The 288,358-nt window shown below is 48.8% G+C and overlaps 2 protein-coding genes across 3 annotated transcripts; both read right to left on the bottom strand.

Moving 5' to 3' along the window:
- Positions 1–54,178: 54,178 nt before the first annotated feature.
- Positions 54,179–66,779, bottom strand: LOC138527086 (putative nuclease HARBI1). Its single transcript, XM_069638115.1, has 2 exons — positions 55,919–66,779; positions 54,179–55,056 (listed from the first exon to the last, which is right to left on the bottom strand). Exons 1-2 carry the CDS (start codon positions 56,700–56,702, stop codon positions 54,668–54,670), a joined length of 1,173 nt encoding a protein of 390 aa, XP_069494216.1. The 5' UTR covers positions 56,703–66,779; the 3' UTR covers positions 54,179–54,667.
- Positions 66,780–76,304: 9,525 nt separating this feature from the next.
- Positions 76,305–281,301, bottom strand: LBHD2 (LBH domain containing 2). Of its 2 annotated transcripts, none has more exons than XM_069638114.1 (4): positions 280,934–281,301; positions 157,012–157,099; positions 120,000–120,192; positions 76,305–79,013 (listed from the first exon to the last, which is right to left on the bottom strand). In XM_069638114.1, exons 2-4 carry the CDS (start codon positions 157,096–157,098, stop codon positions 78,934–78,936), a joined length of 360 nt encoding a protein of 119 aa, XP_069494215.1. In that variant the 5' UTR covers position 157,099; positions 280,934–281,301; the 3' UTR covers positions 76,305–78,933. The 2 variants fall into 2 exon arrangements, with proteins under 2 accessions (XP_069494215.1, XP_069494214.1); XM_069638113.1 differs by lacking the exon at positions 280,934–281,301 and adding an exon at positions 275,668–276,132.
- Between the last annotated feature and the right edge of the window lie 7,057 nt (positions 281,302–288,358).

Below are 288,358 nucleotides of genomic sequence, written 5' to 3'. Positions count from 1 at the left end.
GAAGGAGACTCTAGAAACACAGACCATTCATTCCGAGGACTCTGTCAGACCAGAGGAGACAAAAGACTTTCAGTCTTCGAATCCAAATGACAAAATTCTATTCATGACGGCACGCATGTGTCTAGTGACCGGTATCTGTTGAAGCAGCTGCTGTTTAAGCTGGTATTAGTATAGGTTCCAGCGGGGTTAAGATCAGCGAGTAGAGGCGATTGATTGATTTCACTATGGCCACATATAAATATTCCAGCTGTCTGACCAACTGAGAGAAATGATTGTAAAACAATACATAGGAAGTCACGTTTCCTGTTCCATCTACTTGGCTGTCAACCGGCCCATCCACAACCCCTTGAAACGTGTTGCATTTTCTCGGTCCCACGTAGCCTGTCTTCCTGCGGAGTCAGTGTTCCACTGCTTTCTTAGGCACACTGCTACCACTGCTGGTCCCTGGCGACATTCTCCAGGGAGTAGAGGTGATAAAAACTCAGGTGGCCATCTTGGATTCGATTGCCTCTTTTCCCTAAAGTGGTTGTGGCCAAGGTCAGTCTTTACTGCTCTGCAGGGTGGATTGGTTGGGTGTCTGCTGCTGCTGGAGTCTGCATACAACACATGCGTGTTTTCTAAGCGTTCTTAGTTCACTGTGGTCGGGCCCTTCACCACACAGCACTTTGCTGATAGGGAAGGATAAGACTGACACCCCTGAATTACTAATCGTCTACTCCCGCACTCCACACTGAACTGAAGCCACCCAGACACAGACTCTAACACAAGGGTGTTTGCATGGGTAGTATAGCTCAGTGGCAACACGCTCGTCTTGGAAGCAACAGGTTCGAACCCCGGGTCCGTGCTTAGAATCCTCTTCGGAATTAAGCACATTATAAAAAAACTATTATAATAAATTTGTCTTTGTATTTATTTTTGTTTATATAGCGCTTTACACCAATTGCAAATTAGCTTCCACGAGGCGTTGCTGCATAGTCCTGATGATGCCTTGACTGTGTAGGGTCACACCGCAGTCGATATTTTGCGCGTCCTTTTGTATTACAGGCCCAGATTTTTTTTCCCAGCATATTTTGAGATGCATTGTTTTAAGCACAACAACCAGTCCCCGAAACAGCTGAGCCGGTTGCAGGAGCTCCACGGTACACACTCAGGCTACACATTTACCGGAACGTTCTCACGCTCATGGTTGATGCACAGAGCGTGATATGCCAGGCGTGAAAATCGGTCCCATTGGCCTTTGGGATGAGGCAGCAATCGGGAGGAGTTGATTGGAATGAATTTGTGTTTTGGCCTTTAAAGAGCTATCTTTTATTTATTTAATTTATTTATTTTGACATTTATACGGCGCACCGAACCCTGAGGCATCTGGGCGCTTTAAGCTTAAGAAGGTAAAAAGTGATATTTGTGCAATCATTAAAACAATTGCGAAATAGGAAATGTAAATCGAACAATGCACTACATTATACAAGAATTATATATTTTTAATAGTGACCAAACGGTTAGCTACTGAAGTTCTTTTTTTTCTATATTAACTTATTGGCACAGTTGTCACACTTGTCCCTACTTCTAACTCAGGGATCTGCAACCAATGTTTGTGCAGAGTTTTTAGACTACAACTCCCATGATCCCTCAATATTGGCTGGGCTAGCCAGGGCCTGTAGGATTGTAGTCCAAAACCTCTAAAGCTAATGGTGGCCGACCCCTGTCCTAGCCTTAACCCGGAGCATTTGTGTTGGTGCACTCTCGCCATTGACCATTTGTGCCACCACTGTACGATAGAATGTTTGACCTTCTATGTCTGAGCTATTTGAATTCACAGCCAAGGTCCACCCTAGTGAAGAAATAGCCCAATTGCTGTCGACCGCATTTCATTAAGCCCTGATCGTTTGCCCCCCAGCATTGACTCCAGGCAATGAGGTAACATGTTTGTAGACTTTCAGTTCTGTTTGGTGCTCACAAGTGTATGTTCCTAGAAACCGCTTAGCATACATGATGGCTTGCCTTGCTTAGGATATGGGAGTCCCGAGAGGTGTTTCGGGGGGCGGGGGGGAGTCTGTTATGGGGATATAGCCCCGGTTATTTTGGTTGTACCCCTGGATAGAAGCTCAGGGGCTACAGCCAAAAGGCTAGCTAGCTCCGAGTCCCGACATTAGCGTAGCCCCAGATCTTTTCCAGACCTAGCAACACCCCTGGGAGCTGCAAGAATTGGGGGTCTCCAGACGTCATACCCTAAAAAGTGTGCGAACCGTAGGCATTTGAGAGACGACTTTTGTGTTTGTGAGATATGAGGAGAGCAGATGCATCTGCTGAGAGTTTCTTTACTATTAATGGGGGGCGGCAGCCTGCACCCACAATGCCCACAGGCACCCCAACTCCTCGCGCCTCTTGCAGGATGCCAATTAAACTACCCATTTAGGCAGGTATGGGAGCAACCACTTGTCCTCTGAACCAGCCACTCCCTCACAACCGAGTTGGCTCTGAGTGTTCCAACATGAAGGTGCAATCGCTCCAGCCTGAGGTTCACTCAGGGGGCTACACCACTGGTCCCCAAAGAAGGTAGGGCGAGACTGGAGTAGCCTGGCAGCCATTACAAGCCAGGACTTGTGGAGCGCTTGCTTCCTGTATTAGTTAGAGAATAGATGTGTGATCTATGGCTCTCTAGATCTTTTGGACTACAACTTCCATGCTCCCAGACCATTGACTGTGCTGACTGGGCCTGGTGGCAGTTGCAGTCCAAAACATTGGAGAGTCACAATTGGCAGACCCTTGGGCAAGAGCAGCCAGTGCTGTTTTCGAGTTTTGGAAACCGCCAGCCTGGAATCCATCTGGAGGGCCTGCCGCCGTGCATGTGGGCATCTCGGCGACAAGTGCCGGTGTTGGTGTTTTCACTTCTTACTGCTTGGCGGTCAGACTTCTCGAGCACCTTGGCTGGCTTCACCAGGTGTAGCAGGTTCCAAGTGCAGATGACCTGACTAAAATGTTGGCATTTCTGAATGAGCGGAGGGCAAAATGAAAGCTTAAAGCAAGGCCCAATGCCTTTACTTTTGCCTCTGGCTAATTTCTGTGCCTTTCCAAGGCGTAGGAAAGGCAGAAATCAGAGCTTGGATCTCTGCTTGGCTTTCCTCCTCCACCGTGGAAGAGTACCAGGTTGTATGCTTGCATGAGATTTTCCTGCAGGTGTTAGACGAATGGATTCCTATGGAATCCTCTATGCATTTGCACCTGCTAATGAGCAGGAGGATTCCATATGAATCCATTACTTCATGCCATACGCAGAGCCTAATTTGCAGAACAGAGCATGAAAGTGAAGAGTGAAGGGGATTTCGCCTGGGTTTACTCTTGACAATCGCACTCTGCTTTGTAAACTTTGAACCTTGCACGCAGGGGACCCACTGCACGGAAGTGTTGACGTTGTCGGCCTCCTGCATTTAATGTAAAATGCCCCCCTTGGCTCCCATATCCGCCTCTGCTGTTTGTCTGGTGATATGTTGGTAGCGGTCCGGAGATTTGCCGCTAGGGACATGAGAGGGCAGGCTCTTTAGCATCTATCATGGCCGGACCACTAGTTGGTGGCTATTTCGGGCCTTGGGGCAGCGCTGATAGACTCATTTACAATTGTTTCGCTTTTGAAGGACCACAATGAGACGTAATGTATAACATGGGTGAACCCCAACTATTTAGTTGGCACATTGGAAAAGCAATCTTATGTAAAGAGATGGGGACATTTGTGGCAAAAGAGCTGAAACCCTGGTGCATGTAAGTGACTGCACCCTGGTGCAATGAAAGTGACTGAAGCCTGGTGCAATGTAAGTGACTGCTTCCTGGTACTGCATCTTGGTGCAATGTAAGTGACTGAAGCCTGGTGCAAGGTAAGTGACTGCACCCTGGTAGAAGGTAAGTGACTGCATCCTGGTGCAATGTAAGTGACTGCATCCTTTTGCAATGGCCAAGTGACTGCACCCTGGTGCAATGAAAGTGACTGAAGCCTGGTGCAAGGTAAGTGACGGCACCCTGGTGCAATGTAAGCGACTGCATCCTGGTGCAAGGTAAGTGACTGCACCCTGGTAGAAGGTAAGTGACTGCATCCTGGTGCAATGTAAGTGACTGCATCCTTGTGCAATGGCCAAGTGACTGCACCCTGGTGCAAGGTAAGTGACGGCACCCTGGTGCAATGTAAGCGACTGCATCCTGGTGCAATGTAAGTGACTGCATCCTTGTGCAATGGCCAAGTGACTGCACCCTGGTGCAATGAAAGTGACTGAAGCCTGGTGCAAGGTAAGTGACTGCATCCTTGTGCAATGGCCAAGTGACTGCACCCTGGTGCAAGGTAAGTGACGGCACCCTGGTGCAATGTAAGCGACTGCATCCTGGTGCTGCATCTTGGTGCAAGGTAAGTGAGTGCACGTTCTCAGTGGCGTTCGACTGCCCCACGTGTGCCCCAGGCTCTCATCTGATGCCCACATCTAGGCACCTTGCCAGTGCAGAATGACCTCAGTCGCCACAAGTCCGGCTGCCATTTATGCTTCCCCAAAAACCACGTCAGTATCTGGCCTGCGAAACTTCAGTGCTGGGGGCAAATTCCTTCCTGCCCCTGAGCTATCCTTCCTTCCATCTGCGATTCTATTCACGACCAGATGGTGTCTTGTTATACTCTTTCCAACCTGGTGTCCTTCCTACAGTGCTTCGGCTGTCGCTCCAACTCACCCGGCTCAGCCACTGAGGTGCCCAACCCCAGTAGACAGCCGGGTGGCAATTGCAGTGTGTTGGGCGGTGGGTCCACTGTGATCGTGGTCTGTAACATGAAGCTCTCCAGATGTTCTCCACTACAACTCCCATGATCCCTCGCCATGGACTATGCTGACGAAGACTGATGGGAGCTGTAGTCCAAAGCATCTGATCAAATAGAGTTTGGATGATATGTGCTTGCTCAGCAGGAATAGACCCATGCAGGTGCCTGAGTTGCAGGGGGGGAGGGGCTCAGCATTTTGTTGATAATCAAAGATCGAGCACAGGAAGGGAATGGGATCCATTAAAGGCAGATACAAGGGTGAGATTCAAACCACTATATCTAAACAGAGATGTTAGCCATCACTGCGACGCGTGTAATCCACTACCCGACCTGTGTCATGTGCAAATCCAGGCCATGTATGGCCAACCTCAGGGTTACTATTGATATAACATGCACAAACCAAGGTCGTCCATGGCCGCCCATGGGGAAGCTGCAGAATACTGTGGTCCGTATCATGGACACAGCATGGTCATCCATGGGCGATTACAGAGAAACCACAGATGATGTCGTTAATTTCATGAACAAGCCATGATGCATGTCATGTACTGTTCAAACCAGGGATCATCCATGGCCGCCCTGGGGAATCCAACAGATATCTATGTAATTACAATGTAGAAACCATCTTCATCCAAGGTTGAGCACAGAGAATCTGTAGATTAACACAGCAAACATGTTATGCTTACACACAATAGTCACCCATGCCCGTCCATGTAGAAACCATGGATAACTCTGGCAAGTATCATGTACAAACATTATCAATCAAGTCAACCATGTAGAACCATAGATAATCATGAAATATGCCGTGTAGGAACAATGTTCATTCATGGTCCACCACGGGGAGGCCACAGATCACCATGGCAACTATCATGTGTACTATGCCGACCATGTAGAACCATAGATAATCATGAAATATGCCGTTTAGGAACAATGTTCATTCATGGTCCACCACGGGGAGGCCACAGATCACCATGGCAACTATCATGTGTACTATGCCGACCATGTAGAACCATAGATAATCATGAAATATGCCGTGTAGGAACAATGTTCATTCATGGTCCACCACGGGGAGGCCACAGATCACCATGGCAACTATCATGGTGTACTATGCCGACCATGTCGAACCATAGATGGTCATGAAATATGCCATGTAGGAACCATGTACATTCATGGTGGACCAGCGGAAGCCACAAATAACTGGGTCAAAGAACAGTGAAGAAACCAAAGATACCCAGTGTAAATATGTTGCAGAATCAATTTCCACGAAGTGCCGACATTTATAAACCACAGAAAACATCATACATTTCACATACAAAACATAGTCAGCCATGGACGGCCATCAAGGTCGCCCAGAGATCCGTAGAAAATATTCTGTCTCAATCATGGCCAGCCATGCTTAACCAGGGAAAATCCAGGACTTACCATGGAAAACCAAGACTAACCAAGGAAAAACCAGGACTAACCAAGGAAAAACCAGGACTAACCATGGTTTGTGAATAATCTTAAAAACAGGCCAGTGTCTTCTTGGAATAAAGAGACAGACCATACTATAACATTCCTGGGCAGTCCACTGCCATGTTTGTGTTCCAAGCTACCTCTGTGCGATGTTCATGTGTGATTTAGGAGATTAAAGAATGCAGCGGCACGTCAGGTCTTGCAAAGCTAGTGCTTTTTTAGTCTTGTCCCATTTTGGAAAAGCGCGACACATGTTTCGCATTCATCTTTGCCCTTTCCGTGGCCAACAATAATATACATACGGGATTATCGAATTCATGGAATCAATACACTTAGGTATGCTTGTTTACTGCAGCATCTTGATGAGGCTGGGTTGGTGTGTACTGTTGCCTTCACTTCATGGTATTTTCTCTCTTCCTGTGGCACTGTTTCTTATTCCTTTTCTCCTCATCAGATTAATATAGTTCAGGTTCATCAGTTTTATATTATTTAGGATTTCGTCAATTTCACTGGGACGAGTTTCTCTCAGTTTTATTAGCCCAGTGTTCACATATGTATTCCCGGTGTACTCTGGTTTCTCCTTCTCATATTATTATAGTTCGAGTTCATCAATTTTATATTCAGCATTTCGACAATCTTATTGAGACGACTTTCCTTCAATTTTTATACTCAGGGATTTGTCAATTTCACTGGGACGAGTTTCTTTCCACCCGTAACAAGTCCTCTGTGGCCTCCCGGTCCTACTATTCTCCCTGTTACCTCTATACTTACAGGGGATCACCTCTGGGGCCTTTAGTTGCTCAGGATTGTTCTCCACCTTTCACTTCTCTGTTGGCTTTCTCTCACAGGTATTCTTTTTTTATTCATTTTGCTCAACGTCTCAGTATTCCTTCTGCTGCCGGGACAGTTTGCTCCACTCCCAAACAAGGTGGTGTCGGAGTTTATCGGGCAGCCTTCCAACCATGAGTCGCTGTGGTCACACCACTTCCGGTACCCAGGTTCTCCTTCTCCCAGCTTCTCTCCACCTGCACACGTTGGTTTTCCCGTATCTGTCTCTGCCACCGAGAGTGGATCTGAACTTCAAGGGCTCTGCGGTTCTGCTCGGCTCCGCCTCCGTCAGTTGTCACGCTTACAGGGGGCCTCCTCTTCAACCTCCTCGTTACAGTTAATTGGAGGCTTTTTCTTAAAGCGACAGAGCCATTCTATTGATGTAAAGGGCACACTTTATTCTTGTATTCAGCCAATGTTCTGAATGTGGTTGTGCTTTGCATATCAGATCGTCCCATGTATACCATCATGCAGAATGGCTTAGGGAGTTGCTCAGCTGAGTCCTTGTCCCCTAAGGGTGAGTCTCTCTCAGTGAGGTTCCACTTGCCCAGACCCTTAGGGAGGGTCATGCCGAGCAGCTCACCTCCCTAGCCTCAAAGGTGGAGAACGGATAAATTCCCTTGATTCCTCCCAGGTCTTCATCGGGGCTTGGATGATTTTGTTTGTGCGTTTGCTGGCCTTGTAAATTGCTCTTCCTGGGAGTTTAGCCAGCTAAATACGATGAGCCTATATTTAGTTCCTTCCATCTTACAACCGCCATCCTTGATCTTGGCCAATGTGCCACCAAAGGATGAGGTTCATAGACGAAAGTACTCTAGCTCTGCTGTGTTCATCATGTAAAATCAAGGCCACTTGGCCAAGCCAGAAACATTGGGGATGTTACTGGGGCTATGACATGTTTGATGTCATGTGTGGTTACCATGCCAGATTCCCTTGAAGGCAAGGGTGGCAGTTATGGGGTGGATTTCTTCCATGTTCTGAGATCCTCAGTTGACAGTAGTTTGGTGGGAGACAAGGGACTTGCTTTTTTTTCAGATAAAGAGCTTCATGGGTTTGGTTCGGCCTTCACTGACTGACTGTGATAACATCTCACCATATGAAAGACTTTTAATGAGACCTTTGTTCTCGGTCAACTTCTCTTACTCATGTGAGATCATCTGCTTCTCCAACTAGGATCCAATTGAGTTATGTCCCATCTACTTCTCAGGAGCCTCAATTTCTATGAGCACTGGCGATCTTTTGTCGATAACACTCGCGATTTGTGACACACCTCCCGAAAGGTTGAAGCACCTGTGCTTGCTCCTTCCATTGGAGAGCTATCCTCAGTTGTCTTTAAAGGTTTCCTGTTAAAAAAAAGTTGCTGGGTAACATCTGTACCAGCATGTCGATGGAGACCTTGAGTTCCTGTTTAGCGTTGAACACTCGGAAGAGCACTGATGAAGCGCGGAGTGGACCTCGGCGGGGGAAAACACTCTTCTTGGCCAATCAGTGATCATCTCGAGGTCATAGACCATATCAGGGCTTACGATGATTGGAGGACAGTTTAAGAAATGTCATGGATTGGTCGATGCAGTCAATGTAGGTACGCTCCCGGCCGACAGCCGCGCGTTTTAGAATGTGCATTTACACCATGCAGACCTATCTGTCACCACCCATCCCAATACCACCACATCAAAGGATCATGATGTGTTTACCCCAAGTCCAGTTTATGAATAATATTACAACTGTACATAGGGCACACGCTTCCATTTTCAGGAATAGTTTGGAAAGACGCTCTGGACATGAGAGTTTGATATGTATCGGCCTTCATTCTAAAGCTTTGAGAATACAAATCAAAGCCTGGCCTGGTTTGTTCCGTAACAGATGAATCTTTCGCAGCCGAAGCTGTTCCGCCGTGAGTTTGGCACCCACTGCGGAAGGGATTTTTTTTCTGTACAGTCTGTCTTCTTTGGCAACTCCCACATGACCAGCAGATACAGTAATTGGATTTGGATTGGAAGAGGCCGGAAGAGTAACAGGATATTGGGGTTTGACATGTATCCGGGCTCTTGTGCTGCGAGGCGAGCGCGCCCACTGTGCCGCTTGCGTTCTGGCAAGTTACGCCTTCCAGCCTTTTTCTGTTGACTTTGAATGAAAAATCCATACAGCTTGCATTTGAAACCCTGCTCTTTCTGCTTTCTTTCATTGGGCAAACAATGCACCCGATTTCAAATAAAGCAAGCTGTACCTCTTGGAATGCTCTATTAATCTTGTGTTTGATACTGTGCCAGTCCCCGAATAACAGTGCCAACTGATTCACCTGCACAGGAGTACCTCAAAATCCAGTGTGTGCCAGAGAGGGGCAACTCATGTACAGTCCTAGAGGCGTTGCTAGTGAGGGGGCAAAGGGGGTTATAGCCCCAAGTCTTTTGGTTGTAGCCCCGGATAGAAGCTCAGGGGCTACAACCAAAAGGCTAGCTAGCCCCGGGTCCTGACAGTCCCGACATTGGCTTAGCCCTGGATCTTCTCCAGGCCTAACAAGACCCCTGGCTGGCAGCCTCAAAGATGGTGGGAGGGTGGAGCCGCCTCAAATGGAAGAGGGAGAGGAAGGAATCCCTCTGGATTGGCAGAGATACAAGTGCAGACAACAAGCGATAGGCGTTAAGAGCACGGAATGGGGGAGCACATTTACATGTTCCCCGATTAAATGTAAGATTAGAGCAAAGGCGTAAGCATTGGTGCCCGGCCACCGGACTACCCATACCCTGGCCAGTTGGCCCTTCCGAGTCATCATCCAGGTTAACTTATTCATTGGACGGTTGCCAATCAAGGGTGTTAAACTCAGGTAGAAATGATAGCATGTTTTACAAGGAACCCTAGGTCTTACAGGGGGCTGCCCGCGTGGCACGCTCTTTGAAGTTCATTGGAAACACTTGCAAATGCCTTGCAGACACCTACATGTGGCAAGAAGGGTTCTCCCATGCCCTGCAGCTTCATTTAGCAGTTCTGCTCCACTTTACCCGGTGGCATTAACTTGAGGTTAAGGCAATGTTCAGGCTGACCTGGGTTCAGAGCACTGGGCATAACATGAAGTCCTTGTGCAGTGCTACATGCCTGCTCTCTAGCCTTGTAAATTAGCCACACGTATGCGCAGAGCGGCTCCTACCAGCCATGCGATTTTCATCAACCACTGGCCAGCCTCCATGCAGTACTGTGTTACATGCGCATCTCACCTGGCTCCTTCGTTGGCCTAATTCAACGACCTTACATACAGCTGCTTTTTTAGCGTTCTCTGAACTGCCAACCACGTTCAGTGACTACCTCTCGCTCCTTCCATTTCTATTGACGACAACTCTTCCAGTCACCAGCCTTCATTTCTTTCTTAATGTCGGATACAGTACCGCTTAGTGAAGATTTCCACTGGGTTGGCCGAAACTTCCTAAGGAACTATGAGTCTGTCTTCTATGTTCATCATGCACTTCGCCTTTTGCCTCAGTCTAGGTAGAAAAGGCAAGCCATGCAGTCTTTCTTCCGTATTGTGCATCTTCTGTGGAAAATGACCAATTCCCTTTTCTCCCTTCTTCTTTTCTCAGTATTATCTGCCAGAACACTGTGGGTGCAGAGATGGTTGTGTATGGCTCAAAAGGCAAAAAAGATGGCTATGCCCACACAACAGTGATTATACTGTAAGTGTGTGGAAGGAGGAGACTGACACACAGGTGGCATGCTTTTGGGAAAAGACTTTTATTTATGCCAAAAGAAAGGAGGAAACCGAGCTACCCCTAAATCTAAGGGGAGTTCCCCAGCCTCAACAACACACTCAGGAAATGTCAGAACGTCCGAAAATAAAGTGTCCACTGTCTAGCGTCAAACTCCTACTTCTATCTCTTACACTTACAACCAAACTAAACTAGATTTGTCTCTTCTGGGTTCAGAGGAATGAGTCCCTTCTTCTGGGTGGGTATGGTTCAAAAAGTAGGGGGAATGTCTCCCTTCCCCAGGCCTTTCTCAGGCTTCTCTCGACAGCTCAATGTAGTTGGTTGAGTATCTCCTTCCCCAGGCCTTTCTCAGGCTTCTCTCGACAGCTCAATGTAGTTGGGTGAGTATCTCCTTCCCCAGGCTTACTTTGACAGTTCAGCAGAGCGCCCTAGTGTACTCTCCTGCCAGGGAATGCCTCCCTTCCCTAGACTTTTCTCAGGCTTCTCTTAAAACAGTTCAGCCAGCCACCCTGGTGTACTCTCCTGCCAGAGATTGTCTTGGGTCTCAGACCCCTTTTCAATAATTTTTCAGATACAGGTTCAAGACCCCATCTATATTGTGTTTTCTCAAGTCACAGAGATCCCCGGGCATCCCCCGTACCTTATCGCTGGGCTCCCGGTCATCTGCCTCCTTCTCTGGTCTTTTTACGTCTTCTGAAGACTCTCCTCTGCTCTTGTCCTTGTTCACGTTCTGTTACGTGGCTCTACTTTACTTAGGTCGAGCCGCGCGACACTCTCCTGTGCCGGGGCAGACTGACTTTTCGGGTTCCAACACTTTTGCCATCGGCAGAGCAGGTAAGGATGCCTGGACTTCCCTCGCCACGTCCAGGTCCACTGCTACAGGCTCTGCTCGGACTGACGCAGGAAAGAACCTTCGCTAGCAGTGCATCCACAAAGCACAGACAGCAATGTTAGTCCCTCTTCCATCTTTAAGCTGCTTGAAGTTTGACCAAACAAATGCTTCACCCAGTTTTCTGAGTGTCGCATGGTGGCTCTGAGCCTCTTTATCGTCACAGTAGTTTGACCTGGAGATCCAACATAGTCAGCCCTGCTCTTCCTCGTCCCAGTACTGCAGGTATAGAAGGGTTTGCTCAAGTACATGGGGAGGCTGTCCGGATTGGAGGACGGTAAGAAGGGAGGTGTGAAGAGGTGGATGAGTGATGGGAATACCGCGTTGGCCCATGATGTCCTCCGTGTATCTCACAGGGGGAATCCCTACCCATCAGATCCCCCCACTAAGTACCACCCTTAGGCGGACTATCGGGTAGCAGCCTCACCTCCCTGGCTCATGGAAAGGGTCTCTCCCTTGAGTGAGAAGGCAGGACACCACAGGATTCGTCACAATATTCATGTTAATGGATAGAAAAAGAAAACATGAACATAAAATACTATTAAGTTAACTCGTTTTTTATTTAGTTATTGCCATTTTTAAAGCACCAACTGCAAGCACAGTCACAGCACAGTAGGACTGTGATGGGAAAGCGGGGTGTGAAGCTTCACCGTCTTGGAACATTCCGCAAAGTCAAATGCAAGGCATGGGGAGCTGGGGAAATGCAAATAAGCCAAGAGCGGTACTACATAAGGGCAAATAGTACAGCAGCAAGACGTGGCTGCAAATGCAAGGAAGCCATCTTGGAAGGTCTACAGGTGTTCAACCATTCAAGAAAAGAGAGAGAGAGAGAGAGAGAGAGAGAGAGAGAGAGAAAAAAAAAAAAAAAAAAAATTGAGTTAGGTAGGAAAGGGAAATACTAAGAACGGGATCCCGAGCCCTGCGTGAGCCAACTGCCAGACAGATGATCATTTCCTCCTCTCCTGTCCAGAGGGACACTGAGAGGTACGCTCCGGAAAAAGAGGTTTTTGTCTACTTACAGAGACGCTGTTGAAGAAGGCGCTGTGGTGCCCGGAGGGGGTTTGGGCAACACTAATAAGTGAAGGATCCCTCTCATTGCTCTGGTGGCCAGTTTTAGGCCCTTGCTGGTATAGTGTGGATTGATTCGGTTTCTGCTGACATATTAGCCCTGAGGAGAATAGTGATTTGACACGCCCCGTAGTTTGTACACTTCACCCGCTCTGGGGTAGAACTTGATATTTCCCTCTGGGATGGTTTTTACGGGGGGCCCTTTCTGAACACTGTGCTGAGGAGGGTTTATGGTCCGGTAGCTTGACTGGGGAGCTTAACGTAATGTGGTGTGAGTGTGGTACCTCCCAGTGGTAGTCTGCAGCTACCTGTGTGAAGAGGGGGGTTGGTCCGATCAAGTTGAATATTTATATAACCAATTTGAAAGTGCACTTCCTCACGTGACCTACCTGATATATTTGAATATTTATTTACCACAGGTGAATGTGCACTTTCCCATGTGACCTCCATGATATATTTAAGTATTTATTGTAACCAATGTGAGTGTGCACTTTTCGCAGGTGGTTTCAGTGTTTAATATGTGTATATTGAGTTCACCAAGGTGAAGGCGCACGTTCACAGGGGATCTCTCTGAGGTATAGGAAGGCTGATTGAACAAAGGTGTATGCACAAATTCCCAGGTGCCAACACTTAAATATATGAATAGTTATTCAACAAATGGGAATGAATTGGGTCCCAAGGGCCCCACGGGACCCACTGAGAAAAACCCTAAGGCAGAAAATGGGCCTCATTACTTGTTTGGAGCAAGCCTACCTCCAACTTTGCAACAGGGTCCGGCACCCGCGAATGGGCAATTAGCAGGGTATTCTGGACACGCCGGACCCGGTAATTGCCCTTTCGCTGGTGCCAGTAGATCCTCATTCTTATTTCAGCCCCATAGGGCTGAATGGGAATGGGGATGCCTCTAGCACCGGCACGGTTCATTACCGTGCCGGTGCTACAGGCAAGCTGCGCTCGCGGGTGCCTTTCATTCCGGAATGAAAGGCACCCGCGGCACAACTCAGAGTTTGCTGGTCCGGATACAACGGTACTGGTAAGCTTACCGGTACTGTTGGATCCGGACCGGCAAACTCGTAATGATGCCCAATGTGTAATTAGTGATACCAAAAGTGATGAAATGTAAAACTGTTGAACATTGTTACTTTCCTGTATTATTCGAGAGAGCCTCAGTTAGGGTGCTCAGTAATGTAATATGGCTGAGTGTAACAAGGATTGGTTTGACTGAATCAAATATATATATAAAGGAAAGTGTTTCCCGCTTGTTAAAAGAAGCCAGATTGCGTCTTTTTATTTAATGAGGGGCCCTGGTGTATCTGTCTCCCATAAAGGTGGGTCTCCCCTTGGTCCTTAGTCGGTCCATCCACCTTTCCCCCTGGGAACTCCTGGGATGCACACGTGTGCAGTGAGGTGTCAGACTCCTTTGCTCAGGTCTCCTACAGGTTGCAGTGCACTCACACATAAATAGAATTCAAATAAGCACGTGATAGGCACCTTACACTATAAGGGTGGAGTGATGTGGTCCCAGGGCCTCAGGCCCAGGATCAGCCTGGCCACCTTATTCTGGATAATTTGCAATTGAATAATCGAGCCTCAATTCGAGAAAGCTTCAAGGCGCTGGTCACCAGCATTTGAGGAGATAGTGCTTTCGCCCGGTGATGTCTTAGACATGCGGGGTGAAGGAGCTGTGATGGCTGGATTTTGGGGGGCTGGTCTCATGGTGGAATGAACACCAATAGCGTTAGGTCAGGTGAAAGGAAGAGCAGGGAGGGCGTGGGAGAGTCAAAATAGACAATCTCTGTGGTTGACGTGGTGCCGCTAAGAGGCTGTTGTCGATCATCCAGTCATTAATGCTGGATAATCATGCCGATATGGATTCAGAGTTGAGATCCTCACTGTCCAGTGTGATGGCAACCTGCATGGCATCGGCGCATGTGTGAAAAGAATTTGGCAGAGAATGAAGCTATGAGGTCTGCCAACGGTTTGAGGAAGGCATTAAAAAGACAGGGTGAGAGGCCCTAGCCAAGGGGACTCCACAGTCTACGAGAGCTCCCGTAGAGAATATTCTCTTCTTGGACTCTGCATTGTCTCACCCATTGTCCCTCGTTGGCACAGGCCGAACATACCATGGAAACTGAAGAGGGACTGGGCTTGGAGCCCTGGCTTACATTTCCATGGTGGCCATCTTTAGTATGACTTACACGCTTGCCGCAGGTCATTTTCTTTTTTCACACTTTTCACACCTCTGGGGTTAGCCCCCAAGGGTTCCAATAGCACTGTTTAAGAGATTTTAGGGAATTCTCCTAAATATTCGACAAAATAGTTTGGTCCTCGCTGATGTTCTAGTCAGGGAAACGAGCCTCTCGCTCCTCCAGGCAAGTGGAGAAAGTTTGCGACAATCATCAGTTAGGCGGATCCCCTTTGACCCGGACAAGGTGGACAACATCATAGGAAGTGATTGCACCTAACCTTCGACCCAATAATGGGCAATTGTCAAATTATTTTGTGAACAACCTTTATTAAAAAATCTGAATTTTTGTCTTTTCCCAAACGAAGTTAGTCGATCACAGAGTATTCATTTATTTCTGTGCGCCGTCATTAATTCCATCAACGTGAATCCCAACCCTGAATGGCGTGCTTATTAAGACCATGTTGCATTCATAAGAAGCCTGCATAAGTGCAGACGTCTATACATCAAGCACCCAACACCCAACCAGCATTGTGTATTATACCGTACAACACAGCCCTTTCATCACAACACTTTAGGACACATATGCCGCCTCCTACTGGCAGAACTATGGACCACCTAACAGGACTCCCAGGCACCCAGGCCAGCATCCTCCCCTGCCTGTGTTTTTAGCATCTATTTCCTGCTTTTTCCGTCCTCCAGCAGGGTGAGGGGTGTATACCCCTGGCGGACGGGCACACTGCACTGCATTCCTGTTTGGACCTGTTCGTACCAGGAGGATCCAAGGCCCGACCCTCTGCTCAGACAGCAGGTGAGCATGCACCAACATGTGTTTACTCCCTCTGTCCCCACAGGCCATTCCCACCCCTTTGGTCGCCCGAGATGTTACCTTGTGCTCCTCTTCTCGCACACAGGTGTTGCCTGTTTTGCTTGATTCTGCTACCCTGCTCCTCCTCACCCTCCAGCCTACTTCTGCAGGAGTCTTTCCTGATACATTCTGGTTTCACCATCACTGTCTTGTGGCCAATGCTGGATTTGACTTTTATGGACTTCATTCATTCACGGTGCGTCACCCTTTCTCTACTCTCATGCTGGACTTCCTTTGCATCTTGTACTCATGGTGGCCCTGAATCATGCTGTTCCCATCTTCATCTTGTATCCTGGCTTGCAACATTATGTGTTGCTACTGACTTCTGCAATTGCATTTGCTCTCCTCTCTTGCTTCTCCACTCTTTTTGACTACTTACTCTCGGTTCTCTCCACCCCTCCCCTCTCCCTTTTCCTATCTCCTCCCCTCCTCCCCTTACTTTCTTCTATGCACTTACCCTATCAGAATTGTCCCTGGACCTAGTATGATAGCAACCTCGTCTGTCTCCTCCCCCTCCTGTTACTTGTGTTCCCCCCACTCCAGCACTATCTGAAATGTCATCAGGCCTAGTACGGCAAGCATAGGTGCTCTGACGCTACTACAGTGGCGATTCGGCGCAGTGTAACAGGTAGCGCAAGGCCTGGACCAGGCCTTTCCTTGCCTGTGACTCCCAGTCCTTGCAGGCACACGGCTCGGCCATCGCCGCGTGGCATTGCTATCCTCACAGCCAGCCCGCCCTTTGATGTGTCCCCATTATGCCTGCCGCTTTCCTTCCTTTCAAGCGCCCTGCTCGGCCTGCTGAATTTAAATGATGCGCCGAGCAGCACTGCATGTTGGGGGAGAATCAGGGGGCGCAGCAGAGGAGGAACGCAACATCTCAGAACAGGAAATATGCACCTTAGGGATGCGTAGTTCTCCAACCCTACAGATGTCCTTTTAACCCCTTAAGTGCCGGGCTATTATGCAAGTCTATGCAAAAAGGACGAGCATGTTTTCATGACCTCTGGGCCCCTATATTTAATCCATACCAGCCTGCCCACCTGCATGTAGAGGACAGCCCGATTTTAACGTATAGTGATATACCTCTGTTAAACACACGATAGTTTTATGATATGATATGATAGGTTATTTATAATGCACTTAATACCCAGAGGTTTCTAAGCACGTACCGGGGATCGAACCTGTTGTTATTAATACAATAGGAAAATAAGTTCATAAATGAGTGCATATTGTTGACCTATGATGCCGTCTTTAGGTTCTGTTGACGTCATGAAACAGGAGGTTAAAGGTCACGTGGTTGATTATTGCCACACTAACCCCGAAGTGTCTTTAGAGTTGCATAAAATCCAGTTACCCACATGGGTGGACTGGGAACCAAAAGAGGCCCTGGAAATAATGTTCAAAGTGGCCCCATATGACACATTTTCAGCAAGCCAAAGCCTTTTCCTATGGGAACATTTGGAAATACCGCATAATAGAGGCCCAGGGTGCAGAGGCCTACCGGGAAATCTCCAGAGTGCCCTATAGGCCAGTCCACCCCTGCCCAGGGTATTGAATGCCCTATAGGCCAGTCCACCCCTGCCCAGTGTGCAGAGGCCTACCGGGAAATCTCCACAGTGCCCTATAGGCCAGTCCACCCCTGTCCAGTGTGCAGAGGCCTAACGAGGAAATCTCCACAGTGCCCTATAGGCCAGTCCACCCCTGTCCAGTGTGCAGAGGCCTACCAGGAAATCTCCAGAGTGCCCTATAGGCCAGTCCACCCCTGCCCAGTGTGCAGAGGCCTACCGGGAAATCTCCAGAGTGCCCTATAGGCCAGTCCACCCCTGCCCAGTGTGAAGAGGCCTAACGGGAAATCTCCAGAGTGCCCCTGCCCAGTGTGCAGAGGCCTAACGGGAAATCTCCAGTGCCCTATAGGCCAGTCCACCCCTGCCCACGGTATTGAATGCCCTATAGGCCAGTCCACCCCTGCCCAGTGTGCAGAGGCCTACCAGGAAATCTCCAGAGTGCCCTATCGGCCAGTCCACCCCTGCCCAGTGTGCAGAGGCCTACCGGGAAATCTCCAGAGTGCCCTATAGGCCAGTCCACCCCTGCCCAGTGTGCAGAGGCCTAACGGGAAATCTCCAGAGTGCCCTATAGGCCAGTCCACCCCTGGGTACCCATTATTCATCATTTATACTAAATAAGGTGGTTTTGTAGGTATTTCATTGTTTTAAAATCCCTAATTCAGCGATGGCCTGATCCCTTTAAACTGCGGGCCTTCAAACCATTGGTGCACGTGAAACCACCCCAATAACATACATGCACATTTAAAATAGGGATGTCAGCAGACTTCACATTAAGATATAGCGCCCTGAAGCTTCCAGCAAGGGGCGTGAGGAGCCTAAGAAATCCCCAGAAATAAAGATACATATCCTTTATTTGCATTTCCTACAACCACGTTTATAAAATGGGGAGATGAACCACGGGGCGGGGGGAGGGGGGCTGCCAGATTGAACAGAGGCAAATCCTGGGCTGGAGTAAGGGGTATTGACCTGGCAGCTACCTGTGACCGCCCTACCCTGCTGCGCGTTGTGCTGTTGTAGATAGCCTCCCACTTCCGGTTGCAGAGAGGAAGGAGACAGTTCAATGTGAACCAGACATGTTTTCCTTTGGGGTCCATTGTAGGCCACGCACTTGGTCACAGGCTCATCCCAAACCGCACCCCACGCGCATCTTCTCTGTGCCGCCGTGGCGCCATCACCAGCTGGCGGCATGCGGAAGCGGGAGCTTCAACGTATTTGGGAGTAGTGCGACCTCACCAGATGTGGGAGAAACTATGGGGCACACTCCTGCTGCAGATTAAGAGGGAGACATCTGCTGGGGGTTGGGGGGGGGGTTGTTTGCATCTGCTGCCCACTGTATCTGCCCCAGAGTTAATGGGGATTCAAAACACTTGGCAACTCTTTTGTAGAGTTCATTGTATTCAATTTTAATGTATTGCTTAAAGCGCTGACTTAGCTCGAGCGCAGTGGAGCATTGAATGGATGTGAGTACAGCAAAACAAAAGAGGTGATGGCTGTAAGGTTTAGAATAGATCTTAACCTCTGGTATTGCACGGGGCAACCCTCCAGACCATCGTTTTTCAGCCTGCCAAGCCATTACAGAAAGGAGAAAGACCATATGCCAATTAGGCTTGGTCCCACCCCAAAAGCGACAGTCCGGCCCAAACTGCTAGGTCACATCCCTTCTGCACGAGACCACAAGCATCCCCAGACATGTTTCAGCTTTGTTGGGCCTCATCAGTGAAGAGTAGGTTGGGTCTCTAGGCCCAGCAGGTATGGGACCCACGTCTGGGCAAACCCGTCCCACTCGGGGTGACAAAGCAAATAAAAAGAGATGATGGCTTGAAGGTTTAGAATGAATCTTAACCTCTGGCATTGCTCTGGGCAACCCTCCAGACCACCGTTCTTTGCCTGTCAAGCCATTACAAAAGGAGAAAGACCATATGCAAATCAGACTTGGTCCCACCCCAAAGCGGCAGTCCAGCCCAAACTGCCAGGTCACATCCCTTCTGCACGAGACCACAAGCATCCCCAAACATGTTTCAGCCTTGTTGGGCCTCATCGGTGAGGAGTAGCTTGGGTCTCTAGGCCCAGCAGGCATGGGACCCACGTCTGGACATAAGCATCCCACTCGGGGTGACTACAGCAAAACAAAAGGTGTGAGTGTGGGTAGCCAGCGTTTGGCTGTCATCATTTAACAGTAGCGCAGTATTGCGACCATGCGTGGCTGCAACTGGGTTCTTCGTCTGAAAAGGACATGGGCTGAAATCATTTTGTGGAGGAATTGCGTCACAGTTAAGGACAGTTTGTGACTCACCCTAACATAGTGTGGAACACACAACTAGGTGCATAGGGCGATGCCGGGGCTCCGGTCGCGACAGCATAGGTCTCGTCTCCTGTTTGGCTATGCAGGTGTGGGCAACCAGTGGCCCTTTAGATGGTGTGGCCTACAACTCTCATGATCCTTAACCAGTGACTTTCCTGTATAGGGATGACTGGAGTTGTAGGCATAAACATGTGGAAGGCTGCAGGTTGCCCACCGCTGTGTAAAGGGTTCAAACACCCCACCGGTTTTTCTTCCCCTTCCAACGGCGGCCCTCAAGGAATTCACAGCCCCTGGCAGGCTTTGGTTCCAGATGAGGTGGTGGGGTCCTCATGAGGGTCCGGTCAATACCATTTCACAACTTTGAAGGTGCAGCAGGCGGGGGCGGGATCTAAAAGAAGCAACAGAAGTGGCCCCCAACCCAGAGGTGTTGCTGTGGGGGGGGGCTGAGGGGGCTATAGCCCCGTGTCTTTTGGTTGTAGCCCCGGATAGAAGCTCAGGGGTTGCAACCAAAAAGGTGAGCTAGCCTAGTTCCGGCAGTCCCAAAATTAGCGTACCCTCGGATCTTTTCCAGACCTAGCAACACCGCTGCCCCAACCCTCAAGTCCTCCCTGGCTACGCCACTTGTATGCTCCCACCCGCAATCGCAAGAATGGCACTGGGACTCCGCTTGCCAGTGGGAGTGCCCTCCTCGGTAAGCCCCATGGATGCATGCGGGCACTGCAAAGGCGAGGGGGCGGGGATACAGCGAAGGGGGGCATTGCGTAGAGGTTATGCACTTGTGGTCTGCAGACACGTCACCCGCTAAACCAGTGCTGCAATAAGCGGGGGATTCCAGCCTCCCACCACCACCAACTCCTCTAAACACGGCCCCACCCCTTGCCCCCTTTGAATGCTCACTCAGGATTTTATTCAAAAATGGAATTACCAAAATGTCAACGCAAAGAGTAAGATGAAGCTGTGCGCTCGGTCACATAATACGGTAAATAAGGCGGCGATATTTCTGCCGAGCAAACGCCCACGCGTTCAGTTTCCTGCAACCTTCCGCCTACACCGACTTCAGAACATTCTCGAACGGCTGTAGGTGAGACAAAAGTTACCCCCCCCCCCCCCCCGCCCCCAACATCCCCTCTAAGTGGCACTTTCACATAATTGAAGGCACAAGGAGTGAGTGACTGTGTGGGAAGGGGCTTTCGAACAAAGCCCAGCCACAGGCACCGCTAGGCCTTGGACTCTCGCGCGCACGCGCGGCCTCCATCGCTGCTTCTGAAATGGCGCGCAGCAGCCGCCGCATTGATGCCGGAAGCGGGCCGCCATTTCGCCTACCCCGGTCTGTTGTAATCCCCCTAGGCTCCTCTTCACACGGGAAGGAAACACAATCTAAATCATTCCTATGAAGGTGTGCCTCCCAGCTAAGTTTCCCAGTTCCATGCGTGACACCCCGAGCCTGCATGCTTTTACTTTCGTGTTCCCATTGCGAGGGTGGGCCTGCAAGTCCCTTCAGACTTTAGAAAAAAAAAATGTTTTCCATAATGGTGGCACGGCACCATATATGCCTGTGTGCTGGTGCCACCATTAAGGAAGAAAAAGTGAGGCTGCTGGACACCAAGGCATTTTCTTGTCAAACCTGACGCTCCCGCTCATTCGCAGGAGCTTCAGGCTTTAGAACAAAATCATTTTTTGCATAATGGTGGCACCGGCACCAGAGATGCTTGTGTGCTGTGCCACCATTACGGAAGAAAAAGTGAGGCAGCTGGAAACGGATGCCTTTTCTTGTAAAGCCTGAAGCTCCCGCTCATTCGCGGGAGCTTCAGGCTTTAGGATAAAAGGCATCCGTTTCCAGCAGCTTGACTACTTAAGCTTTAATGGTGGCGCTGTCCCTCACCAGGCATTTCTTTAGCTGAGAGATGCCATCGTGTCCCTTGGCTAGAGGGATGCTTGGCGAGGGGCAGCGCCTCACCGTTTCAGCCCTGATGGTGATCCCCCGCTAGGCATCCCTTTGGTTAATGGATGCAGAGCTCAGCACTCTTTTCCCCCCAGGGGGACAGGGTGCGGATCTCTGTAAAGGGCTGCCTGTGGGTGCTGTTGGGGAGGTTGTCTATAACCCATTAAGCCATAGGCTCATTACGGGGCGTGGCCTAATGGAGCCCCTTGATGAGCCCCGGGTTGTTTCCTTTTGCTACTGAAGGCACTGGGATTAGGCCACTGAGGACTGGAGTTTGACACCGCACAGCTTTGTTTGTTGGCCACAGCATTCGGCTCTCCGTTCAGTCTCAAAATGAAATACATCGTCCTTGTGATCCCTGTTTTGCCTATTTTGTTTCTGGGGGTCTCTCATTCTCCCAAACCTTTCTACCTTTGGGGTCTCACTCTTTCATTTATCTTTCTTAACTTTTGATGCCGGCGGAGGATCCGCGGGAGGGGACTGCAACCCGGTCAACGGTCCTTCGCGAAGGCACGGCATCCCGAGCGTACCTCAGGGGCTCCAATATCACATAGGTACACACATTCCCACATTTATTTTATTTTATTTGTATAGCGCACCATATAACCCGGAGGCGTGAGGGCGCAAACAGGACGTACACCACAAACTAGTCTCCTGAAGCATGAACTTGATAGTAAAGAAACATTTGTTAATTATGGCGGTGATCAGTAATGGCGGCCGCGTGTACAAAGATGTCGGCTGCCGTAACCATTGATCTGTACAGAGACTGCCATTTTCACATGAAAATGGCCAGACAAGCACTGTAGGGCAGTGGTCTTCAAACTGTGGGGCTGGCCCCCCTTGGGGGGCCTGGAAGATGGCCGGGGCAGGGCAGCGGGCGCAAGGCTCTTCAAAAAAGGAGTGCGGTGACTGATTTTAATAGACTATATAAGCAATTTTTGCATCTGGGGGTCAAGCAACACTATCTTTACTCAAGGGGGTCTCAGCATCAAAAAGTTTGACCACAACTGCCTAGGAAGACATGCCTCACTGCCTGCATCAAAACTGTGGTGCCGGGGAGATGAGCGTGGATTACGTGCACGGGGTGGAGAAACACGCAGAGCAGATTTTTCTATCCGAGGTGCTCAGAAGCCTTAACACACACACGGGTGCTCATCGTGAATCTCAGCGGTCTTTGCTCAGTGGGGAATGCAGATCCCGCTATGCAAATTTGATACTTTTTTTCTTAGCGGTCGTACATGCACCATGGAAATCCGGGGGTGCACTGGTGAAACACAAATGCTATACACTGGAGTAAATACATTGTATGCAAGACATGCCTTTAGTGCAATCAAAGATAATAATTTGTTTGAAATAATAATGTGTTTTTTATGCCTGGCTAGTAGTTGGCAACTTAAACGTTTCCCCTTATAATGAATCAGGAGTTAGACACGGGCACAAGGGCATTATGTTGATTGCTAAAGACTTTTATTAACATAAAAAGGGGTTGGAAAAAGACCCATCTCGCCCTATCACTATGAGGGGGTTCCTTAACAAAACTAAGGATGTCAATTGTCAGAATGTCCAAAAGCAAAAGAGTTCTCTGTCCTTAATCCGAAATCCTAACCTGACCCATACATCTTAAACCTCTGATAACGTGAAAAGAGGTATAGTCTTTCAAGTGAGAAATCGTGGTTTTCTCCACAGTTTCAGCAAAAAGATCCAAGTTGAAAAGGTGCAAAAAGAAACAAGAAATTAAAGTTCCAGATGCCAACACTCAAGGGACACTCTATTGCTCCTTGCCTTCACAGTCCAAACATAATTTCTGTCCAGGGGTATTGCTCCCTTCCCCTGGAAGTTCCAATTTCCAAGAGGTTGCTTCCTCTTAATGTTCACAATTCTCTTATGATTGAGTGCAGATCTCAGACCTGCAGTTGCACTGCCTGGTATACTCTCCTGCCAAGGCTTTCACTTCATACTCTTTGGGTGCTTGTCCTAGACTTGCAGTCACACTGCCTGGTTTACCCACCTTCCCAGGACCTCTTTGATTATTGTGATCCTAGAAATGCATTGGAGGGACAGAGCCTCCATGTCCTTGTCCTCTACTCCCTTACTATGTGTGTTCTGTGTTGCTTTCTGCACAGGAGTCCAGTTGGGATGCCTGACAGTACAGCTCTTCCTCTTTTTGGTTGTGGTGAACAGAGACCCTTGGGATACCTGTATGGCACCCATGGGTGGGGGTACCGCCCTGCACCACTAGTGTATGTTTTGGGAATCTGTGTGTTGCCCACAGCACAGGGTGTGGGCTGGTGGCAGTTCCATGCTGAATTTGGCAGGTGCTCTGAGTATCCTCCATTTTGGGATACTCAGGCCCTACCATGGGAATCAGTGGATACCTGATAGAAGGAATGATTGCCTCTGTCGCCTCTTGGTTTCTATTGCGTGTTGCCTTGTTTTCCCAAAGTCCTGGGAAGCCCTGACTCTGTCCCTTTCCCTGACTAGCTGTTGGGTGGAAGAACCATACCTGGTATTGTGGGGGAAGTCGAGGCCAGAGTGGCTGGAGCCTTCCCAGTGACTGTATTTTGTGAATTGACCCTTGGGGTGGGACCTGTGTGAATAGAGTGTGTGTCCAATATGCATTCTGGTTTCTGTGTGTGTGTGTGACACAATGAATGAGACAGCCCTGCCTGAAACTGACATGAATGCAGCGTGGTGTGCTGAAAGTCTGGCTGCTTGGCCCTATCCACATTCCTTGATATGGGTGTCTGGGTGGAAGTGAATAGCCTGAATGCCTGTGAGCCTGATTGGCTGCCGGCCTGCATGAATGGCCTTCTGTGTGCTTGGCTGACTGAGCCTGGCTCAGCCAAAGTGAATAAGGTACAGAAGTGTATATCTGGGGACCTCTCACTTCCCAATTTGTTCAGAAGCAAAAGTTGAAACTGGAAGCTGCTTATCCATGAAGTCCCAGCTGGAGGAAGAAGAATTGCTGCTGCTTTCCTTCGGCGCAATCTAAAAGCTGTCGAATCTGTCAAGGCCTGATCCGAGAGAGGACCTGGCCAAGAGACCTCTACCCGAGCTACGAGGGAACATCATGCAAAAGCTGATCTTCATTGAGGTACCCTGTAAGCGAGTCCCGAAAGGCTGTCGACTGGAGACAGGGTCCACCAAGAATCTTGAAGTGAAACAACAGGACATCAAGGTCATCGAAGTCCATTGCCGCCGACTGGGATTCAGAGGATTTCCGTGACCGCTGTAAGCCAGTCGAGTCATGTTGCCCAGAAGTGGGGACAGCTTGACGCCATGCTGCTTGACAACCAGAGCCGCAACGCTGTACCTTTGCCTACAAACATTTTAACAAAGGGCTTCCTTGCCATCACCGCTGACCGCTTTGCCCTGTCGGAGAAAGATGGGGTCGTCGGCTACTGAGGAAAGTCCACCGGTGGGTTTCCCACCACCAGAATCCGACAAAGACGTCCCGAGGACACTGACGAAGTGAATGTCTGAAGTCCAGCCCGTGGTCGAGTCCCGATCGCGGAAGCTAACCCGAGGTACGTGCTGCGGCTGCAGCATCAACAGGCCAAAGATCCGCCGAAGCATCTCCCGACACCCGCTGCTGGGCCTCCATCCATCACTGAGTAATTTTTGCGGCACCAAACTCTTTACACTAAGGTGGACCGTATGCCTCATCTTCACAGGAATTCCACGATCGATCGCTGAAGAGCACCACGAAGATCGAAGCTGCAGTTTCGAAGCAAGTGTACACTTTTCTTCGAGGAATCTCAATGCCCTGTGGCTCCTGCTTTAAAGGGAGGTCACTCTTGAGGGCACCGTCGACGAACCATCGAAGAAACTCTTCTATCTCAGGTACATTGGGGTGGTTGAACATTTTAACCAGGAAACAAGACTATTTAAACATGAATGGACTGGGCTTGTTAATACTCTTTATTACAGGTTGCCCAGGTTGAGGGGGTCAGGGGGGTGGATCCTCACTCAGAATCATGCCTTGGTAGCTGGGGAAAGCATTCTGCCACTGTTTAACCTAACTTGCCTTCCTTCCTATGATCTATACTGTTATTCATTGCTGCATGATTTGTATGCCATTATAATTGAAAGCAGTTGATGCATTTTAAAGGAATCTGAAGCTAATTGTGGTACCTGTGAGAAACCTGAAGGTGTCTCCCTAGGTAGTCCCCGGGGATCTGTCATCCAGGTCATCATCTTTTGAGATAAATTGAAAAAATACTTGTGTATTATGTACCTATGATCTGATTTGTAACACAGACTTAGAGAAAACAGTGAATCTAACTGAAATACTTACCCCTACTACTCTAAAAGCTTTGGGCTTTCTTGAGCCATAGATAGTGTGCAGGGGACGGGAGTTCCCAAACAGGGAACTTTATTTGTTCATTTGTATTGACAACCCAAATGCCAGGGGTGTTTCTTTTCTCCTCTGCACCTTGAATCACCTCTATACACATCCTAATCTAATGGATAACTAACTTTATGAAAGAGCTCCACACATTTGGAGTGCATGGTGTCCAAATTCGATTGGTTATCTGTCATCCAGGCGGCCAGGACACGGCCATCGCTATTGGATCCAGTTCCTGGGGGTGGACCAGTGTGGTAGGATCACCTGGATGGGAGGTTCTTTTGAAGTAGGAGTGGGGCATCGACAGGCGAGGCACAGTATCCCCCTTCATTCCACACCTTTTCCCCATCCTACCACTTAGGATATTCCAAAACACTGCCTCCTCCCCCTTTTACAGAACACGGAAGACAACGGACTAACACCAGAGCCGTTTACCTGACATGTCCCAATACAAGGGTCAGGCAAAGTCAGGTGATTGATCAGAATCACACAGACCTGACAACCCTTTCCCTTCCCCACATGGATAAAAGGTGGAGCACGAGAGCACAGGATGAGCAAGGCAGATCGCACGAATTGAGAGCTAACCCAGCACAGCAGTTCAAGAGGAGGAGAAAGATGGCACAGACTGAGAGGGTGACAAGCAGAGAAGTGGCCTTGCCCTTTCCGACCAAGGCCTGTGAAACCTCTGCAGAGGGAATGATAAGTCTGCAAACAAAAGTCAGCGTGTGTTGCAGCAGATTTCTTACGGTACATGAGACCCTCCCCCGCTGATAACCAAGCCAGGGAGAGGCGTGGGTCTCTGTGTTACCAACCTTGAATCGAAGGAGAAGAAAGCCAAGCAGTTCATCACAGCCGGTGAGTCGAGGGACGATCTGATGAGAAACCGAACTGTGTTGAACGATAAATAAATTGAATTTTGAAAAACTAAAGAGGGGGAAAACCAGCAACAGAGGAGGCCGGCACAACGTGAGTGCTCAGGCAGGAAACTCTGGGCGATTACACAATGGTAGAAAGACTACTGCATCCAGAAGCCCTTGGGAGAAGAGGTCAAAGTGGTCATACAGGGGTCTTATAACATCCTCTGTACCGTTGAAAGTCTTTGACCGACAGATGATTGCGAAGCTGAGGGAGATGAGTCCTGCTTGGTGAGATGAGCGTACGAACAGTGTGTTGTAAAGGTTGGCTAGAGTGAACCTGGCAGAGGGAAGCCGACAAAAGGGGCCAAAGCCCGAAGAACTGTTTAAAAAGACATTGAAATTCATGAAAGTAAGAAAATCCACAGTGAACCAAAAGGAGGGAGGCTAACGTCTGAAAGGGGTCCGAGCCTGAAGGAAGGAGATGCGGGGTGGAAAGTTATCACCCAAAGATTCATTGGAAAAGGAACTGTTTAGTCAAATTGTTGAATACAATACTGTGAGGGTCTGTGCCCGGAAGAGGGGGACCCAAGGGTGAAGCTGTCACCCAAAGTATACGTGAAGCAGAACTTTGTGTTTGTTTGTTGGATACATCAGGCCTCGAAGGCAAGAGACTTGGCCATCGAAGAACCCGATCGCTGATACAGTACTGTCGGCTCGTGCTGAGAAAGCTTGAACATGTGCTGTGCTCGGGAGATCCACTGTTTTCCATTCTCAAAATGTGGGGAAGGGAGACCCCTGGCAATCACATCCTGACTAACGATTTGAGAACACTTCTTTCTTTATTGAAAACACTATCCCACACTCTTTCTGTGATTAGTTGTAAGGATTTGGCAATAGGTTTTTCTTAGGCTCTTTTATTTTGACACAACACCACTAGGACTACCTTAATATTTATTTGATGGTTGACGCTTGATCCCATTTTAGATTTAAGTTTAGGTTAAGCGTTTTTCCACCCTGCATTTATAGTACAATAAACACTCTTGAACTGTGATCATGTGTGTCTGTCTTTACTGTTGCCACCATGAGTTCCTTCCATACCCCATAGGCATTGCATATATGTGCCATATTAGAATTACCAGAGTACAAAGTGTGTTATTAATTGTGTATATATCTCTGAACCTTATTGTTATATAAATAACTGTGTTAGCACATAAAACAGTGTGTGAAGATTCCTTTGGGGGTCTTGGGGACTCACTGTTCTTAAGAACCAGCCCACATCACCTCCTGAGAGCTTAAGCCTTGGTTGCTCATCCATAGCTACCATAGAGAACCTTGCCTGGGAGTGCTCTGTGCCTCTGCTCTACCGTATAGGGGCAGAAGTACAGACATCCCCCTCCAGTCTTTAGAATTATTCCATCTCGTCTGCGTTATTTTCTCATGCCTACTATTTTCTGACTCAGTGTCCCTTTCAGTATGGCTTTGGTCTTAAACCCTTTCTTGTTCACGTTGCACTTTCTCCAGTAATGTCCCGGCGGCCCAACTTCCCTATTCGGGTCTCCCCAGCATTCATATACTGTTTCTTTCGCTACGCAGAAATAACTGTGTAAGTGCACCAGTGTCTCAGTCCCTCTGCGCGGACTCACCAGTTCTCAGCGGCAGCTCCGGTATCCTTCGCGTCCTCCGGCTCGGTCTGCGGCCGTGTCTGGTAAGCATCTTGCTCGCCCTTCAGTCTCCACCATGCCTCTGGTTTTCTCTGGCTGTTTCTTTCTGCTCTCAGTGCCAGACCACAGGCTTCTTGCGACAACTCCAGCCTTTTCCCGACTGCAATGCAGGCTGCATCTCCTGGCTATACGGACCCGCGTCAGGAGCAGTGAGTCTCCTTTCATCTTGATGCTTCCTATTTTTAATCAGCCTGCCACCTTCTATTTTCCGCAAACAACCAGAGCGCATCTCTGGTTCCGTGCTCCATATTGCTCCCTCCCACTGCAGTATGCCATACGGGTTGGGGAACCTATAGAGTATGTGTCATAGCCTGAGTGAAAAGGTGACTCCCAGGCCCCTTCTAGCAAGTCTCCTTCCATCCCTTAGTGATTACCTCCCCCATATGATCCACCCTGAGGCAGCCACCACCAGGGTTGGGATCCGGTAACGGCTGCCCTTCCCTGGCCATAAGGGTAGAGGGTTTCCACTGGGAGGGAGTGCTGACATCGCTAGTTTCACCACACCCTTCCCTGAGTCATACATGTAGTGAGAGGCATCCATTACGCAATGAAATGTATACACTGTACACTAAGATGTATGCATTATATACTTACATGTCTGTATATTTGTGTGTATAGTGAAAATAGGATAGTCCATTTGACCAAGTCGCACATTCCATAACACCACCTAGTAGTAATTGCTGGAAGTTCACCTCCAGTTCTCAGCCACGTCTGCAAGGAATTGTGGGTATGTAAATTAGTCCAAATACAAGCCTTTTAGCCAGGAAATGATCTTTGTCTTCGAGGACAGTGCTACTTAATACATTGCTTAATCGCCGCAAGACAGACATTTTCCTGGAGAAAAAGGCTTGCATTTGGGCTAATTTGCATACCCACAATGCCTTGCTGATGTGGCCGAGAACTGGAGGTGAACTTCCAGCAATGGCAACTACGTGGCGTTGTGCAACTTAGCTCAAATGGATTATCCCATTTTCACATTTCAGGTGAAATGTTTTTTTCAAGCATTTTTAAACCCACCATAACTTTATTGGGGTGTGTGTGTGTGTGTGGCACCTATTCCCATTGGTATGGTCTCAAAGCGCTGTAGGTGAACGCCCTTGGGGGACCAAAGTCTGTGGAATCAGACATTTGTCAGAGGAGTATAGGATGTGCGTGTGAATTTTAGCCAAGACAGTGAACAGTGTACCCCAAAAAACAGGCGCTCTGGTACATACATTGATAATTATTGAAATTGCAATTTATTAAGCCCGAATCCGATGCATGAAACCATTGTAAGCGTGAGTTCATGAGCAAAGTGGTGCTAGACAGAGTGATTGGGTGTTATAAAGTAGAACTGCCAACTGCATGGCCAACAGGGTAGCCCTCTGGGCTCTGTCAAGGCAAATAACACACTTTGGATTATAACATGTTCTCTAAGCTCAATAATGAACATATATTATTGGCCATATTCCAGTCACATGTCAAAGTTTAACCAAAAAGTTCCCAAGTTGTAACAAATATAACTACTGAAAAGGTGTGAGGTCTGGGGATTCAGGGGATGGAAAATAAAGAAGAGGAAATAAAAAAAAGGAAGAAATCAGTAAATGTAGTGTCACAATTCTTGTAAACTGGTCAGTGTCAGCTGACATGAATGCATCACCAGATGGGTGTAATAAGTAAACTCACCAACTAAATATGTTGGATTCTGTCTTACTAAGACATCCCCTTATCCAGTAGATATAAAAGAGGTACTGGAGAATAAGGCCAATGGTGACGCACATTGATGTCTACCGACACCGACCAACAGACATTGCCGGCACAATCATGTGCTTCCACATCTGAAAGGAAGACCTCCAGCTGATGATACGTATGAAGAACACATCTGGTGGAGCGCAGTTTGCAGGTGCGCCGTGCTTCTTTTCTTCTCAAGGTTTTCTCTCTGTCTCCTCCCCTCACGGCATTTGTCACATCATCAATCGCCAAAAATCTTCATCCTTCTTGTTAGCCATCTGCTGATGTTCACCCCAATGTTGTGCCAGGGGTTCCTCGGGGCCCTGGGGTTGAGATGCTCCCAGGATGCGGGTTCCTAGCTCCCGAACGGCGCTGCCCACATAGTCTTTTTTGCAGATGCAAATAATGATATTCGCGACAAATTTGCTATGACAATTCGAGAATTGATTGGTGTAAATATAAGGCAAAGCGGGTGTCACCAATGTGTTAATGTTGTCCCATGCATTAAGTACACATAGAACACGAACCGCAATTTTAGCCAATACAAAGATAGGTAGGGTTGGCCAAGTCCCTGCTAGCGACCCATATCCAGATGGCATGTATGTGGGTGCTGTGAGGTCGTCAGCAGAGTATGTGAGTCAGGTTCATAGTCAAAAAATCGAAAAACAAAAAGTCGAAAGTCAAAATATCGAGAAAAAAAAATGTAACAAAAAAAATGTCAAATTTCTTTTTTATAACGTTTTTTATTCGAAATGGGGGATTCCCCTCAACCCCCCCTTTTTTTTAACCTTCTTTTTGCATACGAGAGCCAAAAAATAAATATAAATTTAAAAAGAAATTATTAGACTTTTTATTTTTTCGACGTTTTTTTCTCAATTTTTTTGTCTTTCGACATTTTTTTCTCGATATTTTGACTGCACACCTGTGAGTCAAGGAGACTGATCATGTGCCCAGCTAGACAGATTTATGTTGTGGGACTTAGCTGCATTGTACTGGCAAAGGTGTTGTGCAATGTGTCTTCGAGTAGCGTGTGATTGCAGATGAGTGCGAGTGGTTGGCCGTTCCTACTACTATCTTTCATTGACATGGAGTCAGCTACGTACCAGAGACGTACCAGAGTTTCTTGTTTTGTTTATTCATCTCCTGCGCTCTGCTGGAGTACTTTCTCTGCATTGCTCTGTACTTTATTTGGGGGTCACTTAGCTGCCCAGCCTATTTGGATGGCGCATTAAATATCACGAGAGGTGGAGAAGGGTCGTAAGGGTGCTAAATGGAAGAGCCAGGTCTTGATGGCCTTCCGGAAGATAAGGTGATCCTCTAAGCGGCGGATACTGAGGGGATTGCGTTCAATATAGTGGGAACCTCGATGGAAAAAGAGGATACCCCCCTATTCTGGTCGATTTGAAGGGGGAATAGTGCGGTGCCTGATCTCACGTTTCTGTTGGGTATGTACGGGGTGACCTTATGTTGTAGGTATTCTGGGCCTCTTTTGTGCAGTGCATGGCGGGTGATGCACATAGCTTTGAAGGTGGAAGACACGGAATGTAGGTGTGTTGTGCTCTCAGGGTCTGAGGGCTAGGAGGAGCGAAGCTGTGGTGTTCTGGACCCTTTGGAGTTTTTGGAGGTGAGAAGAAGGGGTGCCCAGGAATAGGAAGTTGCCATACTCTAGGCGATAGAGGACGATAGTCGTGATTGCGGTGACTCTTTGAGGCTAGAAGAGGAAGGGTGAGATGCATGGGAGAATGCAAAGGTGTAGATAGCATGACTACCCTATGCAACGGGACTTGTGGCAGTGATATTAATTGTGGTATTAAGTTTACCACCATTTACCCTTATTGGGGCAATTAGCTAGTAAAAACTTCCAATAAATGTATTTTAGCATTAAAGGCCGCAAATTGTATGTTAAGCTCCAGTTATGTCTGAAATATAGGTTGACCAGGTCGATTAAGCCATATCCGTTGGATGGATGCCTTGTGTTAGCGAAGAATTGCATGGCTCACCCAAGAGTAGAGTCCCTGAGTAAGGTTACTTATGAGTTGAATTTATAGTTTAATACCTTCCTGAAAGTCCAATGCACAAAAACTTGTTGGTCAACAGAAGGTAGCAGGTCTACCAGAAAACAAGTCGCAGGGAGTTGCTGAGCACGTGCAAGACGTCAAATAAACGCGATTGACCCTGCTCGAACCAACAGAGCGTTGCTTTCACAGAGTCGCAAATTAGTAGTAGCAGTTGAGGTTCTGCAAGAGAGTAGCTCATTGGCCTCTTTCAAAGGAACACAATCTAAATATTTTCTGGCTTTTTTTAATGCCCCCCACATGCCCGTCCCACATCTCATTCAGCACAAGTAAATAAGCCAGTCAATCAGCAATCGGTCAGTTTATTCCGAACTTAAGTAGAAGACAGTTTTGCTGGATTGAATTTCTATATTTTTCTGCACACATGAACAAAATGCTTCTTTACCTGTTTAGAGAGAAGTTGGCAATACATAGTGGAATGGTTATAGTATGTACTCAGAGTGCAGCGAACAGTAAGGTTTTTGGAGATAATATAGTAGAAAAGACAATGGGCCTCATTACGAGTTTGGAGCTAAAAATCAGGCATTAACGGCATGCCGGTATGAACGTGTCCGGTAGCCTTGATGCCGCAAACTGCGGCTGATTATGAGTCCTCGTGCACGTGCATACCGGCATGCCGGTAACGGATGTACCAGTATGCCGGTAAGGACCCACAAACCCCCTGATAACGGCCTCATGAAACACGCTGATACCTCCTCCTCCATCGTCATCCCCTAAATAACGGTACCGCTAATAACATTAGCGTTATTACCGGGTCCATAATTACCAGAACCGGAAGTAACGTCATTGCGCAGGGACGGGAAATGCTCCTGCGCCCATCTTCAAAAACACAATCCATTGAAATCCCCTGTAGATGGGACCTGTACAGCATAAATTCCAAACACACCTTGAAGAAGATGTCAAAGGCAACCAAGAAAGCAGCAGCTCGCCTGGGTAAACCAAGATTCAGCGACGGGGAGCTAAACATGTTAGCCGATACCCTAGTGGAGCAGGCCGATGCCGTATTCTGTGCTGACCTGAGGTGTCCAGTACAGCTAAGGAAGAAACAGAAATGGGAGGAGGTAACGCAAAAGGTCAGTGCGGTTGGCACCACTGCAAGCACCGTCAGGGACTGCAAAAAGCGGTGGGACGACCTGCGCCTGCGAGTTCGGAACATTCTGTCAGCCAATCGCAGCCAGGGGCTGGCAACAGGTGGCGGGGCACACTCCCCCATAAAGTTGACAAGGTGGAAAGAGACGTGCAGCTCCACTATTGATTTGATATGGAGGGCATCGAAGGAGTAGGCGGAGCTGAGTACCATCATCGGCTGATGAAGGTGAGTGACCCTTTGCACAAAACACAAGTCCCCACAAACACCTGACATCCACATGACAATGTTGTCCTACACATGTGAATCTGATGAGAGCTACTAGATGGCTTATCATACACACATCCCTGTCTAGATGCTGGCCTCACCACTGTCACATCAAATTGCATGCTGCATGCCGCTCCTATGCCTAATACACACCCGGTACAAAGAATAGCAGCACATGTCACACAGCACGCAAGCCACAGCACACCTGTAGGCCACACAGAAGACACCATGCCCAACAGGTCAACGGCTGAAGGATGCCAATACCACCACCCCCAATCTTGCACACACCATGTCCGCCACAACAACGAGCACAAGCCACATGGCACAAAATGCACAAACACCAATGCAAGCATGATGCAAGTACTCCCATCCCTGATGGCCTGCCTCTCTCTGTCCCCCACAGGCACGGATGCAGACAGCGATGGGCATGATGCTGGTGCACAGCCCAGGACACCAGCCAAAATGCCCAGTGGTCGGGACGATGGCACCAGGCCATCCACATCCAAGGGCACAAGGCTGATCCAAGTGCCACACAAGGCACACACCAGTGACCAACCAGCTGCACAGCCCCCAACACATGACAAGCAAACACCTGCCCCTGCACCCCAGCAAACACACATCTCACAGGACGAGGCCACAAGTCTGGAGATCGAGCTTGGCGCCTCACAGTCCGCAGCCTATAGCTCTGTTGGGGAGTCAGCTGCATGTGCACCACATAGTGGGGATGAAGACGAGGGCCATGAAGAGGCCACCCATGAAGGGAGCTTCATGTCTGGGGATGTTGTACGTATGCCCAGCCCGCAGGACACCCCATAGGGCACCCCTCAGCACGAGCCTGAAGGCGAGGACAGAAATGCTGAGTGTCTACATCAGAGGAAAGCCCCGCATTGGCCACACCAACACCAGCCAATGAGCCATCCACCTCCACCACAATAAGTGACCTCGAGGGACGTCTGTCAAGGATGAAGGGCCGGCAACAGGAGATGCACGACCTCGTCAAGCAATAGGTTGCCGATGGCAAGGCAACACGCCGTGCAATGAGGGACAACACTGTGGCCATCATAAGAGCCATCAACAGGAATTCCAGGCGGGTGCATGAGGGCTTTACCACTGTGGCCCAGATCCTATCGAAAATGGCAAACACCATGGAGCAGTGGCATCCAGCGGCATCCGTGCCACAGCCATCTACTTCGTTGTCTGCCACGCCTGCCAGCTCCACACAGACCAGCCCTGTACGCAGGGCCCTGCGCAGCATGCAGCGCAGTGAAATGCAACCCACACCTCCAAAGAGGGTCCGGCAGTAGCAGGGGAACCATGCACGCGTTAACTGGCAGTGCATCTGGACACATGTTGTGCACTGGATGTGGGTGGTTTTTGGGGAGAGGGGGAGGGGGTGTGTGAGAGGTAGAGGGTACATACATGTTGTGAATTAAATCTGCACAATATACCTGTAGTGTTAGAAAAACCCATGACTGGACATTGCTTCTTCAGCGTGTGTCAATTTATTGAATGACAGTATACAGTGCACATTCATCCCCAAACCCAGTGCCCATATTCACTCTGTCACAGTGCCAAGGGTCCCACATCCATGTCACCCTCTGCATAACAGTGCTTTAGAAAGAATGGTTTATCAATGATTGGCGCACAGCACGTCCCTCATGTGCATCGCGGCCTGGCCGATGTGCAACATCTTTTCCTTCCTCATCTTCTTCTTCACCTGGTGGTGGCTGCTCCATGTCAGGTGGCAGGGGGACGTTCCGCCGGATGCACATATTGTGCAGCATGGCACATACCATGATGATCTTGCCCACCTTCTCAGGACCGTAAATGAGTGCGCCACCCGATCTGCTGAGGCAGCGAAACCATGCCTTCAGCAGGCCAAAGGTCTGCTCTATGACCACGCGAGTGCGTGTATGGGCACGATTGTAGTCCTCTCCGTGCCTGTTCTGTGGATTCCTGACAGGGGTGAGGAGCCACGGCTTCGGGTGATAGCCAGCATCACCTGCATGGGAGCACAATAAGGTTTGTGTAAGGGTATTCCTTCTGTTCCATTTGTGCTCAGCCTGTACATCGTTCATGCCCACATGCATTATATCGTGAATGGCAGCTATTGACTTCACATCTGCGCAGCTATCTGCCCTGTACACAACTTGGCACTCCATGGTGCTGGTCTTGGGTGACGTACATGACATTGGAATCACCAGCCACCCAGATGGAGTGACAAGGTCCATGATATAGTCACATGTGAAGGTTGTGTGGCAGGGAAAGAGACTAAATGCATGTTGGGCAATGTTTGATGCATTTGGCTAATGCACTACGTGACACAGCTTGTATAGTGTATCATGCTTATGGATAATTGTTGACGCCAGGCACATGTCCCTCAGCGTCTTCACACCAGTCACAATGGAACAATATGAATGTTGGCAGGGTCCCCCAGTGTAGAGATGTGTTCCTTGGATGTTGCAGGGTATCGACTTGCATGCTGGTACTCGTGCTGTGGATGATTCCTGCACCAATCGCACCCATGTAGGTGTTGTTCAATACTTAATGGCTCCAATTTGAGGCATCCTTGTCACATGTGTTTTCCCATTTGTATTCAACTGCACATGTTGCCATGGTGTTATGCAGTGTAACTGTCGGGGAGGGGCAGTGACAGGGGATTTCCCTCAGGGGGATTCCATACTGCGCATTCATGGAAGCATGACCTTTGAGGTGCTTTGATGCGGTCATGTGTGTTCAGCTCTGTGACTGCATGATGGTGCATTGTGGTGCTGTGGGTACAGGCAGGTGATGTCCAGTGGACAGATTCAGGGGTGTGTGCTGATTGTGAGTCTGACTTTTCCACATTGGTGTGTGGGCTGAATATGCCGGCCTCCATTTTCTGTGGCATGCATCTTATTTGTGTGATTATGGGCACGTTGTTTGCCAGCATGGACTGTGTCCAGACACCCCATTGGGGACATCCCCATGGCCCAGTTGACAGACAGGTTGCATATGCATGTCTCCCCCCACAATACACTCCCATGGCCCAGAGAGCAGACTCACCCAGCAGCCAGTCACGTTGTGCAGCATCTCCTTCCATATAGCGGGGTAGCAAGGAGCTCCGCAGCACCATGGCATCATGCGTGGATCCTGGGTATCTGGCACAGCAATGTGTTATCATCTTGCTGGCGTCACACACCATCTGCACATTGATGGAGTGGTATAGCTTCCGATTGCGGTACACCACCTCCATGGCATGCGGGACTACCAACTCCACGTGGGTGCAGTCGAGGGCACCAATAAGATTGGGCATGCCTGCCAGTGCATGAAATGCTATTTTGGTGTCATTCACCTCCTGCACTGTCTGTGGTAGGGATATTTGGGCCCTTGCGTGCTTTAGGAGTGCATCCAGCACTTGGTTTAGCACACCGGGGAAACGTGGTTGCGAGATGCCATGCAGCTGCCCCACTGTGTGCTGGTAGGTGCCTGTGGCCAGGAAGTGGAGCACAGACACCACCTTCAGCAGAGGGGGGAGGGCAGTGCGGATGTTGATCAGGCTGACCAAGTCTTCATGTATTAGATCCACTATGGTGGTGATGGTGTCCCTGTCCAGGCGGTACAGAGTGTGGATCTGTGCTGGGGTTAAGTTGAATGCACTGGCCCTTAGGCGAGGGATTGGTGGCTGCCTGCGGGGAACCACTGCCTGCACTGGTGGGATTTGCTGGGGCGGTCTCAGCCTCATTTTCCTTCTGCGTCTCCACTGTAGTACCTGCTGTACTGCCTGCTCAAGGAGTAGCAGTGCAGGCATGTCCTCCAGCACCAGCATCTCAATTGCAAGTGGAATCATTTTGGTCTAGGAAGGGGTGTGGTGTGTGGGTGTGCTCCTTTTGTGCAGGGCCAGGCGCCATTGCCTCCACCTGTGTTGATTGTGTGCACCTGTGGCAGTTGGGAACACAGCAGTTAGCTATTTACGGATGATCTGCGATGCCGGTTTTGCCGGCATCATGGTGGCCCTTTTTACCGGCATATGGATGCCGGTATGTGCATGTCCGTGCGACTCGTAATGTCCTCTTCCTTGCGGCATGCCGGTATTACTGGCACGGCGCATTGCGTGCATGCCGGTACGTTGGTGCACGGCCACAGCGGGTCCCTGGCGATGCCGGTAGTACCGGCATCTAGGGTCCTATTACAACAGACCGGTAATAGATGCCGGTATTGCCTTACCGGTACCGTTATGACCAGAGCGCCAACCTTGTGATGAGGCCCAATATAATGAAAAATGCCAAAACAAGCTCTACGTGACATCACGAAAAAATGTCCCACTTGGAAACAACAACACTCAAATATTAAATCAATTGTCATCTCTCCCAACAATTAATGAAAAGAATGTGTTTGAAGGGCCACCCCAACAATAATGCTAAATAGTTATACATCATCTGAGATAATCTTAAAAATAGTCAAATTAATTAAACAAAATGGAGAAGTGTTGTTTCATAATTTAAATTAATATTTGAGTGTTGTTTACAAGTGGGACACTTTTTTGTAATTTCAAGAAACCATATTTAGGCAAGAGAGAGACTGGCGTATACACACATTGTTTAAAGAATATGTGTGTGTGTATATAAGATGTTGAGATAAAAACTTTGCATATTGACATATACACACTGTTCACTGATATGTGTGAGTACATACAGCATATTGAGATAGGCAGATTAGATGTTATAATATTTATACTGTACACTGCAATATGTATATGCATACATTATATACTGAGAGGCGTAGAATTTATATTAAAATGAATACATTTGATATTGAAATGGATCAAGTGTGAGTCGAAATACGCACATTTTATAACACGCTGTGTATATTCTTTAAACTGAGTGGTGTGCATGCTACAATCTAATAAAGCATGTACACAGCTTGATGAAATGCATATATTGAGATATTAATGATATACACAGATGTGTATATAGTGAAATTTGAGATGCGTACTTTATATATTGCAATGTATACACTGAGCACTGAAATGCATAGACTGCATACTGAGTGCTCGATTAATGGAAAAGTGCGCATTCATCCCACAAAGTCTGTGCACCAAGAACGTTCCTGTGTGCACCTGAGCACACAAGTTATTCTGCGTGTTCATGGAATTGGTTGCGCAAAGTAACCGTATTCTCAAGTCGGAGGCGGAACACCCCCGATGCGCCACCACGCAAAGTCAAAACAGCGAGAAACAGCCACGATTGCGTCCTCCTTTGCATGCATATGTTCATCCTGTAAACAGTGCTTGCCGTCCCCCGCAAGCAGGCCTGCAACTCGGGGACCCTGTGCAGTGTCCCCCGCGCCTGTCAACCGCACCCCGAGAACATGCATACGATTTTTTGTAACTCAGGTAAAACTCAGAAAATCTGCGTGTGAACCCCCATAAACTGGCCCATCACCCCCACTACTCAGCGTACGCGCAACCCTGTGTCTGATCGGAACCCTGTCTGCATGCACGCACCCCTAAATCCGACATGCAACCTCAACTCTTCACTGCGATTCCTATGCGCAAGTGTCCTAACTCCTGCCTTCAGGTGGCGGAGAGAGATCGAGGGATTTGCGTGGGCATTTTGCAGGCGAGAGGTTGCATGGTCATATCCATGAATACGCTTTGTCGTGTGCATTTGTGCGCGTGCTATGGACTCCCGGCGGCCAGTCCCTCGTAACACCCACTTTTCCCCTTGTTCTTCCACATTATACGAGTTCCGCCCTCTGCGCAAGCCTCGCCCAAGCTCCGCGTGGTGTCTCATGCAAGGCACACGGCCGCAGAGACGTACGGAGCCTGCACGAAATCCACGCAAGTCCCAGAAAAGTCCTGCACAGTCCATTCAATGAATCGACGAACGAGGATTTTCGCGCAGATTGGCACCCGAATCCCTGATTTTCAACGCAAATGATTCCATGAATCGGGCCCTGATATGCAAGTCAACAAGTGAGCGCACGCTGGCCCTGCATAGCGCACATTTTCATGTACTTGCGGTGGTAGGCGGGCACGTGAACTCGCACCTCCTCTGCCCACACCCTGGGGCCAGCGTGCCAGGGCAGCGCGCCTGCCCCCAAACCTTAATTAAGTCCATTCCATTTGAATGGAGGTGCTCCCGTGAAGGTTGTTGACGGCGCTATTCTGGAAAAAAACACATCCAACCAAATGGAGCTTTAATTGGCGGGTAAATGAGTGTGCGCGTGGAGGAGGCGCCCGGTGCCAAGCGGAGGGAGTGCTGTGAGCAGGCTGTGTGTTTGCGCGCCAGCACGCCGGGCCCTGACTGGTACACCACACTGGGTCCTTTTAGGCTTTTAATAGCTATTTTGAACGGCATTCAAAAGACACTGCGAGTGACGCAAAGCAGTAGTGGCCGGTCCTGGGGGAAAATAAGAAGCGGAGCCCGGATGTGCAGGCCCGGAGCGTGGAAAAACTCTGCGGTCAGATCTCGGCTGCATCCGGTAAAACCACTTTATGGCTTCCATAGGAGTTCTGAGGGTTGGGGAAGAGCGAGGGGGGTGTCATTAAGACCCCATGGCCACTACACACCCTTGGGTAGGTCCTGCTGTGGCTTGGCTCATTCTACTGAATAAAACGGAAGCGTGATGTGTGGAAGGGTTTGAGTGAATCACTGCTGGAATTGGGCCGGATTCTCCCGGATCCCGGATCTGGCAAACAATTTCTCTCCGGATATTGGTTCTGGAAAGATCCCAAAGCCCAGGCACAAGTTGGCGATTCATGGGTATGGACAAGCTCTGCCCATTTTTTTTTTTAGGGGGCGGAAGCCGTCCCCACCTGCTGTTTTTGAGAGCCAGAGCAGAGAAAAACAAAGTCGTTTGCTCGCTTGAACTGCATTGAGGGCTTAGCATGTGTTTGGCTGCTGCATGCCTGAGAAAGACAGGATTCAAAGACGAGTCGTCAGGTGGACGGGCCAGATAGTTACCCACATGTAAATAGCATGTCCTCTGCATGGACTATTGCAATGCAGTTTTGGGGTTTAGAATATGGGACCCGTTAAACCTTTTTCAGCAACGATGCAGAAACATTATTTCTTTGTCCCATGCACTTTCTTCGGTTAGTAAGGACCAATGGAATGAAATCCACTTCCGGTAACGTCACTTCCCATTGCCTATGTGAACAAGTACCCCACTGTTTTGGAACTTTTGCTGTGTTAAAGCCCTTGGTTTGGGGAGTGAGAGGGGTAGGCAGGCATAGACAGATAGCGGAGAGCCATTATCAGTGCCCTTCCCCACACCCTGTCGCTGCTTGGATCCCACAGTAAAAGCAAGCATTGGCAATGCCAAACGTTTGGGCATTTTTGTAGGCACAGGAAAGGCACTTGCCAGGCACTCCCCGTAGCGGTAATAACTGTCCACTGATGGTAGAAGGTGCAAAATGGTGCGGACACCTGGGCATCTAATAGCAGTGCCTGGCAAATGCCCAATACTGGTTTTTAACAGCACTTCAGTGAAGGACACGTATAGTGCTTATGAATCGAGTGGCTGAAGCCAGACCTGGTTAAGACTTTTGTATTACACCAGTAGTGCATTTACTCCAATTAAGTTATTAACTCACAGAAGACTGCTTTAAAAAAGCACTAGGAGGCACTTCAAGTGCACAGTTTGATGGAAAGGCTTGATTACCGCAAGCTCAAAGTGTGCCCATGGGGAGGTGTTTTGGGCAGAGAGGGGCAGTAAGTGTGCGTTAATGGCCATAGAGATTAGCAAGGTCATGGCAGTCAATGGGTGGGCAAATAAGAAAACAACACTTGTTATGTTTATTTATACCACGCACCGCTACCACCCATGGGCAGTCTCCAGGAGCTCCATGCAAGCTTGTGTCTCTCCTCATATGCCATTTCCCCCTAACTGTACTCTAGTGCAATAGTTTGGGCTCATAGATGGTGCAAGAGCCACCTAATAGCACCCCCTGAAAATTTCCATTATCGGTACTGTGAATCAGGACCACTGGCATTGCTCTGGGCAGCCCGCCGCACCATCGTTCTCGGGAGGATAGCTCAGGGGCAACCTGCTCGCCTTGGAAGCAAGACGACACGGAGCAGGGTCCACGCGTAGAAACCTCTGGGTATTAAGCGCGTTATAAATAACCTATCAGATCATATCGTTGTTCAGCCTGCCATGCCATTACAGGCAGAGAAGAAAATATATGCAAACCAGCTTTGATCAAACCCCAAAAGAGGCAATCCATCCGAAACTGGTAGCTAACACAATTTCTGCACGGGACCCTACGCTATAAATGTTCTCTAAGCGCTAACTCATTGCAATTAACATGTACCTTTCCTGCTTTTTACATCACAAGGGAGGGAGAAAACACACGCACTCCACACGCGAAGACACTCATTACAGATACATTGATCACGGTAAAAACGAGTTCTGCCTAAAACACCTCCTATTTATAAAATGCCACCATATGGCATAGGGGTTCATCAAAAGGATACATATGGATGATTTACCCCTTGCAGTACTTTCTATGTACCCCATGCTGTACATACCCCATGCATGCCCAGCCTATACTTGGGTGGCATTTAAAAAAAAGGAGGTAATTAAAATGCCACTTGTTCTTCCCATTACTACGATACATGTAATGAGGCCCCTTGGCGTGACTCGTGTTCTTCTAGTAACTGAGATGGACGGTGTCGCGACCGCGCGGTCTCTGTTTTCAGCATTAATGTGGTGGTTCTGATTTATAACTGATTGATCTGGTCCCTTCAGGTGACTTCATCAATACCTTCACCTGCTCCAGTGAGGTCAGGGCGCACTTGTTTGAGAATCCTTCATTATATCAGCCCCTTAAGGTGATCGCGACTTGGCTCAGGTTTCGAAATCAATAAAATAATGATTTGAATCTGTCCGAAAGAAATCCTGTAGGCCTAAAATACCTGATTTCAAAGCAACCTGCGAGGGGAGATCCAGAGGCGGGGTCATACACAGGGATTCAAGGTAAACAGAATGAGGAGACAAAAGGAACACCTGGTGGAGATGGACAAGAGAACCTCAACCAGGAACACCTGGTGCAGATGGACAAGAGAAACTCAACCAGGAACACCTGGTGCAGATGGACAAGAGAACCTCAACCAGGAACACCTGGTAGATATGGACACGAGAAACTCAATCAGGAACACCTGTTGGGGATGGACAAGAGAAACTCAACCAGGAACGCCTGGAGGAGATGGACACGAGAAACTCAATCAGGAACACCTGGAGGAGATGGATATGAGAAACTCAATCAGCAACGCCTGGAGGAGATGGACAAGAGCAACTCAACCAGGAACACCTAGTGGAGATAGACAAGAGAAACTCAATCAGGAACACCTGGTGGAGATGGATAAGAGAAACTCAATCAGGAACACCTGGATGAGATGGACACGAGAAACTCAACCAGGAACGCCTGGTGGAGATGGACAAGAGAAACTCAACCAGGAACACCTGGAGGAGATGGACAAGAGAAACTCAACCAGGAACACCTGGAGGAGATGGACAAGAGAAACTCAACCAGGAACGCCTGGAGGAGATGGACAAGAGAAACTCAACCAGGAACACCTGGAGGAGATGGACAAGAGAAACTCAATCAGGAACACCTAGTGGAGATAGACAAGAGAAACTCAATCAGGAACACCTGGTGGAGATGGACAAGAGAAACTCAACCAGGAACACCTAGAGGAGATGGACAGGAGAAACTCAATCAGGAACACCTGGAGGAAATGGACACGAGAAACTGAATCAGGAACACCTGGAGGAGATGGACACGAGAAACTCTACCAGGAACGCCTGGAGGGGATGGACAAGAGAAACTCAACCAGGAACACCTTGTGGAGATGGACAAGAGAAACTGAATCAGGAACGGCTGGTGGAGATGGACAAGAGAAACTCAACCAGGAACGCCTGGTGGAGAAGGACAAGAGAAACTCAACAAGGAACGCCTGGAGGAGATGGACAAGAGAAACTGAATCAGAAAAACCTGGTGGAGATGGACAAAAGAAACTGAATCAGGAACACCTGGTGGAGATGGACAAGAGAAACTCAATCGAGGAGCAATGTTTTCTGGGAAACTGGGGATTTGTGGCTAACAGGTTTTCAAATCACCACTTCCCATGCATGGCATGGCCATCTCCTCTGGAACCATACGTCTGTTATCCCCTATAGAGACATTGATGGTCCTAATGCACACTGTGTGCACCACCTGGTTGCCCAAAGGGAAGCCACCTATTAGTGTTGTTGTCAAAACCTTGGACATGGCCTTGATGACAACTTGTGGGAGACTCACAGCCTGCTCTGTGCTCAGTGTACTAGGACACTGTCACAAGTACTGGGACCTCCGAGCACCATTAAAGGAAGCAGAGCGTGGCCTGGCATATCAACTATGAGGAAATCTCCTCTGTCATATTTTTCTTTCGTCTGACTACTTGTGTGAGGATGGTAGCAATATACTGAGAACACTGGTGGGAGAGAAATGTTTGGCTGTTGGTGATGAGGGCATGACTCGTTTGCAAGAGTTGAAGCCAAGGGGGCCGAAGAGGAATAATATCAAGTGCGTTGAAGCACTCCTCCTTCCCATCAATCACCAACACAACCACACCGTGTTCTTTTCCTGGACCCATGTTCTCGGGCAACAATCTCAAGATTGCCCCGATCCGCTCCCTGCTAGTGCCTTTGTCAAATTCCAAACTGCTGAGTTTCCTGACACCGAGTCAATACACAACTACAACATAGATTTGAGAGCAAACAGACCGCCCCGCCAGATCGCAGAGGTGGAACAGCATGATGTTTACGGAGCTGTGAGCAGCCTGTACGATCACATTGGCCTTTTCTAGTTGTTTGTCCTTGAAGGTATTTTTAAGAAACTCATGACTTGTGCATACAGTGGAACGATTAATATTCACCTTCATCAATCACTTTACAGCCCTTCAATTTTTTTCTTTGGTCTGCCCTCTATAGGATAGTGCGTTCTAGCAACTTTTTAAATATTTAGTGTCCAATTTTTGACTTAAGGTAAATACGCCTCATCATTTTTCTTGATGACGTACAGCACACGGTCTAGTACATTTTGAGGTAACAATATGTACTTTGCTGCTAACATGCACGGAAATTAATTCTGTGGGGTTACTAATAACATCAAGTCTCCGCACCCAGTTTTGTACGGTTAAAGGTATTCCAATGGTAGAATGGACATGCCCGCGGCTCCAGCGGTGCATACTGGTCTCATTCTACACTCCCTCCCGTTCCCTTCATTCTAGTTCTCAATTTCGTCTTGTAGTTCCAGCGCCCCCCCTGCCCAATCACGCGTACGCACACTTGCTCATCTTGCCCCCCCTGCATTGGAATGTTCCTCTAGGCGCTATCACTACCGATTCTTTATTTCGCAAATCGCTGAAATGTCATCTGAGCTCAGGTTGGCAATGTCATGCTTCACTTGTTTACTATTGTAATGTTTTTTATATTGTTGCTATTTTATTTTTGTTGCATTTTTAAAGCGCTCACACAGCCCGTGGGTATGAAGGCGCTGTAACAGGAATTGTTTGTTTGTTTTTAGTTGCGTAATTGTTTTCTTATGTCTTAGTTGCGTATTTATAACGCGCTTAAACACCCAGAGGTTTCTAAGCGCGGACCCGGGGATCGAACCTGTGTTGCTTTGTGTCGTCTTGCTTCCAAGGTGAGCACGTTGCCGCTGAGCTATCCTCCCAGGACAAATATACCAAATAAATACAAATACATAGGGCACTAACTAGTTAGGGGCCCCTATATTAGCTCATGGCCTTTACATGCCTGCAGGTATTGTGAACATTGGGGCAACCTCAAAAAGTCCTTCTAGCGCCCCCTAAATGTTGTGCTTGGCCACTGGATTATTTGATTTCAGAATGATGAACCCTATTTTCTTTTTACCAGCTGGCTCCACACCTGGACAGTTCTTGCTGGCCGGTCCTGGCTCGTCCCAGTAAGTGCCCGGCCCTTTAGGGTTCAGGCTCCTCCTGAGTCAGCCATTATCCACGGTATTGGGTTCTTGAACATATAAAACAATTGTTTAGTTCATATGGGGATATAATCAGAAAAATGCCCAAACCTCAATTTGACTTATTTTATTTTTTTTAAAACACTGAAAAAAAGAAAATTCATTACTCTAAGATCATTTTGAAGCTGTTTTTCAGTTCCTGTTTATTGTCACTTTTTTTATTCCATGAATTCAATCTTTGATGCACATATCATTTGGTATAGGTTATTTAGACCAAATGGCCCATGATTTTTGAAAAAATGATTTTTATAATTAAACCCGAGGACCCATGCTTTTAGTTTTGTCTCTAAAATGGTGCTGAAGCGCCATCTATAAACTGAAACTATGGCATTGGAGGGTTGCTCGGAGGAAGATGGGATGTGAGGAAGGGCACACAGATTCTCAGCGTTGTTTGGTTATTTACCCACCCATTGACTGCCCTTGGCCAGGCTTGTCTCTAAGGCCATTCCCACACATTTCCTGCCCCTCCCGCCCAAACCACATCCGGCTGGGATCTCTTTGAGCTCGCTCTAGCAAGAAGCAACATCAAACTGTGTGCTGTAAGTGCCTGCCAGTGTTATTTCAAGGAAGTCTTCTGACAATGAATAGCTTAATTGCAGCAATAAACTTGCTACTAGTGTAATAACAACGTCTTAACCAAGTGTGTCTTCAGCCACTCCATTTGTAAGCAGTATACATATGATTGCACTGAAGTCCTGTTAAAAACAAGCATTGGCAAAGCCGTTTTTCACTTGTGTATGGGTATTAGACAGGCCTTTGCTCGGCACTGCTATCATTTGCCCACTTACCAAAATCATTTTCCAGAGACTGCCACCTTATGAGCATGTAATACCATTATGCCAGTGCCTGCCAAAGCTGAAGTAGGGCGCAAATAGCGCGATGGCAAAGCACCTACGTTCCCTGTAGAATTCTTCGGCACTTATCAGATATACCCTATCCGACTAACCTAGCACATGCCACTTGCTGGCTGCACTACCACTGTCTATCGCCTTATTTATTTATTTTTACTTTGATTTATTCCTCTGTTTCGCGTTTTCCACTTCTCCCCCCTTGCATGCACTTTCCCCCTCTCCCATGCACATGCGCGTTCTTAATGTCAATGGGCCTAGTAAGATCGCTGTTTTGTTCTCCCTTGTACCCCTCACTTTGCTTGGTCGCGCTCTGAAACACTTGTGTACGAGCGCAATATAAATAAAATATCATTTCATTTCCATTCTGCCTGCAGGATGGGCTGGGTGAAATTAATGAGTCAATGGCCACTCATCTTTCCTAGCACTTGAACTAATAAGCCTCCCCCACCACCACTGCTGCCGATCAGCGCCTCAACATACTTTTGGCAGAGCCAGTCTCCCTCTATGTTGCTACGATGTTTCCCCTAGCTCTCAGTGTGTCCCTTTGGCCATCACTTCCTGGCCGTAACATTGGACAGGAAGTAGTGTGCAGTGCTTCAGGGTCCTAATGCCTGCCCGTAGCATGAGAAATCCCAGTGTCACAACTCATAGATGGAACCATGCTTCCCAATCTCTAGATGCTCATTGGAGACATGGGTCAAGACCCCTTTCATGATCCTCCCGGGGATCCCCACTAACCCACACCTGTGGTACATCGCTCACTCTACAGTGACCGAATTTCATGAAACAAGGGGTACGCACCGCCATATCTTCAGCATCGACTCACCTTAGCTCGCTGCACAGGGACCCTGTTGAGAGTGATTCTGGACCTCCCAAAGATGGCTACTGGTCCTTTTGTTTATTCCTTTCCTAACCGGTGTGCTCTGATTTCCTAGGAATACCACCTAAAAAATCCACCTAATTAGGCTTTAGAATGCCACCAACCACTCTGTTTTTTGGGTAAACTGACCAATCCTGAGCATGTGCTTCTCACCCCACACCTCCTCACCCCCACCCCAACCTCCCCTGAGACCCTGAAATAGAAGACATGTCCAAAAGTGAAGCGTGAGGTTGATTTGCTTAAGGGACTGTGCCTCCCCCAATCCTGTAGAGTATGAAACAGCCAAAACATGCCCCATACTTAGCAAACTGCAGGGAAAATACCTGAAGCCAATATGGCCAGGCCAGCACTGGCTCCAAATATTGTAGATTTCCAGCTGCAATCAAGTAGGCAATGCTAACAAACAATGCCTTTACATTTCCAACTTCCTGCAGTGGTTAGACCTCCAGAGGCAACGCAGTAATGGCTTTGGATACAAACCTTGTTAAAAAAAAAACAAGCAACTAGCATATTTAAAATAAGAGAAATTACAGACGTTGGTAAGCATGCATCCCCCAGCTTCTCCCCTTTCTTACTTTAGTAAGGGTTGTATAGTTTATAATATGTGTTCCTTTGTTGTTTTTATAGGAATAGAGAAAGCTAAATACCATTGTTTTAAAAACTCCAACACAACCCCACCAGGATATTAAATTTGTAATACATTTAGAGGGGCAAGGGCATTAGATGTGTTTAGTAAAAGCACAAGAACCCTAAAACATGCTGCATCAAATTGGTTCGGTGAGGTGCCAGAGCCTGCTTCATACATGGTTGGTGAAAGACTGTATTTTATACCTTTTGCTCTGATCCTGTTACCCATCCAGCCCGAAGCCGCCTTCTGAGCCTGCATCGCAGATAATCCCGGATCACATTTATTGACGACGTGAGGAAGACAATCATGAGACTGCCTGGTGGCAGTAAACCAACTGCTAGATTAGAACAGCAGGTCCAAAGCTGTCAATGAAGGGAGGCAGCACGGAGATCCCAACCTGGCGTCTTAGTCCGTCCGCAAATTCTCTTTGAGCACTTTAATCCTTCACGATGAATAAGAAGCTTTTATTTAACTTCATGCAGCTCAAATTAGACCCAACATTTTAATGCTTACGGAAACTTTGCAACTTACATGAACCCAGAGAAAACATTATTTTTATCCCAGTCACACCTCTCGCTGTCATTTTTATTTAAGGATTGCGCGTGTTTAGCGGCGCGATTTGTGTGAAACCAGTAGGGAGTGAGCAACAGAGTATTTTAGTTATTACCAGAAGGTTGATCTGCACTGCAAATCATCCTTTAGCATTTCCAACGACTCTTATTCTTCATACGGTAGCGACAAATGGAAAATAAGAGGTCCATATATACACCCTAAAGGGTAAAACAGGAACCATAATTTACATCTTGAGGGTAGCCAGAGTTTAAGTGCCTTCTGCTAAAGGTGGGATTTTAGACTAGCCCTCTCCTCACCCCACACCCAACCAAAGACCGCACTTCGCATGGAATAGAGAGAATTCAACTTCTCTGTGATTATTTGTTTGTTTCTCAAATTCTCACTTATTTGGAACTCTGTCGACACGGGTGTGTGTGTGTGGGGGGGGTCTGTGAGGGGTGTATTTGGTCAACACAATCAAACCTAGTTGAAGACTTTTAAATCATTGCTTATAATACATGGGTGCTTTCAGTAAGTAAACTCTGGTGTTACTCTATCTTATATAGCCCTTATACTGTGCCAAATTTGATTTATTTTTCATTTTTCTTTTATAACGCGCTTAATACCAACAAGTGGTTTCTAAGCGGGGGATCGGAATTCAAACCTGTGTTGAGCTGCGTCGCCTTGCTTCTAAGACAAACGTGTTGCCCCTGAGCTATCCTTCCTCCCCAATCACTACCGTAATGTACTCAGCCAAGGCTTGCCTGGAAGGTGGCATATTGTACTCTCGTTTAGAGTATCCAGACCATAGTCTGAGTAGGAAAAGGCACAGGGGTGTAGGGAAGAGGTCTGCAACCTTTGGCTCACCATTTGTTTCAGACTTCAACTCCCAGCAGCCCTGGCCATTATAGTCAAGGGTAAGGTATCATGGAGTTGTAGTCCAAAAACATCTGGCAAGCAACATGTCTATTAGGAGTAGGGGGATAGATGGCAAAGGTAACATGTGCTGGGATACCAACAGAGGTAGGGAAGTATTTCAAAAACCCATGACATCCTGTCCACCCTCTCCACCCACACCTCTCCTCTCCCCTCTCCATCTGTGCTTGCTTACCCGCCTTTAGCCACCCCCCCAACATCCATCTCGTCCTTTCCTCCTTTCTCCCCTGACGAGGTCGCTAGACAAGACCGATCTATGAAAGCTTCTTCAAAACAGGTTCATCCCTGTTCCTCTAAAACCATCAAGGACCACAGGGACACCCTCGCTCCGGCCCTTGCTGATTTTTGCAACCACTCCTTTGCCTCTGGATCCTTCCCCTCCCCTCTGAAGCACTCCCTTGTGCATCCTCTTCTCAAGAAACCCACAGCTGATCCTTCTTGTCCAGCTAACTATCGCTCAAATTCCATTACTCCCTTTCTGCGCAAACTCCTGGAAAAGTTGGCCAACTCTCAGCTTAACCTTCTTTCCAATTCTGTTGGCTGTCTCCATGACCACCAGTCTGGCTTCAGAGCTTCCAGTAGCATGAAAACCACTCTCCTAAACATCCGTGAAGATCTGCTCTCCAACTTTGACTCTAACATTCCCTCTGTCCTCATCCTCCTGGATCTCTCTTCTGCCTTTGACATGGTCAAACATAACATCCTGCTCAACCGTCTCCATGAAAACCTGGGTATCACTGATCAGGCTCTGGTATTGCTGACCTCTTTCCTCTCAGATCGACCCTCCCAGGTCCAACTAGGGTCCTTCCTTTCATCTATCTTCCTCTCTACCTGTGGTGTTCCCCAGAGGTCTAACCTCTCGCCCTGGCTTTTCAACCAATACCTGGCAACTCTTGCCCACTGCATTGCCACTTTCTGCTCAAATTTCCAGTGCTACGCTGACAACACTCAACTCATTGTCATCTCCCTCTCTCATCTCTGATTGCCTAACTGCCATTCAAGATTGGTGTGCCACCAATGATCTTTGTCTGAATGCCAGCAAGACGGAGATCCTCCTCATCGGGACACCTTTGCCATCCTTTCCTCATACTCTGTGGCTGGCCTCCCTTGGCCCTCCTCCTACCCCCACCTGCGAGGCTAAGAACCTTGGGGTTATCTTTGACTCCACCCTTTCCTTCTCCCCCCACATCTCTGAGGTCTCTAAAAAGTCAAACTTCCTACTGCACCTCCTCAGAGGTACTCTGCCTTTCCTCCCCTTCCCCCAGAAGCACATGGTATCCCAAGCTTTGGTTCTCTTTAGCTTGGACTATTGTAACAGCCTCTTTCTAAATCTACCTGCCTCTACTCTCTACCCTCTGCAACTAATCCAGAACAGGACTGCGAGACTTGTCCTTGGCCTCAAGCCCTGGGATCGTATCTCTTCAGCTCTGAAATCCCTCCATTGCCTCCCAGTGGATGTAAGGATTAAATTCAAAACCCTCTGCATTGTTCACAAGGCTTTCTGGGGCCTGGGTCCAAAATACCTTCAGTTATCCCTCCACAAATACCTGCCCTCTCGACCTCTTCACTCCTCTACCTCTAACTCCCTCAGGGTCAGTTGTTTTTCAAATAAATGAGCTGGGGGTAGATCTCTGTCTTCGGCTGGGGCCTCCCTCTGGAACAGCCTCCCTGCCACTCTGAAACTTGAGGAGAACCATCTCCAGTTCCGAAAGCACCTCAAGACCTTCCTCTTCTTTTCTGCCTTCGCTCCCTCTCCCCTGCTGATCTGTTCTCTCTTGGCACCGTGCACCTGGCTACCCTCTGTCCTCTGGGCCCAGGTACCTGCTCACCCCGCCACCCTCCCGCACTGCCTCCGGGCCACCCCTTGCACTGGGGTCTGTATCTGTACCCATACAGCCCCCCCCCTTTTTCTTCCTGCACTTATCAGACCTACCCTCTCTGCTGCCTTAAACCTAGCACTTGCAAATTGCTGTCTGCACTACCACTGTTTGTTGCCTTTATTATTTATTTAGTGTTATTTATCTGTTTCTCCTCTGCACGGCACTTCCCCCCCCTCTCCCATGCACTTGCACGTTCCTAATGTCACTGGGCCTAGTAAGATCGCTGTTTTGTTCTCCCCTGTTCCCCTCCCTTGCCTTGTCGCGCTCTGAAACAATGGTGCAAGTCAATAGTGCAAAGGTTCTTCTGATACATGGAGCCTGATCTACTAGTGTATTAACGGGAGCACTATCTGAAATGTCGTCCGGCCTAGTACCATAGTCGCTTGTTTTGTTCCTCTCCCTCCTCTCTCCTCCGCTCTCCCTCAGCTCGAGTAATTCTCTGGCCTCCGGCTCTACCAGAAATGTTGTCAGGCCTAGTACGGTAGTCTCTTGTTTTGTTCTCTCCCTCCTTTCTCCTTGCCTCTTGTTAATCTCTGGCTCTAATGTCGTCAGGCCTAGTACGGTAGTCGCCTGTCTGTTTCCCATTTCCTTCCTATCTTAGCACTTGCAGTATCTGAAATGTCGTCAGGACGGGTACGATAGTCAATTTCACATTCTTGTTGTTCATTGCCTTTTAAAATGTTATTGAATTTTCGCTTGTTCCCTCGTTTGCTGTGAAGTGCTTTGAAACACATTGGGCCTCATCAGAAGGTTGGCGCTAAAAGTCTTGCCGAACCGGTATGGCGGTAATAACATGTCCGGCTTGGCACCAACCCGCACATAGCGGACGATCAAGAGTGCGCGGGTGCGCGCATCCCTGCATGCCGGTTCCGGTCGTACCGGCATGCCGGTAACAACCCCCAAACCCCCACACAGCGACATCGAGCAATACGCACAGAACGGCTCCGCCCTCGGCAACCCCTAAATACCATTACCGTTATTAACATAGTGCAAATAACGAGTGCGTCAATACCGGACCCGGAAGTAACGTCATCGCGCCAGAACGGGAAATGCCATGGCGGCCATCTTTAAAAACACAATCCATTGCCATCCTCCACCTACAGGACCCTCTACACCCCAACTCCCAGGCCACCACTGACAACATGTCGAAGACCACCCGGAGAGGCACGGCCCGCCTGCGCAAACCACGTTTTACAGACGATGAGCTGAACATGTTGGCCGACACCCTTGTGGCAAATGCAGAAGTGGTGTTCTGCAACGACCTCAGGTGTCCAGCCCAGCTCAGGAAAAAGGCCATCTGGGAAGAAGTTGCCCAGAAAGTAAGTGCAGTCGGCACCACCGCACGCACAGTGCGTGATTGCAAAAAACGTTGGGACGACCTCAGGCTGAGAGTCCGGCACATATTGTCAGCTAATCGGAGCCAGGGGCTGGCAACAGGAGGAGGACCACACTCCCCACTGAAATTGGCCAGATGGGAGGAGACCTGCAGCTCCATCATAGACGTGGAGTCCATCGAAGGAGTCGGTGAAGCAGAGTTTGGCGTGCCAACATCGGCAGATGAAGGTGAGTGTCCCTACTGAAACAGTAAAAATCATCATAATCACCCTCCCCCAATTGTGGCTGCTACACCAGCCAACAAATGGGCCATCATGCACACCTACACATATCCATGTACGCATTCTGGGTCTACCACCATCCCATCCCAATGCATGTTGCGGTCATACACAAATACACCCACAAGACACATATCATGGGCATGTGCCACCCAGGACGACTCTCCCAAAACACATCAATGTGCAACTGCACCCAACAATGTGTACATGTGGACACGACTACGCTATCAGAATCCACTCTTCAACATTGCATGTACACAGTCCCCTAGAAATGCACAAATGCACAAATGCAACTGATCAGATGGCGCGACATGTCCAATGACTAATGCATGCACAATGCAAGCGGAACAATCACTGATATCCTGCCACTCTCTGTCCCCCACAGGTACGGATGCTGACAGTGATGAAGCGCAAGGGAGTGCACAATGCACAACACCAGCCAAAATGCCTACGAGGCAATCTGATGGCACAGGTCCATCAACCTCAAGTGGACCAAGGATGGGCCATGCGGGAAGCGGGCCAAGAACCGGTGCAAAAAAAGCACCACAGACAAGTACACAGGAAGAGCTGACACCTGCACCTGCATCCGTGGTCACACCATCCACACTGGCTGAGGACACAGCAGGGATGGAGGATGGCACACATTCTGCTGCTGCCAGCACAATTGGGGAGATGGCTGCATCGGCTGATCATAGTGTTGAAGAGGTAGCTGGGCCGGACAATGAGGGCGATGCAGGACTTGTCCACTCAGAGCCTGTAGTGCACACACCAAGCCCGCAGGCCACCCCACAGGACACACCTCAGCGGGACACATCCAACCAGGGCAGCCATGGACAGTGGTCTCCGGCCATGCACAGCCCCATGATCCATGCTGTGCCACCACATCACCCACCAACCACAACCCACACTGCCATACGGGACCTTGAGGGATGTCTCTCCAGGATGGAGGCCCGGCAGGAGGTGATGCAAGGCTATGTGCAGCAGTACCTTGCTGAAGGGGAGACAACACGCCATATTATCCAGGACAGAACCGCGTCCGTTATACAGGCCATTAACTCAAATGCACAGCAAGTGCGTGATGGCTTTAATGCCTTGGCTCAGATCCTCACCAGGATTGCTGACCGCATGGACCAACGGCAAACCCAGCCCCTTGGATCACAACCATCTGGGTCATCCGCATCATCCACGCCATCGTGCTCGAGGCAGACCAGCCCTGTGCGCATTTCCCTGCGGAGTTCGCGCCGCACAGAGATCCAACCCCCAACTCCCAAGGGGGCTCAACAGTAGCAGGGCCACCCTGCATAATCCCTTTGGGCATACATGCAGACACATGTCGTGCCATAGTTGACTTTGGGTGTTAGAGGGTGGGTGGAGGGGTGGTGGTGGGTGTAGTGCGTAGTACTGGGGTGTTTGGGGGAATGGGAGTAGGTTGGGGGTGGGTGGAGGGGTGGTGGGGGCGTGGATTGTTGTATCATGTTGTACTTAAGTCCTCACGAATACACCAGTTGTGTAACAAACATCACATGAGTGGACATTGCTGATTTATTGCATGTCAATTTATTGCTTCATGGTGATTCGAGCACATGTGCCCACACACCCAGTGCCCACAGTTCACAAAACATGGCACCCTCTGCATCAAAGTACATCAGAATGATTGGTCTATGACCATTTGGCGCACTGCGCGACCCTCACAAGTTTCACGTCCTGGCCTATGTCCTACTTCTACTCCTTCCTCTCCTTCTACTTCACCAGGTGGTGGCAGCTCCACGTCAGGCAGCAGGGGTATGTTCCGCCGGATGCACATGTTATGTAGCATTACACATGCCGTGATGATCTTGCCCACCTTCTCAGGCCCGTATATGAGTGCCCCTCCCGACCTGCTGATGCAGCGAAACAGTGCCTTCAAAAGGCCAAACGTCTGCTCAATGACCACAGGTGTACGTGTATGTGCACGATTGAAGTCCTCCTCGTGCCCGTTCTGCGGGTTCCTGACAGGGGTGAGTAGCCACAGCTTCAGGGGATATCCAGCATCACCTACATGGGAGCAGAAGGAGGTATGTGTGAGGATGAGGCTCAGTTGACAGGTGTGCTCAGCCTGTACATCATTCAAGGTCATATGCACTATCTCGTCATTGGCAGCCACACCCACATGACTGTCAGCCCTGTACAGTGCATGCCAATCCATAGAGGGAGCCTTGTGTGACATACACGACCTAGGTTCCTAGGATTTTAAAGCACCAGGGAATGTATGTCTTGGCTAGGGGCATTTTGCATGCATATGTGAGGGCTGTGTGTCTGCGGATGACTTAAGAAACTACCATTCCCCCCAATCCATCTGCCCCCATGGCCCAGAGGGCATTCCCCTAGCATATGCATGTACCTCCCCCCCAATCCATGTGCCCCCATGGCCCAGAGGGCATTCCCCTAGCATATGCATGTACCTCCCCCCCAATCCATCTGCCCCCATGGCCCAGAGGGCATTCCCCTAGCATATGCATGTACCTCCCCCCCAATCCATCTGCCCCCATGGCCCAGAGGGCATTCCCCTAGCATATGCATGTACCTCCCCCCAATCCATCTGCCCCCATGGCCTAGAGGGCATTCCCCTAGCATATGCATGTACCTCCCCCCAATCCATCTGCCCCCATGGCCCAGAGGGCATTCCCCTAGCATATGCATGTACCTCCCCCCCAATCCATCCGCCCCCATGGCCCAGAGGGCATTACCCTAGCATATGCATGTACCTCCCCCCCAATCCATCTGCCCCCATGGCCCAGAGGGCATTCCCCTAGCATATGCATGTACCTCCCCCCCAATCCATCTGCCCCCATGGCCCAGAGGGCATTCCCCTAGCATATGCATGTACCTCCCCCCCAATCCATCTGCCCCGACTCACCCAACAGCCAGCCACTTCGTACAACGTCTCCTTCCATGTAGCGGGGTAGTGAGGAGTTACGCAGCACCATGGCATCATGCGTGGATCCTGGGTATCTGGCACAGCAGTGTGTTATTATCTGGCTGGCATCACACACCATCTGCACATTGATGGAATGGTATAGCTTCCGATTGCGGTAGACCGCCTCCACGGCATGTGGGACTACCAACTCTACATGGGTACAGTCGAGGGCACCAATTACATTGGGCATGCCTGCCAGTGCATGGAATGCTATTTTGGTGGCATTTGCCTCCTGTGGTGTCCTTGGTAAGGATATGTAGGCATTTGCGTGCTTCAGTAGTGCATCTAGCAGTTGGTTTAACACAACCGAGAAGCATGATTGGGACATGCCATGCATTTGGTCCACTGTATGTTGATAAGTGCCTGTGGCCAGGAAGTGGAGCACAGATGCCACCTTCAGCAGAGGGGGGATGGCTGTGCGGATGTTGAACAGGCTGACCAAGTCATCCTGTATTAATTCCACTATGTTGGTGATGGTGTCTCTGTCCAGACGGTACAGGGTGTGGATCTGTGCTGGGGTTAAGTCAAATGGATTGGACCTTATACGTTGGATTGTTGGCTGTCTGCGGGGAGCGACTGCCTGCACTGGTGGTATTTGCTGGGCATGTCTCACCCTCCTTCTCCTCCGGCGTCTCCTCTGTGTTTCCTGTTGTACTGCCTGCTCAAGGAGTAGCAGTGCAGGCATGTCCTCCAGGCCCAGTATGGCAAGTACAAGTGGTAGCATTTTGCCTTGGAGGGGGGTGTGGTGTGTGGGTGTGCGCCTTTTGTGCTGACCCTGACTCCATTGCCTCCACCTGTGCTGATTGAGTGCACCTGTGGCACTTGGTTACACAGCAGTTTGCTGTTTACGGGTGGTCTGCGATGCCGGTATTGCCGGCATCATGGTGGCCCTTCTTACAGGCATCTCGATGCCGGTATGTACTTGTACGTGTGACTCGTGGTCTCCCCTTCTTTGCGGCATGCCGGTATTAAGGCCTCCCCATATGCGCGCGTGCCCGCGTGCCGGTACGGTGGTGCACGGCCACAGCGGGTCCTTGGCGATGCCGGTAGCAACGGCATCTAGGGTCATGATACACCGGCCCGGTAATGGATGCCGGTATTGCCTTACCGGTGCCGTTCTTACCGGAGCGCCAACCTTGTGATGAGGCCCATTGAGTATTGGCGCTATATAAATAAACTATCATATCATATTAAATCAGGGCAGTCCCTTGAGATCTCAGATTTGCCCTAGACCCGAGTTCCAAAGATCTGCTCCGGAGCATCTGTGGGTGCCCTTCAGCAAATGTTTGTGAATCGCATTTGCGCATCAGCCGCTTAAGGGTGCTTGGTTCCTGCCACACCAAGAGGGTGCCGGCTTACACGTCATTTGCTTTGCAATTCTAGAAGCACAAGGGCCCTCGATTCTGCCTCACGGCGACGTAGTGTATATGAAAATGCTGGTGTGCACATGTGTGCTTGACTCGCAAATCAAGGCGCCATGCACCCTTTAGTCAGTAATAAGGCAAACACTACTGGGACAGCAGCCGGACACTGGTGTGATAGCTGCCGCCAAGGTTAAGGGCAGGAGGGAAGCGAGGGTCCCTTAACGCAAGTGGAGGAGCCATCACGGTTAAGGTCGGCACTCCGTCCGGGCAACTGCCCCCATCAGGCTCGGTCTGGCCTACAGGCCAGTGCCCGAACTGCGGGCCCAACATGTTAGCGAGGGCCAGTTTTTTGGGTCAAAGTGGTCTCGTTTTGAATACAGCCCGGGTTTGCAGCATTGTGGGTGGTTGTGCACCCCTTCCTATGATGCGAATGTTACCCACCGATGCCAGGATCATGCCACCCTATATGACATTGTGGGCGATTTCAGAAATGCACTGAAGAAGTGCGGGCAAAGAAACACGTGGCTGGAACCGGGCCCTCCTGATGACTCCCACATTTCAACCATGCAGAGGGTCTTTTTCCTGGCAAAGGGCAACATGTCAGTGCACGCCCGGTGTGTGCTCAAAGATGTGTATACTCACGCGCCCAGAAGCATGAGCGGCGGCGCGTCAGGCAAGGGTGTGTGGCATGGGTTATTCACAAGTGTGCCCAACATCAGTCACGTGTCTTGGTTTGAAACAGCTGCACGGTTTTTATTTATTTATTTATCTGTTACACGCCAAAAACCCGGCATGCATCAGGACAACAGTCTCTCTGGTTAGAGTTCCTTGTTACACCCTAACCTGCATCGGCTTGAGCCCAGAATCCACTTTCTGCTATCACTCAGCTCACACAACACATCACTACCCTGCTCACCAGTCCTCTTTCTACCTTATGTTACCCGGTAAGATAGCTCAGCGGGTTGAGCGCTCACTACTGCAATCCGAGCGTGATCTGCAGGTCGCCCGTTTGAACCCCAGCAAGGCCACCTCAGCCTTTCATCCTCCCGAGGTCGATAAATGGGTACCAATTTCGTTTGGGGGATATTGTATGTAAAAACGTGCTCTTTATAGTGCTTTGGATTAAGGCGCTATATAAATAACACATCATTATCATTACACTCATCGGCTACCCTCCCCCGCACTGCAGTGTAACTGCTGCTAGTGCCCAGCACCCCGGGTCACACCAACACCATTCAAGCACTACACTGCTCCCACCATCCAAACCCCAGCAATGCTTGCCGTCAGAGCAGGCCTCATTGGTAGGCAAATTAGCAGGATTTTGACACCTGTGGCTACACAGACCTCAGCTGCCCACGCCATAGAGTACTTCCTGGGAAACCTGCCGGCAATATCATTCTTACAATCTGCCTGCATCTACCCTCCATGTTTCACACGTCACATCTCCCCTTCCCTCTTTCTTGCTCTTGCGTTTCTCTTACAGAACCTAGTGCCAAGAGGCTGGCAAAATTTCAGAAGTTACACTATGCAAGACCACACCGAATGCACTGTACTGTGATGTTCCATGTACACAGGGGTGGACTGGGAACCAAAAGAGACTATGGAAATACTGTTCAAACTGGCCGCAAATTACACAATTTCAACAAGATAGGCCAGCCCACCCCTGCCCAGGATGCAAAGGCCTACTGGGAAATCTCCAGAGTTCTCTACAGGCCAGTCCACCCCTGCCCAAAGTGCAGAGGCCTAACAGGACATCTCCAGAGTTCCCTATAGGCCAGTCCACCCCTGCCCGGGGTTCAGAGGCCCACTGGGAAATCTCCATAGTTCTCCATTGGCCAGTCCACCCCTGCCCAAAGTGCAGAGGCCTAACAGGACATCTCCAGAGTTCCCTATAGGCCAGTCCACCCCTGCCCGGGGGTCAGAGGCCCACTGGGAAATCTCCATTGTTCTCCATAGGCCAGTCCACCACTGCCCAGGGTGCAAAGGCCTACCGGGAAATCTCCAGAGTTCGCTATAGGCCAGTCCGCCCTTGCCTAAAGTGCAGAGGCCTAACAGGCCATCTCCAGAGTTCCCTTTCGGCCAGTCAGCCCCTGCCCAGTGTGCAGAGGCCTAACTGGAAATCCACAGTTCCCTATAGGCCAGTCCACCCCTGCCAGGGTGCAGAGGCCCACTGGGAAATCTCCAGAGTTCCCTTTAGGCCAGGCCAGTTTTACCCCTGCCCAGGGTGCAGAGGCCCACTGGGAAATATCCAGAGTTCCCTTTAGGCCAGTCCACCCCTGCCCAGGGTGCAGAGGCCTACTTGGAAATCAACAGAGTTCCCTTTAGGCCAGCCCACTCCTGCCCAGTGTGCAGAGGCCTAACTGGAAATCCCCAGAGTTCCCTATAGGCCAGTCCACCCCTGCCAGGGTGCAGAGGCCCACTGGGAAATCTCCAGAGTTCCCTTTAGGCCAGGCCAGTTTTACCCCTGCCCAGGGTGCAGAGGCCTACTGGGAAATATCCAGAGTTCCCTTTAGGCCAGTCCACCCCTGCCCAGGGTGCAGAGGCCCACTGGGAAATATCCAGAGTTCCCTTTAGGCCAGTCCACCCCTGCCCAGGGTGCAGAGGCCTACTGGGAAATCGACAGAGTTCCCTTTAGGCCAGTCCACCCCTGCCCAGTGTGCAGAGGCCTAACAGGAAATCTCCAGATTTCCCTTTAGGCCAGTCCACGCGTGCATGCCCATCAAAAGGGCGATTCCATCTAATTCTGTGGGGTTATCTTTCACCACCGACGCACATAATTACCTCTTTGTACCTTTTATATGCCCAAATAATATGAAATGTTCATTTTGCACTATGTATTCCTATTGTTTTACATTGCAGGCGGAAAGCAGCAGGCCACTGGACTGGGTCTTCAAATCTTGTATCATAGATTTATTGGCCCTTCTGCGCCTTCCCTGTCAGGTTTGGTGAGAGGGCATTAATGGTTTGTAGGAAAGCGTTCTCCCCAGCCACCACACCGCGGGGGCGCCGCGTGGCTGGAGCTCCAGAGAGCACTCGCCTCCAAAGCCGCAGACGTGAGGGTCTGAAATCGTTTGTAGCGAATGAGCACAGCCTCAAAAGACGCCGCGCGCAGATGTTCTGCGCGCCCCAGAAAGAGCGCGACTGGTTTTCCTTTGCCTACACCTGGGGTGTTTAATGCATATTGGCTCTGATTCACAAAGATTTGCACTGGAGCAAATTAGGAGATGCCCGTCAGCATGTCATACGGCCACCTGCGCCGATTGGCACAGCCCGCAACTGGGGCCAATCCGGAGATCCGCACGCATCGTTGCTGAGGGTGGGCTTGACATTTGCAAGGGGTTGTTTTGCACAAAACCCTTCCTGCTCTCTTGCTGTTTTTAGTCTGGTTACAGGTCCCAATGTCGTGCTGGGTTTACCCATGGTGCCCAGGGATGTCATTTAGGGGTTGCCAGGGGTCGCCCCTGCGACTCCTGGGGTCTCCCTTGATACCTCTGTGGTCTCCCTTACTACACCTAAAACATTTTTTGAATTGAGGCTCCTGTGCTGTGGCTAGCAGCATGTGGCTCTTTGTTTCTGGAGTGGCTGGTTTTCTGATTGCTATAGCCAGTAAGATAGCTCAGTGGGTTGAGCGCTCACTGCTGCGATGTGTGAGTGATCTGCAGGTTGCAGGTTCGACTCCCGGCAAGGTCAACTCAGCCTTTCATCCTGCTGAGATTGATAAATGAGTACCAACACAGGTTGGGTGATATTGAATGTATATTTGTTCTCGATGAAGCGCTTAAGCGTGAGTGCTATACAATAACACATCATTATCGTTTGGCCTTGGACGTCTTCTTGCATTCACAGTGATGTGGTCAACTATATACACTGATATTAACGATACATATGGTGATCCATTCTTGTATGAAATGTGCATAACTTTACAGTGAAATAATAACCATATTTTCCATAGTGTACTTAGAAACAATGCTATGTGATGCCTCTTCCTGTTTTGTCAAGGGTTGAAAGGTCATGTTCCATCGCTTCCCGTGATGTCACTTCAGGGGTGTGTGCCAAATGACATCACTTCCGGTGATGTCATCAGGGGGGGTCAAGGGTCTCGTGATGTCACTTCCGTTACCCCTGGCATTTTGGTGAATGACTGCAGCAGAAAGAGAAGAAAAGTGGAATTAAGGAGATGGCTCTCAGAAGAGCCAGAACCCAAAGGCAACCCTCATTGGACAGTGTCCGTACTAGCGCCCATCTTTCATGTCTGTAGGATGTGGCTGTTGGGGTGCGCTGCGCAGTGGGGTGTTCACTCTCCCTTCTCCGGTGGCCTGTCAGAGCCCATGGCAGCCCCTATTCTCCCAAGTGAGCTGGCCTGGGGCTCCTGGCAATGCATGGTGGGGGTCAGGAGAAGTGACTCATTGCCCCTTTCCACTAGAGCCGGCAATGTGCCCTAAGGCTCGCGAGCTTTGTACTGCCCAGCAATCTCCACCACTCCCCAAATCAAAAGGATTTCACTCAGGGTCATGCTCGGAAAGATCTTGCCCCCCCCCCCCACTTCCTTCAGGTGAATCTCAAACCTGAACTCACAAGACCCTTAGTCCTACTCAACTTAGACTCTTACACAAAGGATCTTCCTGAGAGGCAGCAGAGCCACGAGCCAATCCTTGTAGCCAATCCTGACTCGGCCCCCAGCTCCTGATCACAAGTGCCCCAGGCTCAAAGCCTCCCTCTCTCCATTTCTCTTGGTTCCTTCTTTCTTCACCTCCTGAAAGTCCATGGGCTCCTCTTCTTCAGTTCTTTGCACCACCTCTCCCTTTACCCGCTTGTTATTTCACCGCTCCTCTTCATTTCCCCTTAGCAGATCCTCCATGGCCATCTTGTATATTCACCACTCCTCTTCATTCCCCCTTACCAGATCCTAATTCACCTCCTTGTTACTTCACCACTCCCCTTCATTTCCCTCTACAACCTGTTCCTTCACCTGCTTGTCATTTCACCACTCCTCTTCACTTCCCTCTAGCACCTCCTCCTTCATCTCCTTCTCATTTCACCACTCCTCTCCACTTCCCTCTACCACCTCCTCCTTCATCTCCTTCTCATTTCACCACTCCTCTTCACTTCCCTCTACCACCTCCTCCTTCATCGCCTTGTCATTTCACCACTCCTCTTCACTTCCCTCTACCACCTCCTCCTTCCTCTCCTTGTCATTTCACCACTCCTCTTCGCTTCCGTCTACCACCTCCTCCTTCATCTCCTTGTCATTTCACCGCTCCTCTTCACTTCCCTCTACCACCTCCTCCTTCCTCTCCTTGTCATTTCACCGCTCCTCCTCACTTCCCTCTACCACCTCCTCCTTCATCGCCTTGTCATTTCACCGCTCCTCCTCACTTCTCTCTACCACCTCCTCCTTCCTCTCCTTGTCATTTCACCACTCCTCTTCACATCCCTCTACCACCTCCTCCTTCCTCTCCTTGTCATTTCACCACTCCTCTTCACATCCCTCTACCACCTCCTCCTTCATCTCCTTGTCATTTCACCACTCCTCTTCACTTCCCTCTACCACCTCCTCCTTCCATTTCACCACTCCTCTTCACTTCCCTCTACCACCTCCTCCTTCCTCTCCTTGTCATTTCACCATTCCTCTTCACATCCCTCTACCACCTCCTCCTTCATCTCCTTGTCAGTTCACCGCTCCTCCTCACTTCCGTCTACCACCTCCTCCTTCATTTTACCATTCCTCTTCACATGCCTCTACCACCACCTCCTTCATCTCCTTGTCATTTCACCACTCCTCTTCACTTCCCTCTGCCACCTCCTCCTTCATCGCCTTGTCATTTCGCCGCTCCTCCTCACTTCCCTCTACCACCTCCTCCTTCCTCTCCTTGTCATTTCACCACTCCTCTTCACTTCCCTCTACCACCTCCTCTTTCATCGCCTTGTCATTTCACTGCTCCTCTTCACTTCCCTCTACCACCTCCTCCTTCCTCTCCTTGTCATTTCACCACTCCTCTGCACTTCCCTCTACCACCTCCTCCTTCCTCTCCTTGTCATTTCACATTCCTCTTCACATCCCTCTACCACCTCCTCCTTCATCTCCTTGCCATTTCACCACTCCTCTTCACTTCCCTCTACCACCTCCTCCTTCTTCTCCTTGTCATTTCACCACTCCTCTGCACTTCCCTCTACCACCTCCTCCTTCCTCTCCTTGTCATTTCACCATTCCTCTTCACATCCCTCTACCACCTCCTCCTTCATCTCCTTGTCATTTCACCACTCCTCCTCACTTCCGTCTACCACCTCCTCCTTCCTCTTCTTGCCATTTCACCACTCCTCTTCACTTCCCTCTACCACCTCCTCCTTCTTCTCCTTGTCATTTCACCACTCCTCTGCACTTCCCTCTACCACCTCCTCCTTCTTCTCCTTGTCATTTCACCACTCCTCTGCACTTCCCTCTACCACCTCCTCCTTCCTCTCCTTGTCATTTCACCATTCCTCTTCACATCCCTCTACCACCTCCTCCTTCATCTCCTTGTCATTTCACATTTCACCACTTCTCTGCACTTCCCTCTACCACCTCCTCCTTCCTCTCCTTGTCATTTCACCGCTCCTCCTCACTTCCCTCTACCACCTCCTCCTTCCTCTCCTTGTCATTTCACATTCCTCTTCACATCCCTCCACCACCTCCTCCTTCATCTCCTTGCCATTTCACCACTCCTCTTCACTTCCCTCTACCACCTCCTCCTTCTTCTCCTTGTCATTTCACCACTCCTCTGCACTTCCCTCTACCACCTCCTCCTTCCTCTCCTTGTCATTTCACCATTCCTCTTCACATCCCTCTACCACCTCCTCCTTCATCTCCTTGTCATTTCACCACTCCTCCTCACTTCCGTCTACCACCTCCTCCTTCCTCTCCTTGCCATTTCACCACTCCTCTTCACTTCCCTCTACCACCTCCTCCTTCCTCTCCTTGTCATTTCACCACTCCTCTTCACTTCCCTCTACCACCTCCTCCTTCATCGCCTTGTCATTTCACCGCTCCTCTTCACTTCCCTCTACCACCTCCTCCTTCATCGCCTTGTCATTTCACCGCTCCTCCGCACTTCCCTCTACCACCTCCTCCTTCCTCTCCTTGTCATTTCACCACTCCTCTTCACTTCCCTCTACCACCTCCTCCTTCATCGCCTTGTCATTTCACCGCTCCTCCTCACTTCCCTCTACCACCTCCTCCTTCCTCTCCTTGTCATTTCACCATTCCTCTTCACATCCCTCTACCACCTCCTCCTTCATCTCCCTGTCATTTCACCACTCCTCCTCACTTCCGTCTACCACCTCCTCCTTCCTCTCCTTGTCATTTCGCCACTCCTCTTCACTTCCCTCTACCACCTCCTCCTTCATCGCCTTGTCATTTCACCGCTCCTCCTCACTTCCCTCTACCACCTCCTCCTTCCTCTCCTTGTCATTTCACCACTCCTCTTCACTTCCCTCTACCACCTCCTCCTTCGTCGCCTTATCATTTCACCGCCTCCCCCTTCTTCTTCCTCACGTTTCTCCTCTTCTGCATCCCTTTCATCACTCTTCTGCCTGCTCATTATCTCGTTCCCCATCTCCTTCGTTGTTTTCCTAATCCACCTCTGTGTTCTCTCGCTCTAGCCGCCTGCTATCCTTCCTGCCCTGTCACCCCTTTGGACCAGTCTCATGCACCAGTCAGTGTAGTCCAGTATCTCTTCCACTCTCTTCACCCCTCTGAGCACCGTCCTCCTTCTAAGCCTCTGGGTCTTTCTTCTCCAGCCTGCTGGCTGTCCTAATTCCCCGCCTCCTGGATTGGTCTCTCCTAAATGGGCCTCCCCTGCATCCTCCCGACTCCATCAGACCTCAGCCCTCGTCTCGTTCATCTCTCCAGCCAATCCCAAAGCATCTCTTCCTCGTATTGCCACCACCACCAGGCCTTTGGCACAGGCATTGATTTCCACAGGGCTTTAACCGAACTTTCCAGCCTCTCTCTGGGGCAAGGGTACCGGCCCAAAATAGCGGCAAGAAAATGCTGAATGCGCATTTACTACGCATTCGGCCCTCTTTGTCGCTGTAATGGGAGTGGGGGTTGCGGGAGTGTCCCCCGCTCCTCTTGGTCGCTGTAATGGGAGTCAGGGGTTGCAGGGGTGTTCCCCGCTTCCATTAGATGGTAGCAGGGGACAATAAAGAAAAACATAAAACAGAAATTGAAAAAAGACCCTGCAGCAGCATTTCAGAAGTTCAGACCCACGTTATTGGGAGAGAACTGACGCGGCATCGATAGAGGAGAACCAGCGGCACACACAGAAGCGTGCAGCTGAAAAAGTAAGTGGGTAGGGGGATGCAGGGCACAAGTGGGCTATGTGATCACTACGACGTGTCGCAATGGAAGTCAGCATTTTGTTGGTGGACCTTATGGGCGGCGCAGTGATCATATTGATCCAACGCAGGTGTGTATCTTCAGGCAGCTGATGTAGAGACTGACTGGCAGGCTCCACCTGTGAGAATGACTTCCAGATCCGACGTGGGGCTCGGGGGCAAGCTTTCCCCTCCCTCTGGCCTTCAGGGTGAATTCCAGTAGCCGGTCTGGCCTGACTCTATCGGAGTGGAGGCCTTGTGAAATCACTGAATGACTGCCTCGCAAGCTTCCTGCCCTAGATCAGCTCCTCAATTTCTCTCTCTATGGTTAATGTGGGATACCTACACCCGCACAAGGCAAGACAATGGTTCCTGTTACGCGCTACAGCCGCTCCTCGATTCCCTTAAAGGGGCAGGAATGTCCATGCAGGCAATTTGTGGAGTGGTAAGAGTTGGCAGGGAATCGTTCCCACGCCATGCCTGGGACCAGCGTCACCAGGCTTGCAGTGGCACAAGGCACCCCTAGTGACCCCACAGCCCACACGCAAGATCAGTCAGGGGTCTACATCACGCTTTCCATCAGAAGAGATGAGTGTGGAGGATGGATAAGATGCTCTCTAATCAAGTATTAAAATAACATGATGGCAGAGTAGACCGTACATATCCCAAAAATATAGCAGGCACTAAATTAAGTTCTGAAAAATAACAGCATCGGGATGAAGGAATCTATAGAATAATTAACAACATACTAAAACGGACGAGGAGCCACTCCCGAAGAAGTCGTCCCGCTATAATCCCGATCCCGTGCTTAGAAACCAATCTCAGGTATTAAGCGCATTATAAAAGAACAAATATAATTATAAGATGTCAGGATCGGCAGCACGACCATTACCACATCCAGCAGAACTCTGGGGACTTCGGGCCTGTTTCTACAGCAATACTATCACTTATAAAATACTAATCTAATACTGATATAATACTAATCTAATACTAATCTAATACTGATATAATACTAATCTAACACTGATGTAATACTAATCTAACACTGATAGAATCCTAATGTAATACCAATCTAACACTAATCTAATACTGATCTAATACTAATCTAATACTGATATAATATTAATCTAATACTAATCTAATACTGATATAATACTAAACTAATACTAATTTAATACTAATCTAAACACTGTTATAATACTAATCTAACACTGATTTTGTACTAATATAATACTAAACCAGTACTAATCTAATTCTAATCTAATACTAATCTAACAATAATCGACTACTGATATAATACTGATTTTATACTGATATAATACTGAACTAATACTAATCTAACACTACTCTGCTAGACAAGGAAAATGTCATGCTAGCAGGTATTCCAGAAAAGCAGCTCTCACGTCTACAAACTGTACAAAAGGTGACGGTCGGACTAATTCATCTGTGGGTGCGATGTCTCGCCGTCCATAACCAGTACAAGAGGGACCCTGCAATAACTCAGACAGAAAAGAGCCAAGTTAACATTACTTTATTAATGCACAAGCATTCGCGAATGGGCAGCAAGTTCAAACGTCTCGCAAAGCAAGTCGTCAAAGTGCCGCGCTTTGCCCTGCACATCGTGGTCCTTTTATACCCATCTGTTTTACATTGTCATACATTGCTGCACATAGATTATGTCCACCACAAGGCGGTTCCTCCCAGTCATGACTTTGCATCAATGGTCAACAGTTCAACATCTGCTATTGTGGTTTCCTGTTATCTGTTATTCGCTCTCTCTCGTGCCCTTCTGTGTCCTTATCTCTGTGCACGAGGCTGTGCTTACTCATTCCTTCCCCACCCGTAATCTGCAGATAGTTTTAGCAGGCTCAACATGCTTCGACATACAGTGACCAAACACAATTCTTCTGTTAAAACAAGTTCTTGCCAGGTCAGCAGGTCTTAAATGTCGCTGTATAAAGAGAAGGCCTCTTATTTTAACAAAGGGTACATTCTTTTAACACATATGGTGATTAGTACAAACTCCAAGTGTGAGCACAACATTACATATGTATGCGTACCTTCAATCCACCCTTTGCTCACACTTGAGCATCAATCTAAACAGTCCTAGCATAAGCAGATGGCAGGAAAGCAACATCATCACATACTGTATGTACCATAATCTTCTCCAGGCCTCCCATGTCAAAAAATTCCTGTTGTACATGGCTTTTATCCATTGGATTTAGGCGCGTTATGCTGGAAGAACACATGGAAACACAGCACGACACACATACCGGGAAACATTGGATGCAGAGACAAATTCCTACAACTATTGCCGCTAGAACCAGTATAGGCGTAAGAAGTTGCCATCCAATTTCTTTCAGGAGCTTCATCCACCAGCTATCTCCTTGTGATGGTGATAGGGGGAGGAGGTTCTCTTACTATCTGTACCATAGCAGGTGCAAGCCCGATTCCCTCAGTTTTGATTTTATAGCGTATCTTTTCCTTTAGAAGGGTTTTGTTCTCTCCTCTAACATAACAAGCGGTATTCGGTATCATGTATTGCTGTGCTGACACTATTCTCATGTAAATTAATGTACACCCGGCATCCTCAGTAACTGGCGATGCGTACACTGGGATGCCTTCACTGCTATGTCGGGGCATGTGGGTGCAGATCCAGCAATCAGTTTTATTCACTACCCCATATGTTGTGTTTATTATCTTCACATATTCATTTTTAGCATAGTCTTCCGGGTCGTGTTGGTCATAGGCATCTCGATTCCTGCTCTTGACCCAATCTGTTCTCCCTGTTTCATTTGACTCGGGCAACAGGTTCTTTAATTCATATCTAGATGGATGTTCCAGATACCAGAATATTATGGCAAATGCTATTAGTACTACTATCGTGCATACAGAAAACAAAATTTTGCCTCTTGTGGTACAAACTGGTATTTTCCTCTTACCTTCTGTGTTTGAGGAGCATACACTTATCCGTTCAGGGACTAAACCAGCATACACGGGTGTAGACATAGTTCAGTATATGGCTCAGTATACAGCGTATATCAGTTGCAACCTAGCGATATAGCAATATCCCCTATTTAAAGCACCAGTGTCCTTATTACTCTAATAGTGGTAGGTCTCACTGAAAACCTTCATCCGATCTGTCCCACGTCTCGTAGTGCCTGTCCCAGGAGGGGAACGCCGAAGGCCCTTCAGGCTACAAGCCCGTCGTCTTCAGTAAGGCACAATTCTGCTAAAACCAACAAGAGAGTCCAAATGTTCATCTCCCTAATGATCAAAGTTCAAAACAGTGTCCTTACACGTTGCTTGGCACATACACGTCACGGGATCGGAGGCGATGGGCACACCTGTCACTGGCATCTGGCAGTACACTTGCAACCTGCGGTTTGTCGGTTCCCTTTTCTGGAGGAATCAATAGTGGCAGCGTCTTCTTGACGTGATTCACGTGGTACCAGTGCGGTTTGCCATCAACTTTTACCGCAGTTTGTGTTGCGAGGAGAACCTGAAACGGGCCCCTCCATCTGGGTTGCAGTCCGCTGGTGCGATCGAAGGCTTTTATAACAACCCAGTCACCGGGCTGCACGTCGTGACCTTCTCCTATCAGAGGAGATGGAGCTACTGCGTTCACCTGTGCATTAATAGAAATCAGTCTATTAGTTAACCCAATACAGTACTGTTGTAATGCAGGCCATGCTTGCTCAGACAATCTCTTAGGTGATATGGGGGTCCCAATACTTGGTGGGCGCCCCATAACAATTTCGAAAGGAGATAAACCATGTGTACGCTTAGGCATAGTACGCATACTCAATAATGCAATAGACAATGCATCCGGCCATTTCAGTCAAGGGCATCCAGTGTTTCAATATGCATTGTGCTGTGGAGGTGGCACTATTGTCCCGCAGGGGATATGCTTCCACCCATCCTGAGAACCCACATTTCATCACCAAACAGTAGGAATGTTTATTTACAGGCTCCAGCTGTATAAAGTCCATATACACCACCTCAAAAGGGCAGGTGGGTAACTTACTGTGGCCCGCCGGGGCCGGTACACCTTTCCCCACATTATATAAAACACATATTTCACATTGTTTTGCCCATTGGCGACAATACATTCCCAATCTTTTGTTGTACCACACAGTACTTAAAACTTCTTCCATAGTTCTTGCGTTAACGTGGGTTGGACCATGAGCCACGCTCACTATCACAGGTAAGTATGCGTCAGGTAGTACCCAGGTGTTCGTTTTGGTATGTGCCCATAGCCCATCTACCGTCTCCTCATATTGATCATCCTTGTGCCAAGATAGTCTTTCTTCAATGGTTGCATCTGCTTGGATTTCCTTTACGCGCTCCTTCGTCCCTTCCATAGTCACATCCCTCCCCACTATGAGCTGTCGGGCTTCCCACCGAGTGTCCCTTGTGGCAGCTAGTTTAGCCATCTGGTCAGCCAAAGAATTTCCCTGCGTGACATAATCCAGTGTTTTTTTATGCGCTGAGCACTTCACTACGGCCACCATTTTGGGCAGCGTAAGGGCTTGCAATAATTCAGCAATCAATCGGGCATGTTTAATAGTATCACCTTGGGAGGTTAAAAACCCACGCTCTCCCCAGAGTTTACCAAAACTGGAAACCACCCCATGAGCGTAGGCTGAATCAGTATAAATTGTCACTTTCATACCGCTGCTTAACACTAATGCTCTCGTTAGCGCAATTAATTCTGCTGCCTGGGCCGATTTTTCACACACTTTCCCACTCTCAATCAACCGTTCCCCTGTAGTTACTGCATACCCTGCTGTTGTCTCCCCATTTGGCAGTTTGAAACAGGAACCATCACAGAATAATATACCCTCATTATCAACCAGCGGGGTGTCTTGCAGGTCTGCTCTACCCTTAGTGTGTTCTTCCATTTGAATCACACAATCATGCCTAATGTCATCAGGTGAGGTGGGCAAAGGAAGCAGTGTCGCTGGATTCAAAGTGTTACACCGTTCAATTTTTACATTACTGGCAAACAGGATCATCTCATACTGTGTGAGTCTAGCTGTAGTCAAATGCTGTGTATGCACTCTATTCAGAAGAACATCTACCGTATGTGGAACTTTTACTGTTACTTCACTCCCTAGGATGAAACCTGCACTTTGTTTTAGGGCTGTCGCTGCTGCAACTACTGCTCTCATGCATGGGGGTAGGCCTCGAGCTACTGAGTCCAGAGTGCTAGAAAAATATGCACATGGTCTCTGTTTACCCCCTTGTTCCTGTGTCAAGACTGACACAGCGCAACCTTCCTGTTCATCAACAAAAAGGCAAAATCTCTTAGTATAATCAGGTGTGCCTGTTTCCAGCTCCCGTGTCTACCAGACATCTCAAGTTTCGGTGGGGGCCGATCCTAATAGAGGCATAAGGCCCCCTTTGGTCTATAGGAACCTGCACCACTCCCGCTATCTCATTCCGGCATCCTCAGGACATATCGCTTGTGTTATCCTGAAAATCAACGTTATAGTATACCCCTTCTCCACATTCTTCACCCTGGCATACACCTTGTACTTGTGTCGTTTGTTGTGGCTGATACAGTAGATTGGGGGGAGGCGGGGCCGGCCAGGGAACATCCCCTCTTGCTTGTCCGTCAAAGGCATTGGGTTGAGGGGGTTTAAACATTCTATTGTCTTGGTTGCCGTACCCACCAGTCCTATTTCCTGGGGCAAATGTTGTCTGTGAAGGGGGCCGTACGCCCCTTCCTCTCCCACCACTCTGGGGACACTGGGATTTCCAGTGTCCGGGTCTCTTGCAGAAGGCACATACATCTTGGGGTAGCCCATCACTCCTCCCATATAGCGCACCTCCTTGCACTGTACCTCTTCCTGTCCCTTGGCCCCCTATCATGTTGCTGCTATAGCCCTGTGACGGGCCGTTATAATTGTAGTTATACCTGCCTTGGGCCCTTGATGCAACTGTTGCATCAACACTTTGGTTTTTAAATCCTTCTCTTGTCGTGCCTTTTGTTGTCCCTTCACTCTTTCCCCTCTTTCGTAATACCTAGCCATTTCGAGGAGATCCCGGGGGTTCCTAGTCATCCATGTACTTTCTGCCCTCCTAATGTTCTCCTGAATTGGCCCGTGGAGCCCCTCTACAAAGTTTGTGGCAAAGTACCGTTGGCCCGTTTCAGACCCTATCTCTAGCCCACTGTGCGCTTTGAATGCTGCTTCATAACGCAGAAAGTACTGTGCTACCTCCTCACTTGCACCCTGTATCACAGCGGACAGTTTCTCCACATTCACATCAAATGGGGGTAACACCTTTTCTAGAGCCCTCAGGACTGCCATGCCATGCCCCCTTAGGGGTTCAGGATATTCCTCATGCAGTTTTCTATTTTTGCTCGCATCCATTACATCTTTCCATTTTATTGTTTCATTGTCTTTGGCACGAAAGGGGGTCCATATTTCTTCTGGGACAATGGCTAACAATATGTTATCTACATCCTCTACGGTAAATAACCCTGGTCTGAATAACTTTCCTACTTCTTTGTAGAATCCTGCCGGGTCTATACGGGGGTCGGGGATGGACTTGGTGATATGCATTAATTCAATTCGGGATAAAGGGACATACACATAGGTGCGCATCATGTTACCAGTGGCTGCCTCTATGGTGGGTTGGCACTCTCTCATTGGCATTAATAGTAACTTTTCCATGTCTGTTTGTTCACTTACAAGGGCCTGCGCTGGTGGCGAAACAGAGGATTGATGACTAAGAGCTTTCTCTTTTATTTTTTTATAATCTTTTAATAGTTTCTCCACCTTAGCCATCCTCCATTCTTCCGCCCCTGAATCATCCACTCTTATATTAGGTAGCAGTTTCTTATCCAATTCCGTCCTAATCCTATTCCACTGGGACACATATCTAGGCTCCTTTTCCTCTTCTATATCATCCACCCTAATAAGAAGATATTTAATTACGTTTACTTGTATAGGCCAGCCAAGGCCCTCCATCAGACTCACCAGGGTGGACATGGACTGCGAGTGTATGGATGCTATCATACGATTAGCTACGTTTTGGCCCGCCTGGTCTGCATCTTTGAGTTTAGCTTCTCTTTCCTTCACCTCTCTTTCCCATGCCCTCTTTTCCTTCTCCCATTCAACACCGCCCCTTATGACTTCCGCTATTATGTCGGACATACATCCCCATAACTGAACACTGGACGCAGTCACTGGTAGTAACGCGACAGCGTCCTGATATGCTGAGGGCAGATCCGCAGTACTCTGTCCTCTCAATTTACAGTTACCCTCATAAAAGGTATATAGTTTAGTGGCCACTGTCCTAAATTCCAAAGGTGTCAAACACCCCAATTGGTCCCGTAGGCTGTCATTGAGGGGTGTGCCATACAGCCCGGTCATAAGGATTTGCAAGTCTCCATCTCTATCCTTTTCTACAGTAGTCGTTCTCCTATGGTCTATCAACCTATCTGGGTCCCCATACTTCATTGGGAATTCCACCCTTTCACCCTCACTGTCTGCCGGTGGAGCTGTAGCTCCTGGAAACAATAATTCAGTCGTTGTTTGTTCTGCTTCTAGCCCTATCACATCTTCATATCGAGGCACCGGCACGGCAGGATACATACCCCCACTGTTCTTAATCATCATATGTCTATCCAACTGATCTAGCCTCTCACCCTTCTCTTTTATCTCTAGATCATGTAATTTTTGATTTACCGTTCTCTTCTGCTCCTTTGCTTTTTGTTTATTCTGAGCATTGCGCCTGCGCATTGCTTCTACCCTCCATAGTCGTATAGCCTCAAACTGTGCGGGTCTAACCCGTCTTTTTACTAATTCTATTTCTACTTTGGATATGCGGTCCACATCAAAGGACCCGGTGTCTGGCCATTTATGCTCAATCAAATCTTTTGTGTATTCGGACCATTCTTTTAAGAACAATGTTGAATTCAATCCATGTTTAATCAACATATCAAATGCAGGGGTTCCTTCAAGAGGGGCATAGTGTCTCTTGCCTATACCACTCTTGCTGGAAGCCGCTTGACCCATTTTGTTGGTATACCGCAATTGCCTAAAACACTCACCTTTCCCAAATATGCACCTATTGGTTAACAATAATAATACATCCTCCTGGCGTATCTAACATATCATATCATCATTTCAACATTACTTCTTCATAGACGGACTTACCACCGTCCTCTTCACAAACCCTGAATCATTATTTCCTTATTCCATCATGCATCCGTCCATACCACTTATCTTAAGGGTCCCGCCAGAGTGTTCCGGACCCGAAGGGCGACAGCCTGCTGTTCCACCGCCAACGGAGCCGGAAAAACAAGGATGACGCGTTGGTTGCAATCAAAGGTGCGGATTCAGTTGTTGGGGCCCCGTGATCAATTCCTTCTCCGGTTCCGCCGCGGCGTTCCTCACCCAGTGACGGACTGTCGCTCCTTCGCATCCCACTTCTGACACCAAAATTGTGGGTGCGATGTCTCGCCGTCCATAACCAGTACAAGAGGGACCCTGCAATAACTCAGACAGAAAAGAGCCAAGTTAACATTACTTTATTAATGCACAAGCATTCGCGAATGGGCAGCAAGTTCAAACGTCTCGCAAAGCAAGTCGTCAAAGTGCCGCGCTTTGCCCTGCACATCGTGGTCCTTTTATACCCATCTGTTTTACATTGTCATACATTGCTGCACATAGATTATGTCCACCACAAGGCGGTTCCTCCCAGTCATGACTTTGCATCAATGGTCAACAGTTCAACATCTGCTATTGTGGTTTCCTGTTATCTGTTATTCGCTCTCTCTCGTGCCCTTCTGTGTCCTTATCTCTGTGCACGAGGCTGTGCTTACTCATTCCTTCCCCACCCGTAATCTGCAGATAGTTTTAGCAGGCTCAACATGCTTCGACATACAGTGACCAAACACAATTCTTCTGTTAAAACAAGTTCTTGCCAGGTCAGCAGGTCTTAAATGTCGCTGTATAAAGAGAAGGCCTCTTATTTTAACAAAGGGTACATTCTTTTAACACATATGGTGATTAGTACAAACTCCAAGTGTGAGCACAACATTACATATGTATGCGTACCTTCACATCGAGAACCCAAATACGCTCGTATCTCACAGTTCCGGGTCGGGCAGAGAATCCTGCTTAAGGTTCTTTGCCTGGTCTTTAAATGTATCAATGGTTTAACGCCAGCGTACTTAGCTGCAAAGATACATTTCTATCATCGACGCGACCAACCTTTGCTTGTTGTACCTGTGCCCATTATATTCATAGAGGAGGTAGGCTGTTCTCAGTTGTGGGTCCACACCTCTGGAATTCATTGCCTAAACATCTGAGAACCGCTGGCTCCTTACCACTCTTCTGGAAGACTCTGAAAACTTATCTCTTTCAATAATTTTGGTCTTTCTTTTTCATATGGTTGCAGCACTTCACCTGTGTATAAGCACTTTATGAATAAACCATTACAATTATTGTCCATTAAATGTAACATCTGCGCCCAGGCACAGTTTAATCTGCTTGGCTGTTCTGCCCCCGAATTGTGCGCATTACAACAAAAATAAAATACTGTTAGGGGCAATTACCACTACCACCAGCAGTATCCCTGAAAATGCACACAGTTCCAAGCCTACCGCTGTACATGTGGTAATTACCACTACCGCCAGCAGTATCAAATTGAGGGTCAAAATGGATAATGGAAGTGGTTACTGTACTCTTTAAGGTCCAAATGGTAAAACCTGCTCCTTTTTTTTCGCATTACATGGAAAGGGGGGGGGAGTGGGCTTCAGAGATGCCCACTTTTTTGTCCCTTTGAATTAATTTATTTATTTACAGATTTATAAGGCACGGCAGCCCGCAGGCATCAGTGCGTCAACATAAAGACAAAAGGACAACAAAAATTAAACGGGTCAAACAAGTATTTAAGTATGAAGACAAGTCCGTAGACGAATGCCCACAGAGAAAAAGTTGTGCCCGTGTACTGAAGAGAAGTGCTTGCACTTCCCATCTATATACTGACGCAAAGTGATTGCACTTCCCATCTATACACTGATGCAAAGTGCTTGCACTTCCCATCTATATACTGAGGCGAAGTGCTTGCACTTCCCATCTATATACTGAGGCGAAGTGCTTGCACTTCTCATCTATATACTGACGCAAAGTGATTGCACTTCCCATCTATACACTGATGCGAAGTGCTTGCACTTCCCATCTATATACTGAGGCGAAGTGCTTGCACTTCCCATCTATATACTGATGCGAAGTGCTTGCACTTCCCATCTATACACTGAGGCAAAGTACTTGCACTTCCCATCTATATACTGAGGCAAAGTGCTTGCACTACCCATCTATAAAGTTGTAAAGCTTAACCAAATCTTTTAGCAACAGTCTGTAAATGTTACCTCTACTTCTGGGGGGAGGTAAACATTGGCTGATTTTGATCTCATAACAGGATGGCCGCTAGCATCCCCTGCATTGACCTCAGGGGTAATGCCCCTAACTTGTAATAGGAGGGAGGTAAGGCTGGCACCCTTTGGCAAATACCACCAGTTGTACCATTGGCTGTAAATCGTCAAACACAAATTATGCGCCGACAAGAAAAGACACAAGACACCCAAGAAAATGGAAGAAAGCATGATCTTATTCCAGAAGGTTCTTTTCTTCACCCACAGACAATATGAAATACAGAATTGTTATACTTGAAGCTAAACTAGAAAAATATTGCTATGAATTCCTGCTCGTAGGCTCTATAAAGCTGTTTTTTTTTCAGAAAAAAAATACAAAACAACAATTTTCAGACAAACAGTACTGTTGCTATATATACACACATAAGTTGAAAGGTCCAAATACGAAGACTTGCGACACGGTGAATTAGGGCGTGTATGGCCCAGATATTACCCACATTCTATCGGCACGTCACCCGCGCTCGATTAAAAGGTATGTATCATTTGTACAATGTTCGTTATGTTTTGTCTTCATAGACACGGCGGCCTCACATTTTTCCCAACACAGCCTGCTTTTGTGCATTTTAATATTAATCTCAGAGAAAAAATCTAATTGAAAGGGAAATTAAAAAAACAAATGTACAAGAAACTCAATCATCAAAGTATTTAGAAAACTACAGTCTGATTTTAGAAGTGTCAACTGGGCCATAAGGGGGCGCACTTGTGCTGGGGCTGATAGCTTTTCTTTTTTGGGCCTGGAAGTCCCAGCATGAAAAGTCCCGTTGACTAGAAAGCCAGGACTAGATAAAAACGTTCCCGAGGACAGGCGGCCAGTCGACGATTCTGTCGAATGCTCGACCAATCAGCGGGGAAGATTTGCACACATGTTAGATGCACCTCAGTGCATAACAATAATAACATTCAAATTCACCAGAAAGAATCCCATTTTATTGTTGTTCTTGTTTCTGGAAGAGAGGCTTCCTCATTTTCCACTAGGGCGTATCCAAACACCGGTCGGCGGCAGGGATCAGCCATATTGGATTCAGGCGAACCAGAAAAAAGCAACTCCTCTATTACCATCCTATCCTGATCTTGTAGAATTTTATTTGTATTCTTTAATAGGCATGGTAGGCTGTTATCTTTTATCTTGCCCACAAACCTAGCCGAGAGCTTCAGCCCCAAAGCCAATCAACTACCAACAAAGTCCCGCGTGATCCAACACCATATCTCCAGGGACACATTTTTGATACTAATGTGATATGATAGTTTATTTATAACGCGCTTAATACCCCTAGCGGTTTCTAAGCACGGGCCCGGGGATCTTACTTCCAAGGCGAGCACGTTGCCGCTGAGCTGCTCGCCATATAACCCAAGGAGGAAGGGAAACCATGCATGGAGCAGCTCTACCCTGTGAGATCTTCCTCGTCAATGTACTTTAAAAAGTAGGTTAGAGTTAGAACAGCAGATAAAGGAAGTCCAAACATGTCCTCAATAAGTCAACAGGACATCACTCGATTGAGGTTGTGCCACTATCCGCTATTAGTCCAACAATGGTATCACGCAAGTATTTGGACTGCTGTGGAAATTGAACCAGCTTATCGCAAACAGAAGAGTAGGTTAGAGGGCCAGCCTACTAAGAAAAGCACAAACAACCAAAAATTGGGGCATACCGGTACGGAGGTGAAAGCTACAAAGGCGTCAATGGTAATCACCAAGCGAAGTCCGCCGTGGTTTCTGAATGGCGCACCAAGGGCTTTTCAAACCCCAACGGCAGCTGGGGCAAAGCAAGATGCGTGCAGATGGGCCTCCATTTGTGCGAGCACAAAGCTCAAAAGCACTTTCTGCATCGGCTCAATATGTAGATGTGTAGACAATGGAGCCATGTGAGCCCACAGCAAAATGCCTCCACTTTCAGGTCAGCGTGATGCCTCTTCATGGTGCACTGCCACTCATTTGAAGTACGTAAACCTCACAAAACCGACTAGATACCTGAACATATGAAAATGGCTTGGTGCACAACGGTCAACGCAATAAATGTGGTTGGCCCCAGTCAATCTAGCCACAGCGAGCAGACATGGGCTTACTGAGGGCCATAATCAGTTGCCACTCTCCTCCTCCGCCTGCGAATCGCCGAAACATGTGATGCAAAAACAAACACCTACATGTACATTCTCGCATTCGCAAATAAGCACCTCTAAAATTGAGGTCAAGAGAGGCTCTTTTCTTTTTAATCATTAATGTGAATTTGATATCCTTTTGCAATGAATTTGCTATATACGTAGGACAACTTTAGTGGCAAATGATTAGTATATCGTACAAAGTAAAAAATTGAGATGTGCTTGTTCAACAATAAAGGCTCTACCCAACTTCAACTATCCATACATCACAGTGCGAGAATATAAGCTTGTAATTTCAGAACCTAAAATGCCTGCCGCGGGCATTAACGTAAACCCAGTGGAAGCATACATCCTTTGGGCAGCTCCCAAAACTACCCAATGAGCTAGAGCTAGCAAAAATCTCACCACTAAAAACCGAGTATTAAACCGCTGAGGTTTCACGGGAACTTGTAAATGGATATTTCATTTGGGCCTCAACAGCAATACCAATGAAGCTATGTACAGCAGGGATTTCCATCGGGAACGCCACAAATGAAACAAAGAGCTGATCCTTAGTTCCCCCATCTTCCTAAGTGATCGCTAACTAAACCTCGTTTAAACACAGATCGCTTCTCTACGTTGTGTCAGAACGCCGGCCTTTCCAACGTTTGCGAGGAGTTCACAATTCTGCAGCGCAATGAGGAACCGCTAGTCTTCATTTCCAGCCGTTCTGCTCTTCATATCGTCTGTAATATCTTCTGTTTCTTGAGCCGAAGGTGGCCAGGCTTCTGAAAAAAATAAAAGAATAATGTTTTCTCAATGTAGGACAAATAGTAATTTCTTTTAATGCACTATTAATATCAATGAACAATATTTATAAAAGGAAACACGAACTTGTTCATAAAATAAACATGATCATCGTCCCATCAACCACATATATCACAAATACTTTGAAGTTTCTGATATAGGCTAAAGTCTAATGGATGGCCATAGGAAAATTCTATGAAAGCAACAAATCAGAATTCTTTGGAACACCCCAATTCAAAACCTCTCGATCACCGAACAAGGTAATAGCATTTTTGGTTGTGAACGTTTAATACACAGTGAGTTGGCACATACATTCCTTTGAACTTATTTTGTGAGCAGTTTTTTATAAACATAGTATTAAATATGTGCTATTTCAACACACTTATTACAGGAACACTATGGAACCAGACGATAGCCCTACTCGGGATCTACTCGCCAACGACACTGCTCACCACCCTGCTACAGGACATTACACCTCTGATCTCGGGAGATAACTCAGACCTACTGATAATTGGGGGTGACTTCAACGAAGTCATGGAGGTGGGGATGGACCGCTCACACTTAAGAGGAAGAAACCCCACTGTCCGAACCAAACTACCAGCGTTCACCACAGCGATGGGACTGCGGGATGTGTGGCGTGACCTACACCCAGACACGAGGGAATACTCCTACCACTCAGGGGTACACGCCTCTTTATCGCGATTAGATTACTTCTTTCTGCCTGGGCCAGAGATTCACTGGGCCACAAAGGCAACTCTACTGCCGCGCTGCATATCAGATCACTCCCCCCTGCTAATCGAGCTCAACATGGCTAGACCACGTCCGCCCCCCTCCTGGCGCTTAAATAACTACTATCTAGGCCTCCCAGATTTTCTGGAGCAAATACAACAAACAACAAAAACTTACTTTGAGTTAAACACAGGATCGGTGGATGATCCGGGGATCCTGTGGGAGTCATTCAAACCGGTGCTGAGGGGTGAGATTTTGTCATGGTCTGCTGCACACCGAAAGAAACACCAACAGAAATGAGTAGAAGCTGAAGAGCAAGTGCCCCAGGCTGAACTAAACCACCTGGCACTAGACCAACCGGAAACAAATCGAGTACTAACACTTGCCCAAAAACGCTTGCAGAACGTTGCGCTAGACAATGCTAGGCAGGCACATATGACGATGAGAGCCAGAATATACGAGACCGGTGATAAAGCCGGCAAAATGCTGGCATGGTTAGAAAAACGCGAAATAGGGAGCGGCCAGGTCAGAGCGATAAGATCAGAAGGAGCTGAACCCTTACTGACCGACTGCGACATAACCGAGGATTTCGCAGCTTACTATACAGAGCTCTACAGGTCACCCACATCGCCTATCATTAGATCGGTACTAAACGACATAACCCTCCCCACTCTAAACGCTGAACAGCAGGCTCTACTTGAGAAAGATATCAAAGAGGAGGAACCGATAGTGGCCATGTCGGAACTCCAAACGGGAAAGACACCAGGGCCAAACTGCTTCCCGATTGAGACGTGGCGTAAACTTGGTACGAATGAAATTGCCTCCCACTTACTGCAAATGTTCCTATAGTCCAAGGAGAGAGGACGCCTACCGGCAGACCTCCGGAAAGCCACGTTAATAGTGATTCCCAAAGCAGACAAACCGCCAGACCTCTGTAGTTCATGTCGACCAATTTCACTTATCAATAGTGAGACCAAAATACTAGCAAAAGTACTGGCCAACCGCTTACAAAAGGTCATCACAACATTAATTCACCCCGACCAGTGCGGATTTATGCCGAAACGGTCGACCCGCATGAAGATTCATAGGGTGCATACTGTAATAGAGAATGCGCCCACCACCCGAGGCCCCCTGGCTGTACTGGCGATTGACTTTGAAAAGGCTTTCGACTCGGTGTACTGGGAGGCAATTTGGGAAATAATGCGTCGGATGGGGTTTGGTCCCCAGTTTCCGAGCTGGGTGCAACTCTTATATGAATCTCCCGAGGCACAAATGAGAGTGAATGGGTGGCCATCGCAAACCTTTAAGCTTGGAAAGGGAACCAGACAGGGGTGCCCACTATCCGCCATGATATTTGCCCTGGCTGTGGAACCGTTAGCAGAGGCATTGAGAATGTCACCGGCCTGGTGTGGTATTCAGTGGGAAGACGGGCGAGAGGATAGTCCCCTGTACGCGGATGACTTGCTTCTTTACTTAAAAGACCCACACCACGCATGCTCCACGATTGTAGACATACTAGACAGCTATGGTACTTTCAGCGGGCTAAGAGTAAACTGTCCCAAATCAATACTGTTCCCAATAGGCACCACAACTTTTATACCGCCAGCCTACTGTTCCTTTCGATAGAAACTAAGCAGTTTAAATACCTTGGCATACAAATTACTAACGACTTAAGCAAATATGTGACCAATAATCTCCACCCGATAACAACCAGATTCACAGAAGATGCCGGGCACTGGGTCTCTCTACCATTGACCCTACTAGGAAGGGCAGCATTATTCAAAATGATGGCTCTTCCACGCTTCGTATACATACTACAAAACGCCCCACTACACATCCCAGCGAAAGAATTCAAAAAGATAGACGACGCACTAAGGAAACTCCTCTGGAACAACGGACATCAACGTATTGTGCTGGGCACTCTGCAGCGCTCCATTTGGGAGGGAGGGATAGGGCTCCCCCGCCTACAGTCCTACTATTGGGCTAGCCAAATGGCAGTGGTCAATGACTTACTGCACAGGGACATCACATTGCCACACAATAGACTGGGGAGCGCCAGAGGACGCGCTAGACCTCAAACTGAACTCCTTTACAAAGCGATTCGTAACTCAACCCCACAGTCTATGCTATCACACATTGCCCGAGTATGGAAAGACACACACAAGTTCCTGGGATGGGAAGGAAAAATCACCCCACTACAACCACTGTGGAACAACAGGAATCTACCTGAGGTAAACAAGCTTCCGAGATGGCGTACATGGTTACAATATGATATCAGCACAGTGGGCGATATCGTAGAGGAGGCAGACTGGTATCCATTGAAACCCAAGAAGCCAGATTTCACCTCCCGGGCACTGAACGGTTCCAATATGCGCAGATGCAGCATGCCCTACAAGCCCACCTCCCGGCACTTGAAGACATGGCCGAAAGCACTCCCCTCGAAAGAAACATAGTTGAGGCAAACATTGAGACTAAAGTCAGGTCCACCATGTATAATGTAATCACTTCCTTTGCCACCACCGAACTAACCACCCTGAAGGGCAAATGGGAAAGAGACATAGGACTTATACAACCGGAGGACTGGGTGGGGGCCCTCATGTACCCCCGGGAGGTGGCCATTTCGGCCAGACTTAGACTTATCCAGCTTAAAATACTGCACAGGATTTACTACCCAAGGGTGGCATTATATTGCTGGGGGAAAACAACTGACCCACACTGTCTTCGGTGCAAGAGGGAGGAGGGAGTCTTCTTCCACATACTGTGGGACTGCAACCATATACAACAGTACTGGCGAAAATGTTGCGATGAACTCTCACCGGTACTGGGGAGAACGATACACAGAGACCCGAAGCTACTCCTGCTCGGGATGGAGGAGGAGGGAGAAGCATCCAAATACGAGAAGTTGTTCCTATCGACGACCTCGGCAATAATTAAAAGGAACATTGCACAATTATGGGGTTCGGAAACAACACCGCAGTGCAAACAATTGGTGACGGACGTCAACATATGCATTGCAATGGAACGGAGAGTATATACAGCCAGGGGGTTTCTGAGGAAAGCAGACAAAATATGGAACAAGTGGGAGGAAGCCCAATGACTGTACCAACCTGAACAAAGGATGATAAGGCACAATGTACAAAAGTAATCCAATCTGGCATATAGCGTGAGATACAACGGACACTGCAAGACCCTTTTCTTTCCTTTCTTTTTCTTTTTTCTTTTCTTTCTTGTTTTCCTTTCACCTGACCAAGGACTGTTCCACTGGTCATATAGGTTGAATGTTTACATGAAGAATGTATGTTTTGTGATGTCAAGATGGAAAAAACAATAAAATGTGTTATAAAAAAAATATGTGCTATTTCAAGGCTTCCAGCAATATTAATTTTGATGAAAGGAACAGAGATCTATTTATATCATGACAGTATGCAGGGCACCTTCGGCAGAACAGGAATTTGATCAATATCAATATTCGTTATTTCGCAACCAATCTCCCAAACCCATTCCTCTCTAATAATGATCACATCGCTTAATCCCTTACTCATAATTTCTGTATAGTCATAATTTACAATGATTTAAAATGCTGTTATGATATTTGAATAAATCCTAGCATTGGATAGGGAACAGTGTTCTTAAAATTACTTAATCCCTAGTCTGTTACAACATCCCCAAGTATCCTAAAATATCCAGAGTCCCACAAGGTGCTTTATCTCACATATATATGTAATTAAGTAGATTTATTGTATGCTGAGGGCTGCATGAGTTAAAGGCCGAAAGACCCCCTTCACTGATGGACATACGGTCTTGGGTGCTCTCCACTCATGCCCGATGGCAATGTTTTGTGAAGCTAGGGCTGGGCGTGCCTTCAAATGAGAGACTTGGATCATGGTGAAAATCCTTAACGGAATGGTTTGAATCCATCTGAATTGTGTGAACTCTGACAGCTGACTTATGAGGGCTATCAAGGCAAGCTTTAACATTCTCGATTTGCTTCACCTGTGGTTTGAATTGGTTGGAATCAGAGGAACTACAGGAACCTATTGCCAGGGCCAGGAGAATAGCTCGGGGGCAACCCGTTTGTCTTGGATCAAGACAATGCAGAGTAACATTGGTTTGAATCCCCGTCCCGTGCTTAGAGACTGGTCGCCGGGTTTAAGCGTGCCACTAAAGATGAATTAATTATTGTTCTGATTCATGTTTAATTGATGGTGAGTAGAGGGATAATTTCAAAATACACAAAAGTAAAAGGAAATAAGAACATGATTAAATAAACATTAATTAAATGAGAAGAACCAAAACTGTGAGTATTGTGATGCATCCGATGGTGTCATCAATCCTTTCCTGGCAGTGACTTCTGCCCATGTGGCGAGGGGACAGCAGCCGCTACGTAATCCTGACCCTGGTGGCAGCTATATGAGGGTGGAGATCACATGGGGGGAAACAGCCTCTGGGAGAGTATCATGGCACCATCGGATGAGACATGGTATCCCCCTTCTTCTTTTGAGTATACCCCACCCATGCCCAATGCCTTAATGGCATATGGTCAAACCTCCCCTCATCCACCTCGGAAGGGTACTGAAAACCTTTTCACAAGATCTGTATGAAAGCTGTCAGAATTTGACTTGCCTTTTAAGACTCATGAAAACACCTTCTCAGACTCTAACTACAAGTCATCCAGAACTGACTTGCCCTTAAAGATCACTGAGAACACTTACTCAGACTTTACATGCAAGTTGTCAAGAATGGACTTCCATTCCCATAGCTACAAGAATACTGTCACGAGAAATTATAATTATAATTGTTCTTTTAAAACGCGCTGAATACCAGTGAGTGGTAAGCGTGGGATCGGGATTCAAACCTGTGTTGCGCTGCATTGTCTTGCTTCCAAGACAAACGCATTGCCTCTGTGCTATCCTTCCTCCCCATGAAGGAAGATGAGCTGAGTAATGTAGATCAAAGAAGGCCAAGAGGAAAGGAGATTACGGAGGCCACCAGGGGGCGCGCAGGCAATGGCTGCCTGATCGTACTGCTCCCGCTACAACCGGGCAGACCAAGGGGATTGAGCCCCCCCGAATCCCCCCAGGCGGACCCAGCACCACGGCGTTGTGTGGTGACACCCCTGGGCACCTAGTGAGCAAAAAAGCGACGCTCGAGGTCCCCGGGAAGCACGAGAACGGGACCTGCGACGTCTGCCCAGGACGAACCTGTGCAGGGCCTCAGCAGCTGCGGCGCGGGAGAGTGGAGAGGAGCCCCGCGGAAGCCGTGCAAACACGGTGTGGTATCCCCCCGCCTCACCCGATTATCCCCCGATCCTGCTGCACAGTCAGCCCCGAGAGCGGGGGCCACGGCGGGACGAGGGGGCTCCCCCGGGTTGTGGAACGGACCCTTGCCCCTCCCCCCAGCCTCCGTGGAACGGCAGGCCTAGCCCGGCGGGCGGAGAAGATACGCAGAGGAGTCGGAACCCAACGCTCCCCGGAGCTGGCCCCGAGACACATTGAGGATCGCCAGGCAGGAGGCTCCCAACAAGGCAGCAGGACCCGCATCGCAGCAAGGGGGGCCCAAGCCAGGCAGGAGCCAGACTTTGTCCGTCACGGAGACAGAGGGTTCCGGGTGGGGAAAACAAGTCGGGCCTGCGCCCCTCCCCCCCCCCACGAGGAAAGCACCTACAGTCCTGTGTGGACCCCGGGTGTGAGGCCCCTGCCGGGTGTTGGTGGGGCGTGTGCCCACCCGGGGATGGCCTTGGCCCCCCCCCTGGGGATCAGAGAGCGGAGGATTGGGGGGCAGGGACCACGGACCCAGTTGCCCACATAGATACAACTGAACAGACCAGCGACAACCTAAGCAGGCTGCGGCGACTCTGGTCCGGGTGAGAGGCCCCCACTTGGAGACGGTGGGGCATGTGCCCGCCCAATAAAGACCCCCCTGCAACGGCATACTACAGCTAAGTGGGGGTGTGCCCTGTCCCGGCCCCCCCCCTCACTTTCACGGCCCCCCTCTGAGGGCCCCAGGAAGGAAACCACTGGCTGGTCCAGAAGGGGGCGGCCAGATGAACTGGCGGAAAACGTTACAGGAATTTCGCTTTCAGGAAATGGCGAGCAGCAAGAGAAGCCCAAGCCCCACTAAAGGAATGGCCCAGTCGGAGGTCCCGGTACCTTCCACGACGGCCATGGAAAGAGGTTTTGCCTCAATATTACAGGAAATCAGGGACATGCGGTCTGACATTGCCCAGAAATTTGAAAAATTTGATCAAAGGGTGGACAAGGTCGAGGATAGACTGTTGCAGGTGGAGCCCAATCAAACATCATCAGCGTCCCTAGAGATGGATGTAGGGCTGAGGCTAGCGGCCCTGGAGAAAAGGGATGAGGAGAGGTCCAGGCAGATGGACGACTTTGAAAACAGGGAAAGGAGGAACAACCTCAGAATTTTTGGGGTACCCGAAGTGGAAGAGGAAACGGAGAGAGACATTATCTGAATGGTGGGAGACATCATCACCCTCCTATTTGCTGAAGAAATGACTAGGGAACTCACATTTGATAGGGTGCATAGGGCCGGGGGTAGGGCAGGGGGCCTCCGATCTATTCTGGTCCGGTTTCACTACTATTCGGAAAAAACAAAGGTGTTGGAGGAGGCCAGGAAGGCTCGGGAGATCACTTACAATAATGACCAGATCGCAATCTACAAGATCTCTCCGCCTACACTCTGGCAAAACGCAGGATGTGTCGCCCCCTAACGCTTCTCCTTAAGGAAAGGGGGGTCTGCTACCGTTGGGGCTATCCCTTCTCCCTGACTTTCGAGTATATGGGCCAGCGGTCAACTCTGATCACGGAAGACGACATACGAGGAACCATCCAGGACTACGTAGTGGACTCGAATCCCCGGAGAGGACCCGTCGGGGCCGGAGACGGATACTCCAGTGGGCCCAGACTCATCGAAAGATAGGAGAAGGAAAATGGGCGCGAGGAAATATAGGAAAATGAATACTCCGTCGCCAGTTAAGGAGGGAGAGCGGAACGACTCCGAGGACTCAGGACTGGAGAAACCTGCTGAATCTTGCAATGTGAAGCGAACAGACAGTGGATTTGCCATTATCAGCGTCTCTACGAACAGCAAGTATGGGGGAGTCATGAGGGGGATGACGCTGCAGGGAGGCAGGGGGGGCTCATAAGGACGAGCACTACATGGAGCGCCTGGTCGAAGCGGGGAGGCTGGTGGTTCGGCCAAAAGCCAGCGATGGCAGAACTACTTGGCTGGACGCCGGGGTGGGGGGGGGACACGAGACTGTTGGGGTTGTTCAGTTAGGGGTTGGGACTGGGGGGCAGATGGAGAAATGTTTTAGGCCCACCAGGGGGTAGGGGGGGAAAGGGGAGCACAATATGACACTAAGGGAGCGCGCGAGGAGGGGTGAGGTGACGAGGTGGTCTGCGTAAAAAGAATACTTAGATAATGGCTGAAAGTCTGCCGTCCCTGGTAGTGGGCTCCCTAAACGTCCGGGGTCTGAACACTCCTACAAAGAGGTCCCTGGTTTGCAGGGGATTTAGAAGGGCTAACCTTGACCTTCTTTTCGTGCAAGAGACTCACTGGGCCCGGGGGAAGGAGCCCAAAATGTGGGGTCGAGGAATTGGGGAGGTTTTCTGTGCATCCCATAAGGGCAAGAAAAGAGGAGTGGCCATGTTAATATCAAGGAATGTGGGTTTCGAGAAAGAGGCCATATTGAAAGATCCAGAAGGCCGTTACCTGTTGGTTCGGGGGTCCCTGCAGGGTGCTCCACTAACCTTAGCTGTAGTATATGGGCCGAATGAAGGTCAAACTCAATTCTGGGAAGAGGTGAGGGATAAACTTAAGCTCTTTGTCCAGGGCCCGATGGTGGTAGGGGGGGATTTCAATATGATTCTGGACCCGTCCAGAGATAGGAAACGTGTGGGCCCCCAGATTTTCAGGGTGGCAGACGAGACCATGGCAAGAAATTTCCAGAGAGTCAACTCAGAACTAGGCCTGGTGGACACGATCCCCCCACGGGTCGGGCGCCCCCTTCTTCACGTACTACTCAGCCATCCATACTTCTTTTTCCAGATTAGACTACATCCTAGCGGATGAGACCCTATATCCATTTGTCACTGGCCATAGGGTGGACCCTGTCCCCTGGTCGGACCACGATCTGGTTCGAGTCACCGTAGCAAGGGGATGGTCCAACGACCGCAGGAGTAGATGGAAATGCAACGACTCCTTGCTGAAGGACGAGGTCCACGTGCAGGAGGTGCTAGACGCCATAACGGATTTCTTCGAGCTCAATGACAATGGGGAGGTTGGCCCGCACACCCTATGGGATGCTTTCAAGGCAACCCTAAGGGGAGTTCTCATTAAGAAGGAAGCCCAGAATAAAAGAGTGAGGGATGCCCAAGAAAGGTCCCTGAGGGAAAAAATATCCCGCCTCCAGCCGGGGGGCTTCCCAACGGTGCCCTTAGACCGCGAACAAGTAATCGCCCTGGATGACTACAGGCTCCAGTTGAAGGACCTCCTCCTACACAAATCAGAAAGCAGTCTCGAGCCGGTTAAGCAGAAATACTATGAAAAGGGGGACAGGGCAGATAGGATCCTAGCCTGGAAACTGAGGGAGGTGCAGAGAAGTAGAATGGTGAAAGCCGTGAAGAACGATGTCGGGTCAATAGGGCATGAAGCGTCCCATATAGGAGAGGCCTTCCGCCGATACTATGAACAATTATACTCATCAGAATATACTGGGGGCGTGACCGAGATAGAAAGGTCTTTGAATTCCATACAAGTCCCGGCCCTGACTAGGGAGATGGCTGACAGGTTGGAGGGTCCAGTGCAGGAAGACGAGGTTGAACAAGTGATTAGTGGGATGAGGGCGGGCACTTCCCCGGGTGAGGATGGCTTCTCAGTATACTTCTACAAAAGGTTTCACTCGACCCTGGCCCCGCATTTAGTAAAGGTTTTCAACGCAGTCCTGGAGGGAGGAACTCTTCCGGACTCTATGATGGAAGCCATAATCGTAGAATTACCCAAGGAAGGCAAGGACCCCACGGAGTGCTCCTCCTACCGCCCAATATCCCTATTAAACATCGATGTTAAGATCCTAGCCAAGGTAATCGGGAGGCGGATGGAGGAGATACTGCCGAAACTGGTCCATGGAGACCATGTAGGATTCATAAGAGGCAGGCAGGGCTCGGATAACATCCGCAAAACCATAGATCTGTTCCACTATGCCCAGGGGTCGGATTTCGATGCGAGTGTCCTCTCTCTGGACTCGGAAAAGGCATTCGACAGGGTCGAGTGTAGATACATGCAACTCCTCCTCCAGAAAATGGGCTTTGGGGTACACATCAGGGAATGGATGGAGCACTGTACAGAGCCCCGTGGGCAAGAGTCCAAGTGAATGGCAGGCTGTCAGAATCATTCTCCCTCTCCCGGGGAACGAGACAGGGATGCCCGCTTTCTCCCCTAATATACGTCCTAACAATGGAGCCCCTGGCCATAGCAGTTAGAGCACACCCGGACTTCAGGGGGATTAGGAGAGGAGAAGTAGAATTCAAACTGTCCCTGTTTGCAGACAATATTCTGGCCTATCTGGTGGACCCAGGCTCCTCGCTCCCCCCTCTCCTGTCTCTGATGTCTGCTTTTGGGCGCTTCTCTGGATTGAAGATCAATACTTCCAAATCAGTTCTACTCCCCATGAGGGTACGTGACCCGGGTTTGGACCCCTTGGGCAGACTCAATGGGATAACAGTGGGGAAGGCCTCTATCCGATACCTGGGCGTCCTCCTTACCAGGGACCTATCCAACCTTGCCCCCGCCAATTGTGATCCTGCTTTGGCGGGAATCTCCGCTGACCTCAGGAGATGGGGCTCGATGGTTCTGTCCTGGTACGGCCGCATGACGGCGGTAAAAATGAACATACTACCGCGCTTACTTTATCTCTTCACTGCTCTCCCTACTATTGTCCCAGACCACACCTTTAGGACATTGCAGAATGCGGTGAGAGAGTTTGTATGGCAGGGCAAGACCCCGAGGACCGCAAAGGCGGTCCTGACCTTACCAATTGTATTTTCGTGCAGCCCAATTGCGCGTCCTCCTGGAGCACATGAAAGAGGGGATGGGAACTTACTGGTCCTACTTGGAAGACATGGATGCTCACCCCCTGAAAGTTCGAGACCTCCTGTGGGCCCCACATAGGTCGATCCTGAGTAGACTTAAATCCCACCCTAAACTGGCGGTCCTCTGGGCAATCTGGAAAGAGGGCCCCCAGACTGCACATTTGACATCATGGCCGTCCCCGATGTCCTCACTCTGGGGCCACCCCCTCAAACTGGGGAGCAGGGGGTTCCAAAAGGCTCAGACTTGGTCCGACTTGGGAATGGAATGGGCGGGCCAACTATTCAAGGAAGGGGAATTCCTATCATATGAGGAGTTAAGGGACGCTCTTGGGCAGGGGTCTCTTTCCATATTTGAATATCTCCGCCTGAAAGGTATCCTCTGTGATCAGTCATGGGGTCAGAACATAAAAAGGCAGCTGACCCCTTTTGAGAAATTTCTTGATTCAGCGACCTCAAGGAAGGGGGCGGTATCTGGGATATACAAGATTCGTAACACCATTAATTTGGCAGAGAGGAGGGGGTTCCGTACATTCTGGAACAATCTGGCAGGGGAGGTGATCTCAGAGGACGCCTGGTCGCGGATATTTAAAATTGCATTCCACGGAAACTTGTTCACGGCAGATATCGAACATAACTTTAAAATTTTACAGGGTTGGCACAGAGACCCGGCGAGGTTGTCAAAAATGTTTTCAGGAGTGTCCCCCGAATGCCAAAGGGGCTGCGGTCAGGTCAGATCGAGGGGCCATATGTGGTGGCATTGCCCGAAGGTACAGGCGTACTGGGAGAGGATAAGGGGTTGGTTCGCGGAAGTCTCAGAGGAACTGCTCCCCCAGAACCCGCTGACGGTGCTGCTGGGTCTCCCCCCAGAAGACACGGACACATATAGATACCCTAGAATGTGGGAAACAATGCTAAGGGCGGGGAGGGTGGCCTTGGCCCAGAAATGGAAGAGTCCGGAGACCCCCTCAAAGGAGGACTGGCTAAAGAAGGTGAAGCAGATGTTCTTGATGGACAAATTGACGGCAATGGTAAACAATGACTCTGGCTCATTCCAAGCGAACTGGTATGGGGTGCAGGAGTCCTGGGGATGGGATGTTCATTGAAGCCCGGTGGGGGCGGGGGAGTGAGGGGAACAGCCAGGAGCTCGGGGGAGGGCGGATGCCCACCGCCCGGGGAACGGTGATCGAACAACAGTCATGGAATACTTCAGCGTCCACAGTCACTTCCAAGCTCTGGTTACAAATGTGCACTCAAAGTGTCTCCCAGTTATTTTGCACAAGTTGAAATGTGCTTTTGTTTTTTCCCCTCTTTGTTTCTTTTTTCTTTTTATTTTCATTTTGGGGGGAGGGGGAGGGAAGGAGGGGCTGGGGTTGCAGGGCGTACCGAATGTTTATATTTTTGATCATGCTTTGAGCCTGTTTGTTATATTAAGAAAATGTTAATTAAACCAAAGTTTTAAAAAAAAGAAGGCCAAGAGCACAAGGGATACCCTAGTTGTTGCAAGCGCATACCTGTGGCTGGGATATTTAAACAGGCAAAGCAGCTGACAAAGGCGCGCTGCCGGCGGGAAACTGCTGCTCCTCTTGCTACACCAGGAGGAGGCTGGAGAGGTTTCCGTGAAACAAAGCGGTTCACAGGCAAAGAAAAGGGAAGCTGAACATGAGTGAAAACATGCTGCGGGAACGCCAGAAGCCCGACTGAGGGCTTCTGGCCATTCGCAGGTGTTGGAAGGCGGCCTCCACCTTAACGAAGCCTGAAACGACACAGAAGAGCCCAGCCGGAACTGCGGGAGGCAGAGAAGCTCAGAAACAAGAGGTGGCGAGAAGAAAGGAAATGTCGAACAACCACAACCAGTTTGCCGCAAGAGAAACAGAATACACCAGCAAGTGCTGATGAGTCCACCCAAGGGAAGTGGGGACGCCGGGGCGTATTGGCAGCCATGCCAAAACCGAATAATTGTAAATGAAGCACATGAAAGAGAAAGAGCAAGTGAGCATTTCTTTAAAAGGGAGAATGGAACAAAAGTTAAGGACTTTCAAGTTTGTGACTGTATGCAATACACATATAGGAGAAGCCCTGGCAGGGTATTATACCAGGCAGATACAATACCAAATAAGGCAAAGATAAGAGACTATCACGTTTGGAAGTGTGCACAGAGTCCACATGAGAAAAGGCCTGGCAGGAGAGTATACCAGGCAAACTAAAGGTGCAAAGAAAATACATATATAAGAAAGGCCCTGGCAGGTGAGTATACCAGGCAGTTGCAAGTGTGTGTATAAAGCCCTTGCAGGAGAGTATACAGGCAGGTAGTTGCAAGTGTGTGCATATAAGAAAGCCCTGGCAGGAGAGTATACTAGGCAGTCACAGCTGTTTTCATATAAGAAAGCCCTGGTAGGGAAGCACACCAGGCAAGGACAAGCTGAAGAGTGTATATGAAATACATCACCTAAAGAGGTCCTGAGAATGATATATCACGACTTGTCAAAAGGGCTGAGTGAAAACCTGGCAGGAGAGTAGACTGGTATCCTAACAATATAAAGATTAGGAGCCAAGTTATTTTGTGAACCGGGTGTGTTGTTGATCAAGACAAACTCAAGGAACTGATATACTTGAATATGAAACAGATTGAAGAGAAATCCATGGGCAGGGATCCACCCTCTGGGACAAGGAACTGTATCCTTCTGGAACTTTTGTGTTGGATTTATGCATTTTCCTTTTTGAACATTTATACACTAATAAAGGCCAAAGATTTGATAAAAGACTCCAACCAAAACCATGACTCCCCTGTGTCTGCGTCTCATTCTTGGCTCCTCACAGTCTCTTCAAGTCAATGGGAACTCTTTCTCCATTCCGGCCAAATGAATCGAGGTTCAAAAGTTTCTAAAAATGTTAAGCTACCACTCCAATTGGTTTGAATTATTCGAGTTGATTCAAACCTCCATAATACAGCCTGGTTTTATTATGATAGTAGCCGCTTGGTCAACCACTTTTCTAAAACGCTTTGTTTACAGTAGGTACTCCAAAAGTTCATCGACACAACCAGAACAGTTACAAGGCTGTTACAAGCAGTGGTCTCTGATTTGCTGATAAACCACAAAAATTGACATGTCCTGGTTAACAACTAAAGAAAAAGAAAAAGAGGAAGCAAATACAACCCAGTGTAGATGTGTGGCAGAATGGGCATTTTCTGGAACATGTACCCTATAAACACCACCAATTCTCCCAGTGTTTTTAAGGCACACAGTGCACAAGGACCCAACTTAAGGTCCAATTTGAACTTTTTGTACTCCAGTTACAATTCTAGCCCAATCGAGAAATGGTAGGCTGGATATCAGTGATGTACTTTTTTCATTAGCCAACCCTCTGCCAAAAGAACAAAAGTTCATTGCATATGAATTACAAGAAGAGAGGGGGCAGGAGGGATTTTCCAGTAAAACATTCCAGACCATTTTATTGAAACTTGTACAGACCAGTTTGCAAGCCAGTTTTGTTAGAGAAGCATGCAGGCCAGGGTGGCCCTTTTATGTGAGGGCATGGGACCCCTTCAGAGATGAAGAGTTCATCATCTCCGGAGGGGTCCCAAACACTGGAGTAAGAACTCCAAACCCTACTCTCTCTCCCCAATACAATGATTTGTTCAAATATGTGTTCAAATTGATCATGAGCTAGGTACTTTGGCAACAGTGTAAGGCTTTGAATGTAATATATGCACATTTGAAAGCGACAGAGGTCTCGAGAGGTGGCTTGTGGGGGGGGCGATGAGAAGTGGAGTAACTAGACGGGCCGTGAAGCTAAGGAAGCGATGCACTTGTCAGTGGTAAATCCTAATGATTTCACTAAAGGTATCTGTGATGCATGGCATGCAATTGTTGCAGGAATGCATTAAAAACTAGTCAGATAGGTGACTCTGTACCAAAACCACATGTGGCAAAAAATGTATTCATTCATTGAAGATGATGGGTGCTATTACAGAAAAAATGCAACCGGCAGCAACGTACTGCTCCACCGGACATATAACATTGGTAAAACACATATTTTAATTACATTTGAGTTCAGCACAAATTAAAGGAGACTATTAATGTAGGCATTATTATGTTTGACCATCTGCCAATCGTAATAGGAACATTTTTGTCTAATTGCAGCAGCAAGCATTATAAAGTAATTTTAAGTATCTCTCTTCACTGCGCACTTATGCTTGCGAGTTAGAAGGCAAAGAAGGTTTATTTCATTATAGCAGAGATCGGATTAAATGAAGAAATGCATTTATGAGAAAGATAGGATGAAGAGACCATTATGGCACTTTGTATCATACCATGAGTACGCAATACATGCGTACTCATGGTATTTTTTTTTATGATGATCCATTACAATAACAAAAACAAATTGTAATTTCTATTAAAAAATAAACGTTTTCCATATTTTCCCCCTTTTCAATGCAACCATATAAAACCCTTTCTTCAAAGATTTGCCTTGGGACATGTCTACACCTCAGAACTCTCTTTTTTTTAATATTAAATGAGGGTTATGGTGTTAATTCACAATCAAATTATGTAACGCTGTGTAACATGTGATTATTTGAATTACTCTTTTGTAAAGGTTTGAACTAACCAAATACAATAATAAAAATTAGAAAAATAAAAAAGAAATTATATAACGTTTGAAATAGTTTTACAAATCACTTTTTTAACTATGTTAACTATGTTGAAATATGTTTTGCATGCAAAAAAAATAATTCCACAATCTGGGAAGAAATATGTAAGAATTATTTTAATAAAAATGCCTTGATAAGAGCTAAAAATGGAGGCCCTAAAAATAACTGTAAAATAGCATGTCAGAACCTTAACATTAAATTCTGTGCACATATTCTTTGCACGTTTTAATGCAGACTTACGGAATTTGAACAAGTTGGTTCATAGTAAAAAAACAAAAACCATAGTTTATTACACCGTGTTTTTACATTAATATTATTAGTGCAATTAGTATCATCATCATAATTATTATTCTTTTTATTACCTGTTTGAAATAATCATTAAGATCCATTTTCTAATATTACGTTTGTCATTCTGCATTACTCTCTAATTGTTTCTTAACACTCCCTTAATCGGTTTGTCACTAAGTAGACCAATACTGACTAAACAAGCAAAATAATGTTCTTGTTTACTTGGTTTGCATTCAACGCATGGTGCCGAGCCCCTGCCATGGTATAGCTCACAAGCTATTCACAGGTAAGAACATACATGGACATTTAGGCTGAAAACAATCTGACAAGGCCATAACAACCTCATTGATTGGCACAGTTTCATTTCTGCATGATTTTGTGAATAGCCTACCTTTCTTGCACTTTACACAAATGTACCAATGCAGTAGTAACCATTCATTGGACTTGCATTCCCTCAAACTAAGCTTTATGAATTCACATACGAAACAGGCAAAGGTTATTAATTTTCATGCCAACTGCATTAATTTACAAAAACGTTTTTCAACCCAACCGTTTCTCAATTATATTGACACAGCACACAATGCATCATGGAAATTTGTATTCAATTTAATTACTTTCATAACTAAATTATTAAAACCTATTTTAGCAACATAGACCCACATTACGTGTAAAGTGTACACCACTAACTGTTCAGCTAAACAATGGTGACATTTAATTAGTAAAAGTAGCTCCAGTGAGATACTGAAAATCACATTAAGAGTTGCAAATAATAATCTCCTCGTTAACTAATACCTCACTCTCAAGGGATCAAATTCATGTTCCAATATCCTGTTCAACAAATGAGCAAATTGAAGCAAGCAGCTGCCTTTTAAGACTGGCCTGGTCACTCTGCCTTGTTGCCCCCTACTTCAGAAACGTCTTCAAACACTACTGAACTGCAATTAACTAGAACTAAAGGCCATCCAAGGAGACACTTTAATTAGGATAAATGAAACCCTGATGAATACAGATAAACATTCCAGACTAATTGAGATTTGGAAAAGTATTCCATTTAGGCTGCAGATAATAGGGTTGGTGAAAGCCAAACCATCTGCGAACAAGAGTGGTCCAAGGCAGACCCATTAAGGTTCCATACAAATGCTATGAAAGATACAAGACAAGGCGGCTAAACACTGGGACACGTAGCTGGTGATTACATCAACTGCCTTCATTCACACTCCCATTGGCCAAAGCCACAGGCTGGTTTATCCAAGAGTAATAACACACAACACTATTGGCCTGCTACAAGCCTACTGGTCCTTGGTCTATCCAGGAACCACGTGCCAGAGGAGCCCAACAGTGAGACCTGGTGGCGGCACAGCAGTGCCATTTCAAGACGGTGAGGAGAGCTCTGCCGCGTAAGCAGGATTTTGCGTAACGGCATGCCGACCACAATTTTACAGTAATTGTTTGTCTGCGAGTTAAGTGATTTTGAGCATGGCAGTTAGCACCAGCGGCAGAGAGAAGAGAGGACCAGGGGGTGGGGGTCTGCCCATCCTAGGACTTCTTCCACTGCTGCCACCAAAGTAGTGATTCAGTCTTGACCAATGCCGCAAGAGCAGCCCTATAGGTCCTCTGGCACCAAAACCATGGCCTGTGCTTCGAACAGTTTTTACCCACTAGGCACAGAGGATCATGTGATTGGGTTCTTGTAACCTTGTGCCAAAGGATTGTACTCCTTCCGGAATTCATCATAAGAATGTTCCAACCACGGGCAGAGGTTGTGAAGGAAGACCGTGCTCTCGCCAGCTTTATTGGCCGAACCAGTGTTTCTTGCTGTGTTTGGATACCAAGCCGTGACTTTGTTTTACTTGCAGTCAGTCCATGACCAAAGCCTTCCAACACACAGGTCTTAGTATGTTTGTCTTAAAAATGCAGATTAAGAACTGCTGTAACACAGATGAAATTTCTAGAAAGCGGTAAATAAGACGTGCTCCAGTCTGAGGCAGAGCTGTACCTTCTTCCTGTTAGCAAACTAAAAATGGGATTTCAAATTTCTCTTGACACTGATTGGATGATTGTGATAGCGCATGGTTGTCAAAAGCCATCTGCACGCCAAGTGGTGTAGGTGAGGCAGCAGTAATGCTGGCCTGATGTGTGTTGTGTGCGTCCTGCAAGAGAAGGTGACGGGCCGTCCGACAACAAAGGCAATTTTCTCCCTAACAGTCCCTACTATATATAGATGACAGCAATTGCTAATTAGACTAGCTAGCAATTTCAAAGAATGCAATTGAACATATGTTATTTTTACTTGGTTTCCATGGAGATTGAACGCTGCTTATAATCAAAACACCCGCCGGCTAATTCGGATAGCAATGTTTTCACCGGTGCTATTAGACGTAGCTACATGGATGATGGACATTGCTGGGATTTTGCTGATAAACTTTGATGACTTGTGTCATCTGGTGGACATGAGAAGACTGGTTCTGGTAGATCTTGTCACTCAATGTGTGGCTCCCCAGATGTTTTGCACTTTGGCTCCTAAGATCCCTATTCAGCATAGGGGAAGTATCATGGGAGCAGTAGTCCAAAACATCTGAAGTGCCAGATAATGAGTAATCATGAGCTAGATAGTTGCTAGGATGAGTTGGTCTTGGAATGCAATACTATCTTGGAGGAACAAAATGGCAGCCTCAACTAGGAAATGAATGATGGAAGCTCTCTGAGATGAGATAAATACAATCAGGTTTTTGTCTTAATTGATGATTAGGAATAGACATAGACTTGTAAAAAAACAAATTCAAAACTTAGTGGAAGGCACTGTCGTGAGCCGTGAAGCTAGCATGAGGAAGCCCAAGTAATACGCACTGTGTCAGATTACCAAAGTTGGTGGAGTGTAAAAGAAAGCCCCGCCCCTTCTGTCCCTGTTAGGGCTGGTAGGAAACCAATCAGACTGGGCTAAGGAAATGGAAGAAAAGTGCTTGAGACTAATGCAAGCAAATATTTTTACCAATGGAGTAGTACAGGATAAACAACAATAAAAGTGTCCTGCCCAACTTTGAAAAGGTCTAACTGCATGATCATGTTGTGCAATGTATACATCTACACTTGGATAACTGGTTTCCAGAGTTGTTGTAGGGTTATTGGTGACCAACTAACTACAGCCACGCGTATGAAGAATTATTGCATCCATTATCTATAGTATGTCTAACTTGTAAGTGGCGGGACTTCCTCCATTTCCTTAGCATTGTTTAGCCCTTAGTCTTCCCACTCAGGGGCATCCCTCTAGTTTCCTACCGTGCAAATTTGGCGGCATCCCAGAGGATGGGGAATGCATGAGTAGAAGTGAGAGTGACTGCAGTCCACTTCTCCTCAGCGAATGCAGGTGGTGGAAGCGGCACCGAGCGCGTGCCTTTAGGAGTGGTCCTGCGAGAGAGCATGCCTAGCTAGATTCCGGGGTGCAGTCCTGCTTAGAGTCCTGGGGAACAAAGGAGGGGACAACCCCACTAAAAAAGGTTGGGTGTTATAGAATGAAATGATTTGAGGAAGGGAAAAAAGGTCAAGGGGTCAATTAAAAGCAGCGTTTCGGCTTCCGGCGGCCATCTTGGATGAATTTCAGTTCTTGCAGAGCAGTTTGATGCAAAGGTGTTTGTGTGTTAAGCTGTGCGCAAGCTAATAGCCCTCCGGCCCTGGGACACAAAACCTTCTTGCTACTGAAAAAAACGCATTTGTGTTTGTTTGAATATTGTTTTTTTGTATATTGTTTTCTAATTACATCTGTACAATATTAACATATTCCTTTGTATGTTCTTAAACAACAAAAGACAACTTTTTCGCAGTGGGAAGTGAACATACATACATGTTGAATTGCACAAACAAGAGACATACAATCTTTGGAAGGAATCTATGATTAACTGTAAAAAAACACAAATGGAAAATATTGAGAAAGCAATATTTAAACAAACACACAAGTGGTGTTCTCGGTAAGAAGAGGGAGTGGTGTATTGTAAGCGGCCTTTATAAAAGCAGAATAGTCACACCTGGAGTTTGCATGAACCCAACCTTGCTTGAACTCGACCTGCGCTGCAGGCGGGGGTGCAAAATGAACTTTCCCATGACGTCATCCCATCACCCCCGGCTCAATTTCGCAGAACTTGCTCTGTTAGGAACATTGTTGCCATTTGCAGAAATGCTACAATTCCGGTTTGGCAGGTGAAGTGAGGGAGAAGGCGCGCCAGGGTCATGGAGTCTTATGAAGCACGTGGCCTCTGTACAGCGCCTAGAGGGCGGCCCCCTGCACCCTGCAGAATGAATGTGAGATTTTCACCGTAGCTGGTCTTGCTGTTCTAAGGATGTGTTTTTACCGAAAAGAAATGGAGTGTGTATTGCTTCAAACGAGAATGGATTTTAAAAAATCGTAATATTTTACAAGCCAGAATGCTTTCCTTTTCTTTGTCTCACAGAAGACCCTGTAATGTTAATTACTATATTAATCCATGCTATCTCATTGGACGTTGGAGGTTGCGTTGAATGCAGTAGACCATGAGTGTTTTTTAGGCACTGCCCCGTTGTGCTGAGGCACCACATTGTACCAGTCCTCTCTCTATGCCTGCTTTTTCCAAACATGCACTATAGATAAAGAGAGTGGACTTGTATATTAATACTCTTTCTATAGAGAGTTAAATATGGGGCGCTATCCAGTACAAGGCTATATTCAAAGTTAACATCTGATAGAGGAAAAAACACCTCTCAACTCACACGGTTTTGCCGAGTATCACCGGCCATCAAATCACTTCCTTCACCCGCCAAGACCTGCAATTATAAATATATAATACACATCAATGGGCTCTCACCGGCCAAAACACAAAATTACCTACGTACACCCAGAGATAAGGAACACGAGGAAAGCTCGAGTTGTCTATGATGTGTCGCAGAACACGTCAAAGTTGATTGGTACGCATCGGTAATTTTATGCCGTGTATGGTCCCCTTTTTTACCCCGTTCTGTGTCCAGGAAGGTATGCGGAAACTACAACCATCATAAAAAATACCTGCCCACCCCCCACGACCCCCTAGTGTAATTCTCTCCCGCCACCCCTTAGCGAAATTCTCTCCCACAAACCCCTAGCGTAATTCTCTCCAGCCATCTCCTAGTGTAATTCTCTCCCGCCACCCCCTGGCATAAGTCTCTCCCGCCACCCCCTAGCAAATTCTCTCGCGCCATCACCTAGTGTAATTCTCTCCCACCACCCTCTAGCGTAATTCTCTCCCGCCATCCCTTGTAGCGTCCTAAGAAAAGGATAAACACACTTGGCCCCGTGACACCATCCCACGTCACCTTTGTATACTGCCCACTTGTTGCCCAGCACCCAACAGGAAAAGATGTACATACGTGCCACCCTGCCTCGCCTCACCTCACTCCAGTGGCCTCTCCCGCCCCAGGCCATTCGGCTCAATATCATAATCCGGCCTGTTGAAGGCCACACCGTAAAAAGGCGGCTTTTTTTAGGCCGAATCAGTGCGACCTTCAAGGGACGGGATTATGGCAGTTTCGGAAATTCCACTGGGTGCCACCCCCACCTTTTTAAAAGACAGGCAGCTTGCGGGAGCTGGTATTCAGTCAAAAGATATGATACCTGCCACAGATGCGATGGTGAAGTATGACCCTATGGCACAGCTGGCCCAGATAGAGATGGACCAGTGGGTGTTGCCTGTGAGTGGCATGGTAGACGTTCCGACCATTTAGCCAATATCACATTGCATGTGTAGGCCCTGTCTTAATAGGGGGAAAGGGAAACTACAGTGCCCAACATGCAGGCTGTGTTTGGTTATAACTGCAGGACAGGGCCTGGGTGATTTTGCCCACACTGTTGCAGAGGAGCTTGTGCCCAGGCTTGGCACGCATATACCTTCACTGGACTGTGTGACAGGGGTCCTCTTCCCCTTCGGATACCAGTATATGCAATTCCAGACTCACAATAGAATATCTCCTTGCAACCATTTAAATAAATAATTTAATCCGGCCATAGAATTCCCTGTTGGCTGCCACGAGACACACAGATTTAGCACAACTTAGTCAAAGGTTCTGATGAGAGCTAAGGTCAGAACCTGGGAATTTGTCCATTTTTGTACCAACGGGCTTACTCATTCCCTTCACCCCTTTCGATACCCCCTGAAGGAAAAAGGTGCAGAATGAGACATTCTTTCTTTGTTGCCATAAAAAGGCTGCAGATTTATTTCCACAACATACTTTATAACTACAGAACTCAAAACACTGCAAACCAACTTTGTGAAAATAGTTCTGACGGTGCGGCGACCGGCCGAATGCTCTGTGTCCAAACTTTGCTTCCCCCTTTCCCAATCAATTGCACTGTAGGCCAAAGCTCCCCCAACCATTCTTGTCTGAGCCCCGCCTGCCCTGGCAGTTGTTGCTGGGCTGAGGCAGTGCCGTTTTGTCAGGGAAAGCTGAGCCCTTGTTGATACCTCCAGCGCCCCTGCCGCTTAGGCCCCCAAGGGGCGCTGGTCGCGAGAAGAGCCAAAACCCTTCCCCCTTTTCCACAGCTCCTTAGTAGTCTGTATCTTGCCACTGGTCGACTTAATCACGCTTGTCCTCCTTCCCCCTCACTTTGGTCCTCTCCACATTTTATTAGGCCAAAACTCCCCCACCACCATTCTCGTTGCTATGCCTGCCCTTGCAGGAGTAACCAGGCTGGGGGAGCGCCGTTCCTGACAGGGGAAGCTGAGGTTTATTCTTTGGTTAGAATTTTTAAATCCAAATTTGTCTTCCTTCCCCCTAGCATCAGTCCTCTCCAATTGCGCTGCTGGGCTTCAGAGGGAGGCTCCCCACTTCCATCTTTACTTGTCATGTAGGCCCAAGCTCCCCCACCCTAACCTCGGCGGACTGCCAGCCCTTGCAGGAGTTTTACCGGGCTGGAGGAGTGCCGTTCATGACCTGGAGGAGCTGAGCCAAGCGTCTTTTAAATAGACCTCCTTCCTCCTTCTCTTCCTTGTGTAGGCCGAAGCTCTCCAGCCATAGTCCAAGCGGACTGCCTACCCATGCAGACGGTCCCCGGCTGGAGGAGTGTCGTTCAGACCTGGGAATCTGAGTTTGTCGCCGTTTTATTTAGGCCTCCCTCGCCAGTCTTTCCCCACTTAAGTAGTGTTTTACTAACACCTATACCCCTACCTACCCGATGCACCATCACCACTGCTACTGTTATTGACCCCAGAGGGATGAAAGGCTGAGTTGGCCTTGACGACCTGTTAGTCTGAAAACCCAGCTCACAGCTCCCAATGCTACTGAAGTACCCCAACGCGTTAATACCTTATTTTAAAGAACAATGCCCCAATCCTCTCTGTCATGAATCTTGGCCCCAATTAACTCTGAGCCCTCCCCTTTTCCAACTAACTTTGTAGCATTGTTAATGCCTGACACTTGACAGCCAGTCATTAGAACTCTCGATCTTCCCTGGGTCACGTGCCACGTTAGGTGGGACCTGGTACAATATCGATGCTGCTTTGTTAACCTCATAAAGCGAATGCTACCTAACCCACCAAGCCTGGTATACCACCGTTAATTTCACTCTTGTTATGTTGCTCAAAACCTAACCCTCAATCAAGCGCTAAAAATATCCCGCCTTTTATTTCGTACCCGTGGCGTTATGTTGTTACGCTCAGCCAGCCACCGAACACGCGATCAGTAAGCTATGCCTAGCCGGTAATCAGTATCCGTAAATTATGCATAGCCAATGTAGAGAAAACGCGCAATTATTTATTCGCTAATATTGCATTCTGGCATTTGTCATGACCCCTGCCTGCTGCGAGGGGGTGTCTTGAGAGGTACCCTTTCCCAGAGTTCCCTGTGCCTCTGCACCCCTGCAGATCCACCCCGATAGTATACTATGCTGCACGCTTGAGACCATCCCTGAGCGGTGAAGCCACTATGCAGAATATCCTCATTCTCGTGCTGAACGTCTGTCTAGCGTCCCTCGTTCCGGGGTCTGCAGCCCTGGGACCTTCACGGGCATCACACTGCCACAACATGGAGGTGCGGGATAATACCACCGCGCCTGTTTAAGCTGAAGCGTACCTAACCCCAGCACAAAATGACAAACTTGCTTGTGCAGCAGGCACAATACCCTGTGACTTACTTGCAAGAAGCCCTTTAACATCAAAAATTCCGACTGCTGCGTATGTATGTTGGTTGCAAGTACCAAACCATTAACGCTGGAAACATCCCCCGGGTGTTTTAAATGCGCTATAAACCGTCGATCAAACACCTTTTTTGGGTGACCTTACAGTTCATCTTCCAGAGTTGCACGTTTTACTAATGGTATAATGTTAGTGCACCGTGGTTGGAGGAGGCATGGTGCGAATTGTGTGGTAAATAAGGACCCATAGGGCTCAATGGGAATGGGGAAGCCGGATGCGCCGGCACCTTTATGAACGGTGCTGGTGTATCCGACATGCTCTGCTCACGAGTGTAAACGCATATATTTGTTAAAGCGCCACCTGCGGTGAAGACACTTACGCAAGAATGCGTGCCTGAAGGAGAGCGGTAACTGGTGTGCGCGAAGTACTGCGTAACAACAGCCCCCTTGCCCTCTTCTTTAAGCATAAACGTAAGATTACCTATGCGGAAATTGTATTCAATGGAAAAGTAATGCTCCCGCTTAATCGCACGCACTACGCCAAGCATGGCAGCTCCTATAACTTGAACGCTCCCTTTTTCACCAGTTGCCACGCCACATTAACTTGGGTCATGTGTGGTACCTCCCGGCTGTACCCGTACTACCTGTACTGAAACCCTTAACTGGAATCAATAATCCATCCCACCGCGCCTTCTCAGCCACGGCAAGGGATTCCTGAATCTACGACGACCCCCAGGCACCGTCCTCTAATCAATACTGGCTCCACAAATCCCACATCGGATCGCAAAAGTATGATCTGGTATGATAATTTATTTGTATCGCGCTCGTACACAAGTGTTTCACAAGTACGGTGTAAACCTGTGCTTAACTTCCCCGCTGTGCCTGTAAAACCTTCACAAATGTAACAAACTCGCGAAAGCACGCCAAAGCCACACCCCAGCCAACAAGGCGCAAAGCAGCGCTACTGCGGGGACGGGTCCGGTGTGCTCCCCAAACATTACCCCTGCAGACCTCACAACCAAGGGACCATGCCCAACTCCACCCTTACCATAGCATTTAAGCGCCTTATCCCACAGCACAACCGTGCGATCACCTCTTCAAACTCGCCTCAAAATGGGTCATTGCAATCCGCGTTTTCCGCATCAACAATGAAGGATGCAGCTGTGCAAACCAGCATTTCAACATTCTTAAACAATCGTAGGCAAATGCTGTGCAGGCGGGCTGACCTCACTGCCCCGTTGCCGGCCTGCTAACGTGTACTGGCAGGCATTCTGCACAAATGCAAAGCATGCAGGAATGCTTGCACGCCTATTTAATTTCAAGCCATCACGCGAGTGCAACACCCTTCCTTAAACTACCCACTCGCACAAGTTCATGCCCTACAAAACTGAACATAATCACTGTCGAGCTCCGGCAAGGCCCACCGCAATAACTGCTGCGCAGATAATGAAGGAGGCGGACACGAGAATATGAAACACGTCTTCCTTTATTAAATACATAGGCGAACTGCCTATCACCTGGTCCCCCCTCACTAGCCCACCGTCACTTCCTTGCCCTTGAGGCCGCAATGGCAGACCTCCCACTAAATGATGTGGAGGGGCTGGATTACTGGTCAGGGTGCTACGGCACTTCCTGACATCTCCCCCCTTTTTAGCCCATGACCCAGGAGGTGTCCCTTACCCCATCTCTTCAATGAGTCTTTGTGGCTTGATGCGACTCCTCTGTGGTCTTCCTTCCCTGTACGGGGTAGCAAGGATTGACCGTGATGGCTCTTCAACTTGTTCCGTCTCGGATGCCTCACTGTCTCCCAGGTACGGTTCATCTCGCCCGCTTCTTTCCCTTTCGTCCTCCGTTCTTCGCCAAGCCTGTTCTAGAGGAGTCGCCACTCTCCTAAAGTGGGACAGGTTTCGCGTTGTTGAGGCGCGACTTTCTCCCTCTGCCGTGATCATGCTGCCTTTCTTCTGGGTCACCGTGAGTAGCTCGGGCGCAAAGGTGGCGTCCTCCTTTCTCCCCTTTTGTTGTTTCACGATCACCATGTCCCCCGGCGCTATGGTTGACTCTTGGGCCCGTCTTTTCCCATCAGCTGTGTCCTTCATTTTCCTCTTTTCTTCTGTGTCCTTTAGTCTGGCCTGTTGTTCTAGTGGCGTTGGAGGCTCTGGGCGTGGGTCCTCTGGTAGCCTTGTCTTAACTGGCCTTCGGAACATTAGGTCAGCGGGACACGCCCCCGTGGTGTTGTGAGGCTTGTGCCTATACTCTCTCAGGAATTGGTAGAAAGCTTGTTCAAATGGTTTGTTCAGTATGTTGGCTATTTGCAGTGTCCGCTTAATGCTGGCCATGAACCTTTCAACGATACCGTTTGCTTGCGGCCATCGGGGAGGGATCTTTCTGTGTCGAAAACCCATGTATTTGGCGATATTTTGGAAGTCTGTGCTGACAAATGGCAGGCCATTGTCTGATTTGATTATCCTCGGGACATCATATGCTGACAGCATCCGGTCCAGCGCAGGGATGATGCTGTGCTTCCGGGACCCGCAAATGTTCGTTGATCAATACTAGCACATATGTGCCGTTTCTGAGTGGCCCAATCATGTCGACTGCTAGCTCATCCCAGACCTGTTCTGGGAGTGGGGATGACTGTACAGGGTTTGGGCGCGGTGGAGGAGCTACCTGTGCGCAAATCGTGCAACCCCTTACCAGCCGTTCTACCAGTGCGTCCAATTTGGGGAACCATACCTTTTGCCTGAGAAGCCGCTTGCTTGCTGCGACCCCCCGGTGTGCTTCATGGGCCACCTGGACTGTCTTTTCACGGAGGGACTCAGGTATGACGACTTTACACCGTTTTAGAATGATATGATCCTCTACGATGGAAAGTTCATCCCTGACTTGGTCCAGCCACTTGACGTCGTCCTTAACCGGCTCCGGTTTGTGTCTGGCTTGTTGTCTCATGTGGGCCCTTTTGTCGAGCTGCATGCAGTGTTTGACTATTCTCAAGGCTTGGTCCTGCTCGGATTGGGCAACCAGCTCGGGCCATTGAATTGGGAGTGGTTGTAGATGGTGTATCACATAGTTAATGTAAGCATCCGCATTGAATGGTTGGGTGGCCGCTGGCCCCGTAGGGTGTCAGGACAGGTAATCTGCGGGGTTGTCTTCCTTGCCAGGTCGGTGTATGATGTTGAATTTGTAATCTTGTAAACGCAATCACCATCTTGCGATTCTTGGAAGCATGCTTGCCTTGGTGTCCCCGTAGATCGTGAGAAGGGCTTGGTGGTCAGTTATGACGGTGAACTGTTTTCTGTACACAAATAGATGGAAGTATTTGCACGCCCATACCACTGCCAAGCTCTCCTTCTCCGCTTGGGAGTATGCCTGTTCAGTGGCAGTGAGGCTTCTGCTGGCGTATGCCACTATGAACACCTCCGTCGGTTTGGATGGGTCCTTTTGTGTAAGGATGGCTCCCAGCCCAACGGGGCTGGCGTCGCCGATGAGTTCCGTATGACGTTGGGCGTCGAAGTATGCCATGTCTTCTGCTCTGGAGATGGTGTTGCGAATGGCTTCAAATGCGTGTTGGCAGTCTTTGGACCACTCGAAGGGTTGGTCCTTGTGGGTGAGTAGCCGTAAGGGGTTGCTTGTTGTGGCGTAGTCCTTTAGGTACCTGGCGCAGTAACTGGCAAGTCCGAGGAAGGAGCGTAGCTCTGTTGTGTTCGTGGGGGATGCGGCCGTGTTGAGGGCGGCCACTTTGTCCGGATCTGGGCACATTCCTTTCTCAGAGAAAATATGCCCAAAAAATCACAGTAATCCTTCGTTAAATTCACATTTTTCTTTATTGAGTGTGAGACCTGCTGACTCTAATGTGGCACAGACTCGATGTAAGGCCACGGCGTGTTCTTCCTTGGTCTTCCCGAACACCAACACATTGTCTGAATAATTTAAACCGTTCGGCACGTGGCCTTTGACTCGGTGGATTTCTTCTTGAAAGATCTCTGCAGCCGACGAGATGCCAAAACTGAGCCACTTATATTGGAAAAGTCCCATGTGAGTCACGAAGGTTGTTATGTAGCGGGATTCAGGGCTTATTTCAATTTGATGATACCCCTTTGTCAGGTCCAGTTTGGAGAACGTGGTAGCTCCATGGAGTAGGTGGATCATATCCGTGATCCTTGGTGCCTGGTGTCTCTCTCTTTCAATGGCCACATTCGCCCTTCGCATATCTACACATAAGCGAATCAGACCGTCCGGGGACTTTTTGGGGACAGGGACTATGGATGATACCCATGGGGTTGGTCCAGTAACGGGCAAGGTGACTTGTGCCTTAATGAGTTTTTCCAGCTAGTCTTCCACCTGCTTTTGAATGTTTACCGGTATTCCCCTGTAGTGCTGTGCTACTGGTGGTATGTTCGGGTTGATGTGAAGGTGGACGTTCCTGTTTCTGAGCTTTCCAAGTCCTTTGAACAGCTTTGGGAACGTCTGTTTGATGGCTTCAGGTTTTGCAAAGTATTTATGTGCCATTAGCTGGTATAAGATGTGCACCAGCCCCATGTCGACTGCCGTCTTGAAACTCAAGATGCACCCGCTGTTGGCCTCCATCTTGAGTATATGTAGTGGTATCTTCGCGGCATGAGACTTGTGCGCACACCATGCCGTGATGGTGCCTTTGCATGGCAGGGGCGTGGTTGCTCCGTGTGGGCATATGTCCACCGTGGCCTTTCAAATTTTTGGCGGGTTGGTTAGGGTGTTGTATGCCTGCTCACTGATGATATTGATGGTAGCTCCGGTGTCTATGAGAAATTCTAGGGGTGTATTGTTGTCATGTAACGTGAGAATGGGACTGTGCTGGGTGGCCGTTTTGTTGTCGTTCAATGCCCAGACATAACCTTTTTTCCTTTGATCGTCCTCAGAGGATGGAGTGTCGCTGGACTCAGGGGACCTAATTTCTATGTATCTCACGAATCTTCTCCTTTGGCTGCGTCTTGATGTTTCTGCTGACATCCTCTCCTCCCTGGCAGGGGCACTCTGGCGTTCCCTGCCTTCTCTGCATTGTGCCCTGTAGTCTTCATCGTGTCTCATGTCTGTCGGGCTGTGGTGGGTATTCCTTCTGCGGTCTGGCAGTCTTTGTCTGCTTGGCGTGGGGGCGGGTGCATTTTTGCACACCACCCTAAAGTGGTCCATCCTACCACAGGCGGCGCATTGCTGGCCTACTGCTGGGCATTCTCCTGCATGCGAGTATTCGTATCCACACCTGTAGCACGTGGCTTCCGATCGCTTATTGCCTGAGTTCATGAGTGAGGCCAGTTTGTTGACTTGGTCCTGCGGCTGTTGCTGTAGTGCTATCTTGCCAAGGCTGTCCAACTGGGACTCTACGACAGCTTCCATCCTGGCTAGGGCCAGTATTTCTTCAAGAGTCCTTTGCTTTTGCAGCAGTTGCTTCCGGAATGGTTGGGATATGCAATCTGCGATAACTTGCAAGCGTAATGCCTCTTCGTTGGAGTATCGGTGAAATTTGCAGTATTTAAGTTTGATACGTAGACGCATTACGAAATTGTCGAGGGACTCACCCTTTCCTTGCCTGGTAGTGTGAAAAACATGTCGCTCATAGTCAAAGTTAGTATGTGGGGTGAAATATTCTGTTAGCTTACCATGTAGCTCTCCGTATGTGGCGTTATCTAGGTTTAGTAACTCGCCCGCTATGTCTGACTGCTGGCCCTACCGCTACGGACAGAGTGTTCTTTAGCCTGTCATCGTCCATGAGACCTATGGCGCCAACATGGAACTTGAAATCTCTGAGCCATATGGCCCAGCGGGGTCCTAGGTTGGTAGTGTCACTCAGGTCGAACGGCGGGGGCATGTTCAATGTTTTGGTTGTCCCTCCTGCTGCCACAGCCTGATTTGCGTTGGCATTTGCATTTGTGTCTCCATCTGAGCGTGATGAGGACACTGTGGTGGGTGTGGAGGACTAGGATGCCACCGGACTCGACATGGTGGTGCTGCAGATGGTGTGGCGTGGGAATCGTTGATGTGATGTTGCTGTGCTGCACCCTTATGGGGTTGACTGGCCTTGGGTGGGCTTGGTTGCTACTGGTTGTCACTATGTTCTTTCTTTCTTTCCTTTTTGTCATGTATGCAGTCTGTGTTGGGCTTGCTCTGGACATTTTTCCCCCTTTCAGCACTGGGGGCTGGTGTTATCTCTCACCAGGTCTTTTATAGGGTACTGGATGTACCTGCTCCTTAAGCCGTTGTGCGCTCTTCTGCGCAGTCTACTGGCGCTGCCTGCCTGAGAACAGCCCGTTCCCTATGCTGCTGGGCACACCCTCCACGTGAGCCGCTACGGGCCACTTCTCTGTGTTCCTGGTTCCCTGTACGTGGGCCACTGCGTGGTGTAGGAGAGGGCTCCTCTCACGTGTGTGCCTTGCTCTGCCTCCTGTTACGGGGTGTTGTCATCCAGTCTGCAAGTAGCGGGCCTCAATACATCAGGGGCGCTGCCAGTCCGTATCTCCTCATGCTTGTGTTGCGGGCCTTGGACCGTTGGGGCCGCTGCTATGAGGAGGTGCGCCGACGTGCTCTCGCTGTCCGACGACAACCCTCCTAGCATGCCGGGCTCAGGGTCTGCGACCTCGTTGCCATTGTCTAGCTCTGCCAAGGCCCACCGCAATAACTGCTCCGCAGATAATGAAGGAGGCGGACATGAGAATATGAAACACGTCTTCCTTTATTAAAACATAGGCCGAACTGCCTATCCCCTGGTTCCCCCTCCCTAGCCCAACGTCACGTCCTTGCCCTTGAGGCCGCAACGGCGGACCTCCCACTAAATGATGTGGAGGGGCTGGATTACTGGTCAGGGTGCTACGGCACTTCCTGACAACCACTCCTTCAATTAGAACACTCTCTTTTCCACCAACTGCCAAACCCCTTAAACTCCGTTCAACCTCGGAAAATGAAATATTGTATCCTTTACCACTTGCACTGGACTGTGCCCACAAAGCATGGTGCCACCCTGAACAGCTAGACAGTCGAGGCGAAAGCCACCATTACAGCAAAACTACCTTACACATGAAAATGAGATGACCTGCTGATGGGGGGCCCCAACCCAGGAAATCCTTCAACCAATGGACCTCAATCGCCCAGTACCTACACCATAGACAGCGGCCAAGGCGACACAATCCCCCAGCACTACCCAAACCATTATTGAACACACAGGATGAAATATGGATGCCCCGCATGGGAGATTGCTGGGGACACGGCCCCGCCTATGAACCCAATAGATCCACTCACAGCCTTGTGCGACGATAACAAGCCACCGGCCCCTAGAAAACATTGAAACACCTGCCGGCCACCTCGCCTCTAGATCATGCCCAACGTGAATAGCCAGCCCCGCCAGGCGGCCTCCGATCCTCGCTTTACCAAACAACAGCGAAAGAAATCTTGTATGCCTTCTCTCCAGGTGCAGCGCCCGTACCTCTACTTTTGTTCCTTTCTCCCCTCGCCTTCTTGCTCTGCTTCTGCGGTGGCCAATCAGGCACACGCACTGCTTGTTGTTCCGCAGCTGCTAACGGCAACGGTCCAGAGCCTCCTGCTCGTCACCCATGCTCGTCACCCCTGCTGCACGGGGTGTTTAGTTTTTTTGGAGGAAGGTCGCAAAAATCTTGCCTATAATGTCCAGTAGGGCAATCGGGCGATAGTTTGAGGGATCGTCCCGATTGCCCTTTTTGTGGATATGAACCACAATAGCCAAAGACCAGGAAACAGGTATTTTCATTGCACTTGCAATTTTCTCAAAGAGCAGCGCTATAAATTGCGACCATGGTTCTTTATTTGTTTTTAGAATGGAATTTGTCAATCCATCTGGACCTGCAGCTCTGGAGTTGTTTAACTTTTGAATGTCTTCCGAGGACTCCATAACATTCCAAGGTACATGGTCCAGCAATTTTGCAGTTTGACCTGCGTCTGGGGGTTTGTCAAATACAGCAGTAACATGTTCCTCCCATGCTCTGAAAGTAAGGTTGTTCATTAGCATACTACTTTGATTTAATGAGCCTTTGTTTAGAATCCACCAGATCTGTTTAGACTTATGTTTTAGAATTAAGCGTAGAATCTCTTCACCTCGTTCCTGGTCTTGAATTGTGGAAAACGACTTTAACCAATTGCTATATTTCTGCCTCCTTTTCTTTATAGCCAATGCTGTATTCTCATTCGGGGCTTTTTTTAAACGTCGGATGTCTTGATGAAGGGTTCTTTTTGCTTCTTTCACCAAAATGCTGAATACGTGTTTGTTTGCACAACCAATGATTTTATTTCCACATGATTCGTACGGTGCATAGTCTATCTCCGAACTTGGGAGGCTGTCAGTCTAAAACGGAAGCTCTTTTAGCACATTAATTTGTTGATCATTTATCCTTAGTCTATTTGCTCCTTGATTGATTTGAAGGACCTGGGGGCTTGTTAGTGACATGGTCTCACTATACAGCCTCCATGTTAGTTTTAAGACTTTATGATTGCTTTTAGAAGTTTTCTAGATCGATAGATCATCAAATTTGCAAAGAAGATTTTTTGAAGACCAAAAATAGTCTATCGTCGAAGAGGAGTTGTTGCGGTGCCATGTTGGTCTAGCAGGAATGTCTCCTCTGGCATTTCCATTTAACATGGTACAGTCTCTTATTTTTAATTCAGCTAACCACTTTCGCCCTCTACCTGATGTCTGAGAGTTTTTTGAGGGAGAGCAGCTCGTAGCAAGGTCTTTGTTTTCGAAGAGGAAAACATTTTCAAGTCCAAGTATTTGTTCATCCATTTGTCGATGATTGAGGTGACAGATGACAAGTATTTCATAGTTGAGATCATTGCCGGGTTCCAATAGGTATTTATTAATAACAAGTAGTCACTTTCCTTGTTGCTCTGGTGAAACAATTGCAAAACTGTCACTTGTACGAATAAATTCGGATTTTCAGTTGCAATTATTTTCCACTTGTTACTGATTTTTATCATAGTTATTAGACCAGAATATGGTCTCCCTTTGAGATTTTTACCGGCACGATTAAGTAAAGTTACGTAGCCATCGCTGGACGGGGTTTCCCGCAGCCACGTTTCTTGTAGACATATCCCAAAATGATTGGCAAGTGTAAATGGTAATTCATTGAATAGATGGGAGAAACCTCTAGTGTTCCAAGAAAAGAGCGAACAGCTAACTTCTCCAGAGGTACTCGCCAGCTACTGAGTGTTTAGTTGTCTAGTTGGATTAGTCTCAGAGCCGAATCTTTTATCATGTGTGTTCTGTGTTATTTTCTGCACAGGAGTCCAGGTGGGACTCCTGGCAGTGCAGCTCTTCCTCTTTTTGGTTTGGTGAACAGACTCTTGGGATAGCCTTATGGCACCCATGGGTGGGGGGACAGCCCTGTACCCCTAGTGTATTTTTTTGGGCAGCTCCATGCTGAATTTGACAGGTGCTCTGAGTATCCTCCATTTTTGGATACCCAGTCCCTGCCATTGGAACAGTTGATTCCTGATAAGAAAAAAAACAAGATGCCCCCCTTGGTCTCTTGCTTTCTATTGCCTCTTACCTTGTTTTCCCAAAATCATGGGAAGCCCTGATTCTGTCCCTTCCCCCTGACTGGCTGTTGGGTGGAAGTTCCATGTATGGTATTGTGGGGAAGTCCAGGCCAGACTGGCTGGAGCCTTCCCAGTGACTGTATGTTGTGGGTACACCCTTGGGGCGGGACCTGGGTGAATTGAGAGTGATTCAGAATGGGGCAGTAAGAGTGGTAAAGGGTTTAGGTAAAAGGGACCATGTCTCTGAGGCTCGTAGGAGCCTGCATTGGCTACCGATTGCAGCAAGAGCCCTGTTTAGGCTCCTTCGTATTACTCACAAATGCATTATGGGTCAAATGCCTTTGTATTTGAAGGAGGTAATTGTGCTAAAAGACGTGAGGACTTTAAGATCTGATCATACCAATATTCTTAGAGTCCCTCGGAGTAAATCTAATAAAGCAAGAATGGGCTCGTTTCAAGTAGCGGCTCCCATCACATGGAATGCCTTGTCGCCCACCCTTCGATCAATGGCATCAACAGAACATTTCAAGAAACTGTTGAAGACATTGCTCTTTGTTTAAAATGTGGGTTCTTATGTGACCTCTTCTTATCTATTGTCTGTTTTTGTTTCTGTTTGTGAGTTTGCGCCCATCAGCCTACGGGTACCAGGTGCGCGTTACAAATGGTTTAACATAACATAACATAACAGTGTGACCAATATGCATTTCATGTTATGGGTGTCTGGTTTCTGGTATGTGACACAAAGACTGAGACAGCCCTGCCCGAAACTGGTTTGAATGCATTGGGGAGTGCTGAATGGCTGGGTGCTTGTCCCAATCCACATTCTTTGTTGTGAGTGTCTGGATGGAGAAGAATGGCCTGCATGCACCGTGCCCCTGATTGGCTGCCTACCTGCCTGAATGCCCTTCTGAATGATTGGTTGTCTGAGTGGGACTCATCAGATTGAACGAGAGTCCAAACAGTATATCTGGGGACCTATCACTGATGGAAATTGTTCAGTAGCTGAAGTCAAAACTTGATGCTTATTCTCGAAGCCGAGCCAGATGAAGAAGGTTACTGCTGTTTCCCTTCGACGCAATCTGAAAGCTGCAGTGTCTTCAAGGAACTGGTCCAAGAGACGACCTGGCTAGGAGACCTCTTCGGAGCTACGAGGGGCCATTGTGCACCAGCTAAGCTTCACCAAGGCTCCCTGGAAATCAGCCTTCGGAAAACTGTCGACCGGAGACGGGGACCACTGAAGAAACTGAAGAGAAGCGCCCGGACATTCCATCCACCATCATCGACCAGGGTTCGGAGGATTGCCATAACTGCTGGAGGCCCGTCGAAGCTGTGTTGCCCAGAAGCAGGGACAGCTTGACGCTGTGTCGCCGACGACCGGAGCCGCAACGGTCCATTGCCTAAGAACACTTTGAATCAAGGGCTCCCATGCTCATCACCATCGACCACTTTGTCCCGCCGGAGAAAGTCAAGGTTGCCAGTGAATCGAGGAGAATCCGCTGGTGGGTTTCCCGCCACCCGAAGACCACAAAGACGCCAACGACCCTACGCCCTTGCTGGGCCTACATTCTTCATTGACTCTCTGTGGCAACAAACTATCGTCGACGAGATGCTCTGCACGCCTCATCTTCGCAGGACGTCCACGACTGATCGTCGACGAGCACCACCAGGACCGAAGCTGCTGCCTCAATGCCATTGTTCACCTTTTCTTTGAGGGATCTCAATGATCCGTGGCTCCTGCCTTAAAGGTAGTTCACTCAAGAAGGATCCGTCAACGACCTGACGTCGAACTCTGCTAAACCAGGTACATTGGGGTAGTAGAACATTTATAGACGGGAATAAGACTCTGCTAAACAATATATGGACTGTTTAATATCTTATTTACAGGTTGCCCAGCAGGTGGGAGCCTCACATAGAACTATGCATAGGTAAATGGGGCCAGTATTCTGCCGATTGTCTAACCAACTTGTTTTCCTCCTCAAGTCTATTGTTGTTTCCCTTTATGATTGATTTGCATGCCATTTTGAACATGTCTAAAGTGGGGCATTTAATGCATTTTAATGGAATCAAAGAAGTAATTGTGGTACCACATAGAGACTGTATATATTTATAATTTTAGAATTGCCTGAGCACAAAGTGTGTTATTTTATATGTGCACAATCAAAGCATTATTTATATAAAGAACTGTGTTTTCACTAACATAGTGTGTGGACATTCCTTTGTGGGTGCTTGGGGACTACACTGCACTTAAGAACCAGCCTGCATCACCTCCTGAGAAGCTAGGCCTTGATTGCTCGTCCACAGCTTCCGAATAGAGAACGTTGGTCGGGGTGCTCTGTGCTTCTACTCTGCCATATAGGAAGCAGGAGTACAGATACCCCCCTCCAGTCTTTACATACCCCTTTTGAGGACATCACGTTTGATTGGCAGTCCCTCCATGGCATAACCATGATAGGCTGATCTTCTATCTTTAATGAATTTCACTATTTCGGATGGAAACAATCTGCCTCCTCATAGTTCTATATTTTGGACTACAAATACCGTCACTCCTAGCCAGTACAGTCAAAGGTGGGGATCAAGGGAATCGTAGTCCAAAACATCTGGAGAAGTGCAGATGGCAGGCCCCTTTTGTACCCTTTTGTTAACTGTCTATGGTCTTCTTAGTTTTGGCTCATCGGTGGCGTTACCTAGTGAACCTAAAATATCACTGTGTGGGGAAGGCACAACAAGATTTTGTGTGGCTTGAGGGCTGATTGCCTTTGGCCCCTGCATAGCGCTTTAGATTCTTAATTCATTTTAGCTCCTAGAGGGCCATAATTAGTTGCGGCACAGTGGTGGCTCTTTAGCTACATAATGAAATAAGATTTCTATGCCGTGCTTTGGTGCTCCGCAATGGTTTTTATCTCAGAGTGGGCACTTTAGAACTACAATTAATGTTGCATCGTGGCTGGGTGTGTGGCACCACAATTTGGCTCATGGATAGTGATTAAGCTTCACAAATGGTTTTGGTTGATAGGTGGTGCTTTTTTTTTTTTTTTTTTGTTTATTAACCTGTTAGGGTTTTTTACAAAACTGTGTTGTGGCAAACTTTGTTTGTGCTACTTTTCAAAGTTGGAAGTTGACCCAGGACTCACGACACCACTCTCGAATTTCCTTGAAGGTCTCTTACTGAGGTTGCAGGCGATGAGCCAATGTCGCTAGCTTTTACCAGAGCTACTTCGAGAAATTTAGCTGCCGCTCTGGACCATCTAGTGGAGTCGCCTGCAATTAGACGGAACCATATTGTCTCTTCGTCGAGTGTAAAAGGGCGCGTGATGAGTGGTGTCAAATAAGCCCTTCTTTCCTGCGCCAGTCCAACACATGAAGTGAGTAAATGACGAACAGATTCTATTTGGTCGACTAGGCCGCAGACCCGGCAATAAGAAGAATTAGCCAGCGCTCTTTTGGCCAAAATTTCTCTCGTGTAAAGCAAATTCAGGCGGGCCCGCAGGAGAATTTTTCTCAACTTTTTTTCGGGAAATTTCTCACAATATTTCAACGGGACCTTTGGGCGATTGTAAGTGGGTGGCAAGTCTTTTAGGAATTTGTACGTTAGGATTTTTTCATTAGTACGTATCCAGTCTTGTTCTAGAAGTTTTTGCTTTACACGCCCAGGATTTGAGATGAGGAGGTCGTCCGTACAATGGACTTCTTCTAGTTTTTTTTCAATTTTTTTTGCCCAGTTAGTGAGTTGTGTGCACTTCCCGTTTTTCAGTTCATTTTCTAATATCTGAAAAATCGGCAAAGAGTCAGAGGTCCGTATTTTCCTATAAAGTAGAGTCGCACCACATAGGAAGGCTGCATAATTTTGTGTCATACGTGGCCATTAATGCCATCTACTCAGGTTCCATAGTTTTCCCACAAAGAAGGTGTCTTAGCACCACTTTTAGTTTCGTCTGTGCGGTGGTCTTTTAGCATCTGGGTGCCCAATAGCATTTTAATATCTGTGGAATGTGGCATGCAACAGACAGTGCACACTTCAAATCCCACGGGAGGCGGGTGATGCGGCGCGCCGCAAGATACTACACTCCTACGCCTTTCAGCTCACCTTTCTGGTCACGCTGCCTGCGGCATGGGAGGGTTACATGGTCGTAGGAGTTCCCTTTAACAAGCCAAAACTGTTCGTTTTGCCACTGCTTGAATAACTATGCATTAGGCGATGTATTATGGCCGGCTCTTTTATCCTCCACAGACGAAGTACCTGTGTTGGCCGTATCAGGCCGCCTGACAAAGTAAAACCAGCTGATACCTGCGTTTGATTTTGTTTGCAAATTTGTACATTATTTTACTACTGGTCCCCAACTATTGTGCAAAAATCCCAGAGAATTTTGGTTTGATTAGGACAATTATCACAAGCTAGTGCACGGCAAAGATGTCCTCTCTATATTTTTATGGACAATAAATTTAATTTCTTTGGGAATTAAATCCCTCCCTGGTCTTCCTTTGCCTTTTGGTAAGTATGTCTCTGCCTCTTTGTGAAATATTGTGTATAATTTGCCTTCAGCCTCGCCCACCATTTTCTCTGCAGCTCCGGTTGAAGCCTCGTCGCTGGCGTTGTAGCCCACAAATCATACACTTGTCCCGGTTCAGTCTTTCTACTACCTTGTCTAATCCCCAGCCAATGAATTTCTGGTTTGGGTTCATAAAGGGATGAAAAAAATGTCAGCTCTAGAAAACATCAGAGACCTAAATTACCCCCAGAAGATAGCGGGCATATGCCGAGACCTAAAAAGATGGGACAATCTAAATCTATCACTCATCGGGCGCATTAACGCCCTGAAGATGAACTCGTTCCCCAAGCTCACGTATGTCGCCATGATGATCCCTACCAGCCCTACATCAGCATCCATGAAAGGCCTTGATAAAGAAATCTCTAAATTCATATGGAAGGGGAAGAAAGCCAGAATGTGCTTATCAGTTCTGCGAGCCTCTAAGGCAAACGGAGGCCTGGCGGCACCCTCGCTCACGGCTGATCAGCAAGCGGCACAGCTGTGTTCAATCAAACGCTGGCTAAATGCAGCCGGCAATTCCAGCTGGAGAGCAATGGAAATAGCCCTGATGCAACCTCTCAACCCTATTGAGATCATGGCCACTCCCCCAGACATGCTCCCGAGTAATATTAAGAAACATCCCATACTAAGGCCAACATTAGCCCAATGGCACAAGCTCAGATCAGCGCAAGGGATCCAAACGCAGCACGCCCTGCCCTGGGCAAGCATCAGGGCAATATAGCACTTTGCCACGAAACAGAAAATACACTGATATCAGGATCACCTCTGGGCCCACACAAGAATCACGGACATATGCGAAGGGGGGACACTGCAGGCGTTTCAAGACATGCACACAATACTTGGCCTGAACGAAGGCGACTGGTTAACATACCATTCAATCTGAACCACTATACAACGACACGGGGCCAAACTCCACAAACCCATAGTTCCAGCACCCTGCGAGACCAAGATGGGGCAACACATCGGAACCTTCCGACACCTATGCACATTCTACCTAATGACAGCCTCGCAGAATCTGGATCGTATCCACACGGATCTGGTCAGAGGATCTAGGTACCCATATCGAAGATGCAGATCTCAGGGAATGCTTCGCAGACATACCGCTAGTCTCGATAAACCAGATGAACAGGGAGGTCCAATACAAAATATACAGAGGCTGTATCGCAGCCCCACCACACTACACCGGATGGGTTAACTCACACAGACGAATGTTGGTGGGAATGTGGAGCCACAGGCACCTTCGGACACATATTTTGACACTGCCCTAGGATCACCCCATACTGGAGGGAAGTTCTAAACAGCTTAATGACATTGCAGGGGCCACAGTTGCAATTACACCTGAAGTGTTGCTCCTTGGAGCAGAGGCCAATGATCTACATGAAGAGGGTCTCACACGAAAAATTATAAACATAACTCTGTTCACAGCATGCAAGCTCCTTATCACTCATTGGAAAGCAAAAACTCCCCCGCCTCCGACAGCACGAAACGCACTTTTAGCCAAAACCTGCAGAATGGAAACAGCGGCCCTCATGCGACACCAGTCTCACAACCCCACGAGAGCTCTGAAATTCAGAGAATTAAAAGGACCATACACCTAGACGAGGAAGGACGAAGGAGGGTAACACCAGCAACAGGGGAAGGCATGGGCCAATGAAGGAAACACACGCTAGCAGTATGAACACTAACACTTAGCGGCCCCACACCACAACAAGGACAATTCGCCTAACAGCACCACATGGAAGCAACTCGGTTTGGGGGGGAGGGGAGTTAGTTGTTGGGGAAAATAGTTAACGAGGCTGTAGAGATGGAGCATGATGAGATCAACCCAGAGGGAGGGTGGATGGAGGGGGCCTCAGAAAGGACAATGTGCAAAAAATTGAAGGACTCCTCCGAACCCGAACTAGAAATGTGTATTATGTTCTCTTCTCATAACCATGCATGCACCAGTATTTTGATTTCAATCGACTGTTATTCTGTCTAACAAATGCTGATAAAAAGATGTTTTTAAAAAAAATGTCAGCTCATATAACACCCCTCTCCCACCCCAGTACCTTAATCACATTGTTTCAAAGTTCAACAGAGACACAAATGTCTTCACAGTGTGGATTTTGGAGCAGAGCATGTTCATGCGATGTCTGTTTTCCTTCTGGTGCAATTGACCATCAAAAAAAGGGGTGTTTATAATGTGTTGACATGGCGACGGGCTTGCTCCTTATAGGGTCCAAGAGTAAATGGAAAGATGGGAAGTATGGGGCCTTAGTAATGATTAAAAAAACAAACAGATTAAGCTAAAGCGGTAGCCCAGAAGCCCTCGGCCCGCTCTATAGCCAGAAGGATGTCAAGACGGGATTTGCGCCGGGAAATCTCAAATCGAGAACTGGATGGAGATGCAATGTACTGAGAACCCATTCCATGGTGTGTCGGAATCAGAAAAAGCTTGATTGGGTGTAATGTATATATTGTCTTGCAGGTGGATTGGGAGTACCGCTCGAGCCACCTTGGATGGCCAGAGAATTGGCTAGCTTGTGTCCCCGCTGCAACTAAAAACATCCTGTCTATCCTTTATCAGAATAGCAATCTGCTATTCCTGGGGAAAAGGGCAAAGTCTTATTTTTTTGCTAATTCCTTTCTTAAGACGAATTGGCTGTGGTGTTTTGGGAATTCTTAACTTTCAAGGGGGCTCTTCCCGAATTTGCATCTTCACCTCCCATACCCTCCACCCCTCTCATGTTCAACTTTCTTTTTCTCTCATTTTCCTTTTATACTTTTTTCCAATTATCTTTCCCTGACACTTAAGAGGTCATCAGAAAACCAGTCACCAAACATTTTTTGTAACTTTTCTCTGTAATGGGTTCATCAAATTTGCCACTGGAAGGCAAGTATCCACCCTTCATTCAACCCAATCAAAAGCCTTTTTGCATCTTGGCCCATCAAGATTTGTTCATTAATACAGATAATCCATTATTTGTGAGACGGCATACTTTCAAGATCCATCTGCTGGTGCTGCACGGCTTTGGAGCTGTGCGAGAATCCTTTGTCATCCGTGGGAGAGTAGTCATCGGGCGGCCAGCGCAGCTCTCCGCTTTCCACGTCCTCCGACTCAGTGGGATCCACCACAATTGAGGGAAGTCGCTTGGACAACTTGGGGTACTTCTCCCGAGCATCTGGAAAACCCTAAAAAGAAAAGGCGTCCTGTCACTACAAACTCGGTCATAGCAACTTGTTACATTTGTGTTATTATCCATACAAATATAAGGAATATTTATAGGGCACACCGTTATCTCAAGGGCTTTAGACATTCAGATTATAAGTGTTATAAAAGCAGGATAAACACAATATTCATAAAACAATATTTTATTAATTGTATTCTTATTTTGGGAAATCGCAATTGTAGTATTATGTTACTATCATGAATAAGTGATATTATAACTGGTCTGTTATTTCACTGCTCTACTCAAGTTGTGACTTCTCAACTGTCCGATTCTAATATTATCGTCTTGTCGTAAGGTCCATGAACGCTGGCTGACCGGAAGTGAGATCCGGGGAGACGCGTCAACCCTCTCAGGCAAACCCTCCACTCCAAAGTGTTAGCTATGTTAACTCACTGCAAACCGCACATTTTAAAGGCAAAAGACAGTCCTTTCAACACTATAACAACTTTGTAACTTAAAAGTGCCTATTGATGGCCCCAAAAGGACAATACCCATTATCATGTTTGTACTATATAAAATTTAATGTACCATCATGAAGTACATTTTAAAAATGGTATAAGCGGTATTAAAGTTCTCAAACTTTATAAAGCTCTTGACCTGCACCCTCACACACTTAAACACGCAGAACACCCCCCGCGATTTACAATATCTTTGGTTTATATAATTAGGGTGCATTATTCTGTATACTACCCCACAAATTATACTCAATCATTTGCAATACTTTCAGCTTTGCAAATCAGAGACAAGATTCTGTTCTTTTGCTCTCAAATCCATTGATATTATCTAATTAGGAGTACGTCAACCTTTTTTCCAGACCCAAGTTCCCCGGCGGCGGCGGCGGCATGACATTGATGGAAGCTAATCTCTGCCAAGATGAGAACAACGGCGTTCCTGGGAGGGACACCAAATGTTAAATCCCCAGTGTAGGAACGACATTTTCTCTAACCCCCTTTCCCGGCCAAACAGGAAATGTCAAATAGCCCGCCTGTGTCAATACAATTCAAATTCATAATCGGGCCTACATGGAAGGAACAGAATCATAATGCCAAAAAAAAAGTCTTGCGCACCTTTGTAACCGAGTGAACGGCACAGGCTCACTCCACACAGCCTGCCCTCACCTCACATATAATACAAACGCTATTGCACAACACCTCTGCCATAAGAATAAAGCTACTTTTAACAAGAAAAGTTAAAACTGTAGCTTTCTCTCTATCTCCTTAAACCCCCACCCCTTTAGTTCATAGCATTCCTCCGCTGCACCCATACACACTCCATATAGACACAGGTGTCTAGCGGGGCCTTGGCCACTCTCGCATAACTTTCATGGCCGAAATGCACACAAGTATAATAGCACCTCTCAAACTCTCCCAAATGTTTGGACTGTGTTCCCTCCGAGAGCATTCAACCAAAAGCACATTGAAACCATCGTTATGGCGAAAAGGCACTATAACAAAAAACTAAATGAATGAATGCGTGGGGGTTTAATGGCAGCAGGATCAAATGAACTGAAAGGCCAAGTTCGGCCCAAACTGTGCAGCACGATACATGCTAAAATGTGACGGGCAAACAAAAAGCCCAGCAGCTCCTTTTCAAATTGCAAAACACGAAACCCTGTGTCCTTTTGTACAGCAGAGAGGCCATGGACATGTGGGCCTTCTGCGGATTGAAGACCACAATATTATGCTGTTTTACATTGACAGTAAAGAGTACAAAATGGGCCGTGCAAAGTGAAGGACAAAGAACTAAAATCAGAAGCCTACCTTTTCACTATGGTACAAAAAGAATGAAAGGCATTTTTCACAGCAAAGAATGGCATTGAAAAATAAAGATATTTGCGGCTTGCAAGGAAAGGAACAGTGTGCCAGTGAAGCTCCCCGGCCTAAACCTTTTAAAGGTATATTAATTATAACGTGAAGTGGAACATTGGCACTTTTGAAGCTAAGAACAATATCCACGTGGGAAAACAAACCTCCATGGCCTGAGTCCAGTGAATGCGCATATGAGGCTATACATATGAATGTTGATGGCATGATGCGAGATATTAAAAAGGCCTCACATGAAGAGTAAATGTGACAGATTGGAAAGCAAGTGTTTCTATTGTTCAGAGCACAGAAGGCTTGTGTGAGTGTAAAGGCTTTTCCCCTTAAAGTTAAAAACAGTGGCCTTCCCCCATCATATGCAGGCTCCCCATCTGAAAGACCCTCGCTTTGAAGTGTCAGGGCCAGAGAGGAAGCTGTATTCATGCGTGACAGAGGAATGTATTATTGTGGCTGGGTCTACAGAAAGTCCGCCATTAATGAGTTGAACTCTGCAGAAACCCAACATTCAAGAACCTATGACTATACAAGAATGTTAAGTGATTTATACCAAGAAAGCAGATGCGTATGACTCAGGGTGAGTGTAGAAAGTGAAACATTTACATTGAAGATCAGATTCTGTTGATTTTCTCAGGAACCGTAAATCTTAAAAGGATAACCTGCATATCGTTAAACAGCTAAATAATAGGCCTTTCTATTTATTCAACTCTTATAAAGATTTGACCTTGAGAACAAAAGTTATAACCTTAAATGTGGTAGTAACTCCCCAGAAAATGTCTAAAAGCCGAGATTCGGGGAGATGATAGTTCAATAAATTAGATATCTGATTAGAAAATTGTATGTTGAGAACTTTTATAATTTCCGAGTTATCCACAAAAATCTGTCGTTCGCACATGCAACTTCATATAAACACCAGATACATCTTATTAAGTCCGCAGGGGGAGTAGATATGTATTAGGTTTATTTAGAAATTAGAGAAATTTGGCATGTAGAGACTTGTTGAGTGCAAAAATTAAAATGTGTAAAAAGTAAATGCAAGTGGGTGGACTGATCCCCTCCCAAATTTGGCCTAGGTAAACTGAATGGCCAATCAGAACAGAGGGCCCAGCCCTGCAGAACGGGGTGCAGAATAGTTGACAAATTAAAAGAAATAGCCAATAAGCTGGCATATGATCCTTTTGACATTTTTGTGGGTGTGATTATGGGTTTATGAGGTGCCTGGGAAATGAAGGGAGTGCCGCCTGAAATCATCTGGGTGGAAAGACTGATGGAGATTTAAGAGTGCACTAAAGACTGCCTGACACTACCTGGGTTGGAACTGCTCATGAGATTGCCGAATGAAACTAGGGAAACAGAGGCAGATGCTGGGATCTCTGCAAGGAGAGCTCAATAGAGGCATGGATGCTGGTGGCTATACCTGACTGAAGGGCCTAACCAGATCCCTGTGTTCCTCAAGAGAGGGTCCCGAATGCTGATGTCTTTCCTGAGCACCAAACCCAGAAATCCAATGTGAGTCATTGTCCAACAGGACCAAGTCCGTTGGGGCTCTCTTTGAGTTAATATCCTCCCCTTAATTGGTGGGTGGGGGGCAAACTGAGTAGACCCTTAGCATAATGTAATTAACTCCCGTATAGTCACTGAACGCGAGCGGAGTTTGGATGAGTTTGAAACCTCTGCCCTTTCTCCTAGAGCTAATTCAAGTTGTAGACCTATAAATAATTGAGTAATTCCTACCTCTAGTTCCCATCCCCCAAAACTGCCTCAAGGGAAGGGCTGTCCTTGTCTAAAAACGATTCACCATTCCTCAGACCTGGCCTTAAAGCAGAGGGGTGATACATGTACACTGGATGCCAGGATTGTTGGAGCTGGGGTAGAGAAGTGTCTTGCTAAATGAAATGAAGCGAAGTCCCTAATTGAAATATACACTCTCTCCTTAGGGTGGGAAAGTGACCCTAATAGAAGAGATCATTTGTATTGCTTCCGGGTGAAGGAAAAGGTTCCATGTGTGATGAATGTGCAGTTTTTCCATGTTTGTTTAGCTTTCACATTGCTAGTTTCACATGTGCGCAGGGAGATTATAAGTGAAGTGCGCTGCGTGGGCGAAAGCGGTTTGCACAAATAAACAATGGCGCTGTGATTTACATCCTACTTCACAAAAGGATTGCCAGCTTCATGATTGTATAATGTTCCAAGGTATGATCGGTTATTTATAATGCACTTAATACCAAAGAGGTTTATAAGCGCGTACCTCGGGATTCAAACCTGTGTTGCTCTGCTTCGCCTTGCTTCCAAGACGAGCGCGTTGCCACTGAGATATACTACCCATGCCTTGTATGGTTTCATTTTGACATTCAGGGGGTTTTGTGGGACAGGTGGGTTGAACCGTTTGTTTGGCCAGTGTTCCGTGTACATGACACCCCAAAAGTGAAATTCCAAAAAGTGAGTTATTATATTGAAGTTTTGTTTTGTGCCGCAGAGAAGGTGGCTCGTGTAATCAATTGGTGAAAATATTCATTGCACATCTTATTCAATAGATATATATTCGGTCTGGACCCCGGCCTGGTTTTTGACATATTGGTGGCACAGGGGGATGGATCTACCTGGCTTTATATGAGTCATAGAAAGGGCAAGACTGAATAAGACAAAGGATAAATTTATATGGATTGTCACCAAGTTGTATTTTTTAATTATTTTCTTTTATGCTAAAATAAAGCGGTTAATCCAGTCGTGGACTCCTTTCTCTCTGTGCCTAGAAAGAGATGGCACTCGAGCAACACCTCCCTGGTGACGTCCAATAAGGCATAAAGGCATGTCTGGCGTTGCCGTTGATACACTTGTTCAGAGGATAATTGCCTAGAGAACGAGTGTTATCGGGTTGTACCCTGCAGTAAAGGAGGGTGCGGCGGGCGGAAGGGTGTTTTTTTCCCCGCAGTGCCAATCCAGGCTTTGGCAAAACTGTCCTGCAGGAAAACATCATAGACCCCCTTCAATACTTCAGTACAAGCATGAAACATAACATGGGCCACAGACCTGAAGAATGCAGACAACAAAGAAAGCATGAACAGTATCCTGGTGACCAAAGATCCCAGCCGGACACCTTCCTGCCACTCGTGCATGAATACTCACCAGAGGCACGCTCACAGCGCCACGATCAGAACCATTTTGTCCTATATGGCTCACCAACTACTGGCACATAGGACACATCTCTGCCAAAAGCGTTTAGTCCGGGAATGCTCTCCTGCCGATAGATTCTGCTCGCTCACACAAGGTTTTACGTGCCTTCTACTGCCAGAACGGCATGCCTTAGTCTGACGCAGCAAGAACAGAGCACCACAAGTGGGGCACATCTCTGGCCTTCATGCACAACGTCTAACATAATCCATGGGGAACCTTCTTTCGCACTGTCAGGCTCCATCCTGAAACAAACCAAAAGCTCTAGAAGGCCATGCCTTGGGTATCCAAATACCAATCAGTATCATAATCGCTGCCTATAATATTACATTATAATGAACTCATCACTCAATTTCAGGTGCAAGTCTTGCTGAAGGTCAGCTCCATTGGTATGTAACAGGAAAGACTGGCTTTTGGCTTAGAAATATCAGCTGAGGAAGTGGACATAGTCTTCTTTTTCCTTTTTTGGTTACCATCTTCAGAATTTGTTTAACCCAAAGTTATCCATTCAGTAGAGTTTCTGAGAAACCTCTTTTTTGGGACCGGCTGGCACAGAGCGTGTGTGGCAAAACGGCCAGATAAACAGGAGGCATGTCGAAACGTGGTGGCGCGACCAGCAAGGGTAGGGTCACCAGAGACGCGGGAGGCTTAGGAGGGCATGCAGGTGTTTCAATAAGCTGGAGCGCAGCTGTCAAAGCTTCCAGCTTCCAGGCACTGTTGCAGTAAGGAAGTGGGAAGGGCTGATTCTGACAATGCTACACTCTGACGGTGTGACAGAGTTGTCATTCTTTGCTCGAGCGCTTCCCAGGAGTCAGCAGGGTTGTAGGGTTCATCTCCAACAATAAGCCCCTGGTCTCCAGTGTTCTTGCCTGTGATGGTCTTATCGGCAGGTCCTCCCATCTTCTCCATGGGTCGGAATGCAAGTTTGGAATACTGATAGCAAGGTAGGATGGGTGAAGGCCCTTAGTCTAATCATAACACTGAGTCAAGGGCGCTAATCTCCGAACCTATGAGCATACTAGTTGAGGCCTAAACAACTTGCTTCTCAATCGTCAGTGACCGTTCAGAGCCGTAGGAAAGAGACCACCGGACAGGCTCAAGTTGCAGACACCCATGCAAAGCAGATGGGAGAACCCAGAGAAACCCTTGTCAAAGGGGGTGTTAAGCCCACTCTCCTGCTACTTTAAAGGTTCCAACAGAGACCAGTCGCTAGATGTATGCTTCTGTTTTCAAGCCACTTGCAATGCTGTGGTGTTAGGTGCATGCCTCTAAAATACGTTACAGCTGCTGGCAACGTTACGTTATTGAATGTGTGCTATGAGGAATCTGAGGGTGTCCTTACTTCTTTCCTCAATATATCCTCCTGCCAGGGGGCCAGGGAAAGGCCGTCGCTATCGGATCCTCACCCTGGGGGTGGCTATGAGAGGGAGGATCGCCTGGGTGGAGGAGACTTGGGGAGTGGGGATGAGGCATCCTTGCGTGAGACACGGTATTCCCCATTTCCCCTTTCTAACCTTGGATCCACAAAGGAACCTGACTGTCCCATCTTGATTGTTCGCCTGATTGTGTTTTTGTCACACCGAGATGCCTGTGGGCTATTCAGCATGCTATAAGTGAATACATATAAATAAACAAACGAGTCTAATATCCCCCGGGCCTTTGTGGGTAATTACCAGTCCCTTCCCTATTCGTACAGAAAATCAGTTTGCAGTCAACGCCAGTCAAGTACTGGGACGAGGAAGAGACCACCTAGAACCATACATCCTTTCTTTATTGATTCTTACACACATAAACACCACTCTGGTACTGGGACAAGGAGGAGGGATGCCAAGCACCACAATCATTGTTTAATTAAAGAACATTGCCTGCACCTGAAACCAAGGGTGTGGTATAAATGGCCCGCTCAGTTGAGGCCAAAGAGACCGACACGGAAACCGGCAAGGAGACTGACAGTGGAACGCCTGCTGGAGAAGCTGGAGGTGAGGCCAGAGAGACACGTGCCCGAGGTGCCTAGGAGCTGCAGAGTCGTTGCAGTGGAAGCCGAGTGTGGCTGGAGCATTCGAGAGTTCTCTGGTAGCAGAGCTGGTCTGGATACCTCCCGAAGTCAGAGAGACTCCCTCTCCATATGGCTGAGGTGGTGGAGACCCCGGAGAAGAGGCATGCTGCGCCAGGAGCAGCGCGAGGCTGTTTGGAGAATGTGAATGGCCGTCGAGTCGAAATCAGACAAGTTACTGAATGCTTTTAAGAATAACGATGAAACGCAACTGTTAAAGAAACCGAGTGAAAGGTTTGATGAATACCGAACTGTGAAAGGAAAGCTAACCTGGCTCCGAAAGAATTTCCAGGGTGAACTGTGAATATCGAACTGTGAAGGAGATGAGAGGAAGGCTAACCTGGAGCCGGGCAAAATCCCAGGGTGAATTAAATGAAAGTGTGCGTTTAACCAAGCTGTTACAAGGCCAGGAGAGGGCCAGAGAAAACTGTTGAATTCTACTAAGTGATTAATGTGGCTGAAATGCCCCTTTTTGAATATTGATCTGATTGAAAGCCGTTTTGTACAATTCCCTGATAAAAAGGAACTGTGTATCGGCAGGCGCCCTGAGAATACAAAGAACTGTGTATCGGCAAGCGCCCTGAGAATACAAAGAACAGTGTATCGGCAAGTGCCCTGAGAATACAAAGAACTGTGTATCAGCAAGCTCCCCGAGAATACAAAGAACTGTGTATCGGCAAGCGCCCTGAGAATACAAAGAACTGTGTATCAGCAAGTGCCCTGAGAATACAAGGAACTGTGTATCGGCAAGCGCCCTGAGAATACAAAGAACTGTGTATCAGCAAGCTCCCCGAGAATACAAAGAACTGTGTATCGGCAAGCGCCCTGAGAATACAAAGAACTGTGTATCAGCAAGCGCCCCGAGAATACAAGGAACTGTGTATCGGCAAGCGCCCTGAGAATACAAAGAACTGTGTATCGGCAAGCGCCCTGAGAATACAAAGAACAGTGTATCGGCAAGCGCCCTGAGAATACAAAGAACTGTGTATCAGCAAGCGCCCTGAGAATACAAAGAACAGTGTATCGGCAAGCGCCCTGAGAATACAAGGAACTGTGTATCGGCAAGCGCCCTGAGAATACAAAGAACTGTGTATCGGCAAGCGCCCTGAGAATACAAAGAACAGTGTATCGGCAAGCGCCCTGAGAATACAAAGAACTGTGTATCAGCAAGCGCCCCGAGAATACAAGGAACTGTGTATCGGCAAGCGCCCTGAGAATACAAAGAACTGTGTATCAGCAAGCGCCCTGAGAATACAAAGAACTGTGTGATTTGAAGCCGAAATAGTGGCAATGCGTCTATGAAGAAGAAGCCAATAAGGTGTGTCGGTTGAACCTGTAATGGGTCGACCGTGCGGTCCGACTACTGGGCCTAGACCGAGTGCACCCACCTAAGGAAAAGCCACTTAAGTCCTCAGCAAGCTTCTGATTGAGTGAAGCAGAATTTATGTGTTTTGAAATCAAGGAACTGAACGTTATAAATTGATGCAAGGCAACCAAGCCCGAGGAGCTGGAAGTATCTCAAATAATTGTGTTGTTTTGAATAATGAGACTTCAAAGCCCGGGGAAGGGAACCCCTCTTTTTGGTAAAGTGAACGACCTTGAACCTTGGTGAAAGGAAAACCCCTTTTCAAACCAGGAGCTGGAAGAAGCGCTGACCTTTTATTTAAACACTTCTTATATTGAGGGGAACAATACCAAAATGTTGCCCTGAAAAGATATACCCTTTCATTACCGCGCCTTTGCGCAGTAATAAAATGCTGACCCCCCCACTACACCGACTAATGGGAGTGGGGGATTAAAAAAAAGGGGCTGGGTCTTGGGTGTCAGCGCTCTACCCTATGTGTTTATCAGAGAAGTCTTTTAAAGTGATTGATTCAGATATGGATCAGTTTGCAATTAAATGTGGTAAGCAACAAAATGTCATCTTTCAGAGGTATTGTTCCATTTGCACAGTTTGTACAGCCGGCACGTGTTTCGACCCCCTCTGGGCCGTCCTCAAGGCTGTTGATGTAGACGCATAGGAGCATTCAGCAAACCAAACCCAGTAACATATGTGTGATGTCACATGATAAACAGAAGCCACAGTGCATGGCAAAAGCGCACACGACTTACATCCAGAAGTAAATAGTGCATAAAAGGAAAACACAAAGCATACATGTTACATATCCAGTGGCAATTGCCACATAGACAGGTATTGCAGAAGCGGGTTAGAACAATACAGAAACATAGGTCATATTATTAAAGGTTCTGTAATTCATTTCAAAGGCAAGTCAGTGATTTGCCCAGAGTCACAGAAAATGGAATAGGTGTGATAAGAGGGCAACATCAGCTAGGATAAGAGAGGCGGGGGATACGTACCTTGCTTGCAAAGCACACGCAACATTCTCACAAAAGTAGAATAAAAAATAGTGAGTTAAAAGTCAAGTACGTTATAATGGCTAATTGTATGTCTTTCGATTGACCAGAGGCTGATAGAACGATGAGTGCTAATATAATATAATAAAAAGAGTGTATTGCTAGTTTACTTTCTATTGAATCACATTTTTCGACTAGTTTCACTAGAACATTTTCAAGTGCTTGAAATAACTCTTCTGAGTTCATGCTAATAAAACTTGTCTCATCTAAGATCTCTATTTTGCTAACATTAATTTTCTTTTCCTGAGGGTTTTCCAGTTGTCTCTCTAATGATTTATTGTTAATAGCCAAACGTGTTTGACCAATAACAATTAGCCCGGAGCTTGGGTCAATTTCAAACCGTTCACCAGGATTTAGAAATTCAATGTTTTCGCTATCAGTATCTTCAATTGTGAACTCAGCTTGAGTTTCAGTATTAATATTCTCAAATATACTTAGCTTAGCTGGGGAAGTACTATTCATCTCTAAATTAGAAGAAGTGGGATTTATCACTTGTGCCAGTAGTTTGCTGCTAATACATGGAAAGGCCATGGTTAGTTCGCCCATGATTTCTAATGTGCGGCAATTAGATTATGGAAATGCTTTGCTGTTAGGAGCTCCAAAGGAAGAGATCGAGAAATGCCAGGTTATGGAAAATAGTGCAGTGCGCATTATTGAAAAGATAAAAAACAGAGAGCATATAACAGAAGGAAGAAAGTCACTTCACCGGCTGAGAATAGAGGAAAGAATTGCCTTTAAGTCAATGACAATTGTGCATAGATGTCTAAATGGCTCAGCTCCTACGTATCTGAAGAACCAATTCTCCAGATGCATTCCTTCTAGACACCTTAGATCAAAAGATCAAGGTTGGTTAAATGTATGCCGTTTCAATCTAGCAACTGGTATGGGGAGATCTTTCCCTCTGCATGCAGCGCAAGGCTGGAACAAGTTACCACCAACTCTACAGTTGGAAGAAAACTGCCAGCCTTTCAGGAGTCACCTAAAAACATACCTGGTTAAATGAACCACAGGGTTGGATTCAGCAAACAACCAGAATAGTATACTAGAGATCAGGCAATGCCACTCATGGGTTGTCTTTGTTTCATGTTTTACACGCCCTGATGCCTGAAGGCTTACGGCACGCTATAAGCACATAAATAAATAAATAAATAAATAAATAAATAAATAAAGTGTTAGGTGTATGCATCTAAAAGATGTCAAGCATCTGGCAAAGCTACGTTATTGGATGTGTACCTGTAAAACACGTTCAAGCCACTGGCAAAGCTAAGGTGTAAGATGTATACTTGTAAAACCCATGCCAGCTGCTGGCAAGGCTGAGGTGTTAGATGCGTGCCTCTAAAACACATTCCAGCTGCCGGCAAGGCTGAGGTGTTAGATGTGTGCCTCTAAAACACATTCCAGCTGCTGGCAAGGCTGAGGTGTTAGATGCGTGCCTCTAAAACACATTCCAGCTGCTGGCAAGGCTGAGGTGTAAGATGTATACTTGTAAAACCCATGCCAGCTGCTGGCAAGGCTGAGGTGTTAGATCCGTGCCTCTAAAACACATTCCAGCTGCCGGCAAGGCTGAGGTGTTAGATGCGTGCCTCTAAAACACATTCCAGCTGCTGGCAAGGCTGAGGTGTAAGATGTATACTTGTAAAACCCATGCCAGCTGCTGGCAAGGCTGAGGTGTTAGATGCGTGCCTCTAAAACACATTCCAGCTGCCGGCAAGGCTGAGGTGTTAGATGCGTGCCTCTAAAACACATTCCAGCTGCTGGCAAGGCTGAGGTGTAAGATGTATACTTGTAAAACACATTCCAGCTGCCGGCAAGGCTGAGGTGTTAGATGCGTGCCTCTAAAACACATTCCAGCTGCTGGCAAGGCTGAGGTGTTAGATGCGTGCCTCTTAAACACATTCCAGCTGCTGGCAAGGCTGAGGTGTTAGATGCGTGCCTCTAAAACACATTCCAGCTGCTGGCAAGGCTGGGGTGTTAGATGCGTGCCTCTTAAACCCATTTCAGCTGCTGGCAAGGCTGAGGTGTTAGATGCGTGCCTCTAAAACACATTCCAGCTGCCGGCAAGGCTGAGGTGTTAGATGCGTGCCTCTAAAACACATTCCAGCTGCCGGCAAGGCTGAGGTGTTAGATGCGTGCCTCTAAAACACATTCCAGCTGCTGGCAAGGCTGAGGTGTAAGATGTATACTTGTAAAACCCATGCCAGCTGCTGGCAAGGCTGAGGTGTTAGATGCGTGCCTCTAAAACACATTCCAGGTGCCGGCAAGGCTGAGGTGTTAGATGCGTGCCTCTAAAACACATTCCAGCTGCTGGCAAGGCTGAGGTGTAAGATGTATACTTGTAAAACACATTCCAGCTGCCGGCAAGGCTGAGGTGTTAGATGCGTGCCTCTAAAACACATTCCAGCTGCTGGCAAGGCTGAGGTGTTAGATGCGTGCCTCTTAAACACATTCCAGCTGCTGGCAAGGCTGAGGTGTTAGATGCGTGCCTCTAAAACACATTCCAGCTGCTGGCAAGGCTGGGGTGTTAGATGCATGCCTCTTAAACCCATTTCAGCTGCTGGCAAGGCTGAGGTGTTAGATGCGTGCCTCTAAAACACATTCCAGCTGCCGGCAAGGCTGAGGTGTTAGATGCGTGCCTCTAAAACACATTCCAGCTGCTGGCAAGGCTGAGGTGTAAGATGTATACTTGTAAAACACATTCCAGCTGCTGGCAAGGCTGGGGTGTTAGATGCGTGCCTCTTAAACCCATTTCAGCTGCTGGCAAGGCTGAGGTGTTAGATGCGTGCCTCTAAAACACATTCCATCTGCTGGCAAGCCTGAGGTGTTAGATGCGTGCCTCTTAAACACATTCCAGCTGCTGGCAAGGCTGAGGTGTTAGATGCGTGCCTCTAAAACACATTCCAGCTGCCGGCAAGGCTGAGGTGTTAGATGCGTGCCTCTAAAACACATTCCATCTGCCGGCAAGGCTGAGGTGTTAGATGCGTGCCTCTTAAACACATTCCAGCTGCCGGCAAGGCTGAGGTGTTAGATGCGTGCCTCTAAAACACATTCCAGCTGCCGGCAAGGCTGAGGTGTTAGATGCGTGCCTCTAAAACACATTCCAGCTGCTGGAGGCTGAGGTGTTAGATGCGTGACTCTTAAACACATTCCAGCTGCTGGCCAGGCTGAGGTGTTAGATGCATGCCTCTTAAACACATTCCAGCTGCTGGCAAGGCTGAGGTGTAAGATGTATACTTGTAAAACACATTCCAGCTGCCGGCAAGGCTGAGGTGTTAGATGCGTGCCTCTAAAACACATTCCATCTGCTGGCAAGGCTGAGGTGTTAGATGCATGCCTCTTAAACACATTCCAGCTGCTGGCAAGGCTGAGGTGTTAGATGCGTGCCTCTTAAACACATTCCAGCTGCTGGCAAGGCTGAGGTGTTAGATGCGTGCCTCTAAAACACATTCCAGCTGCCGGCAAGGCTGAGGTGTTAGATGCGTGCCTCTAAAACACATTCCAGCTGCCGGCAAGGCTGAGGTGTTAGATGCGTGCCTCTAAAACACATTCCATCTGCCTTTCAAGGCTGAGGTGTTAGATGCGTGCCTCTTAAACACATTCGCAAGGCTGAGGTGTTCGATGCATGCCTCTAAAACACATTCCAGCTGCTGGCAAGACTGGGGTGTTAGATGCGTGCCTCTTAAACACTTTCCATCTGCTGGTAAGGCTGAGGTGTTAGATGCATGCCTCTAAAACACATTCCAGCTGCTGGCAAGGCTGAGGTGTTAGTTGTGTGCCTTGAAAACACATTCCATCTGCTGGCAAGACTGAGGTGTTAGATGCATGCCTCTAAAACACATTCCAGCTGCTGGCAAGGCTGAGGTGTTAGATGCGTGCCTCTAAAACACATTCCAGCTGCTGGCAAGGCTGGGGTGTTAGATGCATGCCTCTTAAACCCATTTCAGCTGCTGGCAAGGCTGAGGTGTTAGATGCGTGCCTCTAAAACACATTCCAGCTGCTGGCAAGGCTGAGGTGTTAGATGTGTGCCTCTCAAACACATTCCAGCTGCTGGCAAGGCTGAGGTGTTATATGCGTGCCGCTAAAACACATTCCAGCTCCTGGCAAGGCTGAGGTGTTAGATGTGTGCCTTAAAAACACATTCCACCTGCTGGCAAGGCTGAGGTGTTAGATACATGCCTCTAAAACACATTCCAGCTGCTGGCAAGGCTGAGGTATTAGGCAAATGCCTTTAAAACGCATTCCAGCTGCTGGCAAGGCTGAAGTGTTAGATGTGTGCCTCTTAAACACATTCCAGCTGCTGGCAAGGCTGAAGTGTTAGATGTATGCCTCTAAAACACATTCCAGCTGCTGGCAAGGCTGAAGTGTTAGATGTATGCCTCTAAAACACATTCCAGCTGCTGGCAAGGCTGAGGTGTTAGATGTGTGCCTCTTAAACACATTCCAGCTGCTGGCAAGGCTGAAGTGTTAGATTTATGCCTCTAAAACGCATTCCAGCTGCTGGCAAGGCTGAGGTGTTAGATGTATGCCTCTTAAACGCATTCCAGCTGCTGGCAAGGCTGAGGTGTTAGATGTATGCCTCTTAAACGCATTGCAGATCCTGGCAAGGCTGAGGTGTTAGATGTATGCCTCTAAAATGCATTCCAGCTGCTGGCAAGACTGAGGTGTTAGGTGTAGGCCTCTAAAACACATTCCAGCTGCTGGCAAGGCTGAGGTGTTAGATGTGTGCCTCTCAAACACATTCCAGCTGCTGGGAAGGCTGAGGTGTTAGATGCGTGCCTCAAAAACACATTCCAGCTGCTGGCAAGGCTGAGGTGTTAGATGCGTGCCTCAAAAACACATTCAAGCTGCTGGCAAGGCTGAGGTGTTAGATGTGTGCCTCTAAAACACATTCCAGCTGCTGGCAAGGCTGAGGTGTTAGATGTGTGCCTCTAAAACACATTCTAGTTGCTGGAAAGGCTGAGGTGTTAGATGTATGCCTCTAAAACACATTCCAGCTACAGGCAAGGCTGAGGTGTTAGATGTGTGCCTCTAAAACACATTCAAGCTGCTGGCAAGGCTGAGGTGTTAGATGCATGCCTCTAAAACACATTCCAGCTACTGGCAAGGCTGAGGTGTTAGGTGTATGCCTCTAGAACACATTCCAGCTGCTGGCAAGGCTGAGGTGTTAGATGTGTGCCTCTTAAACGCATGCCAGCTGGTGGCAAAGCTAAGGTGTTACATGTATAAAAGCTAACGTGTTAGGTCTATACTTGCAAAACGCATGCCAGCTGCTGGCAAAGCTAAGGTGCGAAATGTATGCTTCTGAAACACGTTCCAGCTGCTGGCAAGACCAGGAGGCTACGTGCCTGAGTCTGAGAAGTTGTTAACACAATCAGGAGCTGGCTACATGTCTCTCTGGCAACTGTTGCAACTGCTGATAAAGCCAAGAGGCAGGTTGTGCTTCTGAAAACTGGCCAAACAACCGAGAAAGCCAGGGGCTGGTTGCGTCTCTGAAAACTGTCCAAACAACGAGAAAGCCAAGGCCTGGTTGCGCCTCTGAAAACTCGCCAAACAACTGAGAAAGCCAAGACCTGGTTGCGCCTCAAAACCGGCCAAACAACCGAGAAAGCCAAGCCCTGGTTTGCGCCTCTGAAAAATGGCCAAACAACCGAGAAAGCTAAGGCCTGGTTGCGCCTCTGAAAACTGGTCAAATCGAGAAAGCCAAGTCCTGGTTGTGCCTCTGAAAACTGCCCAAACAACCGAGAAAGCCAAGGCATGGTTGCGCCTCTGAAAACTGGTCAAACAACCGAGAAAGCCAAGGCCTGCTTGCGCCTCTGAAAACTGCCCAAACAACCGACAAAGCCAAGGGGTGGTTGTTGCCTCTGAGATGTGATTAAGTCTGCACCAAAGCTGGGAGACCAAGTGCATGCCTCTGCTAACTGTGGAAGCTACTGACAAAGCCATGGAGCTAGACATCGCCTCTGATAACTGTGGAAGCTACTGACAAAGCCATGGAGCTAGACATCGCCTCTGATAACTGTGGAAGCTACTGACAAAGCCATGGAGCTAGACATCGCCTCTGCTAACTGTGGAAGCTACTGACAAAGCCATGGAGCTAGACATCGCCTCTGATAACTGTGGAAGCTACTGACAAAGCCATGGAGCTAGACATCGCCTCTGATAACTGTGGAAGCTACTGACAAAGCCATGGAGCTAGACATCGCCTCTGATAACTGTGGAAGCTACTGACAAAGCCATGGAGCTAGACATCGCCTCTGATAACTGTGGATGCTACTGACAAAGCCATGGAGCTAGACATCGCCTCTGATAACTGTGGAAGCTACTGACAAAGCCATGGAGCTAGACATCGCCTCTGATAAATGCCTGTGCCACTGATAGAGCCAAGAGGCTAGTGGCTAGTCTAACAAATCCCAAAGTGAATGCAGAAGCAGTGAAAGACACCTCATGATGTATTGGGATGACACCAGGACTGTAGACAGGACAGTTTCTAGCCAACTTGGTGCCCAGGACGAAACATCAGGATGCGCGCCCCTTTCCATTAGCTGGCATACGTCACTCCCAAACTACACCTCTGTCGTGTGACAAAACCCCTCCGCAATATGAATAAATAATTGCTATATAAATGAAGCTGGATTCATTACATTGCAATGCAAGTACTTTACAGAAGAATTCTAATGTGAAAACGCAGCTTTTGCTGCCCAAGTAAATGGTTTTTCTGTCACCTGCTCTTAGGGAAGGCCTTGCCTGAATGCAATTTCAAACTGTCTGTACCGGCACACTGCGGTGTGAACAGCGTACTGGGGTTTGAGGTCCCACCTACCTTGCTCTGTTTTACAGGTGTTCTGTTCGTACCACCTCAATTGTATTTCGCAAGGGGCAATACAAGACTAACCATATGAATAATTTTCTGAGAGAATGTTATCATTCCAAGATGGACAGTCTGGTACTCTCTTATTGTACTCTTTCAAAATGCCTCTCTGAGAAAGGGAAAGGGGACAAATAGCACCAATGAGGATTACTGTCTGTTTTGAATTAAACCACAGAGCATTTCAGGACTATAACAGTGATCAGAGATCTCTACATTTGATAAACAAGTCTGTGAAAAAAGGATTCTATGTGTGAATCGCTAAATTCATAACTGATGCATGGCTTGGCGCTAACATCACGGTTCAAAATACGTACCCTAACCTTAATATGTTTGTAACCATGAGCCATACATGCTCATTTGGACAGCTTATGTTTTTGGATGTGAGTATAAAATGGCTTCAATATCAGCCACTCAAATGGGGTCAGGGGTTCTTTTGCTTCTTGTTTCTGAATAATTTTAGAGGAAGGAAGGGCTGGGTCTCAGTGTGGGCATGCCGAACCCCCATACAGAATCATCTTTATGGAATGATATCTACAGATAGGGCAGAATACTGAACAAGAGACACCCAATAAACAATGCACAGAAAGGCTGCACAGAAAGGGTTGTACCTCTTTCAAACTTTAGCCTGACCAGTAATAAGCTGATGAAGCGTTTTAAACAAAATCATCTTCTAATGCATGGTTAAGGGTCCACAGTTCCTAAGCCACTACCTCATCACTATTACGCAGGCCACGGGGGTTATTTCTGCAAGAAACAGCAGGCCCCAGCTCCATCTAACAGGCCTGGCATTAGCATCTCTTATTAGTGCTGGCCTGCAGCTAGTGAAAATCATGGTGTAGCAGTGTAGAGAGGGTGTTTGGCCTATTGGATTTACAATTTGAGGTTATGGGCCTCATTACGAGTTTGGAGGTAGCCATGCCGCTATTTGCGGCATGGCTGCCTCCAAACTCGGGTCTGTGTTCCCCAAATGAGGACTTACCGGGCCATTCCAACCTTGGAGGACCCGGTAATTCCTCATTCGAGGAACCCGGTCCCGGTAGATCCCCATTCCCATTCGAGCCCCATGGGGCTTAATGGGAATGGGGAGGGAGCTAACAACGGGCCCGTTAATAATGGGCCCGTTGTTAGCTCCCTGGTCTCCTCGCAGGACCCATTTACGGGTCCCGCGAGGAGACCTCGTAATAGGGTGGCAAGGGGTTAATGGCACCGGCACCATTACCTGCGCCGTTAACCCCTTACCGCCCACCTCGTAATGAGGCCCTATGTCTTTGATTGCTTTATGCCTTTAAGTGTGGGCACACTACGGCATGCTCATCAGAGTCACATACACAAACATTCCAGTGTGCTCTTGTATGGACATTGGGCACATCAGACAAAAACACATATATGTGCTGTTACATAAGTGAGCGCCACATAGACGCCATTCACCAACAGGGTGGTGACTTGGGCAGCACACATATGACTGCATTGATTTACCAAGGACTACTGTCTGCACAGTGACACACAATGAACTCTACTTTCCTAATCAAGGTGCCACGTGACATTGAGTTGCCATCTGGTGCGCGCGCGAGGCAGTGGCGGGCTAGTTTAGACCTTTGATGCTGGGCAGATGCATTTAGGCCATGTCCCAAAGCAGCCACTAGAATACGTAAGCAAGAAAATGACAAGGATGTTCCATATGTAACTAAAAAGTAATATACAAAAAAAAGAGTGTTGGTGCGTTAAATAAAGAGACATGAAAATAAAATGGTTTTAAACTTTTTTCTGTGTGGCATGTTGATTCTCTTTGAAGAATGCATAGGTTTGGTCAGTTAACTGATACTTGTGCTGGCCTGGTGAATAAAAATGCCCCATGTTTAGTTCTTAACACTAAAATGTTAAGCACATACTGGGCCTCATTACGAGGTGGGCGGTAAGGGATTACCAGCACTGGTAAGGGCACCGGTGCCGGTAATCCCTTACCGCCCTACTACGAGTTCCCTTTGCGGGTCCTCCCTTAACGCCTGGTTTTTCCAGGCATTAAGGACAGGACCCGCAAAGGGACTTTAGAGCTAATAACGGTGCCGCAATTTGCTGTACCGTTATTAGCACCTTCCCCTTTCCCATTGAGCCCTACGGGGGCTCAAATGGGAATGGGGAAGGGCCCTGGTGAATGGGGAATTACCGGTCCCGCCAACCTTGGAATGGACCGGTAATTGCTCCATTCACCAGGGCGGAGTCAGTAAGGTTTTGGAGGCAGCCATGGCGCTAATAGCGCCATGGTTACCTCCAACCTCGTAATGAAGTCCACTGGGTAATAACAATGGGCCTCATTACGGCCCTGGCGGCTGCAGTATGAACGGTGCCAGTAAGGTACCCGCACCGTTCATACCGGGCCACCACACTACGAGTTTGCTCGCGGGTGGCGGTATGCACGTCTGGTCTGGCCAGACGTGCATACCGGCACCTGCGAGCAGACCAGGATGCTAACAACAATCCCCCCCGTCATTAACGGGCCCATTGTTAGCATCCTCCCCATTCCCATTGAGCCCTATGGGGGCTCAAATGGGAATGGGGACGTACTGGGTCCAGGTCCCGAAAATGGGAATTACCGGGCCCACAAAAGCCAGAATGGCCTGGTAATGCCCTTTTTTCGGGACCCGGACACTAGTTTGGAGGTAGCCATGCTGGTAATAACAGCATGGCTACCTCCAAATTCGTAATGAGGCCCAATGGCTTGTTAAATGAGCCATCACTTATAAATGGCCCCACTTGAAAGGCTGTCAGCACAAAGAATGAGGGGCATGGGGTGTGGGACTCCAGCGCATCTCACACGCTGAGTTTGGAATATGCATTCCTTTGTTTGCATATTCCGAACACATCGAAGTCATCTACAAGTCGGCAGAGAGCAGCCAGCCGCTTATCTCACAGGAGCAACCCCCCCCCCCCCCCCCCGGCACAGCAGGCTGCTTAACCTGCTGTCTGGCAAGATCAGAGTCAGCTTTCTGGGTAGGCCCCTTACCGCCCACTCCTCCTGAGCTAATTAGCTCTGTGACCCGGGCCGTCGCCCGCTCCGCCCGAGCCAAGAAACAGAGCTGACTGTAGATACCGCTGATTCTGTGACTTTCGATCTATACTGCTCAAGCCCATGCCCGTCATGAGTCATGTGGCATAGCCAGCCAGGGACTCTGTCACAGGTGAGTGGCGTGACTCTTAATTCTCACGGGCTGCTCTTACAATGGCCAGGGGGGTGTGTCCAATATCAAGGTGAGACTCAGCCAGGGGGACTCAGCAAGGTTGCGCTTAGTCTTCTCGTGCTGCGCTTCCTGGATGCGTGTACGCCGGTGCACGCCGCGTTCATCACCACATGTCATTTGCAACACTGAAGAGTGATGGCTGGAAGGTTTTGAATGAATCATAGACTTTGGCATTGCTCTGGCAATCCCCCAGGCCATGGTGTTTCAGCCACCAAGCCATTACAGAAAGGAAAAGGCCATTACGAATATCACGCTTGGTCCGACTCCAAAAGGGGCGCACCAAACTGAGCTTCTAGTGCGCTCTCTTCCACACCAAATCACACACAAATCCAGACATCCTTCAGCCTCAGTGGGTGTCATCAGTGAGGTGTACCCTGGAGCTCGAGGAACAGAAAGCTTGGGATCAACATCAGGCATACCCAGCCCAAATACAGCACTAAAGAGTGATGGCTGTAGGTTTAGAATGAACGGTCTATCTGCTTTTGTAATGGCCTGGCAGGCTGAAAAAAACATGTAATGGAGGGTGAGGGTTGTATAGCAGGCTTGGACCACCGCCGGAGCAGTAGGAGGCTGCAGAGGACCTATGCCAGGAGCAGTAAGAGGTTGCAGTAGACCTCCGCCAGGAGCAGTAAGAGGTTGCAGAGGACCTCTGCCAGGAGCAGTAAGAAGATGCAGAGGCCCTGCCCCAGGAGCTGTAGGAGGCTGCAGGGGACCTTCGCAGGGAGCAGTAGGAGGCTGCAGAGGATCTGCTCCAGGACCAGTAGGAGGCTGCAGAGGACCTCTGCCATGAGTCAGGAGCAGTAGGAGGCTGTAGAATACCTCCGCCAGGAGCAGGCTGCAGAGGACCTCCGCCAGGACCAGTAGGACGCTGCAGGGGACCGCCGCCAGCAGCAGTACGAGGATGCCGAGGACCTCCACCAGGAGCAGTATCAGGCTGCCGAGGACCTCTGCCAGGAGCAGTAGGAAGATGCAGAGGGCATCCGCCAGGAGCAGGAGGAAGATGCAGAGGACGTGAGCCAGATGCAGTAGGAGGCTGCAGAGGACCTCTGCCAGGAGCATTAGGAGGCTGCAGAGGACCTCTGCCAGGAGCAGTAGGACGCTGCAGAGGACCACCGCCAGCAGCAGTAGGAGGATGCATAGGACCTCCACCAGGAGCAGGCTGCAGAGGACCTCCGCCAGGAGCAGTAGGACGCTGCAGGGGACCGCCGCCAGCAGCAGTACGAGGATGCCGAGGACCTCCACCAGGAGCAGTATCAGGCTGCCGAGGACCTCTGCCAGGAGCAGTAGGAAGATGCAGAGGCCCTGCACCAGGAGCAGTAGGAGGCTGCAGATGACCTCTGCCAAGAGTCAGGAGCAGTAGGAGGCTGCAGAAGACCTCCGCCAGGTGCAGTATGAGGCTGCGGAGGACCTCTGCCAGGAGAAGTAGGACGTGGCAGAGGACCGCCGCCAGCAGCAGTACGAGGATGCCGAGGACCTCTGCCAGGAGCAGTATCAGGCTGCCGAGGACCTCTGCCAGGAGCAGTAGGAAGATGCAGAGGTCCTGCACCAGGAGCAGTAGGAGGCTGCAGGGGACCTTCGTGGGGAGCAATAGGGGGCTGCAGAGGACCTACTCCAGGAGCAGTAGGAGGCTGCAGATGACCTCTGCCAAGAGTCAGGAGCAGTAGGAGGCTGCAGAAGACCTCCGCCAGGAGCAGTATGAGGCTGCGGGGGGCATCCGCCAGGAGCAGTAGGAGGCTGTAGAGGACCTCCGCCAGGAGCATTAGGAGGCTGCAGAGGACCACTGCCAGGAGCAGTAGGAAGATGCAGAGGACCACCGCCAGGAGCAGTAGGAGGATGCATATGACCTCCACCAGGAGCAGGCTGCAGAGGACCTCTGCCAGGAGCAGTACAACGATGCCGAGGACCTCCGCCAGGAGCAGTACGAGGATGCCGAGGACCTCCGCCAGGAGCAGTATCAGGCTGCCGAGGACCTCTGCCAGGAGCAGTAGGAAGATGCAGAGGCCCTGCACCAGGAGCAGTAGGAGGCTGCAGATGACCTCTGCCAAGAGTCAGGAGCAGTAGGAGGCTGCAGAAGACCTCCGCCAGGTGCAGTATGAGGCTGCGGAGGACCTCTGCCAGGAGAAGTAGGATGTGGCAGAGGACCGCCGCCAGCAGCAGTACGAGGATGCCGAGGACCTCTGCCAGGAGCAGTATCAGGCTGCCGAGGACCTCTGCCAGGAGCAGTAGGAAGATGCAGAGGTCCTGCACCAGGAGCAGTAGGAGGCTGCAGGGGACCTTCGTGGGGAGCAATAGGGGGCTGCAGAGGACCTACTCCAGGAGCAGTAGGAGGCTGCAGATGACCTCTGCCAAGAGTCAGGAGCAGTAGGAGGCTGCAGAAGACCTCCGCCAGGAGCAGTATGAGGCTGCGGGGGGCATCCGCCAGGAGCAGTAGGAGGCTGTAGAGGACCTCCGCCAGGAGCATTAGGAGGCTGCAGAGGACCACTGCCAGGAGCAGTAGGAAGATGCAGAGGACCACCGCCAGGAGCAGTAGGAGGATGCATATGACCTCCACCAGGAGCAGGCTGCAGAGGACCTCTGCCAGGAGCAGTACAACGATGCCGAGGACCTCCGCCAGGAGCAGTACGAGGATGCCGAGGACCTCCGCAAGGAGCAGTATCAGGCTGCCGAGGACCTCTGCCATGAGCAGAAGGAAGATGCAGAGGCCATGCGCCAGGAGCAGAAGGAGGCTGCAGAAGACCCCCGCCAGGAGCAGTAGGAGGATGCATAGGACCTCCACCAGGAGCAGGCTGCAGAGGACCTCTGCCAGGAGCAGTACGAGGATGCCGAGGGCATCCGCCAGGAGCAGTAGGAAGATGCAGAGGACATCTGCCAGGTGCAGCAGGAGACTGTAGAGGACCTCCGCCAGGAGCATTAGGAGGCTGCAGAGGATCTCCACCAGGAGCAGTAGGACGCTGCAGAGGACCTCCACCAGGAGCAGTATGAGGCTGCAGAGAGCATCCGCCAGGAGCAGTATGAGGCTGCAGAGGGCATCCGCCAGGAGCAGTAGGAGGCTGCAGAGGACCTCCACCAGGAGCATTAGGAGGCTGCAGAGGACCTCCGCCAGGAGCAGTAGGACGCTGCAGAGGCCCACCGCCAGGAGCAGTAGCAGGCTGCAGAGGACCTCTGCCAGGAGCAATACGAGGATGCCGAGGACTTCCGCCAGGAGCAGTATCAGGCTCCCGAGGACCTCTGCCAGGAGCAGTAGGAAGATGCAGAGGCCCTGCGCCAGGAGCAGTAGGAGGCTGCAGGGGACCTTCATGGGGAGCAGTAGGAGGCTGCAGAGGATCTCTGCCAGGAGCAGTATGAGGCTGCAGAGGGCATCTGCCAGGAGCAGTAGGAGGCTGCAGAGGACCTCCACCAGGAGCATTAGGAGGCTGCAGAGGATTTCCGCCAGGAGCAGTAGGAAGATGCAGAGGCCCTGCGCCAGGAGCAGTAGGAGGCTGCAGGGGACCTTCACCAGGAGCATTAGGCAGCTGCAGAGGATTTCCGCCAGGAGCAGTAGGAAGATGCAGAGGACCTGCGCCAGGAGCAGTAGGAGGCTGCAGGGGACCTTCACCAGGAGCATTAGGCAGCTGCAGAGGATTTCCGCCAGGAGCAGTAGGAAGATGCAGAGGCCCTGCGCCAGGAGCAGTAGGAGGCTGCAGGGGACCTTCATGGGGAGCAGTAGGAGGCTGCAGAGGATCTCTGCCAGGAGTCAGGAGCAGTAGGAGGCTGCAGAAGACCTCCGTCAGGAGCAGTATGAGGCTGCAGAGGGCATCTGCCAGGAGCAGTAGGAGGCTGCAGAGGACCTCCACCAGGAGCATTAGGAGGCTGCAGAGGATTTCTGCCAGGAGCAGTAGGAAGATGCAGAGGCCCTGCGCCAGGAGCAGTAGGAGGCTGCAGGGGACCTTCACCAGGAGCATTAGGCAGCTGCAGAGGATTTCCGCCAGGAGCAGTAGGAAGATGCAGAGGACCTCTGCCAGGTGCAGTAGGATGCTGCAGAGAACCGCCCTCAGGAGCAGTAGGAGGCTCCAGAGGACCTCCACCAGGAGCAGGCTGCAGGAGACCTCCGCCAGAAGCAGTACCAGGATGCAGAGGACCTCCGCCAGGAGCAGTATCAGGCTGCCGAGGACCTCTGCCAGGAGCAGTAGGAAGATGCAGAGGCCATGCGCCAGGAGCAGTAGGAGGCTGCAGGGGACCTTCACGGGAGCAGTAGGAGGCTGCAGAAGACCTCCACCAGGAGCATTAGGTGGCTGCAGAGGATTTCCACCTGGAGCAGTAGGAGGCTGCAGAGGACCTCTGCCAGGAGAAGTAGGAGGATGCAGAGGACCTCTGCCAGAAGCAGTAGGAGGCTGCAGGGGACCTCTACGGGGAGCAGTAGGAGGCTGCAGAGGACCTCCACCAGGAGCATTAGGCGGCTGCAGACGACTTCCGCCACAAGCATTAGGCAGCTGCAGAGGACCTCCGCCAGGAGCAGTAGGACGCTGCAGAGGACCTCCACCAGGAGCAGGCTGCAGAGGACCTCCGCCAGGAGCAGTAGGAGGCTGCAGAGGACCTCTGCCAGGTGCAGTAGGACGCTGCAGAGGACCGCCGCCAGGAGCAGTAGGAGGCTGCAGACGACCTCCACCAGGAGCAGGCTGCAGAGGACCTCTGCCAGGAGCAAGACGAGGATGCAGAGGACCTCCGTCAGGAGCAGTATCAGGCTGCTGAAGACCTCTGCCAGGAGCAGTAGGAGGATGTGGAGGACCTCCGCCAGGAGCATTAGAGGCTGCAGAGGACCTCCCCCAGGAGCAGTAGGAGGCTGCAGAGGACCTCCACCAGGAGCAGTAAGAGGCTGCAGAAGACCTCCATCAGGAGCAGTAGGAGGATGCAGAGGACCTCTGCCATGAGCAGTAGGAGGCTGCAGGAGACCTCCGCGGGGAGCAGTAGGAGGCTGCAGAGGACCTCCACCAGGAGCATTAGGCGGCTGCAGAGGAACTCCACCAGGAGCATTAGGCGGCTGGCGAGGAACTCTGCCAGGAGCAGCAGGAGGCTGCAGAGGACCTCCCCCAGGAGCAGTACGAGGCTGCAGGGGACCTCCACCAGGAGCAGTAGGAGGCTGCAGAGGACCGCCGTCAGGAGCAGTACGAGGCTGCAGGGGACCTCCATCAGGAGCAGTATCCGGCTGCTGAGGACCTGCGCCAGGAGCAGTAGGAGGATGCAGAGGACCTCTGCCAGGAGCAGTAGGAGGCTGCAGGGGACCTCTGCGGGGAGTAGTAGGAGGCTGCAGAGGACCTCCACCAGGAGCATTAGGCGGCTGGAGAGGACCTCCACCAGGAGCAGTACGAGGCTGCAGGGGACCTCCACCAGGAGCAGTACGAGGATGCAGGTAACAAAAGTAACCCCAAAGCTTTTGATGGTTGTACCCTGTTGGCAAGTAGGTGCAAAGTCTCTTGGCCATTTTGGTATACAACTTTCCTTAATGAAAAGGTCACATGGATGAATATTCCAATTTATAACAAAACATCTGAACAGCATTGAGATGCTACAGAACCCGTGATGACCCTCATTAACTGATGCCACATATTGGATTTTAGTCCTAGCGGTACCCCAACAGAGCAACGGCCTCCAGTTCCGCCTTCCCATCATTCCATGTTTTCAAGATAACCACTGACTATGTGAATAAATCGCATTATAACTGATCGTATTCAAATGTGGAAAACCAGAAAACATGGAGTGGATTTGGATCGTGAAGGCCAGACCCGAAGACCCTGGTCCACAGACAAGGAGCTGTATGGCCGAACAGAACCAGTTGACAGCCTACGCTTCGGGATCTGCAAAGATAAATACGATATGGCGACACAGTCGAAGACCTACACCACAAGGGACAAGGCTCAGAACCGTGTTCCGCCTTGTTTCCAACCTCAGGATGATAGCTCAGGGGTAACGTGCTCACCTTGGAAGCAAGACGACACTTCGATCCCCGGGTCCGCGCTTAGAAACTGGGTATTAAGCGCATTATAAATAACCTATCATATCATGGAAGCTTCTGGTAAACGCTGCAATCAATCAGCTCTTTATTTACGCTGCGATCAATCAGCTCTTTATTTCTTGGCGTTGTATATGCCATTTTGAAAGGGATTATAGAGTGGTTTGATTTTTTTTTTTTTGCAGGATTTTTGCTGAAAGTGGAGTGAAGGTAGGTTTGTGGAATACAAGCCCACCCCCGGGAGTTTTTTCAGTCTTCTGGGAGGATTTTCTTGTAAAGAGAGATATCCTGTGAAGTCGACCAATCGCAAGAACCTCCCCCGTGCAGCAATTTGCAGCAATGTCCACTTGCGCTCCTTCGTGCGTTCGGTTCCCCGCCTGCCCCGCAACGCAGACTGTCAATTTCCGTCGAGTCCATGCAAGCATTCGTGGTGCTACAAAACCAGGCACGTTCACCGGAAGCGATTCCATCTTCCTGAAGCTTGGCGCGGAAATCTCTTGAGCTTGTGCACTCAAAGGGCAACAAAGAGAGTTTGGGCCTTTATACTTCACGGTTCACGTTTGATCTTAGCTGGAAGAGCAGAGTTCAAACAACACTTTATTCTAAAGGACGACGGGCCACCTAGTAACCACCCGGGAGGACAGAAATGTGCTAACCCAATTAAAAGTCTTTAATATAGAAGGGTCTGCTGCTACATAGTGTCCAGGAGAGCAACAGGAGAAAATGGTGGTGCCGCAATAGGATTATACAGGGAGCTCGCAAGCGGGTGCTGCGCGATTATAGGGTTCAGGACAACAATGAAAAGCGCAGATTCTATACACACTTATATGTGATGAAAATCATATAAAAAAAATACGTAATTGAAAGACATTTTTTGCAGTGGGTATGGCCTCATTGCAGCAATTTTTTTTTTGTCAGATTCACAGTGGTCTGAAAGGTATGGCTCTGCGGAATTTTTATGGACTACGACTCCAATAAAACCTCTCCATTGACTATGCTAGCTAGGGATGATGCGAGTTGTAGTCCAAAATATCCCGAGGCACAATGCTTTCAGGACTACTTTCTAGGGCCGCGAGTACACCATAATGGCAGAACTTGCACTACACAAGACCACTTTCCATTGCACTGCATTACATTATATCATACTTACGTGAAAGCCTGTGTATATGGGCAAAGCGCATGAGGAGAGACATTTTCAACGTTTCATATTTCTAAGGCAACAGCTCCCTATAGCAGTGACAACAGGCTAAGTGGGCAATCTCTACTGCGCATGACTGCATCGGACAAAAATACATCTGGCCTTTTATGATATTGCATGATTGGCGAAAAAAAACCCTTACCTTGCAGCCCCTCAGCCAATGAGGAGGCTCGAAGCGGGGCCATCCCCGCTCCGAGCCTCCCCACGGCTGAGAAGCTGCTTTCGCCCCCCGCCGGGGACTCAGGTAAGGTTTTTTTTTTGTTCCCCTTTCTTCCCACCTCCCTGCCCTCCCCACCCCACCCCACTTAACTTCTGCCTCCTTTGTCCACGGCAGGCGGCGTGGGAGCCTCCAGCCGTGTGGAGGCTCGAAGCGGGGCCATCCCCGCTCCGCGCCTCCACACGGCTGGAGGATACCATCAACCCCGCTGGGGATTCTGGTGCCTTTTTTTTCCCTCCACGATCTCCCAACTTACCTTCTTCTCTGTCGTCTTTCGGGAGCGGACGCGCTGGGAACATTTCCGTTCCCAGCGCGTCCGCTCCTGATGGCCACCATGGAAAGGGAAAACGGACTCTGTTTTCCCTTTCCCGGTGGCAATTTTCTTGCCCGCAGCGTTTTGGGACAGAAAAAAGTGCTTTTAGTGCCCCCGGTCACACAGATCTTGCAGGCCGGGGTACTAATAGCAATATTCCCCTCACGACGGGGGCATTACCTGACTCAGTAATGCCCCCGCCACTTGGGACATATTGCTTAATTATATCATGAATTTAATTGCATTGTACACAAGGTAGACTTTTCTTTATATTGCTGTGATATTTAATCAGATCCATTCATACAATAACTTGAAAACGTGACTAGCCAAAATAGTGAGTATGGGAACCTTCTTGGAGAGATATTAAACAGCAAAGTCATGCACTATTATATAATTTTCCAGCTGCCAAATGAATCTTGTGGACCTGAGTAAAAGAGGCAGGAGCAGGGAAGGACCCCTGAGGCAAACGACATCTAAGCTGATGATCTGTTTCGGCACTCTACAACCAGCAGCACAAAATATCAGTGAGGACCTTCATCTCTTCCTCTGCTACTGGTGACGTCACCCTCTGTGATTGCTGTGTCCCCTTTAGGGAGTTCCCTATTTTATACACATTGTTAATTGTATGTATCAAAGGACGATGACGATTATACTGAATATGTACAGCTATTAATCTATAGACGGAGAATAGTTTATGGACTTTCAAGCGGTGCTGTTTACACTATGGCCCTCATTACAACCCAGGCGTTAACGGCGCCGTAAAAGGTGGCGGCGCCGTTAAACCCTTTACGCCTGATTACGAGGTCCCTTTGCGGGTTGGAGACTTTAACGCCTGCTTTTTGCAGGCGTTAAAAACCAACCCGCAAAGGGACCTTGGTGCTAAGTACGGTGCCGCAATTTGCGGCACCGTACTTAGCGCCTTCCCCATTCCCATTGAGCCCTATGGGGCAAAAATGTGAATGGGGAAGGGCCATGGCGGCATGGGGAATTACCGCCCCCCCAACCTCGGAATGGGGCGGTAATTCCCCATTCCGCCATGGCGGAGTCGGTAAGTTACCGGCATGGACCATGGTGCTATTAGCACCATGGTCCAACGCCAGGGTCGTAATGAGGGCCTATGTGTCCAATACTATAGATTTTCTAGCATTATTTCTGGTATTTATTCCCTCAGAGACGGTCAATCAGGCTTCATTTCTCCCTGTATTTTGGCTCCAAACCAACTCTGTCTAATTTTCTGTGATTTTTAATGGGCTAACAAAAAGTGTGCTCCCGCTTCTATTTCATTTCCAAATGTAACCATGTGTGTTTGACTATGAACTAGAACGAACAGAAGAGTTTAGATACATTGGCCCTCATTACGACCTTGGCGGAGGACCATGGTGCTATTAGCACCATGGTCCATGCCGCTAAGGTTGCAATTCCGCTATGGTGGTAGGCGGACTTACCGCCCCATTCCGAGGTCGGCGGGGCGGTAAGTCCCCATTTCCCATTTTACCCTTCCCCATTCCCATTTTTGCCCCATAGGGCATAATGGGAGTGGGGAAGGCGTTAATTACGCCACCGTAAATTACGGTGGCGTAATTAACTCCATGGTCCCTTAGCGCCATGGATTTTAACACCTGCGGTGTTAAAAGCTCCATGGCGCTAAGGGACCTCGTACTCAGGCGGTAAGGGTCGGCGCTGTTTACGCTGCCGTAAACCCCTTACCGCCTGGGTCGTAATGAGGGCCATTGTCATCTAACACCTTTTCAAAATGGCCGCCATGCTTTTAGATCAGGCAGAGCAATAGTGACAATGAAAATGAAAAAAGGGCAAACCCTACTGCCCTCCTCCACCCTTGAGAAGGTTCTGGTGGGCGAAACATATTACTGTAGGAACATTGTTTGAGTCGACAGGCTGGCTTTGTTAATTAGTGTTTTTTAGAAAAAATGAAATGCTCGTCTTTTTTTTTTTGCATCAGGCGGTGCCTCCTACTTTGTTTTGTTTGTATCTAATGATTGTTATGTCGTGGATTCTATGTCAAGATGGAGGCGAGCCTTATTCTTCATCTTCATTTATTTCCATGAACCATGACAGGCATTCTAAACGTTGTGGAGCATTTTATTCCCACATTTCACCTTCCCTCCTTCCCACATAATCATCTTGGGTGCGGAGACACATGTTCGGATTTCCGCGCCATCCCCTGATTAAGTTCTGGGCTTGCTGCAGATTTTCAGCACCATACTGCTGTATTATTTTCATCCGCGGGGTTTCTTTAATCCTGAGAGCTTCAAATGTTGAGGGTTTTGGTTTTCACGGCATAGCATTAGGACATGTTCTAGTTCTGCAGTGTGCCTTGTCGTCAGCTATCTTCTTCCAAGTACGGTTCGATGCCATTGTTGTGAGTGTATGTGAATTACTTTAAAATTAATCTGTCTCCTAGATTCAGGTCGCTGAATCAATACCATTATTGAAATTGCTCTGTTATTGAGAAATGTACAAGACGAGATATTGTATTTTATTGCTCATCTTCGGGCAGTTTATTTGTACTCTGTCAGTTCTTGAAAATGTATAAATATGATTGGGTCTTCCTTCGTTACCCCCTGCCACCCTCCGCTTGTTCCTGTACACACCAGGATATTTGTTCATAACAGGATCTTGCAGAGCACTGAGGCACAAAGACAATGCTTTCGGCCGGGCAATCTTAGCCAGAGCCAAACTATTACTAAACGTCTTGGCGAGAACTTAGAGTACTAAGACTGACCTACCCGGTTACGGTCAACGGGCTTAAGAAGCGTCATCAGTCAAACAGAGCTATTTTAAGGCTTCCTGGCACTGGGACCCTCCGTGAGCAGCTCTTACGTCGACAGCAGAGTCTGCGATATCAACGACGACGTGTCTTGCTGACCCGGGACATGACGCGTGAAGAGATCAGTAAAGGGTTAAAGACTGTGGAACTAGAAACAGTGCTACCAGGAAATCAATGAGTGTGTTGGTCAGATGTAACCATGCGGTGTCTGCATCTACTTTTGGGAAGAGATCTTAAATTCTGTTGTTCTGGTGTGAAGGTGCCAGAAGGAAGTCGGGCACATACTGAAGACTGGCTTCGGACAATGTACACCTGAATTCAGAAAGGTTTTGGGGCAGTGCCAATATCCACAGAAAAGGCTGCTTCAATATATTTTAAAAATGCATTGTTTATATTTTGATGAACGCTGCTGATCATCTTCGTCCTGGTACTAGACTCTTTCCATGGATCAGTGCCCGGTGGTTCAAGACATATATTTTTGTAATGCTTTGGAAATGGGCCCATTCTCTCAGAAGGCAGCATTTGATTCTCAGTTCTGCTGGTTCTCCTTCTCTGCCGGGGAATGCGGTTTTCTCCTCCGGGTTACTTGTTTGCCAATCGCCTGCGTTGCTGTGTTCGGCCTTCATGTGTCTGCGAACCCACCTGCTCCTTCTCACATGTCCTTCGCTTGTGGGTCCTCCTCTTTGTGGCTCTCTCAACTCCTTCACATGTCTCTAGTTCATAAACCCACCCATCAGTTTGATTCTTCTCTCTTGCACACACATCCAAGGCTCATGGTCACCCTTCCTGCTCCATTGTTTCCTCGCGTGTGTCCGTTTTGCAAGCTCCTCCCTTCAGTTCTAGTGTCTGGTTAACACAACTTTGATTAGTAGGTCCTGTTTCCTACTCTGTGCTCTCCCTCGGGTGTTTCCAGTTGCAGAGTTCCCTCGTCGGCCCAGATTTGCTGTGTCACTTACACATCTTAGTCTTTTGGGCCCTGTCTCTCAGGTGTTTCTAGTTGCAGAGCCCCCTCGTCGGCCCAGATTTGCTGTGTCACTTACACATTTTAGGCTTTTGGGCCCTGTCTCGCAGGTGTTTCCAGTTGCAGAGCCCCCTCGTCGGCTCAGGTTTGCTGTGTCACTTACACATCTTAGGCTTTTCGGCCCAGTCTCTGAGGTGTTTCCAGTGCAGAGCCCCCTCGTCAGCTCAGGTTTGCTGTACATTTTAGGCCTTTGAGCCCTGTCTCTCAGGTTTTTCCAGTTGCAGAGCCCCCTCGTCGGCTCAGGTTTGCTGTGTCACTTACACATCTTAGGCTTTTGGGCCCTGTCTCTTAGGTGTTTCCAGTTGCAGATCCCCCTCACCGGCTCAGATTTGCTGTGTCACTTACACATTTTAGGATTTTAGGCCCTGTCTCTCAGGGGTTTCTAGTTGCAGAGCCCCTTCGTCGGCTCAGATTTGCTGTGTCACTTACACATCTTAGGCTTTTGGGCCCTGTCTCTCAGGTGTTTCCAGTTGCAGAGCCCCCTCGTTGGCTCAGATTTGCTGTGTCACTTACGCATCTTAGGCTTTTGGGCCCTGACAGGTGTTTCTAGTTGCAGAGCCCCCTCGTCGACCTAGATTTGCTGTGTCACTTACACATTTTAGGCTTTTGGGCCCTGTCTCTCAGGTGTGTCTACTTGCAGAGCCCCCTCGTCGGCCCAGATTTTCTGTGTCACTTACACATCTTAGGCTTTTGGGCCCTGTCAGGTGTTTCCAGTTGCAGAGCCCCCTCGTTGGCTCAGATTTGTTGTGTCACTTACAGATTTTAGGCTTTAGGGCCCTTTCTCTCAGGTGTTTCTAGTTGCAGATCCCCCTCATTGCCTCAGATTTGCTGTGTAACTTACACATCTTAGGCTTTTGGGCCCTGTCTCTCAGGTGTGTCTAGTTGCAGAGCCCCTCGTTGGATCAGATTTGCTGTGTAATGTACACATTTTAGGCTTTTGGGCCCTGTCTCTCTCAGGTGTTTCTAGTTGCAGAGCCCCCTCGTTGGCTCAGATTTGCTGTGTCACTTACACATTTTAGGCTTTTGGGCCCTGTCTCTCAGGTGTTTCTAGTTGCAGAGACCCCTCGTTGGCTCAGATTTGCTGTGTCACTTACACATTTTAGGCTTTTGGGCCCTGTCTCTCAGGTGTTTCTAGTTGCAGAGCCCCCTCGTTGTCTCAGATTTGCTGAGTAACGCACACATTTTAGGCTTTTGGGCCCTGTCTCTCAGGTGTTTCTAGTTGCAGAGCCCCCTCGTTGGCTCAGATTTGCTGAGTAACACACACATTTTAGCCTTTTGGGCCCTGTCTCTCAGGTGTTTCCAGTTGCAGAGCCCCCTCATCGGCTCAGATTTGCTGTGTCACTTACACATCTTAGGCTTTTGGGCCCAGTCTCTGAGGTGTTTCCAGTGCAGAGCCCCCTCGTCAGCTCAGGTTTGCTGTACATTTTAGGCCTTTGAGCCCTGTCTCTCAGGTTTTTCCAGTTGCAGAGCCCCCTCGTCGGCTCAGGTTTGCTGTGTCACTTACACATCTTAGGCTTTTGGGCCCTGTCTCTTAGGTGTTTCCAGTTGCAGATCCCCCTCACCGGCTCAGATTTGCTGTGTCACTTACACATTTTAGGATTTTAGGCCCTGTCTCTCAGGGGTTTCTAGTTGCAGAGCCCCTTCGTCGGCTCAGATTTGCTGTGTCACTTACACATCTTAGGCTTTTGGGCCCTGTCTCTCAGGTGTTTCCAGTTGCAGAGCCCCCTCGTCGGCTCAGATTTGCTGTGTCACTTACACACCTTAGGCTTTTGGGCCCTGTCTCTCAGGTGTTTCCAGTTGCAGAGCCCCCTCGTTGGCTCAGATTTGCTGTGTCACTTACGCATCTTAGGCTTTTGGGCCCTGACAGGTGTTTCTAGTTGCAGAGCCCCCTCGTCGACCTAGATTTGCTGTGTCACTTACACATCTTAGGCTTTTGGGCCCTGTCTCTCAGGTGTGTCTACTTGCAGAGCCCCCTCGTCGGCCCAGATTTTCTGTGTCACTTACACATCTTAGGCTTTTGGGCCCTGTCAGGTGTTTCCAGTTGCAGAGCCCCCTCGTTGGCTCAGATTTGTTGTGTCACTTACAGATTTTAGGCTTTAGGGCCCTTTCTCTCAGGTGTTTCTAGTTGCAGATCCCCCTCATTGGCTCAGATTTGCTGTGTAACTTACACATCTTAGGCTTTTGGGCCCTGTCTCTCAGGTGTGTCTAGTTGCAGAGCCCCTCGTTGGATCAGATTTGCTGTGTAATGTACACATTTTAGGCTTTTGGGCCCTGTCTCTCTCAGGTGTTTCTAGTTGCAGAGCCCCCTCGTTGGCTCAGATTTGCTGTGTCACTTACACATTTTAGGCTTTTGGGCCCTGTCTCTCAGGTGTTTCTAGTTGCAGAGCCCCCTCGTTGGCTCAGATTTGCTGTGTCACTTACACATTTTAGGCTTTTGGGCCCTGTCTCTCAGGTGTTTCTAGTTGCAGAGCCCCCTCGTTGTCTCAGATTTGCTGAGTAACGCACACATTTTAGGCTTTTGGGCCCTGTCTCTCAGGTGTTTCTAGTTGCAGAGCCCCCTCGTTGGCTCAGATTTGCTGAGTAACACACACATCTTAGCCTTTTGGGCCCTGTCTCTCAGGTGTTTCCAGTTGCAGAGCCCCCTCATCGGCTCAGATTTGCTGTGTCACTTACACATCTTAGGCTTTTGGGCCCAGTCTCTGAGGTGTTTCCAGTGCAGAGCCCCCTCGTCAGCTCAGGTTTGCTGTACATTTTAGGCCTTTGAGCCTTGTCTCTCAGGTTTTTCCAGTTGCAGAGCCCCCTCGTCGGCTCAGGTTTGCTGTGTCACTTACACATCTTAGGCTTTTGGGCCCTGTCTCTTAGGTGTTTCCAGTTGCAGATCCCCCTCACCGGCTCAGATTTGCTGTGTCACTTACACATTTTAGGATTTTAGGCCCTGTCTCTCAGGGGTTTCTAGTTGCAGAGCCCCTTCGTCGGCTCAGATTTGCTGTGTCACTTACACATCTTAGGCTTTTGGGCCCTGTCTCTCAGGTGTTTCCAGTTGCAGAGCCCCCTCGTCGGCTCAGATTTGCTGTGTCACTTACACACCTTAGGCTTTTGGGCCCTGTCTCTCAGGTGTTTCCAGTTGCAGAGCCCCCTCGTTGGCTCAGATTTGCTGTGTCACTTACGCATCTTAGGCTTTTGGGCCCTGACAGGTGTTTCTAGTTGCAGAGCCCCCTCGTCGACCTAGATTTGCTGTGTCACTTACACATCTTAGGCTTTTGGGCCCTGTCTCTCAGGTGTGTCTACTTGCAGAGCCCCCTCGTCGGCCCAGATTTTCTGTGTCACTTACACATCTTAGGCTTTTGGGCCCTGTCAGGTGTTTCCAGTTACAGAGCCCCCTCGTTGGCTCAGATTTGTTCTGTCACTTACAGATTTTAGGCTTTAGGGCCCTTTCTCTCAGGTGTTTCTAGTTGCAGATCCCCCTCATTGGCTCAGATTTGCTGTGTAACTTACACATCTTAGGCTTTGGGCCCTGTCTCTCAGGTGTGTCTAGTTGCAGAGCCCCTCGTTGGATCAGATTTGCTGTGTAATGTACACATTTTAGGCTTTTGGGCCCTGTCTCTCTCAGGTGTTTCTAGTTGCAGAGCCCCCTCGTTGGCTCAGATTTGCTGTGTCACTTACACATTTTAGGCTTTTGGGCCCTGTCTCTCAGGTGTTTCTAGTTGCAGAGCCCCCTCATTGGCTCAGATTTGCTGTGTCACTTACACATTTTAGGCTTTTGGGCCCTGTCTCTCAGGTGTTTCTAGTTGCAGAGCCCCCTCGTTGTCTCAGATTTGCTGAGTAACGCACACATTTTAGGCTTTTGGGCCCTGTCTCTCAGGTGTTTCTAGTTGCAGAGCCCCCTCGTTGGCTCAGATTTGCTGAGTAACACACACATTTTAGCCTTTTGGGCCCTGTCTCTCAGGTGTTTCCAGTTGCAGAGCCCCCTCATCGGCTCAGATTTGCTGTGTCACTTACACATCTTAGGCGTTTGGGCCCTGTCTCTCAGGTATTTCCAGTTGCAGAGCCCCCTCGTCTGCTCAGGTTTGCTGTGTCACTTACACATCTTAGGCGTTTGGGCCCTGTCTTTCAGGTGTTTCTAAGTGCAGAGCCCCCTCGTTGTCCCTGATTTGCTGTGTCACTTACACATCTTAGGATTTTGGGCCCTGTCTCTGGCTCCGACATCTACCCGCACATGTGTCAAGTTTGTGAACCAACTTGTCAGCATCGTTCCTTAAGTCTCACCAATGCCTACATATCACCCCACCCAATCAGGCCTTTAGTATGCAATGTTTTGGGTCCTGATTCCTCAAACCTTTTTCTCCCCTTGGCATATGGCACTGTGTGGTATCTGCAGAAAAGAATTCATCTGAAAAAATCGAGAAAGAAAATATCAATATTTTTTGGCCGATTTCTTTCGAGATTTTGGCACAGTTTTATTAAAATATAGGTGAAGGGTGGGGTAAGGGTATTAGTTAAGGTAGGGGATGAGGAGGGGCGGGGGTCTCCCCCTGTATTATTTTTTTTTAAAGTGCAAAAAGCAAGTTGAAATTTTGGTTTTTCGACCCCAAAAATGCGGGCATTTCTCCATCTGTTTTTTTTTATTCGTTTTTTTCATGGACACCCCATCTGTGTTGATCCACTTTTTTTTGCTATTCATTTCTGGCTTGGTGTCTGACATTCGTCAATGGTTTTTTCCACCGGTCTCCCTCTCTGAATGTTGCTGCTCTGCCCTGTGGCCTCTCAATCTCCAACAAGCACTGTCTGCCATGGGACTCCGCCTCCAACTCCACCCACCACTTCCCGATCTACCATAGGCCTAAGTGTGATGCCGCCAGCCTCCTGTCATAGAAAGGAAAGAAGACTTTCTCAGCTTGTGATCTTTCTTTCCCTGGCGTAACCCTCCAGTTAAGCGTGATCTGGAATATTTCGCCAGTCGGTCTCTGTCTCGTCTCAGGAAAGTTTGACCGGCGAGAAGAGAGTGCTTGAGGAGTTTATGGAGGGACTGTACAAAAAAGGCGGACACAATCAAGAAGAAACTGATATCAATGGAAGAAGATGATCTGGGAGTCCTGGATTCGAAAATATATCACCTCAAAGGGAAAATTCAAGGGATTGGTCAGCACAGTGCACAACGGAAGGCTTTCAGTGGTGTGTGGCTGCTCCGACCTATTCATTCGTTTCATTGGTTGGAGGCCTTGCAGGCAGTAAAAGGGAGGAAGCCTTGAAGAACCTCAAAACTAGTCTACATGAGGACGGGCCATACCCTCAAGTGGAAATTGAAGCCTCTAGGATGTCCTTCAGTAGTCAGAAAAGTGGAGGAACCATCAGAAGATTCCAAGATGTCTACATCTCTATTTGACACCAGCTGGATTATATTCAAGCAATTACATTTGTTGATAGTACACAATTCAGTTCAGTGCTCCATCAGAGAAGTAGCACTTGTCTCACACCTTGACATGTTGAATGATGCGCACGGGTTGGGTAGCGCCTATGGAAATGTCTCAATTACACATTCAACACAAAGTCAAGAAATTGTATTTTAAAAAGCCTTGGGATTACACTGGGTGTCCCAGTTTACCGTGGTTTGCTACTCCGTAGGTGACATATCCGTGCCATGTCTGTTACGGCGTGTTGGAAAACCCTTTTCTGTAAAGGTAATCCAGATATCTGGACGTACCTGGGTATGAGGTCCTCCTTCTCCTTCAGGGGGGCTTAAAGTAAACTCTTCCATGGGCGGCTCGCAAGAGGTCATCACTTCAGTCATTCTGTAGGAAGAATGAAAGCCATTTAAACAAAGAGCCCTATGACAGTGGAGCAACATAGCTACTAGGACAGTGAAGCAATATAGCTAGTAGGCGAGTGAAGCAACATAGTTACTAGGACAGTAAAGCAACATAGCTATTAGGACAGTGAAGCAACATAGCCACTAGGAGAGTGAAGCAACATAGTTACTAGGACAGTGAAGCAACATAGCTATTAGGACAGTGAAGCAACATAGCCACTAGGAGAGTGAAGCAACGTAGCTACTAGGACAGTGAAGCAACATAGCTACTAGGACAGTGAAGCAACATAGCCACTAGGAGAGTGAAGCAACATAGTTACTAGGACAGTGAAGCAACATAGCCACTAGGAGAGTGAAGCAACACAGCTACTAGGACAGTGAAGCAACACAGCTACTAGGACAGTGAAGCAACACAGCTACTAGGACAGTGGAGCAACACAGCTACTAGGACAGTGAAGCAATATAGCTAGTAGGAGAGTGAAGTAACATAGTTACTAGGACAGTGAAGCAACATAGCTATTAGGACAGTGAAGCAATATACCTACTAGGACAGTGAAGCAATATAGCTAGTAGGAGAGTGAAGCAACATAGTTACTAGGACAGTGAAGCAACATAGCCACTAGGAGAGTGAAGCAACATAGTTACTAGGACAGTGAAGCAACATAGCTATTAGGACAGTGAAGCAACACAGCTACTAGGACAGTGAGGCAACATAGCTACTAGGACAGTGAAACAACATAGCTACTAGGACAGTGAAGCAACACAGCTACTACTATACAGACGGTGTAAGTGTGACTCCGTACAAATAACATAATACAAAAAAAGATTATGAGAAATTACCTAATTTATTTGACCGAAAATAGTAGGTAGTTTAGTATATGTATGGTAAATAATAGGAGGGGGTGGGTTAAGGGTATAAGTCAGGGTCGTGTTGGTGAGGGAGAATGGGGAGGGACTCACGCATTATCAAAATAAAAAGGTTTAAAAAGCAAAAAGTAATTTTCTTTTTTTGGTCCAAAAAATTAGGTCATTTTTCAATTCAGTTTTTTGCCGAAATGATCACGGATATCCGTGTAAATGTACTCGTGGAGGGAACGACATGGATGGCCGCAAGAAAGGAAAAGCTTAAATCACATGTAAGGACTTGGAAAAGCAGTTTTGAAAAATCGGTTTCCTTGTCTGCATTGGGGTTTTTCCATAAGCAAATATTTCAAAAGCTTTTTTCGAAAATGTTTTAATGGATTTTGTTAAAAAAATCCTTCTTACAGCTCGCCATAATGGATGTAAGCATATTTGGTCTGGATAATAAAAGCAAAACGCATTGAAAAAAAGGTGGGAGAAAAAAGAAACTTTCCCAGCATTATATAATAATACCATCATTAATAATCAAAGTAGATTTTGTAGTAAACGTCCACCAAGAAGAAAGATATTAAGAAAGGGAACTATAGCAATGGCAGCCGTAGACAGAACAAGTCGTGAAAAGACATCTTCAGAATTGAACCGAATGTCCCCCCATTCTGAGCTCGACCCTCGAACTGCCAGAAGGAGATTGTCTGAAAGGCCAGGATGAGCATTTTGCTTGCACATTGGTCAGGGAGAAACCTTTTTCGGATCTTCTTTCATTTAAGGATTATAACGGACCTTTAATATGGTCTCTGGCAGAGGCGTTACTGGGGGTGGGGGGGGGCTGAGGGGGCTATAGCCCCGGTCTTTTAGTTCTCGCCCCGGATAGAAGCTCAGGGGCTACAACCAAAAGGCTAGCTAGGCCCCAAGTCCTGACATTAGCGTAGCCCCGGATCTTTTCCAGACTTAGCAACATTCGCGGTCACTGGTGGCGTTGCCGAATCCTTAACTCCCACGGGCCGTTTTCACCAAAGCCCAGCTTCCGGGGTCTATATTCGGTGCTGCGGCAAAAACAACACTTGTGTCAGTGCCCCGTATGATATGATATGATAGGTTATTTATAACGCGCTTAATACCCAGAGGTTTCTAAGTGCGGACCCGGGGATCGAACATGTGTTGCTCCGTGTCATCTTGCTTCCAAGGCGAGCACGTTGCTACTGAGCTATTCTCCCAATAACCCTTCCTGGTCCTCCTCAAATGCGGGGGGGGGGAGATACTCAGCTAATTCCCATTCTCTCCCCCACCCTCATACCCTCACGCTTTGCCCTGTGTTTTGCGGGTGATATCGCTGCGACCCGTTATCTCCTGGCCCGCTGCTCTTCTTGTCTGTCCCGTTTACCCTTCGTACCCTTTCCCCCACATTCGGACCTCACCACTAGGTGGCAGGTTTTCCAATGTAGTAAGCTTGTTTGTGTTTGGAACGGGGGGTTCTATCATTGAGAAAACCAGAAAACATGGCGTCAGTGGATTTTGGGTATGGAACTACTTTAGAGAAGTAGCAGAGGAAAGATAAGTAGGAGCAAAAGAACGAATGGGATGGGCTATCAGATAGCTCCGAAGGTGCCCAATAGCGGCGGACAATACCAGTATTCCGAGCCACCTGATTGGCCAATACACACAGATCAGGCGCTAATGAAATTTGAATTTATACAAACAATAACAACGCTGAATCCTGGCGAAAAAAGAGGCAATAGGTAGATTTCTAATTAAATAATATAAATACCACCAACTCTGCGGTAAAATACTCTTAACGTCAGTGGGGTTGGGACGGACCAGACATAATGCAGAATAAGAGAGAAATTGTCTCTAATCTGGTTATGTTTCTTGGCAACATCCATTCACTGAAATTGACACGTTATCCACACGCTGAGTCCTATTAAGTTGCGTAATAATAACAGCTAGTATTACAGTGCTTAGAAGTGGGAGGAATCCAGCATGAAGCGCTATATGAAACCCTGATATTATTGTCGCACTGAAAGCAATAACAAGCAACTGCAGAGAGTGCCGGAAAAAAAGTGGTGAAGGCTATAACTCCATCTAAGAGTTAATGACGTCAAGCCCCTCACAGCCCATTGGCAACCTGGCACCCTCACGGACCACGGAACCCACTGCGTCCCCATGGACGTATATCCCACTGGAAACACCGCAACCTTTCTTAACCAGATTGGAAAGGGGTTCCTGGCCTTCATTGGTTTGTCATGAAGGCGTGCAGAGGATCCCTTGACTGTACATGGGTCTGCAACCTGCTTCTCTCCAGGTGCTGTGGACTACAGTTCCCAGAATTACTCGCCATTGAACACGCTGGCTGGGGCTAATGGAAGTTGTAGTCCAAAACAGCTGGTGAGTCAAAGGTTGCAGAGCCCTGCCTTACCAGGAGCGCATCTACAATATGCCGCCCGATGGAGCCAAAACTAAAAAATGCACAGAAGGGTCAGTAATGGGGCGCGTGGGGGTCCGGGGGGGTGAGAATACTAATAGTATTTGGAGAACAATTTCAACTCAATCATATGCTATTTGCTACATGTGTATTCCCACAATACCACATGTGGTAAATGCTTAAGTGCCAAGGACGAGTATGCTCATCCTTTTGCATAGACTTGCATAATAGCCCGGCAGTTAAGGGGTTAAAGACGCCACAGTTGGGCAGAGGAGTTGAAATATCACCTGTTCCAAATGAAACTATCAATCATACAAGATCTTACTGTTTTCCACGTGGGCTTGACTGGTATTTAACTACTCTAATCTCTATAATTCTTTGCCCGCAACCATAAGTACTTGATTATTTTCTGCCCCGGTATGGGGATTACCGCTTAAAGACTGTGCCAGAATACGGAAATATCAACGAGTGAAACAGGTTCTCGTTCCTGTGATTTCACTTGCAATGCTCTCCAGCTAGAATGAAAACGTTCCCAGAGTTCCTCCGTTTTTGCATAATGTACTGGTCGCCCTATGCGTCCTGGGCGCCCTGCTCCTGGATGGACTAAGCTCTGCTCCTCTGACGATGACACTGCGAAGACCCTGTGAAACCAGCCCTACTGTGACAAGACCACACAGACCAAGAAGAATACAAACTCACGACTACATACTCAACCCGAGAAGATGGAGTAATGAGGCTCAAGCCTCGGTATCAAAAAATCACTGCTGATGGATTAAATCTATCAGTAAGAAGAAGCACGCTCTGACGATGATTCAAAAGAAACCTGTGCTGTGGGTGAATGCAGGGCAGGAGTATCGCAGACCAGTTTGCTAGTCGGGTTCTCTGTGTTTGCTGCGACACCATATGTCCATCCAGAGGGCAAGGCCCGAGCTCTGATTAATGAAAGCGCTGCCCGCCGATGTCAGCCGCTGATATGGGGGAGGGTGGGAGTGCTAGAGCTGTGATATTCGGCATGTTGCGGTAGCTGATAGGCACTAGGGGGTACCCAGTCCATTTATCGAAAACATTACAGAGTGGTACATCTCACCGTGGACTATAACACCGAAAACATTAAATAAATATATAAAGGGTAGTGGGGTAAGGGGTTCAAATGGGTCGGGATGGGGTTCTGGTGACGTTATAAGGGTGGAAAATCAGGGGATTTGGGGGGTGGAACTGGCCCAATAAAAAACAAATCAGTGTTTTGCCGCAATGAAATGTGGCACTCTGTAATGACCGTCGGTAAAATCACATATAACCCATGAGGGCACCATGTCTAAGGTGGTCGGAGATTTTAGTAGTGACTTGGTTAGTCGAGGAGAAGAGGGGCAGTAGACTGGAAGCGTTTGGCTCTGTCGGGGGGAAAGGCCATTGGACCATCCCTGGCAATGATTGGAGGCGGTCTAGAAGGTGCTCCGGGAATTATTTGATCAATTTCATTTTGGCCACGTGGAGCTTGACGCGCTTGAGTCCATTCTCCGGTGGTTATCAGGAAGTTGCGTGTGGGTTCCTGGAATGTCCGTGTCATTTTAGTGGGCAGCTTCCATTGGGTCTTAAATCGGCAAGTCGCTGTGGAATTTGCAGAGGTTCCGGGTCTTGTCTCATGCCGGTGTTCATTGAGTGGCCAGGTTCTTCTGTGTTTTCTGGAGTTCTAGTGGTGCTCTTGGATGGTGCCAGAACTTGCTTGAGAGGAAAGAGAAGGAAGATCTTCCGTGCCATTACTAATACATCGCTGCTGGATCGAAGGTCTCTCCGTGGCTGGCATTGGGTGAATATTCTTCAGATGGATTCCGGGCCCCTGTCATGGGAGGCACGACGGGTGATACCTTGAGTTGGAAAGTGGATCCTCCATTTCATGGGGAGCAAGTCAAGTGTAGGAAGGGCGGGGATGATGTGGTTGTGTGATTTCAGACTTAGCAGCTACCCGGCTGCCGAGTTTGGGACTCTTTGACGGCTGTTGAGTAGACATTCTGGGAGTCCAAGGTAGAGACTGTTAGTGCTGTTCAGTCATAGTCCGTTGTGCGAAGGTCCGGTTGGGCACAATGCGTCCTACAGTATGAGCTTATGACGCGTTCTCCAGAGGTTCTAGTGCAAGATCGATGTCTGTCATGATTCCGTGGTTTCTGACGGTTGCCATTGGCAGGGTTCAAGTCCCCAGTTCACGCAGTCAGGGAATTGGTGTGAGGTGTGGAGCTGTCGTGCTGCAGATCAGAAGCTCTACTTTGAATGGTTTAGTCTGTTTGTTGTCCTCCAGGAGTCCACACGTGCAGGGCAAGAGCCGAGGGCAGGCGTGTTCGTAGAAGGGTTGTTTGCGATCTTTTAGATGTTTTGAGTGCCATTCCTCTAGTTTGATCATGTGTGGGATAAGCTCTTATTAAGTTTCATTAGTGGGGTCATGTAGATGTTGAAGAATAGCTGCGACACCGGGACCCCTAGCGTACCCGTATGTCAGCTTGTGATGACGTGAGCCGAAAGGGGTCATAACTGCTTGTTCAAGGAAGAAGTGAGCCAGTGGTATGATATGTTTGGTTATTTATAACGCGGTTAATACCAAGAGGTTTCTAAGCGCGTACCCGGGGATCGAACCTGTGTTGCTCCGCATCGTCTTGCTTCCAAGGCAAGCACGTTGCCCCTGAGCTATCCTCGTGAGAACTAATGCCAAAGGCGCGTAAAGGATCCAACAGGATACGCGCACTGGGCGAGTCCCTGTCTCTGTTGCTTTTTAGGGCATCCCATATTAGGTGTGGAGACTCTTCCTCTTGTTGGTCTGAATATGCATTGCAATTTTGTTGGAGGCGGCTGTTTTGCAAGTATTCCTGTAGCCATTGGTAACATTTTCCAAGGGGTTTGGCGATGACAGGTGCCATGTCACAATCCTTTAAAGCCCTTGTTGTTGTTTTTTCCCAATTCTAAATACAACACTACAATTACCAGAATGCATTTGTTGTGAGCCTAAAAACCATGACTTGCTGAAGATCTCACACTTGACACAGGACCACTTGGCGTCTCTGTATACTCTTCTGTGAGTTATACTCCCAAATCCTAGAAACACGCTATCAATAGGACTGTTTCATCTGTGTATACCTTTCTTATTCCCTTAACCTGTAAATTTGCACCCTCTGTATATACCCTTATGTAATTAATAATTGTATGTTGATTTTATACCTTGCTGTTGTAACTAAGCTTCGCATATACTTGTAACTGCTGCGCCCTGTTACCCTCGGGTATGTTGCGCATTATAAATAATAAAACAAACAAACAAACAAACAAACTAACTGCGTGATAAGGTCACCTGCTTTTAGTGTTAGCTTGACACAAGCACACAGTGTGATGTGAATACAATCTGCAGGGCTAGAAATGAGCTAGAGGGCATTAAAAAACGTATGAAAACTAGTTTTCATCTTTCAGTCTTGCATTCGTTTTCTTGGACTCAGGAAAAAACATTGAGCAGCTAAGCGGGGCTGCATCCGTTTTGGTTTTAAGAAGAAAATGTGACCACCAAGTGCTAACAGTGCACTCATCTCCCAATCACTGGGAGTCCGAGGAGGAGAGAGGACAGGGAGAGACCCCGGCGGCTAACCTGTGAGGATCAAGCAAATGTGGACGCAGGAAGGCGACCCCATCCCCAGGCCTGCAAGGAGGGACTGCCTTGGGATCTCTACCCCGCTGCTGCTCGTTAAGGGCCCTGATTTGGTGAGTCCTTTAGAAACTCAAGCCCCTGATGCTGAAATGGACAGGACCTATTCCCCGATCATCACTGCAGAGGAGTCGGGCTGGAGCCCTCTCCCTTCCTGAAGCAGTGACTTCAGGAGAAGTGCTGCTGAACAACACGGGACGCCGCAACATCATCGTTTTACCTGAATTGCAGCACGCATCAGCGGATGCCCCAGATCTGACCACCTAGACCAACGGTGGCCTGTTTGACCATTCCGTGCCTCTTTGTGCATCTATCTGCTGTGGGCACCGTGTGTTTACACATGGAGATGCCTAAGATGGCCGCCGCCACTGAATAGAGCGTCCCCCCAGTTGCCCAGCAACGGCCCGAGAAGCCACTGGCAACCTGATTGGCTGCCCGATCCCATTTTCTGCCGCAGGAGAAACCGGAAGGCGATAGCCAGCCATCCACTTTAAAGGCCCTCCTTAAAAGGCTCTGGCCTGTCGGTGCCTGTCGAGGCTGTCACGGCCGCAGGGCGCGTTACTCTGCCCAAATAACACCTCTCACACCACAACAAAGCCTTCTCACCTTGCGGATCACTTCCATGGACACTTTTGCCATTTGGACTGCCTATACCTCCAATCGACAGTTACGATTAACTGGGTAAGCACACTCCGCGGCCATACATCCTCCCATCAAACCCCCTGATCGTATATTGCCTGTATGCATGCATAATGCCTACCATTACACTATAGCTGACCATATCACTCTGTAATCTCACTGGTATATACGGCATCATTGCAACCCACATCAGCAGCCTCTGCAGCCTATCAGCTGAGCTCTGCTTCATTATGATGTACGTTACTGCCCCGCACTGATATACAATATGCCACTTATGTCTCTTCTAGCTAAGATTATGTACATGTCGCCACGTCCATTGCACGGCTGTGACCGGCACTAGGCCTATTTCAACGTATCAGCCTACCCACATGGCTCTACATAGTGCTGTGTCTCGCATTACTTCTATATCACCGTACTAAGCCCAACTGCTATACCCACTGCACGGTGTTCCGCCTCAGTACTATACCGCTGTTCTTGGAAGTCCTGAACACTACGCTATTTTGATCCTGTATTGGGTTAGCTACGATCTCAAGGTCCTAACCTTGTTGTCTGCACTACGCTACTGTGCACCCTACCCTCTCGTCATTGTGATTTGTTTCTTGCTAGCCAATATTTTTCCTGCTATGTATCAACTGCTCTTGTTCTACTTACGCTGTTGTGCATCATGACCCTATGACACTGGGTTATGTTCCACACTAGCCAATATCCATCCTGTTAGCTACTTTTCTTTAACTGCATCTGCTATTCTTACTGTGCATTAAGTTGCTGTGCTCCTGGCTAGCACCCTATATAACTACACACTAAGGACCCTAGGCAGGCCCTTCTCAGCTACCCATACTATGGCCGCCTTTCACACAGTCACCCTCACTATGGCTACTATTTTCCCTTTAGTGCAAGCCATCTCACGCTCACCCTTCCTCCCTCTGCCCCAGACCTCAGAAAACCACACTCCTATAGTCAACACCCACAACCATGATACCTATACTAAGCAACTAAGCCCAGCAGAGTGGATCCAACGGTTTGCCACTCCCCCTACTCCTTTAATACCTTGTCCCACTAACATCAGAAATAAGAGACTAGGCTCTCGACTCCCCTCCCACTCAAAGCCTGCAATATGGTGTTTCCAAATGCCAGCCAAACCCACCAAACACATGCCCAACTCTCCACTAGCCGGCCTCACAGTGACAGCTAATCTGTCACCGCAGGATACCGTCAACATGCTCAAGACGCCCAATCATACTGCCTCTATTAAACCACTTTGCGATACCCCTGTAACACTACCAACTATCAAAGGCGCTTTGATCAATGCACGATCACTAGTTGCCCATGCTCCAAACATTGCAGATATCGTTGAAAACAGTCTCGACTTCCTGGCTATCACAGAGACTTGGCTTCACCGGGCAGCTGGCCTTGCACTTTCCCTAGCCTTGCCAGAGGGCTACTCTATCACTAGATCTGATAGAAATACAGGAAGAGGAAGAGGTCTAGCCCTCCTTGCCAAAATTAACCAAGGCCTGAGAGCTACTACCCTAGCAAGTCTACCTTCAGCTAAACTCCTCTCAGTTACATCCCTGCTAACCGCTACTAAAACTTTACTACTGCACCTCGTCTCCCGGCCCCCAGGCCCCATCTCTTCCTTTGAGGAAGACATTACAGGCCTACTAACAGGTTCCCAAATCATATTACTTGTAGACAAGAACCTTGGGGTTCAGGACAACAATGACCCCAATGCCCTCTCCCTCGAAAACTCCATCTCCCAACTCGGATTCAAACATCGCATTACAGAGTCGACACATGTTAATGGTCGGACCCTTGATTGGTTATCAGATCTCAACTGCTCCATAAAAATACTCCAGAATGCCCGGACAGATCACCACTATATAGCCTTCGATATCCAAGGAATCACACCACTACCCCCTAGCCTAGCCCCGCCTACCCTATCTAGGAACGCCCGGAACATAACTTTGACCAACCTACGCCCACTGATCAACAACATCATGGACAGTTCTACCTACAAGAACCTAGATACTACTACCCTCGTTGACCTCTACAACAACACCTTTGAATCTGCTCTGAATAAGACTAAACCAACTGCCCATCTCAACAATTGGTACACTCAAGAACTCAAAATCTTGAGAAATAAATAAAGATTGGCAGAATCCAACTGGCGCAAGTCGCCAACCTTTGACAATAAAGCTACATACAACACAGCTTCAGCCACCTACAAAGCTTCCATTCTCGCTACTAAAAAAAGAAACATACAATAACAGAATTTTCAATGCTCAATCTAAGACAAAGGAGCTATTTAACATCTTAAGAGCGTTGGAGGCCCCAGCATCTCTCTCAGAGGTCTGAAAAAAGGACGCAGCCTGGTGTGCTAAAATACAAAAAGCCCTCTCCGACAAAATTGCCTCTCTCCAAGCAAAAATTGAAGCAAAAAAAAATTGTCTCATCAGCATCAATCCTCCCAACTACTCACCCAAGCAACAAGCACCAAAATGCCTACCGTTTGCTTTCTCCTCGGTCTCAGCCAAAGAAGTCGAAGATATCATTAGAGGCCTAAAATCTTCACGATGTCAAGGAGACATCTGCCCTGCACCCATTAACCCATCATCAAGGAAGCAGCTAAGGAACTCTCCCCATTCATCGCCACATTAATAAACACATTCTTCAACACCAGCCAGGTCCCTAATAACCTCAAGGAGGCATGGGTCATGCCCCTTCTAAAAAAAAACTTCACTAGACCCTAATATGCCAACCAACTTCAGACCTATAACCACTGACCCCTTCCTCCTGAAGATTCTGGACAGAGTTGCATATCTGCAAATCCAGAAACACCTAGAAGACAATAACCTGCTCGGCCTCCGCCAATCTGGCTTTCGGCCTAGACACGGCACCAAAACTGCCCTACTGGATCTGAAAATACAGATGGACGATGCCAAAGACAAAGGCAAACTTTCGATCCTACTCCTGTTAGACCTTTTAGCTGCCTTCGATCTGGTTGATCACCAGATCCTTACTGAACACCTGTCCACAGCTGCATCATTCTCCACTAACGCAGCCAACTGGATTAAATCCTTCCTGACCAACCACACCCAGGGACGTCATTTGGGGGTCGCCAGAGGTCGCAAGTGCGACCTCTGAGGTCTCCCTTGCGACCTCTGAGGTCTCCCTTGCGACCTCTGTGGTCTCCCATGCAACCCCTAAAAAAAAAAAAAAAAAACAAATTTTTTCTTCTTTTTTTTTTTTGCAATGCAAGTTCCTGGCCTGTGGCCAGCACCATGTCTCTCTTTAATTCTGGAGTGGCTAGCTTTCTTGTTCAGGCCCCTTAAAAAAGAAGAAAAATAAGAAAATGAGGCCACAAGTCTAACACTTTCAGCACTGAACCTAAATAAGAAAGAATAGGAATGGCAAAAAATGTGTCTTTCTGGAATTCTATACAATAATTGCTAGACTCGTTAAAGGTTTATTTCAGGCACACTTCAGTCACTGATTTAGTCTGTTCTCAAACGCCTCAACTCAGCCTTTCATCCATCTTTGGTCGATAAATGGGTACCAACACAGGTTGGGTGATGGTGGGTTTATATGTCTTCTATGTAAAGCGCTTAAGCCTAAGTGCCATATAATAACTCATCATTATCATTTGGTCATGGACGTCTGCTTGCAATCACAGTAATTTGGTAATATGGGCCTATACACACTGATCTTAGCGATACATATGGCGATCCATTCAGGAATTAAATGTATATCACAGTGATATAGTGATATTGTAACCATATTTTTCCTAGTGTACAATGCTATGCGATGCCACTTCCTGGTTTGTCAACGGGTGAAAGGTTGTGTTCCATCGCTTCCCACGATATCACTTTGGGGAGGGGTCAAATGACATCACTTCCTGTGATGTCATCAGGGGTCAAGGGTCATGTGATGTCACTTCCGCTACCCCTGGCATTTTGATGAAATGACGTCCCTGACCGCACCACGAGAGTCTTCTCGGCCTCAGCCTCAGCAGACCCAATTCCCATCTACTGAGGGGTACCCCAAGGTTCCTGCATTTCACCAACACTATACAACATTTTCACAAAGCTTCTCTTCGACCGTCTCGACAACCTGGGTGTCATCTACACAAACTACGCAGACGACACGCAGGTTCTCATCACGCTGTCAGGATGCTATAAAAAAGTTAATCAATGACATATACCTTGAAATCCAGGCCTTGATGGTGGCCCACAGCCTTTGTCTAAATGACAAAAAAACCGAGCTCTTGATTGTCGGCACGCAAGCAGGCCTATCCAAACTCGACACACAGTACACATCCTTCATTATAGATGGCAACCTAATTAAAGTCGCAAAAGAAATAAAAACACTGGGAGTCTACCTGGACTCTACCTTATCACTTAAAAGACAAGTTAGCGCTATCGCATCATCTACAGCCTACACCAATAAGTTGATTAACGCCTGTAAATCTTACCTCTCCCCAACCAGTTGTATGAAGTTAGCAAGAGCTCTGGCGAACTAAAACAGACTAGTGTAACACGCTCTTCCTAGGTTCTTCAGAACTTAATCTGAATAGATTACAGGTTTTACAGAATAACTCTTTAAGGTCTGCATTAAGCATTCCTAGATCCAGCCACATCTCGAGGCTAAGACAGAACTCAAACTGGTTGTCTGTGCGCGACAGAATAGTTCTCCGCGCTCTAGCAATCACCCACAAATGCCTGTCCAACTCTGTGCCCACTTAGGTGGCCGACAAGTTGTCCAAACATCAACAGGCCCGCCCTACTAGATCCACCCATTCCCAACTTCTCGCCGTCCCGAGGTTCAACCTTAAAAACCACAGGTGGCGCTAGCTTCCCAGTTCAACCCGCCAAACTCAGGAACTCTTTACCACCGTCCATTAGAATGCAACCTTCCTTCGAGATTTTCAGAACAAAAGTAAAAAGCTGGCTCGCAGAGAAAGCTAACATCTGAAGCCCATCAGACATTCCTGCCCAGACGTATATATCTAGCTTTCATACTCTTGACATCCCTAGTTATGTTCATATGTTCTTCTTTCTTGTCATGCCTTCACCTAAGTCCTTTCTTCTTGCATTAGACCCACCTATGACCTGGTCATACCAACTGTGTTTACCTATGTATTTACCTCGTTGTAACATACCAACTGTGTTTACCTATGTATTTACCTCGTTGTAACATACCAACTGTGCTTACCTATGTATTTACCTCGTTGTAACATACCAACTGTGTTTACCTATGTATTTACTTCTTTGTAACGTACCAACTATGTTTACCTTTGTATGCACTGCTTGTAACATGTTAAGCCTTTCCAGCACCCAGTTACCTTAGGGTGAGGTGCCCTTTACAAATATTAAACAAATACAAATCAGTCCTTGGCTCATAAAGGAGTGCTCAAAGGTTAAATATATGCATGCCAGTCCAGGGCAAGGGTGCCGCAGGGTGCCACTTGTCTCACCAGTCTGTTCATGGATGCCCGGAAGCTGCTGGATGGAGCCGGGCCCCAGTAAAATGTTCCTGGTTGGGTTCAGAAGCCTCCACCCTGCACTCAGTTTTCCCCTTTGCCATGGATGATGAGCCATAAGATGCATTGTGACCAAGATTAGCTGGAGGTTGTATTATAAACCAAGGGTCTGCAACCCACGACTCTCCAGATAAATATGGACTACAACTCCCATGATCCCTCCCCATTGACTAGGCCCGCTAGCGCTGGTGGAAGTTGTAGTCCAAAAAGGTCCGGTGAGCGAAAGGTTGCACACAACTGTTATAAACCAATTCCTCGACGTGGGAAACTCTGAGGCAATGGTCCTTTGTTTCCTGCTAGAGTGTAGACATCACCAATAATAGTAATATTGTTACATAGTGTAAGAAACGGGTTTCCATGCAAGCCCCTGATATGGTAAATCTATTACTTAAAGGACTAAAGCAGACTCAAAACCGACTCTTGGTCCGTGTGTTTAAGCAAAGGGGGAGCATTTGATGAGTTGTCTTTCAAAAATGGAGATTCACTGTGGAAGTTTGACGGCACTTTGTCCTCTTCTCTTTTGTGGACATAACTAAATGTGTCTTAAGTTCTCAGCCATGTACTATTGGTAGCCAGGAGTATCCAGTCATTGCATCCAATACAAATCTTTGAATGCCAAATGCATCGAAAAAAATACATTGAATAAAAAAGCATCAAATGCATTTTTTTCAAAGGTAAAGGTTTTATTTTTTTTCATTGCAATGCGGTTTAATGGGTAAAAAAACAGGGGTCGTTGCTTTTTTTTAGATGCTAAGGTATTCGATGCTTTGGCATTTGGTGCAATCACTATAAACCGTAGCCAGGCTATGTTGACCGGCTGAAGCTCAGCGAGTGTCTTTAATATGTGTTGGTGGCGCGGCTACCAGCCAAGACGGCCCATCATAGCGGCTGTAATCACCATTAGCGCTAAATGGTTTGGCATTTCTTCTAGGCGAGTGGGTTTGCCAGGTCCAACGACACGGAGCCAGGCGTAATGGAGGAGGCACCCCCGATAACCCGGGCGGCGTCCTTCTTGTTTTTCCAGCCCCCTCTCTCCCTGGCAAGGGGGAGGGAGGAGTCGCTGGATCAGGGCGGCAAAGTGGAAAGCCCGCGAAAGATAACGCGCAGCAAAATCAGGAGTTGCCCGCGAAAGGGAAGCGCGGCAAAAAGCAAGGAAAGCCCGCGAAGGGCAACAAAGGAAGGGGGCGTGGTTCCCCCTTCATAAGGAGCGGAGCGCTCAACAGTGGCACAACAACAACTGCAGCCGAGGGACACCCGTGCTCTGTGCATCACCGGACTGCAGGGGAAGGTTTTCGTTTTCCCACCCACCAACCCTAGGAACAGAACACTCAGAAAACGCCTGATAGGCATCGTCGCAGGTCGATCAGGTGGTGTGGCGGTGTTTGGACAGACAAACACAGGAGACAGACTCCGGAAGAGCCAGAAGAATGCGGGAAGGGTCTTCGCTCTTCTCAGACCCAACGCCCCTTGGGAGCCTAAGCGGCAGGGGCGGCGGGGAAGGACAATTACGGCTCAGCTTCCCCCAAGGAAACGGCACTCTCCCCACTCAGGAGCACCTGCAGGGGCAGGACAGGCTCGGATACTACCAAAGCAGGGAGAGTTGGGCCTACTGATGGACTCTTGGGAAAGGAAAGGGGGAAGCAGGTTCTTGGGACACGGAGTAATCGCCGCACCTGACAGACAAAGTTTTTCCACAGTTATGTACAGTTTGGGTTTTGTTTTGTGGAATAAATTCTGCGGCCTTCTTATGCCAACAAACAAACAAGTCTCGCTCTGCACTTTCTGGGGGGGAGAAAGGGCAAAAGAGTTACGGTTATATGTTGTATGTTGGTCATAGGTGGACGGATGCCGGAGTTATGCCAGGTCCAACGACACGGAGCCAGGCGTAATGGAGGAGGCACCCCCGATAACCCGGGCGGCGTCCTTCTCGTTTTTCCAGCCCCCTCTCTCCCTGGCAAGGGGGAGGGGGGGGTCGCTGGATCAGGGAGGCAAAGTGGAAAGCCCGCGAAAGATAACGCGCGGCAAAATCAGGAGTTGCCCGCGAAAGGGAAGCGCGGCAAAAAGCAAGGAAAGCCCGCGAAGGGCAACAAAGGAAGGGGGCGTGGTTCCCCCTTCATAAGGAGCGGAGCGCTCAACAGTGGCACAACAACAACTGCAGCCGAGGGACACCCGTGCTCTGTGCATCACCGGACTGCAGGGGAAGGTTTTTCGTTTTCCCACCCACCAACCCTAGGAACAGAACACTCAGAAAACGCCTGATCGGCATCGTCGCAGGTCGATCAGGTGGTGTGGCGGTGTTTGGACAGACAAACACAGGAGACAGACTCCGGAAGAGCCAGGAGAATGCGGGAAGGGTCTTCGCTCTTCTCAGACCCAACGCCCCTTGGGAGCCTAAGCGGCAGGGGCGGCGGGGAAGGACAATTACGGCTCAGCTTCCCCCAAGGAAACGGCACTCTCCCCGCTCAGGAGCACCTGCAGGGGCAGGACAGGCTCGGATACTACCAAAGCAGGGAGAGTTGGGCCTACTGATGGACTCTTGGGAACGGAAAGGGGGAAGCAGGTTCTTGGGACACGGAGTAATCGCCGCACCTGACAGACAAAGTTTTTCCACAGTTATGTACAGTTTGGGTTTTGTTTTGTGGAATAAATTCTGCGGCCTTCTTATGCCAACAAACAAACAAGTCTCGCTCTGCACTTTCTGGGGGGGAGAAAGGGCAAAAGAGTTACGGTTATATGTTGTATGTTGGTCATAGGTGGACGGATGCCGGAGTTATGTGTAAGGAGCACAAAGCACTGTTAACCCACCAACAAACGAAAAAACAAGATGGCCGCCATGGGAAACGCAAAAGTAGTTTGTGCTTAGAAGAAGCAAAAGCCCACTTTCAGTTGACTTGCCAGGAAGAAGTGGGCTCGGGACAGAAATAGGGCAGCAGTTATGCATTTAAATAAAAACACATCAGTGACACATCAGTGAAGGGAGAGTGGGAAGCAGAAGCCAACAGTCAGCTCCGACCCCACACTTCTATCGCCGGATACAGCCCCCACTCTAAGCATCTGGATTGGTTTTTTTGCCCGATTCCGGGTGCCACTGTTTTCTATTCTGCGATGCACCCCCTTTCTATACACTCAGACCTTCACCCTGCATTGTGAAAAGGTTTAAGGTTCCGCTTTTCTTCCTTTTATCTTTCCCTGTTGTTTTTACTTGTTTTCCAGCGGCAAGAAAGCATGGGGCGAACTTTCACCCGGAATACTGCACTCTACACATTCACGAAACAATTAAGGAAATGGAACAAGGAACAACATGGAACAACATGGAAAAAATGAGATAAAAGGTCTGACATTCCGACATTAAGCCGCTTCGTGAAGCCTCGTGAAAACGTTGGGGGGGGGGGGGGGGGGGGACAGTGGGGCGCCCCGAGAATGTTTGGGAGAGAGGAGAGGAGAGCGGGAGCAGGGCCAAGCTCCTGTAACATGCATGCTTCGCCAAGCGGGAGCTTCCAGAATAGCCACGCGGCCGCAGGATGTCGCAGGGCGGCGGCTGCTTCCTGCCTGCTGCCTTCCCTACCGCCTTGCAGTCTCACGAAGCCGGCCTGATGAAATGCTGAGCTGAGGGAATATGGGATCTCATCAGACCACAGGGATATGCAACTTAATGCTCTCTCTCTCTCTCCACAAACAGGGGCCTGCAACCTTTGGCTCCCCAGAAGCTTTGGACTACACCTCCCATCAGCACTATAGCCCTCATAGTCAATGGAAAGAGGTCATGGGAGTCGTAGTCCAAACCACTGTTCTCTTCGCATTGGCTCTCTCACTTCCAAAACATTGGACCCATGCAGTCACACTTTCATCACCTGAGCTGTGTGTAAAATGGGACTTCCCGTCGTGGAGCCTCAGACGTATTCTCAACCAGAGTGCCTCCTCCCGCTCCCCGTGGCTAGGTACCGGCTTCTTAGTCCTCCGTCTTGTTCTCATGCTTGAAAATAAAGCAGGAGAACTTGACCTGTCTTCTTACCCAATTACTGACTTGAGCATCTTGGACACAGAAGTAATTGCCATCCAAAATGGAAAGCATATTAGCACCCGGCAGGGAGGAGCCAGCCAATCAGGTGGCTAGGAACGTGGGCTTGAACCGCTGGTGTAAGCCCACGTTCCAAGCCGTCTGACGGCTGGCTCCCCCGCCGCCATCTTCCTTCCACTGCCCCTTTCCTCTCTGCTCACAACGGCTGCCATGGAAAGGGAATGAGGGGATCCGTACGCAGCCCTGCTTTCCCTTTCCATGGTAGCCATGTTGGTAAGGGTTTTTTCCTTCCTACAACAGGACGCTGCGCTACTGTCTTGATGGAGGATAATATGATAGGTTATTTATAACACGCTTAATACCCAGAGGTTTCTAAGTGCGGACCCAGGGATCGAACCCATATTGCTCTGTGTCATCTTGCTTCCAAGGCGAGCATGTTGCCCCTCAGCTATCCTCCCAAGGATGGCTTCCACTAGTGTGTTTGTTGAATTAGCTCAAAAAGGTGACTGCCCAAATTCACCCTAGCGCAGCGGTATTCAAACTGTGGGTCGCGACCCCCTAGGGGTCCGCGGGTGCATCCCTGGGGGGCCCTGAGATCTCAGCATGAATTTAAAAAAAAAAAAAAACTTTTTTTTTTTTTAGATTCGTAGAAATGATAGGGGTGGCCCACATGGTCGGGCTGAAGCATGAAACTGTCTCAGGCAACAATGAAAAAGTGACCCACAGTTGTAAATGGATATTCATTCCTTTAGTCACAGACTGGGCATCATTACAACTATGGCTGTATGGTAACAACGGTGCTGGTAAGCTACTGGCACCGTTGCTACCGTACCGCCATAGTAAGAGTTGTGCTTGCGTGTGCCTGCCAGCCCACCAGGTCTGACCTGGTAGGCCGTGCGGCACCCGCGAGCACAGTTCGTTGGCTGCACCGGCACCGTTACGAACGTTGCCGGTGCATCCGAGCCCCCCATTCCCATTGAGCCCTATGGGGCTCAATGGGAATGGGGATCTACCGGTACCGGCACCCACGAAAGGTCAATTATGTCCGCCTGGTAATTGCCCATTCGCGGGTGCTGGACGCGGATGCAACTCCAGCGGCAGCCGTGCCGGTTTTACCAGCACAGCTACCGCCAGAGTTCTAATGAAGCCCACTGTTTCAATAGTACCCAAGGGGGTGCTTTGTGTTAAAATGTAAGTAAATTGTGATATATTCAGCAACAACGGTCAACATTACTAACTGCATAGTTAAGTAACTCATCAAACTGGTCCACATTGGCCAAAATGGTGGCCCATTTTGACTGGCCGACACTAGCATTTTACATTTTTGATACAGGCATTGCCCTATAGGCCTGTCCGAGCCTGGCGGCTCATCCATAATGGCGAGGGGGCGCCCACCCAGTGGCCCCTCACCCATTATGGAGGAGCTAAGGAGCCTGCCCAGTGAAACAGTGGGCACTCCCTCAACTGTTTTATCTAGCTAATGGAGTGCTCCTGGGCTGGCTGAACTGTCAAAGGGAAACAGTTTCCCTTTGACAGTTTAGTTTAGTTCCCCAGCCGCACATGCTCACTGAGCCATGCAAGTGCTGGGGCGTTTTGCTTCGCCAGCATTGCATAGCTCATTGGAAATGCTGGCTGGGGCACTGCATGTCTGTATGTCTGAGGGGGAGCTCCTGCGCCTCCTTGCACATAAGGACAGAGCAGCCAGAGCAGGCCGTTTCAGCACCCACAAGCAGGCCAATGTTTATTTATCTGTTTCTCCTCTGCTTCGCACTTTCCACTTCTCCCCCCTTCAATGCACTTTTCCCCTCCCCCTCGCACTTGTGCGTTCTCAATGTCACTGGGCCAGGTAAGATTGCTGTTTTCTTCTCCTCTGTTCCCCTCCCTTGCCTTGTGCTCTGAAACACTTGTGTACGAGCGCGATAGAAATAAAATATAAATATCAATAGCAATGCCTGCCCCCTGGACTCCCAGCACCAATTGCAAACTGTTTGGCTATTTACCCATTTTTTGTTCAAAGTATGCTCTACAATGCAACATTTTAACCCATTATTTAAAAAAATTCACAGGGGGAAACCCCCCCTTACCTCCCCTTATTGGTTCGAGCTCCCTCACTATGCTCGGTCGCTATTGCATTTTTGGCAGAAATAGTTATGCCCTCCACTTAAAAAAAAAAAAAAAAATCACCAGCCGCCACTTGCCCTCAGACTGTTGGGAACGGGATGGGGGAACCCAGGGATTATGGTGGGAGCACAATGGGCGGGAACCATGGGATAGTGGTGGGAGCAGAGTGGGGAGAGCCCAGGGTGTGTGATGGGGTGGGGAGAGACCAGCGACTAGGTAGGAGTGGGATGAGGGAGCCCAGCGACTGTGATGGGAGCAGGTGACGGCGCGCAATATATACTGTGCATTTGGCATTTCTGGGGGGTCCCGACCTGCCCAAATTTTGCTCAGGGGGGCCCTGGCCAAAAAAGTTTGAAGACCACTGCCCTAGCGCAACAATTTCGAATTCCGGTCCTGGACAGACCCAACCACACCAGGTTTTCCGACTAACTACTGACTATGTACATAACAGCCATTTGGAGCCACTGTATGCAGATTTATTTTTTGCAAATACCCTGAAAATGTGGAGTGGAATGGTCACGCCGAAACCCCTTGATTAGCGAACGGTGGAAGGGAGGGACTGCGCCCTAGGAAGGACCTAGGAGTAGCGGATTGCTGGCGGAGTTGAGGGTAGATTTTCGGGAATTACTCGGGACGCAACCAAGATGCATCTGCTGAGAAAGAGGGACTATAGATTGGGACCAGGTGTCTCCACCAAGAAGTTATCAGACATGTGATGGGGAGCAAGCCTGCATGCCCTTAGGGAGTTCCCTTTGCCAGGGTGGATGCACACGTGCTCCTGTGCGCATTTAACTAATAGACATGTTTTGAGTAAATTGCTCCACATGTTGGTGAATTCGCGTCTTCCAGGTTTTCCTCACGGTGCACTGTCGTTGCTCATTCTCTGTGAAATCTCATCCCTTTATTGGTAAATTCAGAAAATCTCCTCGTCCCTCTTTCCCTCCTTGTTGCCATAATATTTAGGGAATGATATGATATGTTATTTATAACGTGCTTAATACCCGGAGGTTTCTAAACGCGGACCCGGGGATCGAACCGGTGTAGCTCTGTGTAGTCTTGCTTCCAAGGCGAGCGCTTTGCCCCTGAGCTATCCTCCCGCATTCAGGCTATTCTGCAGTTGGCTGTGCCCCCCCTGGGTATGGGGGGAGGAGACACCCCAAGCGGTAAAAGCACCAAGAGGTCTGTATATCAATTGGAGGCACAGCTGGGACTCTGATCAACATGGTAAGGGTCAGAACACAGTGTACCAAAGAAACCACCCTTGGGCCATTGAAGGCGGGGCCAATTCCAATAGCTTTCTTTGACTTCCATGGGGTTTCTTTGATCTAAAGTAGGCAGCAGGCCGACTATGCTCAACTCCTTAAGTCAGGAAGGCAGAGTTCATGGCATGTGTGTAAATGATCAACTACCAAACCAAAGGGATTGAGTGCTATTACAGAATTACCCGCTCGACCAAAATGTGTGGTTAAATGCCAAATCCCTTTACCCCCCTATGCACACAAGCTCTTTTGAACAAAAATGTGAGGCACCTTGAAACAGATGTAAAGCTAGTATCAAGCATTATACGAAAACAGGGACATATGCATTTCAGTAAATACCCAAATTGATCTAATAAAAATGCTTGCATTGAGCATTTAGCCGAATTCAACCAGTACAATTAATCCGAAGCCCAAAATTCCAAACATGAGGAGCAAGGGTTGTGGGCGGTGTCCCCCGCTTTGCATGTTTGATATTTTGGGCTTCAGGGCTGCAGGGGTGTCCCCCCGCTTCCTTGACATTGGGAGCAGGGGACCCCAAACAAAAAAAAGGAAAAACAGACCCTGCTGCGTCATATCCGACGTGCGTTAGAGGGACGGAACTGACGCCGCAGGGGTATATAAGAAGATGGCGGTGGTGGCGGGCAAAGAAACGGTAAGTAAGAGGGGTGTGGGGCTTTAGTTTTGTTTTGTTTTACTGGAGTAGAATTGTGGCAAAATCGACTACGGTCAATTACGCCGCGATTCTTTCTACTTCGATAAAACAACCCAAATCCGCATTTCCGGATCCTGAGCGAACAGCATTGAATATTTTGGCCGTGGTGAAAAAAATATGATTTCCCAGACGCTCTGTTCTGAAATAAGCGAGTGGAGACAGCTTCTGCGGTCCCGCCACAAGGATGCCCTGTGTTGTACAGAGAGCTGCACTGCTCAAATGCACGCGGCAGATTGTAGGAACAGCCGCGCGGGGCAGCCTGCCATTTCTTCCCAGCCCCCCCATGGATTCAAGGACAGTGGAGTCAGATAAGAGATTTTCAATCTAAGAACTCCAGCATGTGGACGCAGCAATGTTTCTCATCCTAAACTCTCATGATTTGGCAGCAGGTTTGCTTGTATCATTTTTGACTATTGCTAACAGAAAGTCAAAAACATTCCCCAAAAATTATACAAGCAAACATGCTACACGTTCATGACAACTTACAGTGAGAACATGACAAAGAGAGGGCAACTTGTCCCGATTAAGTGACACAATGAATGAGTACGAATTAGGGGCCTTATTCATGGAAGTGTTTTATAATGGCGCAATCCCATAGGAAAACGTTCTGTGAATCAGGGCCTTAGTGTCTCGATGAGATCTCCATGTTGGCTTTTAGGAGAAACCCTTTCTTTGTTGGATTTTCAGCGAGGAAATGCCAACATCACATTTTGTGCTTTCTGGAATATGAGGCCAAACCTGTAGCACAGTAAGGAATGGGCCTTCATTGCGAGATCCCCACCCCGGTGTCCCTTGGACTTCAGAGCTATTCCTGGGTCCACCAATGGACCGTCATTTTAGTGAGATTGGGTTTTAGCCAACAATGGTTGGGCTGTCAGTGTGTAGCACCAAGGGGCCATTGCAATGTCCGATGTGGCCTACGTAAGACCTAACACCACAGCACAAATGCATGTAGTGGGGCAAAATGGGTAGTGTTAGGATCATGGCTTTAGGGTCGGAATGTCGTGTTTTCGTATTGCTGTATATAGCGGTTGCAATACGAGAGATTAGGGCCGCAGCAGCTGACTGAGATGTAGGTATAGAAGTAGGGTCTTGCCTAGGGATCTCGCCATCTGACTTTGGTACACAACAACAGTTTATGGTTAGATGCAATAGTGGGGTTTTGGTTACAGTTCCAGTGGTTGGAGGTCGGTATCTTTTATGTATTTTATTGTGCATTTGTAAGGCGCTTTATGCAACAAAATTGTGTTTCAAAGCGCCGTAAGGCTAAATGGGAAAGGAACAGGGGAAATAATAACAATGGCACAAAACCGTGATATGCAGTTGTAGTCCTCCTAGGCCTTGTGGCATTCGGACTGCAAGTGCATTGAGGCGAAGTGCAGGGAGGGGGATGGAACAAGTGCCGGAGGAGGGCCCAGGAGGGAAGCGCTAAGGGAAGCCAAGGTGGAGAACCTCAGCCGAAGTGCTAGTACAAGCTGCTCTCAAGGGTGCGATGTGAAGCCACCAAGCCAGGGCCCACAGGTCAGTGCAGTGGGGGGCAGGGGTGCTGGTATTGACCGGAGGAAGGGCCTGGGGTCCTGTGAGATTAACGAGGATCAGGCCACCGGTCGCAGCAGCAGTGGGGTGATTAGCAAGGAAGGGGAAAGAGGGGAAGAGGTAGAGAAGAGCAGAGTTTTGAGCAGTTTCCAGAACTTAAGGAGGTCCGGCTCAAGTCTGAAAGGGGCAGGGAGGCTGGACGTTTGAGGTATGTATGCTACCTCACTGCATATAGTAGGATGCAGTGGTGAAATGTGTGCTAGGGTTCTAGTGGTTGGAGGTTGGTAGATTGCATTGATGCGTATAGTGGGGTACAACAGTGTATATGGGTTCAAATCTAGTTTTCGAGGCGCCAGATACTACATCAGTGCATACAGTGGGGTGCAATAGTGGGGTGGGCTAGGATTCTGGTGGGCGCATGTCATTTTACAGCATACATTCATATAATTGGCTAAAGCAGTGGCATATAGGCTAGGATTCAAGGGGTCCGAGTTGAGTATACTGCATAAATGCACATAGGTGGGCACAGGTATCCATGTGACTATGTCACGTGACGTGGCCCAAGCCTCATTTATTTGGCCTACAACACTACATATGACCTTGGGTCAGTGATGACGTATTCACGTGACTGTCACGTGACTCGGCCCAAGCCGCATTTGTTTGGCCGACAGCACTTCATATGGCTCATGCCGGCACTTTCTACTTTGGTTGTTCGTCAGTTTGTTTCTCGCACTCCGTTTTTGTGAATCGTAGAAACACTTTAACATTAAAGCTTCTATCGGGGCGGGAATCACTCTGTAGAGGGCTTGGCTCTTCCTCCCCTCCCCCTTTTTCATGGTGAGTCCCATGCGCTGTTCACAGTTGGCTATTCTTCTGTTGCCTATAGGATGCGGTGGGGTTTTGGTTTGCACACAGAATGTGGGAGCATATTAATAGCTGCTCATTTGTTGGCAGGTTTAGAGGAAACGGGTGGAAGCCCGGACGCAAGTTTTTGTAGCTATATGAAACACTTGTGTATGAGCGCGATATAAATAAAATATCATTTCATTTGATATATGGAAATCTTCAGTGGACACTGTTGATGCTGCAAGCAAGTTCCATGTGGAGGCGCACCCCTGTTGCACGCACCCCGAGTTGTGTTTCAAGGAAATCGACTCAATGGAGGTCAGTTCCTACCTGGCTATTGTGTAACATCTGCCTTGATGCAGTAATACGCAAAGGATGGTTGACCTATATCTCTGCTTCTTCCACTTAGAGCGGCTTTTCGTGATGGGTGTGAAGGACCTGTGACGGGGGTGCACAACTAGTTTTGCTGGAGGGCCGGATGTACCCTGCAATCTGTCTAGAGGTGGCCGGATTGTTTGTGTGGGGTAGCTTGAGGAGCATGTGGTGACTGTACGACCCCACCCCCCAGACATTTGTAGTGGGCATGTGGGGGGAACAAAGAGGCATTTTGAGGTGTACCTCTTGTCTTTATTGCCAGTTGTGCTTTCACTTCTCCAGCGCATCTATTAACCAATACAGTTTTTCTAGTGCTTATTAACATACTTCACAGCGCTGGTATTAGTTGACATTATTACCAAGCCAGCAGAAAAGCTGATTTGGCCCTGAGCTTGAACCTGCTACCCATAGTGAGAGAACAAAATCATCCCCGTGCCCTCAGCAGCAGCAACCTACCAGAGAGCCAGCTGTTCTGCAGGTGAGAAAGAGCTGCCCAGATGTGGCTGACGAGTAATGACTACATGAGGAAGCTTTGCCTCTGGATCTTAGAAGAGAATTCAGCCTCCGACCCTTTGCACTTTGCAACATTGCTGTATGGGCAGACTGGGAGGCCACCGGCAGCAGAGCACACCATCACATCCAAAAGAAAACTAAACTAAAAGGAAGACCTTTGCGTAGGCATCCACCACACCCCACCACGAAACACCTCTGCGCTCAGAAGTGCTGCCACCAAGACTTCAATACCCACTGTCAGCATTGCCTTGTCACCAGGCAGTGAATCAATGTTCTCTTTCCAATACTTTGCTCTGAAGCGGCAGACAACGGTGGGGTGCACAGGCCGTGGATACAAAATAGAACTGATATAGTTGGATGTCTATGCTGCGTATTTCCAGGCTTTACAGCACTTGTGTTGGTAAAATTGTGTACTAAACACAGAAGAAAAAATGAGTTGTTACTGAGCTTGAATATTTCCTCCACAGTGTGAGCACAGACACTCCCTGACACCCCAGCAGCATGCATACGACACAGCAAGCCAGTTGTCACATGTGAACACAAGCTGTGTAAACCGCACGACTGAGCAGGAAGGGGTGGTGATGAGGTTCTGTGTTTGCACCTTCCAACTCTTGCATTTGAAATGGACTACCACACATTGGGGGGGTCCCTCTATGACTTGGGCAAATACATTTTTAAGTGTTCATTTAGGTTTTGACCACCCCCAGTGGCTGCTTTTCTTTGCCCTGTCGCGCAGGGGAGAATAAATCAGTTTGGTGATACTCTGCAGCTATTAACCCCCTCTCTCCATTGCTTTATCTAGAACAGATTTTTGCCACAGAATGTAGTCCTAAAGTGGGGCTAGTAGTATGCACATATTCTCCAAGGAGGCTTTAGTGTTCACAAACAAATGCCTGTGACATTTTAAATGTGCATTTACTGTCCAAAGACAGACAGCTCCGGAAGGTATCCAATAATCACAGACATCTTTTGCCCTGCTTTCAGCTCTTTGGGGTAAAACAGCAAGTATGGCTGGAGATTGGCTATTTTGGGATTGTGTGCGTGTTTGTGTGGATTTTTGCCTGTGTGTGTAGTTGCATGGCTCCATGTTCCTTGAGACGTGTGTATACTACTATGCGATTTGAACATAAAAACAACTTTCCCACCCCTAGTTATTGCTCTCGCAGCCAACAATGAAGATCACAGTATTTATGTATGATTTGCAAATATGCAAAAGGTACCCGCACAGTGAACTTCAATCACACATAAATATGCAGATCCTTTAGCACAGTTTAAAAAATACTTTTAAAGTTAAAAAATTGGTAAAAATGTAAACAACTTTATTTTTGGATCGAATGCATACAGGAACAATACAACATAACGTTAATCCATCCGTTAAGAATTATATAAAAATAGATTAGTAAAAGTATTATCTGACATCTAGCACTTTGACTTGGCCATGCTCCTTTGCCTCTCCAGCAATGGTTGCAGGGATCTCACTTGGGCCCTGTAGAATTGTTTACAGTTTTCCGTTTCTGGCTTTACATCCCAGTGGTGGATAATAGGCGGAGCTTAAATATTCCCCCCAAATATGCCATTGTGATGGAGTGTAGCAAGGGAGCCTGAAACAATCAAGAGGTGTTGGGGTCGGGCTTCCTCCCCACCCCCATGAACATTTTTAAAACACAAGCATACAGACAGCACCGGTCGTGGTGTTTTCTCCACGTACGAACAGGAACTAGGAAGCTCAGAGCGCTTTCTGGTTAGTGCACATATGCACAAGAGCCAGAGCGCTGATGACAAAGTACCCCATTCCATTTGTATGTGCGAGGAGGCGCAGGAGCACATACAAACACACAGTTCCTCAGCCAGCATCCCCAATGGGCCATCCAAGGTTGGGGAAGCAAAACATCTCTCGACTTTGCATGGCTTATTGGATATGAAAGGAGAGCTGGCAAACGGAAACCCTGTTTCCCTTTGACAGTTCAAGCCAGCCAAGGAGTGCCCATCAGCCGCATAAAGCAACTCGCTGAGTGCACAGGGTTTACACTGGGTTGGCACCTCCATTATGAGCAAGAGTGCTGTGGGTTGTCATAACCTTGCCCATTATGGAGAAGCCACCACTGTACACCGTCAATAATTGCATGCACAGGGTCAGTGTGGCTGGAGATTAAATACTGTTGACTTTGAAGTCATGAACACAAACTGCACTGTTGGTAATGCAGTAATTTTAAACACATGAAGGCATCCATAGACCCGCCCTACAGTAGAAGGCTACCAGGGTAGCTCAGCAGGGTTAGTGACCTTTGCTAAGATGTTATATATTTTTGCAATTCCTTATAAAAAACAAGTGCTATAAAATGCTTTCGGCCAGGAGATGGGTTGGTAGCTTGCTCATATTGAGGGCGAGGGTGGGGACATTTCTGCCGCCATAGTGAAAATCAAAAGTAGCACCCATAGAAACATTTATTTGTGATTAAGCCGTTTGACGATTATATAAGAGCTTTAAAATATATCCTGTGAATAAACGCAAAGGAAGAGACAGAAAAATCACAGGGCATTTGTGTGGCAGTCCGTCAAAAAAATAAACACATTATAAAGAAAACTGGTGAATGCAAGTTTAAGAAGCGTGTTTTGGTTTGGAAATGTCTTTTGTTTTTTTCTATACATGTGTAAGTGGCACATTTGGAGAACATAGTGTGCCCACCACTTAGGTAGCCTGCTTTTAACAGTGATGGCCCCCACCCCTGTGATAGTCATGGCCCATTGATTCCCGTGGTGTCCCTTTCAGGCCAGAAGAAAGAACACAGGCTCGGCAAATAAAGCCTGCAAAAGCGCTAATGACGACTGGAGGAAGGAGCACCTTAAGGCTGCTGGAAAGAGTTCCTTGCCGGGGGTGGGGGACATCAATTAGGGGGGACAACGCAGACAATGTGGGGGGCAATATCCCCTCACTATGGACGCCTATGCCAGCGATGTTCTCGGGCTAGAAAGACTTTCCTAATGAAGTGTGGCCCGCTTTGTTTTCCGTTGCTTGAAGTGGGCCGCACGTCATTCTGAAAGTCCTACCGACAGGGGGCCGCAAAGCACAATATCGCAGGCTGCATGTTGTGCACCCCAGGCCTGTGGTTGCACTAGAATGTCTGACGATGGAGACTATAGCTAATCATGATCAGTTTTTGTTTTTTATTATTACTTGTAAAGTATTGTTGCGTTTGAAGGATTATGAAGAAATCTTCATACCTGGCCAGGACTATGTACGTATTGTTGTAGGAATCATTGAAAAGGAATCCTTGAAAGTCACACCACGGTTTATGAACATTTAATGTGAAAACGACCATTATGAGGATCACACTGAATTTGTTTTCCCCTGAAGAATGTTGCAAATGATTGAGGACAGAAACATGTTGGGGTGCTCTTCTGTGTATAAAATACTATCTATACTGTCTTAGAGATATTTCTAATGCGTTGTTTACACTTTTGTCACTCTGCGTTGGTGAGTGGATTTTTTAGCATATTATTGTTGATGTTTTTTATTATATGTGCTAAACAAAATATGGATGGATTCAGGTTTATATAAGTATGTTTTTTAAATTTTTCTAGAATTGTTTATGCTTACATTTGTATGTGTTTATCATTTAAATAATATTAAAGGCATATTTTTCTACATTTAGTGTGTATATGTTTAATCATATCCAAGCTTAGTTTAAAAAAAATGTCTTGAGAAGGATTGCTTTGTGATTTGTTGTTAATTTGATCATTATTATTGAATTTATTGAGGGCTGACCTGTCTTTGAGAAGCAACAGGGCGCTTGACAGAGGTATACAACAATACAAAAACATAACGGAGCACTTTACAGATGTGTATAACAGTACAGATGCATAACGGAGTGCTTTTCAGAGGTAACAACAGAACAGATATACAGCGGGGGTTAGGATACAGAGGAGGGGTCCAGCTGTACCGGGTGGCGGGGAGGAGAGGGGTGGGCGGCGTCTTGTGAGTCAGTTGGTTCGAGGGGCGATGTGATGGCCTAGGTTTCGAGGAGGAGAGACTCCTTGAAGAGGTGGGTCTTGAGTTCTTTTCTGAATGGTAGGAGCGTGGGGGCCGGTCTGATGCTGTCGGGTGGTGTGAGTTATATTGATACCCAGTATCATTCAGTCCAGTCTTTGCGCGTCCCCCTTTTTGGTGTATATAAGGCTGGACTGCGGCATACTGCATCAATGCATACAGTTGGGTATAATAGTCGGATATGAGTTGCATTTTACCTGTTGGATATTGGTACACGGCATTGGTAAATATAGTTGCATACAATAGTAGTATATGGGTTGGGTTCTAGCGGTCAATGTTAGTATAGTGAATCAAAGTATATAGATTGAAATAACAGGGGTATATGGGTTGGGTTCTAGTGGTCGGAGGTCTGTATACTGCATGAATGCATACTGTTGGGTACAATATTGGGATATGGGGTTTGTTCATCAGTATACCTCATTGTTGTATATAGTTATGATATGATATGATAGGTTATTTATAACACGCTTAATACCCAGAGGTTTCTAAGCACAGACCCGGGGATCGAACCTTAGTTGCTCCGTGACATCTTGCTTCCAAGGCGAGCATGTTGCTCCTGAGCTATCCTGCCGGGACTTGGGTATAATAGCTGTATATGGGTGGGGTCCTAGTGGTCAGATGTCAGCACAGCGCATTAATATACGTAGTTATAGTTACAGATTTCCCAGCAGGCCAAGGAGCACAGCACCTGAGGATGCTAGAGTGAGGTTTGAGGTGCCTCATAGACCGACAACCAGCATACCAAGGAAAGCCAAATAGATGACTGCAGCCCGCAAAGGTCAAGTAGCTCTTTCTCTGAACCCAAAGTTCTTGCCGCCCACACCACTTAGCAAGTCTCCCATACTAAAGGCCGGAGTTTCCCGGCAGCCGTTTCCCCTCATCTGTCAGCTCGTTGCTGCTGATTTTGTAGAACGCGGGATGCAATGTAAGAAGCAGGCGGAGACAGAGACGTTGATTGACAGATGCAGTGTCAGCTACTGCAATCAGACCAATATGCAAGAGGCCAGTGGTAGGAGTGCAGGGTTGGAGGTTGTTTTGCCCTGTAAGACATACCCCTCACCTTCCCCCACCTACCCAAACCCCTCTAGCACCACCTCCACCACAGACACCCACCACAGGCACAGTCATTACCACATCAACACTAACCCAACCATAACCCACCTCTCCCTTTTAGACGTATGACACTCTCTCACATCAGTGGATACCCAGACCCAAAGAGTTGTAGTCTATCGGATCTTGGGCTCTTCCCTGTGGATAACATACACCCAAGCCTCTTCTGCCAACCCCATAGAAAGCAGATTGGCACTCAGGACCCAGAAACGGCCCATCTGCCGCAATCAAAGGTTTCTGCATCAGTACTCCCTGCGTTGTTCCACTAATGACCACTGCCCTATTTTTCTTGCAGAGCCACGCGAGGCAAGTCCACCGGTAGTAGCAGAAAGTCACTATACAAGACCACTTACATTGCATTATAATGGTGGGGTTTGGAGTAAGGTTCCAATGGGTGGATGTTGGTATAGCAGGTGCAATGGCAGAGTTGGGTCCTGTTCTATTGGTAATACTCTGCATGTCTTTCTGTTGCTTGCTTATAAAGGGTTAACACACAGTAAAGCCCCAATACAGCCTGGGGGCAAAACTGTAATATGGTGTTGCCAGAGTCCCATGAGAAGGGTCCAGACGAAGCCATGTGACGGGTGACTGTTCTGTTGGTACCTTCAGGCTTTGAGGGCTCCTCAGGTCCCTCATCGCCTCATCAGCCGCATTCCGCGCCTTAGAGGCGCCGCCTTATCCACGGCACCACCTGCTGCTCAAGCGTCAGCCCCAGGGGTTCGGGCTACAAAAGGAACACGTTCAAACCGATTTTATACTTTTCTGAGAGCAATGTCATGTATTGGGGGGGCTGTTTGGCGTGATCACTTCTTCCAAGCTAGCTCTCCTGCGGTAGCACACATGCCCGGCTTGCAGCGCTACGTGAAAGGCAGCAAGTTACGCCAACGTCCACGAGTATCAACACCCACATTCAATGAACACAAATGCCTTCTTGGGGTCTCTCCTCCTTCCAATCCCACAGGGAATCCTAATTAATCTAATTTCCTTTTTCAATCTATGCCTTCTCTTCCTCGCCCTTTCCTCCGCCCTCCCCTTGCACGGCTTCCTTCCTCCTCTATTCTTATTTATTTACTTATTTATTTGTTTGTTTATACCGCGCCGTAGCCCACAGGCATCTTAGTCGGTTCCACTCCTCCTCCTCTCTGTTTCGGTGTCACAACCTCCTTTCCTCTCATTATATTTCCTAGATTCTCCTCCTCCCTCTCCTGCCAAGATGTTTCATCCTTTCTTCCTCTCCTTCCCTTCTTTTGTGTCTCACCCTGTCCTCTGTTTGCCACCTTCTTAAATGTTTCACCCTCTTCTCCTCTCCATGCCCCATTGTTCGATGTTCTGCCTCCTCCTGCGCTCCTTCCTATCACCTTCTCTTCTACTCCTCCTCTCGCCATCTCTCTTCCTCTCTTTTTTTCCCCTGCTTCCTCTCCACTCTCCCTCACTCCGCTCCGAACGCTCCCTCCTTGCTGCTCGGCCCATTCTACCTCTCCTGCATCTCCACCAAGCAACTCCTAACCCCCGCACCTCCTTCTCTGTGGGCCCTGCATTTATACGTTGTGTGCATTGCGTAGTTAGGGTTGAAGGCGGGAGACTGCTCGCAGCTGTGCATAACTTAGTAGCCGGCATTCTGAGTGGCCATGATCGATGTGGACTACAACTTCCTCGTGTTGAAATGTTTCTACTCTGGGCCGCTGCACTTCTCCATGCACCAAGGCCATGAGGAAGCTGCCTGCCATCTTGGGAGTCAGGCAGAGGCTCCTCTTGCCTGACCGCAGCATGGCAGTACACAGCAGTTCTAAGCTCCACCCTGCCTGAGCTGTCAACTTCAGGACCTGTGATTACTCATTGTGTGTCGTTGCTTCTCCCCAGGGGGGCACCTTTCACGAGACTAGGGAGGTGAGGCTGCTACCCACTATTCCCCCTAGGAGTGGTTTAATGCGGGAGGACCCTATGGGGAGGGACTCCCCTTCTACGGTTCAAGGACCACCACCTGGGTAACAGACGGCACAACATGCCGACCATAACCCTCTGAAGCCCGTTACCACCTTTCCACCAACCTCCCCTTGATAGCACTTCTATTTGTTATTGTAACATTATACCAGTTATTTCTACTGAGATGAAGACGATTGCCAACAATACAGATAGTATGTCTGACTCCAGTACTGACACGAAAAAGATCACCCAAAGCATGAAGATTACCAGCAAGGTTGTTGCTGAGACAAGGTGACCACCAGGAGCCATGAAGAGTGTCACAGAAAAGATACAGGAACGGTATGGACTTCCGCTGGGGAGTCGTCCTGAGAAATACATAAACATTGACGTTGGGGCTGCAGACCAGCACGAATCACAGTCCAGCCCAGGAAGTTCAAAGGAGATACAGAGGACACAGTGGGAAAGCCGAGAGCAGTACGCTCCCAAAGGCAAAAGGCCAACGACGGGAGTCCTTTGCCCGGTGTTGTGGAGCAGTTGAAGTGACCAGGAAGAAGGTACGCAGAGCGGGAGCAGCAGAAGCCAGAGATACCCGCACAGCCCGACGAGAAGACGTAACCACCCAGGAAGAACTGGCCCAGAGACCTGGAGGCAACAAAGGTAAAAAGCATGTCACAGGGACCAGTATGGGCTTGTCGGTGCGGGAGAGACATAAACCGCATGGGAATAACGATAAGAAGCATCTTCCTTGTGGCAAGACTTGGGAAGAGAGTCAACCAAGTGGACCTAGTGAGAAGGGAAGAGAATGAAGGGTCTGGGACGATAAGAAGCACCTTCCTTGTGGCAGTATCTGGGAAGAGAATCAACCAAGTGGGCCTGAACCGAAGCCTACATTGACATGAGTCCTCTTCCTCGTGGCGGTACCTGGCAGGGGAGTTAACCAAGTGGGCCTGACAAGAAAGGCGGAGCGAATATGTTCTGGGACTCAAAAAAAGGATAAGGCGAAAATCTGAGGGAGCAACACTTCAAACAGTGGTAAAGAGAAGAGCACTGATGGGCTAAGGAGAGCCTGGAACTGTTGAGAAAGTCACCCAAGGAGGCAGGGAATGGGAGCCATTGCCACTGACCTTAACTGGAACTTTCTAGGGGAAGGGAGTCATTACCCCTGGACACAAGTAGAACTTTACTGCGACCGTTACCCAGGGGAAGGGAGTCATTATCCCTGGTCACAAGTAGAACGTTGTTGCGACCGTTACCCAGGGGAATGGAGTCATTACCCCTGGACACAACCAGAACTTGATTGTGACCGTTACCCAGGGGAAGGGAGTCATTACCCCTGGACACAAGTAGAACTTTACTGCGACCGTTACCCAGGGGAAGGGAGTCATTATCCCTGGACACAACCAGAACTTGATTGCGACCGTTACCCAGGGGAAGGTAGTCATTACCCCTGGACACAAGTAGAACTTTGTTGCAACCGTTACCGAGGGGAAGGGAGTCATCACCCCTGGACACAAGTAGAACTTTGTTGCAACCGTTACCCAGGGGAAGGGAGTCATCCCCCCTGGACACAAGTAGAACTTTGTTGCAACCGTTACCCAGGGGAAGGGAGTCATCACCCGTGGACACAAGTAGAACTTTGTTGCAACCGTTACCGAGGGGAAGGGAGTCATCACCCCTGGACACAAGTAGAACTTTGTTGCAACTGTTACCGAGGGGAACTTTGTTGCAACCGTTACCCAGGGGAAGGGAGTCAGGGAGTCATCACCCATGGACACAAGTAGAACTTTGTTGCGACCGTTACCCAGGGGAAGGGAGTCATCCCCCCTGGACACAAGTAGAACTTTGTTGCGACCGTTACCCAGGGGAAGGGAGTCATCCCCCCTGGACACAAGTAGAACTTTGTTGCGACCGTTACCCAGGGGAAGGGAGTCATCACCCGTGGACACAAGTAGAACGTTGTTGCAACCGTTACCGAGGGGAAGGGAGTCATCACCCCTGGACACAAGTAGAACTTTGTTGCAACTGTTACCGAGGGGAACTTTGTTGCAACCGTTACCCAGGGGAAGGGAGTCAGGGAGTCATCACCCATGGACACAAGTAGAACTTTGTTGCGACCGTTACCCAGGGGAAGGGAGTCATCCCCCCTGGACACAAGTAGAACTTTGTTGCGACCGTTACCCAGGGGAAGGGAGTCATCCCCCCTGGACACAAGTAGAACTTTGTTGCAACCGTTACCCAGGGGAAGGGAGTCATCCCCCCTGGACAAAAGTAGAACTTTGTTGCAACCGTTACCCAGGGGAAGGGAGTCATCACCCGTGGACACAAGTAGAACTTTGTTGCAACCGTTACCCAGGGGAAGGGAGTCAGGGAGTCATCACCCATGGACACAAGTAGAACTTTGTTGCGACCGTTACCCAGGGGAAGGGAGTCATCCCCCCTGGACACAAGTAGAACTTTGTTGCGACCGTTACCCAGGGGAATGGAGTCATTACCCCTGGACACAACCAGAACTTGATTGTGACCGTTACCCAGGGGAAGGGAGTCATTACCCCTGGACACAAGTAGAACTTTACTGCGACCGTTACCCAGGGGAAGGGAGTCATTACCCCTGGACACAACCAGAACTTGATTGCGACCGTTACCCAGGGGAAGGTAGTCATTACCCCTGGACACAAGTAGAACTTTGTTGCAACCGTTACCGAGGGGAAGGGAGTCATCACCCCTGGACACATGTAGAACTTTGTTGCAACCGTTACCCAGGGGAAGGGAGTCATCCCCCCTGGACACAAGTAGAACTTTGTTGCAACCGTTACCCAGGGGAAGGGAGTCATCACCCGTGGACACAAGTAGAACTTTGTTGCAACCGTTACCGAGGGGAAGGGAGTCATCACCCCTGGACACAAGTAGAACTTTGTTGCAACTGTTACCGAGGGGAACTTTGTTGCAACCGTTACCCAGGGGAAGGGAGTCAGGGAGTCATCACCCATGGACACAAGTAGAACTTTGTTGCGACCGTTACCCAGGGGAAGGGAGTCATCCCCCCTGGACACAAGTAGAACTTTGTTGCGACCGTTACCCAGGGGAAGGGAGTCATCCCCCCTGGACACAAGTAGAACTTTGTTGCAACCGTTACCCAGGGGAAGGGAGTCATCACCCGTGGACACAAGTAGAACGTTGTTGCAACCGTTACCGAGGGGAAGGGAGTCATCACCCCTGGACACAAGTAGAACTTTGTTGCAACTGTTACCGAGGGGAACTTTGTTGCAACCGTTACCCAGGGGAAGGGAGTCAGGGAGTCATCACCCATGGACACAAGTAGAACTTTGTTGCGACCGTTACCCAGGGGAAGGGAGTCATCCCCCCTGGACACAAGTAGAACTTTGTTGCGACCGTTACCCAGGGGAAGGGAGTCATCCCCCCTGGACACAAGTAGAACTTTGTTGCGACCGTTACCCAGGGGAAGGGAGTCATCCCCCCTGGACACAAGTAGAACTTTGTTGCAACCGTTACCCAGGGGAAGGGAGTCATCACCCGTGGACACAAGTAGAACTTTGTTGCAACCGTTACCCAGGGGAAGGGAGTCAGGGAATCATCACCCATGGACACAAGTAGAACTTTGTTGCGACCGTTACCCAGGGGAAGGGAGTCATCCCCCCTGGACACAAGTAGAACTTTGTTGCGACCGTTACCCAGGGGAAGGGAGTCATCCCCCCTGGACACAAGTAGAACTTTGTTGCAACCGTTACCCAGGGGAAGGGAGTCATCACCCGTGGACACAAGTAGAACTTTGTTGCAACCGTTACCGAGGGGAAGGGAGTCATCACCCCTGGACACAAGTAGAACTTTGTTGCAACTGTTACCGAGGGGAACTTTGTTGCAACCGTTACCCAGGGGAAGGGAGTCAGGGAGTCATCACCCATGGACACAAGTAGAACTTTGTTGCGACCGTTACCCAGGGGAAGGGAGTCATCCCCCCTGGACACAAGTAGAACTTTGTTGCGACCGTTACCCAGGGGAAGGGAGTCATCCCCCCTGGACACAAGTAGAACTTTGTTGCGACCGTTACCCAGGGGAAGGGAGTCATCCCCCCTGGACACAAGTAGAACTTTGTTGCGACCGTTACCCAGGGGAAGGGAGTCATCCCCCCTGGACACAAGTAGAACTTTGTTGCGACCGTTACCCAGGGGAAGGGAGTCATCCCCCAGGACACAAGTAGAACTTTGTTGTGACCGTTACCCAGGGGAAGAGAGTCATCCCTCCTGGACACAAGTAGAACTTTGTTGCAACTGTTACCGAGGGGAAGGAAGTCAACCCCCTGGTATCGATTGGAGTCCTGAAGAGACCTTCTTTTAGGACACCAGGAGGAGGTAGTCAATCTCCTGTTGAGAGAACATTCCTTTTGATTAAGACTCTTTAATTGTAGTGTAAGGGACAGAAGTAAGGTTTTTACCCAGTGTGGTGTTTTTTTCAGTTACAGACATTCTGACAGACCCTTTAGTTTTTAGTTTGAGGCAGGGAAACCCCTCTTACAGTTAGGTCTAGGTAGGTTTTTCAATTCAATAAAAGTCTTTCCCAACCACCATGAGATCTCCTCCTCAGTTGCCTTCTTCTGCGCCCTTACAAACCTCAAGCCCCCGCTATCTGAGGGGTCTCTTCATGGAATCGCTTTGGATTCCTCTTTTTACTTACATTTTTCTGCAACACCATTGGTATTGTTTTGCCTACAACTGACTGTTCGTAAATCTGAATTCATGACTCTCTTCATTGCGTATTTAGCTAAATTGATCACAAGTCCTGAAGAAGTGTTACAGTAGGGCGTTAAACACGTTAACTTAAATGACCACATGGCGTGCTAAATATGGTTTAAAAATGTAAGTAATTACTTTATTAGCAATCTATTGTTGTCTTTTGAAAATTGCTAATACGGAATAGAATTGCTTGCCCAGCTCTACATAAGTCCTTGAAGCTCCCGAGGGAAATACCGGTTTGGTCCGTCAACCACACCAGCGGGTCTTACATATTCTGATGGTAAAAAGCAGATGAAAATGGCAATAGATGGTAATAGGGAGTATGGGGTAAGAGGAGAGCAGGCGGCTAACCTACAGTAGAGCAAGCATTGGCAAAGCCAGCCATTTTGGATTTTGTTTAGGCATGGGATAGACATTTGCCAGGCACTGCCATAACGGCACTTAAGACCTGACAAAAAGATGACGAAAGCTGGAAAATACAATGATTATCGCGGGCACATGAAGGCGGCGCTTAGCACACGCCTGTCAAAGGTATTACCACATTACATCGAATGCAATCACTGCAAAGCCCACTTCATCAAATATTTCACGGCGGATTTTAGCACATTTCATCGAAAATCTAGATGGGAGTTGGGTTGGGATATTAATTAAGGTGAGGGATATGGAGGGTGCTGCGCCCCCTACATTTATTTTTGATCAAATGTGTATACATTTGAGAAAGGAATTCGATGTTGTGGGCTGCGCAGTGATTTATTTCGATGTAATCACGTAGATCTCCTGTCAAATCCCTATACACAAGCAACAACTGTTGGCTTTGTCAATGCTTGTTTTCAACAGGACTTAGGTACAAGGAATAAATATAAATGGCGTGGCTGGAGGCATGCTTGGTTAAGACAGTGGAGCATTTCTAGTTGAAATTAAGCCATTACTTCTCTGTAGTGTACTTACAAGTAACACTGGCAGGCACTCGTTTGATGTTACTGCTTGCTAGAGCTGGCTCAGAGATCCCAGGAGGATGTGTTTTGGTTGGGGAGAGGCAGGTAGTGGGTGGGACTGGCCTTGAGTATTAGCACAGCCATAGGCAATCGATGGGTGGGTAAATAACCAAACATCACCCACAAGCTTGGTGTCCCTTCTCAAATGTCACCCCCCTCCTAGCTGCACGGCAATGCAATTGTTTTGGCTCATAGGTGGCGCTTAAGCACCACCTAATAGCGAAAACAAAATAAAGCCGAATTGCCAGGGCCAGGAATGTTTGCGGACAGCAAAATGAAACCACCAGAATGAGTCCAAAGGTTCCATGTGGTTTCCACAAAACACGACTCCAACGTGCATTGATCACTCGTCCCACAATGCAATGTGCGTTCACTAGTTGGGTGAGAATGAGTTGTGCCGCAATCTGCGACCCACCCCCACGTCCCCTCCCCTCCCCCGCACCCCTAGCCCCATCCCTGATTGGCTGCGCCCGCTCTTCAGCATCACCCCCAACTGCTCCTCCATCCCCGGGAACCACTTGTGCACGGGCCACCGCTGGTCGGTGAATCTAGTGTGCACACTCGGGCCGCCACATAACAACTGTCATCCACATACATACGGCCCCCGTTGTAACACGTTGGACAGCAGTGCTAAGAATGCCTTGTTGATGAGACTCAGGGCCTCAACACAAGTTGGGTGGCGCAAGAGGCATTGTTTGGGGGGCTGAGGGGGCTATAGCCCCGGGTCTTTTGGTTGTAGCCCAAGAGGCATTGTTCGGGGGGCTTAAGGGGCTATAGCCCCGGGTCTTTTGGTTGTAGCCCAAGAGGCATTGTTCGGGGGGCTTAAGGGGCTATAGCCCCGGGTCTTTTGGTTGTAGCCCAAGAGGCATTGTTCGGGGGGCTTAAGGGGCTATAGCCCCGGGTCTTTTGGTTGTAGCCCCGGATAGAATCTCAGGGTCTACAACCAAAAGGCGAGCTAGCCCCGAGTCCCGACAGTCCCGACATTAGCCTAGCCCCGGATCTTTTCCAGACCTAGCAACACCACTGGGCAGTGCTGTAAAAATCTGGTGGTAATAGAGTTTCCGCCGCATTACCGCACCATCCATCTATGAGTTGGGTGGAAAGTTGAAGGATTCAACTCAAGCTCTGAGCTGGAGGTAAATCTGCAGACTTTCCGTCCATTTTTGGCACAATTACCGCAGCGGAATTACCGCTGCGGTAATTGCGCCGAAAATGTCCCATTGAGTCCAATGGAATCCAAAAGAATGAGGACTTGCACCGCCACTGCCACTGCAGTAATACCGCTGGACCAAGTGATGGTGACAGTAATTGCATTGGGGGGTATTGCAGTGGATTTACTGCCGAGATACCGCCCAACGCCTGATGAGGCCCAGAGTCTGTGTTTTCTTCTTCAAACTACTCTACACCTCAGTGACTTGTCCTACTACTTCTTTTTATGAGGGCCAAGAGTTCATTGAAATATGCACAGTCTATTTCAAAGAATGGTACTGGGAATACCTCCAAACGAATTTACTGGTACTGCATGCGGTACGTATACAGTAACTTGAGGGGGTCATTCGGGCCTTTCAGTAATGCCCCATTTCTGAGCCTCGTAGGACTCCATTGGGGTTGCATGCCGCATGAGGTAAGTATATGGTAACTTGAGAGGGTCATTCGGCCTTTCAGTTATGCCCCATTTCTGAGCCTCATAGGACTCCATTAGGGTTGCATGCCGCATGCGGTAAGTATATGGTAACTTGAGGGGGTCATACGGCCTTTCAGTTATGCCCCATTTCTGAGCCTCATAGGACTCCATTAGGGTTGCATGCCGCATGCGGTAAGTATATGGTAACTTGAGGGGGTCATTCGGCCTTTCAGTTATGCCCCATTCCCGAGCCTCATAGGACTCCATTAGGGTTGCATGCCGCATGCGGTAATACTTTCGTGTGAAATAATTTACCACCACAGAAAAGTCGGCGGATTTGAAGAGTTTCACCTCTGAATTTAGAGCGGTAAAGCATCTGGTATTTGACCACTACCGCAAAACTTGTGGTCGGGCCAGGAGTCTTACTAGCATTCGACGCAGCATATTGTATACCCACACACCCTAGTTAAGTTAAAACATTTTAAGGACAACTTGAACTGTTAGTAAAACACAGACATCAAAACAGGAAGTTAAAGGAGGGAACACAAGCTGTCAAAAGCAAGGGCTATGCCAACAGGTCTGCGAAACATTCTATTTTTAATAATGCCTAGTGTTAAGCGCACAGGTGGCTGTGCACGTTAAAAAAAATACAGACACAAACACATGCCTTCTGCCAAAGAACACAAGCAGCCACGGCTAGATGGCTGCAGTGACACGCGGATAAGCACAGGGAGGGGGGAGCTGGTCCCTTGCAAGACCCTGCCGCTGATACGCACACACACCAAAACACCACCAAAACCCACACAACTAAAAGCAAAAACAACAGACAGTGACCGTTGTTTTTTTCTGAACTGAAGCTATTAACAGCATCAGGGCCGGCCTTAGGGCAGGGCGGGCCGGGTGACCGTCCAGGGCGCCAAAGCATGAGCGCCCTATTCCAGTGATTGACTCCCTGCTCCAGCACAGGGGTGGGGAGATAATCATCTTAATAGGGTGCCGCAGCAACCTATTTTTGTCAATTCCGGCCACTCTCGCGAGCGCATTTAATTTCAAATGGACGCCTTCTCTCACCACCGAAAAGAAACATTTGGCACCTCCAACCCGATAGCCCCAATTGACCAGGGGCACGGGCGAGGAGGGGGGGCACCAAATTGATCTTTTTCTGTCCAGGGCGCTGCCGCCACTAAGGCCGGCACTGAACTATACACACACCCCAAAACATCACCAAAACCCACACAAAGTAAAAGCAAAAACCACAGAGACGCATTTTTCCGAACTGAAGTGATCAACAGCACAACAAAGCTTTCTTGCGCTTTCCTTCTGCATCCCACAAGCTCGCCACCCCGAGCCCTGCTTCCTGTTCAGATCCGCCGGGGTGCGCGGACACCATGAAACTGGCAGCAGTGCGCGGTGTAAATCACAATAACATAACATAATAGAAATGTAGCATTTTCAGAGGTTCAATAAAACAGCATAACAACAGCCAAACGAACCCCCAACTGTTTACTTCCCCAACGTGACCCAATCACGTTGGCGGTCTTGGCGGTATTGACAAAAATAGTGGTATTTGCAAAATATTACAGGTTTTAACTTCCACCCGTATTAAATGATTGGAGGTATCAAATGCCTCCAGTGGTATTCCAAGGGAATACCGCCTGCGGTAAATACCTCCAGATTACAGGGCAGTTTTTGGTGGTATTAAAATCGACAATTTTTTACTTCCACCACAGCAAAGGCGATACAAATTGCAAAATGTCCCCAAAGTTTTTTTTGGAGGGGGGGGATTTGTTTTACTGTACGGAAATAAAACGTTCTAGTCATGTAGACATTGAAAGGGGGGAGGAGAAAGCGGGTATTTCCCAGGCAATTCCTAACCTAAAAGGGATTCGATTTCAGCCATTCTCTACTAGTCCACTCTGTCATCAACATCATCAACATGACGGTGGCAACGGATGGAAAAAATACATTTCAGTGAGCTGTATTTCTAGTATGCGGACAGTGGTATTCTGGATATACCAGGACCCTTACTAGTGAGCACGTGGTATTTCTGTAATTGGGTGGATTTTTGTAAATGCCTCCGATTACAGTGGTTTTACTGCCTGCAGTATTTCGTCCCGAAAAATCTGCCATATTCCAATGAAGCATTTAATTTGAAGGTCAGCCCATGACCTTTTCCGGTACAGTCTACTCCTTGACTCCCTGGTAAGTCACTCTACTCTGGGCCTTGGTAGCTCAGGTCTGTCACTCCTCTGATCCTTGGCAGCTCAGGCCTGTCACCCCTCTTGTCCTTGGAAGCTCAGACCTGTCACCCCTCTGGTCCTTGGTTCCCGGGTGAGTTGCTTTCCTCCGTTCCTTGACTTCCTGGTAAGTCACTCTCCTCTGGGTCTTGGCAGCTCAGGTCTGTCATTCCTCTGGTCATTGGCAACTCAAGCCTGTCACCCCTCTGGTCCTTGGTTCCCAGGTGAGTTGCTCTCCTCTGGTCCTTGACTGCTCTGGTCTATCGCTCCTCTGGTCCTTAGCAGCGCTGGCCTATCACGCCTCTCGTCTTTGACTTCCTGGTGTGTCACTCTCATCTGGTCCTTGGTTGCTCTAATCCATTGCCCCTCTGTTCTTTGGCAGCCCTGGTCTGCCGTCCCTCTCATCTTTGGCTCCATGGTGAGTGACTCTCCAAAGTCCTTGGCTGCTCTGTTCCGTTACCCTTCTAGTCTTTGAGGGCTCTGGTCTGTCGCTCCCCTGGTCATTGGCAGATCGGTTCTGACACCCTTCTCACTGTTGGCTCCTTGGTGAGTCACTCTCCTCTGGCCCTTAGCAGCTCTGGTCCATCACCCCTTTTGTCCTTGACACCCTGGTAAGTCACTCTCCTCTGGTCTTTACCTACTCAGTTCCATTGACTTTCTGGTCCTTGACGGCTCCAGCCAGTCACGCTTCTTTGGCTCTCTGATGAGTCACTCTCCTTTAGCCCTTGGCTGCTCTGATCTACCGCCCTCCTGGTCCTTGTCTCCCTGGTCAGCCACTCTCCTCTGGTCTTTGGATGCTCTGGTCCCTTTGCCTCGCTGGTCATTGGCTATTCTTGTGAGTCACTCTCCTCTAGCCCTTGGCTGATCTGGTCTATCGCTCTCCTGGTCCTTGTCTCCCTGGTGAGCCACTCTCCTCTGGTGTTTGGATGCTCTGGTCCCTTTGCCTCCCTGGTCCTTGGCTGCTCTGCTGAGTCACTCTCCTCTAGCCCTTGGCTGCTCGGTCTATCACCCCTCTGAGCCTTCCCTGGTGCGTTGCCCTTCTAGACTTTGACAGCTCTGATCTATAGTCCTCCTGGTCCGTGTCTCCCTGGTGAGCCACTCTCCTCTGGTCTTTAAATGCTCTGGTCCCTTTGCCTTCCTGGTCCTTGGCTGCTCTGGTGAGTCACCCTCCTCTAGCCCTTGGCTGCTCTGATCTATCGCCCTCCTGGTCCTTGTCTTCCTGGTGAGCCATTCTCATCTGGTCTTTGGATGCTCTGGTCCCTTTGCCTCCCTGGTCCTTGGCTGCTCTGGTGAGTCACTCTCCTCTACCCCTTGGCTGCTCTGGTCTATCACCCCTCTAGGCCTTCCCTGGTGTGCTGCCCCTCTAGACTTTGACAGCTCTGATCTATTGCCCTCCTGGTCCTTGTCTCCCTGGTGAGCCACTCTCATCTGGTCTTTGGATGCTCTGGTCCCTTTGCCTCCCAGGTCCTTGGCTGCTCTGGTGAGTCACTCTCCTCTACCCCTTGGCTGCTCTGGTCTATCATCCCTCTGGGCCTTCCCTGGTGTGCTGCCCCTATAGACTTTGACAGCTCTGATCTTTCGCCCTCCTGGTCCTTGTCTCCCTGGTTAGTCATTCGACCTCTGGTCTTTGGATGCTCTGGTCCCTTTGTCTCCCTGCTCCTTGGTGCCTCTGGGCTGTCACCACTCTGGGTCTTGACTCACTTGTCTGTTGGTCTTTTGGTCCATAGCTCCTCTAGTCCTTGGCTCCCTGGTGAGTCACTGGTGAAAACAAACAAAAGAAAACGCCTCCCTTTTGTGTGCACTTTAAATGCTGCAAATTCCCTTGCGTGCACAGTGCGCCCTGCAATCAATTTCGACACTAATTGGAGAAAGATAAGGTAACAATAAGCAATTGAAAATCATGTGTCCTTTTCACGCCTAGAAACACTTATGTACAGGCGCGTTATAAAGGCCATATAATATCATATCACCCTACCGACAACTTGTCCTGGCACGCAAGTCCTCCACCAAAACAACACAGGTAACACAATGGAACGTACACCGCCCAAAGGCACGTGTCTGCACTAAGTGTCCGTAAAACCACGACACTACACACTAATCCACCACAGATAGCCAACATAACTCTCCACACTGGAGAAGCATCAGTCTGAGAGACACAGCAGACAACCAGACAATCAATTTACATCAGCAACCTGGGGTGCAGGCTAACCACTACTCTCGAGAGCAGACACAAGAGCTAAACCGTACGCCCCATAGAGATCCCTGTCTTTTTCCATCTGTACACATCAACATTGTAACAGAGCAGCCTTGCCCTGCTCTCCCTGGGGCTAGGCTAGACCCCTACCCTACCCATTGCAGAGCCGAAGCTACAAGAAGCCGTGAAAAGGCAGAAGGCCTGCATTACAAGAATCAATAACAGAGCATAATAGGGCATACAAATAGAGTTTCGCTTCTTCTCCTATGGGGCAGAACTCGGGGTGGTTGAAGCCACTTCGGTGGCGGGGAGCAACACGGTTGGAAATTGATGTTGGTTGTGGTGTCGTGGGATGAGGAGCGTGACCAAACGGTGGCAGGTGGTTACTATACATTTTTATTTATGGGATCATCAAACCTACCCATCCCTACCTAGAGTTGGTTTCCCTATAAAACTCGGGCAGTCAGGAAGTCCTTGTAGTCCAAATCAAAAGTTCACCGTCCTAGTCCAAACTCCTATTCTATCCCTGCCACTTACCATCCTAGCCCAAACTCCTATTCTATCCCTGCCATTTACCATCCTAGTCCAAACTCCTATTCTATCCCTGCCACTTGAATGCAAATCCTAATCTAAGAAAGTGAGTTCTTTCTAGAGCTCACGAGAACGACTCCCTTCTCCTGGGTACGACTCTCTCAACGTTCAGCGTTCTCAAGAAGTGTTCCAAGGTTTCCAAACAAAGGAGAGGTTCCAAGGTTCACAACCAAATGAAACAAAGTTCTTCAATGTCCAGGTGCTGCTAGGAGAATGACTCCCTTCTCCGAGCACGCTCCCCAGTTTTTGTAAACCTCTTCCAGGCTCTCTTATCTTCAACTTCTTTAACAAATCTTGTAGTTTCCTCCAAGGGCTTCTTCCACTCCCTACCTTCTCTACTTTCTTTAACTTGCCCCCACTGAGACGTTGAAGAGGCTCCCTGAGTCGTCCTGGACTCTCCAGTACCACACTCTTGTGGAACTGGCCACGGAATTGCTTCACGTTGCGTTACTTGCTCTTCCTCTTCTTCTACTTCTCAATTCACAGTCTCAATCTTTCCCGGCCCACGCCTGGTCTCACTCTTATTCCTGTTACTTTCTCTCTGGGAATGCTTTACCGGTTTGCCATGGGCAGCGGCTTTGTTCTTCCATCTTCTACTTCTACTTCTCTTCGTAGGCTCGCTTGCTTCACGGCCAGGTACTGCTGGCAGTCTTGGCACAAGTTCCAGACAGGATGGTCCGCCCGTTACAGGTCACACAGTTTTTTGTTCTCCCCATACATTCCCCAATGCGGCAGGCCAGAGTAGGCGTTCTCAGCACAGTTTTCGGACTCCATGGTCCACCCATGACAGGTCGCGCCGTCACCTCTCAGTCTCTCCACTTCAAGTGCGGCAGCTCCCAGCCGACTCGCAAGACACAGTCCGGGCGTCCTGCTGCTCGTCCCTGCTACACTGGAGAGCGCCTTGCTGCAGTCTCACGAAGCCCAGTTTCAACCTTGCTGGCTACTCGATGGCATTCTCACTCGCCTGCTTCTTCTTCCCGATTTAGAACAGAACAAAGTCCTCCTTTGCTGTTTGGTTTAAATAGCGGGCACTGCCACAGTGTATGGTCAGTTTGATTGACAACAGCTGGTCAAGCACTCTTCCTACTTGATTGTGACATGCTCATTCGTCCCTGCACTCATCATAGCGAGAATGTCTGATAGTTTAGAATAAGACTAGTTTCAGACTTCATCAAAGGTTGTGAAGGTGTGAGTGTTATTACCCTGTGGGGTCGGGAGTTAAAGGGGCTGTGTCCCGGACTCACGTCTTTGTCCCCGGAAGGGAGTTCCTCCCCATGAGGTCCTCCCGCATGTTACAACCCCAAGGGGCACTGTTGGTTAGTGGCCGCACCTCTCTAGCCTCGGGGAAAGGGGCTCCCCTCTGAGGAGAAGTGATGCCATCTGGAGGGTCGTCACATGGGTACAACGTTCATTCATTGCCTGTTTTCTTTTGCTTCGTTTTTTACCGAAAATGTTTTGCCGAAAAAATCTAATTGAAAAATATGGGGGGCGGGGTGTTGATAAGGTCATATAAGGTGTGGGAGGATAGGCAATAAATAAAAGGAGGGGAGAGTACGGGGGACCCGTACAAATAAAAAAATTTGCATTTGATGAGTTTTTTAAGGAAAGAAATTTTGTGAAAAAACTTGGTGAAAAAAAATTGGGGGTGATGAACATAGAGCCCGTCACATGGTTTAGCCGCAGTGAATCCTCTGTTAAAATTCCCTGATGCCCTGGCTTGCTGATAAAACTATAGATCAGCTTTTCAGGTCAAGTGGTATGGGACTGAAGTGGGGCCAGTGCAGCAATAATGCACGGCTTCAGGGGCCCCTAACAGAGGGGCGTGAGGGTTCACAGTTCTGTCCCTGAAATTATTAAAACCGCCCCATTGTAAGGGAGTCTGTTTTTTTCGAATCGTGTGAACTTAATCACGTCTAATAAGAGCAATGTTTGCAGTAAAGTCAGTGTGTGATTAGATCAGTTGCCCAGGATCACAACCTGTTTTTATAGAGTTGACTTGCAAAATACACAGATTGCATAGCAAAGTAACTCACCATATGGCCAGCCAAAAGACTATCATTGTAGCTTTATTTAACACACTCTGAATGGAAAACTAGAAATCCCAGAATACAAAAAATCTTGTGTTTCACACCACTGTACTTTCAGCACTTAAAGACACACACACACGAAAGGAAGTTGTGTAATAATTTCACATGGGCATGAACCTCAAGCTCGTTGTTAGGCATCACTTTGACAACATTTGACTTTTGACATAAAGGCACATCTATGTTTTGCGGTGTCCAGACATTTCATCGAAAAAAATTCGTCGACAGGACATTTGGTCGACGTAATTTCGTCGAAAACCAAATGGTCGATTTTTTTTTTTAATTTATATATATATTTTTAAGGTTGTAGTTTAGGGAAAAAAGGTTTTTTTAGAAAAAAAAGGGGGTTGGGGGTACCCAAAACAAAAAAAAAAGGGGTACAAATAAAAAATAAAAAATTCGACCATTTGGTTTTCGACCTAATTGGTTCGACCATTTGTCCAGTCGACCAATTTTTTTCGATCAAATGTATGTTTTGCATGTCCAGCTAACAGACATCATAGCAACTAATCTTTATAGAGGCGCTTTATGCTGTCACTTATTTTAATTGGTTGTTAGGTGGAAACAGATGTTCCTGGTCACTGGACCTGCGTGGGGGCCTTTCAGTTGGAAATGGCCCATCATAGGGCCATTTGCCTAAACATCCACGCAGAGGAAAGGCCTTGTTGATAACAAAAGGGATGCGTTCAAATAGTAATTTTGAGGTCATTACAAATTGTTAAGTGCCGCGGACGAGTTTGCATAGAAATGCATAATAGCCCAGCGGTTAAAGGGTTCAGGTGCTGGCTGCACAGCCCCTGGAAAGTGAACAAGCACAACTGTGCTCTCAACATCCCACCTGATGCTAAGTGGGGTACGGTAAAAGGGAAGTGGTGTAGTGGATCCATGATTTATACTAGACGACCACCTCTGAACTGGATCCAGTAGAGCAGTTATGATATGACATTTATAACGCGCCTATACACAAGTGTATTACTCGCCAAATGAAAAGCCCACCAGGTAAAAGGGGGTTCTCTGCCATCCTAGGAACTCACTGGGCCTCCACAGCCCCCACACCGCAAGACCTAAGCCTTTCACCCTGGGGAAGCCCCCTCCAGAGCCTCTGTTCCTACGTCCCAGGCGTGCTTTGCATGTATGCAAATTGGGTGGCGTCTCTGGGATGAGGACGCGGGTGGCACTGGGCTGGGCTTGCAGCTTGTAAACACTTATTCTGTAATGGATGCCGACACTGAGATGCCAAGGCGGAGAGTGTGCAATGGCTGCGCATTTCAATGTGCTTCTAAGGCGGCGCTCCACCGCATCGTCTGTGGAGCGGCGCGCAGCAGCGCGGCAAATGCAGACTTTTCAACTCACATGCTTTTGGTGGGTGTCGCCCACCATGGAATCCGTTCACTCACCCGCCAAGCCCCTAACCCACCTATACAAGTCAATGGACTTGCACCCTGCCAAAAATAATAATGTATTTCTTATATAGCGCTACACACACATAGGTCTCAGAGCGCTAAAATAACAGAAGACATTATTATCCCACAGAGTGGAACTCAATTTATCCACCTCAAAAAGGCTGAGTTGACACTGCTGGGATTCGTACCCGTGCACAGATATCAGGGGCGAGCGCTTAACTCACTGTGCTATCTAACCGAAATGAAGTCTTATGCTTTCACCCACCATGGGGGACAGAAAATGTTGAGAGCAACGCAAATGGATGAGGCCACCTTGAGCCTGAGTGCAGCTCAGGGCTGATAACCGGGCATCTCACTGACATTTGAGCCCTGCTGGACACCCGCAGTGCGATGAGCAACGGCACGTGACTCAAAATCCGGCAAGCTGCTGCCACCCTCCCACCACAACTACATCATCATACCCACAAGTCCAAAAGATAGCAGGCTTCGTTCTGCCAATATGACCAGCAGTGGTACCACTTTGCTACCTAATGTATGGAATTACCACGGGTGGTAATTACCGCCAGCAGTAAAAATAGAAGCAGCGGAATTCATAGTTTCAGCATTTTCTGGGGCACCATAGTTTCCACAAGACAGTCCGCAAACTGTTAAAAAAATGCACTCTGGGAGCCCAAATTCTGTGGGTGGTGTGGGGGCAGTGGCTGGGCCGATGTGAGAGGTTTTAGTTGTGTCGTTTAGTTGGTGTAGCTCCTAGAGGCTATGGAATGCTTTGCAGGCACTGGCTCAAAACATAGCTGTAGCATTATTTCCTCTGGAAATGCCGCCAAACAGAATTACCATTACCGCGTGCGGTAAACATATAGGAACTCGAAAGGTCTGCATGATTCTGAGCCATGTGGACTCTTCATTTATTCCGCATGTGGTAGCTCCATGGGAAACCATGAGGAATTGGCATGTTACCGCCACGTAAAAGCAGGTGGAATGGAAGAATTTCAGGAATTTGCGGTAAAACGTGCAGTGTTTCCAAACACTATAACCGCTAAACCCCAAATCCGCCCCACTTCAGGCATGGTATACCCAACCGCACAGGAACATGATGGAAGAACTCCGGGAGTCTACTCCCCTTTCTTGAAATGCTTCTTTGAAGCATAGTGTGGTGGGGTAAAGCTCGTGCTGCACGGCCTTTTCCGGCACCCCCAAAGTCTGTGCTACAGGCGTCCCACAATACTCTGTGAAGAGGCGGAGCTTATAGCGGGTAGTTACCAAAGCCAGACAAACCTAGCGGCCTAGTGCGGGACCAGCGACCACACGAACATGTCCCATGTAGTCATGTGTGATTAACCCCACGTGTGCAGTCGTGATTTCACCCCAACCGCCTTGTCCATGTACACACAGTTAGAAAATGGTCAAAATATGTGTTGTAGGTTTTTTCCTGAACATGGAGTCAAGCTGTGGGGGCAGGGAACCACTTTTCAAGGGTAAAACAAGTTTAAAGCAGAAGCTACGTTTATTCTTGCCGATTTCCCTGGTCCCAAATGTGCCTCGCGCCGGGGTAACAGAGGGGGGCGGGGGTGTGCAGAGTGGCGCAGAAGCAAGCGACCTGCTATTCCTTGTGAGTTAGGAGGCAACACGTGTGTGTGTCGGTGCGTCACACATTTCCATTGCCCGGCCTCCACACACAGCCGTTTTGCATAATGCAAAGTGCATCTTAGTGGAGAGACACCTACCTCCGCGCGCGCCCTGTTGCTGATTTGCTTCTGCGCAAACTGTGCAATTACGCAAAATGCGTGCTCATACCATTTTTGTTTCTGGGGGCCAGTCCCGAGGAGGCTTTGGGCTTTTGTGGATATGCCTGCCAACGCATTTCTGGGCAAAAAAAAACACCCTGTAACTCGGCTCTCTTCCTAGTCAACCAGATTTGTAAAAAATGGGCTTGCGACCATCACTAGGCAAAACGCAAAAACTGGGTCGGGCTTCAAAGATAATCGAGCAAAGATACATATGATCACTGTCTAAATTCATTAAACATTTATTATTGACAAAGGTATTTGTTCAGGATATACCAAAAACCTCAGTAGATTCCACAATTTGGGGTTCTGTCGAGACAAGGACTTTACCAGGCTGAGAATTAGTGGGTGTATTAGACAGGCCTGTGAAATGGGGCAAGTTAAGCATGGAGGCAGTGGCGGGTGCAGCGGATCAGACCACCCAAGCAGGAGGTCACCCGCTAGCTTTACCCCCGTGCCGCTCTCTGTTAATACGCCGCGTGAGGCCTAGCGTGGCAGCTAGGCGTAGCTGCGCGTCAGCGCTTCCTCCTGACTAGGCCCAAATTGACACAGTTGCGTCACACCGTTCCCCAGAAGAAATATCCCTAAATAGAGTCAATATCAAAGTGCAGTCACCAGTGAGATATCTTGGGGAGCATTTTGACTCCCATTTGCCTATGACTCAACATACTAATAAAATAATCCTCTAATCAAACTATCAGCTGGTAATCCGCAAAGAATTCGGGCCACTCACCTGGGCGCTCCAGGTGAGTGGCCCTGATTCGGGAGGATAGCTCAGGGGCAACACGCTCGCCTTGGAAGCAAGACGACACGGAGCACCAGAGGTTCAATCCACGGGTCCGCGCTTAGAAACCTCTGGGTATTAAGCGCGTTATAAATAACCTATCGCATCATATCACCCGCGACTACCCTAGCTCGTGTAGTCACCCGCTCCAGGAGTAATCACGGAAGGGCAGTTTTACTGGCTGCACCAGATCCGGGAAACTCAAAATATGGCAGCCAGGATTGTAACCAGTGTCTCACGCAGAGCAGCCATTTCTCCCGTTCTTCGAAAATAGCACTGGCTCCTGGTCTCGGCCAGAATTGAAGACACTTGTCCTTGTGTCCAAGGCGCTTTGTAAATACCAGCAACATACATTTCAGTTCTATTGCCCGCCGTGCCCCCTTGGATCTGCCCGGCCATTAGCCCTAGGGAGCCAAGTGGTCTAGAGCGATGGGGTGGTCTTTCCAAGTTCGATCCACTCAACACCATCTTGACTGCAGTCGAAAACTTAAAAGTCATCTTTTTGGTTAACTTCTTGCGTGCCTACTCCGGAGCAATAGCGCTTAGCGATCCTTCTGTCGCAGTATAAATACAGATCGATGGATGGATAGATAGTTTGGGTCTATTTGACCTAATCACATTTGATAGAATTTATTTGACCTTTTTGTGGGTCTAAAATGCGGTGGGAGACCCCCTGAAACCACCCAACTTCCCCTCAGCCTAATCTATACCCTTACCCTCCACCATATATATATTTAATTACATTTGACTGAAAAAAATATTTTAGGTCAAATGTTTTTAGGTCAATTACGCTAATACCACATAGATCCTGTTCTAATCTCCATAGGAAAGCATTGAAGCTCTAACATCGAGTGACCTGCCTGGAAGCACCTCCCAGCAAAGCGCCGCTTGAGGGTTTTATAGTTAATACCAATAAAAGGCACATTGAAAGACAGTGCAGTCTCCAACTTACCTGCCGCATTAAGGGCGAAGAGTGGGAACGCTTTTAGCGCCGAGCGGCCTCAGCATCTCCGTAATTACTACGTTCCCGGCGCCTTGAATGGAAGACACAGTAACCGTGACGCCACCGTTCGGTCGCAAGTGCTTTCTTAGCTGCCAATTTAACTCCATTTACGCGGTACATTTCTGCAGATCAATAGTTTTGGCACCTGTTGCATGCTTTTGCGCTGAGGGCTCACTTTTCACGCAAAGGCCGAACCCCCGGGACCGAAGAAACGCGTGAAAACTACAGCTTGCGTCGTTCAATTTGTGCCAGGCCGGAAATTAGCCATTTAAGAAGTTTTATGGAAAACTAAATACAATAATATTGATTTCAAAGCATCTCTGGGGACCGTACTCTCAGTTTACGATGCTTTTGGCATCCAATGTGGACGAATTAGCCACTAGAAGGACCGATACACGAGCGATATCCGCCACAGTGGCCGCGTCGTGTCAGGCGTGACGCTTTTTACACAAACCTAGCTCGAAAGCAGCGAAGTGCTGTACAATAAAGGGAGTGGAATCATGGGCCTAATTTTAGGGGGGTCAGGGGTGTCCCCCCCAACTTTCATGGCACACTATTTTGTCCCCATTCATTTGGCTGGGGCACCTTCCCTTCAGATGTCATGTCCCCCCCCCCAACATTTTCAGCAAAGTTACTTCACTGAGTGGAATATTTTGGGAGGTCATTTTCTTGGTCACTCGTCTTCCGTTTTATGGGGGGGGAGGTTGTCTTGTCAGTCAATGGTCTCCTGTTTTAGGGGGATCATCTTGTCAATGAATGGCGCTCCTTTGTATGGAGGGGTCGCCTTGTCAGTCAATAGTCATCCATTGTATGGGGGTCCTCTTGTTGGTCAGTGGTCCTCCTTTGTATGGGGTATGATATGATATGATATTTTATTTGTATCACGCTTGTACACAAGTGTTTCAGAGCGCGACAAGGCAAGGGAGGGGAACGGGGGAGAACACAACAACGATCTTACTAGGCCCAGGGACATTGCGAACGAGCAAGTGCATGGGTCATCTTGTCAGTCAATGGTCCTCCTTTGTATGGGGGTCATATTGTTGGTAATGGTCCTCCATTTTATGGGGGGGTTACCATATCGTTCAATGGTCCTCCTTTGTATGGGGGGTCACCTTGCCTGTTAGTGTTCTCCATTGTATGGCGGTCGTCTTGTCGATCAATAGTCTTATGTTTATGGCGGTCGTCTTGTCGGTCAATGGTCCTCCGTTGTATCGGGGGTCATCTTGTCAGTCAATGGTCCTCCGTTATACTGGGGTTGTCTTGTCAGTAGATGGTCCATTCTATGGGGGCCTTCTTGTCGGTCAATGGTCCTCCGTTGTATCGGGGGTCATCTTGTCGGTCAATGGTCCTCCTTTGTATTGGGGTTGTCTTGTCAGTAGATGGTCCATTCTATGGGGGCCTTCTTGTCGGTCAATGGTCCTCCGTTGTATCGGGGGTCATCTTGTCGGTCAATGGTCCTCCTTTGTATGGGGGGCCTTTTTGTCAGTCAATGGTCCTCCTTTGTATTGGGGTTGTCTTGTCAGTAGATGGTCCATTCTATGGGGGCCTTCTTGTCGGTCAATGGTCCTCCTTTGTATGTGGGGCCTTCTTGTCGGTCAATGGTCCTCCGTTGTATCGGGGGTCATCTTGTCGGTCAATGGTCCTCCTTTGTATGGGGGACGTCTTGTCGGTCAATGGTCTTCCTTTGTATGGGGGTCTTTTTGTCAGTCAATGGTCCTCCTTTGTATTGGGGTTGTCCTGTCAGTAGATGGTCCATTCTATGGGGGCTCTTCTTGTCGGTCAATGGTCCTCTGTTTATAGGGGGTCATCTTGTTGGTCAGTGGTCCTCCTTTGTATGGGGTTGTCCTGTCAGTAGATGGTCCATTCTATGGGGGCTCTTCTTGTCGGTCAATGGTCCTCTGTTTATAGGGGGTCATCTTGTTGGTCAGTGGTCCTCCTTTGTATGGGGGCTTTTCATGCTGGTCAATGGTCCTCCTTTTTATGGGGGCATTGTGTTGATGGTCAATGGTCCTTCCTTGTATGGGGAGTCGTCTTGTTGGTCAATGCTTACCCATTGTATGGGGGTCATCTTGCTGGTCAATGGTCCTCCTTTTTATGGGGGTGTTGTGTTGATGGTCAATGGTCCTCTCTCGTATGGGGGGGTCATCTTGTCAGCCAATGCCCGCCCCTTTGTCCATGGAGTATTCCTTCAAGTGTAGCAATCATGCTTATGTCCCACTCCTTTTTAGTTTAAGAAACGTGATATTTTAAAACAGTGCCTCCTTGTTGATTCCTGTAGATTCTAAACAGTGTATTAATCGGTGTTATTTATGACCCAATTAAACAATACTCAATTAACTGACCTCAGAATGAGAAAGCTCTGCAGGGATTCAAACCTATCGCCTCAACGCTGAGCACATATATCTGGGGGCACATGCTCAACTCGCGAGCTATCCTGACTTTTTTTCAAAACTTTCAGGATTTCTAGTAATTTGTAAAATCAGTTTACATCTCCATTTGGGGAAATGGAGACATTAATATTAGACAACTTTTAATTCTGAATAGTCTTTTGAAATGTGCAATTAGTTTATCCTATTAAATAAATATACAAAACACAGGCAATACCAAATGTTTAACATTCAAATAAATAAGGCAGCTTGGGACAGCATATTTTTAAACCCACCATAACTTTCTTGGTGTTGCAAAAACATGGCCAAACGCTCCAACCACAAGGCTGTCAGGGGCTGCGTGGGTCCGCCCACGCATTCGGTAATTTAGAAGAGAAGAAGAAGGCTGTCAGGGCTGCACTGCACTGATGATCCCTAACAAGGGTGAAACCAGGTATGCGGGTGTCCTGAGAGCCTTGCAGATGTCTGTCTTGGGTTTATTAAGCTATGTGTAAAGTAGCACTGCCCTCTAAGACAGACAATTTCCTGGAGAAAAAGGTTTTCATTTGGGCTAATTTGCATACCCACAATGCTTTGAGAGAGGGAGAGAGAGAGACACACACACACACACACATATATAAGCTTTGCTGTATGAAGTCAATACTTCCTTACAAATAAAAAGTATGTTAAAAAGACATTTTTGCAAATATCCCTTTTTGCACTTTCTTGTTGAATGAGAGATACTTGATATGTCCAAAGGCATTGGGAAAACGTGCCTGCAAATTAAGTGTGTCCCCCAGAAAATAGTGACACAAGTAGTTCATTGCTTCTGAGCCCCTGTCTCTGGGTGCACCTCACACATGACCTGGGCACAGGTTAAGGTAAGTTGAGCATTTTGTAATTACTCATGTCGGAGTTTCGCTGGACGAGGGCTTCTCAAATCAAGCTTATATATTTATTAGCAACCCGCACGGGTTCTGTAGACAGACATAATGACACTGTCATCAATTGTTGAAAATTGATGATCCTGTAGGTCGCTGTGCCATGTCGCTTATCGCTTGATGTGCTTTGTACTCTGCAGAAAACTGCACTGAAATTGGGTGCGCGTGGCTGGCTGACATACCCCGGAGCAGACGTTGGGGGGAGGCGGGAATTGGCGTGCTGCAGCATACTGGGACCTTCTGTGCACTCTCCCCACCTGTCGCCTCACCCTGGAGCGGTGCAGCGCTTTGCAGTGGAAATCTCTCAGAAACTGTGCATCCTAGGGCCATGAAATAAGGTTTTCAAGGTCCTTGAGTTTTGTTCCTCGTGTTGAGACGCTAAAAATTAGCTTTATTTGGTCCTTCTACACCCACATTGATGTTTCGCCGATTCCAGGCAACTATCTCATGTGTGAAGGGGCTGAAATCCGGGGAAAGGTGTGGGGCGCCCAAATGTCATGTGACCAGGAACGTTTAGAGGCTCGTAACTGGTAACTATGCACAATCTGGTGCAGATTGGTGAAACGGTGTGAAATTGTATATGGAACAGGCTAACAGATTTTCTGCTTTATTTAGAGAGAGATGTATGTGAATTTATGAAGCACTTACGCCGTTTTATCTTAGCATGCTGGTACGCATAGTCCTTGGTTTCCCCATTATACACCCAGTACTGTACTTCCGGAATACAAAGTTAAAAGCAGGACTGGACTAGCATCTCCCGAATACAATGGATGAGGTTGGCATGTATGGGCGTTTTAAGATCTGAGCAGCCGAGAAGACAAGATGAGCCAATGCAGGGTGGCAAGAGAGGGAGTGATGTGACAGGGCACGTGAGAGGGAGTGATGTGAGAGGGAGTGATGTGACAGGGCACATGTGAGAGGGAGTGATGTGAGAGGGAGTGATGTGAAAGGGCACATGAGAGGGAGTGATGTGACAGGGCACACGTGAGAGGGAGTGATGTGACAGTGCACATGAGAAGGAGTGATGTGACAGTGCACATGTGAGAGGGATAGGTGTGACAGTGCACATGAGAGGGAGTGATGTGACAGTGCACATGAGAGAGGGATTGGTGTGACAGTGCACATGAGAGGGAGTCATGTGACAGTGCACATGTGAGAGGGAGTGATGTGACAGTGCACATGAGAAGGAGTATTGTGACAGTGCACATGTAAGAGGGAGTGATGTGACAGTGCAGTGTGAGAGGGAGTGATGTGACAGGGCACATGTGAGAGGGAGTGATGTGACAGTGCACATGAGAGAGGGATTGGTGTGACAGTGGACATGAGAGGGAGTGATGTGACAGTGCACATGTGAGAGGGAGTGATGTGACAGTGCACATGAGAAGGAGTGTTGTGACAGTGCACATGTAAGAGGGAGTGATGTGACAGTGCAGTGTGAGAGGGAGTGATGTGACAGTGCACATATGAGAGGGAGTGATGTGACAGGGCACATGAGAGGGAGTGATGTGACAGTGCACATGTGAGAGGGAGTGATGTGAAGAGTGCACATGAGAAGGAGTGATGTGACAGTGCACATGTGAGAGGGAGTGATGCGACAGTGTAGTGTGAGATGGAGTGATGTGACAGAGCACATATGAGAGGGAGTGATGTGACAGGGCACATGAGAGGGAGTGTTGTGACAGTGCACATGTGAGAGGGAGTGATGTGACAGTGCACATGAGAAGGAGTGATGTGACAGTGCACATGTGAGAGGGAGTGATGTGACAGTGCAGTGTGAGAGGGAGTGATGTGACAGAGCACATATGAGAGGGAGTGATGTGACAGAGCACATATGAGAGGGATTGATGTGACGGTGCACATATGAGAGGGATTGATGTGACAGTGCACATGTGAGAGGGAGGGATGTGACAGAGCACATATGAGAGGGATTGATGTGACGGTGCACATATGTGAAGGAGTGATGTGACAGAGCACATATGAGAGGGAGTTATGTGACAGAGCACATATGAGAGGGATTGATGTGACAGTGCACATGTGAGAGGGAGTGATGTGACAGTGCACATGAGAGGGAGTGATGTGACAATGCACATGTGAGAGGGAGTGATGTGACAATGCACATGTGAGAGGGAGTGATGTGACAGTGCAGTTTTAGAGGGAGTGATGTGATAGGGCACATGAGAGGGAGTGATTTGACAGTGCACATGTGAGAGGGAGTGATGTGACAGTGCAGTGTTAGAGGGAATGATGTTACAGTGCACATGGGAGGGAGTGATGTGACAGTGCACATGTGAGAGGGAGTGATGTGACAGTGTAGTGTTAGAGGGAGTGATGTGATAGTGCACATGTGAGAGGGAGTGATGTGACAGTGCACATGAGAGGGAGTGATGTGACAGTGCACATGTGAGAGTGAGTGATGTGACAGTGCAGTGTTAGAGAGAGTGATGTTACAGTGCACATGAGAGGGAGTGATGTGATAGGGCACATGAGAGGGAGTGATGTGACAGGGCACATGTGAGAGGGAGTGATGTGTCAGTGCACATGAGAGAAGGATTGGTGTGACAGGGCACATGAGAGGGAGTGATGTGACAGTGCACATGAGAGGGAGTGATGTGACAGTGCACATGTGAGAAGAAGTAATGTGACAGTGCACATGAGAAGGAGTGTTGTGACAGTGCACATGTGAGAGGGAGTGATGTGACAGTGCAGTGTGAGAGGGAGTGATGTGACAGTGCACATATGAGAGGGAGTGATGTGACAGGGCACATGAGAGGGAGTGATGTGGCAGTGCACATGTGAGAGGGAGTGATGTGACAGTGCACATGAGAAGGAGCAATGTGACAGTGCACATGTGAGAGGGAGTGATGTGACAGTGCAGTGTGAGAGGGAGTGATGTGACAGTGCACATATGAGAGGGGGTGATGTGACAGTGCACGTATGAGAGGGATTGATGTGACAGTGCACATGTGAGAGGGAGGGATACGACAGTGCACATGTGAGAGGGATCGATGTCACACTGCAAATGTGAGAGGGAGTAATGTGACAGTGCACATGAGAGGGAGTGATGTGACAGTGAACATGAGAGGAAGTGATGTGACAATGCACATGTGAGAGGGAGTGATGTGACAGCGCAGTGTTAGAGGGAGTGATGTTACAGTGCACATGAGAGGGAGTGATGTGACAGTGCAGTGTTAGAGGGAGTGATGTTACAGTGCACATGAGAGGGAGTGATGTGACAGTGTACATGAGAGGGAGTGATGTGACAGTGCACACGTGAGAGGGAGTGATGTGACAGTGCAGTGTTAGAGGGAGTGATGTTACAGTGCACATGAGAGGGAGTGATGTGATAGGGCACATGAGAGGGAGTGATGTGACAGTGCACATGTGAGAGGGAGCGATGTGACACTGCACATGTGAGAGAGAGTGATGTGACAGTGCACATGAGAGGGAGTGATGTGACAATGCACATGTGAGAGGGAGTGATGTTACAGTGCAGTGTTAGAGGGAGTGATGTTACAGTGCACATGAGAGGGAGTGATGTGATAGGGCACATGAGAGGGAGTGATGTGACAGTGCACATGTGAGAGGGAGTGATGTGACAGTGCAGTGTTAGAGGGAGTGATGTGACAGTGCACATGTGAGAGGGAGTGATGTGACAATGCACATGAGAAGGAGTGATGTGACAGTGCACATGAGAGGGAGTGATGTGACAGTGCACATATACATATACATATGCTTATGTGAGCAATCCTGGACATATATGCCCACTGAGCAGCAACCGTAACATGTACAGCTCATAGGTTTAAAAGGTGTGCACATACACCAGAGAGGCACTTCTAATGCCTGGCCACACGTAGATGCCCTACCCCGTTCCAGCAATGAGAATAACGTGCAGCATTGCAGTCGTGCCATCTTATGTGCCATCTTTGTCTCCCCATACCCTATTGAGCCCCACAGCTATGCCACACACCACACCTTTGTGAGCACGCCAGCAGTCGCTTATAAGGTTGGATATCCAAATGTTGGGGGCTAAAGATTGGAAATGTGCTTCTCCGCCACCATGGATATCACATGTTGGACTAAGGGGCACCGGGCACGTAGATGCTCCTCCGCCACCATGGATATCACGTGTTGGACTAAGGGGCACCGGGCACGTAGATGCTCCTCCGCCACCATGGATATCACGTGTTGGACAAAGGGGCACCGGGCATGTAGATGCTCCTCCGCCACCATGGATATCACATGTTGGACTAAGGGGCACCGGGCACGTAGATGCTCCTCCACCACCATGGATATCACATGTTGGACTAAGGGGCACCGGGCACGTAGATGCTCCTCCGCCACCATGGATATCACATGTTGGATTAAGGGGCACTAGGCACATACTCCGCCACCATGGATATCACATGTTGGACTAAGGGGCACCGGGCACGTACTCCGCCACCATGGATGTCACATGTTGGACTAAGGGGCACCGGGCACGTAGATGCTCCTCCGCCACCATGGATATCACGTGTTGGACTAAGGGGCACCGGGCACGTAGATGCTCCTCCGCCACCATGGATATCACGTATTGGACTAAGGGGCACCGGGCACGTAGATGCTCCTCCGCCACCATGGATATCACGAGTTGGACTAAGGGGCACCGGGCACGTAGATGCTCCTCCGCCACCATGGATATCACGTGTTGGACTAAGGGGCACCGGGCACGTAGATGCTCCTCCGCCACCATGGATATCACGTGTTGGACTAAGGGGCACCGGGCACGTAGATGCTCCTCCGCCACCATGGATATCACATGTTGGACTAAGGGGCACCGGGCACGTAGATGCTCCTCCGCCACCATGGATATCACATGTTGGACTAAGGGGCACCGGGCACGTAGATGCTCCTCCGCCACCATGGATATCACATGTTGGACTAAGGGGCACCGGGCACGTAGATGCTTCTCCGCCACTATGGATATCACATGTTGGACTAAGGGGCACCAGGCACGTACTCCGCCACCATGGATATCACACGTTGGACTGAGGGGCACCGGGCATGCTCCTCCGCCACTATGGATATCACATGTTGGACTAAGGGGCACCGGGCATGTAGATGCTCCTTCACCACCATGGATATCACATGTTGGACTAAGGGGCACCTGGCATGTAGATGCTCCTCCGCCACCATGGATAACACATGTTGGATTAAGGTGCACCGGGCTCCGCCACCATGAATATCACATGTTGGATTAAGGGGCACCGGGCACGTACTCCTCCACCATGGATATCACATGTTGGACTAAGGGGCACCAGGCACGTACTCCGCCACCATGGATATCACATGTTGGACTAAGGGGCACCGGGCACGTAGATGCTCCTCCGCCACCATGGATATCACATTTTGGACTAAGGGGCACCGGGCACGTAGATGCTCCTCCACCACCATGGATATCACATGTTGGAGTAATGGGCACCGGGCACGTAGATGCTCCTCTGCCACCATGGATATCACGTATGGGACTAAGGGGCACCGGGCACGTAGATGCTCCTCCGCCACCATGGATATCACATGTTGGACTAAGGGGCACCGGGCACGTAGATGCTCCTCTGCCACCATGGATATCACATGTTGGACCAAGGGGCACCGGGCACGTAGTTGCTCCTCCGCCACCATGGATACCACATGTTGGACTAAGGGGCACCGGGCACGTAGATGCTCCTCCGCCACCATGGATATCACATCTTGGATTAAGGGGCACCGGGCACGTAGATGCTTCTCCGCCACCATGGATATCACATGTTGGACTAAGGGGCACCGGGCACGTAGATGCTTCTCCGCCACCATGGATATCACATGTTGGACTAAGGGGCACGTAGATGCTCCTCCACCACCATGGATATCACATGTTGGAGTAATGGACACTGGGCACGTAGATGCTCCTCCGCCACCATGGACATCACATGTTGGATTAAGGGGCACCGGGCATGTAGATGCTCCTCCGCCACCATGGATATCACATGTTGGAGTAATGGGCACCGGGCACGTAGATGCTCCTCCGCCACCATGGATATCACATGTTGGAGTAATGGACACTGGGCACGTAGATGCTCCTCCGCCACTATGGATATCACATGTTGGATTAAGGGGCACTGGGCATGTAGATGCTCCTCCGCCACCATGGATATCACATGTTGGAGTAATGGGCACCGGGCACGTAGATGCTCCTCCTCCGCCACCATGGATATCACATGTTGGATTAAGGGGCACCGGGCATGTAGATGCTCCTCCGCCACCATGGATATCACATGTTGGAGTAATGGGCACCGGGCACGTAGATGCTCCTCCACCACCATGGATATCACATGTTGGAGTAATGGGCACCGGGCACGTAGATGCTCCTCCACCACCATGGATATCACATGTTGGACTAAGGGGCACCGGGCACGTAGATGCTCGTCCGCCACCATGGATATCACATGTTGGACCAAGGGGCACCGGGCACATAGATGCTCCTCCGCCACCATTGATATCACATGTTGGAGTAATGGGCACCGGGCACGTAGATGCTCCTCCACCACCATGGATATCACATGTTGGAGTAATGGGCACCGGGCACGTAGATGCTCCTCCGCCACCATGGATATCACATGTTGGAGTAATGGGCACCGGGCACGTAGATGCTCCTCCGCCACCATGGATATCACATGTTGGACTAAGTGGCACCGGGCACGTAGATGCTCCTCCACCACCATGGATATCGCATGTTGGAGTAATGGGCACCGGGCACGTAGATGCTCCTCCACCACCATGGATATCACATGTTGGACTAAGGGGCACCGGGCACGTAGATGCTCCTCCGCCACCATGGATATCACATGTTGGAGTAATGGGCACCGGGCACGTAGATGCTCCTCCACCACCAGGGATATCACATGTTGGACTAAGGGGCACCGGGCACGTAGATGCTCCTCCACCACCATGGATATCACATGTTGGAGTAATGGGCACCGGGCACGTAGATGCTCCTCCATCACCATGGATATCACATGTTGGAGTAATGGGCACCGGGCACGTAGATGCTCCTCCACCACCATGGATATCACATGTTGGAGTAATGGGCACCGGGCACGTAGATGCTCCTCCGCCACCATGGATATCACATGTTGGACTAAGGGGCACCGGGCACGTAGATGCTCCTCCACCACCATGGATATCACATGTTGGATTAAGGGGCACCGGGCACGTAGATGCTCTTGGGTCCAGACACCTGCAGGGAAAACCAACCTGTGCTGATACGTTGGTTGTTACATGACCCCCCACCATTGACTTTGCTAGCTAGGGATGATGGGAGTTGTAGTCCAAAGCATCTGGAGAGCCAATAGTTGCAGACCACTGGCCAAGGCTGGCGCATGGTATCTGAAAAGGGGTGGACGCAAACGATTAAGCCAGCGCTGCCTGGTGTTTCCCCTATGTGGTGATTTTTCCAGGGTTGTTTCCCTTCTATAATGGCACAGATAAGATAGTCAAACAGTGCAATTGCCATTGGTTAAGAAGGACCGGCTCACTCATTTCCATCAACACTATTTAAATTATGCACTACTTACTTCTTAACCCTTTCATGGTGAGGTGAGGACTCTGCACAGCCTGTGCTACCAAGAAAGGCCATCCCCAGCAGGCACTGCAGGGAGAGGATCTCTGCCCAGGACAGGTGCACCGGACATGGCAGAAGTCCATTCACCAGACACAGGGGTTTTGCGAGTTTTGTAAAAGATTCGGGGCTACACTAATGTCGGCACTGTGGGGACTAGCTAGCCTTCTGATTGTAGCTCCTGAGCTTCTATCCGGGGCTACAACCAAAAGACCCTGGGTTATAGCCCCCTCCCCCCAGCCCTCCCAGAGCAATGCCTCTGGCAAGGCACAGCATTCTTCGGGCATGGCCTGCCATGCTCTGTGGGCAATGCAAGGTGGGTCAGTCTGCCTGCTGCATGACTTCAGGCCTTGCCCAGGCATGGTGCCAGCAGGCTATCTCCAACGGCAGTGCAGGGAGGGAGGGACATTGTGCAAGGAAAGGGCAGAAGGTCACACATGGTGCACAAATGCTGCGCTTCGTGGAACGTATTCATACTGCGCATCAATAAAAAAACACATTGCACAGAAAAAAAGCTATTACATCAAATTATGGCTAACCTTTTTAAATTCACTAAAACCTTTTAGTTGAAGAGGCGCTATAGTTACAGTGCGAAACTGAAAAGCCATTGTAATTCACCAGTTTTGCCGGCAACGAAGCAATGATCCCCACCTGTGCACTACAATTTAAATGGCACGTCTGTAAAAACATAAATGTATTTAACAAAGAGGTCTTATCTTTGCATTTATTCATGAAATCCATGAATGTATCTTTGCTTTTAATTGGTCGATTAATGACAGTTCTAATGGTGAGATCCTTGCGTTGTCCCACTTTTATACTCCATCACCGCTAATATAAAGCGGGTGAAAAGAGGCCTTGGAGCAGGGTTGGGCCTCAGGGCAGGAATCAGCCCCTGAGCATTGATGGGCCTTGGGCAAGGGATTAGCCTGATGGAAAGGCTTTGCGCTGCGAAGGCCTCAGGAAGTAGACAGACAACTGAATGAAGTTTGGGTTACAAACTTTTATTAAAATAAAAAGAAGGTTGGAAAAAGGCCTAACTTGCCCTATGCTAGGGTAGGATTTCCCTGCCTAACCGAAGCTAAGGATAGTCTGTGTCAGGAAGTCCAAAGCAAATGTCTGTCGGTGTCCAAAACCTATACTGCCCTCACGTCTAACTGTATATAATGTTTTGAGTATGTCGGCAACAAAATAAGTGTTCAAATAAAAGTTCATAGCGTCTTCCAGCTCTTGGTTGGAAAAGCGGTTTTACTTTCCTCAAGATTCAGGATAGTTCACTTTGTCAAAAAGAGGTGTTCCCTTCCCCAAGCCTTCAAGTTTTTCAATGTTCCAAAACAGCACAATTCCTTGGGACACTTCCCAGCTTTTCCGGCGCAGTTGCCTTTCACCAATTTCACCAATATCACTAAGTTCAGTTCATTAATATTAGATCACACAAGTTTTCTTTGATCTTCAATCATAAGGTTATAGGTGAGTTACGTGGCTTTTCCTTAGGTGGGGGTCCTCTGGTCTAGACACAGTTGTCAGACCACGCGGTCCACCCATTACAGGTCACGCAACTGACACACCTTACTGCTTCTTCTTCACAGCTGCACTACCACCGTTTCAGCTTACACACGGGCACTGGACTTATCATTTTGGAGCGTTCTCAATACTTGTTTTGCCACCATTCACTTGTTATACTTTAAAATATTCTCACGGCTTTTGCCACTGCTCATTCTCTCAACGTGAACAATTCCTTATTTTCTTATGGCATTTGCCAATGCTTGTTCTTTTCAGTTTACACAGTTCACAGTTCCTTATATCAGAAAATGTCACCAACTGCCTTACAATCCAATTGGTATTCAATCACAATTGCTTTCTTTCGGTTCAGAATTCATAACAAAAGGTTTCACTTCATTCCATTCAGTCACATTGACTAAAGCAGCATCAAATTCCCAGTTTCCTCTCCAGCTGGGAATGTGCACCCTGTTCACAGGCGCTTCCACAAGTTCAAAGACTTCTGTTTCCCAGGCCCTTCCTTGGCCTTATCAATTTCATCGTATTCACAGTTCGGTATTCACAAAACTCTTTCATTCTGTTTTCTCAGCCTTCAGGTTATCCTACTGTAAAATGTCTTTATTTCAAACTGGAACTGCATTCAGATTGCCTGAACTGTCCTTCGCTCACTCGCGAGTGATCCGACCTGCAGAAACCACGCAGTCATGCCACCATGTCAGGGTCCGACTGGGACAAGAAATACGCCCGGTCACCCAAAAAAAAGTGGCCCACCCCTCTCCTCAAAAAAGTGACCCACCCCTCACCTCACGACCCTTGACCTCTGATGACATCACCGGAAGTGATGTCATTTCACCCCACCCCAAAGTGACATCCCAGGAATGAATGAAACATGACCTTTCACCCCTTGACAAAACAGGAAGTGGCATCAAATAGCATTGTTCCTAAGTACACTAAATTACTGTGAATCCAAGCAGACGTCCAAGGCCAAATGATAATACGTTATTGTATAGCATTTACGCTTAAGCTCTTTTATAGAACAAATATGCATAGAATATCACCCAGCCTGTATTGGTACTCATTTATCGACCTAAGAAGAATGAAATGCTTTTTTCAATTTTTTTTCTTCTAAACTGGCGGCCCCCACTCCCCAGGCACGATTTCGGCCCAGCCACGGGCCAAAAGGCCAAGGGGCCAATACGACCCTGCACAGTGTCCCAGAGTCATTCAGGCTCCTTTGACTCACCGGGTACGCTGTCTCCAGGTGCTGTTCTCCACATTGGCAGGTTCTCTGTGGCTGTCCCTGCTCCTGGCTCGGCGTGCCTCTATTCCAGGATCTCAGCCACCTCAGTTGTACAGAGAGGGAATCTCTTTGACTCCAGGGGGATTGCACCCCAGCTCTGCTACCGGAGACCTCTCGAATGCTCCCGCCAATGCTCCCGCCACAAGCCACTTCCACTGTATCGACTCTGCAGCTTCGAGCATGTTTCTCCCTGGTCTCAGCTCTGGCTTCTCCTTCAAGCGTTCTACAGGCGATCTCCTTAGCCTCACCTGAGCAGGCCATGTATACCGCCCCCTGGGGCCCAGGTGGAGGCAATGTTCCTTTACTGCATAAAGAGTCTTGGTATTCGACATCCATGTTCCTCGTCCCAGTACCAGAGTGGTGTTTGTGTATGTCTGAGTTAATAAAGAGAGGATGTATGACTCTGGGTTGTCTCTTCCTCGCCTCAGTATCTGACTTGTGTGAATTGGACGAGTGTTTTCTGGAAAAATACGGAAGAGATTGGTAATAGCCTGTAGAGGCCAGGGTGATATCTGACTCATTTTAAAAGGGAAATGGGGATACCATGTCTCACCCAAGGGTGCCTCATCCCCACTCCCCAAGTCTCCTCCGACCAGGTCATCCTCCCTCCATATCCACCCCCGGGTCAGGATTCGAAAGTGTTGGCCTTTCCCTGGTCACCTGGGAAGAGGATATATTGGGGAAAGAAGTGAGGATGCCCTCAGATTACTCACTGCCCCAAAACAGGGATGGGACTCAGAGCAACAATGGGTTTCGAAGCATGGATTTGCCTCACAGATGGGATTTGGGAAAGCGATGGAGAATGGCAAATTAGTGCACAAGCACAACATTTCCCCCTTTTCTCAATTAATAACTTAAGGGAATGTTACTTGTAAGTACTCTGGCCTGTGGGCGTTTGACTTGAGCCTGCATGTAGGGAATTTGACTTGAGCCTGCACATAGGGAATGTTACTCGTAAGTACTCTGGCCTGTGGGCTTTTGACTTGAGCCTGCATGTAGGGAATATTAATTGTAAGTACTCTGGCCTGTGGGCTTTTGACTTGAGCCTGCATGTAGGGAATTTGACTTGAGCCTGCATATAGGGAATGTTACTCGTAAATACTCTGGCCTGTGGGCTTTTGGCTTGAGTCTGCATGTAGGGAATGTTACTCATAAGTACTCTGGCCTGTGGGATTTTGATTTGAGCCTGCATGTAGGGAATGTTACTCGTAAGTACTCTGGCCTGTGGGCTTTTGGCTTCAGCATGCATGTAGGGAATGTTACTCGTAAGTACTCTGGCATGTGGGCTTTTGACTTGAGCCTGCATGTATTGAATGTTAGCGTAAGTACTCTGGCCTGTGGGATTTCGACTTGAGCCTGCATATAGGGAATGTTACTCGTAAGTACTTTGGCTTGTGGGCTTTTGACTTGAGCCTGCATGTAGGGAATGTTACCCATAAGTACTCTGGCCTGTGAGCTTTTGACGAGCCTGCATGTAGGGAATGTTACTCGTAAGTACCCGACCCTGCATGTAGGGAATGCTACTCGTAAGTTCTCTGGCCTGTGGGCTTTTTTGACTTGAGCCTGCAGGTAGGGAATGTTACTCGTAAGTACTCGAGCCTGCATGTAGGGAATGTTACTCGTATGGGACCAAATGATGGAATTAATTTCGCTGAAATTAATATAAGCAATAACCTCCAAATTTAGACACATTTAATGCTGTTTTTTTTAACATTTACACTGTTGTTTATGCGTGCACCTTTTGCTCACAGTTCGAGGATGTTTTTTATTACAATATTTCTGGTTTGTAAGTTCTATTTAAAAAAAAAACTACTTGCAACCATTATGTATCTTGGGGGTTCAATTAATAAAATATTGACTGTGTTTGAAAAACAAAGGGGCCCGTCGCGCATCGCGAGCAGTGGCGTGTCCAGACTCTTTCGACTGGGGTGTCCCAAGTGGGGCACTGACTTATGCAGGGGTGGCAGGAAGTACGAGCGCGCACACACACACACGATGATCATAGTTTAGGATAATGGGGCGGCACCCGGGTATGGCCAATCAGATTCCAGCGGTAGCACGTGCCATCCCAGGCCACTCCCTGGATGCGCACAGCAGTGGTGCTAAATAAAGCAGCAGATGTGGGTGTATTGGGATTATTACTGCACCTCCCTATGACATGTTTGGAGGTAGGCATGACGAAATTCCTCCAGCACTTCTTTGGAGGTTTTTCTCCAGAAAATTCCTCCAACCCCTAATGGAATCCAATAGAACTCTATAATGGGGGATAACACCACCGAGTGGTGCTAGCAGTAAGTGCGACTGGCAGGATTACCACAGGTACTTCTGCCAAGCTCGTAATGAGGCAGGCAGTCTACATCTAGGGGCTCCCTCAAGAGCTCCTCTGAGCGTATACCCCTCGATTGCGACAGCTGCCATTCAAGAGTCTAACAGGGAAATGACTTAGTTGGGCAAAGCTCCAATGTTTGCTTGTCTGGGGTCTTAAGATGGCCGACAGATCGTCGCGCCCATTTCTTTTGCCACTGGTGTGACACTTTTCCAAGAAATGTTTAGCTCCAAATCTAAAAGCATACAATTGTATAATTGCATTGTAGCGTTGTCTCGTCGTATGACGGAGAACACTATTCAAACTAATACATTCACCAGGGGCGACACGTTTGACGACACAATTTGGTAAACTTCAGGTGGTTCTGGACCATGCCCAGACAGAGCTTGCGAAATCTACTAGCCCACTTGCATTGGGCGAGGAGATTTCATGAAGGGCGGGTACCATTTTTATGGTACTTGATCTTGCTGTGGAGTATGGGGAGGTTTCAAACTTTCATTTTACATTTACTTAAACTTTGACTGCAGTAAATAGTAAATACAAAAAGTGTGCATACGGGGACATATATCATTTTACAGGAAGCACTGGTAAATATTTTTTCAAAATGGGGCGAGTGCATTTCTTTTTGGTTGAGTATGTAAATTAAGGAACTCTCCCTGCAGGTCGAGCGGGATTTTAAAGAATGTTCACGGCCTGCAGGGCCTCACAACGACTTATCTGAAAGGATAGGTTATTGAATAGGCCCTGCAACCTTTGACTCACTTGATGTTTTGGACTACAAATCCCATCCGCCCCAGCCAGCATAGGCAACGGAGAGGACTCATGGCATTGAAAATTCCAACCCGTTGGAGAGCTGCAAGCTGCGGAGCCCTGCTCTATACAGGTCTATGGTCTTACTTCCATTGACGTTACTCCGACGTTTCGAATTTCAGTTTTGGACTTTTTTCTAGCACCCGTTACTTTTGCTTTTATGTAGATTTCTGCCAGATCTCTCCAGGGTACTTTCAAAGTCTCCTCTTTCTGGGCATGCCCTCGTTCGTAGTCTCTGCCTCGTAGTGCCGGAACTAGGGAAGGCACATTACTATAGCGCTACAGGCTGAGAGCTCTGTTAGAGGCGAGCGTGAAGTGGAGCCACGTCCAGGGAGTGCCATCTATGTCCCGCCACTCAACCTGAGGGACCTCGGGCGCCTCAAGCCTAGGGCCTCCACCATCAACCCCATGGAAGAGGAAGAAGAGAGTGGACCTGGTCTGTAGGGTATTAAAGTATCTTCTTCCTGAGAAAGACTACGATAAGGGGCGAGAAATAACTCTGTAAATCAGTGAAGTACAGAAGAGGTCCAGGCGGTACCGCCTTGGTCCAGCTCTGAGGAGGGACCTGATGAAACGCCTGAAATCTCATGGTCTGGAAAAAGGTCTCTCCACCATCTGAAAAGCCCTGTCTGGGGGGAGGTGGGTTAAGAAGTCAGAGAAGAATTTCCAGGGGAATCTGTTAAAGCGCTGGGGCTGGAAGTTTCGCTCAATGGGGACTCGATGGAGAATCCTGAGGGATGAGGTCCAGGTGAACACACTGCACAGATCCCAATGCCTGAGAGAGAACCTGCAGAAAGAAAGTGGAAGTGAGATCTGGGCGAGGATCATGGCTACACCCGAGGTCTGCCCGTCAGGAACTGAGAGCTTCGAACCCAAGGTCAGGAGAGACCTGCTGATAAATATGAACATAAGGTCAGGAGAGACCTGCTGATAACTATGAACCCAAGGTCAGGAGAGACCTGCTGATAACTATGAACCCAAGGTCAGGAGAGACCTGCTGATAACTATGAACCCAAGGTCAGGAGAGACCTGCTGATAACTATGAATATAAGGTCAGGAGAGACCTTCTGATAACTATGAACATAAGGTCAGGAGAGACCTGCTGATAACTATGAACCCAAGGTAAGGAGAGACCTGCTGATAACTACAAACATAAGGTCAAGAGAGACCTGCTGATAACTATGAACATAAGGTCAGGAGAAACCTGCTGATAACTATGAACACAAGGTCAGGAGAGACCTGCTGATAACTATGAACCCAAGGTCAGGAGAGACCTGCTGATAACTATGAACACAAGGTCAGGAGAGACCTGCTGATAACTATGAACCCAAGGTCAGGAGAGACCTGCTGATAACTATGAACATACGGTCAGGAGAGACCTGCTCATAACTATGAACCCAAGGTCAGGAGAGACCTGCTGATAACTATGAACATACGGTCAGGAGAGACCTGCTCATAACTATGAACCCAAGGTCAGGAGAGAGCTAATGATAACTATGAACATAAGGTCAGGAGAGACCTGCTGATAACTATGAACCCAAGGTCAGGAGAGACCTGCTGATAACTATGAACATAAGGTCAGGAGAGACCTGCTGATAACTATCAACATAAGTTCAGGAGAGACCTGCTGATAACTATGAACCCAAGGTCAGGAGAGACCTGCTGATAACTATCAACATAAGTTCAGGAGAGACCTGCTGATAACTATGAACCCAAGGTCAGGAGAGACCTGCTGATAACTATCAACATAAGGTCAGGAGAGACCTGCTGATAACTATGAACATAAGGTCAGGAGAGACCTGCTGATAACTATGAACCCAAGGTCAGGAGAGACCTGCTGATAACTATGAACATAAGGTCAGGAGAGGCCTGCTGATAACTATGAACCCAAGGTCAGGAGAGACCTGCTGATAACTATGAACTCAAGGTCAGGAGAGACCTGCTGATAACTATGAACATAAGGTCAGGAGAGACCTGCTGATAACTATGAACATAAGGTCAGGAGAGACCTGCTGATAACTATGAACACAAGGTCAGGAGAGACCTGCTGATAACTATGAACCCAAGGTCAGGAGAGACCTGCTGATAACTATGAACACAAGGTCAGGAGAGACCTGCTGATAACTATGAACCCAAGGTCAGGAGAGACCTGCTGATAATTATGAACATACGGTCAGGAGAGACCTGCTGATAACTATGAACCCAAGGTCAGGAGAGACCTGCTGATAACTATGAACATACGGTCAGGAGAGACCTGCTCATAACTATGAACCCAAGGTCAGGAGAGAGCTAATGATAACTATGAACATAAGGTCAGGAGAGACCTGCTGATAACTATGAACCCAAGGTCAGGAGAGAGCTGCTGATAACTATGAACATAAGGTCAGGAGAGACCTGCTGATAACTATGAACCCAAGGTCAGGAGAGACCTGCTGATAACTATGCACATAAGGTCAGGAGAGACCTGCTGAGAACTATGAACATAAGGTCAGGAGAGACCTGCTGATAACTATGAACATAAGGTCAGGAGAGACCTGCTGATAACTATGAAACCAAGGTCAGGAGAGACCTGCTGATAACTATGAACATAAGGTCAGGAGAGACCTGCTGATAACTATGAACCCAAGGTCAGGAGAGACCTGCTGATAACTATGAACATAAGGCCAGGAGAGACCTGCTGATAACTATGAACATAAGTTCAGGAGAGACCTGCTGATAACTATGAACCCAAGGTCAGGAGAGACCTGCTGATAACTATGAACATAAGGTCAGGAGAGACCTGCTGATAACTATGAACCCAAGGTCAGGAGAGACATGCTGATAACTATGAACATAAGGTCAGGAGATACCTGCTGATAACTATGAACCCAAGGTCAGGAGAGACCTTCTGATAACTATAAACATAAGGTCAGGAGAGACCTGCTGATAACTATGAACCCAAGGTCAGGAGAGACCTGCTGATAACTATGAACCCAAGGTCAGGAGAGACCTGCTGATAACTATGAATATAAGGTCAGGAGAGACCTTCTGATAACTATGAACATAAGGTCAGGAGAGACCTGCTGATAACTATGAACCCAAGGTAAGGAGAGACCTGCTGATAACTACAAACATAAGGTCAAGAGAGACCTGCTGATAACTATGAACCAAGGTCAGGAGAGACCTGCTGATAACTATAAACCCAAGGTCAGGAGAGACCTGCTGATAACTATGAACATAAGGTCTGGGGAGACCTGCTGATAACTATGAACAGAAAGTCAGGAGAGACCTGCTGATAACTATGAACCCAAGGTCAGGAGAGACCTGCTGATAACTATGAACCCAAGGTCAGGAGAGACCTGCTTATAACTATGAACCCAAGGTCAGGAGAGACCTGCTGATAACTATGAACATAAGGTCAGGAGAGACCTGCTGAGAACTATGAACATAAGGTCAGGAGAGACCTGCTGATAACTATGAACATAAGGTCAGGAGAGACCTGCTGATAACTATGAAACCAAGGTCAGGAGAGACCTGCTGATAACTATGAACATAGGGTCAGGAGAGACCTGCTGATAACTATGAACCCAAGGTCAGGAGAGACCTGCTGATAACCATGAACATAAGGTCAGGAGAGACCTGCTGATAACTATGAACCCAAGGTCAGGAGAGACCTGCTGATAACTATGAACCCAAGGTCAGGAGAGACCTGCTGATAACTATGAACATAAGGTCAGGAGAGACCTGCTGATAACTAAGAACCCAAGGTCAGGAGAGACCTGCTGATAACTATGAACATAAGGTCAGGAGAGACCTGCTGATAACTATGACCATAAGGTCAGGAGAGACCTGCTGATAACTATGAACCCAAGGTCAGGAGAGACCTGCTTATAACTATGAACCCAAGGTCAGGATAGACCTGCTGATAACCATGAACATAAGGTCAGGAGAGACCTGCTGATAACTATGAACCCAAGGTCAGGAGAGACCTGCTGATAACTATGAACATAAGGTCAGGAGAGACCTGCTGATAACTAAGAACCCAAGGTCAGGAGAGACCTGCTGATAACCATGAACATAAGGTCAGGAGAGACCTGCTGATAACCATGAACATAAGGTCAGGAGAGACCTGCTGATAACTATGAACCCAAGGTCAGGAGAGACCTGCTGATAACTATGAACATAAGGTCAGGAGAGACCTGCTGATAACTAAGAACCCAAGGTCAGGAGAGACCTGCTGATAACTATGAACATAAGGTCAGGAGAGACCTGCTGATAACTATGACCATAAGGTCAGGAGAGACCTGCTGATAACTATGAACCCAAGGTCAGGAGAGACCTGCTTATAACTATGAACCCAAGGTCAGGATAGACCTGCTGATAACTATGAACATAAGGTCAGGAGAGGCCTGCTAATAACTATGAACATAAGGTCAGGAGAGACCTGCTGATAACTATGAACCCAAGGTCAGCAGAGACCTGCTGATAACTATGAACCCAAGGTCAGGAGAGACCTGCTTATAACTATGAACATAAGGTCAGGAGAGAGCTGCTGATAACTATGAACCCAAGGTCAGGAGAGACATGCTGATAACTATGAACATAAGGTCAGGAGAGACCTACTGATAACTATGAACCCATGGTCAGGAGAGACCTGCTGATAACTATGAACCCAAGGTCAGGAGAGACCTGCTGATAACTATGAACATAAGGACAGGGGAGACCGTCTGATAACTATGAACCCAAGGTCAGGAGAGACCTGCTGATAACTATGAACATAAGGTCAGGAGAGACCTGCTGATAACTATGAACATAAGGTCAGGAGAGACCTGCTGATAACTATAAACCCAAGGTCAGGAGAGATCTGCTGATGACTATGAACATAAGGTCAGGAGAGACCTGCTGATAACTAAGAACCCAAGGTCAGGAGAGACCTGCTGATAACTATGAACATAAGGTCAGGAGAGACCTGCTGATAACTATGAACCCAAGGTCACGAAAGACCTGCTGATAACTATGAACATAAGGTCAGGAGGGACCTGCTGATAACTGTGAACCCAAGGTCACGAGAGACCTGCTGATAACTATGAACATAAGGTCAGGAGAGACCTGCTGATAACTGTGAACCCAAGGTCAGGAGAGACCTGCTGATAACTATGAACATAAGGTCAGGAGAGACCTGCTGATAACTATGAACATAAGGTCAGGAGAGACCTGCTGATAACTATGAACATAAGGTCAGGAGAGACCTGCTGATAACTATCAACATAAGGTCAGGAGAGACCTGCTGATAACTATCAACATAAGGTCAGGAGAGACCTGCTGATAACTATGAACATAAGGTCAGGAGAGACCTGCTGATAACTATGAACCCAAGGTCAGGAGAGACCTGCTGATAACTACAAACATACGGTCAAGAGAGACCTGCTGATAACTATGAACCAAGGTCAGGAGAGACCTACTGATAACTACGAACATAAGGTCTGGGGAGACCTGCTGATAACTATGAACAGAAGGTCAGGAGAGACCTGCTGATAACTATGAACCCAAGGTCAAGAGAGACCTGCTGATAACTGTGAACCCAAGTTCAGGAGAGACCTGCTGATAACTATGAACCCAAGGTCAGGAGAGACCTGCTGATAACTATGAATATAAGGACAGGGGAGACCTGCTGATAACTATGAACCCAAGGTCACGAGAGACCTGCTGATAACTATGAACATAAGGTCAGGAGAGACCTGCTGATAACTATGAACCCAAGGTCAGGAGAGACCTGCTGATAACTATGAACATAAGGTCAGGAGAGACCTGCTGATAACTATGAACATAAGGTCAGGAGAGACCTGCTGATAACTATGAACATAAGGTCAGGAGAGACCTGCTGATAACTATGAACCCAAGGTCAGGAGAGACCTGCTGATAACTATGAACATAAGGTCAGGAGAGACCTGCTGATAACTATGAACCCAAGGTCAGGAGAGGCCTGCTGATAACTATGAACATAAGGTCAGGAGAGACCTGCTGATAACTAAGAACCCAATGTCAGGAGAGACCTGCTGATAACTATGAACATAAGATCAGGAGAGACCTTCTGATGACTATGAACCCAAGGTCACGAGAGACCTGCTGATAACTATGAACATAAGGTCAGGAGAGACCTGCTGATGACTATGAACCCAAGGTCAGGAGAGACCTGCTGATAACTATGAACATAAGGTCAGGAGAGACCTGCTGATAACTATGAACATAAGGTCAGGAGAGACCTGCTGATAACTATGAACCCAAGGTCAGGAGAGACCTGCTGATAACTATGAACATAAGGTCAGGAGAGACCTGCTGATAACTATGAACATAAGTTCAGGAGAGACCTGCTGATAACTATGAACCCAAGGTCAGGAGAGACCTGCTGATAACTATGAACATAAGGTCAGGAGAGACCTGCTGATAACTATGAACATAAGGTCAGGAGAGACCTGCTGATAACTATGAACCCAAGGTCAGGAGAGACCTGCTGATAACTATGAACATAAGGTCAGGAGAGACCTGCTGATAACTATGAACCCAAGGTCAGGAGAGACATGCTGATAACTATGAACATAAGGTCAGGAGATACCTGCTGATAACTATGAACCCAAGGTCAGGAGAGACCTTCTGATAACTATAAACATAAGGTCAGGAGAGACCTGCTGATAACTATGAACCCAAGGTCAGGAGAGACCTGCTGATAACTATGAACCCAAGGTCAGGAGAGACCTGCTGATAACTATGAATATAAGGTCAGGAGAGACCTTCTGATAACTATGAACATAAGGTCAGGAGAGACCTGCTGATAACTATGAACCCAAGGTAAGGAGAGACCTGCTGATAACTACAAACATAAGGTCAAGAGAGACCTGCTGATAACTATGAACCAAGGTCAGGAGAGACCTGCTGATAACTATAAACCCAAGGTCAGGAGAGACCTGCTGATAACTATGAACATAAGGTCTGGGGAGACCTGCTGATAACTATGAACAGACGGTCAGGAGAGACCTGCTGATAACTATGAACCCAAGGTCAGGAGAGACCTGCTGATAACTATGAACCCAAGGTCAGGAGAGACCTGCTTATAACTATGAACCCAAGGTCAGGAGAGACCTGCTGATAACTATGAACATAAGGTCAGGAGAGACCTGCTGATAACTATGAACATAAGGTCAGGAGAGACCTTCTGGGGAGACCTGCTGATAACTATGAACAGAAGGTCAGGAGAGACCTGCTGATAACTATGAACCCAAGGTCAGGAGAGACCTGCTTATAACTATGAACCCAAGGTCAGGAGAGACCTGCTGATAACTATGAACATAAGGTCAGGAGAGACCTGCTGATAACTATGAACATAAGGTCAGGAGAGACCTTCTGGGGAGACCTGCTGATAACTATGAACATAAGGTCTGGGGAGACCTAGTTAGAATCCGAAACTCCGGGTCTCAAGGAAAGACCTGCTGAACAGTTTGCACCTGAGGTCCGGAAAGACTTAGCAATGACCTGGAGTACTAAGTCTAAGAGGCAGAGGCTGGGATCTCCAGAATTTGTGGTCTGAAAGGAAAGACCCACAGGGAACCTGCAACCCCATTTTGGAAATACCTAGAACTAGGGGGGATAGAGTTGGAGGTTGGAGGGGAGCCTGAAGGCCACGGGCTGGTGGAAGAGTAGTGACAGTTTACTTCTCATGGATACTTTGTCATGGCTAGGGCCCAGGACATCCATGAGGGCACCTGGAGGAAAAAGCATTGCAGGCTCCCAGAGGATTGGGACCATCCAAACAAGAAGCCTTGGAAAAGAGCGAAGAAGCCAAGGTGAATTCAGAGGGGCCTGCCGGGAGGAGCCGGCTCGGATGACCATCTACAAGAGACTTTTCCCTGGATCTACCTTCTTGAATGATAGTACATAAGGGAAGCACTTTTTAGAGTAGGTTTTCAGCATTTGTTTTGGCCAAGCCTTGGCTCTTTGCGTTGTTGAGTAGGATAGCCGATAGGCTAAAAAGGTATCGAGAACGTGGTTTTGTGTTTCTGTTGGCTACCTTTTGATCCATTTGGGCTCCTAGATTGGAACAAGAACTCATCAAGACTAGGAACATTTATGGGGAGTCCTGAAGACCCTGGCCGCCATCAGTTTGTTTAGTTATCCCAACCCTCGCCTTGTTTAATCATATCATGTACATTGTAGTTGCATTCCTGGAACGGGTAGGTGTTGACCCAACCCTCCCCAATAAAGAGATAGTTGAACGATACTTTGGGTCTTGTGTCTCACTGCTCGGCCTACCACAGTAGCTGTTCAAGCCACCCAGTGTTCAGGCCGGTCGACGCCCAGGATGGCGGTGGTGTTGTGTGTGGTGCTGAAATCCATGCTGGATGGGATAGCATTGAGCCGGGCTATGATGTTGAAAACCGTTCGGCGTAGGGTGCAGTGGATGTTGTCCATGGTGCTGAAAGCTCTGCCTCATGGGCTAGCCCTGGTGCTATCTATGGTGCTGCATAGAGCTAAGCACCACGTAAATACTGCCCTCGGCCTCTGTAATGTCCTGTTTCCCTGCTTTATGTTACACTTGCCCCTTCAGCACTTGGCATTCGCCATTTAATCAAACAATGCTCCTATGCAAAGCCATCTTATCCTAGGACTGCCTCTGCTCTCTGTTATTGCCTACTTTGTAAGTCATGCATTTTCTAAATGCTACCCCATGTGTACATAAATTAAAATAAATACAAGCAACTAGCGCTGATGCTGTCTCTGGCACATACACCCCCACCACGTAGGCTAGAGCTGATGCTGTCCATGGTGCTAAAACCTCTTCCACAATGGGTGGCCCGGCGCAGCCTGTGGTGCTGGAATCCAGGCGGCATAGAATTGTGAAATCTCGACCACATAGGATGGCCGAGACGCTGTCTACGGGACTGAACTCCTTCCCCTATAGAATTGCACTGACCCTGTCTGCGAGATGGCATGGCGCTCAAATGCTAAGGCTTGGAACCGCTGGATGGAAAACCAACTCAGATGGCCAGATGTTCTAGGTCCCATTATGGAGACTTACACAAGAGGACAAGAATAGCTTTCAGCTCGCTCTTAAGGGTTATATTCTCATAATATATGGAAGAGGGATACAGACATTAGCTCCCAGCGCTGCTAAATCTTTAAATTAGAGCTGGGTGGAGAAACACGGTTCCCAAAGGCGGAACACAGAGGTTGAGTCCTTTAAGGAGAGTTGGTGACTACTTAGGCCACACAGCATTGCATGGATTGCAGTTGCTGGATTATAGGTTTAGGAGCTCCAATGTGTAGGGTGTTGGTGTAGCCAAGTTGGGCGCCAACAGGTGCTTTAGCGACACTGCTCCGATGTTCCTCAAAGAGCAATGATCTGATTGGTCTAAGAAGCCGGATGTCAACGCTAGTAGAGCGGAGTCCAGCAATGGTCCGAGTAAGACCAGACATGGACAAGTGAGAGTCGAAGAAAACTCCAAGAGTCTTTACTTTGGAGAGGGTTTTGTGTTGGGTGAGTGTCAAGAGTAAGTGAATTCTCTAAATGGCTACTAGTCATCGTATATTTGCGGCCTTCGATCGTGTCAGGACTGTTTTGTTACAGTTTAGACTCACGCATTAATACTGCATCCAATTCTTGATTGAATCGAATATATTTTCAAGGCGTCCATTGTCTAGATGAAGATTCCATGATGGTTTTAAAAAATTGATTGCGGCTCATCATCTCATCAGCATAACAGTGGAGGCCCACATTGAAAGATTTGAATAGGTCATGGAACGGTTCGGTAGATAAATTGCATTCAAAAGGTGAACGAGTCGATCTCTACTGCCTCGGACAGGCCTGAGGCTGTTCTTGGCACTGAAATCCCTACCCAATGCGACAGAGATGATGCTGTCCATGGGTCTTCAAATCTATACATATAAAAGTCCAAATGTGTTTGTGGGTTTGTGGCTTGGCGAAGCGTTAGTGTGTGGGAGCCGAAGGCGTATAAGAGGCACATGGACCTGAGAGGTGAAGGCAGGTCGCATTCCAGAAGTTGTCAAATTGTTGCAGCATCCGGTGAAATTACTTTTCCAGCAGATTTTTGCGAGATAGTGTCATCGGTTACAGAACTGATACATAAAGCATATCCAAACATATCGGCAAATTACAAAAATCACGAGTGGCTGCATGAACGAGCCATCCTTGCCGCTAAAAATTATTCTGTCAATGAAATTAATACTCAGATTCAGCATATGCTTCTGGGCACAGTTACTGAGTAAAACTCAATCAATACAGTGGTGGATGCCGACAGAGCCGTAAACTACCCCAGCAAATTCCTCAACTCACTCAACCACGAGAATGTCACCACATCACCTTCAACAGAAAGTTGGGTCACCCATCATGCTGCTTCGCAATCTCGACCCACCTATGCTGTGTAATGGCACAAGGCTGACACTGTCCAGGGGCTAGGAAATCCCTACCACATGGCATAGAGCTGACACTGTCCATGGGCCATGAAATCCCTACTGCATGGCATAGAGCTGACGCTGTCCATGGGCCATGAAATCCCTACCACATGGCATAGAGCTGACACTGTCCAGGGGCTGTGAAATCCCTACCACATGGCATTGAGCTGACACTGTCCATGGGCCATGAAATCCCTACCAGATGGCATAGAGCTGATGCTGACATTGGCCATGAAAGCCCTACCACATGGCATAGAGCTGACACTGTCCAGGGGCCATGAAATACCTACCACATGGCATAGAGCTGATGCCAACATGGGCCATGAAATCCATACCATATGGCATAGAGCTAATACTGACATGGGCCATGAAATCTCTACCACATGGCATAGAGCTGACACTGTCCAGGGCCATGAAATCCCAAACAAATGGCATAGGGCTGACACTGTCCATGGGCCATGAAATCCCTACCACATGGCATAGAGCTGATGCTGACATGGGCCATGAAATCCCTACCACATGGCAAAGAGCAGATGCTGACATGGGCCATGAAATTCCTACCACCTGGCATAGAGCTGATGCTGACGTGGGTCATGAAATCCCAACTACATGGCATAGAGCTGACACTGTCCATGGGCCCTGAAATCCCTACCACATGGCATAGAGCTGATGCTTAAATGGGCCGTGAAAGCCCTACCACATGGCATAGAGCTGACACTGTCCATGGGCCCTGAAATCCCTATCACAAGGCACAGAGCTGATGCCGACATGAGCCATGAAATCCATACCATATGAAATATAGCTGACTCTATTCAAGGGCCTGTGAAAACCCAACCACATGGCATAGAGCTGACACTGTTCATGGGCCATGAAATTCCTACCACCTGGCATAGATCTGACACTGTCCAGGGGCCATGAAATCCCTACCACATGGCATAGTGCTGACACTGTCCAGGGGCCATGAAATCCCTACCACATGGCATAGAGCTGACACTGTCCAGGGGCCATGAAATCCCTACTACATGGCATAGAGCTGATGCTGTCCATTAGCTGTGAAATCCCTACCACATGGCGTAGAGCTGATGCTGACCTGGGTCATGAAATCCCTATACAAAGCAGCAAGGTAGGTAAATATACCCACAGCAATTACCCATAGAACACCGTTTTTTAGCAAAACATATACATTTTATTTGATTAAATATACATAAAAACACTATAAAAAAGATGTAATCCAATAATAAAAGGTAATCAATAATGTGCAAAGTGCTTGTGACAACAACAAACCTAGGCGTATAAGTCGCGTTCATTCATCCCGATGTCAATCTGACTTCGGTTAGCACTAGCCCTCTAATTCAATTTACATATAGAGATGGTCTTATGATCTACACGTAGATCTCAATTGAAAAAACTAGCCTATTTAATCACTAGTATAATGCCTCAACATGTTTCAGTTCATGTCCTTGCGTATTAGAACTTTCTTCAGGACGAACATCGCAATTCACCACTTGGACCTTTTTTTGACCTTGACATTTACATTCTAAGCACACATTAACTGTGCTGCAACCGACATCTTGCATTTCGGACTTGGGTGTGCTGTGGGTGTAAAAACATAAAAAACAAAGCGTCAATTAAATCTGTCAAACACGGGGCGCAGAACACATTCTTTACCTGGTGTGTGAGTGAAGGGGAGAAGTCTTAAAAGGATCCTGGAGTCAAATATTCTTCCAGTACCCCTGTTGTTCCAAAATCAATTGGCACAATTCTCTGTAAAAGTATGTGAGTATGATATCAGACTTCATTCTACAAACCACCTCCTCTAAACCACAAGGCAGATATAGGCAAAACCTCTTATTGCACCCCACTATGGGCGCTTAATAACAATTATTGGCCATGTGAACCATTTTGAACTCATATAATCCCTGGATTGGATACCTCTGGATATAGTGCCTCTCTAATTAGATCAGCTCATTAAGTCTAAGAGACTCTCGCTCATTACTTAACACACAGATTCGATTTCTCTAACACTCTACAGGGTGAGGAACTAATTTCTCAGGAGGAATGGAGGGTATATCTAACCTCAACATATCTGCTTGTGGCCCAAGTCATAGGCTAACAACGTGTGCTCTCACGAACACCAGATGTCAACTGGCCCTGGAGGATAACATTGACCTGGAAAATGCTTCGTCCTGACTTTATTGCTCTTCGTCGGCACGGGTCTGTAGTTAAGATGGACCCACTCTGTATACGCCTGACACCAGACTTCGGTAGATTAGATTGGAAAAAATAGGAAAAGAGAGGGGCCGTCTAATAGGGTGGGGTGCCATGCGCGGCAAGAGTGTCAAAAGTTCAAATCCAGCACATGCATACGCGCACTATGCTGCCCGACCACGCCAAACTCACTTACCTGATTACATCAATCGGTAAAGTGTAACTGCAGCACCAGCAAATCACATTGCTAATTCGTCCTGCCCGGGAGGAATTCCCTTGCCCAGAGTGTTTTAACTCTAAGTTATTCCGGTCACTGTGGAAACGGGCAGAGTGCAGTATCACGCCGATTCCGTGAATGCATTCATATGCGCCATCTTGGGGGGACTATTATAAGAACTATTCCTGCCCCCTAGTAAGCGTCTGGTCCTTTTTCTTTGTCTATGATACTCATAGTGGCTCGTACAAGAAAGTAATCACTATACCACGCCACAACTAACCTTTTTAAGGGACAGATCTATCTTCCACTCTATGGTAGTTAACAAATGTCTAGTCTCCCAAAGGGAATATAACCTGCACCACTAGTATCAGAGCTTAAAATTCTATGGCCAATGGTCGCAATCTATCCTTTATTTAGAAGCCGCATTTTAGTTTATGACATTCGATAGAGTCATTAAGACCCTGACGGTCACTCAGTGTTTTAAAGATAAGCTTTTGTTCTTTCTGAACAAGTATTTTGTTTTTAATGCCTGTATTCGCCTCTGTGATTACCAGCAGTAATTTCCATGAAAAACTCTCCGGACCATGATTTTTCCCAATAAAGTGCTTTACCATTGGGGCTTGTAAAGTCTTGCTCTTTAAGCAACTTTTATGTTCCGTGATGCAGGTTTAAATTTTTTGGTTTGTCTTTCCCAATGTAGTTTAGACCACAAGGACATGTGATCATATAAACTACAAACTCTGTATTGTAATTTGAAAAAGCTTTTTGGACCCATAGCTGGTTTAAACCTACAGTAACTTCTTTACTTCGAGTGGTTAGTTAACACACCACACAGTGGCCGCCCGGGTAGCGTACTACCACTGAGGGTAACCCCCATTGGCTTGTGATACTCATCTGGGGAATAATGGGGCTGCGGTAGTGACTAGAGCTTACACGGTTCCCTATTGAGGTGGACTTGTGATAAGCAAAAAGGGGCTGTTCTGGATTGGCTTCAGTGGTTCTTTGTAATATCCAATATTTGTAAATTATATTGCGAATAGCTGAACTCTGGTTGGTGAAAGTATTCACACAAACCATCCTTTCATCTAGCTGTTTTTTTGGATTTTCTTCAAGTAGGGCATCTCGGTTGTTATTTGAGGCCCGCTTTGCTGCTTTTTCAATCCGTTTTCTGGGATATGCCCTTGTTTTTAATTTCATTTTCAAATGTTGTGCTTCTTGTTTATAGGCTTACTGAGTCGAGCTATTCCGTTTGCGTCTCAGAAATTGCCATATGGCAAGTTGTCTCGCAGGTGTTTTATGTGATGAGACTGATAATGAAGAAGCAAATTCTTCTCAGAATTCTTATGGAAAGGTTTAACAAGGATATTCCCATTCATGTGATATAGGGTCAGGTCCAAAAAGTGTATTGCTTCTTGTTCCACTGTCATCGTAAACTGCAAATGTCTATTGAGGCCATTTAACCAGATTAGAAATTCCTGTGCACAGGCCCGAGAGCCTTGCCACACCACCAAAACATTGTCAATATAACGTGACCATGTCTTAATGTTGTTTTGAAAAGGGTTCGGTGCATACACAAATTGCTTTTCGAAAAACTCAACATATAAGTTCTCCAGACTGGGAGCCATGGTGGCACCCATGGCAGTCCCTGCTATTTTGTTGGTAAAAGGAGCCGGCAAACTCAAAAAAGTTCTTCGTGAGTGCTTTGGTGATACACCACATTATAAATGATGTAGGAACGGGATCATGATCTGTCTGCAGAAGAAGTATCTCTTCAATTTTTTCTAGGGCCTCTTGTTGTGGAATATTAGTATATAAACATACTATATTGAGCCCTAGTAGCAACTCTGTCTATAGATCGAACGCCATATTTTCAAATGTATTAATAACGTCTTTCGAATCTTTAAGATACAATCTCATAGTTTTGACATGGCTTTTCAAATAATGGTCGGCAAAGATAGAAAGTGGTTCCAAGATCGAATTGATTCCTGCCACAATAGGCCGACCCAGCGGATCCCTCAGTGTTTTGTGGATGTTCGGGAGGCAGTAAAAACTAGGAGTAGACAGATCTTTATTAATAAGAAAGTCACTTTCCTGTGGACTGATCCACCCGCGGTCTCTGGCTTTAGTGACCTTTAGCTCTATAGCAACCGCTAGATCTCTAGTAGGGTCATGGCTCAATTTTTTATAGTATGTCTCATTGAACAATTGATGGTGACACTCTTTAAAATAATCACACCGATTCAGAACCGCTATCCCTCCCCCTTTATCGGCTTTTTTAATGATGATCTCATCATTCTCAGCCAGGGTGGTTAGTGCCATTTTGTCTGCTTGGGTCAAGTTGTGAAACCCTTTCTTCTTTGATTGTTCAAGTTTTACAACCTCGGCCAGCACTCATTTTTCAAAGGTTAGTGATTCTGGGGAGAATGAGTGAGCTGGTGGATAAAATGTAGACAGTGGGCGAAGGCCTGTGCAATTAGTTATCCCAGTCAAGATGGAATTTTCTGAAGAGAGAGCAAAACATTCTTTCTGATGAATGTTACGCATCCATTTTTGAAATTCTGAGCGGAATTGAAAGGGGTCATGTGATTTAGTGATCACAAATCAAAGTCCTTTATTCAGGACTCTTTGTTCGCTTTCACTTAAGGTATATGCTGACAGATTAACTAGAAGCGACTCCCGCTGTGGGTCAACTTCTGGTTGTCACTCCAGGTGCCTCTGGAGGGGCCTTGATATAAAAAAAAGGCCTTCTGTTGTTGTTCCGGTTGCCTCGACCTCATCTTTGATTCAGATTCCCTGTACCACATGGGGGTGGACCGCCTGATGGCCCTTGTCCTGGGTCATCCGGGTCACTGGTACTACTATCATTACTCGTGCTATACGATGTTGCACGAAACCTCACCCGTCGTGATTGATTTTGTTGACCCGTTTGTTGAAAGGATGAGTTTTGATACACCTCGTTGGTGTAGGGGAATGCCCTCTCGTGAGTAAACCTCGCTAGATCTTTCTTAAGCCTGATTATCTGTTCAGTAGTATTGTTGTCTTTTAAGCTTTTCATCTCTTTGTCTATTTCTTCAATCCTTTATTTGAAGGTTTCTAACGAAGTAAGTTTTTTTATATCTTCCTCCATCTTTTTTAAATCAATTTCAATCTTCTCTCCAGTTTCCTTTGCAGTGTCTATTACCAAAATTAACCAGCCTCCACCACAACGGTTAGAGATGTAACTCCATTGTAATTTAAATGTTTGGTTGTCCAAAAATAATCATGGTTCATTCGTGACGATCATCCCTTGTGGGGGTGACTTATTTTTTAAGTACTCGAGCATGATCGCCCCATGAAGTTCCATGCGGATGAATCTTTTTCTTAAATTGCATTATCTCATCCCATTCTGTACTTTTACCTTGGACTTCACCTAATTCACTACTATTTAGGATTGACATTGCGTTCATGAGAGCAGACGCATAATCGTCACTGTAGGCCAGAGTTCTGTCGTCCGCCATGTTTAAACAGGGGGCGGACAAAAACTAACACGTCAAAAATGGAGTACAAATAATGCCTTTGTGGAAAGAGGAGAGAGTTATCAGTCCACTCAATAAACGTTATTCCCGTGACTGTTCAGCCACTATAAACATTAATATACAAGGGGGAACCCGTGATGACCACACATCCAACTGGTGCTCTTCCTACCTTCCAATACGGGGAGTACTTAAGGGAAACTATACAAAGCAGCAAGGTAGGTAAATATACCAACAGCAATTACCCATAGAACACAGTTTTTAGCAAAACATATACATTTTATTTTTATTAAATATACATAAAACACTATAAAAAAGATTTAATCCAATTAATAAAAGGTAATCAATAATGTGCAAAGTGCTTGTGACAACAACAAACCTAGGCGTATAAGTCACGATCATTCATCCCCGATGTCAATCTGACTTCGGTTAGCACCACCCCTATAATTCAATTTACATATAGAGATGGTCTTATGATCTACACTTAGATCTCAATTGAAAAAACTAGCCTATTTAATCACTAGTATAATGCCTCGACATGTTCAGTTCATGTTCTTGCATATTAGAACTTTCTTCAGGAGAAACATCACAATTCATCACTTGGACCTTGACATTTACATTCTAAGAACACATTAACTGCGCTGCAACCCACATCTTGCATTTCAGACGTGGGTGTGCTGTGGGTGTTAAAACATAAAAAACAAAGGGTCAATTCTACCCTTAAATTACTGAAACTTAAGACAGTATAAATCTGTCAAACACCGGGCGCAGAACACATTCTTTACCTGGTGTGTGAGTGAAGGGGAGAAGTCTTAAAAGGATCCTGAAGTCAAATGTTCTTCTAGTACCCCTGTCATTCCAAAATCAATTGGCACATATTCTACAAACCACCTCCTCTAAACCACAAGGCAGATATAGGCAAAACCTCTTATTGCACCCCACTGTGGATGCTTAATAACAATTATTGGCATCAGTCACGGTTGGGATCTTCTGGTGCTGCTGGCGGTTAACGTCAGTCATGGTTGGGATCTTCTGGTGCTGTTGGTGGTTAACGTCAGTCATGGTTGGGATCTTCTGGTGCTGCTGGCAGTTAACGTCAGTCATGGTTGGGATCTTCTGGTGCTGTTGGTGGTTAACGTCAGTCATTGTTGGGATCTTCTGGTGCTGCTGGCGGTTAACGTCAGTCATGAATGGGATCTTCTTGTGCTGCTGGCGGTTAACATCAGTCATGGTTGGGATCTTCTGCTGCTGTTGGTGGTTAACGTCAGTCATGGTTGGGATCTTCTGGTGCTGCTGGCGGTTAACATCAGTCATGGTTGGGATCTTCTGGTGCTGTTGGTGGTTAACGTCAGTCATGTTTGGGATCTTCTGCTGCTGTTGGCTGTTAATGTCAGTCATGGTTGGGATCTTCTGGTGCTGTTGGTGGTCAACATCATTCATGGTTGGGATCTTCTGCTGCTACTGATGGTCAACTTCAGTCATGGTTGGGATCTTTTGGTGCTGCTGGCGGTTAACGTCAGTCACGGTTGGGATCTTCTGTCGCTGCTGGCGGTTAACATCAGTCAGGGTTGGGATCTTCTGGTGCTGTTGGTGGTTAACGTCAGTCATGTTTGGGATCTTCTGCTGCTGTTGGCTGTTAATGTCAGTCATGGTTGGGATCTTCTGGTGCTGTTGGTGGTCAACATCATTCATGGTTGGGATCTTCTGCTGCTACTGATGGTCAACTTCAGTCATGGTTGGGATCTTTTGGTGCTGCTGGCGGTTAACGTCAGTCACGGTTGGGATCTTCTGTCGCTGCTGGCGGTTAACATCAGTCAGGGTTGGGATCTTCTGGTGCTGTTGGTGGTTAACGTCAGTCATGCTTGGGATCTTCTGCTGCTGCTGATGGTCAACATCAGTCACAGTTGGGATCTTTTGGTGCTGCTGGCGGTTAACGTCAGTCATGGTTGGGATCTTCTGGTGCTGTTGGGTGGACATGTGCTTGGAGGTGACAGTGATGGTGGGGTCACCAAAGAGCTGCAGTTTGTGGGTGAGGTATGAAACAGACTTTCCACTAGAGCAGACTTAACCGTTTAATTGGCAGAGGAACCACTCGTGGTACAGACAATGCTTCAGTGCAGAGCTCGGGTGTAGAACCACACTGGGGGGTATAGGCATAATGAGAGGTTGTGTCACATCCCATTTTAACGTCAGTCATGGTTGGGATCTTCTGGTGCTGTTGGCGGTTAACGTCAGTCACGGTTGTGATCTTCTGGTGCGTTTGGTGGTCAACATCATAGGCAAAACCTCTTATTGCACCCCACTGTGGATGCTTAATAACAATTATTGGCATCAGTCACGGTTGGGATCTTCTGGTGCTGCTGGCGGTTAACATCATTCATGGTTGGGATCTTCTGCTGCTGCTGGTGGTCAACTTCAGTCATGGTTGGGATCTTTTGGTGCTGCTGGTGATTAACGTCAGTCACTGTTGGGATCTTCTGGTGCTGTTGGTGGTTAACGTCAGTCATGGTTGGGATCTTCTGCTGCTGCTGTTGGTCAACTTCAGTCACGGTTAGGATCTTTTGGTGCACACACTGGGGGGTATAGGCATAATGAGAGGTTGTGTCACATCCCGTTTTAACGTCAGTCATGGTTGGGATCTTCTGGTGCTGCTGGCGGTTAACATCAGTCATGGTTGGGATCTTCTGGTGCTGTTGGTAGTTAATGTCAGTCATGGTTGGGATCGTCTGGTGCTGCTGGCGGTTAACGTTAGTCATGGTTGGGATCTTCTGGTGCTGTTGGTGGTTAACGTCAGTCATGTTTGGGATCTTCTGCTGCTGTTGGCTGTTAATGTCAGTCATGGTTGGGATCTTCTGGTGCTGTTGGCGGTTAACGTCAGTCACGGTTGTGATCTTCTGGTGCGTTTGGTGGTCAACATCATTCATGGTTGGGATCTTCTGCTGCTGCTGGTGATCAACTTCAGTCACGGTTGGGATCTTTTAGTGCTGCTGGCGGTTAACGTCAGTCACTGTTGGGATCTTCTGGTGCTGTTGGTGGTTAACGTCAGTCATGGTTGGGATCTTCTGCTGCTGCTGGTGGTCAACTTCAGTCACGGTTAGGATCTTTTGGTGCACACACTGGGGGGATACAGGCACAATGAGAGATTGTGTCACATCCCGTTTTATTTATTTCTTTTTATTTATTGTATGGTGCCTATACACAAGTGTTTCCAGGTGCCACAAGAAAAGATGGAGGAGGGTAAGGGGGGACATGGGAATAACAAAGTAGAGCAACAAATACGGTTATATTGGCCTTGTCACAATCCTACCGTACAAGTGCATGAACAAGGAGGTAGGTACAAGGGGGAGGGGGTAGAGGGAGAAGTGCAGGATTGGGGTGCTCCCAAGGGTGGGGTGGGCAAGTTCTGGGTGGGCCAAGGCAGTAAGTGCCCGGGGTGGAATGGGTAAGGGAGAATGAGTGGGGATGACCAGGTTGGGCTAATATGGGAAAGTGATCCTGGGGGCAAGTATTGGCAAGGGATGCTGGTGGGACTGGTAGGGGGGTGGTCTGGCCACTGTGTGACTCTGAAGGGACAAGGCCCCAGTGGCAGCAGCAGGGTGAGAGTAAGCATGGGACAGGGAGAGGGATAGAAGAGGAGAAACGGAAAGTCTTCAGAAGTTTCCAGAACTTAAGAAGATCCGGCTCAAGTCTGAGGGGAGGAGGGAGGAGCCAGCCGAGGAGAGGGATCTACCTCCCACTCTCTGCTTGGAGAAACGTTTGACCTGCAGAGAGTTGGAGCCAGAAGACCGAGGTATTTAGGGAGGGTCAGCTGGATGTAAAGAGGTTCTAGGCCCCAGACAGCCCTGTGGATGATGCAGAGGGCCTTTAACTTGATCCTCGAAGCCACCGGGAGCCAGTGGAGAGTTTTTAGGGCTGGAGAAATACAGTCCCTAGGCTTGAGACCAAGGATAAGTCTTGCAGTCCTGTTCTGGATTAGTTGAAGGGGGGGGGGGCAAAGGGAGGAAAGAGGCAGCTTGGGGAAGGGCTGTTGCAGTAGTCCAGCCTAGAGAGAACCAGGGCTCTGGAGATGTTGAGCTTCTGGGGGAAGGTGAGGAAAGGTAGAATACCCCTGCGGGGTGTAGCTGGAAGGTGGACTTCTTGGTAAGGTCCGTGATATGTGGAGAGAAGGAGAGAGAGGAGTCAAAGATGATCCCAAGGTTTATTGCCTCAGAGGTGGGTGAAGGAAGTGGACCCAAGGAGTCAGACCAGAGAGTGGGGGGAAACAAGGAGCCGGCGTTCCAATTTTAAGTGGGCAACAGATGCAAGGTTCGGAGCTTTGATGAATGCTCTTGCCATGGTGGCTCGCCAGTGCACTAGAGTTTAGTACCTCACCCTAGTCTTGTTGGCCCGACTGCAGGTCACAGGCTGCATCAGCCAAAGGTTTGTCCCAGTGCCCACCAGGGTGTGGTCACTTCTTGACCGGGTTTGTATGGTGGAGACCGATCTCAGCAGCACCGCCATTGAAAAGAAGGAAACACCAAGTCTTTGATCTCATCTTGGAGCCGAGAAGTGCCTAATCGCCTGGTCCAGCCAAACTTCCCCTGCTGGGAGTTTTATGGCCATCTAACCACTTTCCCGGCAGGACGTCCATAACTCATGTTCGATTCAACAATGACTGAAGGAGATTTCCGTATCTATAGCAAACTGGAACCGTAACTCATATTCGATTCAACAATGACTGAAGGAGGTCTCCGTATCTACAGAGAACTGGAAACGTAACTCATGTCCGAATCAAGAATGACTGAAGGAGGTCTCCGTATCTATAGAGAACTGGAACCGTAACTCATATTCGATTCAACAATGACTGAAGGAGGTCTCCGTATCTACAGAGAACTGGAACCGTAACTCATGTTCGATTGAACAATGACTGAAGGAGGTCTCCGTATCTACAGAGAACTGGAACCGTAACTCATGTTCGAATCAACAATGACTGAAGGAGGTCTCCGTATCTATAGAGAACTGGAACCGTAATTCATGTTCGATTCAACAATGACTGAAGGAGGTCTCCGTATCTACAGAGAACTGGAACCGTAACTCATGTTCGATTCAACAATGACTGAAGGAGGTCTCCGTATCTACAGAGAACTGGAACCATCACTCATGTTCGATTCAACAATGACTGAAGGAGGTCTCCGTATCTACAGAGAACTGGAACCGTAACTCATGTTCGAACCAACAATGACTGAATGAGGTCTCCGTATCTACAGAGAACTGGAACCGTAACTCATGCTCGAATCAACAATGACAGAAGGAGGTCTCCATATCTACAGAGAACTGGAACCGTAACTCATGCTCCAATCAACAATGACAGAAGGAGGTCTCCGTATCTATAGAGAACTGGAACCGTAACTCATGTTCGAATCAACAATGACTGAAGGAGGTCTCCGTATCTATAGAGAACTGGAACCGTAACTCATGTTCGATTCAACAATGACCGAAGGTGGTCTCCGTATCTACAGAGAACTGGAACCGTAACTCATGTTCGATTCAACAATGACCGAAGGAGGTCTCCGTATCTACAGAGAACTGGAACCGTAACTCATGTTCGATTCAACAATGACCGAAGGAGGTCTCCGTATCTACAGAGAACTGGAACCGTAACTCATGTTCGATTCAACAATGACCGAAGGAGGTCTCCGTATCTACAGAGAACTGGAACCGTAACTCATGTTCGATTCAACAATGACCGAAGGAGGTCTCCGTATCTACAGAGAACTGGAACCGTAACTCATGTTCCATTCAACAATGACCGAAGGAGGTCTCCGTACCTACAGAGATCTGGAACCGTAACTCATGTTCCATTCAACAATGACTGAAGGAGGTCTCCGTATCTACAGAGAACTGGAACCGTAACTCATATACGATTCAACAATGACTGAAGGAGGTCTCCGTATCTACAGAGAACTGGAACCGTAACTCATGTTCGAATCAACAATGACTGAAGGAGGTCTCCGTATCTATAGAGAACTGGAACCGTAACTCATGTTCGAATCAACAATGACTGAAGGAGGTCTCCGTATCTACAGAGAACTGGAACCGTAACTCATGTTCCATTCAACAATGACTGAAGGAGGTCTCCGTATCTACAGAGAAATGGAACCGAGGGGGCGGTCGTCGGAGGCTATGATACATTCTAAGAGGCTACTGACTATTTCAGGTCAGTTGCCCTCTTCGAAGCTCAACGCTCCTTATGAGTTGGAGCTGCCTGGTTATGTCATGTCCATTCTATGTCATATCATGTCATCTCATGTCATATCATGTCATGTCATATCATGTCATGTTATGCTAGGGAGGTTTTATTCTGTCAGATCCGTACTGTAGTGGTCTCAGAGCAAACAGGCTGAATGCGGCTGTGTCCGGCCCCCAAGGGTACCCAGACCTTAGTCTCCAGAGAGAAAAAGAGCAGGAGAAAAGGAGGTGGGGGGGAAATGTGCATGAAGGATTGTTTGTTCCCTCTCTCATCTTCCAGACCGCATAGCTCCTCCGTCCAGCCCTGTCACTGCAGGCCAGAGTGGCTGGTAGCCATTCCCGGCCGCTGGAGCAGCAATGGGGCCCGAGTGGAAAGCGCATGCGCTAAGTGCGAGCCTCGCCACGGGCCAGCCTGCAATGGCCACGTTCCACTCCCAAAGTAGGGATGAAGTGCCATCAGTGAGAGTCAAGATAGCAGCTGTTATTACAGCACTTAGAAGTGGTTCCGATCTGCCATGAAGCACTATATAAAAAGACACATTATTATTAATTGGAGGGGTCAGCAGGTGCCACCCCTGGGACTCAGCTACGATGCACCACCAAAAATGAAAGAACGATCAACAACCAGGGTGCTCCCCCAACCGCCCACAGCCAGTTCGATGGGGACTCCCACCTAGGGAGGAAACCCCAAAAGTCATACTAGGAAGTGAGGGCTCCCGCGCGTTCTGGGGAGCAGGCCTTGCTGAGAAAATGTCAAATCATGTGTAAAAGCAGGCAGGAAGGTCAGCAAAGGAGAGTGGGGTTTGGGGCTTTTGGCCAGAAAGGATGAAAGACTTTTAAACGGCGATGTGAGCGGAGGGATGTTTTATCTCTCCCAGTGTCGGTGCCGGAAGGAATGTTGGAGCCATGTTATGCTGTGTTGTTAATATGCTTCACATCATAACCATAGAGGCATCAGGGCGCCTAGGTGTGTCCGTGTGCAGACTGAATACCCACAAGCACCGGGATGTCATTTCGGGGTCTCCAGGGGTCGCAGTTGCGACCCCTGAGGTCTCCCTTGCTACAACTAAAAAAGAAAAACGTTTTTTAAAAAATGTAAGCTCCTGGGCTGTGGCCAGTGTCATGTGCCTCTTTGTTTCGGGAGTGGTTGGCTTTCTTGTTCAGGCGACTTAAAAAAACAGGGGGTTCCACAAGTGTAACACTTTGAGCAGTGACCCTAAATAAGAAAGAATAGGAATAACACATCATTGGTCTTTCTGGAATTCTATACAATCATTACTAGACTCATTAAAGGTTTGTTCAGGAACACTTCAGGGGGTGAGTCACTGATTTAGTCTGTTCTTAAACACCACAACTCAGCCTTTCATCCTGCTGAGGTTGATAAATGAGTACCAACACAGGTTGGGTGATATTGGGTGTATATTTTTTCTATATAAAGCGCTTAAGCGTAAGTGCTATATAATAACACGTCATTGTCATTTGGCCATGGGCGTCTGCTTGCATTCACAGTAATACGGGCCTATACACACTGATCTTAACAATACATTTAGCGATCCATTCTTGTATGAAATGTATATCACGTTATAGTGATGTGACATAACCATATTTTTCAGAGTGTACTTAGGAACAATGCTATGTGATGCCCTTTCCTGTTTTGTCAAGGGCTGAAAGGTCGTGTTCCATCTCTTCCTGTGATGTCACTTTGTGCTGGGGGTCAAATGACATCACTTCCTGTGAAGTCATCAGAGGCAAGGGTCATGTGATGTCACTTCCGCTACCCCTGGCATTTTGGTGAAATGACGTCCCTGCCAAGCACCCTGAAATCCTTCTGAGCACCACGGGGGACACCTGTAGAGGCAAGCCGGACAAAGACGAAATGTAGAGCTGGAAACACGGCTTGAAATGGCGAAAAGTCTAATTTTCCCCCTCATTTTTGCTCGTGTTATCAGTGGAAACCAAAATGGACCGCGCCAAGTGGAAGGCATGGGAAAGAAATGATGCTCAGCGCCCAGAGCAGCACATGTGGGATTATGCTGATTCAATCAGCGGAAGAAACACGCAATCAGCCTCCGGATATTTCGGGAAAGGCTGATTTGCGCAAAGTGCTAGAGTGCGTCCTTACTCTCTGGCAGGGCGGAGAATCCCATAACCTGGGCATTTCTCCCTAATGATACCAACATGATTGCTCATTCCATTCGCTACCCTTACCTCCCTCTTCTGGAAAAAGGTGCAGAAGGAGACATTTGTCTTTTGTTGGCATAAAAGGCCGCAGATTTATGTTCACAACATGTGCTAATTACTACACGCTTCTCATCACTACAAACCAAACTTTGTGACAATAGTTCTGCAGGTGCGGCAAAGTGCTAAAGTGCGTCCTTACTCTCCAGGAGGGGAGGGCGGAGAATCCCAGAGTTGTGGGGGCACAGGGGAGCATTTTACTTTGGAATTCATATGCACTGAGAACCAACTTCCTTACCGTGTACGTGGCCTGATCACGTGCGACTCTACTGCATGTAAGCAGCGCCTTGACGCCTCTGGGCTTAGGGCGTTCAGTACACGCAAACATACATGAATGAATAAATAAATGGCCATGCTGGAGCTCTTAAAGCGCCGAGGCGTGCCTGGGAGTCGGTGTCTTGGGCCCTCGCCCATAGTCTGCAGAGGAAAGGGGAAAAAGGAAGGGGCGAACCAGGCTGATCTGGAAAGAGACATGTCACTGCGGCTAAGGCACAGTGGCGTGAACCCCGACCTGAGGCCCTCCAGAGAGGGCACCTTCCCACAAACCGGGGCTACTTAGCCATTAGTGAAAGTGGCGTGTAGCGGTCTGAGGCAGGCGGCGTGTGCCTCGAGCAGGCGTGTAAAGCGTGGGCGCTTTTAGTTATCGCCCCGAGCAGGGCTCCTTACTGCCATAAAGCACAACCCAGAACAGTCACTGTTCGACTTAGCGCCCAAATCAAGAGTGGGCTCCGTGCCCGTCGAAGCGCTGTAACCAGGGGTGCAAGTGACACATAAAGTAGAGGGACTGTTACCCCAAGAGGTCCAGGCAGGTGGGGGGGGGGGGCAAGTATGAAGCAACGCTCCTGCTGATTGGCCGGGGGCAGGAGGCGGGTACACAGCCATGGTAGGAGAGATGGGAAAACAAAGGGGACGTCTCCCCACTGCAATTCTGGAAACATTGCTGGGTGGGTGAGGATTGTGTTTATGTGAACGATACACGTATAAACATTTGAGTCCCCAAAAACTGGAAAAGGGGGCAACCATTGGCCATCGAGGTCTGCCACAGCGTTTCAGAAGACCAGCAAAGATGCTTAATGTGATGGCCACGTGCTTCTCCACTTCAACAGCCAACTTCCAAAATGGTGGCTCTTAGGGCAGAGCGAGCGCTCCCCCCTCTGCACCCACCCCCCCCCCCCCCCCTCCACACTTCCCCCTGCTCACTAGGAGCAAGAAAGCAGCACGGATCAAGGCTGTACACAGGGCTTTTCTGCTCACAGTTCAGGGGGAGCCGGGTGATTTGAATTTGGGGTTTTCAATGGTGCAAGCCTAGTTTGGAAGCCCCCCTTACATGTCATTAAGGGCTACATACGAGGTAGGGAGGGGGTTACAATATTCACCTTTGAGATGTAATGAGGGAACTCAAGCAGCCCAGGTGGCACCTGGGTGTTAAAAAAAGGCGAGGACTTGAGCTTCTTCCAGAACTGCAAGATTTCCTTCCAAGGTCAAGTGAAGTGAAGAACCACGCGTTATCTGAAAACAGAACCGAGGTGGAACTCAGTTCCCGCTAGTTCCCACTGACTTCCACTTCTTTCTTAACTTTGTTTTCCGACTGTTTTCTTAACCAGAAACATCACTTCCTGGTTCTTGCACCCTCACCCTTTTCTGATACCAGTTTTGGGGCATGCCACCGATCCAGCCTTGGCAGTGGACATAACAGCGAAACTGCATCCAAGATTGCCCAAAGTTTACTTTAATTCCAAAACTAGCCTACTTCTGTACAACGGTGATGATTTTACCAAAAGGTTGTCACTTCTTAGTAAATGAAAATAAAAGACAGACTGCCTGCCCGTGTTGTTGTGTTGGGTACGGCGTCTCCCCCCAAATCACTCAGTGTGTTGAGCGGGCTGCCCACGACTGTTACAATGTTGCAGTGGGGAAGGAAGGACTCCATTGTGTTCCTATCTGTCCTTGCCACCTCCTTGGAAGGCTGCGTCCTGCTTGGCATCCATCTTAGGGTCTCTACGATGGCAATGCTGTTTGCGGAACCAAAAAGGCGAGCAGCTGAGTCGTTGATGAGGGATCACGGGTGTCCAAAACAGCTGCCAATGGTCGCAGAACCCTCTAGGAATACACCATGGGGGTGGGGGCATGACCAGAAGTCTGCAGAACCTAGAAACACATCATCACAGTGTAGCCACTGGCCTTGCACTTGCAAAGTCCGAACCACTCTTCAGTGTAGCGGGGAGCCTGGCTTAACCCGAGGGTGGCCACTATTTAGGTCCATTCCATTTATTGTTTAAGGTTAAAAAAAGCTTCACAAAAAAACCTACACCATGTGGCCTCAACACAAAAAATAAGAATCATTGACAGTCTGTTCCCTTTCCCTGCTCATTAACCTACCCGCCAGAGAACACATCAGCGCCACACTAAAAGTCCTCCATTGGCTCCCGATTGTTCAGCGCGCTACCTTTAAAGCCATGTGCCTCACCCACTGCGCCGTCCACAAGACCGGACCGGAATTCCTTCGAGACAAAATCCCGACCAGCCCTCAAGGAATCTCACATTTCGCACAGCATTTTGCCTAGTGGTCCCACCTCATAACTCCTCCAGGCTGGACGGTTCCTCCTTCTCCGTCCAAGCGACGATCATCTGGAACTCCCTACCGCTACACATCCGTAACACTGAAAACCACCTGAAATTCAGAAAGGCCCTTAAATCCTGGCTCTTCCCATAATATCCCCCTTAATCCTCCCCTCTCTCGAAACCACACTGGCAAACCCAACATTCCCCTACACCAATTACAACACAGGGGCCAGCAGCATTCGCAGCGGCTCACCCGACATACTGTCGCCCCGTTCACAGCAACTTCGCTGTGGCACACCGCAATAAACTCACCCGCCCTCACCGCTCAGACCCTCACACCAGAGAGACCAAGAATAATGAGACCACGCCATCCGCAATGGACAAAGATTGCTCCAGCCGAACAACTTCAAAGGTTACAATATGTATACCTCACACCACGTCTGTGGACACAGGCCGCAGGCACGGCCAAACATCCATGCACCGTAGAATGCAGCTATGGCTATGCTTTCCGGTCTAGCAGCGCACATAGCCATCCACACTGAAACACCCGACATACCTCAACACCTCTGCCACTAGCATACAGCGACTACCAACGAAAGAAATTCGGTATAGCTGGCCACACATCGACTCTCTCAACAATAAGACTCTATCGCAAACCACCAACAGCACCCAACCACGTGCCTGACCTATTTGGGCTGCTTAGTCAAGCCTTGCCAGCCACCTAAGTCCTAGACCGGTGAAAATGCACGCACACATCTCCTAATCTAAAACTCTTAGAACTTCCAGCACCTGGAGTACGGTCACCAGGGTCGTTCCAACCACAAAGCGCATTGAGGCCATACAAATGGGGAAAGAGCGCTATATAAATAACCAAATACAATACAATACAATTAAAGTAACAACACAGTAACATGTTAATCACCCATGTTCAAATAAACATAATGGTTGGAACTGAACTGATAATGATTAAACTCTCCCAGTTAACATCACTTCTTAAAGACATACAAAGATGCTTTGATTCTGGGCCAAACAAAAAGGAACCCGTGTATAACATGCTTCTTTTTCCACACCGAACATCCAACTGCCTACTTTCCCTTCCCCTCTCCAGGTTGTACCAGCAAAGGCTTTTGTTGCGCCCGTGCTCTTTTTATTAATTGTTGAGTAAAGGACAAGTAGATGGACGTATGAGCTTGGATTCTATCCATTCAGCCGATCTGAGGCTGGAATGTTATTAAAGCGCTCACAAAAACCATTGGATTGAGCAGGAGCCGTGATGTCCTCTATTGTACCAGGCCCCCATCTACTGGTGAAGTGTATAAGTGCAACATTTACTGCCGGCATCCTAAACCTTTTATACATGTAGGAATGGATAATCTCAATCTGGCTTTGCAAATGTCCTGCCTGACCTCTCTTGGTGTAAACCTGAACCATTGCAGGGTTTAGTAAGGAGTCGTAAATCCCCCTTGAATTTAAACTCCTAATTGGTTCCAGGTCTTGGTCTCATAGTATCTCCAACTAAAGACTTTTGACGTGAAGCTCAATGATTACTGGTTGAGAAAGATTGATCTCAACAGAGTTCTCTTCTGCCCAAACGTTACGCACCTGTGAGCATGAATCCTGGATTGGCGCGCGTTATGCCAGTCGTACTACAAGAACGTGTGCAGTTAATTCTTACGAGGAACTGACGAGGCCCCATGGCAATCAAGGTTACTTCATGAGGCATTTGATTCCATTGCTCCGGCGCTAGTAGAGCGAGCCAGCAAATCACTTTCCGATGTCTCATCCTAGAACCAACCTAAAACTATGTGCTAATGGCACTCCTGCCAAATGCAACACTCGCCAGCTGCTGTTCCATCATCTGTTTCGAGCAGGATTATGAAGAGGTTAGTCTCCTCCTAGGCCAGGAGTTCTTTAGAAGGATTGGGGTGATTTGGTGCAACCCTACCATGTCTCGTGGTTGGGCTGGTATGTGTGGCTGAGAGCCGGACAGCAGCTTCTGAGAAGGGATGCATATCAGTCCTGCTCTTGGTAGACCGATCACAGCCTTTGATGACATTGGGCACTGGCAGCTGCTGCAACCTCTGAGAGGCATTGCAGGGATTGGCGGAGAACAACCACACGGGTGCTTTTCTTTCCTGCAATTAAATCTCAGCATGTGACCGTGAGGTCCAATCTGGTACCTGGGGATCACGGCGCGTCAAAGTTCAGTCTCACCTGTGGTCGAATGAGTCGTTGAGACCACAGACGATGTCCTCAGTCAGCTGATGACACACAGATCCACTTCTCAGGCCAATGAAATACCGGCTTCCCCTCAACCCCGCGACATGATCATCTCATTGATGTGAGCGGCCGAGCTGTTTATAAACTCCCAGAAGCTGATTGGAGTTACAACACAAAGTGGCCCTGTCCAGTTGATAATGGGGCAGTGTATAGTATTTGTTTATTTGTGTTGGATTCTAAAAAAGCCTTTACAAAAGAAAATGTGAAATTGCTGTTAAATAAGTACAATATATCACCAGTACAAAATACACATAATAAAATCACCTACGGACCGCTTGAGGGCAATGGGGGCTCACAAGTATAAAAAATCCAATGTTAGACATTAAAACATTTAAAAAAAGATCAAGCATTATAAATAAAAGAATCACATTTTCGTTAGAGCCGCTATGTCCCCACTTACATTGCCTACCACAAATGATAAAAAAACACATGAATTGTCCATTAACCAAACACCAAGGATGATATTACCCCAGATAACCTATGAACAGGCCGGTGCCACCCCCTGCGATAATACTTTCACAATATGTCTCCACATCCGATATAAATCAATGTGTACACCCTCCGACTCCGCGTTTTGCAATAATTCCAAAAGGCAGTTGTCCTAATAGAGTCGAGGTTGAGTGCGTATTTTCCCCATACACGCATGTAGACCGCCCCCAAGGTTTTACACTCTGTGAATACATGCTGGGGGGTTTCGATCATGCCTGGAACCTTACACGTACTTTACTCTAATGGTATTGATAAGAAGGCACCCTTTGACGCAAAGAGGGGTAGCCGATTTATTCACAGTCTCAACATTATGTTACGTACTGCAGGGCTGGAGCTCTGTCGCAGAGAGGTTTGGGTCTTCAAATAGTGGTGCACAATGTTAGATTTATACCTATAAGACCGATGGGTGGATAGGTGCGAGTAGTTATTTACCAGTAGGTTGTCTTGGGAGGATATCTCAGCTGCAACGTGCTCGCCTTCGAAGCAAGATGATATATAACATCACAGGTTCGATCCCTGTGTCCGCATTTAGAAACCTCTGGGTATTAAGCGCGTTATAAATAACCTATCATATCACCCAGTCCCATTGTTCGACCTTTCTTCGGAAGATGACTTTCAAGATTTCATACCGTGTACCTTGACTAAAGTCAGGGACCCAGTTTATTGTCTTGAATAACTCTTCGTTCAAGAGTGTGAACTCCCGCCCACTATTTCCTGTAGCAGTCCTATCTCTTCCAGCGATCAGTAGTAACTGCCATTTTGGCCTAGAGTTCACTTTCAAGAATAGTTCACCTCGTTTTATCAGCAATAATCCCTTAAGGGAAACTAATCCCAGTTCCAGTCTAAGATATTCCACCGGGGTAGCCGGCAAACGTTATAATAACCATCTCGAGAATGCACCCTCCAGCCTATCTAACCAGCTTCGATTATCCATAGCCAGAGCCTCCAACCCATATAGGACTGTGCGGAAGTAACTTTATACAGCATCATTATCCCCTGTAACGAGCAGCCAGCTGTCTTACAAGCACATTTTTTCAATCATAAACATCAATCTCGTGGCCTTCCCCTTGTTGGACTCAATAATATGTCAATGATCCTTCTTGCCGCTCATTTCGAGCCCCAGGTACACATATTTATCAACATAGTTCAAGGCACCCAATCCCGTAGAGAAGGAAGGTCGATTCACCTTCTCCGGGGCTACCAACGTAGCTTGTGTTTTCTCCATGTTGATTGACAGTTCATTCTCCACTGCAAACGCTATAAGTTCTGCAAACTTTTCACTTGCGCCGCGGATGGTGTGATTGAACATATCCAAATCCCCCGCGTATGAAATACACAGTATGGGCACTCCCCCAATTTTTTGCCAGCAACCTGCGGCCTTCAATATGCATGCAGGTAAACTGGCCAGTTACAGATTAAATAACAAGGGGGCCAAAGTACACCCCTGTTTAACTCTCATATTAACATCAATTGGGCCAGGAGGATAGCTCAGGTACAAAACGCTTGCCTTGGAAGCAAGATGACACAGAATGATGAACACAGGTTCGATCCCCGGGTCCGCACTTATAAATAACCAAAAAATGTAATAAATCCATACTGTAGTGGTCCCCGCATAAATAACCAAAAAATGTAATAAATCCATACTGTAGTGGTCCCCGCATCATCCAACCTCACTCGAGTTTGGGGCCGGAGCCCTAGAGCTCTTTAATTTTCAGATAATCAGATCAATCTCATAGTCAGAGAGCTCTAAAGGCTAGCCCTCGGAGCACCTCTCCTTTTGGGGAGTGGGATCTCAATTCCTAAGGTACCTTAACTAAACTTTTTCCTCAATAGGGTTTACGAGTTTGTGTGCCCTTTCACCTTTTGCCGTGGATAAGATCCTCCATATGGTTCTACTCTCACGACTCTGCAAGGCGGCATTCATATTTTGCCATTGGCTGTTCTTAATCGAGAAACGCCAACGCTTAACCCAACATATTTGCTCCACGCACCCCCCTCTTTGGCTTATGCAGCCTGTATTTGCCACATCAGAGCCTCAAGCAGTGTCTTTTAATGCACCGCCATTGGGCTCTATGAGGCAGTTGTCATTTAAAGATGGCCGCCTAGCCCATTATGTCTGTAGACCTCCTCTGCCTACTGCTGGCCACACACCAATTGGCTGCTTTGCCCCTCATCTGGACCAATCGGATGCCGGAGGTGTCCCGTGCCGGGCCCTGCCTCCTGCCAGAAACGCTGCCTCTCTGCGCCCAGTGCCACCTGCTCCAGGATGTCGCCCCCAAGGTACGGTGTCTCAAAGCATTGCAATCACTAGCACTGCATACTAATGATTAACCTTATGGTGAGCGCCTTGGCTTCCATCTACACTAAGCATTGTACCCGAGCGCTACATCGACTTCTGCCAATGCTTTCTACCTCCGCCAGCCTCTGCCTACCCAATTCTATGCACTGTACTCCTGCTGTATTGACTTTTGACCCGGCAACCTCCAGCCTATGCCTGCCCCATCACTAAAAATCGATTCTAGCCTTCGTGGTGTACCCAATAGAAATTCGAATCTAGGCATTTGTTGTGATACTTAGAAATTCGAATCTAGGCCTTTTGCTGTGACACTTAGAAATTCGAATCTAGGCATTTTGTTGTGATACTTAGAAATTCGAATCTAGGCATTTTGTTGTGATACTTAGAAATTCGATTCCAGCCTTTGGCTTATGATACCTAGAATCTAGGCATTGTGCTCAGCTGCATAGAAAATCATCTCTAATTACTGTATTTCTGCTGCACTGCTGCCGTTATGTATCCTGCCGCCAGTACCCTTTGCCTCACCGTATATCACATTTAGGCTCTGCATTTTGTTGATTGTGACCCACCTATGACCCTCGTGTGACCTGCCTCAGCCCAGCACTAGTTGCACAATCTCACTATCCTCACACACAGACACCCCCTACCTACATTCATAATGCCCATAGGGACACCACCCAACCACAGCTCAGGCGAACACCTCTACACTCCCCCGGCCACACTCCGCCCAGCCTGCCTCACAGCCCTCATCATAGCCCGCACTGTTACGGCCCCTATGCCTCCGCACACACACCCATCACCCCTCTCTCAATGACAGACACCTAATGCACAGGCCTTAGTATCAGACTATAACAGCACACAGTCTCAGCCCCCTAGCCTAGACACCAGACCCTGTAATCTCAGACATCGCTCACGGCCTAGGTACTTTCACTGCTCACCCACACCCGTCACGACCAAAAATACCAGATTAGGCACCCGCAACAAATCTACTACCCCCTTTCTCCACCATCACAACTTGCCTCTAAACTACCTCCCCCTAAGACTTTCACTCCCTCACCCCACAACAAGCACACCCTACCCTTTACTAGCATTAAAAAAACATCATAAATACACAATACCCTCCACTCAAGTGTGCACTACTGAACGTACGCTCACTAACAGCCCACGCACTAGAGATAAATGATTTAATAACCACACTGAATCTCGACCTACTCTGCATCACCAAAACCTGGCTCAATGACGCCTCCTGCCCAGCCATCGCACTTGCCCTACCCACAAGCTACACCATCCATAGGCAAGATAGATCGGATAAGGTGGGGGGGGAGTCGCCACAAAGATGCACTATCCATTAGATTAGCAGACCACAGCACATGGAGTGGAAATGCTGATATCCTATCAGCCAAGCTCACGCTCTCCCCCAACAATCTTATCAATATCCACATCCTATACAGACCGACCGGACTACCAGCAGACTTCCAAGAACTCCTCTCACACCGGCTCAGTAACAACATTAAAAGATCCTCCAAAATTCTTCTAAACCTAAACCTAGGATTCAATTATCCAAAGGATAAACCCGCCACAACTCTTGCTAAAGAACTCACAGACCTAGGATTCTCCCAAAGAGTCCTCAGTCCCACTCACTCCAAAGGCCGAACCCTCGACTGGGTCATGGATCACAATTGTTCTTCCAACATTATCTCCAACTCTGCCTTGCCATGGACAGAACTTACGTGCATTGAATTCCTCGTCCCCACCGACCGCAGACCAAAAACCCTAACACACGCACCACCTGCCATGACAAGAAGTATAAAAAAACTCAATGCAGACAACCTGCAACCCTACCTCAAAAACCCCTGCCTAGCACCTCCTTTCTCCCAGGACCCTAATATACTCTCAGCCATCTTTAATGATACCCTCACTAATGCCATAGATTCTATAGCCACACTGAAAAGCAAGCAAGCAAAAAAAAATTTCACTGCAACTCCTGGTTCTCGGACGAACTCCAAACCCTCCGAGCTCAAAAGCGCCAGGCACTAAAAAATTGGCAATCAGATCCCAGTGACCTAAACAAGAGCATTTTTAAACAGCTAGCCCTCCAATACAAAAAAGCCATCCTAACAGCGAAATCTAACTCCTTCAATGACAGGATATCGAAGGCCAACTCCCAAGCCAAAGAATTATTCGCAATTTTCAATGAACTAGTCACACCCCCGGCTGCCGCAGACGAGATAACCAAAGACAAAGCCTGGTGCGCTAGCATCCAGACCGCCATGCTCAACAAAATAAAACTCCTCCAGAATAAAATACAAAACCACTGCAAGGCCCTCCCAAACCTAAAAACCAACCGCCCTACACAAGACAAGGGCAACAATTTTAATCACGCACAATTTGCCTTCAGAGATGTCACTGAACCTGAGGTCCTTACCCTCATCAAAAATCTCAAACCATCTCTCTGCAAAGCAGACATCTGCCCTCCTAAAATCATCAAGGAATGTGCTAATGACCTAGCTCCATTGATTAGTGCCTTCATTAATGCATCATTCCAAACAGGAACGGTCCCGAATAATCTCAAGGAAGCCTGGGTGCGGCCAGTTCTAAAAAAAGCCACAGTTGACCCAGCGCAACCCAACAACTACAGACCAATAACGACAGTCGCATTCCACCTGAAGATTCTGGACAAAGCAGCTCACATCCAGATCCAATCATACATAGAAGCTAACTCCATACTAGGCAAAGGACAATCTGGCTTCCGTGTCGGACATGGAACAGAATCCGCCTTATTAGACCCAAAAAACCAAATCACCCGAATCATGGACAAAGGCAAACCGGCCCTGCTCCACCTCCTCGATCTATCAGCCGCTTTTGACCTGGTAGATCACCAAACACTCACCCATGCAGCCCATTTCTCCGAACAAGCAGCATGCTGGATCACTTCCTTCCTCGAAGGAAGGGCCATGAAGGTCTACTCTGACACAGCAAACGCTGACCCTACCACTATTAATTGCGGTGTCCCCCAAGGATCTTGTACAGCCCCCACCCTCTATAATCTCTTCACAAAATCCCTTTTTGACCTACTTGACTCCATCGGTGTGGCATATACCAACTACGCAGATGACACTCAAGTACTCATACCCCTAACTGGACTCTACCACCAAGACGCCACTAATCTAAACAATATCTATGCTACAATCCAAGCATGGATGGCAATCAATGGCCTCTGTCTCAATGGAGAGAAGACTGAAATCCTCATTCTTGGACAAAAAAACACAATAACGAAGCTAAGCCCCCAATACGCCAACTTCAACATGGATAACTCTACCATACCTGTATCATCATCCGTCAAGACCCTATGTGTTCACATTGACGCTAACTTATCTATGAACAAACAAGTCAGCTCCATAGCCTCTGCTTCAGCATTCAGCACCAAACTCATCAATGCCATCCAACCCTATTTATCCGCCCCCAACCGTGTGGCCATAGCTAGAGCAAGCATAGGCGCTAAACGCCCTCAGAGCCGCTATGAGCATCCCCAGAAGGGACCACATATCTCATGCTAGACGCTCTGCACGGTGACTCCAAGTCAAAGACCGAATTACGCTTAAAATCCTTACCATCACACACAGATGCATCTAAAACACGGCTCCTACATACCTTTCTGAAGCAATATCAACGACCACTTCCACCCGCCCTACCAGAGCTCAGTACACCAACCAGCTACACATCCTACGCATCAAGAGAGCGACTGCTGGAGGCCTAGGCTACTCCTACATTGCACCACAACTCTGGAACTCTCTCCCTGCCACCATTAGAGCTGAAACATCCATCTCTGCCTTCCGCAACAATCTCAAATCCACATTTCTCAATTAGTACTACGACCCATGCCATGTACATTGTATTACAAACCAGAAATGTAATATAACTATTGTAATCTTTGTATATATATATTGTCTATGACTATGTAACTAAGCATGTACTGTAACAAGTGCCACGATGTCCATGGACTGAGGTGCGCTATATAAGTGTTAATAAAACAAACAAACAAACGTCTATATTCGATCCTAATAGCCTTGCTCTTAAAGCGCCTCTCACTTTCAGGGCAGTCTGCTCGGCGTAGAGTTTGTAATTTCTTTCTCACTGCCCTCTTTGCACATCGAAAGGTTATATCAAACATATTAGAGTGTTTGTCTGCAATTACCACGGGGCCGTTGGGGTCCCGCCTAGTTTCAGTGGCTAAAGCCCTGAGCCCTTTCTCAATCTCGTTACCAGGCGACCTACCCAACTTAAGTGCACTCTAGGTGTAATTTGGGAGATGGCTCTATTTGCTTTACGTATATGGGCCGCCGTCCACCTTATACAATTGCTGGTGTGATTTGAATAGAGCCCTGGCCGCCTCTAGGGTTCACATCAGGCTTTTGGCCTCTTATTGTTAAGACTAAGATGACATGGTCACTATAGGTATTAGGCACTACTCTTAACTCCACTCCCTTTTCCAGACAAGCGATTTGCTGAAGAAATAGTCCAGGGCAGATCTATTTTTACCCATCCCCCAAGTATACTGGCCCGGGCAGTCACCCCGTGTTTGACCATTCAATAAAATAAGGTCTTGTTCCCTTAAAAAGATCACCCATTGTATGCCCATACTGTTGCTACCCTTCTGTGTCATTTCATGCTTTGGTACAATGCGGACTCATGCAGGACTCATCCAGGCAGTGGGCATTCAGATCTCCCCCTCTAGGATAGTTATTTGGATATCACTTGCTCCCCTGTTCGTGGTTAATACTTCCTCCGGCAGATCACCTATTGAGTCCAAGGAGGGAGTGTTTGGTGGAACATATATGTTTACAATCACGCAGGAACACGTCTCATCCCAATTCCCCAACCTTAGTTCGGCTGCTTGAACAGTGCTGCTATTCGTGGTTAGGTCAATGTTGGTGTATCTTGGCTTACACCGGTTATTAAACCCCCAAAGGGACTTCCCCGCTGTCCCTTGTTAGCCTTTGTCTGGTAGAGGTGGAATTCCTCTATATGTATTACAGGATCGAGCCAGGTTTCTTGCAAGAGGAGCACGTCACATTTTCCCAACAGTGATGCAGGTCCTTAGGGGTTTAACACGTGGCAAAAACCCCTTGTGTTCCAACTCGCTCTATTATAACTTAATTCAGTCTCGGGAGGATAGCTCAGGGGCAACATTCTCACTTTGAAAGCAAGATGACATGGAGCACCACAGGTTCGATCCCCGGGTCCGTCCTTAGAAACCTCTGGGTATTAAGCATGTTATAAATTGCCTATCATATAATATCATTCGACCCCACCCCCCCAGATCAAGTGTTTGTCCTTGTGGTCACTTAAACGGCCCCAGACCTTTTGCCACATATTTCTCTAGGCCTGTGACACACAAGGGAGAGACAGGTGTTGGTACCCCAGGGTGTCCTGCTAACCAATCAGGGGGCATTTACGATTGTTCAAAATCAACATAAGCCTTGGACCTTTCGACTGGCAGCTCATACCTAACAGACAGGTTCAAAACCAACTTTGCCAATTGAACCTCGCAACAACATCATAACGCTACAATCACTGCTGATGCACATTTAACCAACACCCAGTTTGCGAGACTGTCCCATTTGGGTAGTTCAAAGACTAGCATGTCCGTACGGCCAATCATATGCTTCCTCAGCTCTCGCAAAGTCTTGCGATATAGGAAAGGGCTGGCAGCCGTAGAGTTCAATTGCCAAATATGTATATATGTATCAATGAATTAGCTTCTCATCAGTGCTGAATTACTAACAAGGACATGACTTCAAGGCGGCAACTCCCCCCCCCGTTCCCTCCACTGATATACCCTGCTGCTGAGAGTGGTGGACGCCATCAGCCACAGTTACATCAAGAAGTCCACGGGAATCGTCTTCTTGGATGTCGCCAAAGCATTCGAGCGAGTCTGACACAAGGGACTGCTCCCCAAGATGATGGGCCTGGGATCTCCCAACTGCCTGGTGAAGACGATTGCAAGCTACCTGGGAGGCCGCACCTTCCATGCCGCCATGCGGCCTGAGATGTCCTCATCACATCCCATCCCAGCAGGCGTGCCACATGGATCGAACCTCGGACCCTTCCTGTTCAACGACATCCCGACAGAACTCCACAAAACCGACCTGGCACTGCATGCGGTGTTGCGATGCGATGTTGCAGTCATCTCCCAGTCATTCAGCGAAAAGGAAGTGGCAAAGAACCTGCAAGCTTCGTTGGATACCATCTGGATGTGGTACAGCGACTGGCGGATCGAACTCAACATCAGAAAGACAACTGCAACGCTGTTCACCAGAAAGAAGATCAAGGGCACCCGCATATCAGCCTCAGTGGCGAGTCCAGCACGTGGGGGAGCAGCAGCCGCTACCTGGGTGTGACCTTGGACAGCAAACTCAACTGGAGGAGCCACATCGAGACTACTCAGATGAAGGCAACAGGAAAGATGGCAGCGCTGTACCCACTCCTGAAGACCAAGTCCACACCCCTCGGGACAAAGATCAACGTCTACAAGGAGATCATCAGACCAACCCTGACGTATGATTCCCCAGCATAGATGACCAGCCAGGAGCGACACCAGATGAGTCTTCAGATAGTCCAGAACGAGGCCCTGCGGATATCGTCTGGAGCTCCAATCTTCACAAGCATAGCAGACCTTGACATCGAGATGTTGGATGAACATCTAGCGAAGCTGCGGAAGAACTTCTGCCAAGGACTGGATCATAACCCGAACCCTCTGATCAGAAGACTCACTGCCACCACTGCAAACCCCTTCGACCGCTACCCGGGGCTCATCACTGCGAAGACCCTGTGAAACCAGCCCTACTGTGACAAGACCACACAAACCAAGAAGAATACAAACTCACGACTACACACTCAACCCGAGAAGATGGAGTAATGACGCTGAAGCCTCTGTATCCAAAAGCCACCGCTGATGGATTAAATCTATCAGCAAGAAGAAGAAGACGAGAGGTATAGCAAGTAGGTGAGGCTTAGGCAGTTAATATATTCAGTTGTCCATGCCAAGTCTGCTGAACACGTCTATTGTGCTTTGTTCGTGCATGTGATAACTCGGCTTCAGTGAAACCGATCATAAGCGGTCTGCTTTCCGAAGACTCGTCAGTGCTGTAGAGGCTTCGGCAAGCTGCCTGTTCGTTGAAGTGTGACATGTCCTGCTGGATCCCCGTTCCGTCGTGTTCCTGTGCTGCTTTGCACAAGCACGCAGGACCTCGGAAACAGCTGAAAACATGATCTTATTAAACATAGCATAATGGGTATGTGGAGTTGTGCGGGGCGCGTGCTGGACTCCCCAGAATGTCTGAAGCTGGGAGCAGAGCCAAGTCTCAGGCACGCGCATTTCCTGGGTACTATTTCAGCCCTGCTGTTTTACATCGTGCCATGAGGCCAAGGTCTGGGCCCCCTTCCTCTCAGCCCCTCCACCCCCCCCCCCGTGCCCCCCTCTAGCCCCCCTCGCACTCGCAGTCTTCTGCAAAGGCTGAGGAGTACACCGCATCCCCGCCCCCCTGCATCCGAGAACAGGAAACCCCAGAGTCCGACCTGCTGACAGGATGAGTGTAGTTCTGTGGCAGGGAAAGGGCACTGCAAGACATCCTGTAGCCGTGCAGGGCGCCTCCCCCCGGCCCGGGCAGCCGGACAACACGCAGCAAGACCACTCTACGCTGCATTACACGCAGGCGGGCTGACCATTAACCCCCAGGCGCCCGCACACTGCCAGCACACCCACAGGCAGCACAGGCCAGTCCTCGGGGGCTAGCACTCCCTCAGGGGGGTCCCGCGCCAAGTGCAATAAAGTGACCCGGCGGTGAAACCTGTCCCTGTAACATATCGTGCCCACTCACCCAAAGCACACATGTTTCCGGCCAACATGTTAAAGTCACGCATGAACATGTCCTGCCGGCATCGCTCTCCAGCCACAAAACACACATAGTACAAAGTATAATGGCAAGCGGTGGGGGCTGGCACTGAGGTTATCAAATATAACCCCCCGCCCCCCCCCCCACCTTTCCCACCACTCCATATGGAGAATGGTGTGTATATATACAGGCTGGGGTGCAAAGACACAAGGGGGCGAGGAGCACAGCCCCCATTCCTCCCCAAATCACACGCGGACCCAACTGTCATGCTCAGAGCATGCGTGCATGACCAAAGACCGTGTGTACATGTTACAACAGCAGGAGAGGATATCATTGAATTTTTTTATTTGCATCCATGTAGTCAAATAACGACTTAGTACACAATAAATACATCAGACACATCCTCGAATCATCACAAACTGCAACAAATGGAATAGACAATAACAGCCCAAAAGCCTGAGTATGCATAGAAGGAATAATTCACCATGTACATCCCAACATTTCCGAAGATACAAAATGAGAACTTCCAATGGCCGCATGTTAACCCCTTCAAGAAATAAGTTCATTTGAAACCTGAAATACAGAGTCTCAAATTGTAACCCCAGAGTAGGTTACGCCATAAAACTCTTCCATAGTCCCTTAGGTGTCGCCCCGTGGGCTTCATTTCTATATCTAAATATTGTTGACGCAGAGTGTCCAAACGATCGCATTCCACCATTAGGTGCTTAACAGGTTCTGTCACCGTCCACATAACCTGCACGCTCAGTCGTTGTACGCGCACCATCCACATAACCTACACGCACGCTCGGTCGGTGCACGCGCACTCTCCACATAACCTACACGCTCGGTCGGTGGGCGCGCACCGTCAACATAACCTACACGCTCGGTCGGTGGGCACGCACCGTCAACATAACCTACACGCTCGGGCGGTAGGCGAGCACCGTCCACATAACCTACACGCTCGGTCGGTGGGCGCGCACCGTCCACATAACCTACACGCTTGGTCGGTGGGCGTGCACCGTCAACATAACCTACACGCTTAGTCGGTAGGTGCGCACCGTCCACATAACCTACACGCTCGGTCGGTGGGCGCGCACCGTCCACATAACCTACACGCTTGGTCGGTAGGTGCGCACCGTCCACATAACCTACACGCTCGGTCGGTGGGCGCACACCGTCAACATAACCTACACACTTGGTCGGTAGGTGCGCACCGTCCACATAACCTACACGCTCGGTCGGTGGGCGCGCACCGTCAACATAACCTACACGCTTGGTCGGTGGGCGCGCACCGTCAACATAACCTACACGCTTGGTCGGTGGGCGCGCACCGTCCACATAACCTACATGCTTGCTCGGTGGGCGCGCACCGTCAACATAACCTACACGCTTGGTCGGTAGGTGCGCACTGTCCACATAACCTACACGCTCGGTCGGTGGGCGCGAACCGTCAGCATAACCTACACGCTCGGTCGGTGGCCACGCACCGTCAACATAACCTACATGCTCGTTCGGTGCGCGCACACATTGTCCAAATAACCTACACGCTCGGTCGGTGCGCACACACTGTCCACATAACCTACACGCTGGGTAGGGGCGTGATATACCAATTCCAGCCCCTAATATTTCAAAGGACAATACTGCATTAAATATAATTAGCATATATATCGTCTAACTGTATTGCCATCAGAGTAGGCATATAGCTACTTCGGGTCGCTGGTACCCTCTTTACACATTCTCGATAGTCAACCACAGCTTGATCCCTATCAATATAGCTTTCACCCCCCAGTGGGGGTGCAGATATGGGTTTTAACGGCCCGCCAGATTGAGCTTTGGTAGGCCCACCCCCCATCCACGTCCACCCTGCCGGGGTGTGAAAGCAGTTTGCACCCGTGGGTGCAGATAGTTTTTGTTTTTTTTCCATTCCATCCGGAGATCAGCTCAGCACGAGCCCATCACCCGTCGGAGAAAATAAAAATGTTAAAGAAATGGACGCTGCCATTGAAATGGAAAAGGAACTAAGTCCCTTTTCGGATGACGGCGGCCATGGAAAACATGATCCAAAATGGCTGCGTGTCAAATGTGAGGGTTGCATGGCGAATGCCCGGGTCTATGGTCCTTCTTTTGCTTCCTGGGGATAGAGGTGGGCACAGTGCCTCGGGATGTCGTCTGCCTGCAGCAAGGCAGCTCCCTTCAGGGGGACAGTGAAAGCTCACACTCGAGAGGGCAGGAAAATGGAGTTTGAGGTAGTGCCAGCCCCCTATAGCACACCTCTAAATTGCCACCATGGTGATGTCGCTCGTCAGGTGATTTTGGCGATTGTCGGCAAGGACCGCTCTGGGGTTGAGACACAAGTATCACCTCACCGGATTCAAGAAAGAGACGAAAGGGTGACCTGAGAGTATAGGATGAGTTTTTAGTTAATTAAAAAGGGATATCTCCCTGTGGAGGGCGGCCAGAACAAGCATGTGCAAATTGAACTTTCACTGATGCGTCAGGGGGCATTGGCCTTGAGGCCACTTGTGTATAGGCGCGTTACAAATGACATATCAAGAAAAGAGGTGCGCGATGGGATGGCCGAAAGCTGGAGTGTGTAGTGAGTTGGTTACTAACATCAATTTCCTTGAGCTGCTCCCCATATTGGTAGCAGTCACCCTTTGGAGGGACCAGTTGGCCATCAACGACATAGTGCTTTGGTCCGAGAGTTGGTCTAGCGTACAAGTGCTGAATAAGCATTCTGCAAGTTACCCGAATACACCCGGGCTGTTGAGGCTACTCTAAAGATGAACCTCAACTTGACTGTGAAGTTTGTTGACGGCTGCCTCAATGATATCACTGATCCTTTGCCTCGTTTTCAGTGGCAGTGTCGAGGAAAGGGCAACATTCTTGCCTGACCTTTGGAATGTTGGGCACTGAAGGCCATGCCCAAAGTCACGAAAGCCGGACAGGAGACTAGGATTTGGGATATTCATGGGCTGGCACATGCTGGGGTATCTGGGCACAGCCCGTTGGCTCGAGGAAGACAGATTGGTGGCGTTTATTCGATGGCACCGGAGCAAGGGAAAGGCAGGCCCTAGGCATCCGTAAGGATGGCAGCGATCACCTTTGTAGCGAAGGCCTTCCCCATGGATTCCTGGTCCAGAAGACAATGGCTGGTTGGGGTAAGATGGCGCAGAGGGAGAAGGGCTGGCATTCTGGCCTTTCTGCGCGATCTGAATGACACAAGGCCTAGTAAGATCGTTGTTTTGTCCTTCCTTTGTTTCGCCCTCCTTGTCTTGATCCGTATAGAAACACTTGCGCACAAGCGCACTATAAATGCCATATCATTCCATTTGCTATGTTTCAGGGTCAGTTGCACAGCTTGCAAGAAGAGTGCAGGTTTGATCGCCAGGTGGTATTATTTTAATGCCCCTTTTCTTACATTTTTGGGACCACTAGGGTCAGCAAACTGGCGGCGCCCAGAAGAGAACGGGGCAGCACAATGGGAGGAGTGTTGCCTGGAGGAGGACAGGATGACGGACCAGAGTCAGAGAGGAACCTGGGTGTCTTTGAACGCCGATACCTATGGGGAACCATGCCGTGGTGGCGACAAGGGATTATGTGCAAGCAAGGGATCAGGCATCAGGCCGGCTGGTACAGAAGGATGGGTTACTGCTGTCTATCAGTTCGGCAGAGTAGTGAAAGGTTTGCTGGGTCGCATGGGTTTGGGCCCTATCAGGCATGGAACACATCCTTTCAGAATAAGGGCAACACCAGAGGCTGTAGCCAGTGGCCTAGGGACCAAGCAACAAAAAAAAGAAGGACCTTGCATTTGAACATCTATAAGGAGGATAGTTCAGGGGCAAAGTGTTTCTCTTAGAAGCAAGACGACGCAGAGAAACACAGGTTTGAATCCCGGGCCCGCGCTTAGAGGCTGGTTTCCGATATTAAGCATGTTTCCGGTATTAAGCATGGTATAAAATTAATGAATAACTAAATAAGCGCTTCATCCCTGGCCAAACCATCACAGGGAATTCCCCCAATCAAAAGTCCTGGGACCCAACTGTCACCTTGGGGGACCTGGTCGCCATAAGAGGGCTACTGTGCAAAGCCCTTCAACCACTTCTCCCCCTCTGGGTTTTGAGGTGAGCGGTTTTAGCCTCTTGCTGGGAAGATTGGAAAAGATGCAGAGGGCAACTAAGATGAATGGCAAGCCAAAAGGGCCAATGCACCAATAGGATTGCCCCTTGTGACTTTAGGTACGCTGCAAGCAGCTCGTCGAGCGGTATGGCTGATGTATGTGTGATTATGGATGTGTATATTAGTTAGGGGAGTCTATTGAGGACGGGCTGGGTAGTTGGCTAGAATGCCGCCGAACCCAGGACTTGTTGATGGCTTGCCGGCTGTGTTGCCTAGGGGTGTACCGAAATTCGGCTTTGAGTAAGTATTCGGACGAATTCCGGACGAAAATGAGATATGCGGCTTCGGTCAAATACTTAATTAATTATCACTCGAAGCCAAATAGTTCCCCTACAAAATACATGCAGTGCTGCTTTGACTGCGCGACTGGAATCATTTAGGCCTGCCCTATTTATCCTTTACAAGGGTCCTGAAACAGATCCTGCTGTCAGTTTTTTTGACTGAGTACAGGCAGAGCAAAGGTGTGAAAGAGCAAAGAAAGTCCCGGCCCTTCATATGCTGGACAGACAGACTTTAATCTAGTGGTTTGCTGGGGAGGGGTGAGCATATTATAAATGTATCTCTGGTCTCCCGTGTATTTTGCCATTGAGCTGGAGTTCATGAAGTCGCTAATGGTGTTTTCTTTAGACAGTTATTGACTTGCTGATGACCCGTGTGAGAAATCTGAAAGTTACAGGTTCGAATCCCACCAATTCCCGATCCAACTAATATAATGAAGTGGACTCATATGGCTGTTGCAACGACTTTCCAAACCCTGAATAAAATAGCTCAGGGGGTAGGGTGCCTGCAGCAAAGAACTGTATTCAGCCAGCAGGCCAAGGTTATAAAGCAAGTAAGATGGCTCAGTGGGAAGTGTGCCTGCGGCAGGGATGTGCTTATCATTCTGAAACATAGGTTACAATTCCTGCCCTCCAACTGTCTATGTTAAATATATGTTGCCAAAAGAAGTACCTTTGAATTGAGTAAATGTGGCAGGTGTTACTAAAGAACATGGCAATATTTTTTTCACCAAAATGCCCCAGTCTGTGGCAGCAGAAATATTCCTCCCAACAGTGGAGAATTACACAGTAGAGATATTTGTGTAATAAAGACAAGGCAATATAAGCTTATAGTTTAGAAACATTGGACCAAATGGATGTACAAGTAAAACAAACAAGTTAAATAAACATGCACACGCCAATTAACGATCTGAAAATCAGCCCTGCACCTTCCTTTTAGGGTCAGCCGAGAACCATGGCGTACCCAGCATTCCCTATAGATTTGTTTCTGGTGTCTTTCAATATGCCCTAAAACACTAAAAACATACCACACCCGAAAAAGAAAGAAAAATAGCATCTATTAATAAAGAGACATCGTTCACATGGCCCCTCCCCACCCGGTAGCACAGGTAGAACGCATGGCTTTAGCACCCCAGAGGTCTGCATTCAGTAGCCCCTCAGCAGTCAGCAGGGGGCTCATTGATGTACTCACTCCTTTCCTGTCTGACACATCCCAGGCTCGCCCCCACCCCCCGCAGTGATTGCACACATGCCTACTACTTTCTTGGGCTAGTCTTGGTTACCTGGGCCCTATACAACAAGCAACGCCTATGAATGCACGAAAATGCAAACTGTGCTCTTATTCCATATCCTCCATGGACCAAGAAAAGAAATGCAAACATGAATGGATATACATATGGTAATGTGGGTTTATAGTTTACAAAGTGTTTTTCTTGTCTACATAACTTTATTTCTTAAGTAAGCTCTGTATTCGGCTCCTGTCGAATGCTTGTCCAACTTTTTGGTATTCGGACAAGTTCTTAAATCTATGATTCGGTACACCCCTAGTGGTGACACACATCGAGCAGCTGCTGGCAGAGACTTCTCCGATGTCGGTAGGCTCTTATTTAGCAATCTACCAGGGTGGGGCTTGATGAGCTGCCCGAACCGCAAGGCCAAGCAGCGCTTTTTGCCGGTATTTGCCAACTCTTACTGTACCACTTGCTGCAGTCTGCCATTGAGCCATACAGGACCACGATAGGTCGGTATGCTCTTATGGCATCATGGAGGAAGCCTTTACCGCAAGCCGAAACAACTTCTAAGTAATGAAGCCGATCCTGAGGTATGCCTGGGGGGGGCAGCTAAATGAACGGGGATCCCCCAATGTCATAAGCCCTCCGTCTTCCCTCTAGGTGGCCGCCATCTTGTCATCAGGTGGAAGCAGATGAACTCATCAAAGGGGAGGTTTCCTGCCGTATTAATTGGAGCCTCTAACGTTTGAGCTGCGTGTGTTCTCTTGTAGACTACGCCAAGTTGTGCAGTCCTTCTTTGCCTACGATATGTGTGTGTCTATACTATGAGGTGAGGTCAGACACTGTGGGTTGAGGGACAGCCTGGCAGTGCCCCCCTCCACACTGCTACATGCATACCTTGCCTCCGCTGTTGTCACAGAGCCCCCTTTGTGTGCCTGACCTCCAGTCTGCACCCAGGCACCACCCCCAGATGTTACGCTACTTCAGTTTCCCACAGCCCAGGCACATACAAAGCGCCCTCCTGTCACTCAGAGGCCCCAGCCGGGCATTATTTTTAGCTGCACACCCTTCCTTCCTCTCTGAGCCAGAAAGTCCCTGTGTGTACAGATGGGGCGATAGAGGGCTGCGCGGTCCCAGGGCTCTCTCTGCACATTGCATGCACACTCAGGGACGTGGAGTACTCACTGCAAACAAGCCAGGAATTGTACACACCAAGCAACTGTCCAGCCACAATTAAACACACCCAGGACAGAGCTGTACACCATGGCAACCAAAGACCCACCTCTTCAAGGAGTCTCTCTGCCTCAACACCTAGGCCATCACATCGCCCCTCGCGCCACCTGACTCGTTAGACGCCACCCGCCCCTCTCCTCCCCACCAGCCAGTACAGCTGTACCCCTTCTCTGTGCCCCTCTGCATCTCCCCGCTGTATGTTCTGAAAAGCGCTCCGTTATGTAACTGTATTGTTGTATACCTCTGTAAAGCGCTCTGTTGATTCTCAAAGCTCAATAAATACCGTAACAGTAACAGCAGTCAGAAGTTTCACACACCGCAATCCCAGCCAGGAAGGGTGCACACTTAAAGCACTCATAGGAGATGTACACACTGGTGTATATTGCAAACATATTCAGGAGCTGTGTACATTGTTTACACAGGGCAAATACACCCAGGAGCCATGTACATCCAGTAAGCACAACCTCGAGCTCTGCCCATTGCAACCTCTCACAGATGTTTTACACACTGCAAACACACAAGATGTACAAACTGTACACACTAGAAAACGTGAAGGGCCTGTGTGTTCTGCAAGCACACTGTGGTGAATCTGATGATGGCATCACTCTTTTCCCTGGGGTGGCCTCTCCTCATGTGGCCAGGGGACGGCAGCCGCTACCTGACCCTGGGGGTGGCTGCTATGTGAGGGAGGATCACATGGTGGGAGGCGAATACCTAACAGGGAGGGACAGGCATCATGAGATGAGAGCTGGTGTCCCCTTTTTCTTTTAGGGATATCCCCTCCATTCCTCATGCCTTAAGGGCACATTGTGATAACCCCCTTCACCAACCTGCAAAACTTGCTGACGGCTTCCTTCAAAACTCTGTAACCGATGGAATGACCAAATCTGACTATCAAAGCGCTGTATATGAGTCCTTTGAAAATACTGAGACGAAGAAGAGGAATGGAGTTGTGAGGATCCCGAGAACATGGAAGCCAATACTGCGTTCTAGTCGTTGGAGAGAAGCATGCCATGCTGGGATATTTCAAAACCTGACAGCTGTAGGAAGAGCGACGCTAACAATGGCCGGCACCTCCCGTCAGGTAGAGCGATGGCCAAGGAAGAGCTGTGCTGCAGACAGAGAGCGGGAAGCCAGAGAACTGCTGCCAGAACGAGAAGGACTGTGGGAACCGGTGTTCCCTGTCCACCGAAGAACCGGAGGTCAGGCAACCTGAGGCTGCAGACAGCTCAAGGCTGTCCGAGAACACCGGGAGTCAGACGAACGGCAGAGTGGGAGCGGGACGCTCCTCCCATCCGTCGGCGAGCAGCAGCAGCTGAGAAGCATGAAGCACGCCGAAGTGACCCCAGCAGGCCGGGGAGCCCAGCGGGATGAGTTGGGACACTGAAACGTTTCACAGCGAACGCCGAACAGCCGGAGAATTAATAAAGGAGTTGATTGAGAGAGTGAAAAGCTTTCACAAGTGGAAAGAAAGCCAGGAACTGAAAAGTAGAGAGTGGTGTAACCAATACATGGGGAAAATATGGAAAAGACTGAGGCCTAACAAACTGCGCGAGGCAAAGTGAACAGTCTATATGTAGAAGTCCTTGCGCAAGAGTATGCTAGGCGAAGTGTGGGTCTGGGATTCACACCTACAAGACACTGTAGAAAGAACCGGGCAGGAGAGTATACAGGTGTTTATGTAAAGGAACTATATGAGCAAACCTGGCAGGAGAAGTACACCCTGTGTTCTGCGAGTCTGGGAGCCACACCCAAGTTGTGATACCTTGAAAAAGAGAATCCCAAGGAAGATTCCTGCCCATAGTATTCTGAATTGCATTGAATGTGGAAAACACCTGGAGAAGGGAGTCATTTCCCCATGAGTGAGATGCAACACCAAGAGGAGAAGGGGGTTATCCTCTTGGGCTCTCAAGAACGTGCTTATTCTTTTGAACTTTTGTTTTGGGGAGAGAAAACTGGGGAAAGGAGTCATTCCCTGGAACTGTGAACATTATCCATATGGAACTTTTGCTGGAGTTATACCTATTGTTGAACCTGAACATGTGTGCCCTTTTCAAGCCAAAGACATTACCCTTAACACCTAAGAGTTAGTTTTAGAATGTGGGGGCTAGGATAGGATTATGGACACAGGACATTTTTGCTTTGGACATCTTGACACAGGACAGACCCTTAGATTTGTTTGAAGTAGGGAAATACCTCCTAGATTAGGTACAGTGAGGCGTTTTCAAACCCCTTTATCATTTAATAAATGTCTGCGTCTCATTCCAGGTTCCTCACAGCACCTAGGAGTGTTGATAAAACGTAAGGTATAGGAACAGCAGATTCTGTAAATGCCCCCAAGGGATGTACACACAACCGACACACCTAGAAACAAATGTGTTTACCTCCTATCTCTCGGCAGACACCGGGCAATACACAGTATCGAAGTGTAAAAAAACAAAGTAGTGGAACTATGTTCCCCCTGCCCCACCCCTTCTACTCCCTCTCTATGCCCTAAACTTCCCCCTGCACTCCCTACTGACCCCATTCTTAACCCCCCACAATTCAGACACCATGCCTTTCTTTTTCTACTCCACCCTACACTGCTGTGTTTACAACAGTACTATCAAGACCCATGAAAACACAACAAAAGAAAATGCACTTAAACACTCACTAGTAGTTGGTTGTTGTCCCCAACAGCATGCAGCCTTAAGCAATCTTCCCCTTCCAATCACCCACCATTCCCACCTCTTAAGGAACACGCCTACGGCTATAGCCAGACACCCCTGCCCATGATCTGTACAGACACCGTGACTGCAGCAATCCATGTTTAAATGCAGAAGACACAGATCAGTGCCGAGCGGGGCGTTGGGGCTGCTCAGCGATGAGAGTTAGTTCCCGGGCCGCCTATACAGAGAAACCCAGCTCCTGCGAGATAGCGCAGCATGGAGTGGCACGAGTGTGCTACCAGTACGGCCCAGGTTCAAATCCCCAGTACGGGAGGAGTAAATAAATAAAATAAAGGTGTCCTTCACAGCCATCCTGGAGGAGGAGTGCTCTGGGTAAAGTAAAGTAAGGGACCGGTGCTCATTTGCCCAAGAAGGGAACGTTGCACCCTTTAGTTCCCTCCAGCTTCTGGCCATACAGGTGAACTTGTGTTCTAACCGACGCCCCATCTCCTGTGGAGTCCCCCCATTTTGACCTTTACATGCAACCTCTGCACACTCTCCTCAAAAATCCCGACGTGGCCATCCACCAATACGCGGATAATACTCAGCTGTATAGGAGGTTAAAAAGCCTGCAGCACATCAGTCATCTTTGCGATTACCTAGCCATCATCCAGTCCTGGATGTCGGCTGCCTACCTGAAACGGAACCCAACCAAGACTGAATCCGTCCTCATCCGTCTGCCACGAAATAACAACGTGTCTAATAATGGCTGAGTGATATGCGCCTGGAAGGATTGGATCTGCAGCTCTCGGGTTCAGCAGAATCCTTAAGCTTCACCACTGACAGCAGCCCGTCCTTCCAGAAACACGTAGCGGAGAACGTTCCAACGGCCTGGCATCCGAATCTCCACCCAGCGCAGAATCAAACCCTTCATCCCACCGCAGGACTTCCTGACTGTAGAGCAAGCCCTTCTGGTCTTGCACCTCAATGGGGGAAATGCCCTCCATACAGGGCTGCCACCTGCTCACTTGGCTCCCCTAAAAGCAGTCGTCCATGCGGCAGCACGTCTTATTGCGGGTTCACGATCATTTGTCCAAATCCTCCCAGTCGTACGCAAACTACATTGGCTTCTTCTCCAGTCCAGTATACTCTTCAAGACTGCATGTATCCTCTACAAAGCACTCACAAGCAGCACGCCAGCGTACCTGCCGGCTACGCGTCACATATCAGGTGGCACATGCTCCGCGTGCAGCAAATCGGCCACCTGGCTCGAACCACAACTGGTCCGCAAAGAGAGGACCTGCCAACAATCCTTCTATTGTCACGCACCCACCTTCTGGAACTCGATCGCGGTATCAGCTCAGACGGCCCCCACAATTCTCCAATGCCGCCTCAAACGTTGCTTTCTAATAACACCTGACCAAGGACTAACCCAATGGACGCACATACCAACGTCCAGACCGCAACTCACAGTACTGCAGTACTGTTAAAAGATGGCAGCCCAAGCGCTGGCTACCCATACCCTGTACAGCACTCGGCCGCTCTCGAGCTAGGTCTACGCTTTAAACAATAACAACGAAGCGCTCACTCAAGCTGAGCACGCATCAAGCACACTCGGAAGCCTTGCGCGTGGTGTTCATATGAGAAAGATGGCCACTAGGGTATATAATGTGTATACTCTATTCTCTAGAATTCTTTTATAGCGCCAACCCGCCCGCAGGCCTCAGGGCGCTCCTACTGCAAATTCAACCAGAAGCTGTACTCCCTGTGCACACACAGCAAACACGTTGGGGAGATGTACACACAACAGCAACCCTTGCAAATGCTGTACACACCAAAGAATTGTGCACATTGCTAATGCACTAAGGGGCTGTGTACACAGTGAAGGCATAGCAACACACGCCAGGAGTGTCACACGCCAAAACACGGCCCTGTACAATGCCAACACAGTCGGGAGCTGTGTACAAAGTCAACGCACTTCAGACACACTCAGGATTTGTGCATATATATACCGGAAGCACAGCCCCACAGATGTGCACAAGGCAAGCACTTATAGAAGATATAAAAAGAGCGAACAAACTGATGGGCTGTGCAAATTGTGCACACACTGCCAAAACGCAGAGGAGCGGGCGCTGTGCCATGCAAACACACACAACGAGCTGCACGCACTGTGCACGCAGAGCAAAACGAATAGAAGCTTCAGACGCCACGAACACCCCCAAGAGATGTGCACACAATCAACACACTCAGAAACGGGTACATGGACTGCACGCAATAACTCGAGCTGTGCACACTTTAACACTTCAAGTGTCTCCACACACTTTACATGCGTAGCAAACACAACTGCGTGCACGCCGAGAATACACCCGGGTGTACACACCGAAAATGAACACAGGAGCTGTACACTAGACTATTGCGAGCACATCCTGCAAATGCCCAAAGGGGACATGTACACGCTGCGAATACAGAGGATACACACAGCTACAAGGTGTGCAATCTACAAGCCCGCGCGTATTCAGAGGCCCCGCGCGTGACACCCGACGGCCCCGCGCGTGACATCTGACGGCCCCGCGCGTGACACCCGACGGCCCCGCGCGTGACACCAGACGGCCCTGCGCGTGACAACCGACGGCCCAATCGCTGCAAGTGTACCGAGTGGGCACACATGTCGGTGACTCTGCCCCAGCCCTGCCAACATTCCTTCCAGTGGCCCAGGCCCAGTCATGTCGACAGCTGACTCAGGTTCAAGCATGCGAGCTGTTCATATGTAAAGAACACGGCATTTTACTGACTCTTTCCCAGCCCTGCCAACCTTCCACAGCGGAAATCTGGTTATGTGTTTGAATCCCCCCCCTACACCCTATCCCTGCCAGCTTCTCAGAGGCACGGAGCCTGGTATGTGACCCCCACTCGCACCCAATCCCCTGTCGTGCCAGCTTCTCAGAGGCACGGAGACTGGCAAGTGACTGGCTCCTACCCACCGCTGCCCTCTTCTCAGAGACACGGAGCCTCTGGTGTGTGACCGGTTCCTACCCACCCCTGCCAGCTTTCAGAGGGACAGAGTCTGGTGTGTGACTGACTCCTACCCACCCCTGCCAGCTTTCAGAGACACAGTCTGGTATTTGGCCAGCTCCGATCAACCCCGGCCAGCTTTTTTGAGTCACAGAGCCTGGTATGTGACTGGCTGCTACCCACCCTGGCTAGCTTTTCAGAGACTTGGACCCCGGCATGTGACTGGTTCCTACCCACGCCTGCCAGCTTTCAGAGGCCCAGAGCCTGGTATGTGACTGGCCCGTAACCACCTCTGCTTTCAGAGGCCCAGAGCCTGGTATGGGGCTGCCTCCTACACACCCCTGCCAGCTTTCAGACACACAGAGCCTGGTATGTGACTCGCTCCTACCCACCCCTGCCAGCTTTCAGACACACATAGCTTGGTATGTGACTGGCTGCTACCCACCCCTGCCAGCTTTCGGACACACAGAGCCTGGTATGTGACTGGCTCCAACCTACCCCTGCCAGCTTTTTAGGGACACAGAGCCTGGCGTGTGACTGGCTCTAACCCACGTCTGCCAGCTTCCAGAGACACAGAGACTGGTATGTGACTGGCTGCTTGCTCCTACCCACCCCTGCCAGCTTTCAGGGACACAGACTGGTATGGGTCTGGCTCCTACCCACCCCTGCCAGCTTTCAGAGGCACATAGTCTGGTATGTGACTGGCTCTATCCCACCCCGGCCAGCTTTCAGAGGCACAAAGACTGGTATGTGACTGGCTCCCACCCACCCCTGCCAGCTTTCAGAGGCAGAGGGCATGGTATGTGACTGGCTGCTACCCACCCCGACCAGCTTTCAGAGGCACAGAGCCTGGTATGTGACTGGCTGCTACCCACCCCTGCCAGCTTTTTAGAGACACAGAGCCTGGTTAGTGACTGGCTCCTACCCACCACTGCCAGCTTTCAGACACACATAGCCTGGTATGTGACCGGCTCCTACCCACCCCTGCCAGCTTTTTAGGGGCTCAGAGCCTGGTAGATGACTGGCTCCTACCCACCCCTGCCAGCTTTCAGAGACACAGAGTCTGGTATGTGACTGGCTCCTACCCATCCCTGCCAGCTCTCAGAGGCACAGAGCCTGGTATGTGACCGGCTCCTACCCACCCCTGCCAGCTTTTTAGAGACACAGAGCCTGGTATGTGACTGGTTCCTACCCACCCCGCCAGCTTTTTCGACACACAGAGCCTGGTATGTGACTGACTCCTACCCACCCCTGCCAGCTTCCAGAGGCACAAAGCCTGGTATATGACTGCCTCCTGCCCACCCCTGCCCGCTTTTTAGACACACAGAGTCTGGTATGTGATTGGCTCCTACCCTCCCCTGCCCGCTTTTTAGGGACACGGAGCCTGGTATGTGACTGGCTCCTACCCACCCCTGCCAGCTTTCAGAGGCACAGAGCCTGGTATGTGACCGGCTCCTACCCACCCCTGCCCGCTTTTTAGAGACACAGAGCATGTGACTGGTTCCTACCCACCCCGCCAGCTTTTTAGAGACACAGAGCATGTGACTGGCTCCTACCCTCCCCTGCCCGCTTTTTAGGGACACGGAGCCTGGCGTGTGACTGGCTCCTACCCACCCCTGCCAGCTTTCAGAGGCACAGAGACTGGTATGGGACTGGCTCCTACCCACCCCTGCCAGCTTTCAGAGGCACATAGTCTGGTATGTGACTGGCTCTATCCCACCCCGGCCAGCTTTCAAAGGCACAGAGACTGGTATATGACTGGCTCCCACTCACCCCTGCCAGCTTTCAGAGGCACAGGGCATGGTATGTGACTGGCTGCTACCCACCCCGACCAGCTTTCAGAGGCACAGAGCCTGGTATGTGACTTGTTCCTACCCACCCCGCCAGCCTTTTCGACACACAGAGCCTGGTATGTGACTGACTCCTACCCACCCCTGCCAGCTTCCAGAGGCACAAAGCCTGGTATATGACTGCCTCCTGCCCACCCCTGCCAGCTTTTTAGAGACACAGAGCATGTGACTGGTTCCTACCCACCCCGCCAGCTTTTTAGAGACACAGGCATGTGACTGGCTCCTACCCTCCCCGCTTTTCAGGGACACGGAGCCTGGTATGTGACTGGCTCCTACCCACCCCTGCCAGCTTTCAGAGGCACAGAGCCTGGTATGTGACAGGCTCCTACCCACCCCTGCCAGCTTTTTAGAGACATAGAGCATGTGACTGGTTCCTACCCACCCCGCTAGCTTTTTAGACACACAGAGCCTGGTATGTGACTGGCTCCTACCCACCCCTGCCAGCTTTCAGAGGCACAAAGCCTGGTATATGACTGGCTCCTACCCACCCCTGCCAGCTTTCAGAGGCACAAAGCCTGGTATATGACTGCCTCCTACCCACCCCTGCCCGCTTTTTAGACACACAGAGCCTGGAATGTGACTGGCTCCTACTCTCCCCTGCCCGCTTTTTAGGGACACGGAGCCTGGTATGTGACTGGCTCCTAGCCTCCCCTGCCCGCTTTTTAGGGACTCAGAGCCTGGTATGTGACTGGCCCCTACCCTCCCCTGCCCGCTTTTTAGGGGACCGGAGCCTGGTATGTGATCCTGATATCTTTTCGGTGGAAGGGAGACTTTCTTGGGAATGGCTCTGCCCAGCCCTATCAACCTTTCAGGGGCACCGGTCTGTAAGGAATCTCGCCTTTCCCTAGATGCCAGTCCCAATTGTCTGTACTTGTATGCACGTCAATACACGCAGGTGGAAGGGCGACACGGACCGGGCTCTGGCGGCGCTGTACTCGGGGCTATACTCGGACAGAGTGACAGTTGCATTGCCTTGTGGTGCGAGCGGGGAGGGGAGCTGGGCGCTGGACATTTCACCCTGAGCGCGCATATGCAGGGCGGCGCCGTGCTGGGCGCTGCCGCTCTAGCGCTGTGACAGCACACGCGGCGCTGTGCTTACCTGTGGGGCGGCTGAAGCCGCAGTATCGCGGAATGTGAGAGGACAGGGCGCCCCTGTGGAGATACTCCCTCGGCTCAAGGCGCCTCTGTGGAGCTGCCTGTCCGGGCCAAGATGTTTGCAGCCCTGCTGAAGTGGCCCCCTGGGGGCTGCTGTCCCCTGGGGAGCAGACGCTCTTTCTGCGAGGAGCTGCTCCCCTGGATGCGGATGGGTGCCTCGGAGGAACGGACTGTGCAGGAGTGAGAGAAATCGGGCTGAGAAGCGCCGAGACCCTGCTCCTCCTCCTCCTCCTCTGCACGGCACCGCCTGCAGGGCTCCTCCTCGCACAGCCGTGTCACAGCTCGGGCGGCCGCGCCATGCATGCAAAGTGTGTGTGGCTCACTGCAGCCGGGCACAGCAGGGCGCCTGCACGGGCGGGGGTGGAGGGTAGGAGCCAGTCACATACCAGGCTCCGTGTCCCTAAAAAGCGGGCAGGGGAGGGTAGGAGCCCGGGGGGGGGGGGCGTGCACGGAGGGGAAGAGACCCACGAGGACCCCCCTGCAGCCCCGGGGGGCGTGCACGGAGGGAAAGAGGCCCACCCGACCAGAGAGGGAACCCGCATCCCGAGGAGTCAAGTCATGGGGAAAGAGGACCCCGTGCAGCCTTGAGAGGCAGGGAGGACCCCGACAGACTGAAGAGGCCAGTACTGACGGGAAGATACAGCTGGAGAGGCCAGTACTGATGGAAAGAGGCCCACCTGAGCAGGGAGGACCCCTATAGACTTGCGAGGCAAGTACTGATGGAAAGAGGCCCATCTGAGCTGGGAGGATCCCTCCCGGCTGGCGAGGCAAGTGCGGATTGAGAGAGACATGCCTGGGCAGGGAGGAACACTACAAACTGAAGAGGCCAGTACTGACAGAAAGAGACCCACCTGAGCAGGGAGGATCCCTACAGGCTGGAGAGGCCAGTACTGACGGGAAGATACAGCTGGAGAGGCCAGTACGGATGGAAAGATGCCCACCTGGGCAGGGAGGAACCCTACATGCTGGAGAGGCCAGTACTGATGGAAAGAGACCCACCTGGGCAGGGAGTGCCCCTACAGGCTGGAGAGGCCAGTACTGACGGGAAGATACAGCTGGAGAGGCCAGTACTGATAGAAAGATGCCCACCTGGGCAGGGGGGACCCCTACAGACTGGAGAGGCCAGTACTGATGGAGAGAGACCCGCCTGAGCAAGGAGGACCCCAACAGGCTGAAGAGGCCAGTACTGATTGAAAGAGACCCACCTGGGCAGGGAGGATCCCCCTGCAGCCCTGGAGGCATGCACTGAGGGAAGGAGGCCCGCCTGGGCGTGGGGGACCCTCAGTAGGACCCCTTGCAGCACCATGGGGGAGCACTGGAAGAAAGTGGCTCACCCGACCAGCGAGGGAACCCTGCATCCCGGGGAGTCAAGTCCTGGGGCAAGAGGACCCCGTGCAGCCTTGAGAGGCAGGGAGGACCCCGAGAGACTGGAGAGACCAGTACTGACGAGAAAATACAGCTGGAGAGGCCAGTACTGATGGAAAGAGGCCCACCTGAGCTGGGAGGACCCCTACAGACTGGCGAGGAAAGTACTGATTGAGGGAGACACGACTGGGCAGGGAGGACCCCTAAAGACTGCAGAGGCCAGTACTGATGAACAGAGACTCACCTGGGCAGGGAGGACCCCTACAGGCTGCAGAGGCAAGTACTGATGGAAAGAGATCCACCTGGCCAGCAGGACCTCTACAAGCTGGAGAGGCCAGTACTGACGGAAAGAGACCCACCTGGGCAGGGAGGAACACTACAAGCTGGAGAGGCCAGTACTGATGGAAAGAGACCCACCTGGGCAGCGGGACCCCTACAAGCTGGAGAGGCCAGTATGAACGGAAAGAGACCCACCTGGCAGGAAGGAACCCTACAGGCTGAACAGGCCAGTACTGATGGAGAGAGACCCACCTGGACAGGGATGACTCCTACAGGCCGGAAAGGCCACTACTGATGGGAAGAGGGCCACCTGGGTAGGGAGGACTCCCACAGGCTGGAGAGGCCAGTGCTGATGGAAAGAGACCCCCCTGGGCAGGGAGGACCCCTACAGGCTGGAGAGGCCAGTGCTGATGGAAAGAGACCCACCTGGCAGGGAGGACCATACGGACCAGGGAGGCCAGTACTGATGGAAAGAGGCTCAACTGGGCAGAGAGGACCTCTACAGGCTGGAGAGACCAGTGCTGATGGAAAGAGACCCACCAGGGCAGAGAGGACCCCTACAGGCTGGAGAGGCCAGTGCTGATGAAAAGAGACCCACCGGGGCAGAGAGGACCCCTACAGACTGGAGAAGCCAGTGCTGATGGAAAGAGACCCACCTGTGCAGAGAGGACCCTTACAGGCTGGAGAGGCCCGTGCTGATGGAAAGAGACCCACCGGGGCAGGGAGGACCCCTATGGGCTGGAGAGGGCAGTGCTGATGAAAAGAGACCCACCTGGGGAGAGAGGACCCCTACAGGCTGGAGAGGCCAGTGCCGATGGAAAGAAACCCACCTGGGCAGGGAGGACCCCTAGAGGCTGGAGATGCCAGTGCTGATGGAAAGAGACCCACCTGGGCAGAGAGGACCCCTACAGGCTGGAGAGGCCAGTGCTGATGAAAATAGACCCTCCTGGGCAGGGAGGACCCGTACACGCTGGAGAGGCCAGTGCTGATGGAAAGAGACCCACCTGGCCAGGGAGGACCCCGGCGGACTAAGGAGGCCAGTACTGATGAAAAGAGGCCCAACTGGGCAGAGCAGGACCCTACAGGCTGGAGAAACCAGTGCTGATGGAAAGAGACCCACCTGAGCAGAGAGGACCCCTACAGGCTGGAGATGCCAGTGCTGATGGAAAGAGACCCACATGGGCAGGGAGGACCCCTACAGACTGGCGAGGAAAGTACTGATTGAGGGAGACACGACTGGGCATGGAGGGCCCCTACAGACTGCAGAGGCCAGTACTGATGAAAAGAGACCCACCTGGGCAGAGAGGACCCCTACAGGCTGGAGAGCACAGTGCCGATGGAAAGAAACCCACCTGGGCAGGGAGGACCCCTACAGACTGCAGAGGCCAGTACTGATGAAAAGAGACCCACCTCGGCAGAGAGGACCCCTACAGGCTGGAGAGCACAGTGCCGATGGAAAGAAACCCACCTGGGCAGGAAGGAACCCTACAGGCTGAACAGGCCAGTACTGATGGAGAGAGACCCACCTGGACAGGGATGACTCCTACAGGCCGGAAAGGCCACTACTGATGGGAAGAAGGCCACCTGGGTAGGGAGGACTCCCACAGGCTGGAGAGGCCAGTGCTGATGGAAAGAAACCCACCTGGGCAGGGAGGACCCCTACAGGCTGGAGAGACCAGTGCTGATGGAAAGAGACCCACCTGGGGAGAGAGGACCCCTACAGGCTGGAGAGGCCAGTGCCGATGGAAAGAAACCCACCTGGGCAGGGAGGACCCCTAGAGGCTGGAGATGCCAGTGCTGATGAAAATAGACCCGCCTGGGCAGGGAAAACCCGTACACGCTGGAGAGGCCAGTGCTGATGGAAAGAGACCCACCTGGCCAGGGAGGACCCCGGCGGACTAAGGAGGCCAGTACTGATGAAAAGAGGCCCAACTGGGCAGAGCAGGACCCTACAGGCTGGAGAAACCAGTGCTGATGGAAAGAGACCCACCTGAGCAGAGAGGGCCCCTACAGGCTGGAGATGCCAGTGCTGATGGAAAGAGACCCACATGGGCAGGGAGGACCCCTATAGACTGGCGAGGAAAGTACTGATTGAGGGAGACACGACTGGGCATGGAGGGCCCCTACAGACTGCAGAGGCCAGTACTGATGAAAAGAGACCCACCTGGGCAGAGAGGACCCCTACAGGCTGGAGAGCACAGTGCCGATGGAAAGAAACCCACCTGGGCAGGGAGGACCCCTACAGGCTAGAGATGCCAGTGCTGATAGAAAGAGACCCACCTGGGTAGGGAGGCTGCTACGGACCAGGGAGGCCAGTACTGATGGAAAGAGGCCCAACTGGGCAGAGAGGACCGCTAGAGGCTGGGAGGCCAGTGCTGATGGAAAGAGAACCACCTGGCAGGGAGGACCCCTACAGGCTGGAGAGGCCAGTGCTGATGAAAATAGACCCGCCTGGGCAGGGAGGACCCCTACACGCTGGAGAGGCCATTGCTGATGGAAAGAGACCCACCTGGCCAGGGAGGACCCTTGCGGACTAAGGAGGCCAGTACTGATGGAAAGAGACCCACCCGAGCAGAGAGGACCCCTACAGGCTGGAGAGGCCAGTGCTGATGGAAAGAGACCCACCTGGGCAGGGAGGACCCTTACAGACTGGCGAGGAAAGTACTGATTGAGGGAGACACGATTGGGCAGGGAGGACCCCTACAGGCTGTAGAGGGCAGTGCTGATGGAAAGAGACACACCTGGGCAGGGAGGACCCCTACAGGCTGGAGAGGCCAGTGCTGATGGAAAGAGACCCACCTGAGCAGAGAGGACCCCTACAGGCTGGAGATGCCAGTGCTGATGGAAAGAGACCCACATGGGCAGGGAGGACCCCTACAGTATGGCGAGGAAAGTACTGATTGAGGGAGACACGACTGGGCATGGAGGACCCCTACAGACTGCAGAGGCCAGTACTGATGAAAAGAGACCCACCTGGGCAGGGAGGACCCCTACACGATGGAGAGGCCAGTGCTGATGGAAAGAGACCCACCTGGCCAGGGAGGACCCCTGTGGAATAAGGAGGCCAGTACTGATGGAAAGAGGCCCACCTGGGCAGGGAGGACCCCTACAGACTGGCGAGGAAAGTACTGATTGAGGGATACACGACTGGGCATGGAGGACCCCTACAGACTGCAGAGGCCAGTGCTGATGAAAAGAGACCCACCTGGGCAGAGAGGACCCCTACAGGCTGGAGAGGCCAGCGCTGATGGAAAGAAACCAACCTAGGCAGGGAGGACACCTACAGGCTGGAGATGCCAGTGCTGATGGAAAGAGACCCACCTGGGCAGGGAGGCCAGTACTGATGGAAAGAGGCCCAACTGGGCAGAGAGGACCGCTACAGGCTGGAGAGGCCAGTGCTCTTGGAAAGAGAACCACCTGGCTGGGAGGACCCCTGCAGACTAAGGAGGCCAGTACTGATGGAAAGAGGCCCAACTGGGCAGAGCAGGCCCCTAGAGGCTGGAGAAGCCAGTGCTGATGGAAAGAGACCCACCTGAGCAGAGAGGACCACTACAGGCTGGAGAGACCAGTGCTGATGGAAAGAGACCCACCTGGGCAGGGAGGACCCCTACAGACTGGCGAGGAAAGTACTGATTGAGGGAGACACGACTGGGCAGTGAGGACCCCTACAGGCTGTAGAGGGCAGTGCTGATGGAAAGAGACCCACCTGGGCAGGGAGGACCCCTACAGACCAGGGAGGCCAGTACTGATGGAAAGAGGCCCAACTGGGCAGAGAGGACCCCTACAGGCCTGAGAGGCCAGTGCTGATGGAAAGAGAACCACCTGGCTGGGAGGACCCCTGCGGACTAAGGAGGCCAGTACTGATGGAAAGAGGCCCAGCAGGCCCCTACAGGCTGGAGAAGCCAGTGCTGATGGAAAGAGACCCACCTGAGCAGAGAGGACCACTACAGACTGGAGAGGCCAGTGCTGATAGAAAGATACCCACCTGGGCAGGGAGGACCCCTACAGATTGGTGAGGAAAGTAATGATTGAGGGAGACATGACTGGGCAGTGAGGACCCCTACAGGCTGTAGAGGGCAGTGCTGATGGAAAGAGACCCACCTGGGCAGGGAGGACCCCTACAGGCTGGAGAGGCCAGTGCTGATGGAGAGAGACCCACCTGGGCAGGAAGGGCCCCTACGGACCAGGGAGGCCAGTATTGATGGAGAGAGACTCACCTGGCCAGGGATGACTCCTACAGGCTGGAGAGGCCAGTACTGATGGGAAGAGGGCCACCTGGGCAGAGAGGACCTGGAGAGGCCAGTGTTGATGGAAAAAGACCCACCTGGGCAGGGAGGACCCCTACAGGCTGGAGAGGCCAGTGCTGATGGAAATAGACCCACCTGGGCAGGGAGGACCCCTACGGACCAGGGAGGCCAGTACTGATGGAAAGAGGCCCAACTGGGCAGAGAGGACCCCTACAGGCTGGAGAGGCCAGTGCTGATGGAAAGAGATCCACCTGGGCAGGGAGGACTCCTACGGACTACGGAGGCCAGTACTGATGGAAAGAGGCCGAGCTGGGCCGAGCGGGCCCCTACAGGCTGGAGAGGCCATTTCTGATGGAAAGAGACCCACCTGGGCAGGGAGGGCCCCTACGGACTAGGGAGGCCAGTACTGATGGAAAGAGGCCCAACTGGGCTGAGAGGACCCCTACAGGCTGGAGAGGCCAGTGCTGATGGAAAGAGACCCACCTGGGCAGAGAGGACCCCTACAGGCTGGAGAGGCCAGTGCCGATGGAAGGAAACCCACCTGGGCAGGGAGGACCCCTACAGGCTGGAGATGCCAGTGCTGATGGAAAGAGACCCACCTGGGCAGGGAGGACCCCTATGGACTAGGGAGGCCAGTACTGGTGGAAAGAGGCCCAACTGGGCAGAGAGGACCCCTACAGGCTGGAGAGGAAAGTACTGATTGAGGGAGACACGACTGGGCAGGGAGGACCCCTACAGACTGCAGCGGCCAGTACTGATGAAATGAGACCCACCTGGGCAGAGAGGACCCCTACAGGCTGGAGAGGCCAGTGCCGATGGAAAGAAACCCACCTGGGCAGGGAGGACCCCTACAGAGTGGAGATGCCAGTGCTGATGGAAAGAGACCCAACTGGGCAGAGATGACTCCTACAGGCTGGAGAGACCAGTGCTGATGGAAAGAGACCCACCGGGGCAGAGAGGACCCCTACAGGCAGGAGTGGCCAATGCTGTTGGAAAGAGACCGACCTCTGCAGAGAGGACCCCTACAGGCTGGAGAGGCCAGTGCCGATGGAAAGAAACCCACCTGGGCAGGGAGGAGCCCTACAGGCTGGAGATGCCAGTGCTGATGGAAAGAGACCCACCTGGGCTGGGAGGACCCCTACGGACCAGGGAGGCCAGTACTGATGGAAAGAAGCCCAACTGGGCAGAGAGGACTGCTACAGGCTGAGATGCCAGTGCTGATGAAAATAGACCCGCCTGGCCAGGGAGGACCCCTACACGATGGAGAGGCCAGTGCTGATGGAAAGAGACTCACCTGGCCAGGGAGGAACTCTACGGACTAAGGAGGCCAGTACTGATGGAAAGATGCCCAACTGGGCAGAGCAGGCCCCTACAGGCTGGAGAAGCCAGTGCTGATGGAAAGAGACCCACCTGGGCAGGGAGGACCCCTACGGACCAGGGAGGCCAGTACTGATGGAAAGCGGCCCAACTGGGCAGAG

Source organism: Ambystoma mexicanum, chromosome 14, assembly GCF_040938575.1.
Source record: "Ambystoma mexicanum isolate Mex_15411 chromosome 14, UKY_AmexF1_1, whole genome shotgun sequence".
Lineage (NCBI taxonomy): Eukaryota > Metazoa > Chordata > Amphibia > Caudata > Ambystomatidae > Ambystoma > Ambystoma mexicanum.
Note: the sequence above shows the minus strand (reverse complement) of the source record. Positions and strands in the feature narration are given on the sequence as shown.

What these genes read in the sequence shown, in the direction of transcription:
- LOC138527086 (XM_069638115.1), bottom strand. Translation starts at nt 56,702, where the DNA reads ATGCTACCACTTGTACTTGCCATACTGGGCCTGGAGGACATGCCTGCA. An exon ending in ACGAAGTGGCTGGCTGTTGG is followed by an intron (nt 55,057 to 55,918) that starts GTGAGTCGGGGC and finishes GCTCCCATGTAG; the next exon opens with GTGATGCTGGATATCCCCTG.
- LBHD2 (XM_069638113.1), bottom strand. Translation starts at nt 275,705, where the DNA reads ATGAGGACGGATTCAGTCTTGGTTGGGTTCCGTTTCAG. An exon ending in AAGGAGGACCTCATACCCAG is followed by an intron (nt 120,193 to 157,011) that starts GTACGTCCAGAT and finishes TTTTCTTTTTAG; the next exon opens with GGTTTTCCAGATGCTCGGGA. An exon ending in CCAGCAGATGGATCTTGAAA is followed by an intron (nt 79,014 to 119,999) that starts GTATGCCGTCTC and finishes TATTTTTTTCAG; the next exon opens with AAGCCTGGCCACCTTCGGCT.